Source organism: Choloepus didactylus, chromosome 10 (assembly GCF_015220235.1).
Source record: "Choloepus didactylus isolate mChoDid1 chromosome 10, mChoDid1.pri, whole genome shotgun sequence".
Classification (NCBI taxonomy): Eukaryota; Metazoa; Chordata; class Mammalia; order Pilosa; family Megalonychidae; genus Choloepus; species Choloepus didactylus.
The window spans coordinates 72,460,151-72,748,508 of NC_051316.1; the positions used below are offsets into that span (position 1 = coordinate 72,460,151).

General features: G+C 37.3%; 2 protein-coding genes across 3 annotated transcripts; one reads left to right on the top strand and one right to left on the bottom strand.

Annotated features, from left to right (window-relative positions):
* Positions 1-30,072: 30,072 nt before the first annotated feature.
* On the bottom strand, positions 30,073-178,550 carry ELAVL2 (ELAV like RNA binding protein 2). 2 transcript variants are annotated; one of them, XM_037797349.1, is made up of 8 exons: positions 178,390-178,550; positions 109,810-109,900; positions 106,759-107,002; positions 74,773-74,876; positions 45,621-45,774; positions 42,217-42,442; positions 33,127-33,165; positions 30,073-32,564 (listed from the first exon to the last, which is right to left on the bottom strand). In XM_037797349.1, the coding sequence occupies exons 2-8, from the start codon at positions 109,879-109,881 to the stop codon at positions 32,237-32,239; spliced, it is 1,167 nt and encodes a 388-aa protein (XP_037653277.1). In that variant the 5' UTR covers positions 109,882-109,900; positions 178,390-178,550; the 3' UTR covers positions 30,073-32,236. The 2 variants fall into 2 exon arrangements, with proteins under 2 accessions (XP_037653277.1, XP_037653276.1); XM_037797348.1 differs by having other exon boundaries at positions 30,073-32,567.
* A 93,109-nt stretch (positions 178,551-271,659) lies between these two features.
* On the top strand, positions 271,660-272,941 carry LOC119504786 (heterogeneous nuclear ribonucleoprotein D-like). The gene has a single exon (XM_037797330.1). It carries the CDS (start codon positions 271,760-271,762, stop codon positions 272,624-272,626), a length of 867 nt encoding a protein of 288 aa, XP_037653258.1. The 5' UTR covers positions 271,660-271,759; the 3' UTR covers positions 272,627-272,941.
* Positions 272,942-288,358: the final 15,417 nt, after the last annotated feature.

Here is a 288,358-nt window from a genome sequence, read left to right on the forward strand (position 1 = left end):
ATTGACTAGAAATACATTTTCTAGTCATGAATTTTTACAAGGCAAAGCCGTTAAGTTTGTACTGCAGTTCTGTTTATACAATACTTCTTTATCCAGCTCAAAGTGCGTATTTGTGAGATGTTGCTAAAAGTTGCAAAGGGAAGGAAAGCATTAATGGATCATGCTTCTCCTAAAGCTTTATTTCCAAAGCACATGCTAAGGGCTACAAATGAAGATATGTCTCAATTTGTCTGAAAACTTCCAACATGGCTTTCTAATAAGCAAGACTACAGGGTAAAAGCATTCCTTAGCATTTGTATGGTGAAGACTCCCACAGCTGCTAAGATTAGGTTTCTAGCAGGACTTCCTTCTCCTCTATTGCATTAGTGAAAAATACAATGGCCTCAGCTTGATTCCAACTATACTTTATTCTCTGAACTTACACTTTGGTTTTCTTTAGGTTAGAGCCATTTGAAGTTGATTGCAATGATGAAAAATAAGGATGATATCATTAATATTCCTACTGAAAAACTGCTGCACCTCACTTATGCACCTGAGCATAATATTCACCTATCTCAGAACACAGGGCCACAAAAACCCTTAAGTCTCTATATTATCATCATCCCAAAAGCTGATTAAGGTAACAAGAAATGTCTATCCTAACAATCAGATCAAGCGGCATTTCCAAAAACATAATTCATTAAATGGGGGAAGAAAAAATATTTTCTATGATCAAATAAGTACAGGGAGTACAGAGTAGAATACACAGTTATATAGGTTGCTTTGCTGCAGAATTTCTCCAAGCTTTTAATAATCTGACATGTGTTGTGAATCATTTTAAACTTTTTACCACTGAATTCCTTTTATTGCAAAGGGAGACATTTTTATAGGGCTGGCGTTCAATGGAATAAACTTTTGGAATCTCTGGAAAAGACCACCTAAAAGCATCAGAACTATTTTACTATTTTTCCAATAGTGTGTGCGCTCAGTCTTTCCCATGTTTCTATCATATGGGTATTTTATATAGAGCAATACAAAAAGGCAGTATTACAATATCAGAAAGATATAGGACAATGAATAGGTTTCAAAATGCTCACTGGCAGTATTACCCATATTTCCCACTTGGCTGATATTTCTGGTAATTCTGATCTGGGCCTTTCCTCCAAAGCACACGGTGACTGAAGAAAGCATGAATGAGCAAATCGAGGGGCTGCATGGAAGTGTGACTGCCACATCTGTCAGCAGTGCATTTGGTAAGCCTTCCCCTGTCACTATACATATTCAGAAATAATGACAAAGAAATGTAGTTCCTCCAGGCAAACAAAACGGAGGTGCAAATTAGAATCACACCTCCAGTCTCATTTTGGTATCACTTCTTGTCTGGATAAACAACACTTACTCTCATTTTCCTATTCATGGCAAGTAGCCACTGTTAACACTCGCATTAGGGATCAGTCACAACAAATTACAGTTAAGTTTCACACTGCAAGGCAGGAGGCAGCCCGAGCCCCAAGAGAGGGCTGAGTTAAGCTGGGTCACATTACCAATTTTGAGATAACTAGCACTGGAGCTGAAAAGGCCCCTATGCCTCAACCACATGAAGTGGTTAAAGTTCTAATACTCTAAGTGGTATCTTAATATTTCTGTGTATGGTAGTTTGTTATTCTTTGTGGAGAGCAGCAGTGGGTAGCTGCTTGCAAAAAGGGTGATTTTAGTCACCAATCACTTTCAAGAACACAAGAGATCAGTGGTACAAAACTGTGAAAGCTTTATTATAATGAGACACTGCCTGTGTGGATTACAAACACAACCAGATTTCACTTCCAGATGATTGTGTTAGATGCTAAACTTTCAGGATGTGGTGACTATCTATGCCATGAACGTGTAAGCAATCCTCGGGGAAGATGAGGCAATTAAGTACTCAAATCTCAATACGTTCATGAATCTGCTCTCTCTAATGGGTGGGTAGAAAAGGGTCTTGTTACCTTGCTCCTTCTATGGTAAGTCTGTAAGTTACTCAAGTAGGGCAAAGTCTACCCTTTCTAGTGAAACACAGATGTGAAACTTGAAAAAATATCTACAGAATGCATTCAATTTAGTCTCTTCTAAGAAACAAAAAGTAAAGCAAAATACAATCTTAAGTAACCTTTAAGAATCAGCATAGCTATATATGAATATGAGAAATGAGAATGTTGAACATTCTTTATGTGAAACAAATATGGAACTCTTTATCATAAGATTTGCTATTTTATTGGGCACATTACTTATCTAGGGCATTAATAAGTTTCCCGAGTGATCCTGACAATTCAAGTTGGGGAGAAACAGAGGCACTATGTAATATGGAACTGGTAATCTTCACAGTTCTGAGAACAGGATTCATTTTATAATTTAGTAGTTTTAAGGATGGGAGCAGGGTGCAAAAAAGATTTTTAAAATGCTTTAATCCCAAGTAAAATATGGCTGGGATGATGATAGTTCTGTTTCTCTTCTCAGTAAGGATCCTGTTGGCAAGGTTCAGGTATCTGTTAGCAATTCCAGAAGTACAGAAAAATGACTAGAATTCATCATCTGGATATCCCCTCATTCACCCACTCTGGGACATCCATTGGTTTAGATGTCTTTTCTGGTTAACAAGAAATCATCATGTGGAGGTTCCTTATAACCCACCCCTTCCCCAGGATTCACGTACTATTAGTAGTAGCACTCAACACTGGCAGCTGTTATGTGCCAAATGCCATGCTAAGCACTGGATATGCATTACTTAATTCCTCACAACTAACATTTCAGGCCAGTTTTATTGTCTTCATTTTACAGATGAAGAAGCTGAAGCTTAAAGAGATGAAAAAAAATTGCTCCAGGTAACAGAACCAATGAAGGGATATAGCAGATTCAATCCTGGCCAGTTGGACACCAATAAGCAGGTGCAAATCTTTAAGAAGAAATAATTAAGAATAGTGGATGAGAAACAGACACAAATAAAACAAGACATATGCCCTCAACATGCTTGAAGCCTAGTGGAGCAAGATATGTAAACCGCTAACCATGGTACAGGCCAAGAGAGGAGGATGCAGAAAGGGGCTCTGAAGTGAAGCGTGGGAAGAGAAAAGGTCTCCCATTGCTTGTTGAAAACCTGCTCTTCCTTGCAGGCCCATCAGAGTTTGAGAGGTGAGGTGAGGGCATTTAAGATGAAGGAATAATATGGGTTGGGAGGGGAACACACAAAAAAATGAAGCTTACATGTTGGTGAAACTGCAAAATATCCACTTTGGCTGAGGAGTAAGCCTGTAAGAAGAAGTATAAAGTGAGACCAGGAAGGCAAGATTGGGCCAGGTTGTGCAAGCAGTGGGCCACTTTGGCATATTATGAACTATTTCCCATAATATGCCAACACCACTGTATTTACTCATATATACACAAACATGTATGAATACATATTACTCGTTTCCTAAAACTATTCCTCCAATTCTGAAGGAAACATAAATAAATTCTGTGTATTCATTTTGTTTTCTCCACCCTCCTCCTTTCACTTCCTCTGCTTTTAGATAGCAACCTGAGCTACCAGACCCTTTAAGGACTTCCAAGATTTGTCAGTGTGAGGGTACAATGAGTGAGCATAACATAACACACAAATCAGAGTATTAGAAATATTAGCTGGATGCACCATTTCTCATGAGACTACTACATAAATTCCATTAAAGAAGTAAGAGAAATTTTTTACAAAGTCAAACATGTTTTGGCCATGACACAAAAGCAAACATTCAATTAAAGACACATCAGTCAGTACCTAGGTGCTCACTGCACTAGGAATAAGATGGGTCCTTCTCTCCCATGTTTCATTGCTTTCAGCTTCTGGCTTCAGTGGCTCTTCTCTCAGCTTCTGTGTGTCCTTGTCTCTCAACTTCTCTGCGGTTTCTCTGAGCTCTCTGTGTTTCTCTTAATTTCATCTCTTAGCTTCTGTGTTTTATCCTCTTATAAAACACATACAGAATCATATTTAATTGCCAAATTCCATCAATGTCTACTCTTGCATTTTCGCACAAGCTTGTTCCTTTCATTTCCACAGGCACTTTCCTTTCCTCTCACTTGGCCTAATTCAAAGATTGCTTTGTCTCCTAATCTTCCTCCGTCTCTCTTGAGTTCTCCTTTGAATACAGTTTAGATCACGTCACCATTCCTCACCTGCAAATCTAGCCTCAAAGCATTCAAGGACCTCCATAATTTTGTTCCAAGCCTCACCTCTTGTACTTTACACTTGTTAAGTAGAACTTAGTCTTGTTCCTAAATAGTTATAAAGGCTTTGATAACATCCCACTACTTCATCTCCTCCCCACAAACCTGCTTTTCCTCTCCCTTTGCTACCCATCTCAACAAATGAGCAACGGAGGGTATAGCAAAACCAAGTCAGAAATCTCACCAACATCCAAGACTCTATCCTCCCTTTGCCTTGATTTCCAGTATAATTTTTTTAAAGTTCTATAGCCACTTATTTCAGTTTGCTAAAGCCACTTATTTCAGTTTGCTAAAGCTGCCAGAATGCAATATACCAAAGATAGCTTGGCTTTTACACTGGGAATTTATTAGCTTATAAATTTACAGTTCTAAGGCTGTGAAAATGTCCAAATTAAGGCATCAACAAGATGAAACCTTCTCCTAAGAAAGGCCGCTGTCATGTGGCCAGCATCTAGTGGTCCTTCTCTCCCATGTTTCATTACTTTCAGCTTCTGGCTTCAGTGGCTTCTCTCTCAGCTTCTGCATGTCTTTGTCTCTCAACTTCTCAGTGGCTTCTCTGAGCTCTCTGTGTTTCTCTTAGTTTCATCTCTTAGCTTCTGTATGTGTTTTATCTTTTTATAAAAGGACTCCAGCAGATTAAGACCTACCCTCAATGAGATGGGTCACATCTCAATTGAAATAACCTAATCAGAAGGTGCCACCCACAATGTCTGCACCAACAGGAATGGATTAAAAGAAAAGGCTTTTTCTGGGGTACATAACAGCTTCAAACCACCACACCACTAATTCCTAACTGGACTGATTTTAGAAATCAGTACCATCATCTCTCATCTGCTTTACAACAAGGTCTAATCAGCATCCATGCTTCCAATCTTATCCCCCTTCCTCCCAATCCATTCATATTCTCTCCAAAATGATCAAATATAATTGCATCACTCCCTGCTTATAACCCTTCAAGTTATCCCACTGACCCTGGGAATAAAAGCCTAACCTTTTTAATATGGTATCTAAGGCCTACCAAGATCTGGTAGTGTAAGCCTTGCCTCTCACAATTCCCTCCCTTCTCCCTATTCTCTAGGTAACGTGAACCAATGAAAAGTTCTTGAACTCATTCTATGTCTTTTCTCACCTCTGGACCTTTCTTGAGACCTCTGCCTCTGTCTGCCTTCCACCTGTGCCCAGCTAACTCCCCCTCATCTTCCATGCTCTCAGCTTATTTGTCACTTATGCCAGGAAGGTATCTCTGACTCCTCAAGTCTCAGTTAGGTGTTCCCCTCTGTTCCTCTACAGCACCCTCAGCATTTGGTGTTACAATGGGCTTTTTATTTGTCTTTCTCATTTCTCTTGAGAGGGTGTAGAGTATCTCATCATTGAATGGCCACAATTGCCTCACAAGAAAAACTGAACTATTTCCCATAATACACCAATACCACTGTATTTACTTATATATATATATACATATACGAATATATACTACTCGTTTCCTAAAACTATTCCTCCAATTCTGAAGGAAACATAAATAAATTCTGTATATTGATTTTGTTTTTTCCACCCTCCTCCTTTCACTTCCTCTGCTTTTAGATAGCAACCTGAGCTACCAGACCCTTTAAGGACTTCCAAGATTTGTCAGTGTGAGGGTACAATGGGCGAGCATAACATAACACACAAATCAGAGTATTAGAAGTATTAGCTGGATGCACCATTTCTCATGAGACTACTACATAAATTCCATTAAAGAAGAGAAATTTTTCACAAAGTCAAACATATCTTGGCCATGCCACAAAAGCAAACATTCAATTAAAGACACATCAGTCAGTACCTAGGCGCTTATTGTTCACTGAACTAGGAATAAGATGGGATTTTAAAGCCAGTCATCAGTCCTCTACCTCGCTATAGTTCCTTCCTTTTTCCACTGATCATTCATTATTCTGTTGTTTAACAGTGAATTCTCTTAGCAAAAACAAGCTCTCGAGTACATAAGTAAAGGGTTGAGTTCTGTGGGTAATTGGGGTTTCCATGTGCTCAACACACTGAGATGTTTGTTTTAAGTGGAGCTAAAGTAGTTGTTTGACTCTTCCAATAGAAGAAAATTAAACGTCCAAGTTACTGTATATATGTTAGTATCGCCCTTCAATCACTTAGCCACATACTCCTCATCACAAATAAAAAGGCAAATACTGGAAATGTCTAATAAAGCATCGTCTCTTTAAATCGGGTAGTAACCGCAGAAGAACATTCTAATGGGCACAATCACCTCCCCTCCCCATGTAAAGTGGAGAGAGGAAATTATGCAAAATAATGGAAAAACATTTGACTGGTATTTATGTTCTAGCTTGTAAACAATTTCCAATTCACTTGCCTAGACAGTGAGCCATCCATCTGTATATAAAGAATTTAAGGCCAACCAAGAAACAGGAAGCATCAGTTATGTCACAAGTGTGTTTATTTTGGTGGCTCACATCTGCAGCCTTTCCTCCTCAATGTATCTTTTCAGAGCCAAAACATGAAAGAGAACAAAGTAACTGGGCCTAAATCTATCACTGCGACTGTAATATGCTGAACCACCCACAGCATCATTAGGAAGTTATAAGATTCATGCTGAAGAACTTAAACCAATAGGAGGACAAAGTCTAGAAGAAACAGCATTTTCAAAATGACTAATTTTATTCAGTATATCCAGCAACGTAGATCTGAGCTAGTCACACTCAGTTTAAAAGCAGCATATCTAAGTGGGGACGTGTTCTGATTGATATTCAATGGTACCTGGGCTTCTGCTGGGGATCCAACGCTGGCATGGGGTTGTCCAGATGTCATCTTGCGTTGATGATGAAATTACTTCTAAGTAATGAGAATGTGAATAAACAATGAACACTGTGGAGGCAGAAGGCAAAATTATCTTCAGCCACATCTGTAAGACCAAGGGCATAGAGACTTCACAACATCAGTCTTGTCATCTGCAATGCATGACTCCAAACTTCCTTGATGGGAAAATATCCCATATACACTGTGATTTCTGGTGGTCTAGACCAGGAGCCAGCAAACTGTGGCCAGCTGGCCAAATCCTGCTCACCACCAGTTTTTGTAGTTAAAAGTTTTATTGGAACAAAACCACCCTCATTTATTTATGCATTATCTACATATAATAAATGTTTTTGCTCTACAATGGCAGAGCTAAGTATTTGCGACAGAGATCTCACGGCCTCCAAAGCCTAAAATATTCACTATCTGTCTCTTTAGAGAAACTGTTTGCTAACCCTGGTCTAGAATGATGGATTATTCATCCATCCTGGCTCTATAAAACCAGGTTCTGGATCAACATTATGTTGTCTTGATTCTATATTTCTTCACTGAAGACCCCAGTACTCAAGGCTTTGGGTTGGCCCAAAGACATCCCAGCCCACTGCTTGGAAACAATGAAGGAAGAGGTCCAGGCAGCACCCTGAAGATCTGAACAGATGCCTATTTTTCTTCCACCCATGAGACAGATGGTCCTCAGGGAGGGAGAGAAGAATTAGTCCACAAGAGAGAATTCTCTGTGCAGCACTAATTTTGGAAATGTATCCCTAATCCATCTGGCCAAGGAAGATTCCTTAGGAGTTTCTTTGTTATTCGAGTTTGCCTAACATTCAGGAGGGGAGTCCTAGCTTCCAAGGTTAGAACCTCAAGTATTTTCTATCTGTCAAAATGTCAGTAAAGCATTGCAACTCTGCCCTTAAGACAAGACGTTTTAAATGACTGTAAGAAAAAAAGATGATTGTAAGAATGAAGACAAGGAGGGCTATTTACTCATTTAGGGACCCCATTTCAGAGAATTTGTTCATTATTCCCCATCAGTAAATATTCTCTCAGGTGAGGAAAATAACACCCTGATATACTGTCATGTGTAGAAAGCAGGAGGAGCAACATTTACTTTCTGACCTATTAACCGTAGCTATCCACTAGAATACAGCAGTAGTTGTTCTCATTAACCACTCTACCTCATCTTTGACATTCTGACCTTGTTCTCTAAAGAGTATTTCTCCCCCAAGTAGCAAACCATACATTTGCCAGGTTAGTTAGAATTAGGTCGGATATTTTCCCTCATTCCATTCCTAACTCCACTACAAAGCATAGAATGTGTTCAGTCCATAAATAAGAAGAAGAAAAATTGAAAACAGAAGGAAAAAGTTAGGCAACAAGGAGCAGGGGCATCAAGAGAAGCAACCACTGACACAGTCTTTTCAGTCACAGTTGACAGGCTTTGAAGCCTGATGGACTTAGATTCAAGTCTCAGTTCTACCATTTACTACCTGGATAACCTCAGGGTTCTTGTCTATAAAACAAAATAAAAACCCACCTACCTGCAGGGCTGATGGGACTGAGTGAAAATTAATACAAGCCATTTAACAGCCCCTGAGCCAAAGTAAGTCCTTCATGCATACTATTATATTATTTACACAGTCATTATAGAGCAAAGTCCCTGCTAAGAGCACAGTTGCTATAAAAAGCAGAAAAAAAGGTGGGCTAGGGAAGAAGGGAAAGATATCTTTCTTGGACTTTCTTCCAAGTTATATACTTGGAAGAAGGAAAAGAAAAGCCTCACTAGGAAAGATATTAAATTTTACACCCACCATTCCCAGTATAGGAATACTACACCAACTCCCACTTTTGAAATGATTTTGATTCCAAAGTCCTTTGTGGGGTTACCTGTGAGCCTGAGAAGGCCATGCAGTCCTCTGTCACACAGTTCAACATCCAAAGAAAGAAGATGCCACTCCAAATATCTGGAGGTAAATAATTGAAGATGATACTATGCCAAATAAATTAATCAAGAAATATTTATGTGCCGAGCATTACTAGGTGCTGAGTAGGTTGTAAAAGAAAGAGTTCTTTCTACAAAGAAAGAATGACAAGGAGAGTGGCCACAACATTAGGAAAATAATATCACTGACCCTGACTTGGCAAAGTACTTGGCTTAAACTTAGTCTTACAACATTTTCTTAAGAATATATTATTTATTTGTTTATAAAACTAACAGTATTTTTCTAAAATTGCAACACCTTCTACATGAAGTATGCAGATACATGTACAAAACGTAGGAATACAGATAGACAATGAACAAATAAGAAACCAAGTCGCAAGAAAAGATTTTTCCAGAAAACAAAGGTGGGCACAAAAATAACAAGGGCTTTGTAAATGAAAATCAACACTTGAATTGTATCTGGAAGTAAAGGGGTAGCCGAGACAGACTACAGGACACAGCTACAGTGACTCTTAGCTGCTATTAATCTCATAAAGCTCCCCTATGGGGCAACTCCCTCAAAGCAGAGTGAGATTTTCCTGTTCCTCTCACCAGATGCTTCTCTTTTTCCAAGTTCCAAGAGTTTAGGTTACATCTGAGCTCACTTTCACCCATGTTGAGCACTAACTACAAAGAATCTAGAAATGTGGGCATAAACTAGGAATACTGTAGGCTACTTTAACAAACCTTAGCACCATCTGCTGATATATCAAAAAATGTTGGCTGCTAGAGAAGGAGGTCATAGCATGGAGAGTGGGAAGTTCTCTTTAATAGTTACCTCTTACTTCTCTTTCTTATACACCAGTGGCAAGGAACTGAGCCAAAGTTGGATGGTCCAAAGATAAAAGGAGAAAAGATATGGTCAAAAGGTTATGGCATATCCGCATATTTCAGTGAGCAACATTAATCTGGGAAAATATATAGGAATGCCATTAAAATCCTTTTCCCTTATATAATTAGTTGGCAGAAAGATGTTTCAAATGTATATGTAGTTAAGGAGGACACCATATAAAAATGATTTCACCTGGGTATGCCAATCCCTCAGTAATCTCAGACTCATGGAATTTGTGGCTTCCTTGCAGATGTCTCTCCACTTCTCATTTGCAGGAAGCATAGTGTTGGACAGTTGTGAGCTCCTGCCTTACACAGCGCAGAGGCAGCACCCACGGACAGGGACTGAAATAGACTAGCTTAAGTAAAGGGGTATCATTGTAAAGGTATGAGTGGTTATGTAATCTTCACTCTAGTGTATTATTATTACTGGAACTCAGCTACTCTGCCTATCTGCCCGACCCTCTACTAACTCACTTCCACACTGTACCTGGCTCAAATCATGTACTGAATAGTCCGTAGATTGGTTCTTCTTGAGCTGCCGAAGGCTGCCACTTCAAAAGGAGCTAAGGGAGAGGCAGATGACCGTGGAAGGGGCAGTCTCCGTGCTGCTCAGAGTACAGAAAGCAAACTGCATCCTTATTTGGATCCTGCCTTACATTTCTGGCATTTACAGAGAGTATTTATACCCAGAAGGGTATACAGGATTATTTCTCAGTCCCAGCAGTCTATGTATAGTGACTATACAGATGAAAATGTACATACCTGAAAATCTTTCCTACTAAGAAGTAAGAAAAGAACAAAGAACACTAACTTATGGAAGGTTCTCCATCTCCTCTCCTCCCTTCTTCCCTCTGTGCTTGTTTCGAAGCCCTGTTTATCAGAATTAAAAGGTGCGTGGGTTCTGATTTCCACTTGCCAGGAGGCTGGTCATTTTTCATCATTACGTGGAGGGGTGGCTCCAAGTTTAGCTCAACCATCTGTCGTCCTTCACAAGCCCGAGGGATTCCCAGCAGGACCAGAAGAGTTTGCCAGCCCTTGCAAGCAGGCTCTCGGGGCAGGGTCGGCAAGTAACTTCCCAAGCCTGGGCTGACCAGACAAGAAGAACAGATCCATGCATGACTAACTAGAGCCAGACATGCAGGTATCACAGGTCATACTGAAAGCAAAGTAACCTTTCTGGAATAGAAAACTTACTTCTCTGACATTCACTGTCAAAGTCACAGGTGTTCACCCTGTGACTATCTGCAAATTCCAAAATTCTCTCAAGCAAAAAGGCTAAAAATTTCTTGTGGCAAGCAAAACCTCCCCTTCACAAAAACAAAAATCGGTGATGTTAACTTTAAGCTACAACATAAAGCAGAAGTGGATCTTTCAAGCCAAAAGATTAACAAATTTACCTAGTAAGCATCATCAATCCACTGGAAAGAGTATCTAACTTTTAAAAGGGCAGGACAAAAAAGTTTTAAATTAATTTTAAATTAATTTTCCTCGGAAAATTAAACTCTGAAGACATGGGCATTGACTATTATTAGACTAGAACCCAATTATTAACACATTTCATCTAGGTGGCCCTCAGCACAACACAGCTTCTGGCTGGAGTAAGTTTGTAAAGGATGCAGAGGAGTGGAGGGGCATGGAAGTAAAGGTGTACTTTATAGTCTTCTTTATACTAACTGTTAACAATCCTAAAATATTCTAGTTAACAACCTCTCCAGCCTCTCTTTTAAATATACTTTTAACGAAGTGGTAGGACAGGCATGAGAAAGCATATCAGACTTGGGAGTTAAAAGGGCTGATTTTTTTTCTCAGTCTCTGCCACTAACAAGTCTTGTGACATCTGGCAAGTCCTTCAACCTCTCTCAGTCTCAGATTCTCACCCTTTCCACCTGTAAATGACCATGTTAGCACCTGCTCTATCTATCTCACAAAATGATGTAGATAAATCAAGATATATACATATTAAAAACTGTAGTACCCTGAGGTGACACACACATACACATACACATACACACACACACACACACACACACACACAGTAGGCATTTTCATTTTTAATGAGCACATGGATCAAATCCATTTAACACCATTTCAATTAAACAGGGAACATTTTGAGAATTGATTCTGGATTCTGAAATACATAAATTCAAATCTCAGCTCTGCAAATAAATTTTGGTAATTTACTTAAGGCCCATTTCCTCAGGGGTAGGAACACTACAATTGTGATTGAACTGTAAGGTACATACAGCACAGTGCTAGGCTAAATAAAGGTAGATATTTGATGAAACATTGTTTTCTTCTTCTAATCCCATGGTCCCTTCCAACTAAAACTTCTAGAATTATGTGACAGCTTTCCTGTGGCATATCTTATTATCATACATTAAGTATGTACACATGCCACCCCCAAAACACATACTTACCTCCATTTTTTCCTAGGACATATTTTTTTTCAGAAAATACGCTCCCAACTTTTAAAGTTTTTATATTGATCCAAAAAGCACACCGGTAGAATATGAAACAAAAGACATTTAAAAGGAGTAAAGCTTTTAAAATCCTGAGACGTGTTATTCGGGAACTCCCCTTCTTATCAGTTATCTTACATATCTATGAACGGATTATTTTTTATTATTAAAGGAGGAAGTTGAAAACTAAGAATGAGCAAAACTTCACATACCCATGATCCATTTTATAAACTTAAAAAAGCAGAGTTTGCTAAGTTTCTCACACATGACAGTGAAGCAACTTTTTTTTCTTTCATTAAGATATACCAAATATGTAACGCCAAGCACAGAATAAGAATGGTTTAACTATTATAAGGAAAAAATCCTCTAGAAAAATCTGCTTTTGGTGTGTGAATGAATTGTCTAGTGCCACTGCTGTTTCAAAATTTCATGATACAAACAAGAACATAGCTCACTGGGCTGGCTTCAACTCAGTTTTCATTTTGACAAGAACACAAAAATACCTATTAAAATCTATCCACCTTTCCACAATCTACATCCTTTCCAATTTAGAAGTCTTCCATGGGGGATTCTGCATTTCTTGATCACATCAATCAATAGAATTATTTCCAAGCCGCAAAAGTACTTACTCTCTCAATGGATAAACACATAAAAAAAAAAAAATTGCCTTGAGGCAACAGTGGGAGGCCAAGCCTTCAGCTGCCTAAGAAGAATGGGCCCTAAATCAATTTTAAAAGGAAAAACCAAATGGCCACATCAGCTAAGTTCTGGACTGTGTTTGCTGTACTTGGCTAGAGGACTGATGACAAGTTATCAGAGTTCTTAGAAGGAAGTGGAATCTTAGAAAAGCTGAGATGTGCAATTTTTCCTTTTTGATGGATAAAGAGGGCAATACTTCTGGTCAATCCATTAAACAGTCTGAAAACAGGAAATTTCCAGACATTATTTCCCTGTTCCTTTTATCTCTATATTGCTCTTCCCTTCTCCTAGTGACCACAGAACAGTTTTCTATCAACCTAAGTCCTTTGCAGAGTGACTTTTCAATAAATAAATGTGGAGCTGTTGTGGACCCCACCTCCAGCTCTTAGTAAAAATATCCAGAATTGGTTGCAAAGGATCTTAACCTCATTGAGTTCAACCATCCAGCTGATATAATATCCCAGCCCCAGGGACCATCCAACCAATGCTGCGAGATTTCCAGAGACATGACACCTTCCACTGCTCCCCAAACCTATCAAATTAATCTGTTTTACCAAGCTCTCCAAGTCAATCTTTCGTACGCTCAAGTTTGAGAAACAACGCCTTAGAGCACATCTCAAACTTTAATGTCCGTATCCATCTATCTGAGAATCCTGTAAAAATGCTGATTATGATTCAGTAGGTTGGGAGGTACAGGTCAGGGTGAGTCTGAATTTCTAACAAGTTCCCAGGTGATGTCAAGGTTCGCTGGTGCATGAACCATACTTAGAACAGCAAGACTTTAGAAAAAAAGAGCCCAAAACACTCTTACCCTACATGCAATAATTCTCCAGCAATGCAATTTGGGAAACATGTTTATCTGATGTTGAATGGGGAGGTGGATAGTGGGAAGTAATCAGTCCACTACCTAAAATACTATGCATTTTATTTTAGAAAAACCATATCTTTCCTTAATATATACTTCTATATAGATAGCGAATGCTACTGCAAAATGTATTGAAGTATTTTCCGGTATCATTTCACACTATACTGCTCAGTTTCTAAATTACAGTTTAGTACCTGGAGGTTTGCAATTCAAATCACAAAGTGAGTGCTCAACATTAGTCAAGCCAACCCCTTCTCCTTTATTCGAGTTCCTCAGCTGCAAAATAAAGGCATTTATATCAACTAATCCACAGGCTGATTTACTCTTTACTGGTGCAATAACATACGTGACTAATAGGAAAAAGTGAAAACAGAAATAGCCCCAACTACCACCGAGATAAGAATTTTCTGCATATAGAATGCTTTAAGATAACTGCATCTCTTGGAAACAAAAGAATAAATTCTGAAGGCAGAAAAATAAAAGATTTTGTTCTCAACTAGGTTCCATTAAAGCTTGCAAAATACATATACTGAAAGATAGAAAAGGAAGAATCTGGGTTCTGGTGTTAAAATTTAGTCCTCTGACTCTGCTTCATGCCAAATATATCATTTATCATTTACCTACCCGGAAATGGGGAACCCCTCTTTCACTTTATTTACCAATGGTGAATGAGGCTAAAATATTTTTATCCCATCAGGGGTTACTATGCCTTCTCAGGCCTCAGGTCTTCTTATCTGCAAAATGGGGATAGTGTCACTTACCTTTCAGAATTGTGAAGACTAGCAATTAGTAACCCATGTGAAATGCCAAGCCTAGTGACTCAATCATAACCAGCATTCAGCAAAAGGTGGCTATTATGACAAGATAGTTTTGCATGATGACAGTCTGATAGTCAGTGAGATATCTACCCAAACACACCCTAGCACTCCTCACTGTACTCAATAACTTAACATTTCTATCTCATTCTTCTCTCTCTCTCCCCCTCTCCTTCTGTCTCTCTCACATACACACACAATTCAAACACTGGACCATATTATACGCTGTCCAGGAAAAAAACATTACAATTAACCACCCCCAATTTCAGGTGAGACATGTTCAGGTTACAAGACCTTCTTATCCAAGGAGAACAGAAATAGAAGGTATAGCAAAATTCACTGGTTGTGTAGACTTGCACTTTCTTCTCCAGCATAGTGGTTCCTTTTCCATACTTCTTTCTGGAGTCTTCATTTTATGACTGGTATATTACTTTCAACCCCAAGTCACCCTCAAAAACAAATAAGCAAACCTGAACTATCAAAAAGCACTGACTTCTTAATAGAAAAAAATAAATGTATCTAATTTTGAGTAAGTAGCAGCAACTCAGACTCATTCTATTTAGGTTTTCTACAAGCATTCTAAGGATTCACAATGCACGAAGCATTGTGGGTGGACACAGAGGGAAAGAAAAGCAAAGTTGAATCACAGAAAGATCCTTACCCTAAAGAATTTCCCAGTCTAGAAAGGGAGCTAAAGCATGAGCAAACATATCTATATATCACAGATTCCATGAAAAAGAGATGGACTGTTTTCCAATGGGAGATGTTTTTGCAGTGATAAAACCAACTATCTCATTTAAGAGTAAAGAGTAAAATCAAATATTTTCAACATGGCTGCCCACTGTTAACCATTACAGTGTGGTTCAGACTGCAGGCTTTGAAGTCAGGCAGTGAGCTGCAGTTCCCAGCTCAAGAATTTGCTAACTGTGTATCTTGGACAGCTTTCTTAACCTCTCTAAATCTCAATGTATTCCTCTGTAAAACAGGAATTATTAGAGTACATTTCTCATGATCTGAGGACTAAGATACTGCATATAAAGTGCTCAGCATGGTGCTCAACCCAAATTATTTAGTCAAATGTAAGTTTTCTGGGGAAGGACTAGACAACCACAGGTTTCTCTAAACCTGAAGAGAGTACAACAGAGGAGGAGTGGAGGATCACATCATATTTTATACCCTCTACAGCTAATTCCAACCACTGGCCCAGTATGTCTCTACTTCAGCTGAAAACTCCCCCTCTATCATGTAACCTGTCTAGGACTCACCCTAGAACCACTGAATTAGAATCAGATCCCTCAAGCATCTCTATTAATAAGCCCCCAAAGCAATTACTATGCATGGCTGAGTTTGAGAACCACTGTAGAAGACAAAACATTTTATAAGTATTCCATGATTTGTTTTAGACATGACAGTCTTGGTTAAGATCTAATGTTTTATTTTGTGGCTAATACAGCTGTCTAGTCTTTAAAACTCCTAAGCTATCCAATATGGTGTTGCTAAATTGCTTTCAAGTATATTTATAATCAAGTCTGAGTATCAAAAAAAAAACTGTTTAATGGTCATATCTCAATTCTAATGACTTTGGTATCCTTGTATATATTAATTAGGGTCTCAAAAGTTTAAAAACATTAGAAATTGTCCCAAAGAGTTTAAATAAACAACAAATCTATCAACAATTCATATCACTACAATTACATAATCTTTTTCAAAAGGGAAGAAAGGAAAAAAAGTCTTGTGTTTTGCTGAAATTTTTGTGTAGTCAATTCAGAACATGAATATTGCAGGAGACTACAGTATCATTTAAAAATAAAGTTATTCCAAAGAGAGAGAAAACATTTACAGAAAAACTTCATTAAAATTACTAGATTAACTTTTAATTCACCAATGTTCATCCCTCCTCAAATATATGAAATCTTTATTGGGGGAGAGGGGTTAGTGATTAAAGAAGAACTACTCCACTTGACTTAGTAAGAGACGCAAACTGGCTGATCAAACAGATTGCCATATGGTCAATCAATTGCCATCGGAAAGGCTACTCTAAAAATACCTTTAAATAAATGTTCAAATCTCATCAAAATGTAGTGACTTCTAATCAATTTATGCTAGCTATCAGGAAACAAACTTTCAGTGTGTATTTTGAATTCCCACTTGCAATATTATTACCAAAACCCTCCAAGATTCCCAAATTGTTTCCTAAATATAGACTAGGTAACATATCCTGAGTCTAAGAAACCACTTTAAACTAGTCTTATGCATTAAAGCAATCTCTACCAGCCTTTAAAATAAAGGTGAGTTCATCAGCCTGCTTCAGCTAAGTACACTAGCAATAAAATATACAAAATAAGCGTTTTCTTATTTGCTGTGGTATAGAAAAGTTAGCAGGTGGCTGGCTACCTGCCATCTGTGAGACGGTTTAATCTTCTGTAAAAAGGGGCAATACAGAATTGCCTGCCTCACAAGTCATTAAGAGATTCAAATGAGAAAATCTATGTAAGAGCATATTGTAAATCACAAAGCACAATGATTATTAAATATGTACACAATTACATATACAGATACACTCCTCTATCAAAATGATAAGACTTTCACCCCAAGAGAACCTCTTCTGTTGCTCAGCTGTGACCTCTCTAAGCCAACTGGGCAGGTAAACTCACTATCCCCTCCTCCCCTAACAAAGGGACATGACTCTCAGGGGTGTAAATCTCCCTGGCAACATGGGACATGACTCCCAGGGGATGAGTCTGGACCCAGCATCAAGGGATTGAGAAAGTCTTCTTGGACCAAAAGCGGAAAGAGAAATTAAACAAAATAGTTTCAGTGGCTGAGACATTTCAAATAGAGTCAAAAGGTCATTCTGGAGGTTATTCTTATTATAGATAACCCTTTTTAGTTTTTAGTGTATTAGAATAGCTAGAAAGAAATACCTGAAACTGCTGAGCTGTAATCCAGTAGACTAGATTCTTGAAGATGATTGTATAACTATATAGCTCTTAAGGTGTGATTGTGTAATTGCAAAAACCTTACGACTGACACTCCCTTTATCCAGTGTATGTACAAATGAGTAAGAAAATAAGGACAAAAAATAAATAACTAATGAGGGGTGGGGAATAATGGGAATGGGATGTTTTGGGTGACCTTTTTTATTTGTATTCTTATTTTTTTTGGAGTAATGAAAACATTCAAACCTTGATCATGGTGATGAATGCACAACTATATGATTATACTGTGAACCACTGATTGTACACTTTGGATGATTATCTTGCATGTGAATGTATCTCAATGAAATTGCATTTAAAAAAATGACAGACAATCAAAAGGATATCAGAGACTATAAAAACAGAGGAAACAATCCCTTCATGAGCTGCTGTTCCTGAAGTGTTGGGCTATTAATTGAAGCCAAGATTCTCCTAGAAGCAAGCTACTCTTTCCTAAAGATATAAACCAAGGAGCACCAAATTGTATCTGTGAATCTCTTTCTCACACTCACACAGCAGATTCTCTCACAAAAGCCCCAACAAATCAAGAGCAGCAAAGGAGTAAATACAAAGAGGCAAATTCCTGAGAAAACAGCATAATGTTTTGAGATGAGCTGCATCCAGGTTTGAATGGGGAGGATTAAGAGAGAAAGGAATGGTACAGGTTATTTCTGCACACAGAGCCCCAGCCATCCTGGCTTTCACAAAGCAGCAAGGTGTTTAAGTGACTCTGATCGACACAGCAGGCTGATGATCCCATTGTACCTTTGATTTGGCTCAGGATCACCCAATCGAATTTCCAAACACAGTATACTGCAGAAGAATCACCCATTAAGAACAATCCAAATACAGACTCTAAATGTGAGTAAGGCCTTTTGTGATCGCCACTGGAGCTTATACTATCTAACAGCTGCAACTGTGACTGTTCCAGCTAATTGCTCCCAGCAACAAAAATAAACAATTGCTCCAGGAAGAAGACTGTATCCGCCAAATATTAATGAATTTTTCAACACTCAGAAACTTCAAGTCTTTGTTTAAAAGTCCTTCTTCTGGTAAAGTTTCAAAGAAAGAACATATGGTTGAGGAGACCCAGAAAGAAAAGTCCTTATTTTGTAATCTCCCCTCCTGCTCCCCCTCCCTCCCCCCACCTCAAAGAAAAAGAAAAAGTAAAGTGCCCTGAGTCTGGAAGAATTCAGGCAATCTGAGATATTTTAACTCATGTATAACTTTTTAACATATGGGGGAAAAGAGTTGTACTGATTGGCGCTATTTTTGAAGTGCAGTTCTACCATAAAAATAGACATTTACTCACAAGGATGCTTGAATAGAGAACAAGCCCAATCTATGTCTCATTGTTAAGAAAGGAGTGAAAAAAGGCTGTCACGCTTTCTAGAGGGCTGTTTATGGTCCGCCTGTGATGTCATGTCAGGATCCAGGTGCACTTTAACAAGCGTCTTTCAGCTTCACCAATCCTTTCAAAAGTGCTCTTCTAATATCAGCTACTTATCTGAGCACATGCAATAAGGACCCAGTATTTATCCAGACCCTTGCAAGGCAGATCACTGCAATCAGAGACCCAAGGGAGGAGGAAGAAAAATTACTTAACCGCAATTTGGTTCATCCCCCTCCCTTCCTCCTTGTTCCCATCTGGGAGGGAGTCTTTCCTTTCGCTAAGGAACGAGAGGATAGACATAGTTGACTTATCAGTATTCTAGGACATCTACCTGTCCTCTGTAATACAGAGAAAAAGTAGCTTCATAGGGCTCTCCCCTTCCCGTCCTGGCCCCTGCTGCTTAGCTGAAGCTTTCAACCAAATTCCCCAACTCAGACTGTGGCAAGTAAGCATTTTGGCACCTCCTCAAACTGAGGTTTAAGGAAAACGCCCCGAAGTCTAGACTTCAATTTGTCCTCAACCTTTATAAAGGACTGAGGAAAGTAATTGTAATGGGAAGCTATGTAAATTCTTGATGTTTATACCTCCCCAACACAATATCAGCAGCAATCAGTACATAAAAACCACATAACAGAAGAGGGATTTGTAGGGAGATGGCAGAGTAGGAACCTCCAGGAATCAGACCCTCCACCAGAACAACTATTAAACAGGCAGGAACAGTCTGAAACCACCATTTCAAAACTTGAGTTGAGTAGAACACTGTATAGCATCCATGGAAAAGCAGAAAAGGTTGGTAAATTACAGTGAATACCAGTGAATTGTCCTCTCTGCACAGCAGTCACCATCACCCAGACCCCACTCTCACAGCAGGCAGCAGTAGGGTCCAGCCCCTGACAGCTTGCTGACACCAGAAAGGGACATAAAAATCCACTTCCCCAAGATTGAGGGCAGATATGGGCCGATCACCGATCATGACTTTGATTAGCTCCTTTGAATGGGTGGGGGCCTGACTATGAGAGCGTCCACTGTTCCAACCCACCCTGGACAAAGGTGGCAGAGGATACTTCAAGATGTTATGTTTCCTCAGAGCTGCAGAGGACAGATGGAGGGCTGCACGTGCTGGGTAGGCCAAGAAAACACAGCTTTAGGAAGCCAGGGAAGAAACTCCTGGAACCCTTTCTAGCCCCTCCCTCATCCTATCTCCAGGGCAGTTTGCAGTCAGCCAACACTCCCTTTGTGAAGCCCTGGCCTTGTTCCAGCTGGGAAAGAGTGACTTAGGGAACTCCCTTCTGACCCCTACCCATCCCCCCAACTCCCCCAAATTTGCCCTCCAAGAACGAGCAGCTTGAGACAAGGAAAGCAGCATAAGAAACTGAAGCAGATGACCTGGGACAAAGGCTTACAAACTTTAAGTCTGGCAGTGGAACACCTGGGAGAGAGAGGTCTTTCTCCTGGGAAGTAGAAAAGGCATTCAAATTCCTATAAACGGGAACTCCTAAGTCCACTACTGAGCACAAGTCCAGGACAAGACAGTCACAGAAGACAGGGGGGACTTTACACTGTGCATTTGCCTTGGGCAGACCTTCCTGATAGAGGGGAAGGCTGAAACTCAAGAACATTTCTCTCATTATCACCAGCTTGTTACAAACTCAAGAAACAGACAACTCAGCAAGTCCCAGACTTGACATTTCGAAATTTTTAAATGCACAATGTGGAGCAAAAGATAACAAAACAAACATGAAATGATGGCGCATCCAAAGGAAGAGGATAAAAATCCAGAAGACAACAAAGACAACCAGACTGTAGACATACCACACAAAGACTAAAAAAATGATCTTCAATACGCTCGAGGAGATGAAGAGAAAGAACCACAGGATATCAGGGGGAAAATAAATGAACAATAAGAGAATCTCTATAAAGATATAAGTTTTAAAAAGGAACCAAATAGAACCACTGGAGTTCAAGACCACAAACCTGAAATGCAAAATTCCTAGAAAGGTTGCAACAGCACATTGGAGCAGGCAGAAGAAAAAATCAGCAAACTTGAAGAAAAGGCAATTGAAATGAGTCAGGCTGAGAAAGAAAAAAGAGTTGTAAGTAGCAAAAACACCCTAAGAGACCTCTGGGACATCATCAAGTGTACCAATATATATATTACGGGAGCCCCAGAAGGAGAAGAAAGAGAGAGAAAAGGGACAGAAGGAACATTCAAAGAAATGACAGAAAACTTCCTCAACTTAGCAAAAGATGCAACTATGTACATCCAAGAAGCCCAGAGAAGACAAAGAAGAATAAACATGAAGCAAAATACTCCCCTTCACATATTGATCAAAGTGTCCAATGCAAAGGACAAATGTCAAATGCAAAGAACAATGAAAGCTGCAAGAGAAAAGCAACATGTTATTTACCAGGGAGTCCCAACTAGAATTAAGTTCCAACTTCTCATCGGAAACCATAGAGACAAGGAGGCAGTGTGATTAAATACTTAAAATGCTGAAAGAAAACAACTGCCAACCAATAAATTTATATCCCACGAGACTTCTTTCAAAAATGAGGGAGAGATTAAGACATTCCCAGATAAACAAAAGCTGAGAGAGTTTCCCACTAGAACTGGCTACAAGTATTACTAAAGGGAGTTCTTCAGTCAGAAAGGAAAGGACGGAGATGGTAGTTCAAAGCAGCACAAAGAAATAAAGACCTCTGCTAAAGGTAACCATTTGGGTAATTTTATATGCCGTGCCATTGTATTATATTTTTTGGTATATAACCCCATTTCTTAGATCCTACATGTGCTAAAATGCAAATGCATAAAAGGTGATGATAAATCTACAGTTTTGCACATACCATGTACAAAGATATAATTTGTAACAAGTACAAAAAAAAAGACTAAAGGACATAGAGGTACAGGAGCAGGAACAGTGTACGTCTGTTACTGAAGTCAAGTTAGTATCAAGTCAAATATGATTGTTTCATACTTAGGATGTTAAATTTTAACCTTATAGTACCACAAGGAAAATATATGCAGACAGAAAAGAGAAGGCACACAATATGGTAAACACAACAAATCAACTAAAGATGAAAGTAGGCATTAATGGAAGAACTGAGGCACAAAAGAGGTATAAGACTGGAGCTGGCTTGTACCATGTGGTGAGAGCTGGGACTTTGACAATTGGTTGTTAAATGGTAGGTAGCTTGAAATCAGCCTCAGTTGGAGTATTTGATTGATGGAAATTAGGAAATGCTATGAATCAGTTTTGTTTTATTCTTCCTGTTGATTTGGTGTAGTTTCACAGAGAGCCGGTTTACCAACATACCACAGACTTTTTCCAAGAAATTGGTCAAATCATTGAATTCTCTGAGACTAAATTTGGTAACAAAGGTAATATCTTTTTGATATGTCCACATAAATCTAAGGTTAGAGGTATTAGTAGGCAATGGAAATAATGAGGATAAGGCTGAGTAGATAGATGGAATTCAAATATAGGATTTATTCATCATCAAATGGTTGACTACCACATAACTATATATATATATATATATGTATATATATAGGCTTGGAAAAACATATGGAAACCTGTGGCATCAAAGGTGTGGATCAAGATACACTAGGATAGAGCACTAAAACAATGAATATGGGAAATTAGATTTTTTAAATAACCTTGAGACTCCTCCCTACAAAAGTGAATAAATTTATGACAATATTATTTGTAAAAAATATGAATTAAATATATTTTAAGTAAGGGAAAAAAAAAGAGGTATAAGACTATACAGGAAAATGGCATTAAAAAACTCCTGCACTGTCAGTAGTAAATGGATTACACTCCCCATTCAAAAGGCAGAGATTGGCAGAACATATAAATAGCATGTCCCAACTATATGCTGTCTGCAAGAGAGTCACCTAAAATTCGAGTAGGCTGAATGTGAAAGGATGGAAAAAAGTATACCATGCAAGTAGTAACCAAAAGAAGAGAGCTGTGGTAGCTATACTAATATCAGATAAAAAAAAAAATTAATAAAAACTTAAAGTAAAAAAAATAGACTTCATATATTGGTATATAATGAGGGACAAAGACGGTCATTATATACTGATAAAGGGGTCAGTTCAACAAGAAGACGTAACAATTATAAGTATATATGCACCCCAAGATAAAAGTCCCAAAATATATGCAGCAAATACTGGCAGATTTGGAGAAACTGATGGTTCTCTATTAATAGTAGGAGATTTTAATATACCACTTTCAATATGGAAAGAACATCTAGACAGAAAATCAATAAGGAAATTCAAGACCTGAACAATACTCTGAACCAACTAAACCTAACAGACATATAACACTTCACCCAACAACAAAATACACACTCTTCTCAAGTGCACATGGATCATTCTCCAGCATAGACCATATTTTAGCTCACAAAACAAGTCTCAAATTCAAAAATATTGAAATCATACTATGTACCTTCTCTGACCACAATGCAATAAAGCTAGAAATCAATAACAGAGGGAGAAATAGAAAACTCACAAATACGTGCATATTAAACAAAGGGTTAAAGAGGAAGTCACAAGAGAAATTAGGAAATATCGTGAGGTGAATGAAAATGAAAATACAACCTAACAAAACTTACAGGATGCAGCAAAGGCAGTGCTTAAAATAATCTATTTCGGATGATGGAAATGTTTTGTTATTGGATGATGGTGATGGTAGCACATCATTGTGAACATAACGTACAGGACTGAATTATATATTTGAATGTGGTTAAAATGGGAAACATTAGGTGAAAATGGGAAATATATGGTACCAGAATTAAAAAATTTTTTTTAAAAAATCCATGGAACTGCACAACACACACAGTGAACCCTAAATCAAACCATGGTCTAGAATTAATAGTTCAAATACAAAATGTGCTTTTATCAACTGTAACAAATGTACCATACCAATGCAAGGTATTAATAATAGGGTGGTATATGGAAATCCTGTATTTTATACATGATTGTTCTATAAGCCCACAATTTCTCTAATAATAATAATGATAATAAAAAAGACACTGGCTTTCATTTTCCCATGTCTTAAACCTAAATCATAAATGCATTGTTTTATATCTGTTCAAAAGTCTGCATAGCTCATAGACTAAAATCAAAAACAAAAAAGAAAACATCTTTATCAAGAAAAAGAAGCCAACTGGAATGTTTTTAAAGTTCATGAAAAAGAACAGACATACAATCATAACTTAAAATTTAAAAAGTGAGAGAAAAACGGTAGTCAAACATTTTTTCAGGGTATGAATGAGTAAATTTAGCTTGTACTTTTTGTACTGCATAGATTTTCTATAGTAACTGTTATTATTAAATATATAAATCATTGAAAATAGCCACAGGGATGTAAATGATACTGAGTGTATCAAAAGAAAATACTGTATGTGACATTGAAAACCTTGTGGATTGCACTCTCTTTATCCAGTGTATGGATGGATGAGTAGAAAACCAGGGACAAAAACTAAATGAAAAATAGGGTGGGATGAGGGGGGATGATTTGGCTGTTCTTTTTTACTTTTATTTTTTATTCTTAATCTTTCTGGTGTAAGAAAAATGCTCAAAATAGACTGGAGTGATGAATGCACAACTATATGATGGTACTGTGAACAGATGATTGTACACCATGGATGACTGTATGATATGTGAACATATCTCAATAAAACTGAATTTAATCATTAAAAAAAAGAAAATACTGTATATACTTACCTATATTCATCTTCTAGATGGCATACACGTCCTGCAGGATTTCAGAAATCTGACCCAACAAAAGGACAGTTCACAAGGTTAATTTAACTTGATTTTAGTACTCCAATGATAGCAAAGAGCAGAGTTTCAAGAGTTAGAAGAGCTGGGTTCAAATGCCAGCTCTCATGCTAGCAAAAGAACTTTGGAGAACATTAACTTCTCCTGGCCTTGTTACACATCTGCAAAACAGGTGATGAACCAGACCCCTGAAGTATCTTCCAGCTCAAAGCTACACAGAAAAATAGACATAAATTAAATTTTCAGCCCAGAAATATAGTTCAGCAACTGGTATATAGAAGGTACCCCCTGTATATGTACTGAAATAATTTATGGAAGGGAAGTTTTTAAAAAAAAATAAAGAAGGTACCTGAAACAGAGCTTCCCAACTGGTGTGCTGTCCCATGAAGGGGCTACAGGTGTGTTGGGATAGGATTCACTTCAGGAATGGAGCCCATGGTATGAAGAAGTTTGGGAAGTAGACCTTCTTAAATACATTACAGTTATAGCAAAAGACAAATCTTCATTAGGATAAATTTCAGTCTATGTTTATAAAGAGTTGGCTCTCACCACCCTTCCTTTAGGAAAGTCAGAATGTTTGCCCTATTATCTGGTATGCAGACCATTTAATTGTAAAATAGAAAACATGAGTAGCCAATTACCTGAAGAAGGAAAGAGGCATTCCTTTGCAATATATAGGTGTAAAACAGGTACTTCTCTAAGACAGAATTACTGAAAAAGAGTGCTTTCAAAATATACTTGTAGCACTTGGGCACATGCCGAGAAAACACAGCAGCAACCATTCTCAAGAGTTGAAATTATGCTCAAGAATCTTTAAGTAATACAGTAACAACTGCAAATTCGGTTTCACCATTCATGACAACAGATACCTATCCTTTCTGACAGTAACTCAGAGAATTCTGGATGTGAAAACCTGCATTATTTGTTGTAAGTATTATTACTTGCAACTTCACAAAAAATTTTTTTGAGAAAGGAGAAGATCCATAACATGCAAGTGGCTGTATGGGGATTTACTGCTCAGTGGTACTTCCAGATATGCTGCTTTTTCTTCAGGTTTCTAAAAATAAAAGCCCCGCATCTTTTGGATGCCAGACCACCTTATTTATGGGTCAGGAGCTCGCTCCCTCATTCTCAGAGCAGGTGTACCTGTACCATGATTACAATAAAAAGGCTGTAATCTAGGTAACAAAGCTACCTTGCCTACCATGCTTCGCTTCAACAGGTGGGTTCCCTGAAGGTGTTTGCTCCTTTCGTCACATCTGCGAGAAGTTCCAGAGATAGGCTGGTTGGTTGCAACCGTACAGGGATGGTTCTTGGAGGAAGCGCACCATGAAAATCAGAAATAGAAATAGCATGTGGATGCCAAAAGCCTGTAGGTCAAAGGGCCCCACAGAATAAACAAATAAATCAGCATGCCCTCTCCCCCTGAGGTGCTATAAAAATGTTTTTCCTTTCTTTCCTGTAGCTCTTCATTGAAAGGGAAGGTGTGGCTATTAACTGAGCTTCCAAAACAAAAATCAAAAGGTAAAAGGCTGGCAAGCTAAAACATCTCTGTGAAAATATGTGAGAAACATTTGGATTTTGTAATTTTTGTCTTGTATTCTATGAATATGATGCTTAAGTGATCTGGGTAAGAAAAATATAAAATGCATATGCAACAAAAGAGTGAGCCAGGTACAATGGCACTAAAAATAGAAGAAATACTATAGAAGGATCCATTCATCATCTTAAATTTTTGAGTGTGAAAGTTATGTACTCTGGGGAATAGATCAGTCCAGTATTCTATTACTGGGAAGTTTTGTTTTCGTTTGGTCTCTTTGCATACCCTGTACAACATGCTCCAAATAAATGCCTTAATTAAAGATAAAGCATTGTACTCAGCAGGACGTTTTATGTAACTCCCTAAATGATGTACAATGTATCATGGAAAATACTTTAGGATTATAGCAGAAATGGGCAAGGAAACAAGGACAATATTTCAAGGTTTAGGTACTATCTATTTCATTAGTACACAAATTTCTGACTAATCTGAGATATAACTAGTCATGGACACAAAAAACGTTAACAATTTCATTGACTATGACTTCATATAGTTAATGACCAGAAAATACTACAAGTGGACAGAGGCTTATCTGCATGTCTTTGAGCACAGTTTTCTTGAATTCCCTTCCCCAATATCTTTTAAATGCCACCCACTCTTAACGACCCAGTGCAATTCATATGGCTCTCTGGCTTCCCACTGTCACACTGCTATCCACCCCTACCCCCAACATTAAGAGCCACTCTCTCCATTTTTTGTTTTTGTTTTTTAATGTACTTGGTAAAAAGTATTCACAACCTTTTTACTGTATAATTCCTTGTGGATGTCGATAATCTCCTGAAGCATATGACAGGCTCCATGACAGCAGAGAGGTATATGTCTTCCACAGATTTATGTCCGCCCTTTTGAGATCCTGTACACAGGGGTCTTGGTGCCTGGTTGCTACAAGGTATTTATTTCTAAAAGTAACGTCCATGAGTATTTCTGGAGGCATTATCAATTTAATCCTAACTTACATCTTTAGTTATTTAAACTAAAAAAAGTAACTTTAATACTGAGTTTGAGATCCTAAGACTGTGATGTATCTTAATTCAAAGTAGAATAAAACCAATGAGTATACTTTTAATATTTGGGGATATCCACCATATTAGTGCTTTACAAACTGTTACTCCCTATATTATATGTTTAGAGAGAGTAAGCAAAGTCCATCCAAATTCCTCAATTGACCCACCTATTCAGAAAAAGTGCCTAGTTGTACATACCTTCTACTTTGCTTCAGAAAGGACATGGACAGCTTAATCAGTATGAGCGCATTTGAAATTTACTAAACTAAATACTGATGTCAGATTGAAAAGAACTAATAATTATGCCAAGAAAGGCAAAGAAGAATCTATAAGAAGAGCAGAGCAGGTTCACCATTGCAAGGTGTAAGTGGGTTTAGGATGAGGTGCAAAGAGAGCCTGGTGGCTCTCCTGTCCTGCCTTCTAGGTGATGGTTTCCACAAAGGTGGGAGCCACTTTTTGCTTATTTTTATAGACCCAGGGCACAGCACAGTAGATGCCAATACACCTATGTTGAACAACCAAAATCCTTCCATTTCTTTCTACGACCAGAATTCTGGAAAGGTTAATTTCAGTAAGGTCTACCCTATGTTAGCAGGCTACCTATACTGATGGTGTTGATGTTTAATCCCTTTAACAGCTAGGCAATTGAGCCCACTTTGGGGAATTCTTCAGAAAAACATATAGATTAGTACAGGTGGAGTAATATGAGCTGTTCACTACAATGACTGAAGCCATAAATACTCTTCAACCAATAATAAATTGATATTATTTTATCAGTAACTCTGCTTCCTCCCACTGTACAAGGTTCCAGTATGGTAAGAGACATATAAGAGGGCAAAACTACTGTCCCCTTTTTTTTTTCGGCCTTCATCCAATGAAAGGTACATGATTATTGCTCTGAAAGTATATTAAAAAGACTTGCATATTAAAATTTAAATACTTATTAAAATATATGTGTTTTCTTATTTCTAGGTAATCCTTTGAGTCAGAAGTTGCAAGTTTCCACTACTATTTATTTGTGATCCTTATCAAGTAAGGGTAGGAATCTCGCAATCTCTTTAATGGACAGGAAGGTTTACTTTAATTTTATTAATTGCTAATCTTTCTTCTCACATATTAAAATATTGTAAAATGATGTTAAGATGAAGAATTTTTGTTTGCCACTATAACACTGAATTATGATCCTCTTCAGATGATTTGCAAGTGTAAGATGAGAAAGATTTCTCAATCAATGGATGAGGGGAAAAAGGTAATTTCTGCTTAAATACATCAGCAGTTTCACAAACCTCCTTTACTGAGAATTTTTCTACTCAAATATAAAAGAACTGCTGACATGCAAACCAGTCAAAATACTGATAAAACATGCAAGAGGAGAGAAGTGAGGGGAGGATGTTCCAACATCACAAAATTAAGAGTATTAAATTCATATAATAAAAAGGGAGTATGGAGATTTGAGATTAATTGCATGTTGGAAGAAAAGGAATTGTCTTGTCACTCAGCTATGCTCTTGAATATTAAATTGTCAATTCAGGACAATTACTTTTAGAATGGCTTTTACAAAAAAAAAAAAGGCGAACAATCAAATCAAAAGAAACCATTTAGTACACTTTGTTTAAAAAAAGTATATACTTCGTTACTATATGAAACTGTTAAAGTTCTACAGAAGTAGAATCCCTGCATGAAAGATCAGCAAGAAATCTTTTTCTTCCCCAATACATCTGTTAAAGATCTTGTTACAAGTACTGAATATGTATATGAAACATGGGGCTGACAAGATGCATGATTCGTACACACGTGCTAATAAACAAAGCAACTCTGAACTAAAGAAAAGTAAGTTCAATTTATAGCAGTGTCCCTTGACAATCTGGCACTTGCCCAAGGAAAATAAGTTTCATGTACCAATATTTAATCCCATGGGTAAATTACATCTTGCCAGAGGAAGGAGAATAGGTTATCTTCCTTCAGTTTGGTTTCTCTTCAGCTCAAGTAAATGTGTCAGGTCAAGACCCATTCATGCAAAGGGTTGAAGGTTAAATCAGAGTTCTAAAACCATGTCAGCATCCGATTTCCCAAACTTTCCAAATAGCAGATGAAAGCATGTGCTCTTGTAAAACTTACTCGTCCAGAAATATTTGAAAGCTTTCTAATCAGAAGGTGTCGTTCAGTCAAAAATTTTTTGCACATTCCACTTCAATTAAGTTGCCTTTTGGAATCCTTACTTTAGATAACACTGCTTTCAACCAAAGCTCTGAGGGAACTTCTTTAACTCAAGAGAGCAAGTTTGTTTATTGGACTAAGCACAAGAGTCCCCAAAATGTGTATAAAGACCTACTCACCACACTGTTCTTTCCCTTCAACTTTGTTTATTGATGTACTGAACATGAAAAAGTACAAAGAATCCAAACACAAAAGAAAACATGTACAGCCTCTTAAATACTCAACAGAATATATTTTCTATTCCAACAGATGTGAATTAAGTCATACTGTACAACTTCAAATAAATACCAGCCTTACATTTTATTAAGTGCTCTGATAAACACTGTAAAGTGAAGCACAATTTGCATGCCCTCTCATCAATGCCTTGGTTTGCTACAGTAGTATAGGAAAGAAGCATGTAGCTGCTGTTTTCCCGTGAGGGAAACCTTTTCTTATTTTATTTTTTTTTAAAGTATATACATGTATTTTATTTTTTAGTTTTTTTTTTTTTCTTTTTTTTAAATGCAGGTTAACTGTGACCATCTAAATGCACCTAAGGATATGAGAAAGTGCTAAGCCAATTGATTTCTGAATAGCATTGAGTGGGTCAGCATGAAAACTCGCTTATTCACTTTAGCACGCGCCTCACAGTATATGTACTGTACTATACTGAAAATTTTATAACTACAATTTTAAATAATAAAAAATAAAACTCAAAGCAACTGCAAAGATAATGTACAACTATGTTATGCATAGCACATTGCTTGTTCTAAGGGGAAGCATGTGAGCATCTCAGTTTATACAAAAAGCAGGACGTAACTATATAGTTCTCAGTGCATCCTGATGAAGGCATTTTTTGCCTTCAGCTTTTTTGAAAATTTATTATAAGCTAGATGCTAATCAGAAAATATTTTGTATTTTTAAAATTTCTTTCATACATGGTAAAGACTTATTTTATTATTTCCCCAAATAGTGGTTTAAGCATCATACAAAGTTAAATTTCAACAGCATACAGATATTTATGATTTTTGTATGAAAAATGTAAGGAAATTTGTTCAAAACCTATGGTTATACTCATTTTTTTTTTTTTACCACAAACATATTTATAAACGAAAATGTAGCATCACCATAAACAGCTGAAGCTAGACTATCTACAGACAAAATTAGCAACAAATCTGATGCACTGTAAATTCAAGTCCTCAGGACAACAAAAGTGATTAAGCAAGACCTCAAGTAACAATGTTAATGCCATTTACAAAGGAAAAAACTGATACAAAAACATTCAAAACCCGAACATCACTTGGCATGTAAGGGAAAAAAAAATCAAATTAGCTGAAAGGTTCATAAACACAAGGTCTTATTTACATTACACAAAGCTCAGGTGTTAGCCTTGAACATAACTTTCAAAATACCTTCAAATATATCCAACTCAGATCACTTTTGCCGATTTGCTGCAGTACAAATCATGTGCAACATCTTTTTTTCCTTAAGACAAAACAATTCTTCAAACAATACTGCAAGTACATCACTAAACACCATGAGCTCTATCTGAAGGGATTTCTTTAGGAAGAACAGATTTTTCCCCCATCTCTTGGTAATTTATATTTCTTGCCTGCTATTATATATTCTTTTGTAAATTTTTTTCATTTGTTTCAAAATCACAAATCAATGTGAGCCACCTATCACATAATAACCAGGATGATCAGACGCTCCACTGGTGATTACAAAAATGAAACCAGCAGTGTTTCCCCCATTGATTCTACTCCTTTCATACAAAGATCTCAAAAGTATTTTCTACATCATAAATCTTTCTAAATTTTCCAACCACTGCAAATTTCCTGGTAAATTTTAAAAGCTCACTAGGTGTCATATGAAGAGATTTCTCAAAGTATTCAAGTCAAAATATTTGTTCCAGGACCAGTAAAAAGTTTCTCCAAATTTTCTTTTTTATAAAAATAGATGCTTTTTTTAAACCCACATCAAAGAGGCTCTTATCTCTTTGGCAAGGTACTGCTTTACGAAAAGTTCTCCAATATTCTTACAATAAGCGTTTATAATGTAGCCCCCCCCTTCCCCAACCCAAATCATAATTACAAAATAAATACTGTTTTTAACTTTATAAATAAAAATGTAAACTTCAAAATACTTTTCTTAAACAGACATAACAGCAGTGCTTTAAATGTAAACCAAACACAAAGCTAATCAGAAAAAGAAAAACGAAGGGGGAAAAAAAAGACACAACCAACTGAAGAGTTACAACACAATGCCTCAATATTTACTCACAGGTTCAAGGCAGTTATGTAAAAAGAAAAGAAATGTCTTCCCTTAGCTGAAACACTTTAAAAGGTCCACCTTCTTCAAAGAAGGCAATAGAATGCAATGTGACAGGTAAAAACCCTGTACCTCTTGTCCATATTCAAACATAAAAGATATTTAAGAAGTTTTAATTCAAATACTAGCAATAAAAAATCTCACATATTTCTTAGGATGCTAAGTAGTCGTTTTATCCCCATCTCAACACTGACTTACAAAGACATTTACTAATGTATAAAGTTTCTCTTAACTTGCCTTTGTTGTATAGTTTTCATATATAAATGGACTGAGGACAAGAGCTCATTAGGCTTTGTGCGTTTTGTTTGTCTTAAAGGAGACCTGCAGTACTCTGTCTCCCAGACGGTATCCATTGAGGCTAGCTATCGCCATGGCAGCCTCATCATAGTTTGTCATAGTCACAAATCCAAAACCTTTGCATTTATTGGTGTTAAAGTCACGGATGACCTTCACGTTGGTGACAGCTCCAAAAGGCCCAAACATTTGCCACAGGATACTCTCATCTGCATCAGGAGCCAGGTTGTACACAAAAATACACCACCCTGTTCCTGGGTGCCCAGGGATATTAATTCCAGCCAAACTGGTCATTCCATCAATGGTCATTGGAGAAAACCTACTAAACAAAAGAGGAAACACACACACACACAACATAAAAACACAGGTTGGTTGTAGGATTAAATTTACTTGTTTCCCCTTTTCTACACCAAGAATTTTAGTAATCCCCATCCCCCAGTAGATATATACTACTATCTGATGTTTCAACCAAGGTCTGCGAGGCTTGCAGTGCATGCTATACTGTCAAAGTATTAAGTTAAGAAATGACCATTATTTGCTCTATTAAATAATATTACCCACAATATCAAATAAATATATTTAAAACTGGTTCCACAAGTTGAGCAGGATTGGGGGTGGGAGGTGGGAACTAAAACATACGGAAACATGCTATTAAGTCGCAATGCAATATGAAACAAATAATGGGTTTTTAAAAGACCAGGTAGCATCCAGTGGTATAAAAATGTTCCTTGAGTCAACTGTGCTTCAAAAAGAAGCTTTTCATTAAGTTGTACATGCAAAAGAAAACGCAACACAAACTTAGGAGGGGTGTTAAATATCACTTCCAAAATCAAACTAATTAATTGAGGGAAGGGATGAGTACCATGAACCTCTATCATTACCTCTTTACTCCATAAGCCATATTGAGCAGATTGTCCAACCTGCAAAACACACATTTAGCAAACTTAATTTTTTAATTTTCTCCCCTTAATGTTCAAGAAAGTTGGGCTTGTTACTGCCATCTTCCAAGGGGATACTGTACACTGAGTCTATGTGGAGTCTCAAAATAGAGTGGGTTTTGTCGCCTTCCTGAGAGAAATGGTACACTTTGCCATAGGATGCTAACACTCCCGATGGATAGTTTATCTCTGTAAGGGCCGGTACCTGTGCAGGGAAAACACTGGTGGGGGTGGGGTGGGGGTGGGGTCACCTGAGGACACCACATGGAGAAGATTACAGAGGCTTCTCCCGTGCAGCTTTGGAATAGTTAACATTTGGCCTCTCACCACGTGCCATGCAGGTTCTAAGTGTTTACATGGGCATAGGGTGTACTTCATATTACTGCTAATTTTTCACAACTCTGTTGGTTCCTGAGGATACTAAAAGGCCTGAGACCACATGGCTAGTAAATGGTGGGGCTGAGATTCAAACGCTGCAGTCTTACCAAACTCTATACGTTTCCCTTTAACCTCCCAACTTTGAAAGATTTTCATCTCCGAGAATCAAAGAGGTATAATTTATCAGTAGAAAGAACCTTACAGACAACGTCCGCCAAGCCTCCCTTTTCTCAGCCGTGCTCAGCTGAAGACCCAAGGAGAAAAGAAGAAAGATTCACTGCTCTAGTGCACAACAGTGCCAGGAAATTTCACACTCGGAATCTGAGGCTACATTTAAACTCTACCCAGGAACTGTAGCCCAATTTAAGATGTAAGCAGCCAGGTAGAAAACAAACAAGCCAAAACAAGCTGCTCTTAAAGTTTTTAAAAGAAAGTGGTGACGAAGGGGTGGATATTCTTTCATATTCTTCACCCTTTTCCTATTTCAAAATTCAAATTTATTTTACCATACTTGGTTCTTTTTTTCTTTACCAGTTTCAGAGACCATACCAATGTTCCAAATTTCCACTGTGCTTACCCACTAATTACATTTTTTTCAGAGGAGGAAGGCATAATTTAATATATAGTAGCCCATGGGACTACCCAAATAAAGCCCAACATGGTCCAAATAAGACCCTGAATCTTTTAACACCTGTGAAAGGTTAAGTTCAGAAAAAAAAGCAAAAAGCAACAAAAACCCACCTCAACTTTATTGTCTACCGATGGCATCAAGTCAGGCTACAGCACATATGAAAGGCAACACCCCTTAGTTTTATAAACGTCAAAAACACATCTCTCCAGTCCTTCAGAACCAGAGAAAGAAAGTTATCTCTACACATCCCTGTCCTCCAGTCTCCAATGGGCATTTTGTTGCATTTTGTAAAATGAAACGAAAAGGACTGAGTTAATGCAATGCAAAGCATAAGGAAGCCAAAAGGATTAAAATGACAAAGGATGCCCAACTGCTTGTGTGTCTGTCTAGTCCAACTACTCTCTTTAGGGCAGAGACGTGTTTCACTGCTTGCTGGACCACCAAGCATGGTACACAGGCCTGGATGACTGCAGGTATGTAAGAAATATCCATTGACTCAATAAAGGTGATTAAGTTAACAAAAGGGACCTAAGCAAATAATCCTCATCTACTTAATCTAGAATGAAAACCACTAGGAGGAAGGGTTGAGTGAGCCTGCCTGAACTTGCATGAGAGAAAGCACAAGTGAAAAGCATACACAAATGGGAGGGTTTTGTTTTGTAGAGAGGTGATGAGCTTAGTCAAAAAGTAATGCCTTTAAACTCAACAATAAAGGTCACAAATCTAATTTCTTTGCATCTTTATCTCTAGTATCAACCAACTAAACAGTAATAAAATTTCATAACTGCGCTGGTTTGAATGCATTATGTCCCCCAGAAAAAGCCATATTCTTTGATGCAATCTTGTGGGGCAGACATATTAGTGAGGATTAAGTTGGAAAGTTTGGATTAGGTTGTTTGCATGGAAATGCGCCCCACCCAACTGTAGGTGATAACTCTGATGAGATATGTTCAGGGTGGGCCTTGATCAGTGGAGCCATATAAATGAGCTGACAAACAGAAGGAACTCAGTGCAGCTGAGCGTGACATTTTGAAGAGGAGCTACAGCCAAGAGGGACACTTTGAGGAATGCACAGGGGCTGAAAGAGTAGCTGCAGATAAGAGACAGTTTGAAGACAGCCATTGAAAGCAGACTTTTGCTACAAAGAAGCTGAGAGAGGAAAAATGCCCCAAGAGCAACTGAGAGTGACATTTTTGAGGGGCTGAAGCCTAGAGAGGAACGTCCTGGGAGAAAGCCATTTTGAAACCAGAACTCTGGAGCAGACACCAGCCACATGCCTTCCCAGCTAACAGAGGTTTCCCAGACGCCATCGGCCATCCTCCAATGAAGGTACCCGATTGTTGATCTATTACCTTGGACACTTTATGGCCTTAAGACTGTAACTGTGTAACCAAGTAAACCCCCCTTTATAAAAGCCAATCCAATTCTGATGTTGTGCATTCCGGCAGCATTAGCAAACTAGAACAATAACATTGCTGGAATCATCAACATAGAATGCATTTGGTATGTGCTACCTGTAGAACAGAAAAGCATTTTGAGGTTTCCTTCCAAAGTCTTTAAATACCCAGAATGCAGAAGAGACATCATCAATTTCCTTAAAGTAGAGTTATACCATCTATGCCCATTATTTGGGCCCAGGTAGGGACTGTGACACTCTGTCACCTCCAGCTTGGGACAACAAAAAGCCCAGTGACAATCTCCTGAACAAATTTTTAGTGTTTTTGTTTGTTTGCTATTGTTTGTTTGTTTTAATACAAGGTAGGAAAAAACCCAGCCTCAGAAATGAATTGCATACCTTAAGGGAGGACATCCTCATTTCCCACTCTCCACCCCAGGAGCCTAGGACTTTTATACTAGGACTTCAGAGGACCCTCCCTATGGCCTCATATTTGCTCTACCTGTGAAGTTCTAAATGATACCAGTGTTCCTCACTGATATCTTTAATTATGTCACATTTCAGAGAAAATTCAGTCCTTTGGAATTTAAGCCAAGTTACCCTTCACTCTGTGTGCTCCCTGCTCCTCCATCTCCAGGGAGAACAGGGAGGCACACTGGATGAAGCATACAGGGCTAAGGCAATACTGAAATCCCTGCCTGGCTGTACCGCAGCTGGGCCTCACAGTTTGTCCTCCTTTCTCAGTGCCACACCCCCAAGTTTCCCACAGAGGCTTGGAGAAGGCTATGGGCACTCCCCACCCACCCCAAGTCCAGCAGCACCTGGCAGATTACAAGAGAAAAAAACACAGCACCTAGACACAAGGACCACAATTACTCAATAGAATTACACATTTCTGATGGTTCTGTCTGTACCTCAAGGAGAGCCATCTTTTATAAATGGTCATTTTGAAAAGGCAGTCTATTCTAAAATGGAGACCAAGCTAGCAGTCTCCAGAGTGACCCAGAGAGCATACATGATAAAGTATCACTGTGTGAGAATAGTAAAGCATCATTAAATATATTTTTTAATCTCTACAAGTAAAGTATTCTTTACTCTTTGAACATATAGGCACTGCCCCTGGTTCCCTCACTTAGCTCCCATGCAGTCCATACTTTCCTGAGGGGAGAACTGAACATTCCTCAAAGAGAGAGAGACGAAGATGGCATCTGCATCTAACCTGGACATAATTCAGTTTACAAATGATAGGTTAAATGGATTTGGAAGATTAGATTGGGTAATCTATCTTTATTCAAAATAACTCTCACTTGAGGAACGGAAGTTTAAAAATAGATTCCCACAAAAAAAAAAAAAAAAAATCAAAATCAAAATCAAAATCAAAGGGAAGATGACACCAGTAAGGAAAGCTCAGGTAAATAAGGAAAAGAAGAGCTAATTATTTCTCCTACCCCTAGTACAAGCTACATTATTAGGTTAGACACAAGATAATCCAACATGTCTCACATGATATCAGAAAAGAAATTCAAAATTATTCAGATTATCATTTCATGAGTCTTACTTTAAAGATGTATTATTCATTAAGACATTAAGTAAATGAAATGTGAAGCCAGCCAGCATGATGATTAGCAAGACATTGAATATCCTGCTTATTTCATCTTTATTCAATCTGTATTTACTATGTTTGATTAGGGTTTATGAAATAATGAATAATAGCACAAGCCAATGTGCACATAATTTATACAAAAATACACATTGGGGTACATGTACAAATATTTTTCTATCAATAGAATTACAACTCAGACAATAATTAGGCCATATGTTGAATACAACCATATTAGGCAGAGCATTCCCATTTCAAAGCTAGGTATTTATGAGTAGAAAATACAAAGAAGGAAACTGCCTAATTTTCAAAATATTTAGCTGACAGACTTTGGGCAGGCCTACATGCAAGTAAAGGGGAAAGTGTGAAATCAATTAAAGTCACAGATAAAGAAAGGTTACTGAAGGGTAAGAAAAAAAAGCTGACTCTTAGAAATAATGGTTCTCAAAACCTCTCCAAAGCACTAACTTGGCTTTGAAGTTAATCATAACAAGATCATCAGCTTACCCTTTATCCAATTAGTTGGTATCATCTGTCCTCTAAGACAGAGAAAAAGTATTCAGGAGGATTGATATCAGCTTCCTCCAAAGGAAATTATGATAAAGCAACAGCATGTGCCTTAAATGCAATTGAAGTGCTGATTTAAAAGATTCCTTTAAAAATGCAAAAAAAAAGCTCATCAATGCGGGCACAAAGACCATTAGACTAGATCACATTTGATGAAATTAAAGCTGTTCCATAAGAACACGTGAAAAAATGTGGTTGAAAGTTTAATTCAGATACCATGTTCCACAAATATACTGAAGAAGCTTGATTACCCTTTCCATCCAAATAAATAAGGCTTGTTGTCTTATTTTGAAAACTGAAGTCAACTAAATAAGCGTATTTCAGCCATGCTCACATTAAAATAATTCTTTCCAAATATTTACAGGGGATGATTGAGACTTAACCCTCAGAAGTCTACTTTTAAACTTAACCCCTATTACAAGGATTTAAACTTTTTTTTTTTTTTACTTTAAAAGATATGGTGTATACCCTTCATGAATAATGAAAATGTCTTTGATTATTATAATTCCTGTAATTAGTATTCTCAATCTCTCTCAATATGCAAGGTACTATGACAACAGAAAAACACTCAGAAATATTCTAAGTGTCTGCTAGACGGTAAAAAACTACGTGTTATTAAAACAGCATAAAGAAATAGTTAATCAAGGTCAAAATATCTGTGCAATAATGTAGACCCAAACTACAGAAAAGAGCAAACTGCCAACAAAACAAGCAGTCCCTAATTCAAGAGTCTTTATGGAAGTGAAAGAAAGTGCAACATTAATTCAACAGAATGAGATAAAAAAAAAAAAAAAAAAAAAAAAAAAGTTAAGCTAATGACAGCCAAGTTAAAGATGTTAAAGAAAAGTCACCAAACATACATCAGGTTAAATCTGAACTCTAGGAATAAAGGCTCTCAATTTCTTCAATATAACTAAAACCCCAATCTAGAGAGAACATCTTCACTGAGCCCCTTGATGAGTCCATACTTTATTCCCTGGAAAGAGACTAGAAGGACTGGGAAATGGGGTGGAGAAGACAATAGCTAGGAATCTAAAGGTAGAATAAAAATCTCTTCCATTTTTGGAAATCAGTTTGCCTTACAAGTGATGATTCTTATTTTCCTTTTCCCAAAAAGGGAAACAGGAAAGGAAGAATTTCCAAAGTAACAGCAGCATACGGTACAAAAAGTATAGACGTACAGAATAGATGCAAGATATTTTAAAAGATATTAAATTTGACCACCAGAACATCCTGTAAAACTTTACCCAACCAAAACAAAAAAGCACAGAGCATGTGTTCAGGGATAACAGGTGGCATCATCATCAAGTTCACATCTGATTCACCTACACACCTTTTGATAATCCTGAAAATCCTCCATTACCTAAGTCCTCTTGCCCAACCTTCCTCAGAATTTAATCTTGATTCTAAAGAACAGTGCTTTATTAAATATATTAAATCCACCATAAAACAAAAACATAGCCTAAATCAGAAAACCCAAAAATAACTAACAATTTAAAATAATATAGCTTTCTACTAACATCAAACATTTTATACCACCACAGTGTTAAAATCACCAATAAGTTTTAAGTTTTAAAGAAGTTTCCTACATCTAAGCTCAAAATTCTTCTCTAGGCCTCTGAAGTTAAATAGTTAGGCTACCTAGGAAGCAACTGTCAAATTTCTGCAGGCTTCCCTGTGCTAAGCTTGCAAAAAATATTATTCACTTAAGAAAAGTATCACAGAGGAAACCTACAAGCAGAGCTAAAAACAAACACACACACAAACAAAATGGATCTGTGGGCTTGCTTTCTCCCCAAGGGAAAGGAGTCAAGTAACTGCATAGATCTCCTCATCTAGCCAAATTTCCCCTACCATCAACCAAAGTCAAACATGACAGTGTTTCTTTTCTACCAGTGCTTTCTTCTTGCAAAGTTAAAGCAGAGTCAAGTGAGCAGAATGGTCAATCTATTGGGTACCCAGTCATCTAGTTCAAAACATAGCCTTTTGCCAACACCGTGTCTTCTAGCAGAACAAGCGCCAACTTAAATAGAATTTTTTTTCCAAGGGCTGTGTTTATTTGTTCCAGTAAAGAAATAATACATGGAATAGCAGATGTAACCATCATCTTAAATTGGTTAAACTTAGAATAATTTATTGTCATTCTCCTGCCACTTCCAAGTCATTGATAGTGGTACTATCTTATCCATTACCCTAAAGGTAAGACATTGTTTGTAGTTGACTAATTTGGAAGGGAGAGGGGCTCTTAGAGACTTCCATTTCACTTATTTTTATAACAGCCTTCACACTTCATAGTTCCAGGAGGCCAGGGGAGGGTTTCTGCCATTTTTGAGAACATCTCTAACTAAACACTCAGAAACTAGAAAAGGGCCACATGATTGGCTGTAGGATCCACTGGCGCACAGTAAAATGTCCCTGGGTCAAAACTCTACTTATGACTCCATGGTGGTGGTCTGTGTCCCATGGAAAAGCAGTAGCTAAGAATAGTATCTATTAATCTCTAAATCTGAGGATTTCTCTTTCTCCCTTAAAAAGCTGCCCTTATAAATATTCTTTGTGGAAGGCTTGGAAGAAGATTTATGCAATGCAGGTGTGATATTATTGTAGTGCCATTTTTCTCAGATCTCCAGACTGCCCTTCCTTCAAGGGCTTCTGGGAACTAGAGCTGACTCAAGGCTTTAGAATGGCATGAGGAGCCATGACTTACAATTCTGGTTGCTTTAAGTCAGGCACTGTTTTTCAGACTGAAGAATTTTTTCGGTTATAAAGCTAAAGTAGAACTTCAAATGTATTATCCATCTAATTCAAACCCTGGGTCTCCTTGATTAGTAGCCACTGCCAAAGCTACCTATTGGCCACACCATTTGATTACCACTCCAGCCATGCTATTTATTTCAGCAACCCCTCCTAATATTGTTTCTTGGCTTCTTCCACGCCAGGGCAGTATCAAAGGCAGGGCAATCAGAGTCCAGTTCAATGGTCTGTTCTCCTGCCTTATTGAGGAATCTCTTTACTACTGAGCTTTAGAGAGGTACTACTGCAACCCAAACTAGAACATTTCTCAATGTCATGGTAAATGAACTTTCTTCATTATTATCACAGTGGACATATTCATAGATAGGTGAGCCACTGGCACATGCTAAACCCACTGATTATGAATTTAATAAGGCACTTATGGCAATTTTTTTCTCATGCCTCAAGGAACATAATTGAGTATTTTTTAAAAGGAGACATTTGATTTTATTCTGTTCAGTGTTCTCAGTACCCAAATGGGGAAAAACAAAACAAAAACAAACCAAAAACACGTGTTTTATGCTAGAAAACACACAATCCCTCAATCTTATTAGGCTAAGTTTATGGTTATATTTTTGGCAATTATTATTCCCCAGAAGGGAAATAAAATTGATACGCATTTCTAATTAAAAAAAAAAAAAAATAGAGTGTGTGTGGGGGGGTAGATGGGATTATGGCTGCAGTATACCATATGGCTAAAATGTATATTTTTAAATATCCTAGAAAATAAAAACAGAGTAGTAACTTGCTTATGAAATCAGAAGCTCTTTGTACTGTACTTAACTTCTTAAAGTCACTGTTCTTTTCACATACTATGCCTCAGATTGGTTGTTATCGCAGGATTAGAAGAAAGCTTGAAAAGTTGGAATACTGATTTCTGTTAAATGAATTAAAATGTCTCCTTTGGGCTACAGACGCACTGCATCACTCTAAGGACTAAATAGGGTTCAGCAAACTACTGCCCACAGACTGAATCCAGACGCTACTGGTTTCAATATGGCCCAGGAACTAAGAATGTTTCTTACATTTTTAAGGAGCTGTTAAAAAAAAAAATTTTTAAAGACCCATATGAAACAGAGACAGCACCCCACAAAGCCTAAAATATTTACTATCTGGCCCTTTACAGAGAAAGTCTGTGGATCCCTGGACTATAAGGAATAAAAACTAAAAAAGTGGAAAGAGACCCAGAAACAGTTGAGAAGATTCCAGCATTCTGTACACGGGTTAGGGTTTCCTCAACCCAGTGTTTTGAGCCACATAATTTATTGTTAGTGGGGGCTCTCCTATTCTTCACAGGATGTTTAATAACATCCCTGGCCTCTACCCACCAGAGGCCAATAGCACTCAGCCCCTCCCCACCTCCAGTTACACCAAATCTCCCGACACTGCCAAATGTCTCCCAGGGGACAAAATTTCCCCCGGTTGAGAACCACTATTGTAGGTGATTATCCTTTTGTCCCCTTCTTCAAAATTAGCAGAAGACCTAATTTCCCAAGCAGGTTTTCTCCGTGCCCACAGAAAAAAGAAATAAATAATAATTAAAATTAAAGGAAGAAAAGCAAATCATAGATTCCCTAGGAGAATTGGTCAATAAAAGTACTGGACAATGAATGCCTAAGAGTTATCTCTGAGCTTAGTAGCTAGGCACAAGAATTGGACCAGACTTACCTAAAACGTTGTGCCTGCTGAGCTAGCGGTCCTGGATACCTTCTGTTGGGAGACTGGTACAGCTGGGAAAGGATGGCCTGGTTGGTTTTTTGGCTTGGATTATTAGCAAACTTTACAGTGATTGGCTCTGTGGCACCAGGAGGTTTCTGGCCATTTAGGCCTTTGATAGCTTCTTCTGCCTCAATCCGCTTGTCAAATCGAATAAACCCTACACCCCTTGATATGCCTATGGTAAATGCAGGTGAGGATTTGGGAAAGGAAGGGTGGAAGGAGGGGGGAAGGGGAGAGAAGAAAGGACAAATTAAATTTTCCTTCTCAAGAACATGTTTTCACCTGTACATAACATTTGCCACAAAATTATACCAGGAGGAAAGTTTACCTTAACCTACTAGCAATTCAGTCCAGAACCACAATTTTTTTTTTAGTTTCTTAATGCATGAAGTCACCTATACGATTTGAGTAACCATTTACCACATGCCTACCAATAAGCCAACCATACATGAGATGAGGAGAAAGACACAAGTATGTCCGTGTGCTTATTCTCTCTCACACTCACTCATCTTTAAACATGCTTGAGTTCCATTTTCCAAATTGTGCTACTGGACAAGGGCAAACAGCTCAGACATGAGGGGCAGAGTAGCTCACTTCCTCCTTGTAACAAGGAGAACAAAACCAGGCATTTACTAAAAATGCTAAAAAGCTATGCAAAAAATATATGCACTGGGTAGAAATATATTTCAGCTAAAATTTTAAACAATAAATTCAGTTTAATATTATTGTACAGGATATGGGTCCTTTAAGAAAAATGTCTGAAGAGGCTTTTCTGGTTCCCTGAAGCTCCATTACTGCCTCTAACTATCTACACTCTATTAGAGAAGTAATATTACATGAAGAAAAAGAGGTACAAGAGGACCTAGATTTAAAAAATTAAAAAGTAAAGCAACAAAACTTTCTGGCCTCGGCAGCGTTATTCCTGACTATGGAATGTCATATCCCTGTCCCATGCTCTCCCCACTTCAAAGGACAAGAATGAGAAAGGAGAGGAATCACCAAGGACCCTTCCACTTAGGAGAAATGGTAAGCAGTAAACCCAACTCATTTCATTTAATTAGCTTGAACAAGGTAGTCAGGTGGCCATAGCTGGCCACCATAAGATAAACATTGCAAGGAAACACTTTCTTGGCAAGCAAATTGGTACCAGCAGTACCAGTTTGGGACTTGCAGCTAGATAGGACTAGATAATTCATGGTATGCTAATGAAGGAAAAAATGAGGAATTTCTCCGAGGAAGCTATCAAGAGAAAATGCACACAACCATCGTGATTTATGGGAGCACTAAAAATAAATGAAGGTCTACTTGCTTTACACGGACACAGTATAAGTTCAACGGCTTAGTATTTCATTCTAAGGTACATATATATTTTCCCATTTAACCACTATTCATTGCACATTATTACCACCTGATGGCTGAATTTAAAAATTGCAGGTTTTTAGTTTTCATTTCCAATAAATTCATTTTGAAATCTATTAAGTATAAAAATGAAATGAGGCAATGACAGCAAATATATCCTTTTAGTTATCTCGAGTTTCTATTAAGAATATACTAATAACCCTAGGGACTTAAATGTTCCATTAGAAAGCATTAGATTAGCAATAAAACAGCCTCTACACAGGCTGAGTCACCTAAATCAGTGGTCCTCAAACTTGAGCATGCATCAGAACAACCTGAAGGGCTTGGTAAACAGTCCTACTCCCAGAATTTTTTTTCAGTAGGACTTGGTTGGGCCCCAAGAATGTGCATTTCTAGAAGAAAGAAGCTGCTGCTGCAGGGGAAGGCACCACACCTGAGAACCACTGACTACAGGAGGTGGTGGTAAGCTAAGAACACCTAGGAGCCCAGGCACATGGGACGGACATGCAGCGAAGAGATGGGCTTTCTGTATCACCAGCAAAATCCACTCTCACTTCATCAAGTTCTCGTGAAGAATGACTTAAAAGGCATGAATTACAGGGACAAAATAAAAGGGCTTTTTGTTGCTTTAAAATAATTTAACATTTTAAATTTTAATATCTTAAAATTTTTAATATTAAAATTTAAATTTTAATATTTTAAAAATAAAAATAGCCTGTATTTATTAACCTCATTAGCAGTTTGTGTGATATGATTATAAAATATTCACTAATGCAGCTAAGAAAGACTGTATTTTACAAATTCTCATGACTATATTTTCAGCAAAACCTACAGGCCATTCTCCCAAGCATATACATGATGGTAGATATTTCTTTACCAGTACTCTAAGTCAATTAACAGCACAGAGGAACATAACATGGGTTGGATCCAATTAAATTCAGATCAACTTAACTGGTTTTCACTTGAAGAATTAAAAACTTGGCCTGACTTTATTCTGTGGTTAATCCATTGCTTTCTTTAAAATAAACTTACAGATATTATAATACACAATGCATCTCCAGTGATGGTATTATTTTAAGAAAGAGACAGAAGGGGAAGGAGAGAGAATGAATGAAATGCAAAGAAAGAAAAGAGAAAAATTACCATATATATATATTTTTACACCCAAAAAATCCTAATATGGCTGCTTGAGTATATATATATACATATACATACACATACACACACACACACACGGCTCTACACATATTTTTTTTCCTCCTTAGCATGTTTCTCTATTTTCAAACTGTTTTGAAATGAACTTGTATTGCTTACGTATTAGAAAAATATACCTGTACTTCATTTTTAAATCCACAATCAAATCCATATTACTAGCTTTTCTTTAACTAAAAAGCTTTGATAGAAGAACTCCCTTACATACAAAAGTTTTAATAAATGTGTTAGGCTTCTCATTTCAAGTGTCGTTAAAATTACATTGAGCATAAATAAATTTCTAACATTCAAAAGTTCATATTCTTATACATGCCTGTTCATACAGCATGAACCTGGAAAACAGCTTTAACAGCAATTACCAGTTTGGATGCACTGTAATTCTCCCTAGGAGAACTAGCCGCATACTGCTGCATTAAACTGTTTTGTTTTGTTTTTTTTTTTAACAAAAATAAGATTATTATACTTTCTAAGGAGGAAGGGGCTCCTCTCATGCAGCGGTTTGGAAATGAAGATTATAGCATCTGTAAATTTATTACAAGCCATGAAACAGGCTTCAAACCTGCACCTTCAGGGTGGAAATGACTCAAGCTCACTCACTACACCCCACAATCTATTTTTGTCCATGCATATTTATGAACAATTCCAGCAGAAAATTGCATTTTCTGGCCCACATATACCTTTGACGTGCTCTTGAGGCAAGACTGCTGTATTGGAAGGCAGAATATTTCAGAATCTATTGGTCAGAGAGAGTGAAAAACCATCCTGAGAGGCTGCCTACTTACCAGTGACCTGGTCAACAAGAATACGGGAAGTAATAATGCGTCCATATTGTGAGAAAAGCTGTTCCAACTCCTTCTGGGTCATAGTTTTTGGAAGTCCACTGACATATAAATTTGCATCTCTGATAGAAGCTGAACTTGGTCGAGCATAGGACACCTAGAAAAAGAGAAATAAAATTAAATGTTATCGAGCACTCAGTCACCTCACTTCAGAACCTCAAAGGCTGCCTAAGTTTAGTAGCTCCACAAGGAGCATACAAACAATGAAGGTAAAGCAAGACCGGCTCTAACTTCTTTATTCATTTTGGGCAAAATTCTAGACCAATGGGTAATGCCATTCCCTTGGGTAGAGAGAAGTGAGTATTTATCCCTGAAGGATCTGTAAGTTCTCAAAACAGACCACTGTGTGTACTGCACAGTCCTTCTCATGGCAATAGGTTATCCCTAGTGGGCCAACTCCCCACATTAGAGACTTAGACCCAATCACTCCAAACTTAAGAATTCTAAATTGATCAGATGCATTTTTGTGACCTGTTTTTTCCACCTTTTCCATCTATGGGCATGTTAGTGCCACATTTCTAAAAAAAATTTACCCTATCGTCAGTAAGTATGTATTTTAAATTTATTCCAAAATAACTTTCTTGGCTTCCATAAATTCTCAGAAATTTAAATACATGAATGAGTTATGTCTCCCTTTATCCTTTATCCATTGTCTTCTTGTCCACAAACCTTTTTAACCTTGGTTTCTAAAGGTCTTGAGTCCTTTATCTGCCATTTTATATACCCTTTTCCAAGCTTCGTATCTTTGGACATTGTGGATGTGTACAAACTTCTACAGAACGGAACACAAAACAAGCCTGTGTGTATCTGTATATAATCACTAGTCTCCTTGTAAGTTTCACGAGGGAAGGAACTGCATCTGTCTTACTCATCACTGTGCCCTCAGTGTTTAGTCAATGCCTGGTATACTAGACTATCTGCTAGGTAAAGCCTACCTAATACCCTTTTAGTTGTGGGTCCACGGCAGCTTACAGGACCATAGTATTTAAGGGACAGACAGTTCATCAACTGTTCTAGATCTCTTGCCTGGATTACAATTGAGGGCTCCTTGCCTGTAATTTACCGTGGCCAATTTTTAGATAATTCTGAGTTTCATGAACTCGTCTTGCCCACACACTCTTTGGTTTTAACTCTAAGTTTTTCTGGATAGTCAAATGCAAGTACAAAAATTTCACTATATACTCTATTTTCCAGATCATTCATACTAATGGCTAATGGTTCTAACTCTGGGATTGACTGCTAGGGTACCATAATGTGACTACTTCTGCCAGCTCATTTTATCCATTAGTATACACCCTGAATCCAGTTCAAGTTCATTGTTTGTTACAAAAAAAAAAGTTTTCTAGTTCATCCTAATATTTAAATAGCTTTTGATATGAAACACCAAATATGTTCCCTATGGTTTAAATTATGCCTACAGCTCTCTGCATTATTATTTTGTTTTGTTCTTCTTAAAAAAAGGTAAACCAGATTTTATACAACTTTGTAAAGGTCTTGCTATTTTTGACCCCTATTTCAACGGTGTCAACATTTAATACTCCTACCCTTTATTTAACCAGTTTGTTCCTTAACAAATGAAACTATACCTAATGTTACAAAGGTTATACAGGCAAATCTTCATTGTTTGCAAAGCCCATATTTGCAAATTTGCCTAATCACTAAAATTTTATTTGTAGCCCCCAAATCAATAATTTCAGAATCATTTGTGGACATATGCAGAACAATGAAAAAATTTCAGTCACTTGATGTGCGTGTTCCCAATTAAAGGCAAATGAAGCTATACTCCACTTTCTTGTTTTACCGCCATACTAAAACCAAGTGTCTTTTTTTCATGGTATAATTAGTGCCACTTCACATTTTTGTGGGTTTTGATGGTGATTTCATTGTTTAAAATGGCCCCCATGTGGGCTCCCAGTTTGATGGGCCAGGCCCTTAATCTTGAGGCTTGCCCTTGTGAAACTTATTTCTGTAATCGCAAAACTAAGCTTACTTACAATTAATGTCTATGAGTTACCCAAGAAAACCTCTCTTATTATTCAAATGTGGTCTCTCTCTCTAAGTCAAACTCTGCAAATAAACTCACTACCTGCCCCTTACGTGGGACATGACTTCCAGGGGTGTAAGTCTCTCTGGTAATGAGGGACATGACTCTCAGGGATAAGCCTGGACCTGACAGTATGGGACATGACTCCCAGGGATGAACCTGACCCTGGCATCACAGAATCAGATGACCAAAAGGGGGGAAAGAAGTAAATAGTTTCAATGGCTAAGAGATTTCAAACCGAGTCAAGAGGTCATTCTGGAGGTTACTCTTACACAAATTTCAACCAGATATTACAAACTGCCCCAATATGGCAAGCCCCAACAGTGTTCCTGAAAACACTAAAGGATACCCCAGGCTCTATAAAAGTTTTACTAAATAAGTTCGTTTTTCAGACACTTAAAACCTCCAGATTGTCCCTATGCCAGATAAGCTCAGAAACCCAGAAGTACAGGTCTCTCCAAGAACAATGACCAGTTTCATCCCTCTGCCTCATAATGTTAATGTCACTTTTCTCAGCAGGAAAAAGTTAGAAGAGTCATCACCCAGATATCCCTCAAGATTGAGAGAAAATTATCAAATGACAGAGAATAGATGTAACCAAGATGTTAGGATTTAAGGGCCGATTATGATTACAGAATCATTATATAGATACTCCTTTTACGTTCTGGTATATTAAAGTAGACAGAGGGAAACACCTACCTGAAACCTGAACTATAATCCATCTGCCTTGATCTCTGATAATGATTAATGACAGCCTTTACCTTGTGCCCTTGATTGTAAAAACCTTGTGACTAACCTTCACTTTTACCCATTTATCTAATTTTTCAAATTTTAGGTCTTACGGTCACTAAAGACAGCCCCTAATCTTTATTAATGAAAGGTCTTGGATCAGCCTACAAGTCACCTATACCTCATTATAATACTAAAAATCACACCCTTCATCATATAAAGGCCACCATTTTCTTACACACATTCTGTGACTAAGCATGTCATCAATCTGCACATGCTCAATAATTAAACCACCTCTAATTACATCATCTGGGGTCACTGTGCTCATTATCCTAAAACCTGTCCATCTTTAGATACTACAAAACTATCAAAATTACTGCAGTCTGAGAGACAGATTTTGGGTCGATAGGCCATCTGCTCTCCTGCTTCACTACTTTGTGCCAAGCAATAAAACTCCTCTCTTTGGAAAAAAAAAAAAAAAAAAAAAAAAAAAAAAAAAGGCCCCCATTCATAGTGCTGAAGTGCTGTCTAGTGCTCTAGTGTTCCTAAACTCAAAAAGGCTGTGATGTGCCTTACATAGAGAATACATGGTGTTAGATAAGTTCTGGAATGAGTCACAGTGCTGTTGGCCGTGAGTTCAATTTCATGAATCGATAACATGTATTAAATAAGTTGTCTTTAAGCAAAAACATACATATATTGATTGGTTGACAAAAATGTGACCAAAAATATATTTCTCTAAAGAGCAATGGCTCAAAATTCATTAATTGAGTGTTCATAGTAACTTTATAGAACCTCCGTACTGTGAATAATGAGAATCAAGTAAATTTGGACATCACATTAGCACTGTCCTGTTCAACAGAAACAAGGATTTTGGAAAAGTGGTAGAAAAGAAATAAATAACTACACACATGCTCCTCTTTTTTTCTTTATCCCTAAACACTTAGGAAAAATGAAGACTGGGGAACTTAAATGTAAATGAAAAATAAGAAATGGACAATTCCAAGTGATCACTGAAGTAATTTAAATGGAACCTAATCTTGGGACTGCTACAAACTTACTTAACATAAAGCCCCTGAATTATAAATTTATTCACTGACGTGAACATAATAATACCCATTTTCTTTTCCAGAGCACAAGTCGCAATTATACGGGGAAGCTACTTGGGCTCCTATAGTTATCTGGAACTCCACTAGTTATTTCAGTGGCAGGGAGCTCTGAGCAAGTCAGCTGCTGTTCTGCTCCAGATCATGTGATTGAAGTGTTCTCATTAGGCAGAGTTACTCCCCATCAGCAAGAGGCTAAGCATCTTCACATTCTCAACTTCCGATGACTGATGAACCAGATGGGACAGGCAAGCAGCCTCTACAATGAGCCCAAGCATGGAGTGAGGCAGTGTAAAAGTGGTTGAAGGTGACAGCTCTCTAAACGGACTGCCTGGACTCAAACTAGAGTCAATTAATTATGGACTCTGTGAACTTCAGCAAATTCTTTTAGCCTCCTCATATTTATGCTTTGTATGGCTATTATGAATAATAAAATAATCCATAATCCATATAAAATGCTTAGCACAGATCCTAAAAACCTAGGTGACTACACTATAAATATTATTTACCTTTGCATGTATCTGAGAAAGTAGGTAAAGACTCAGAATGTTAAAGTTGAGAGTAACCCAAGTCCATTACAGTGTTCCAGAATAATTTACTCATGCAGTGACATTCACTGCTTTGTACATTTCAGATGAGTGTGGGTGGAGTGTTTTAAAAGTTATCCTAAAATATATTTAGGAAAATGGATTTATATTTAGTGCTTATATAAAAGCCTTGAAAACATACTTGGGTCAGTTATGATATCATTTTCTCCCCAATATCCAGTCTTCAGTTCCCACTGCTTCTTTAATTACCAGCCACATTCAGAGGACTCCAAGAACCAGTTACACACCTTCTAAAAACAGTATTTTTCAATAACTTTGTCAAAGAACTGGATTTTCCAATATCTTAGGCAGGAGAGAGATAACTCAGTGGTGACAAACAATGCTTATATTTAACATTTAGGGGCTTATAGGACTTAACCATTTTCAAAGAAGCATTTTCAAATACGGTATTTTGTTTGTGCCTCACAACAATCCTGTGAAGTAGGCAGGCACAAATAAAGAAAAGAACGTGCCTAAGTGTATATACAACTAATGTTGGATTTTGGATTTGAACTCAGATCATCTGAGTCCGGATCCTTGTCTGCTCACCCACGTTCTTTCCACAATACCACACTAACTAAATAGCTTATCAGTTCACTTAGTCTGAGAGGTAGAATAATTAAATGAGTCTTGGTTATTTCTTTTTTAAAATGCACACACCCAGTGAAATCAAGTACAAACAGCAGAAAACAGGATGGTACTAGAAATTGCAGTTAAGTCAAAAGTTAATTTATTTCATTTTTCCCTTGAGATTTTTAAAAACTTCCTAAGGAAAGTAAGGAAAGGCTACTAACTGAGATTAACTGGAGAAACTACATACCATAAATAGGATTCTGATATTAGTTTAATTACTTTCTAATTCTTAGAATGCAGTTAAATGAGCAATGCTTCCCCTTCCATGAAATAAAGATCTAAAGTAGGAAGAAGGCTTGCATTGGGATAGACTTGCACTTTGGAGATTCAGATCAGTTTCCACTTCAAGTTTCTATATCTGACAATTATCGGTGACCTTTTTCCATTTTTATTTTTCTATAGATCTGGAGCTCATACAGGTTCCTTGCCTTCACGTTCACCTAGAGAATCATGCTGGGGGCGATTTCAGCTTCAAAGTGTTAAGTATGTATCTTTAGGGAGCTCCAAGACTAAGATCCCTTAGAGAAGACCCAAGTGAAGATTTGCTTTATGCCTTAATTCTTTATTAGAAATATGTCAGTAAAATGAACGTCTAAGCATATGTCCCAGTAGGGTCAAAATAGCTTCTTTCTTCACCATGTGCAAGCTGTTCTCCAAACTACATTCACTGGATTAATAGCTGGGTTTAGATTTTAAATTTCACTGCCATTTAAACAGGTGAATATTTAATGCCTGAGGAGCAAGGTTATGAAATGTCAAAACTACTAAGTGAAAGATCTAATTTAAGAGGCAGCCAGAGAGACTGCAATTTAAATATTTAAAGATGATACAGGGAATACAACACCGAATACCAATCTACTCCAAAGATAGCAATTTAAAACTCAGGTTTATTCGGAAATTTCTCACAACCTTACAAGTGATATAATAAACAAAGACAAGCAATACTGAGATTACTGGAAGGGAGAGTAGGGGAAACAGAAATGCCAGGCAAATGAATGCTCTAGTCAATGGTTTCTCAAACTGTTCTTCACAAATGAGATGAGACTGGACAAAATAGAGATAAAAATAGATTTATCAAAGTAATTAGGTTTGGAAAATAGAGTAGTTTGAAACAAAATCTATTCCTCGTAATTAAAAACTCATTTATTCATCAGCAGCTAAAAATAATTATACATTAAACATGCGAAGATGAGTAACACATATACTAAGTATGGGCTATCAAAACAAAAGTTAATCAAAATACACAGAATTAAAAGGAATGAAAACATCTTATTGATAAGAACTGGTATTTCATATATGCATATAGTAAAGTTTAAAATCCTAGTATACTGCTTTCAAAAGAAGTCCATCCAAATGCTTTAGTCCAAAAATATAACTGCTCTAGTTTCTCTTTGACTCAACAGAAAGAAAGATCAGTGATGGGGCATTAATACCAACCGATTAAAATAATAAGATCCATAAATGAACAAAGCAATTCCTTTTTTTTTTTTTTAAACTAAGGACATCTGAAAAATCACCCACTGACGAACTCGCCATTAAACAACTTTTACCACTTGTCAATTACCGATCCAGGACTACAAATATTAAACCTGAAAATGAGATACTTGCCACTTCAAATTTTTTTTTGAAACACTCCACTCAATCTCTCCAGATGAAAGGAGTGGAAAAGGTCATAGTTAAGCCTACTGAAACTGAGAGTTAATTGCTATTCACATCAAAAAATGGAGTCCTGATGGGACGGTTTGAAAAGTAACACTATCACCAAATAAAGGTTAGCTCTGGGGCAAAGCTTTATATAGACAATTAGTTATGTGGGAACTTCCAAAAAAAAAGCTCAGAAGTGAAGTACATAGAAGGATACCACAATTCAGGCAACAGACCTCAAAATTCACCCCAAAGTAAGAAGTGTACTTTGATCTGCTTCTAAATGCAAAATCCTACCAGGAATAGATAGGTCTCTAACACACATGAAGGCATATGAATATCATAGTCCAAGATTAAGTTATGCATAAAGAAAGGCATGTTTCACAATGGATTGCAAAAGAACAAAGCACACGACTTTAAAGATTAGCCCTGGCAAAGGTATTAGAGCTGAATGTCCAAATTATTAAATGTATAATAATCACATCTAACAAGGTGGTTTAGAGAAGGTATTAAAGATTAGGGCAGTTACCTTTAACAGGTATTCCAAGATACAGAATTTAGAAAACTACGTCAATGGAAAATACAAATGAAACTTCAAATTTTTTTCAGGCTGGTTATGTTGAATACTTTAAGACTATACAAAAATTATTTTAATTCAAGCCAGACATTCAGAAAAACCATGGAATACAACTGATTATGTTATTCCCTTCTTGAAATCCCTCGGGGGACTCCCTAATGCTTTAAGATTAATTTCAAATTTCTTAGTTCTTTATGTTCAGGGCACTGAGAAACTTTTCTTATAAAACCATGCAATATCTTCAGTTGTTTCCCAAAGCTTTCTGGTCTCTCACTTCTCTGTTTCAATAAGCTGCTTCTTCCACTCATCTAAATTTTAGTCATTTCAGACCCTGTATGGGATCATCTATTCCCTATGTAGTCAATTCTCACCAGTCTTTTGTCTGTTATGAGCTAGGTGCCTCTCATCTGTATAGACACTGCACCACATGCACTGCTCTCTTAAGATCCTCACTAAGCCAGGAAGTACTCCTCTGTTACCCTGTCTTGTGGCGGGCTTAACTCCTAGAAATAAGAAACCTTGTTTTTATCCTACTTTGTAGTCTCTAGTATATACAGAATATTTATTGAAATGCAGATAATTTGTGATGATGCAGTAATTTGAGAGAGTTTATTTTTGTAATCTTGTCTAGAAAGAAAGGCCACAATCAGTTTTGCAACATACCAGAAACCATATATGTAATGTGCAGACTAGCCTGAGGATTCCATTAAACATTTTAAAATGAAGTTTCGTTTCTCAAAAATTGGCAATTCAAGTTCCTAAAGACAACACAATTTTTCACAGAATAGTGTTGCTGAAAGAAAAAAAAATCTTAATTTTAGAGCACAAAAGAAAATCCAGAGTTCACTTAGTCTAATTTCTTTGTTTTTAGGAAAGAGGGAGACCGAGTCACAGAAAGGCAAAGAGACTTTCCCAAAGACACACAGCAAAGGAGTTGGGATACTGACTTCATCAAGGGTTTTCCATTATACCACTGGCTCCATCATGCAATAATTGAAATTATGAAAGTTTCTAGCTAAATGACAGTCATTGGGAAGATGATCAGACATTTACAAGATGTCAGAAGAGAAATTCAAGATGACAAAAAGTTTTGCTTTGCTAAATAAAATATTTTCTTACATCCACATAAAGGAATCTGAAACAAACAAAATAAGTCATTCTTTTAGGATAGTTACTGTATATCTTCTACTAATAATGCCTGAGAATTATTTAAGTGTCTGAAAAAAATCTAATATTTGGGGATAAAGAGAGGAAAGTCAACCTAAGAATCCTGAGACTAGTGCTTTTTACCAATTAAATTAAGATATGCCTAGAATAGTCAGAATTTTATCAGTATTAAAACTTCTGCCTGTTTTTTTGTTTTTTTTTAATTACACATCATTTAACAAAAAAGGAAAATAGCAACTAGAGAGACTTCCCAGCCACACATCATTTTCAAGTTTTTAGTGCAACATCATTAAATACATTCAAGGCAGTTGATTCTTAGACTCAGCTTAAAGATGAAGCTAAGAATAAGTGATGTCAAGAATAAGTGATCATATATGACACTGTTAAAAGCTATACTAAAACAACTGAAAAGCCACACAGAAAAGTATGTTGGTGGTAAGATTTATATTAAGCAACTAATCATAAACTGGAGACCTGACAAATTAGATTTCCCTTTCTCATGTCTTAAACTCAGCCTCTGAAAAACTACACTATGCAAGGTTTAAATGCTACCCCAAAACAGCTTCTTCTGTGTGTACTAATTAAATGAGGGTCTAAATAGGCTGTTTCCGACAGTTACCTTTGTTTTTCTTAAAGTATCACAGAATCTGCCAACTTTCTTACTATAGCCTAGAGACTTTAGCTGACCTTTTACTGCCTTTATGCTTGGCTGTAGTACAACAGTTGGTTCGACAAGGAGGTCTCATGCTGGTAAAGGCAAACAGTAGGAACTTCATAGTAAAGATACTTTTGAATCAACATAGAAAGACCACAAATGCCTTCCACATTCCTCAAGATTTCAGCCAGCAAAGAATTTCACAAAAATTAAAACACAAGTTGAGCAATAGTGGTTGATGTGACATCCCTGTCTGGGGCTTAAAGCAAATGCACTACTGCAGTGGTGAACTGGTCATTCCAAGGTCTGAACAGGAACCTGCCAACTGAAATGTTCCATATTCCATTTCCAATCTCACAAGTTCACTTAGTCCATTAAAATTTTAGGAAGTGAACAAAAACTAAAGTGGTACGAGGAAAAAACAGATGGGAGCTTCAAATGTAACCACCAAGTCCATTCCTACTCTATGCACTAAGAAAATTTCTGTAATGGTTAAGAAGGCTGACTTTCTCACTTTTAACATTAAAAATGGGAAATGATCCCATATTTACTTGGCCACATAAACTTCAGGAAGAGTAAGTAACATGAATAGGCTGGAATTAAGGGAGACATAAGTTAGTTGAGTTCTAGGTCAAAGGCAGGAGAGAATGCATTATTACTGCAGAAGTTCTGACCACGACAGAGCATACTACAAAGGCTTCAAAATGAACTCACAGCCAAAAAGTAATGCATGACCTAGAGCTCTCCAGAGTTAAGGAGGAGTAAAAATACAGAGTATAGAGTCACAGAGACGACTCCCAGGTCTTGGTGCTTTTTGTTACTTACCAGCTATATGCCTCTGGAATAATTTCCTTAGATCCTTTGAAACCTCAATTTCTTTTTCTGTAACTTGATGTTAACAATAGTATTTACCTCATGGGGGCCTTCTGAGGATTAAGTGGAATAATCCACATAAAACTATTAGCACAGAGCTGGAGAACCATAATAATATAATGTTTTAATCATAATATTATGTATATATATATTAAAGATATTTTATATATATAGATCTGTCGTTATCTGTAGTACATATAAAATCATAACACTACAGATAATGATAGCACCTAGTATTTATTAAAGGATTACCATGTGCCAACCACTGTTCATGGTATGTTCTGGGTATGTTTATTTGATCCTTACAGCAAGTCTATGAGTTGGATATTATAATAACCAATTCATATAACGCTCAATTATCATCATCATCTCCAATTTATGGAAAAAAAACTCAAATATAGATAATACCTCTGAGGTCAGGTAAGATGATGTACAGAGGGGATGTGCCATAAGGAAGATGTATACACTTTAACAGAAAAGTAGTTCAAAGATTAAAGTTTATTATAGAAATTAATTTTTGACTATTACAAGTATTTTGTAAGACTAACGCAGATGAGTGCTGGAAAGCCTGCAGCTTGGCTGAAGTGTACTGTCATATGGAGACTTGACACCCAGCATCTTTAAGTGGGCTGATATGAAAAGACCTACTTAATTTTATTTCTCCAACCAAACTATTACATATTAAATCCTCCCACTTTCTCACTTTCTCTCAGAGAGATCTTTTAGAGCCTAAACCCAGTAATGTGAGATGCAAAATGAGGGTATACATTTTTGGGTGACCGTTGGCAGGCATGATAGATGGACTTCATGGAATAATACCTAACCTCAGATGAGAGTTAGTACATGTTCCTGAACGTGGGATGGGTTAAGAATCACCATGCAACTATGATTTGATTTCCTATTTAGAATAATATACTGACCTTGTAATTCTGCAGTATTAAAAATACTGAAGGATGAGGAAAAAGATGGCAGCATAGAGAGGAGTGGAAGCTAGTTAGTCCCTCTGGAACAACTAATAAACATCCAGGAACAACTAGTAAATAATCTGGAATAATTGTGGGGGGACAAACGTGACTTTCCACTCATCACACACCAACCTGAATTGGGAGGAATGCCCGAGACCACAGCAAAAAATCTGTAAGCAAAAACTGCGTATCAAGCCAAGAATCCCCACCCCGCCTCCACTGGCAGCCCAAACTGCAAAGCCTCACTGTGATAGAGAGCAGCACTCTCCAAGCAAGGGAATATAGCTCATCCAGCTACAACTGAGGTATTAATTAACAAATGTGGAATGCTCAATAGAAGCTATGAATCCCCAAAAAGCAGAGGCTTTTGGTGACGACCTTGGAGAGCCAAAGGACCTCTCTGAGGAAGGGTGGGGGGAGCCCAGAGGACCAGGTACCATCTCTGGCAGACGGGTAAAATTGAGTGTGGCCACAGAATGGCCCTGAAGGGGGCTTTCTGTCTCTTTTTCAGCTCAGTGGAGAAAGCCTCAGCCATTTTTCAGTTCCCAGTGCTCTGACCCCGACAAGGGTGAAGATACCACAGGCAGAGAGACTATTCAAATGCAAATGACATCTCCCCAGGGGGTGTATTTTCCCTAAGAGGAAAGAGGTGGGGCCCAGCTCTACTACCTGCCTTCCATTCAGAACCAGACCCCAGAGCCTGGGGGAAAACAGCCATGGGCCACACCTCCTTACACCATTCTGGAGCTACAGACTGACAGGCACCACCTGCTGGGCAGAAGAGCACAGTGACTTGAAGCCTCACAGGGTGTATCCATCTTCTAAGACACCCTCAGGGAAATCAGATACTATCCCCTCCTTCCACGACCTTAGCCCATTCTGCTCTGGGAAAACCTGATTGGGGTCACCAAGGAAACCAGATGCCTAGACAAGAGAAAACTACAACCTACACTAAGAAAAACAAAGTTATGGGCCAGTCAAAGGAACAAACTTACACTTCAACTGAGATACAGGAATTGAAACAACTAATGCTAAATCAATTCAAAAAGTTTAGGGAAGATAACACAAAAGAGCTGAAGCATATAATGAAAACACTGGGCGTACAGAAGGTAGAAATGGAAACTTCGAAAAAACTGGCAGAATCTATGGAAACGAAAGGCACAACACAAGAGATGAAACACACAATGGAAACATACAACAGCAGATCTCAAGAGGCAGAAGAAAACACTCAGGAACTGGAGAACAAGACACCTGAAAGTCTATACACAAAAGAAGAGATAAAGAAAATGGAAAAATATGAGCAATGTCTCCAGAAACTGAATGACAACACAAAACTCCTGAATACACATGTCATGGGTCCCAGAAGGAGAAGAGAAAGGAAAAGGGGCATAAGCAATAATAGAGGAAATAATCAATGAAAATTTCCCATCTCTTATGAAAGACATAAAATTACAAATCCAAGAAGCACAGCATACCCCAAACACAACAGATCGGAACAGGTCTATGCCAAGACATTTAATAATCAGATTATCAAACATTAAAGATAAAGAGAGAATCCTGAAAGCAGCAAGAGAAAAGCGATCCATCACATACAAAGGAAGCTTGATAAGACTGTGCAGATTTCTTGACAGAAACCATGGAGGCATGAAGGAAGTGGGGAGATATATTTAAGAAACTGAAGAGAATAACCACCAACCAAGAATCCTATATCTGGCAAAACTGTCCTTCAAATATGAATGAGAGCTTAAAATATTCTCTGACAAACAATGACAGAGTTTGTGAACAAGACACCTGCTCTATAGGAAACACTAAAGGGAACACTACAGACAGAAAGGAAAAGACAGGAGTGAGAGGTCTGGAACACAATTTTGGGAGATAGTAGCACAGCAATGTAAGTACACTAAACAAAGATGACTGCAAATATGGTTGAAAGAGGAAGGTTAGGAGAATGTGGGACACCAGAAGGAAAGAGGAAAGATAAAGACTGGGACTGTATAACTCAGTGAAACCTAGGGTGCTCAACGATTGTGACAAAAGGTACAAACAAGGTAGAACAAATGAATGTCAACATTGCAAGGTGTTAAAAATAGGGTGAGATTGGGGGGAAACTACAATCAATGCAAATTAGAAACTATAATTAACAGAAACATTGTATTATGCTTCCTTTAATATAACAAAGGCAATATACCAAAGCTAGATGCATTTGGGGGTGGGGGGACATAGGGGAAGGGTATGGGACTCCTGGCATTGGTGATGTTGTCTGACTGTTTATTCTACTTTAGTTTAATGGTATCTTTCCTTTTGTTGCTTCCTAGCTGTCATGTTTTGTTCTCTCTTTTTTCTTTTGTCTCTCTACCTTCTTTGACTCTTCCTCCTTCTTTGTGGAAGAAATGGAGATGTCCTTATATAGATAGAGGCGATGTTGGTGACTACATAAATACGTGACTATACAGGGAACCACTGATTGTTTACTTAGGATGGAATGTATGGTGTGTGAACAAAACCATCTTAAAAAATGGGTTGATGAAGAAACCTTGAGGGCACTACATTGAGTGAAATAAGACAGACACATAAGGACAAATATTGCTGAGTCTCACTGATATGAACTAATTATAGTATGTAAACTCATAGACATGAAATATAAGTTACAGGATATAGAAGGAGGCTAAGGAATGGGGAGCGGTTGTTTATTATGATGAGAATGATCAAACAGAGTGAACTTAAAACGTTTGGAAATGGACAGAGGCAATGGTAACACATTGTGAGAATGACTAACAGTGCTGAATGGTGTGTGAAGGTGGTGGAAAGGTCGCATACATCACCAGAAGGAAAGTTGGAGGTTAAAAGATGGGAATGTATAAAACAGTGAATCTTGTGGTGGACAATGTCCATGATTCACTGTACAAATATCAGAAGTCTCTCTCATGAACTAGAACAAATGTATAACACTACAACTAGAAGTTAATAATAGAGGGGCATATAGGAAAAAAAGTATACCTGTTGCAAACTATATACTATGGTTAGTAGTATTTCAACATTCTTTCATCAACAGTAACAAATATACTATACCAAAACTATGAATCAATAATGGAGGGGGGGGGGTGGTTAGGGGTATGGCAGGATTTCCGTTTCCTTTTTTTGCCTTTACTTTTTTTTCTGGAGTAATGAAAACGTTCTAAAAATTGAAAAAATAATTAATTGTGGTAATGGATGCACAGCTGTATGATGGTACTGTGGGTAACTGATTGTACACTTTGGATCTTTGGATAATTGTATGGTATGTGAACAATCTCAATAAAAAAGAAAAAAGTATCCTTAAAAAAAAAATGAGGATGCTATACTAACAGGTAGTTCTGCATTTTTTTTCCTTTAGACGCTTCCACTTTAGAGATACTTGAAGGGAAATCTCGGTACTTAGTCTGGGGATTCTTCAATACTGCAGAACACCAGACTGCCTCCAAGCTTTCCCCCAATGTAACAGTTCTGCAATTCATTTATAATGCTTTTATATTATTAAGTTTTAAGCTCCTGGAGCTTTTAAACCAATTCTTAAATATTTGCCTACCTTACATTCCCACCTACCAAGCAAGCACTCTAATACCTGTCAAAGGAATAGATCCTATGGCCACATGCAGGGGCTATTTCTGAATTACCTCTTGGACAAGAGGATTAGAAGTTGTGATACCTGCCCAAACAATCAGGCTTTTCATGCTTCATCAGAAACAATACAGATTGAACTGGCTTATAGAAAAATAGATGCACTCATCCAATTCTTAGAAGCCATTTGCCAATAATGGCTTCTTAAGGGTTCTTTAAAGATTATGAAACCTAATCAGATAAGATCTCCAACAGATGTCATATTATCAAGATAACTGTCACAACTTTACCTTCAAAAATAGACCTAAAATATAATTTATGTAACATTTGGGAATCCAGTATGCCTAATGCACTGTCAACAGATTAAAATGCTGAGTTAGAAAAGTTAAACCTAAGGAAGACCTATACACTTGCCAGGTATAAGTAAACTGGAGCTGTTTAAGAATAAAACTCAACTAATACTGCTTGGTAAACTGAGTGAAAAAAAAGAAAAAATTGTCATCAAGCCAACTGCAGTGGGTTACACATCCTAAAACTTTCAAACACTCGATCTAAAGTCAGAGAGAGAAAGACTATATGAAAGAAACAGATGAATGACAGGGGCTGATGAATATCATGTAGAAGATCTCACATAAAGGGAAAAGACTAATTAGATCTTCATTTATTGTAGGAAAGAAAGAGAACTAAGTCCTTTCCCCATCCTTCATTCTACCATATCTTCAATGTATGGCAAGGCTGGTACCAGTAAGTGCCAGAATTCTGCATTATATGTATCTACCCACACCCCCAAGGTTAAGGATGGGTAAAAAATCATCTCCAGGAAGTTTCACTTCTAATTTCACTTGAATTGTGAACTCATCCATCTTTGAGCACATAGAAAAAGTCTTCCCTGTTTCTTGTTAATCGATATATTGAAACCTCCTCATTCAGAAATTATCAAAAATGTAAGTAAACATAAGTGCTTCAAAAACTAAGATATTTGCTCTTAGAGAGGAGACCACCAAATAGAAGAGAAAAGCACTGTACAGTAAAAAATAAGTGCTTTTATGACCAAATAAAAGTTGGTAAATGATGACAGTGGCAAGTGTGATCCAAGGCATGGAAAGGAAAATTAGACTTGCAAATTCAGGGATGAAGAGTCCAGCAGGGCCAGAATAAAGAGTTCTGGAGTACACAATCAACACTGGACATTTGCTTTCTCCCCAACAGTAAGCTGGGGCCAGATTCTAGAGCCCTTAAATGTCAGGGTGAAACTTTCATGAGAGGGATGTGCCAGTCTAAATATTAGCAATTACCACCTGACAGAAATGTATGAAAGCAGAATATGGAGACAGTTTCCCATTACAACCTAAGTGAAGAGAATGGTCAAAATTAGGGCAGTAGTAGCAAAGCTAATTTAAATACCATATAAAATAAGCTCTCTTTTGTTCTATAACTAAAAGGAAAATTATTTCACTACAGTATTAGTTCAGTTACCCAAGTCTTCTCTGACCTACTTATACCTACAGTAATGAAAATAAAAATGTAATGATCCCATCTCTATTTGTACTCTACTGCATAGACAAAGTTCCTCTTCTTACCATTTGTAAAAACCTTAAACAAGTCCCCATGAATCTTTGCAGAGCAAGGCAGGTATGTATCTAAGAACAAATGAATTAATCTGCTCAAAACTCATCCCTCCAGTTCCTCTTATAAATTTAGTATTCACTAAAGGGAGATCAATGGAAAACATGGGGGAGGTTTAATCAAATTTTCTCACCAATTACTTTTGTACAAAGTTATTACTTGATATAAGAAGAACACTTTATAGTTTTCAGATGTAAGTTTCTTCCAAAAAGTACATGTCATATAAAGGCCTCCGTATCTTTAGAAGAGACATTCCTCTATAAGTAATACCTTTCTTCTTTCTGTTTTATAAACGCTATTTTGTAAGACCCTGTCATCTTGGAAACCATCTCAGAGGCCCCTAAACAGCCACTGGACATTTCCATTTCCACTGCACTCTGCATTCACTCATCATACATTCAAATCATGGCTACATAAAGTAAGCGCTATCTCCCCTACCACACAATGACATCAAAAACAAGACTTCTTGTCATATTTTAACACCGCTCCAACATTTAACAAAGCTGACTGGCATACACTAGGAACTCAAAATGCTTGCGGAATTAAATACTTATTTAATTACAGATATACAGGAGAATACCATGTGCATATTCTATTCAACACTAACCAAAACAGATTCACTGTACAATGATTAAGGGGTAGGTAAGATAGCACTAACACAATCTATTATTAATATAGATGGACAGTTCATTTCCAAACATAGACATTCACATTGTTTTAAATAAAAAAATCATTTTAATACAAAATTAGAGATTTTGTGGGTATTTTACTTATCCAAGAATGAAATACCTTATTTTTACTGAGTATTTCTGCAAGGTCAACATGACAAAGTTAGGCTATGAAGTTAACTGAGTGGCACTCTTCTTCTTCTGTTTATTCATAGGCCAAGAAAATCACAAGGTGGCACAAGGGCTCACAAAGTGGCAAACTCAGTTCTAACTCCACCAAAGGCACTGGGCCATGCTGGACAAGTCGCCTGAATTCTTTAAGCCTCTCAGTTTTAATCTATACAAGGTTAGTTCCTCCTAGCTTTGGAATTAGATTTTGAAACGAGCACCTATAAAATTGTTTAATTCTCAAATCATCCCATATTTAGAGTTAAAAGAAGCACAACCTTTCCATACTTTGATCAAAAACATTCACTACTCTCCTTTCACTAGTCTATCTTATTATACAGGCCCTTAAGGCCTTTCCTATATGTGCTTCTCTACAATAGCAGCAAAAAGTTTAACATTTGGCCCTCACACAAAATCAGTAAGAATTAAACATACTAACAAATGTTAAAAACACCTGAGAAAATAAGAAACAGTTTAAAATAAACTACAAAAATGTCTAAAAAGGTCAATTCTCAACAGTACTTTCAAATCACCAAGTCTCAAATACCTTTCTTTAAAAGAACTCATGCAATTAAATACTTTATTTACAAATAATAAATGTGTTCCTCCTTGCCCTTTGTGGAAGGAGAAAAATATACATATTTGATGGACCTCAATAACTTCTAAAGCCAAGAAACCTTCCCCACAAACTTCAAGACTGACTACCAGTCTGGTATGGTTCTAAATAATTTAATAAGGCCCTAAAGGGACAGGATTCCTGAACATGAACTGATCACTTTTATTAAACTTTTAATGTACTTTAAAAAAATATTCCCCAAATTTCCAATGAAATATTTCTAACAAAAAAATTGTCCCCCTTTAAGCAAAGATATGATTTTTTATTTTATTTATTTTACTTTTTCTTTCAGCAGTACCCCTTCAAACACGTTCTAAATTTAAAGTTTGCAACCCATACCTATGTTATAAGTAAACAATGCAATGTCCAAGATTTAGTGTATTCAGGGTCTGATTTGACCCAATTGTCAAGGATCTAGGATATGTCTACATGCACAGAGGCATAAAAAGTTAGGAAATCTGCTCTCTTTCACGGTAAGCTTCAATCAGTACAAACTATATACTAGTGTAAAAAATAAAAAAGCAGAAACAGGTTGGAAAGCCTATTGTATCCCTGATCTCAAACAGACCTTTTCATGTGTATGTGACATACATGCACACACACACACACACACACACACACACACATGATAAGGGAGAAGGGGATAAAGGCCAGTTTATTATAAAATATAAACTTTATATTTTATAAAAGTTTGCTCTCTTCAACAGAGCCAAAGGAAGTTTTGCCACATATATTTTGTGGGACTTACGTGAGTTATACAATTATGAACGTTTCATTTTAATACATAATTTCTAAGGGATAACCCCTGAAACATTACCCAATGTTTGGTAACTTTAAATCTACCAAGATATTTTTTCTTTCAACATGATTGGACATTAGAGAATAATCAACAGAGAAGGCTTTTTAAAACGAAATGATTTACAGGACTAATAGTCTCATTCAAAGCCAATTTTTCATTCTCCAAATGTCTATTAGACACCTGAGCTGTATATTTCCCAAAACAGCGTTAACAAAAATAATTCATTTTTTCTAGGACTTCATTCCTAGAGTCTTTGTATGACAGTTGTGAAAATTTTACAAGAAAGAGAGGTTTTACTGAAAACACTGACAACCTTAATTATACATAGTAAAGAAACTGCATCATGCCGTTTATATAATTTCTACAGAAATTTAACGGGAAAAGGGGGCAGAAAGAAGGGAGAAAACCACCTTTATCTTTACTCTAAGACAATGTACTCCTGGGTTCCGATCTGCAGAAGCACCTCACTTTACCTTCAGAATCCAGTCTGAGGTATTTAATTACACTGTCGGGAGCACTGAATGGTCTGGCGTTATGCCCTTTCCCTTGGTCTCACTGACTGATAGCATTAGTAACATTCACTGACTGTAATTAAACCACCAAATAGCATCCCCTTTGCCACCTGGCAGATCAATGTCCTTTAATACTCAAAGAATAAAACACAAGGGTGAGAGGGGTGTTTTTGACCCACACCTTCACAGTTCATTTGACTTTGTGCACCAAAGTAGTTTGCAGATAATACATATTTCACAATTCCCCCAAGATATTGGTTAACGAAGAACACTAAGGAAAATCCTGGAAAGTTGTGACTATTTCTTATTAATTCATTTTCAAAAATCTGAGAACGGGGACTTTCTAAATCTTTTGGTCGTAGTATATGCTGTTTCATGTAACTTTGGAGCAAAAATTCTGCTTGCAGGTCAAAAGGTTTATAAATTAAGGTTACACACAGTGAATGTTTTATTCCTTTTAAAAACTATTTAAAACATGGGACATGTGGAAGACCTTATGATAATAATAGAGCAAATTCTGGACCAGAAAGCTCAAATATTCAGATAATGGGGAGGGATGTGGTTGGGAGCCTATAAATATGAGACAACTTTTTGTTGTATTTTAAAAGCAAGTTTCACACTATAAGGAATCACAACCATCCTGGGACATATAATTCAACTCCCAATCTCTACATTATGAGATACCCATTTAAACTGATGGGCCCTGAAGTATCATACTGTAAATTCCCAAACACTCTGAGAGTCAAATAATAAATCATGTTAATATACTTGTAATGCTAAAAGTATTTAATGACATTAAAATGCTCTGAAAATGAACAAATTGCATTTGTGTGTGTATTGATTCTCAGGTAAATCCAGCATTATACTCATTAATTCCAAGCATTCTACATAGTTTACATTATAATCTACAAATTAAAATCTTATTATTTATTATTTAAATAAAGATTTGTTTTTAAACAAAAGCCACACAGACCTACCCAGGTGCAAATCATTAACCACCACTAAACAGTGGATCTCATCAGATCACCACCTGCTTAAGAACCATCTTTGTTAACTCAAAATGGATTAAAGACCTCAATATAAGAGACAGTACCATAAAACTCCTAGAAGATAATGTAGGGAAACACCTTCAAGACCTTGTATTAGGAGGTCACTTCCTAGACCTTATACCCAAAGCACAAGCAACAAAAGACAAAACAGATAAATGGGAACTCCTGAAACTTAAAAGCTTCTGTACCTCAAAGGAATTTGTCAAAAAGCTGAAGAGGCAGCCAACTCAATGGGAAAAAATATTTGGAAACCATGTATCTGACAAAAGACTGATATCTTGCATCTATAAAGAAATCCTACAACTCAATGACAATAGTACAGACAGCCCAATTATAAAATAGGCAAAAGATATGAAAAGACAGTTCTCTGAAGAGGAAATACAAATGGCCAAGAAACATGAAAAAATGTTCAGCTTCACTAGCTATTAGAGGGATGCAAATTAAGACCACAACGAGATACCATCTCACACCAATTAGAATGGCCACCATTAAACAGGAAACTACAAATGCTGGAGAGGATGTGGAGAAATTGGAGCTCTTATTCATTGCTGGTGGGACTGTATAATGGTTCAGCCACTCCGGAAGTCAGTCTAGCAGTTCCTTAGAAAACTAAATACAGAGTTACCCTTCGATCCAGCAATTGTACTTCTCGGTATAAACCCAGAAGATCTGAAAGCAGTGACAAGAACAGATATCTGCACACCAATGTTCATAGCAGCAATATTCACAATTGCCAAGAGATGGAAACAACCCAAATGTCCTTCAACAGATGAGTGCATAAACAAAATGTGGCATATACAGACGATGGAATACTATGCAGCAGTTAGAAGGAACGATATCGTGAAACATATGACAACATGGATGAAACCTGAAGACATAATGCTGAGCGAAATAAGCCAGGCAAAAAAAGAGAAATATTTTATGTTACCATTAATGTGAACACTGTGAAAAATGTAAAATAAATGGTTTATACTGTAGAATGTAGGGGACCTAGCAATAGACAGCAAATAGTGAAGGTGGAACGATAATCTAATAAGAACAGATAAGTCATGGAGGGTAAACTTAATGTTCTGGGAATGCTCAGGAGTGACTGTGGTTTGTTAATTTCTCGGGGGTATGGTACGAACAAGTTTGCAGAAATGTAGTTATTTTAGGTTTTTTGTTTTTCTTATTCCTTTGTTGGGTTACAGTCTATTTTATTGGGTTAGGGGAGGAACATGTTAAAAGCAATGTAGTTATTTTAGGTTATTTATTTTTTCTTATTCCTTTGTTTTGTTTTTGTTTGAAAATTTTGTTTGTTTTAATTTTTTGATAAATTTTAATAAAACAATGAATGAGTGTGAAAAAAAGTAAATGAACAATGGGGGAGGAGGGGAATGGAATGTTTTGGATGTTTTTTATTCTAATTTTTATTTTATTTTTTTGGAGTAATGAAAATGTTCAAAGATCGATTGTGGTGATCAATGCACAACTATGAACAACTGTACACTTTGAAGGATTGTATGTTATGTGAATATATCTCAATAAAATTGCATAAAAAAAAAAAAAGAACCATTTTTGGTAGTTGTTAAAATGTCATTTCCTTGATCTCACTCTACATATAATCAGAGCCACCAAATCATGGGTGGGATCCAGGAATCCGCATTTTGTCAACTACCCACCCCAGTGATTCTGATGAACATTAAAGTTTTAGTGGTCCTTTATTCAGAGGGATTTAAAATTGGTAATACTTCAACTATGAAGTGTATCAGAGTTTCCTAGTGAGTTCATAAACATCACAGATGCCAATCCTTCCTCCTCACCACCCACAAATACTGACTTCTAAAGGAGTAAGACAAATTTCCAGGTAGCCTGAAAGCAAAGCTTGTTCATATGTAAATCACCAGCAAATACAAATATGTACAAGAAAAACAAAGGCCATAAAATTTACCTGAAGATATTTCTGAGAATCAGACTGGCTAGATTTCGCTGGGCTGGGTTAAGGAACCCATCAGTCTGGCTAACACCTGCAAGGGCTGATGTGCTTGATTCTATCAAGTTGGAACCACTCACAATGACTCCAAAATGTTTCTAGGAATATGAACAGGGTAGTCTGACTAAAGCAAACATGAACAGCTGAACTGCTAAATACAGCCATTTAACAAAGTTCGTGGAAACCAAAGCTTTTCCAGAATTATCCGTTTGCAGGACCATGCAGATACTCTGCTTTTCTACTGCCCTCCCTGCTGCTCACTGGAGGGCCATTTCAAGACTCATTAGCAACCCCAGAACCTATGCAGGAAGGATTAGACTTCTCATTCCCATGGGAAGAGGTAACTTTATACTAAGAACCAAAAGAAACAAGGCACATTAGCAAGATTTATGATTTTTCAAAATCCACTTCTCCATAATACACATGAGGTACTATAGTAAATTCAAAATTATCCAACAATATTAAACCCAAAAAACTAAACATTGTGACTGCTTTCTTCAGAGTAAGCTGTAGCTTTTTCTTAATTCCGCCCCAACTAGATTTCTAAAATACAACTTTAACATAGAATAGGATGATTAAAAACAACTATTCTTGATCTTTGCTTGAAGTCAGTGAGTAGCAGGCCAGCACAAGTATTTTTCACCTCTAAATGTCCAGAGTGACATGTGAAAGCATTTTGCAACAGGTAGATTGGTACCATTCTCCACTATTTAAAACACAGAAAACTACACCAAGAAAGCAAGAGCAGAACACAAATCCAGGACTTAATACACCAAACCCTGGTACAGCATTTAAAGGAGTTGTTCACAGAAGGGAGAGGGGGATAGAAAAATACCAAATTTTTCTGCACTATTTTCAAAAAGTTGCCCTAGCTCTTCCACCACATACTCACAGCAGAATGCTGACAAAGTTGCACAAAGTAAAACCTCCATATGTAATTCTGATGTAGTACTTGGAGCTGAGATGGATGCTAAAGGTAAGACCAGAAATTCTGGCAGGGGTGGGAGTAAAGAAAATGGACCACATATGTTACCCATGCAAACTTAAAAAGGGACAAATGTAAATGGCACCTGTAATTTTTAACTAGCATCTAAGACACGAGAAACTATAAACAGCATTCTTAGAGAATGGGAAGTCTCCTATAAAAGAGCTTCAAAAAGTTAAAACAAATATTTTACTATTCAGCTACAACTGAAATACTTAAATCAATGTTGACTCACCCATCTGCTAAATATGACCTCCAGACACCAGTTCTCTTCTCAAACTGGAGGTCTGGCTGTCTCAAGTGCTCTCCCTAAAAGATAGAATTCCTCTGCTACCAGGCCCAGCTCTACTCCCCTTTGCACCTAAACAGATCAGGTTCTAAAACCTCAAGATGCTAAAAGGCACAAATGAAGACCCCTAAGAGGCTAGTTGGCTTATTTAGACTGATAAATACATCTGGTTCTAAGCAAAAGCTTTTAATATCAATAATGTGAGGTTGGAAGAAAACAATAAAGCTACCAGCATCAGGCAAGGTGACATTATGTTTGTATCCAGTATCAGCTACGGCTTAAACATGTCCCTTATCCTGAGTGCTATGGAATAAAGTATTTGCCTGTCAGAGACCATTGTTGCCATTTTTGCACAAATGCAAACAACAAAGAAAAAGGATAAAAGTAGTATGAAACTATTGTGGAAAACAGATACAGCAAAAAATCAAGAGCCTCTTAGGAGGTTAGCACACCCAGCTGAAACGTCTAGGCTAACTATGGTAGAATCGACTGAACCCACCAAACTTACCTAGCTCCCAGGTCATAAATGAAAGGAACACTCCTAAGCCCTTGAACAACAACAGAAAGGTAAAGCAGACAAATGCTAGCAGGTCTTGCAGGAATGCCACTGTGATACCATTTATGATACAGGCAGGGAAAGGTGAAGGATCTCAGTGATGTGCAGATAGAAAAGTCTTCTAACCCAGTCAGATCAGTTTCAATTTATTTCCTCTCATTACAACCCAAACTCAAATGACCTGAACACATGGTTCTACAATTTCAGTGTCTTCTATCAAGATGCAAATAGTTTGGCTTCACTCTCCTCCTCAGCCCATTATTATTATGAAACCAATTTTATATTTAAAATTCCAGGCCTGCAAGTAGTTTTCCCATTTCAAGATGTTCTGAGTCCTAGATGAATGACTCATGTTCTGGTAAACAGCAAGCGATTAAATTTCAAAGGCATCCCTCAAAAAAAAAAAAACAGCAACAATTTCCCAAATCAACTGAAGTACTATTTGTGTGGCCTTTCTCCTACCTTTCACACAAGAACCCACTCACAGAGAGGCAACTATTCCTCTAAACTCAACTGAGGATTCTCCATGCTGGTTATAGACCTGGAACAGCCGGGATTTTCCAGTATGGACATCACTTCACATATTTTAAATAATCACCTGGTCATGAACCTCCCCCCATCAAGTGGCATGCTTGGTAAAAAAATGATTCATAAACTCCCTGCTAAGTAAGATGTGTTCAGTCAACTGCGAAGCGTCTTCCACCACCATCATCTCCAGTGGCTCAAGAGCAGGGACAGGCAGGCAGGAAGCTAGGACACTGCCACCAGGAACCCTCCTCACCCTTCATTCTGTGCAAGCTCAGCCTCTACTCCAACAACCATGGCAAAATATATAAAGAAAATCTGATGAAAAAATATCAAGTTATTGTCCTTTGGGATTTCCCAAATGTCTGTCTAATCCTTATTTTGGAGGCAGCCTGGAAGAAGCAGGAGTAGCACAAAAGTCCAAGTGAGGACACCAAGTTCTGGACCCTAGGAGGCCACCACCCACCTACACACCAGGCTACACAGGCAAGTAACAACCTCTGACATTTTTTTGTGTGAAAAATCAAAGTCAATAATGGAGCATTCTACAAAACATGTAAAAGGCTTTACAGAAATAACACTAATCAAAAGCTATCTGTTATTCCTCACTTCTAATGAAGACAGTGTAAACTGGACTCAAGATAGATATTAGAAGTTTATTTAAATGTATTAAAGAGTTTCTGATAATCAGATGTACTAATATACTGTTAAAACTATTCAACATTTGACACATGGCTCTAGCAAATTCCAGATAATGGGTCAAAAATGAAGTTAGGAAAACATGCATTTGGTATGGTCTTAATATTTTAAATTGGGGGGGGGAGGGCAAACATTTACTCAAAGTTTCCGTTTTTGCCTCCATTCCATTCCTGGCATATATATATTTTTTTTTCCTCTTGAAATGGAGATATGACCAGCTAAGTAACATTTATTAGGCTAACAATTAATAAGAATACTATTACTTCCAATTTTCCAAATCTGATTAAGGTAAATAATGGTCTACATACAAGTTCCAAAATGATTGTTTTTCCATAAGACATGCTTTGTAAATTTGTGAAATCCACACTCTCTTCCAAGCACCTACACTTTGTATCTCACAGAAAATAACAACAAGGACACAAGCCAGGGCAGCATCGGCTTCCTGGAACTACTGTGGAGGGGGGAAAGTTGAAGAATTGGAGTCAAGACATCCATATTTCACTGCGATGTGTCCAAAGGTCATGATAATCACCTATCCACATGATGGAGGGAAAAAAAAACTTCTGTAAGTATTTTTAGAAATAAATGACTTTACTTTCCTAACCATGAATTTAAGTCTGATACCTTTAACCCAGAAAAGAGATGATTCTGATGCAGCCAAGTTTGGAAACAAATGCTTTAGGATCTCATGGTGCATGGGGAACTCTGCTTCACTCATTGCAGAAACACTGAATGTTAGTCCTTTATTCAAACACCATCTCTCTACTACACAAAACCCTACAAAGCTAATGCTATTAGGAAGTCCCAGGAGGAACTGCTAAATAAACCAGCTTTCACAGCCCCTAATTCACTGTTTCAATATCCAAATGGGAATGTTACCGAATGCATAATAAATGGCAGGTGGTATGGAAGACATAATAGAAACCTGAATACAAGGAGTCACAATTACATATTTGTAAACAAAGTATAAATTAATTAATATACTGCAGCTTTCTAAAGGAAAGCAAGATGCCCTGGCAAGAACCTTGGTGTAGGTATCAGAAGACAAGGAATTGTCTCTCAATTGCTTGGCCCAGGCCAAACTCTAAGACCACCAAGGTCTCAACTCTTCACAAAGGGTAGCTTAAACCTAAATTACATACAATCCTTTTAATCCCAAAACTTCTGTAGTTCTTCATGGGTTAAGGATACAGATTTCAAAGAAGGGAGATCCCAACCCAAGGTGGAACAACCCTGCAACATGAAAGCAGATGAAGGAGGGACTTCAGCTGGGCTCCAACTACGGGATGGCCAATGTTAAGCTAAAAAACGAGTAGGAGAGGGTATGTCAGGAAGTGGAAGGTACAAGAGCACACGTACAAAGTTTGGGAATAAAATCAGCTTGAAAGTGAAGAAGCCAGTGTGACTACAGTGGAGAACAGTAGGAAACAGGACTGGGGTTGCTCCTCAAAAGCTAAGCTTAATTTAAATGATTGAGTAAAAACAGCAGGGAAAAACAATAAAATTTTGAGTATTTTATTGAGAAAAGTAGTGCTTTTGTAAGATTAGTCTGACAGCCATCAGCAGGATAGACTAGAGGAAGGAGAAACAGACTAATTTATAGACTAATATCTCAGGGGATGGGAAGGCTTAAAAGCAGCTTCCAAAAGGTATGTAAAGCAGTGAGCATTAGAAAAACCTGATCCAAGATTTACCCTAAGAGCACAAAACACGTCTAACTGAGGATAAGGGAAAAAACACATAGAAAGAAGAGACAGACAAAAGGGCGCTATAGGGTTTTGGAAAATGGTCAGCTTTGCCTCTCAGAGAAATCTGGACCAAATTGAGGATACCAGCTGTTATCTGATATTTCTGCAGGAACCAAATGGGGGCGGGGAAAAAAGTAGCCGGCTGCTTACCCACCACCCCCACCACCATTTCAGAAAATCAGAAGAGAAGTAGCAGATGTCACAGCGTAAAAGCCACAAGGCATTATTGTCCTTTCTTCCATGTATTCAGCCTGAGCAGCTGGGCGCGGAAGAGTGAAGGCTGATGATGGACAGTGAAGAAAAAGCTGTCAACCGTGGCCTCCCTTGCAGGCCATGGATTTTTCTCCTAAGGTGACCCATTTCCCCTGCATCCCTGCCTTCTTCTGTATCTTATGGCAGTCAGGACATACAGCAAAAGAACCCACTCACCAGAATGAAATAAGAGCAGTTATTTCTGCAATGAAGAAGAGTGTTTCCTGGGATGAGCCATCCCACCCATCTATTCCACTTCCTCCTGTAAGCACAACTCAGGGCCTCAGAACTAAGATAAATTAACAGCAATCCTGAAAATCAATTTAAATTAGAGAAGAGACAACCTGCAAAAACGTGCAGTAGGATATAAAATGCAAAATAGTCTGAAGGTAACTGGGATAGTTAATGTCTTTCTTTTAAGAGTGCTTGCTTAGTACTTCACGGTACTATTAAAAGATTAATCTCTGCAACACAAACAAAACCATGCAGAGAAGTGTGGTGGACAGAAAAAAAACAGTCCAGATCGAAAAAAAAAATGTCAAAACAAACTTACGTCTTATTATCTTAACGTAAAATAGAAGTCTAATTTTTTCCTCAAATTTCGGTAACACACAGGGGCGAGTTCATTTTCAGGCTGAACAATGGAACTTTTCATGGGATCTTTCTCGATCAAGAAACGGCTATGATTCTTGTATATCTTACATCCAATTATATTTGGGAGCCACAACATACAGTTTCCTTTATATGAGATATATGGCAGACATTTTTCTTATGGGCAAATAAATATAAGGTATGACATGTGAAAACTACCCAAAGCTAACAAATTACCTTAACTGACAATTCTGAAGGAAGCAACTTTTAAGCACAAAGATGACACTGCATTTTCAGATACCTGAAAAAATGAGCAGAAATCTTCTAGACAAGCCTCTAAGCAAGACAGATGCCACAGTCCGCCTTGACAAATTTCTCCTCACCACTTCATACTATAGTCTGAGCTGCCTGCTTAAATCAAGGGTGAAATAAAGGTTTCAACTTGAGTCAACTGATGGAGTTTGCTTGGAACACTACTTTGAAAAATATTTGGGGGCCACATCTAGACTCATTGAGAAAGGCTGCCATGATTGATTGGCAATGTCAGCTCTGGGGTAGGAGAGGTAAACTGATGGTGCAGATACTATGAGTTTGTCAGTGACAGCATCTCTCTAATTTTTTAAAGGAGAATAAATCTATGCTATGGGTTAAATTAAGTTCTTATGCAGGAAGAATCTACCTAAGAATTTCAAAAATTCACAAACAAGAAAAGGTATACAAAAAATTATTTATCGTATGCCTTGAAAAGAAAACTATGACAGGAAAAAAATAACCTGTGTGGCATTTAAGCTTTTCTAATTAGTCTCCGCAAAGCAAGCTGAATCTGCTAGAGCAGAGTCAAACTACAGCCCAAAGCCTATCTGCCCATTTTTGTTTGGTACATGAATTGAGAATGGCTTTAAAATATTCTAGGAACATATAAAAAGAAAAATATTTCATGAACATAAAATAAAAATTCAAATTTCAGTGCCCATAAATGAAGTTTTATCGGAACACAGCCACACCCTTTCATTTATGTATTGCTTATGACTGCTTTTGTGCTACAAAGGCTGAACTACAAAGGTGTGACAAAGACCATATTGCACCCGAAACCCGAAATATTTACCATCTAACCCTGTGTGGAAAAAGTTTGCCAACCTCTGTGCTAGAAGAACAGGTCTAGAGTTCCCTCAAGGTATAGGGCAAATAATTCTCTATTGGGGAAGGAAATTTAATTCAGTAGGCGTCAAAGATTTTTATGAATTTTGTCTAAGAAGGTTGGGACTTTTCCCTTTTGTTAATACATGTTACTACATATAATACTCATGAATAAACACTTGCCCTGCTCATGCAACAAACATGAAAAAGTTTATGCCTCCCTGAGAAGCATCTATATGGGTCTGAGATGAAAAAAGAATTAAGTAAACCTTAAATTTTTTTAACTTATATTCTGCAAATAGATATAAAAAAAATTTTTAACATACTTTTATTGTTTTGGTTTGAAGTCTCAATCCATTCAGCGTGTTGATAGCTTTCTCTGCATCCTTAGGGTCAATGTAGTTCACAAATCCATATCCCAAGCTCTGCCCTAATAAAGAAGGGGGAAAAGGCATATATTAGTTCTACTCCACTGACAGATTCACTTTCCCTTTGGCAAATGGTCTTGTCATTAACACCATGGCATATCTTTCCAATAGTAAGAAGAATTCTGCATTAATTCTTCTAGAAATTTACATGTGGTCTTTTTTCATCTTCTGTCTACTACATTTACAAGTTTAAACATCAGTTAGAACTCAGCAGGCAGTGCTGTTGAAAAAAACACACACACACACAACCCCAAACTGTTTCATCACACATGCCTTGCCCGAGCCAGAGAGCACCAGCAACAAGGCAACATTCAACTTCAGAAACTGCGGGTGCAAATCTCTGCTGAGCTGCTGAGTGGCTTAATGGTTGTGATCTTTTCAGCTTCCGTTTTTTAACCCATAAAATGGGAAGAATGCAAGACTCAACCAAGAATCTGCCAGTGTTCTACAAATTTTACCCAGACACATTTACAATCTTCACCAAGTACAAGAATATAAAATGAAAAAGAACAATATATATGTGTATGTGTATTTGTATATTTGTTTTAGAGGAGGACTTCTTCAAATAAACTGGATCAAATTTTCTAAAAAGTGTGTTTTATTATTTACATAAAGAGTACAGGAAAATATTAACACAGAAATGTACACTGAAAATGTCCAAGCCAATTAGAATATGTAGGAGAGGAAGAAAAAGAATTAAAAAAAAAAACCAGAAAAATAAATTTGGAGCAAATTTTGAAGGTGACCTAAAAGTAAGTCCTTCTTTTCCCCTATCATCTGAGCCCTCTTGCCACTCTCAATGATGCCTGAATTCTCAGAAAATGAGTTGAAATCAGTGGAATGTACATACAATTAAAGCCACTCCAAAAGGTGTCAACTTTTCAACTAAGGGCAAGTTTCTCAGCTTGAAACAGTGAAGAAACACTGCAGAGTAGGTGACAAAAATGGGCATAACAAAGTGTCCTCTTAAGAAATGTGCTGCACTTCTATTATCAAGCAGGATACACATTAGCTGAACACAAAATCTGCTCAAGCTATGACGGAAAAAGCATGGGCTTTGGAGAAAGAAACACACAAGTTCCAATACTAGCTCTGCCATTTAACTAGCTGTGTGACTTTGAACAAGCTACTTAACCTCTCTGGCCACATACAGCTTCCTTCTCTCTAAAATGAGGATGGTAATTCCTGTTCAACTAGGTTGCTAGGGCAACAATGAAAATATTCATTATGTTAGAAGCAGATCATCCTAGACAAAAGATAACATGAAGAAACACAATGTGTGCATACTACATGTTAAGGAGTTTAAATATATGCATTTAAAGTTAAATCAGAAAGATGTTACAAATATAATGGGGAAAGGAAAAGGAATGCATAGTTTGTTATTCTCTTCTTCTACGACAAAATTAATCAAATTATCAACTTTACTAACATTGAGTCAATTCTCCCTTCCTACTTTCACTGCCCTTCTACCAACATTTTAGCAGCTTCTAACCACAGGGCTTTCTCAATCATAGGTGCACAATGGAATCACTTTTTTTAAATCATAAATACTTTTCAAAAAAAAAACCTGATGCCTGAGTCTCACAACCCAAGATTTTGAGTTCACTGGTCTTTGGGATGAAACACTGGTACCAAGCTTTGTTGTTGATGTTTTTTTAATCTCAGTGACTTTAGCATGCAGCCACGGTTGAGAATCACTGTTTTAATGAAGAGACATTAGTATGGGGGAGACAAGAGGGGGCTTCTGGGAGCCCTGGGATAGCCCAAGCACTGATGGTCTGGGCATGTAAAGAGGCTTTGAGGAGAATGCTGCCTTTTTACAGTTACATTTTAAAGATATATATGGGTGTTTCTTCTGAAATCTTCAATGTAACCATCACTTCAGAGAAGCAGTTTGTTGGCCCCGTGAGAGCAGTCTTGGGTGTAACTGCACACTGGAGATGGATCACCGGGTACGTGAAAAGCCCGTATGACCTAGCCGTTTCCCATGCTGGCCAATGAGCTCTTGCTCCCAGTTCTTAACAGCTGTAGGCAATCAAAGGTTTGCTAAATGAATCAATAAGCAGATTAGCAGTGTTATTTATTTAACCAAAAGTTACCAAAGGTATTATCATCAACATCACTATCAGGAGGCTCATCCACTGAATGCCTCATCTTGAGCCTGAGCCCTCAAGCAGTCATGGCTAGCTATAATAGCTTAACCAAATTTCTACTACCTGTAAGTTGATTATACTAGACAATATTTATCCCCAGATGACCTCTCCCTCCTCCTAGAAAGTTTGTCATCTGCCTAACAACATTATTAGGAAGAGTGTCACCAATTAGGACACATTTGAGGTAGCAATGTGTTCTAAACAAAATAATATGAAAGAAGGAGATATCTGCTGCTAAAAGGTGGCATTCCTAAATCCACTATTGTAGATGCATTAAAATGTTGGCACATAAAATGGGAACACAAGGGAGAGAGGAACTTCACAGGATTTTCATTTTAAAGTGAGTTTGTCAAGCCAGCAAATACTTACAGGATGCCTAAAAAAAATATACAGGCCCCAGAGATGATACCAAAATAGGCAAGACTCTCCCCATTCTCACCTTTCAGGTATATGGTGTTTTACTGCTGAACTTTAGCCTCACATTAATCATGTAAGATATTCAGTTTCTTATCCTGTAAAGTAGAAAAGATATCCGAAGCCCAGCAAGCTCAGTTAGCTGCCCTGAATCAAAAACACAGGTAGGGAGTTAGAGAACTTGAACCCAGGACTCCTTATTCTCTCAAATGCTGTGCTCTTCTCAACTCAACTCACAACTCAGTTATATCTGAACTCAGACCATCTTCAATATGCCTGAAGTATAAGGTAACCAAGCATTTTCTAACAGGATTTTACTGCAACAAATTGTTTCTTGGTTGTCCACCATCTCAAATTTCTGTATACTTCTTGTGCAAATAATAGTTTCACTATATGTGAACTTCTACGTGGTTATTCATTCTTAACGCAATGTAAACCACATCTTATTTACACAACATGTATTTCACGTTATTATAAGTGAATACAGATTGAAAAAAATAACAGTGGTTGCAAGTCAGACATCAAATAAAAAGTTAGCCTGGATGCACCTTTTTCACTTTTGGATTCATCAGCTAACAGAAGCCATAAGCCACCATGGAAGACTTAGAAACAAGCATCATTTATCCATATCATTCAAATCTGTTTTCCAACTTATTCTGAATTTAGAATGTGCATATTGATAAACTGAAAACCAAGAGTCTCTTCCTTTAAAAATATAAAAGCTCTACATTTAAATTCCAAATATAACCATTATGTAAATCAAATGATTAAATGAAAATTCTGAACAAAATTACAAAGCTAAGGCTCTCCCAAAGAGCTTTCAAGACAAATAAACCCTGTCTTCAGGGACAAAATATTTTCCCTTTGGTAACTGAACATCTTGAACAGGGTCAACACCACTTGTCCCCAACTATCCACATAGGTGAACTGTGTCACATTCTCTTAGGGATTTTGGAACCATTTATCCAAGTATTTGTCCTAACAGCCATGACATGAATTCCAGAACTTCACTATGAAAGATGCTATCTGAAGATTCAGACAGTCTAAGGAGGTTCACAAAAGCAATGAAAAGTCCAGGTCAGTATCATACTTTAGCACATGTATTCCGTACACTGTGTGTGGGAATGCATTTTATTGTGCACCCTTCCCTTTAATCTAACAAACATTCCACAGAAAGATGCCCTTCTTCACAAGAGATAGAAAAACACTTATAAAATGCTCCTGGCATAAGGAGAACAGTCACAAATAGGCTGCTTAGAACCACAGTCAAGTATGTAAAGCACAAAGCTGAAACACTCCACAGCCTCTGAATGCAACCAAGGACCATGGAGAGCCCTGCAGGGGTCAGAGCCGGCAGGGGAAACTGGAAGAGAGTCCGCTTAGTGACAAAGTGCTACTGTGGGAAACATAGAAAACTCCGATTTATCCTCAACTGTGCATAATTCAAAGCAGCAACCATTCCCTTGCTACCTACATTGCCTTTAACAGCATACTTTAATTAAAATTTTAATTGCATATTTTAATTAAAAATACACAATCTTCTGAACCCATTTTATTCAAAGGTCGCTTTATTTAGTCTTTTCTATTTCAAATTACCACCAATGTTCAGAACATCAAATTACCCCCTCAGGTTTAAAGGTAAAGGCAATAGACCACCGTAATTCTTGATTTTAAACTTGGTACATGAATTTATTCTATGCAACCAATATTAAGTGAGATATAGGATTGTGGAAAACAAATGCTGTATTAAAAAAAAAAAGATGCCAAAAGTCATCCTAGACATTTATCACCTACGTTTAGCATTATTCATTCAACTTGTTATGGAACGCTTACTTTTTACTAGGCTCTGAGGAGAGAGTAGAGACAAAAAGTTCCTGCCCCAATAAAGATTACCTTCTGGTGGGGGTTAGGGGGTGGACAAATTCCACCCGTGAACAAATTCTACAGTATATTAGAAGGCTCCACAAGGGCTAAGGGGAACAAAACAGGAAAGGATGAGAATGCAGGAGGGAGAGAGAGAGCAGGGAAACACTGCTGCTTAAATATAAAAATATAAGGGCGGGCCTCATCTTGAAGGTAACACCATTTGACCCAAGACTCAACAGTAGTAGCTCACAGCCTAACAGGGAAGATATGCAAATACACTTATTTCAGCTAAAGTTCTAGGATACAGGTAGCACATCCTGTAGTTCTACCAGCTTAATTTGCCTCTCTTTCCCATCTTCTCTACATCAGTAACAGTTCTCATATATTATTCTGGCTTGGATTACTGCTACAACATTCTAACCCATCTACCCTTCCCTTAGACTCCTATTAACTCCAAAATTAGCCATCCTCCACTATAATGTTGATGTTCCTAAAAGGCAAACCCAATCATTCTTTGGTTCCCAAAGTCATCATCTGCTTCTTTGCTGTAGCTTAACTTCCTCTACTCCTACACATAAACCCTAAAATGCACATGCAGTTCCCTGTGGCTGGAATACATATCTCCAACTGATAAAGTCTTGGGTATCCTTTGAGGCTTTTATCAGAGATCATTTCCTGCCACAACTTACCCCATCCCCAAAGCACAATGTTCAGCGCTACTCTCTAGTCCTCTCACAGCTCCATCTATTATACCTTGGTTTATATGTGTATTGTAATAAGACTGTGAGCTACTTGAAAGCAAGGGCAAGCTGAACATAGCTCCTAACATAGGAGGCCCTAGCGTAGAAGATTATTAACTAAATATCCATTGAATGAATGAATGTATGTACAAATGAATGAATGCATTCCAGGAGCTTATGGTTAACAGAGTGTTGCTCTTATAAACATGCTCTCCAGCACTATGTTTACTAATCTAATATTTCTACACTTACAGTCCCTACATTGTACCAGATGGATTACAGAACAAGTGGAGAAAAGATGCTCAAATGTTATAGTATTCTATCTTTTTAAGGGAGCGACATGAGGTAGATTTTTAAAAATAGTCCATTTAAGAATTTTCATGTGAAAATTTTCTACAAATACCATTAAGATGAAATCTGAATTTTAAAAAATAATGTCACCTAGAATAATTTGATAGATTTACATAAATCTGTTTCACAAATCTGTAAGTATGAATTATGGGATGTCAGCCTATAATTTTGATGAAAGTGCTTTTTCACTAATATAATTAAGTCTGCCAAGACTATTCATGTACAAGTCAAATAAAATGCAGAGTGAATTCTGTAAAAACCTGGTAGTTGAATCAACAATAAAAGGTGACTACACTGACTGATGCATATCTATTATTTCATTTAGAGCAGTAGTAATGTTTTATGAAATAAAAAAGGACAAAGCAGCGTGAATCTTTTTTAAAATCCCACAGTTAGCAGAAACAGGTCACTATGGTCCTCTCTGACAAGCAAGACTTGCAAACTGCCATCTAATACTTGGGAAAAAAAAAAAAAAGCAAATTGAAAAGGCTCTGTCTCCAAACACAGCCTCTCTGTAAAACTGCATACCTTAACAAAAAGAAAATAATTTGATTTGGGGAAATGTGCTTTCATTCCAAGCGGACTACTTTTAAAAGACCCTTTTCTATCATCGTAGCACCCTTCCCTCCTCCACCTCCAAACACACAAAGATGCAAATGTGCTGTATTCTTTCAGATGGACTTTCTGTTCTTAGGCACTCACTGTGTGGGTCTGTTCAGACAGACTGTGCACTACAACTCTGGCACCAAAGCAACTATCACCAGACTTGACAAAGGAGCTTTCTTAATATCTCAGATGTGATATGTAACAAAACCATGAGAGTACCAGACAATAGGGGAAAAGCTTGAGAGAACCTTAGAAGAAGAGATGCAATCCTCTCTAGTCACATTTCTCTCCAAATTTTAATTCCTGACTTAGTCCAAGGCTCAGATGCAGCCTGTGGGATGCAGAAGGTCCTCCCATTTAAACATTCAACTAACAGTTCCTCTTCCTTCTCTGGTAATAAGTATGATCAAACTGTGAGGGGGGAAGACTGGTGAGATCCCATTATTAAGAACCCAAGCCAGCTTCTCTGAAGACTTGGATAATTTCTACCAGTTTCAAACAGGACCTTACCAGGGACTATCACAAGGATAGAGAATTCAACCTCGACTCTCACATAATACAGATGGCTCACTCACAGACTCATCTTCCACCCAAATGCTAGTAAAGCTGGCCTAAGACCGAAATGCCCCAATATTTTAAAACAGCTTTCAGGACTTTATAGATACATGGAGATCATACTGAAGAGTTACTGAAGAGTTTTTAAGTGTCAACTTTTCTGCTGAAATCAAAGTTGCAACTAGTGATCATCTGGTAAATATTACCTAAGCAGCCTAATTCTAGAGGGAGCAGTAAATGTCCTCAGCACCAGGGCATTTTCCTTTCAAGTTAATTTTGGCCATATCTGTTCCCCGATTATGCAACTGGTAGAGCTCTATTTTCCTGTAGTTCCAGGTCCAGTAATTATGAATCTGCTGGCAATGCAGTGTGGCCTTGCTTAAGCTGGCGAAACAGTGGGCTCCTAATACATCACATTTTCAGACAATGTTAAGAACTCCCACACAATTCAGTCTTTGGCTGTTGAGAGGAACAGCAGCATATTAAATCCTCTAAATTCGCATTGAGTAATGCAGGTGGGTCCTGAGATGTCTTCCATCCAAACCCAGGAAGATTAGGAAAAATAATCTGCATCTGAAGTGGGAAAAATAAGCCAAATCCCCGATGTGTACCTTAGGATAAGATTTTAGAGGGGATTCACCAGCTAAAGAGAAAGTGGATGAGATGGAGTACACCTCAGCACCACAGTTAAAACAAGATCCAGTTCTCATTATATACTGACTTAGGGAGCTGGTCTAAAAGAAAAATCAGAAGTTCTACATTCAAACACTGGAGCGGCCCCCGTGATGACAGGAAAAGCCAAAATAAAATAAAATTTAAAAAAAATTAAAAAAAAATTAAAAAAAAAAAACCTGTCAGTTGGCCAAAAAGTTTGACCTTACAGTTTTTTTTTAAAAGTTAGAACATTAACAACTCAGAACTAATGCAAAAATCTGTTTTCACTTAAAGGTCTGGGTCTGCTACAGTAGTCTCATTTCTTTGTTAATTATAATTATCTCTATACAGATATCGCCCCCAAAGGGGCTTTTGTTATTTGCTTTATTTTGTGCTTATTTAAAAAGTGATGGAGTTGTTCAATTAAGAATCATTTGGAATGGAGGGGCAAAGAAACTATATTCCTCAAAATATTATTGTGGTAAAGAGGAAACCCAGTTAACTGCAGTAGTGAAAAGGGCATCTGCTGTTGCAGCTGGTGTCCTCTCCTCTCCCACTAATAAATAAGTAAGCCGCCCATCAAGCAGCAGTATAGCTTCTTAGTGTTTTTTTCTCTTTCTGTAAGAGATCATATTTTAATTCAGACATTGGAAAAAAAATTAAAAGGACCTAAATAGTATAATTAGCTCACTGCCGCTTTTTAAATTGTGTCAAAGAGTCTAGGACACTATGAAGAGTTCCACATTTTGTCCTGAAGAAAGAGAAACATTAGTCAGACTATACAAATTCCACCAGGTCCACATGATTTAAAAATTCTTGCTAGAGATGATAAAACCTCTTCTTGAACACACAATGGTTTTTTAAAAAATACCTCTCTCACTCCAAAGTTAAAAGGTTCACCAGTCAAAATTTTGCAACGTGAAAAGCTCAGAAAGTTTGTGGAAAAAATCTGTTCCCACTGCCACACAAAAGCTTGTTTCTAGATGCCTGGAATCTAACACTACCATCTTGCCCAACTATGACCTGCTATCAAACAATTTAATGAGCTTTACATTATATACTCACCACCTTTAATTGGCACAACAAAACTCGAGGTAGATACATCTTCACCCATTTTATAGATAAAGGTTTAGTGGTTCAGAGATGTTAATTAACTTGCTCAAAGGCACACAGCTGGCCAGTAAAGGTAGTTAGGATTTGAAAACCAGGAATGACCTCACAAACTCAGCCTTTCCCATGTATACTTCACTGCCTCAACCAAACTTTGGAATTACTTTAAGGCAGATCCCTATGCATTCAAAGCTCACAAATTTTCAACCAGCATATTCATAACCTCCAAATACACCAGCACTGTTTTCATGTTCTTTGTCATGTAACTGATTGACTGGAACTTGACAGTTCTTTTTTAACCCCATCCAAGAGACTGTATAAAAGAAAAAGCCTGAAAGAAAAGGAAGGGCATCTTACATTATACCCCACATTACAAAACAGATAGTGATGTCTGCATTATAAAAAGATTACAGACAGTCTAAGGCGACTTCTAAGGCATTTAAAACAGGACTTCATTTACATCCTCCTTTTCCAGAAACTCAGAAAGCAATTTTAGGGCCAAGCCAAATATGTATGCTACTGCCAAAACTGTCTCCCACACAATACACTTCTCTCAACAGCAGACAGCATTAAAACACTTTCATACGCACTGCATGGTTTGGGTAACTGAAGAAAAACAGGTGGGATCACTACCACATGGCCTCTGCCCTCCAAGATGCTCGAAACTGTAAAGCGCCAAAGTAAACAGGGGAGGCAGGCACCTGATGACCACAGAACACATACAGTCTCAGGTCTCTGAAGTACAGTGCCTGTGTGGCGAGACAGTATTATTCTCTGCGGTTCCAGCTTCCCCAGGAGAAACTTAAAAAAGGAAGTCTTTACTTCAACCATACAAAATCAGAAGTTCTTAGACAGAGAAGTGTAAGGTAAGAAACATATGGAGACAAGTATAGAAGAGATGGTCAGACCAAGGGCACACGGAACAATAATTGGTAGAGGTAAGTAACCAGACCCTCCTCCCTCATAGCAGGGTGAAGGCTTGTAGAGATCACACTACAGGACAGGCCAATGGAGCCTAAGAGAAGCTGAGCAGACAGGAAAGAGATGCAAATGAGACTTGAGACTTCTGGAAGGTAAGTTTGGTGGCCTGGAATAAGTGCTGAGGAGATGCAGCTCTAGGATCACTGAGAGCCACGAGGAAGAAGTTATGACAGCTCAGCGCAAGCACCTGACCCAAATTCCTCTCAGTCAAGTCCCAGGAGACCTCTAAAAAACCAAGATTAGCAGATTAAAGACCCACAACATTTTTCACAAGATCCTAAAAACTGCCCCAATCCTAAATGGCTAACCCCTCAACTAGATGAAGCCCAGCCCAAACCTATTTCGAGGCACTTGAAACATTTTGCTCATGCTACCCTTCTTTCTCTAAGCCTCCACCACAGGCACTTTCAGCTCAGAATGAACACAAAGAACTCTTTAACACAAGCCCCCTTTACCCCAAAACTTGACTTTCAGACTAAGTACCCTTTCCTACAATGAACCTTCCAGAATAAGAGCCCAAAAAGAAATCTAAACAATCCCCAGTGCCCCAGTAGGATCTGTACTTCTCAGACATGCTATTCTCAAGAATAACAAGAACACAAGTAACATTTTAAACCCTACATTAATACCCAGAGGTTAACAGAGGTTAACAAGGTGCACCAACCCAGCAGCCTCTCAAATATCCTATATCTAAGTATGGAGAGCCCCAGATAGCAAAAAGCAAAACCCAAGATGAATATCCAAGGTAGGCTTATGATTTTTCCAGGACTTCCTTTTAGTTGTGAAAACGTGTGTATGCCTAAAACCATCATTTTTTTTTCATTTACACTGCAATTACAAGTGGACAGAATTCTGCAAATGGGCAGAAAATGCTAATATACCTTGTTCCAACATTTTGTGCAGTAATCACAAGATTATGCATGATTTCTGAAGGTACACACATACCTAAATGGTTCATGCATAATGTGGGGACACCACATAAGTCAAAAGAGAGGAGAGGCGTTAAGGAGACAGTGGATAGCATCACATGGTTAGAAAAAAGTTTCAATAAAGAAAAAGCATATATCATTTCAGCTTAGTCATTTCAGTTTCTTATCTGTATCACTGATAAAATATCTACCAAATATGTCCACAGCTTCCACCTGGGGACAACTTTCCAATTTAGTTCATTTTCTTTGAAAGAGAAAGTACAGAATTAAATTAGTGATATTTTTAGCAAGGACAGAGGAAGTAAAATTCCAAAGGACAGCCATTGTCCCCAATCAACATAAAGACTGAGGTATAAATAACATCTGATTTTCTTTTTCCTTGTAAAGGACATTTTGCTTAGTTTACATTTAATGCAGAAAAGCATTACATTTTCAAGAGAGTTTGAAGAACAGAGGTTTGGTTTTTCTTTTCGTTTTTCCCCCCTCCCTAAATTTAAAACAGTCACAAAAAAAAAAAGCACTGATTTTTATACTTAGGAGAAATCCCCAAACAGACCAAATGTGTTTGGGCAGGTTAGGATATACATGCTGACTATAAAGGAATGGTTTCAAGGGCCTGCAGAAAGCCCTCTCTAAAACAGCAAAGGGGAAAGAATCCCAATGGAACATAATCTACAGGGGAAGACAAGCTGTACATGGTAAAAGTTGCAAAGGCAGGTCTGATGGGAACCATTGCTACAAATTAAGTCAAAGAGGTGCCCTGATGGAAATAAATAATCCATTTTGTTTTTGCTAAGGGAGAGCTTATGTTACAGCTAAGCACTCTGAGATCACAGGGCAATTTGCCCACCAATTAACAGATGGCATCTAACGAGAAATGCAAAATGGTCTAGCTACTACAATTGCTACATTCATATCACACATAATCATTATTCCAAAATCACTTACTTGAAAAGTTGAAAAGATGAGCTACTGTAATCCTCCAAATTTAAAATTCACATAGACACTTTGATGAAGAAGCAAATGCTTAAAAAATTTTGCCTAGACAAGGACTTGTTAGGATACAAAAGTGATTTGTTATTGTCTGCATCAGCATCATAGTAAACATACTATCGCACTAAACTGGAGAAAAAGAGGCCTATCCTTTACCACTGATTTAAAACTATATTAAAAATAAAATATTTAAACCATATACACAACAACTTAGTACACATGATCACTGAGGCTAACTCAGGATACATTTTTCCCATAAAACAGGAAAAAACCTAAACACACAAAAAAATCTTTTTAAGTTACTACCACATTATTGTCTCAAATATTCAAGAATCCATAGCAGTGGGGGGTAAAGAAAAAAAGATCTCATTCAAGATGACCTCCTCCATTTTAATTCATCTTAAAAATTTTTTAATATGATGCTTTCTTTCATTTTGCTGTTACTGATGTTACTTACATATCTGAGACTCACTCTTAAGGAGGGCCCAGTTTTTACTGCAACAGATTAAACAATATTAAGGATCATCTGATGTGTAAAGTAATTTACTGTAACAGCACTTCTCACCTATGTGTGAAAAAAATCTGGGCTAAAGGTATATTCTAACGTTTACCCCTGTGGCTCCACCATCTACCTAGCCCTTGTTGAGTAGGTTTCACAAATAATTTCAGATCTGTGACTTAGAATCAGTCATGTTTAAAGAGCTCCATACACTGTAGAATGCTAAACAAAATGTTAGGTATTCAACTGTAAGTACACCACTCAAAGAAATGAAGATTTCACTAAACATTAGCCTTTTAGCTTACTCCAATATTCAATAGCTCATGGTGTCAAAAGTTTTCCTATTTTGTTGCTAACAATTTCTTCTTTGCTATTTATAAAGAGCAGAGGACTAAACAGTTTCATATATAAACTAACCTCCTTTATTTTGGGAAGAACTTGAAAAACCTTGTTTGCTGCCAGATCACTCACTAGTCAAGCACTATTCCTAAATATAATACAACCAGTACTTACTCTAGTTCCCCTAAAGAACATTACTACCTAAATTATTAACTTGTTTTTCTCAAGTAAGAGTATTTCTTTCCAAGAAAACAGATATATACACTGAAAAACATCTCCATTAACACAAAAGCCTACTATGCTATATTTGGGTTCTTCATTTTCCCCCATCAGTCCCCCCCCCAAAAAAAATTTGCATCCAATACTAAATGGACTAAAGAAGGAATTTATACTATTTTTAAAAAGATACATCTTATATCTACAGTCCTGATATCTACAGTATATGCATAAAAGCTTCATGGATACCTCTGAGGTTAGCTAAGATTCAGATAAAGATTAATCACCTCTAAATGCCATTCTTTGTGGAACAAAGGAGAGGGACAAATGGTTTTTCTTAGGCCTCCAGGGTATGAAAGATTACATTAAACATATATTCAAAAGCATCTATTAATTATTCTATACTTTAATTAACTATTCTACTTGGCTATTCTTAATTCTAGTCCTTCCATTCTTACAACATTGAAATAAACCCAGAATTTCTTCTCCTTCTTTGCAATCCTCAAAACTTCTGGTTGAATATCCAGAAACAAAAACCTAAGGGATAGTCACTATTATAACTATCTTGGTCATCAAATTTTATCACAACAATTGTTCTTAGTCAAATTTTAAGTCTTACCATTAAGACATAATCAATTCCCAATCTTGATTGCCACCCCAGAACCCCTGATCCCATTATTCCCTACAAAGCTAACTTGTTCTTTCATTTGCATTCTCAGTCATTTTTCCTGTAGGATAAAAAACTGAAGCAAAATTTCTTGGGAAAAACAAATCAAGTGACCAAGAGCTAAATTAGATTTCTTTTTTTACAATCCCCAAAGGAATTATGCTTTCTAAAGGAAGAATCTAAAGCCTAATTAGGGTGTTATTCAAAAATTTTTTGTATCATCTTCTAAAACCTGATGATTTCCTGGCCAGTTCACCCCTTACTTCCTGCCCCCAACCATATTTTTACTTAAAGCTCCTGGAACAGATATCCCATTCTAATCCTTTAAGCTTAACAAATTTTTAATGCACTACAAGGTAAAAACATAAAACTGACTGGATTTAAGGAAAAAAAAAAACCTGTCATTTTTCTGCATCAGTGATTCATTAGGAATAAAAATATTTTAAATAAAACTAGATTTTATTTTCTTAGAGTTCCGAACACTGTCCAAAAAAACTGATACAATAGTGCTGAATCGATAGGACACAGAAATTTAATACCTCTGAGCACATGTAGTCCCAACCTGGGTGGACAACGAAGGGTTTTAATTAAAGGATAACCAAGTAAGCAGAGGGAATAAATGAAAGTCATTCCCAGGTGTCTTAGCATGCTAAGGCTGCTGGAACAAAGCACCACAAGCTGAGTGGCTTAAAACAACAGAAATCTATTGTCTCACAGTTCTGGAGGCTGGAAGTATAAAACAAAGGTGTCAGCTGGGCCAAGCTTCCTCTGAAGTCTACAGGGAAGAATCTGTTCCATGCCTTTCTCCTGACTTATGGTGGTGGACCAGTCATCCTTGGGCTTCACTCTTTGCCTCAGTTGTCACATGGTCTCTGGTCTCTGTGCCAGAATTCAATCTTCTTATAAGGACACCAGTCATGTTGGATTAAGGGCCCACCCTAATCCCATTTGGCCTCGTTTTAACTAACATCATCATCAAAAACCCTATTTCTGAACAAGACCACATTTACAAGATGGGGTTGGGACTTGAACATGTCTTTTTGCGGGGCACAGTTCAACCCATGACTCTGGGCAAGCCAGTTTTTCCACAAGGTATATGATTCATCAGCTGCTGTAAAGAACAGGAGTGAGTTACCAAATGTTTCTGACCCCTGAAGATTAAAAGCTAGAAATGAAATACCCAGAAAGAATTGCTGCATGATCACAGAGAATGCCACTGCAACTGTCATCTCAGTGTTCTTTACATTGTTCTTGCTTTCACTCAAGGAGAAATGTGGCGACCAGGAAAAAATCAAATGGAAGAGAAGCTGAAAGAGACAACTTGGGAGAGAATACTAACATCTTCTTTACACCTACTCCTACTTTTACGTAATTGACAATGGAAAGCAACTACAAGTCAACTATTTGCAAGATACAGAAAAGTGACTTTACTTACAAAATACAAACTTACACACACCTCTCAAACAAAGGCAATCTCCTTTACCTACAGCTTTCATTTTCCCCGAAGCTAAGTCTCAGAGGATGTAAGCAGAGAACAGAAGACTGGACATGTCATTACGGCCATGACAAATGTAATAGGTTCAAAAGAGAAAATAAACTGTGACCCTACAGAACTCAGGAAAATGGGTCAGGATGCCAACCCTGGAGGGCTACTGGCAATGGAGAGTACATTACAAAACAGGTAGTAGAAGGGGCACTTCTCAAATCTGAGTAATTTATTTTGTTAGAAGTGAAAGACAATCCTTAAACAAACAGCCCTTAGACTCCAGCAGTAAAGGCAAAAGGTGTTTAAAAAAAAAAAAAAAAAATCACGACACCCTTTGTCCATATAAAACTATAAAACAGTGATATCTGTGAAGACCCGAGATGGCATTCTAATTTCTTCCACATCATGGTGCCTCAGAGAATCTAGCTGAGCAAACAAGCTAATTTAAAGGACTCAATGTTCAGGTTAGAATGATACAGGTGCCAAAGGTCTCTGACTGGCATCTGGGTTGATTAACTGGAAATAGTTTGTGCCTTTCATCAGAAAAGGACTTAATAACCTCCAAATGGAAAACTCTCTGGTCTAAAACAAGATGCTGGCAACTCCACTGTTGACTTCCAAAGGTATCCAGAAGATGAGGCCTGGAGCCTACAATGCCTTTGACAGTCCTGTGTGGAAAAATGGTGAGTTCAAAACAGGGACTTCCAAGAAATTACTAAAGTTATTCTCTTCTAGGTCAAAGTGAAGACAATGAAAACTTAATTAATTTAAATTAAATTACTTCCGGGTACGTTGAAACGTAAACTCCAACACTGAGAGAGAGAAACATGGATTACACAAAAACTTGTTTCACTGGAGTCCTAAGTTGTAAGTAAAACAAATCAACTCTAGCTAACAAGCAGATGATTACTTATTGGAAGAAGCAAACCTAAGGAGCTAAAAAGGAAGTATGCCACCATCGCATAGCAGAACAGACATGTGAGATCACCAACGCCATCTCATCATCCTTAAGAGCCTTGATCCTGGGAGAAAATACCTAATTAAATTTACTTGAGTTCCATACTGGCCATTAGCCTGTACTAAGGTGGAGACAGGAAGGACCTGGTCTTGTGACTTCTGGAAGTATCCTCCTACCAGCTATACACCGGGAAAGAGAATTCCCAAATACGGAATGGTTCTAATAAAGTAGAATGAAGGAATAAAACAATCTTCTCTTGGATCCAGGTAAGTCCTTGACAAATCATTCCAAATTAAACAAAAAGAAATACCACTCCCACTTCTGTTCCAAGTAAAAGAATGCATCAAAGATTAACCATCAAATGGAATAATGAATACATCATTAGTGGGCCACACCATCCCTGCATACATGAAGAACTGCTTCTACAACCTAGCTCAAACACAAAACAAAGTCACCAATTCAGAACATTCTGTATCTCCTACCCAAAGTATAACCAGTTCCCTGCACCTCTACCTCATCCTAACAATGAGGGGCTGCCACAAGAAGTTACATTATCAGAGTATTTCATGTTTCATGCTCTCTTCCACAGATAGTCACCATCTTGGAATCAGGCCCCCAACACTGGCTGACATTCTCCAGCACACCCAAGATTCTTAGACAAAGGCTGCCAAACAACTGGTTGCACCTGAGTAGACTTCACCACTATTACCAGGCAAACCCCTAAGGCCTCAGTGGTAGAAGACTTCCCTTATTTCAATAAGAGGCTTCTGGAAGCACAAAATAAATATAGGTGCAAAGTAGGCAGCAGGGTGAAGAAAAGTCTACATGAAGTTTGAATTAAGACCTTAACTGTGAGGAATATTATCCGTTTTTTACTATTTTAAATGGCACCTCCCACAACCTGGAAGAAGTTTTCTGCTCTTTAAGCCCCAACACATGGAATCCCTCTTCAGCTGTCAGTAGTCAATGTTTGAAAATAGTCACTAAGTGTGGAATGATGTTTCTGTAGCCAGCAGGCACTGGCTTATGCCAACAGAAAAGGCAGGAGGCCAAGAGATGAGACCTACAATTTAAAAGGAAGACTGCTCTACTCAGTAACACCTATTTTCTAAAGTCTGAAATAAAGTATAGGCAGAAATAGGCCACAGACCACCTCACTCTAAATTCAACATACATCAGCAACAGTTCCCCAAAGTTGCTTCAGGTAGACACTTACAACTTCTTTGACTACAATAATTGTTCCTGTTGTCTAAAAAAAAAGGATGGCTCTGCATGTAGTGTGGTTTTTGTTTGGTGGATGGTTTGAGGGTGCCTTTTTCTCCCCTCACTTTTTGTGGGATTGGGGTGGGGTAAAGGGTGTACTGGGGAGGGAAAGGTAAAAAAATGGAAGGAAAAGCTAAAACTATAGAAAAGAATTTCTACTTTGCCTTCTTTGCCTACTTCTACTGAAGAATGAACTGGTGCCAAGATATCCAGATTAGAGGCTGAAGTTAGGTAAACAAAAGGAAGTCTGGAGATATTATTCACTATGTCCCAGGAACCCATACAGATGCTCATACCCAGTATGCTCTGCCTCTCTGGAAGAAGAGGAGGTAGGAAAGTGTGAAGGTAAAGAAGACTTTTGGGGAGCAAAGCTGCTTTGCTTCTCCTTTCTGAATCCACTGTAGCCTGCCACAAAATTGGATGCTGACTGATATCTAGAGGCAACTTTCAAAAGAATCAACACCTGCAAAAGAGGCAAAATGGAGTCCTTGCCATGTAACCAGCAATCTTATAAAATACTGCACAAATTTAGTCTTCAAGACATCCATGTGAATTCTCTAATCCTTATAATAAAAATCTTCAGTATGTTGCCAAGGCAGTATTACCGTGTGCCCACTGCCGCATCTTTAAGTTAAAGTGGCCTTCCTGAGCCTTGGAGCTGACAATGTTAGGAAGCATCCATCACTGATGCCCTGCCTAGGTACCCCCCTCCCGTGACACCATGTCCCTGAGGCCTGGTGGTCCACCTTGTTTGGAGATTTGAGCAAAGTGATGCCAACGGCACTGTCCATTGGCAGCCACTGTCAATACCACATATGCCTCCATCCTCAGCACCCAGGTAATTCAATCGGTAGTTTTAAAGGGCTATTTTAAAAGAAGTCCTAGGTAGTGCCAAAACCAATGTAGTATTAAAATGGTTGAGGTACAGACTGCACTCTCAGAAGCCTTTGGCCTCTATCATAGAAATCAGCAGTTAGGAATCAAATTTTAGAACATGATCTCCACAAAGCCAGGGATTTTGCTTGGAACAGTGCCTGGCACATAGTAGGCATCCAAATATTACATGAATGAGTACATTCTTGAATAGTGTGTCTCCCCCTCTGCCCATTAATTTCTATGAGGTCAGAAGGGGCATATCTACTTTGTTCTCCACTTACCCTATGTCTAACAATACTTGGCATACCAAGCATAAACCATATGTTAAGGGCCTGGTTACATTCAAGACAGCTTTAAAAGTATGTCAGCTAATATTGCTGAAAACATTAAAGCACTGGGCTACTTATTGCTCCAAAAGGTCATAATCTTGCTAGTAATCACTGTATCTCAAGGCTCCTAAACAAGAAGCCAGGGGTATTTGCAACATTCACTGATGAATCTCAAGGCTGAACTTGAAAGCTTCTGCCTTTCAAACTGGGATTCACGTAGCACTAAGCAGTAGTTTAGGGAACATTCTAATATAGGTAAAGCTGGAGTCAAAATCCATAGAAATTTAAGATAAAACATGAGACTTCAAAAAAAATTCAAGCTCTGTCAATATTCTCCAGGCCTGTGTGAGTGTTGGGGTGGGAGATGGAGGAAAAGGTAAACGGGTTCCTACAGTTTTGGACAGTTCTGGGGAGAAACTGGAAAAGAGGTATGGGATCTCTGTTTCTACATGGATGAACTGCACATCGCAGTTTTTAAGCAAAATACTGTTCTTCTGCCTGCCAAGGAAATTCACTAAAAATCAAATTAGAGGAGAGGCTAAGCCTACCTATAATTTTGCCTAAGTGTCTCCCCCAGAGAACCTCTTTGTTGCTTAGATGTGGCCTCTCTCTAAGCCCACTCAGGAGGTAAACTCCTTGTCCTCTCCCCAACATGGGACATGACTCCCAGAGGTGTAAATCTTCCTGGCAACACAGGAAATGACTCCCAGGGATGAGCCTGGAGCCCGCACCATGGGATTGAGAAATTCTTCTTGACTAAAGGGGGAAGCGAAATGAAACAAAGTTTCAGTGGCTAGGAGACTTCAAATGGAGTAGAAAGGTCACTCTGGAGAGCATTTTTATGTGCTATATAGATACCCCTTTTTAGTTTTTAGTGTTTTGGAATAGCTAGAAGGAAATACCTGAAACTGTCGAACTGCAACCCAGTAGTCTTGATTCTTGAAAACAACTGTATAATTATATAGCTTATACTGTGTGCCCGTGTGATTGTGAAAACCCTGTGGCTCACAATCCCTTTATCCAGTGTATGAACAGATGAGTAGAAAAATGGGAACAAAAATTAAATGAAAAATAGGGTAGGTTGGGAGGGATGGAATGCTTTAGGTATTCTTTTAAACTTTTATTTATTCCTATTTTTATTTATTATTTTTTTTTTTGGAGTAAGGAAAATGTTCAAAAATTGATTGTGGTGATGAATGCACAACTATATGATGGTACTGTGAACAACTGATAGTACACTGTGGATGACTGTATGGTATGTGAATATATCTCAATAAAACTTAACCTTTGAAAAGTCAAATTAGATCCAATATTTACAGCTAGATCTTCTACAGCAAGATCCCAGAGCTGGACCCAGGCAGCTAAAGGTATTCTTTAGATTTGTAATAAATAGTAACTTAGGTCAAGATAAGCAAATCTGTGCATAGATCTGATGATCCTTGAATTCTCTAAGCAAGAAGGTGATATGGAAATCAGTCTTCCTTATAAACATGGAAGTGGTGAGGGAAGTGTGTTTTTTCCTAAACAGAGGGCACCTGAATGCTGAGGGATGAAAGATTTCCATTTCTCTATGGGGGAAAGATTTACCAAACTCCAAAAGCTTATGTTCTAGATAAGAATAACAAAATCATCCCAACCACAGACAATAGGAAGATAACGTCTTTCCTCCTAGCCTTATCAAAGCACCAAGTATACTGGAGAAAAGACTGAGTTAGGCTAATTTGCCCCATAGCAAAGACTAGGCTTATGTGTCCTCAGGCAAGTCAACTTCTCTAGGTCTCTAAAAGATCTAATATTTTTAACTAAGACTGATACCACAATCATATAGACAACATAAAGGAAGTGCCTCAACCAAATATACACACACATGGATTATTTCTCTTATGATGAAATGGCTAGAACTAAGTGTGAAGACAAAGAAGCTATTTATTTCAGGGGGAGGGGATGGTTCCTAAAGTCATGTGGAAATGAAGGGAAATAAAATACACAGATTCCAGCGCTCCAGAAAGAAAATAAGTATCACCTGAAACAATCAATATATTCACTCTAAAAATACTTTGTAAGTGATATTCTATATATGCCAGTAATTTGAGCTTGAATTCTATGGGTGGTCATCTAATACACTACAATGCATACCTCAGAGATTTTGCAGGTTCGGTTCCAAACCACCGCAATAAAGCAAGTCACACGAATTTTGTGGTTTCCCAGTGCATATAAAAATTATGTTTACACTATACTGTAGTCTATTGAGTGTGCAGTAACATTATGTACTAAAAAAAAAGTACATACCCTAATTAAAAAGTACTTTATTGATAAAAAAAAAATGCTAACCATCATCTGAGCCTTCAGCAAGTCGTAATCTTTTTGCTGGTGGAGGTTCTTGCCTCGATGTTGGCTGACTGCTGACTGATCAGAGTGATGGTTGCTGAAGGCTGGGGTGGTTGTGGCAATTTCTTAAAATAAGGCAATGTGAAGTGTGCTAGAACGATTAACTCTTCAAGAAATATTTCTCTGTAGCACGCAATGCTGTTTGATGGCATTTTACCCACAAGAGAAGTTCCTTCAAATTTGGAATCAACTCTCTCAAATCCTCTTGCTGCTTATCAGCTAAGTTTATGCAATATTCTAAGTGCTGTCATTTCAACAATGTTCACAGCATCTTCACCAGGAGTAGATCCCATCTCAAGAAACCACTTTCTCATCCATAAGAAGCAACTCCTCATCTGTTCTAGTTGTATCATGAGGTTGTAGCAATTCAGTCACACCTTCAGGCTCCACTTGTAATTGGAAATCTTGCTATTTCCACACAACTGCAGTTACTTCCTCCACTGAATTACTGAATCCCTCAAAGTTATCCATCCAACTTCTTCCAAACTCCTGTTAGGGTTAATATTTTGACCTCCTTCCACAGATCACAAATGTTTTTTTAATAGCATCTAGAATGGTGAAACCTTTCCAAAAAGTTTTCAACTGACTTTACCCAGAGGAATCACTATCTATGGCAGCTACAGCTTTACAAAATATATTTCTTAAATAATAAGACTTGAAAGTCGAAATGAACTCTTGATCCACGGGTGGCAGAATGGATGTTGTGTTAGCAGGCATAAAAACAGCATTCATCTTGTTGTATATCCCCATTAGAGATCCTGGGTGACAAGGTGAATTGTCAATGAGCAGTAGTATTTTGAAAGGATACTTTTTCCCTGAGCAGCAGGCCTCAACAGTGGGCTTAAAGTATTCAGTGAACCATGTTGTAACAGATATGTTATCATCCAGGCTTTGTTGTTCCATTTAGAGAGCACAGGCAGTCAATCTAGCATAATTTTTAAGAGCCCTAGGATTTTTCAGAATGGTAAATGAGCAAAGGCTTCAACCTAAAGTCACCAGCTACATTAACCCTTAACAAGAGTGAGTCAGCCTGTCCTTTGAAGCCAAGCCTTGACTTTTCTTCTCTAGCTAAGAAAGTTCTAGATGGCATCTTCCTCCATTATAAGGCTGTCTCGTCTACACTAAAAACCTGTTTAGTGTAGCCACCTTCATCAATTACCTTAGCTAAATCTGGATAACTTGCTGCAGTTTCTGCATCAGAATTTGCTGCTTCACCTTGCAACTTTGATATTATGGGGATGACGTCTTTCCTTAATCCTCAGGAACCAATCTCTGCTAGCTTCAAACTTTTCTTCTGCACCTTCTACACTTCTCCAGGCTTCATAAAACTGAAGAGTATTAGGGCCTTGCTCAGGATTAGGCTACGGCTTAAGGGAATGCTGTGGCTGGTTCAATCTTCTATCAAGACCACTAAAACTTTCTCCATATCCACTATAAGACTATTTCACTTTCTTATCATTCATGTGTTAACTGGAGTAGCACTTTTAATTTCCTTCAAGAATTTTCCCTTTAGACTCACAACTTGACTAACTGTTCGGTGCAAGAGGCCTAGATTTCAGTCTTTCTTGCCTTCTACGTGGCTTTCTCACTAAGCTTAATTTTTTCTAGCTTTTGATTTAAAATGACACACAGGTGAGTCTTCCTTTCACTCCAACACTTAAAGGCCATTGTAGGGTTATTAGTTGGCCTAATTTCAATATTGTTGTCTCTCAGTGAATAGGGAAGCCCAAAGAGAAGGAGAGAAACGGGGACACAGATGATGCAGTCAGAATACACATTTATCGATTAAAGTCTGCTCTTTTAAGTGGTTGCAGTTCGTGGTGCCCCAAAACAAGTGCAATAGTAACATCAAAGATCAATGATCACCAATCACCATAATAGATACAATAACGAAAACATTTGAAATATTGCAAGAATTACTAAAATGTGACACAGAAACAGGCAGTGAGCACATGCTGTTGGAAAATGATGCCGACAGACTTGCTAGACGCAGGGATGCCACAAACCTTCAATTTGTCAAAAAAAACCCGCAATATATGCAAAGCGCAATAAAATGAGGTATGCCTGTATCATGAATATACAGGTCAGTAGTTATCTAGTATAATATAAGGGTCAAACTCTAAAAGTGACTGTTACAAGCCTGACTACTATCCATATTTAAATCAACAAACAACTCTTTGCTGATTAGCATAATGAATGTCTAAATGGGCTTTTATTCCTTAAGCTAGTTCTTTGTTAATTAGTGTAATGAGTGGTAGAAATGGGGTCTCACTAGCAAAATTAAACGCATTCAAGATATTTAGTGGACTAAATTAGTTTAGAAACACTCTCTGCCCTTGTATAAACAGGACACAAGGATCCAAGGTGGCTTATAACCTATAACCTTATGGTTAGAAAACCTAGACATTAAATGGTCCTATATTCCAGCCTTTTTTTTTTTCCTTTTCTCATGATGTCAGAGGGCACAGAATCCTGCCTCTGGAATGTCATCAGTCTCCAGTGAACATGTCCTACAAGATGTGTCTGAAGCACCTAAGAAAAGGCAGAGAACTGGGACTTCATCAAGCTTACAGAGGAGTTGGATGAATCCCTTTGGGCCTGCTTGCTAATCAATGTTTAATCAACGTCTTTATGTGTGGCAAAATTTGATGTGAGACCTGCTTTCTTTATAACCTGGAATTGGGCTGCACTGGAAAGTAACAATGCTTCCTTCATTGTCTACTATCCTCTACCCACAGTTACTAAGAGCTGCATAAGATGAAACGTAGGTAGTCCTATCTTACTCCTCAAAAAAGGGGGAGAAAACTTTGAAAGTCTATTGCCCAGCTCTAGAAGTCAGAGAAGATTATCAGACAACCTCCTTACATAGATAATTACGTTCAAATATGTTCAGCTTTCTATAAATACTTAAAGAATTAAAATCTCAAATAAGAGCAAGACAAGTAAGCCCAGAAGATTCCACATTCTGCTTTTACATAGCACATCAAGTCTGGTTTTGAATGCTCTTGAGTTTGGAATTACGGGATATAATACATTGATGATTATCATGCCTTTTTGCAAAGACTCCTGATTTTGAGCATTTACAAAAAGAAATTTATTGACATAAAACACAATAGGAAATCAGCACTATCAATTCTGTATTTCAATCCTATTTTAACACAAATGAAGGGATTTATTCTTGAAATAAAGGCCCAGAAATACTAAAAGCTTAAGGGTCTAAAAACAAACCTGGTTTAGTATCTTAAGGTTTAAGATATTAGATCCCAAGTCATTCTGATTGAGAAGGTAATACGTTATCTGTACCATACCTGGCAAAATTACTTGACACTATGTTTCAGAAGACATAACTTAGCACTTAGGTTCACAAAAGAAAAAACTCATGGAATTTTAGGGTTAGATACGACATCAGAAATCATTTAGTAGAGCTCCTTTATTTTATACATGAAGAGATGTCAACTTACTTGACACATCATAACCAGCCTATTTAGACGCATTTTAAAATGGACTAAGAGCAAACTACAATTCATTTTAGTGGTAAGACAAAAGCTCTAAAAAGCTAGCAGCAGGGTTAGGAAGAAGGATTCAGAAGACAGTCTTGAAGGGCCCCAGCGCCAATCACTAATGATTCCTTCAGGCTGAGGACTTGAGGAGAAAAGGCTGTTTCCTCAGGCTCCAGTGACCCTGAAAACAATGAAATCATTCTGGCTTATCTGTTTACATGCAGTTAAGCCTCCCTTAAACCTTACTTTAAAAAGAAAATTTGACTTTTTCAGGATAAAGCCAAAAGGTCAAACAGGTTTTAAGAGCCAAGGGCATGGTTCTTGTCTCCTCAACAAGAAAATAACCAGGTTCTTTGGTCCCACACTAAGATAAGACAATTTTATTGTGGGGGAGGGGTAATCAGGACTTGTCAGCCATGAGCAACCTTCCTTTTCAAAAAAAAATCAAAGCATTATGTAGAAAACAGAGTTCCAACAAAAAGTACAATGATGAGAAAAGAACTCATTAAGAGCTAAAAATAAACTCTAGTTCACAATATGCCTACGGATTTAACAAAAAAGGAAAACAAGATGTTAAAATTGCATCTGCTAAGTTAACCATACCCTCATGGAAATTGCTCCCCCCTACTTACACAAATTGAAATCTGTAAAATCTGTGATGACTGAATGAAGCAATGCTTTGAATGTTTTCAATGAATATTTCAACAGAAGAAAACAAAGGGACAGCAATTTTTTAAGTGCTCTGATCTGCTAACACTGCAGGAATATTGGACTTAACATCCAGAAACACAGAGTTCTGTATTTCTCTACTTGAAAATCTCATTTGATGAAATCAAATTATTTAGTAATAGTACTCGTAATTTATATTAAAGGGATATTAGTCTTAAGAAAGTGATGTCAATAAAAGTGCAAACAAGCCACAGTTTGTTTTTAATCTAACCAATTCCTCATGGCTCAACTGAAGTACATGCTTACCTTCTAGATCATTAATGGTCCATAGGGGAAACTCGGCTGAGAGTACCTTCATATTTTAAGTCAAGATAATTCATTCTGAATTAACATTCACACAATACCACATAGAGCAATAACACCACACTCCAGTGCTCTCGTTCACAGAGACTGCTATAGTATCATTAATCATCTTTCTTTGCTCCCAAGTCCTGCCTTGTACATCCTATTCCCACTTTGTCCAACCCCTAGAAAACCAATTATGTTGGTCAAATCACCTAGAAAGCAAAGGATAGAAAATTACACTTGTATTCTTCCCACATCATGGGAAACTGTAAGAATTCTAGGTCATCAGATCTATCTGGAGATGCTTCTCAAAAACTGGTTCAGCCAAGCAAAAAAACATGCAACTGCCATGCAATTTAATGAATATTAACTGCTAAAAGGAGATAGAGCAGAGACAGTACACTTGTGTACTCTCTTCACTTTATGGAAAAGTCCAACATGTTCTTTCTAGGCTAAATCCTCTAAAGCTGTTGCTCAACAGGCCACCTCCCTATAGGGGAGGAAGAGAAAGCAAGTATTTTGTTTCCATGTTAAACCAAAGAAGTTCATCAGAAGGTAAGGAAATGACAACCTTAGTATATATAGATAGGGGCTTGGTAAATCCTATTACTATTGCATTCACATCCATTTCATTATGGAAAGATGTGAAAGGAACATATACAAATACAGCTTAAATAAAATGTTGCCATGTTGCATTTTCTTTCCTTCAAGGAGGCATCAAGTACTGATTGAGACTCCTAATCTGGAAAATATATCATCAAAGCACAAGCCTTAGAATGAACATCCGTCAATTAGCTAAAAATGTAACAGCACAAGCAATTACTAAGTAGTTAGATCACACAAAGATAGTTTTAACAAGATTTTGAGGATCTGTTTCAGCATAATAATTGGGAGAACTGTGGATGCAGCTTTATGGCTTCAAGTACCTCAAAAAATATTTGGTTACAGGTTTCATCACCAACAAGGGACATCAAATGATGTCAGAATAGTGGCATTCTAAAATTTTAAAGAGCACAAGCAAATACACTAAAAGGTAAAACATGCTAATTAAGCCACTATATAGGCCTGACAAATCAAATGACACAAATAAAATGCCAGAAAATATTTGTTAAGTTGACCTTTTGAGGTGGAAAGGCAAGCTCTGAGGGTTTCTACAGCTCTCAAAATTCAGTAGCAGCAGTGCACTCAGCTGAAAGTCAATTAACTTAGAACAAGCTCAAAAGAAGTTGGTGAATTCTGAAGCATGGCTCAAGGGCAACTATTCTGTTCAGGAAATATTTAAAAAGAAATGTTCTAATAGGTGCAAAAAAAATGCTTTGTCTAGTCAGGATTTATAAGACAGAATGTTTATTTTCAAAAAAAAGATAGTGCAGGTATCTGAAAGGGGATAAAAACAATTAGGAGACAGGTTGATTTTGCCATACAGCATGAAATGATGGAGGGGAAATTTGTCAATTTCATACACAGGGAGAAACAGAATTTTTAGCATTTTATAGATCATGAAAGGAAAAAGCAGTAAGTCCTGTATCAGAATTTTATTGCTCTTTATCTTCTCCACATTTAATTCAGAAAAACAATCTTCTTTCTCAGAAATTTTTCCATCATTATTATGACAGGCACAAAATAATAAATTGAGAATATCTTTAAACTACCAATCTCCTGATTCAAAATAAACATTGATTAGAAAAAAAAGTGTAAATATGCCAAAAGGTCTGAAATAGCAAATAATACACATGTGCGTGCATACCTTACTAAATTTATAAAATCCTTGCAGGAAAACTTCAATTGTAATTTATTTTCTATGAATTTGAATATGTTAAGTTTGTGTTTACACGCCTAAAGAATCTCTATCAGAGGATAAAGTCAAAAGCACTAAGGGCTTGGTTCTAACAAAGAGGACCAAGAACCCACAGAATCAGAACTCCTAAACCTCATTTTCCCAATAAGTTCAACCTCATTTCCCCCCTAAATAAAAAACTGCCAGTAAACAGTGTAAATGACTCTTAAAGAGCTGCATTATATCAACCTCAGGAAATAAAAGAAACAAAAATGCAGATGATTTCCAAATTAATTAGGAACGGTTCTATTTCAAACTTTTCTATATCATCACAATAGGTTTTCTTTTCCCAGCAACTGGCCTTTAAAGATTTCAGTACCATTGGATACTAGAGGAAGCAGCTTTTCTGTTAAGTTTGCTAAATGGCAATTAACTTATTTCATGGTAAAGAATTCTATTTGATTTCTTTAATTTTAGAAATGTGGAATTTCATCATCCTGAAAGTTCTCATCTAAAATAATTAACACAGAAACCTTGAAAATTATTTTATAAAAATATCCATGTTCAAGTGGGAAAAAAAAGGACCTAGAAGAATAAATTTTAAAGTCTTTCCCACACAGTTTTATAAAAAGCCTCTATCAAATTTTGATTAGCCATGACCTTTGGAAAAGACAAAGGTACAATGGAAAAATAATTATGTTAAAGATACATTGACAAAGATGCAAATAGTTTCTTCAGTACTTTTTATCTACTAAAGGAGTTTCAAACATGCTTCAGAGGTACCACAAATTTGAAACAAATTTTATTTTCTTTCAAATTAAACAGTACCCAGAGTCTGCAAAGTGAGGTGTTTATTAAACTAACAACAACACACACACATGCACACACACATAAAACCACCCTCCTGTTTACAACTAGTCCACAAAACTCAGAACTCTTGATCTCAATACTATGGAGAACCTGACAGGCTGACCTTAAGATTGTACCTGACACACACACAACAACATTTTCAAATTAACTTTCCTCAAAACAGCCTTGTTTTCACTGTGATTTACTGCTATTAAATTTGATGGTATACAGTGAGGCATTGAGTAAGGCTGTATTTGTTTAAAAGGAAGGGAGGAATCCCATGTTATTAAAATAAAGTTTGAAAACCACATAACCCTGATAGAATAAACCAGGATCAAAACTTGCTTCAGAATTCTTTGGAAACAACAGAGACAAAGTTAAACCTAGCTAAAAACCCTTACTTGCTGGGAGGTGGGCAGTAGATAATGAACACTATAAAGTCTCCTTCCTTAAATTCCCAAGTACATATTTGTTTGTTTTGCTTTTTTTTTTTTTATCTGAAAGTTTCTAGATGGCAGTTGATGGGGTGCGCACAGGACCCACCTCAAACAATTCTTAGAGTGAAAGTGAAGCATCACATCAAGGTAAAATGGACAGTACTCATTACCTGAGTCCTTTAAGTAACCCAAATTCTCTAGCCCTTCTTTTATTAGGAAAATTAACATTGACAAAACAAGCTATCCTGGAGCTTTGAAAACTAATTATATACATACACACACACAAACTTTCAGGGAGAGGTCCCACAATAAGTAAAGACACAGCCTAGTGTTCAACCTCTCTAGTCCTATATCCCAGGAATTAACTCATCAGTGACCAATGCTGGGGTGGGGGTGGGGGGGCATCAGCACCTCACATGTGGACGTTTGCCATAGAATTAGGCATTGCAGATGTAACAGCCTCCTTTCCCCCAAACTAGAATTGAGGTAAATCTGGAAATCCCTAGTTCCATCTCCCTGCAAAATGTTCAAGAAAAGATGTGGATAACTCGAAGGTAAATGGAGCATTCCTGGGCCCCACCAAAATTGCATTTTTGGCAAACATGCTACGCGATTTTAACGCAGGGTCCTCTACCAACCGTACTTTAAAAGACACTCAGTGATTCCCAAACCTACTTGGGCATCAAAATCACCGGGGGAGCTTTCTGACAACATATTTCCAAAGCCTCTGGAACCTGTATTTTTAAAAGCTCCCTCAGACAACAATGTCCAGCCAGATTTGGAACCCATGGGTTAGAATATCTGAATTTACAAGTGTATATTATAAAGTGTCTAAAGAAGCGTGGGTTTCTTGTTCATTTTGTGTATCCCTCAGATCCCTGTCTCAAAAATCGTCCAATCCCCATCAAAGAAAGCCCCTCTGTGATGCGTTCAAGTTGTATGTCTCACTACAAATTCATTAATCGGTCCTGTACTTAATTTTTTAAAGAGTAAATCTGTACCTCCCACAAAAGACAAGGAGGAAATTTCCCGGAAAAGAAACAGAAAACCAGAATGCTGGTCCCCACTCTACCACATGCACTATGTGGCCTTGGACAAGTCATTTCACAAATCTGGGCCTCTCATCATCTGAGAAATAAACGGGTTGGATAAGGTCATCTACACCATTTTTCTGGCTCTAACACTCTAATATTCATTCTTTGAATCATAAAATCCATTTCACTCCTCTGGAATGCAGCATCAACAGGTGTCAAGGACTCTGAAGTACATTTAAGAAACAAAAGGGATTTAACCATAGCAAGAATAAGATGTCAATGGGCCAAATGATAACACGGTCACTAGAAGTAATCACATTTGCCTACTGAACTTTTTAAAACACCTTTCAAAATCATGCGTAAATATGAAACATGTTCATATTTAATCGATCTGAACAGGTTACAGAAGAATTTCAGATTAATTTGTGTGGTAACCAGCTAACAAATGACATCGAAAGTTCTTACAGCAATATGTTTAACAGAAATCTAGTGCCAGTGTTTCAAAATTGTTTCTCTGATCAAATGAGGAACTATAAGTCAAACAGGTTTGCTTTACTGCGTGATTTTTCATGGTTTTCAAAATACTGATGATCTGCAGGGTGGACCTTAAATAGGGAACTATGGAGTGCTGCGTTTCTCAGATTTATGTGTCAATAGAACACTTATTTGAGGAATACATATGATTACCTCATGGGATGAAGCTTAGAAAACATCTTTCAACACTCAAGGTTGCCTACTGGAATCTCTTGAGCAATCCACTAGCTCACCAGAGGTTTTAAACAGAAATTTTACTATGGCAGAAACCTTCATTATTCTCCTCCACTGAAAGAGATTGACAACAAATATTAACAGTTTTTCAGGATCTGTGTATTTCAGATTACCCATGTACTATGTATGTTTCTATTATATTGTCCCCCACATAAAAAGCCCTGGAGGAATAAGGTGTGGAGATGTGAAACTTAAATTTATCTAACACTGCTACAAAATAACTCTGACAAAAGTTTTACAGACGAATAAGATAATACAAGACTGACCAGAGATGAGAGACGAAAATCAGTGAGATGTTTCTTGTGGCAATTGCCTAATAAAAAGGATGTATGATTTGTTTAATGTTACCATCTTCTCCCAATATCATAATTAAAAATGTGACTTTTATGCCCTGTTCAAGCATCTTTCTTTTTAAAAAATGGGAGCATAGCTACTAAGCAACCAAAATCACATCATTTATGTCATAGCCTTTACACCATTTATGACATACTGTTTTTTATGCCTATGAATTGGCAAAATCTGCATATAAAGGATGTCAGTTTGCTTAAAAAAAAAAAAAAAGGCAGAATTCAATATTGGGATAGACAGACACATGAGAAAAGCTGTTGTTCTATAACTTTTTCAAACTTTTCAAATACTCTATTTCTTTATAAAATGTCACATATACTGGCTCACAGTCATTTTGGAAAAGAATTGAAAAATTTCATCCATTTTATTATCAATGTTAAAGAACAAAAGTAAAGATAATCTTCCTGATGAGATTATAATGAACATCTAAGCAATACAATTAAACTATAATAATTATTAATCAGTACAGATTGATGACCATCAGCTTTTACTTTACAAGAACATTAGTGTGTATATTGCACTTATATATTATATAATATATATATATATAAAGATTTCATTGAATAAGTTCTTTGGGGCCCTCAATGCTGTAACTAAAGGAAACACTATTGTTGAGTCCAAGCCCAGGTATTACCTCTAAAAACTCACTCAATAACAGGAAGAGAATAAGCTCTGCTGTCATGATAACAAAACCAGAAGAAAAATGAGTACTACCATAGAAAAAGAAAAAACTGACCTTAGAAATTAGCCAGTGGGACCCCCCCCCCTCCTCCCCGTCCCTCGGCCTCATTTTACCATTGGAAACCAGAAGCCAAGAGATGACTTGTCCAAGAACACATGACTAGTTAAGAGTCAAGACTCCTGGCTCCACGTCACACTACCTTTAGGTATCCTTTTATCATTTCAAATAATTAGTTTTATATTTTTGGTTAAAAGCCATATAAAGCAATTTCATACATATCATCACTCAAATTTAACATAACATGGAAAAGATAGGGGACCTGTCTATACTTCAAAAATTTTTAGTGTTTGAAAAAAACAACTGCAGGAAGCATTAACTATTCTATCCTAAGAAAATGTTGCTTAATTACTTTTTGGCTTATTCTAAAAATTAGACAAATTTTACAAAACACTAAGATTTTAAACTACCGAATATTCAAAATATATCATCAATAAGACCAAATTACCCAATCTTTTCACTCATATCCTTACGATAAGAGGGGGCACTCATATATCACCTTTTCTTTTCCTTGTTAAGGAATAGATCATAAGTTCTTGATACACTCAAATAATATCAGTGTAAATCTTTATACAATGACAATGTGAATAATACCATTTTCTTTGTCATATAAGCAGAAGGACTATACAGACTTAAGGGGAAGGACAGTAAGAGATTTCTTTCCTCTCCCAAAACAAAACATTCTCTGTGTATCTTACTGTTGAAATGCCAGATCACATAAACTCGGTGAAATAAAATATAAAGGTTAGCATGATACTTCCTTCCCCAGACACACACACCCTTTTAAAATATCTTTCAAAGCTTTCATTGTCCAATTCAGAGTATCTGAACGTCCTGTTATAGTATATGCTGCCTCAAAAATTTGATTTAAACAGAAAACAAATCCCTCTTAAAACCAAGTTTCACACTACCGATGTTGTTAGTAACAGCGAAAATCTAGATGAGTAAAATCGCAGTATGAATGATTTACAAGTAGCCAGCATAATTTCTTCACACCTCGAAATACATTTCTTTAAATGTGAGTAATTTATATAAAACTACATACCCGTTATTTTGTCTCTTACAAGCTTACAGGACTCTATCTCACCAATGCTCCCAAAAAGACTCTTTAGCTCCTCCTGTGTCATGTTCTGAGGAAGGTAATTGACTATTAAGTTGGTCTTGCTGTCCTCTGTATTCCCAGAATCAACTGGTGATGAGCAGTTGTTGTTTATGGTGGTGGGACCATTGGCTGTGTTATTGCAAGTTGGCCCATTAGACAGTTGTGTTTCCATGGCAGCAATTACCTGCTAAAAACAGAGAAAATAAGAAATGTCAGAATTCATGTTTCACAACCTATTAAAGATTCCATCTAAGAATTTAAAAACTTGTCACTAAACACAAGTTGTTCTCCTGAAATTACAAAAAAAACTTCAGCAAAAAGTGCAACACCTACATTAATTTTTACTTTATATTGGCTGTTCAATTTTTAAGATTACAATTATACTTTCACATACATATTCCACACATGCACCTAAATACAATTTAAATCTGAAATTAAACATTGTCTAGAATCACATTCTGGGTCTATTCACATGCCCTTACTCACCTGAAATGTCCACAGACCTGAGGAAATTTTAGTAAGGACAAAGAGCACAGAGTTGAGCCCTGACTAAAAATCAAAGCATAAATAGAAGTGCTTAACATGCTACCAGAAATAAAACAAAAAATTATCTCCCTAACTTTGAAGAGATTTTCAGTTATCCTAAAACATTCAGTTCCCTTAAATTGACAGGCATTGAAGAACTTATAATCAAGAAACAAGTGTACTTGTTTTAAAAAACATAAATTTTGTCAACATGTACTGTTTTGGTTACATATTAAAAACTTTTTTGATTGACATCTTGTACCTCTGTTGGTAAGAAATAAGAAAAATATCAGATACTTTATATTAGGGAGCAAAAAGGATTTATAGATATCTGGGGGATGTAACTATGAATACTTTGTCTACCTTGTAGAATCTAACAGACCATTCTTGTCTACCTTGGCAGCTAATGATCACCAATAATTCTCTTTTACTTGGTGAGTTAGCAACTGCTCTACAACATCAAAATAAAATTCCCAAACAATTCAACATGGTATTTTGCCTTGACTCTGATTTTAAGAAAAAGAAAAACCTATCCAGTCCACCAAAACAACAATGTAAATATATCAACTTTTGCAAACAGACCAGCCCAAGGAATTTGCTTTTGAGCACATTAAGCCTGTTGAAAATGCAAGCAATAAGGTATCCATAAACTCCAAATACCAGATAAATAGCAGAGTAGAGGAAAATGGCCTCAAACTGTTCAGGCTACTCTAAATATCACTTACTGAGCAATTATGGATCTCCTTTCCTAAAAAGCAACCCTATACTCTTAGCAAAAGAGTCACAAACCACAGTCCCAAATTTCCAAAAGTATCTTCAAATAACTGTCTACTTTGGCCAGCCAAGATTTGGGGGGAATCCAAAAATCAAAGCATCACTGAAAGGATTACCCTTCATATTTCATTCAATACGTTTTTCATCTGCACAAAGAAATGCTCAAAACTGATCATTCTGACTGGACAGGATGTTAGTTTTAGGGAAATTTAATATGCAAAAAGCAAAGAAGCTGAGGCAAAGAAAATAAAGTAGAGGGAAAGAGGGTTACAAGGAAAGAGAAAAAAACTATTTTAAAAAGCACACTGCCTAAGAAAAATAAGAGGGCACATCAGTGGGTAAGCATTTAGGAAGAAATAAGAAATCTCTACTGCCAAGAGATATTATAAAAGAAGGCAGCACAGGACAGATTGAGACTGGTCAGATTGGTCAAGAATCAGTGCTGTTGTGATTTTTAAAAAAAAAATTAGGAGACAAAATCCAGAACACCTGTGAAATATCAAACAATGTATAACCCCTCCAAGACTCCGTTTCCTTTTCAAAGAAATGGGTATTTACTCTACAAGCTGCCAGCTACCTCTCTCACACAGGGAATACTTAAGGGGGCAAAAAAAAAAAAAAAAAAAAAGAAATCCTTAGAAGTCTGTATTAAAAAGGGACACTGCAATAATTCAATATATGGATTTTATTATAATCAACAGGTCCAAATGAAACTGAAAGAGGTTCTTTCAGATTTCCTAATAAAATATAACTATTCCTGTTTGTAGAAAATTAGCTATGGATCACTCTTTACATAGCAAAATTCTTGTGTAGCTAACCTTTGCCTAGCAGTTATGTAACAACATGCTACAAGATGACAGTAACCAAGGGCAATTAAAACAAACCCCTGTTCAAAAGTTAGTTTATGTGCAGAAACTAGGAGCCCAAATGCAAGATTCGGACTAAAGCTCACTGGGATGGCATTTGAAATATAAAGTGTTCTTTGACTGAAATTAGCAGGATTTAACAAGGACAACAAACACTCCTCACTTAATTGCACATTTATTTCCATGTTCAGGTGGCAAGAATGAGCTCCTAAGCCAACATTCAAGTGAACAGCTGCAGTAGGCTGCGTGTGCTGAAAATTACAGCATCTCTCAGCTATAGGACCATCTGCTCAGAATAAAATGATACTAATGTGCTATATTTTACAAATAATGCATATTCCATTGATAGTCTCAACACAACTGTTCACAGAATGCAAACTCTTTCAACAGTTACTGGGCAAATAATTTTCAGCCAGATTTACAATTTCAACACAATTTTTTTTTTTTTTTTGAGCATAGGAATTGTAAATAACTTCAAAATTTAGTAACCAAAAAAATACATAGTAAACAGAATGTAAAGAATTGTGGTAACTTAGTATTCAGACCATACCAAAACTTTTTTTGTTTTAAAAAAAAAAGCTTGTCACTCTTTTCTTTGAGTCTGCACTAAATCCTAATTTAGATTATAAAAAGAGCATGGTTCTGATGCTACATATACCGCTATAGTTAAAATTGCAATGTGCTTTAAGTCCTAATGACAGCCATACCGCAATAGGTTAAACGTAAGAATAATTAGTACGCCAAATGAAAGGTTCAAGTGTTTGGTATGGCCTCAGCACTCCTGCAACATGCTAAAAAGCCTACAGAATTTAAGAAAAATCCCACAGACCCCGGTCCAAGGCTCTGCTGCCCACGAACCACTTCTAAGCAGAGAAGCCACATCACACAGTCTGACTGCCATGTTAGTTTGGAGTTGCCGTCTGCAATATGGACACAAAAAGTACCGTATGTTAGATGAACAAGATAATGCAACAAATCAGTTTGTACAAAATTTACAGTGATTGTATTGATATTCCCAGCACGTCCATGCAGTGTGGCTTAATTGAATTTGAGGCAATTCCAATCTAATCTTTCCAAATTCATTTTCAACATGTAGTTTTCTTGAATAAAGGTAAGCATTTTTAATTAAGAGCCTGATTTTTAAAACAATATTAACTAGTTATCTTGGTATCTATCCTAAACTAAAGTACTACCTTAAACCACATCTTAAAAAAAAAAAAGAAGAAAAAGCAAAATACTGCATGCTGCTCTTCTCTTAAGGTTGTGGGAGAAGGGAACAAATGTGAATGAAATTATACCATGAGAAAAGGTAGTCATGCAATTCAAAAGAGATTGTGCTTTACTTAAAAGCACTCCTTCCTCCGAGTATCAAAAGGGGGCTAAGAAAAGCTGTATTTGCCTACATGGTTACATTATACTACAAATGATCTTTAATCCTGGGACTTAAAATTAAAAGTGAATGGAAACTGTGAGGTTTTTCTGCCACCATAGTCAAACTGATCTCTAACAGTTTCACCAAAAATTGTTCACATCTACTAAGAGGCAGTAAACCAGTAACTTTCAATTGAAATAAGTGGACCAATAAAAAAGGATTGTATAGGATGTCAACTCTCAATTGTATAGGATGTCAACTTTGTCCCTGAACAAATTCAAGTGAACATTTTTAATATATAAATGCAAACACCGCATGATCTGAAATTAGTGCTGCTATGAGGCCTAATTTTTACCACTTATTGTAATTTGCCCCACAGAGCCACAATATTGGTGCAAAAGCCCAAGTTTACGTTTTAGCCATACATACAGCTTTTTTAGTTGCCAACATAATATTCAGAAAACTTAAGTGACTGAAAATAGATGATGAGTAACAAAGCATCTTTTACTTATATATTTGTGATTATAAAAATTTCATCCTTGCAGTTAAGCCTGGATGTATGTTTATTACTATTGACGCTAGTGATGACATTAATAACATATAAAAATGGATTCCATTTTCTGGCATCTACCAAAAGGGTTAAGCATACTCTTTAAAGGATGCTATTAAAATGTTTTACTCTTCTTCCCTTCTCCCACTACAACCAGAGAATTGCTTGACTCTATGTTCTTTAAAAAATAAAAAACAAAAAAATAAATAAAAAAGCTATAGTTGAACTGAACCTGTGAAAAGGTAAATTTTTTATACTCATGAAATATTTTGGAAAGAACCTGCTTATTGCAGGTTCTATAAGTAAAACAGATAGGAGGACCACACCCAACAGGTGATAAATCACGCTTAATGTTATGTCCTGAATAACCTCAGTAGTTAATAGCTAAATATCCCTCACTACACAAAACCACAGATTCAAATTTAATGGCCTCAGTTCCTTCTATTCTATAGACAGCAGAGACGAATGAGCTCATCTACTGACACCCCTCTTTCTGAAAGCCCCAGGGATGGGAACAATCACTTTATTTCACCAACTAGCAAGGAAGGCTGTGTATGGAAAATGATTCTACCACACGTTTATATTTCAAGCACCCCAGACAGTCTCTCTGTTTGAGGCAGACACATACCTTTTATAGGATGTTATAAATAAGTTGCTCACATGACCCTTACCTTTATGCTGGCCTACAATTCAGTTACTAAAAATGTAAAGCTACTTCCCCTTCACTTAAGGACAGGCGATTCTGCTCTACTCAATCTACCACAGAAAACCGGGCTGTGCACTATTTATAGAGTCCATGAGCTCTGAAACACTTTGGAAGGGAAAAAAAGACTATATTCCAGCAACACAGTGGCATTAATTTTAAGGCTCAGAAAAATAATGTTTCAATATATGTTTGCCTCTTAATTTAGACATCAATTTTGTCAATTCAGACTGCTTTTCCTATTATCCATGTAATACTTTATGAAAAGGCACTTTCACATACATCAATTTAGACTATTCTAAAACTTTGCTGTGCTGCAAGAGATGAAGGTAAGGTGTTAGTTCAGTGAGCGCATGGAATTTTTTTTGGGGGGGTGGTGGTGTAAAAGTGGCCTGTGTTTCCACCCAGTTTATCTTCAAAAAGCCATAAATGAAGTTAAAATGAATTTTTTCTCTTTTATTTAAAAGGCCCTCCATGTACATTAACATCCAGTTTCTTACAATAGTAGAATTTAGGAAATCAATGCTGTAGTTCAATTTCCTGTATCTAGGAACAGTAAGTATTTGAGAAGTCAAGCAGGTCCAAAAGTTTCCTGGTCACAGGAGAAAAGTAACCAATGGCACAAAGTCCCTATTTCCCAAATACAATAGTAAAACTTATGCAAACTTTGGTAATTAGCTTCTTTCCTATTTTCAAACCTCTTCTAGAGTCACCAAACAAGACAAACTGATAGACATACTGATTAATACTTCAAATGTATCCTGAAAGTTCTCATTAAGATCACATAGCGTAACGTCTATAAGGGAAAAAGTTTCCAAAAACCTAGAAATCTCCTGATTTGGGGACCTGACCTCTTGCGTTACAGCTACAGCAGAACTGCTGAGAGCCACCGCACAGCTCTGTGAAGACTCTCCAATTGGAGCCCACCTTTTCATTGCTAGGGTTACCATCCTTCTCATCTGGTACCTAGACCACCACGCTGCAGGGAAAGCAGCACCCCATCATCTGAACCCACCCTCAAGCTATTCCCAGACAGACTTTCCTCAATTCCCAAGAGCTCCCAGCTGCCTATCAAACTGAGTACAAATGACTCAGTATAAACAGTTATATTTGAAATTCTCTACACTACTTTTATCAGTCCACTTATGTAAGGGCCTAAAAATCAGAACCACTCCTTGTCCCTCAGAGAGGCTCAGTGCATTCACTCTTCTGCCTTTGATTGCCCAGTTCCATCTGCCTGCCCCATCCTCATCCCCATCCCCCCATTACAGGAGCCACAGACTAAGCATTCAAAAACATGTATAAGGACAAGAACACTTTCTTTAAAAAATGGAGAATGAAAGGGCAATTGCCTCCCTAAATAAGTGCAAACGTCTTAATCTGCTTTTCTATCTCACCTCAAAGTATTTCAAATAAGAGAAAATCAAGAAAGCATATTTCAATTATTGGCGCACTCCATCAGACACGCACACCCAATGAATTTCAAATTGTTGTTAAATAGCATAACAAAGGAAATCATTTATCTTTTGAATGATCAGTTGTGTACTTTTATTTCAAAAGCCCATATTAACTACAAAAAGCCGGAAAACAAGGCAAATCATAAAGTATAGTACAAATGTGTTCCCAAGCCTCTAGCCAGTAGGATTGTGTAGATGTGGCACCCAGACTCTGGGTGTGACTTCAGGAAAATGGCAGGGGCAAAGATATAGGCAAGAATATTAAACAGATTTTAATACCAGGGCTTTTAAAATAAATCATGATTAAGTTACGGATCTCAAATGGTTTTAACTTGATACTAATTAGAAGAGTTTAAGCAAATATAAAACGTACAACCTCTCTTAAGGTATCATATCTAGGGGCAAGGACACACATCTATCTCAAGCTCCAAAGGTCTGGCTTGGATAAAATGACCTTGGTCTTGACACTTTGTGATTAGAGGGTTCTCAATATCTTGAGTAGTACAGCACCAAGGCAGAGTCAGTCCAGTGCAGTGACTTTCCTCAGATCACATCGAGCCTCTCTCCAGGCAAAGTTACAAGGTCAACAGAAACCACTGATGGAGGTGGAGGTGGAGGTGGAGGAGGAGGAGAAGAAAGATAGCAACCTTGGCAGCTTTGGGAAACTCGAGGCAGAGAGCTAAAGCACTCAAAATAATCAGTAAAATAAATAGGAGTCTACAGTTGAGCTAAGTTGACAGAGTCATCTAAGAGACACCATTCTTTCAGAATCATGGTTTATTTTTCCCATGCAAATCACTAAAACATTTTCAGGATACACTGAAATTTCAGAATACACTTAAATTAAGCAGTGGGATAATCAACCAAGTGGTAAAATCATAAGGCTGACTTGTCAGTTACAATTTGTTTCCTTTAAACCTCTAAGCTTTGCTTCCTAGCCTGTAAAACAATAAAGGTTTGTGGCATCAAGCTTCATGGTGTTTCCTCAATGCTAGAACTCCTTTCAACTCCCCTCCCGAATTCAAATCACTGTGGCTGCCTCAGTGGCTTTAGGATCCCTCAGCCCCAAGCTCAGATATTTGGCCTTGGGTTAACAAGGGCACAAGAGCTGCCAAAGACAATGCCTCAAACAGCTGTGGGAGTCAGAGAGAATGTTCTTTGGCAGCAACCACTAACATTTCTCTGTCTCTTGGCCCTTTATGGCACCTACAAACAAACTACAGCATCTTTCCAACTCGTGTATCTGAGGTTTGTAGTTCCAGAGTTGGCAAGATTAAAAGCTTTGAGATTAGAGATTAAAATAATGAGTTTAGGGCCTCAAAGTCTTTCTTTTCACTTCAGGTACATTACAGGGATCCATGTTGGGCAATGGGAAAGATCTGGTGAGAAAGACTGCTTATATTTCACATCCTGTTCAGTCATGCATTCATTCAACAAACATTCACATGCAACCTTCACGAGCTAGGGACAGCTCAAGGTGCTTGAGAGACAGCAATAAAGAAGCACCCTGGAGTATATACAATTGCAGGAGGAGGTGTGTACAGCAAAGAATAAACAAACACATGAAAATCACTTAGTATATTAGCTAGAAGCATGCATTAGAGTAAAAATGTAGAGCTGAGTAAGGGGAATTGAAAAATGTGTCAATAGGAGATGAATTTTTTCCACTATTAAACAGAAGCCTCACTGAGAAGGTGAGCTTTGAGTCAAGGTTGGAAAGAAAAGAGATGTAAGAGTTAGCTGCTCTGGTACGTAAAATAATGCTCTCCTCCGCACCACCCTCCTGGTAAAGATGCCCACATCCGAATCTCTAGAACCTGTGAATATGCTATGTTACATGGCAAGGGGAGGGAAGGTTAAGGTTGTTAATCTAATCAAATGAACCTGAGATGGGGAGAGTAGCCTGGATTACCCAGGTGGGCCCAATGTAATCCCAAGGGTGCTTACTGGTGAAAGAGGAAGGTGAGAACGCCTTAACTGGCCATTGCTTACTTTAAAGATGAAAGGGGGCCATCAGCCAAGGAACAGGGGCAGCCTCTAGAAGCTGTAGCAGCAAGAAATGAACAGAGCTGCCATGGGGATATCTACAAGAGGGAGTCCAGGCAGAGGGAACAGCCAAGGCAAGGTTCACCTGGTGTGCAGAGGTAACACCTAGGAGCTAGAGGGTAAGTAGAAGCAGATGAGTCAAACAGGTGATGAGGCCAGACCACTTAAGGCCTCGGGAGCCAACTAAGAAAGGAAACCAGAGAAAGGTTTTAAGCAAGAGTAACACCGGGTATTGTGAAAATAAATTGTGTGTGTGTGTGTGTGGGGGGGTGTCTGTGGGTCTGTGGGAGGACTAATCAACTTTGGTTGCAAGAAGACCAGTCCAATAATACAAGTGTAGGATGATGGTGACTCCAACCAGAGAGAGACGAGGTCAGAGGCTGGCTGTTTTCAGGAGGAAGCACGTTCCTATGTTACTTGAACTGCATCAGTCAACTGTTTCAATTTATTGTGTTCTAGGCCCTAACAATACAAGATGAATAAACAGAGGAAGAACTTCTATAGAGAATTCTCTCTTAAAAGGCAGTTGAGGGGGAAGCAAATATAAAATCAAATCTCAGAGTAATTTAAAAGATGCACTCTTGTACAGAGTTCATTATGTTGGAAACTGATTCGCAAACTCTGAGAGCTCCCTTGAAGTTTTCAGAGTTTAAAATAAGAAAATATCTCAAAGACCCCCCACCACCACCAAAGCTTAAAAACAAAGTAATGAGAGGTAACAACAGTCATGAGAGTAAGTTACATTCTGTAAAATGGAAGTAAATTTTAAAATCTTTTTTCTTCAACAGGGCCTTTTATACATTTCCACAGTAGAAGGTTAAGCCATGGGTTAACTCAGTGTTGATCACAGACTGGAATACGCTGAATTGTTACCTTCTGATGATGAATCATTCCAACCTCATTCTTTCATTCCAACCTCAGTGGGCCTAATTAATTTCCATACAATTATTTGGCGACATTAACTAAAGAGATAAGACAATAAGGAAAAAAATCAACTATCCCCACAGTTTGGTAGCACAGTTTTTGTTTGGTATAGGCAGATAAATTTGAATTGCTAAATTAAGACAGTTAATATATTAATCAACATAGAAATTGGATTAATTTCACATCCTTCTACAAAAGCCAAAGTGAACAGGAACCCCCTCAAGGTAGTACAAATTGTGAAAGGCTGATTGAAAATCCTCAAATTAATCCCAGTAGTTGAGTGTTTTCATTAAGTGGGTTGAAAACATAACTGAAGTAAAAGATACAGACACTAAAACACTATCATATTCAAGCTCAAAAAGCATGAAGAATTCCAAGTCTTAAAGAGAATATAAAAAAAGACAAGGAAAGTTCAGGCTCCCAAATATCATGTTTAACTCATCAGTGTTATAAAGGACCACAATACTGGATTTGGCCACTTGCGTTAACATTTTACTCTTTGCCGTCATTTAGCAGGACTTACAAACAGAAAACCAAATACTATATTTAACGTTTCACCCGAACCAGCTTATACCAAAATAAAGACATCTAAAACGCTAACAAAAACAAGGTATTTCCTTCATGAGGCTACAAATACTTCTGTAAAACTTCAGAGAAACCAAAGATTTTATGCTAGGGCTTATAAAACCATTGATGCATTGTGGAAAGTGGAACAATGGACTCTTTCCCCGCCCACTTACCAGACAGGCATGAAGGAGAAAGCCTGTTAGACGAAGAACCTTGAGCTACCAGCCAGGTCCGGTCAATACAAAAGGCCAGCTGCCTCTGAAATGTGGATCATTTCCATTACAGTTATTTGTCTATGAAATGTATTTTTCTTTCAGTTAATGTATCAAGTCCTGATCCCAAGAGATGTATACTTTTGGTATAGAAACAGGATTATGAATTATTTAGTATGGAAAATTGGGACCTCTTAGAAAACAAGATTCACACTAAGGAAGGTATTTTACTTCCTTCAGTTCACCTCTTCCCTTTACCCACCCCCCACCCCCCCAAAAAAAGGCTTTATAAAAAAGCTACATCCCAGCAAGAAGACTGGTAGGGACATCTGCAACTTCTTATGGTAATAAAGCTCCTCATTATTTACTGCACTTTAAGAGAAAAATAAGGGCAAGCATTTGCATACAATCAGATTACAATGTTACTTTTACCCACAGTGATTCCAAAGGGGGGAGGGTGGAGAGAGGGTGTCACAAAGAAATTTCTAATTATTCTGCTGCCTAAGAATGATTACAAGAATTAGTGCTACACACTACAGATCAGCAATGGCCTATCTTAGCCACAGATCCTGTCCCTTAATCATAAACAGGCATATACACCCTATCACACCTGATTACAGATCTCTTGCTGCCTCTCTAGCAGAATAATGAATGAGTCAAAGCATGCTCCTCACCATCTGACCCAGCAAGGTGCCTCATCTTCTACTTTTGTTAGACTTCCCTCTTTGCAAGTTATATTAATAGCACTAAAGGAAAGCAAAATTTGAACAAATGCTTAAGGATCTGGAAAGTACACAGGACAATTCCCCTCAGATTATAGTTGAAATAGAACAATGAAGCAAGTGTGCAAACATATATCCGTATATATATAACTTATATATGTATGCAATGTATATACGTGCTTATCTCAGAGTTGATGAGAAGCAAAACCTATCTCCCTGTACAGGCAGAACTGGGGAAAGAGGGTGCCTATGTAATCATTACAGGCTACATTCTAACATGTGAAACATCTTAAGAGATTCAAACCACAAAGGCATTATTCTCTGAACTATTTCCACTCTGGGGAAAAGGATGGTGAGTGAAGGGGTCTGTTCTCTTTAAAAGCTCTACATACGTATATTTAATCAGATAATATGTCAAAGCACTTTACAAACTCTAAAGTGCTAAATGAGTATTAGGGGCTATTACCATTATTGTTGGACAAAGAAGATGCCACTTTTAAAATGTTAACATAGAGAAATTTGCTTCTCTCTCTTTTAGGTTAAGGCTTCGTCATTTTATTTCATGTCAAAATGGATGACAAGTCTGCAGGGTTGTGCTGGGAGCTTCTTAGCATGAAAAGGGAACACTGTGGACAGAAAGTGCATTATGCAGACTTTTCCCATCATGACTGTCAACTCCTGTCCTGGGTCTCTGAAGCAGATGCTATGTTAAACTACATTTAGCACAACACAGTCACAAATGATGACTAAGGAGGATAAAAATTTTTTTCACTTGGAAGGCTACAATTTTTAACTCCAGACCTCCAAAGATTATATTTAAATATATATGGTGCCAATGGCCTCTATCACATTAGAATAACAACTTAATCTATTTTAATTTACCTTAAAAAGTACAGCCCCCACCCCCACCCCCATAAATAAAAAAAAATTTTTTTAAAGTGCACAAGCCTTCCATCCTGCCCAACTCAGTCTTCTCTGCTCAGACTCTTGGAATTTAATATCAGAAATCTTTATCTCCTGGTTCCTTTTGCTAAGAACCCTAAGCATGATCAAAGCATCTTCTATTTATATTCAGATTTATTACTTACAATGCAGGGAGAAAAATGGTATAGAAGTCTTGCCCATGGTTGTACTCTAGAATCTGGATTGATAAATATGCATATTATGAGATATATCACAGGATGCTCCGGTTTCTACAATTAATGAATTGCGGAAATGATACATACAAAACCATACAGTCTCCTACCATCTTTCTCCTCTCATGATCTTCAAAATGACCTGATCATGTAAACGTTTTTCTAAGCTTGATTTTAATATAAGAGAAAATTAAAATAAGTAAGGCACCCTCCTGAACTTGCCACAGGATTTGAGTATCTTTTGCTACAGAAAGAGATTCAGATCATCTAACTGTTTCTTATAGAATTCAATGAATATTAAAAGACAAAAGGAAAGTAGGGAAAAGTATAACAGGAAAAGAAACAACATTTATTGATTATTCCATGCCATGCACCATGCTAGGTACTTTTACACACCCAATATCATTTAATCTTCTCATGAATTATGAGCTACCAACATGTGATGGTTAGGTTCATGTGTCACCTTGGCCAGGAGACGATACCTAAGTGTCTGGTCAAGGAAGCACTGGCCTAGTCTTACTGCTAGGACATTTGTGGCTGGTTAATAAACCAGAAGGCTGGTTTAGTAAATCATCAGTCAATTGGCTGCAGCTGTGACTGATTACAACGCGGGGTGTGTCTTCCACAATGAGAGAATGCAATCAGCTGGATTTAATCCAATCAGCTGAAGACTTTTAAGCGAGACAGACCCAGGACCTTGTCTACTTCTTCGGCTAGCCAGTGAAGCATTGCCTGAGGAGTTCACTGGAGTTGCCAGTTCGCTGCCTGAGGAGTTCATTGAACACGTTCATCGGAGTTGCCAGTTTGCTGCCTGCCCTATGGAATTCGGACTCATGCACCCCCACAGTTGCGTGAGACACTTTTATAAAATCTTTTATTTAGATATCTCTTGTTGATTCCGTTTCCCTAGAGAACCCTAACTAACACACTACATTATATTCAATTTACAGATGAGGATTTCAAAGTTCCTTGAGTTCATATAGCTATTACAAAGAGAAACTGGGATTTGAAACCACTGTTGAATCTCAATCTAAAGTCTGCTACCTGTTCTTCGTGCTTCCAGGCTTGCCCCTTCTCTAATCTATCCTCCATTCCACAGGTATAGTGATCTACCAAAAAATGGTCAGCATCCCACAACCACCTCTCTTTTTAAGGCCTTCACTGACTCCATGTGGCATACAAAGCAACATCTAGCTCCAGAGTGACACATTTTACTTGACCTGGCTCCCCTCACCTACTTCTCCATCCCCATACACCCATCATTTTCCATCTCAAACGTTAAGCTCTAACAAATTTCCAGTAGTTCCTACAATTCCCAAGCTGTTTTCTCATGCTCTTTTCTCTGCTTCAAACATCCTATCTTTCTTCTCCTGGCCAATACAAACATCTTCAGCAGGGAAAGAGGAAGTACAAGTTCTCCAGGAAGCCTTCTATGAACCACTGAGTTGAGCCAGATTAAGCCCTCTTTATGCTCCTCTAAGCCCATATACTCAAGTTTATCCCCTCAGCAATAAATGTAAACAGATCTCCATAAAGAAAATGCCATGAAGTGCTATTTAAGGTTGTGCATTAAAGAAATTTCTCGTATTTACCCTTTGAATTTATATTCCCTGCCAAGCTTTCTACAGAGAAACTTTGCATTTCAACTCTAAGTCCTTGAAGGGTCCAGTCAGTCATCTCAGGTTGTTTATAAAATGAAAAGGAGATTTATAGTTGGCTACCATGCCCCTCCACTGACACACACACCATTCCAGATGCACCCACTAACTCTTACTTGCTCAAGCTTCAAGTCAAATCAGCATTTTTTTAAAAAATTCCTAGCTAAAAGAGTGTTAAAGCCTCGGGAAGGACGGGATAGAGGGAAAGACAAGTGTGTTCTATTGTCATCACATTCAATACAAAGAGTCAAGGCACACCTGACATCAACACAGCTCTCCCCTAGCCTACCTAAAATCTGGTATGTACCATAAAAAAAGGAACGGGAATACAGAAGAAACCACCCAAGGCCAGAACACAGCATCCTTGACTACCTGGGTGTTCCAGGTGTCCTGCTAGATGCTGGGAAAACCAGGGCAAAGAAGACACACATTCAACTCCTTATGGAGCTTCTCTAGAACACGCCTGCACCCAGAGAAAATCCCTGCGACATCAAAGGCATGAAAGGCAATCTTTGAGAAATACAGTCAGGAATATAATATCTCTGGATGACCGAAGCTAAATACTACGCTATCCAAGAAAAAAGATGAAAAGGCCAAGTCACTGCTGCTATGGAAACTACCACCTCTAACTTAAACATCTGAGCTTGGACATGTGTTTGAGAAGAAATGAAGCATTTTGCTCCCCAGTGCTTAAGACCCTAGAGAATAACAGGAGATAGAACACAGCATTCTTATTTAACATTAAACCGATATTAAACATATAAACCAACGTTCTGACTCGGTACGAAAATTTGGAACTGCAAGCAGCATGGGCTGAAGTTTTTCTGACTTAGGTCTGCTACAAGTTTCTTGATACAAATCCTGTCCCATACAAGGAGCAGTTTCCTTTTTTTAACAAGCTCTCAGCACAGATTTAACACACAAATTGTTTGGTGGTACTTACAAAGTCTTCCACGATTGACAAGAGTATTAGAAAGTACATACTACATAACAGGCAAATGCTAGTCTAGAGCAATTATGACTACAATCTCTTTCTTGCCAACCTAAAAGGAAAGACATTTTCACCATCATCTGTTTGAATCTCAGGTAGATTTGGGCTAAAGGATTCTCAAGCCAATTCTGAAGGGAACTTCAGCCCCATGCTCAAATTTCTCACTCTTATTATATAGAGAGGGTGGAGATCTCTTCAGGTGTGCTCTGTTGGTTTTTTTTTTTAAAAAAAAAAAAAAAACAAGTACCTTGACCTGATTTTGATTGCCAATCACCATAAGGAAAATAGAATGGTTTAAAAACGTCATTTTTCCACACCCTTCCACCCCATATGCTTTTTAAAGTCATCTTTTGTCAGGCTAAAACCCAGGATTCATAACCAATGAAGAACTGCAGGCCTTCAAAATTAGTCAAGAAATCAGGACACTATTTTTCATGCTTCATTTCGGGAAGAACAATAAAAGAAGGGGAAATCGAGATAGAAGGAGGAGTAAAATTCAGAGTGGAAAAACTTCTGCTGTATTTGGAACATTCAGAGAATTTCACTACCATTGGAATCAAGAAAAAACAATTACTATGCATCACTGGCCAAGACACAGCAGTATTTCACCTAAGTAACTCTTTGCTCTAACTGAAAGTGACCTACATCTTTACTTGTCAAGACTCAAAACACATTGTCCTCCTATATTAAGAAGTGAATCCTCCTATTTAACTGTCAAGATTGGCTACACATTAACTAAGGCCTAATAAATATGACCAACAGAAATGACCACAGCCAGGTAGCCACTATCAAACATTTCCTGGTATGACTCAACCATAGCTATGATCAACAAGAAGTGGGGATGCGGGGAGGGGGCAGGTAACAGGGAGACAAAAGTCTTCATAATTAAAGTATTGTTCATTCAAATGAATGACTAAATCTTATGGCAGCAGCAATAGGAAAACTGAAAATAAAATTAAAGGGTAACAATCGACTCTGCACAAATAATCCATGCACAAAGTTGAAAAGGGGTCATGAGATCACATCTGAAAGGAGAAAAAAGGAAAACCACCAAAAAAGAGCCATCAGTAACCTCATAATGATCATGCACATGTCTCTCGGAGGAAAGCGAAAGGATAGGTAGAAACAAGCAAACCTGCCACACACCTCAAAACCCCGAGGCCTGAAGTCACAACCAGAAGCCAAAGTGAATTCAGTCTGCAAACAATGTTATTTGGTTTGGCCAATGTCTTTTCTTTTTTAAATTTTTAGTGGCCAGCATTTAAAACCTTAAAAATTTAACAATTTAACATTAAAAAGAAAGATTTTTGACTTCTCTCAAAAAACAACAAAGAAAAACCAGAGAGATTGAAAGTCCACATTCTCACAAAGCTATTAGCCAGCAGGCTGTCCTTTACATGGGGCACATCCACTCCATTTCTTCTAATACCATCTTTCCTACTTTGCCTTACTGCCCAGGCCTTGACAAGGGTTGGCTCTCATGCTTTTTTTTTTTAAAAAAAAAAAGATGCCAAGAGCTCAAAGGTTTTCTACCATTTTAGTGGAGAAGTTCTGTGGCCCGAGTTCTGTTGTTACTGTTGTTGTGCTGAAGAGAATCCCTAGTGTAAGATGCATGAAAATATCACTGTAGATACAGAATGGAAATACAACTAATGATGGGTTGAGGTGGGGGTGAATTAACCTTAACTATTTTTGACATATGACACTGGACCTAAACTTGCTTATCTTTAATTTTAGACCTAATGTTCTGAAGAAATACTCCAGTGATACTGCATCAAATCCGTGTTCCTATACATTCGTGTTCCCATACATTCAAATTAATTGCCACATGCATTCAAAGCACTCTAGAATGAGATCCATTTTGGCATGTTATACTACTTGGGTTGGGACTAAAAAGCCATTTGTCCACAAAGAATTAAGTATCTCTTGTTTCTTTCTGGAGGATGAAGAGAAAGAGCTAATTAAATATTTTAATATCAGAAAAGAGGGCAAATTAAGTGTTTTATCCCAGGGACTAGGGCGGTAAGTTTTACCAGAAGCCCTTGAACTAATAATATAAATAAATTTCAATGACAAACTCTCTCAATACTGCCTTGAGATACCACAAATTACATTCTGGAAGCAGAATAGAAGGTAAGAATGGACAGAAAGAAAGTGTAAACAACAGACCTTATTCAAGACATCTTTCCGGCTGCCTTCAGCTTACCGAAACAGATTTCCCTAAAACCTGCTTCAAATCGACCAAGTGGGCAGTGGTGAGACAAAGGTGATCCCAGGGTTTGCAGACATTCTTTGAAAGCCAGAAGAGTAGAAAGAAAAAAGCGTGCTTGAGGACTTTTTAGGAGGATGCAGGGTGGGTTGGGAGGTGGTTGAAGGAATGAAAGCTAGAGGGTGGCTTCAGGCTTACTTAGACATAGAATAAATGCATTCTTGCACTCCCTACCCCCAAGGTGCTATTTTGCTTCTCGTAACAATCTTCAAAGTACTGCAAGACGTGTCCTCAGGTCCTTTTGGTATTATTAGAGCAATTACATTTTTGTTAAAATTTTGAAGTAATTAATTCACCATACTTTCCAATTAGAATGTCTCTAGATATAGAGATCTGAGCAACTACAATTTCTAGAATTTGTAACGGTGGTGTCCAAGAATCCCGAATGGTGAAGTCCTTCAGGGTTGAAAGTTTCAGTACTGTCAGGCAAAGACCAAGAGAAATCTACCCTTTTCACCTCCTTCTCATTAAATAAAAAAGCCACAGCTAAAAATAAAAAGCCAAAGGAACTCCAAAATTGACGGTTTTATAGGGCACATTAAATTATTCTCTATCAAATGCAAATCTTTAAAGTTGTAGACAGACTACTGCTTTAATTCTGTTGACTTTTTTCCAGAATCCTTGCTAATTTTCTGTTTATAAAAAACAAAAACAAAAACATTTCTCATGAACTTCCAGTCCAATCTCTATTATGAAGTAAAGAGGTATGGAGTGCTAAATGTGAAGAGTATGTTACCCATTCTGCAAAACCCCAGACACATCTCGCACGTTGCTTCTCTCTTCTACCAGGGTTCTAATTTAAAATGTGCACTGGGACTAGATCAACACTTGGCATTAAACAGTAGTACATTAAGAATCACTTTATATTAGTTTACTAATCAAGTATATGAGATTCCGAAATAAGAAAGTATTCACACAATAGAAAACTTATCAAACAAAATCGGAAGTTCTCACATTTTACTTAAATATAAATGCGGACAAGTGTTTGTGGTGCCCCCACCCACCCATATCTGATTGTTATCAATGCTTAAGGTAAGTTTCCAGCCTAATAAACTTGGAAAATGGTTTTCTACCTACCAAATATCTATTTAATAAAAGTTTATAAGTATTGAGTCCATGTGGGTTTCTGTATAATCACTTCTCCATGAGGTTTTTGGTCAATCTACTGCAAGCTTTATAAGGGTTAACCTACAGAATATGTAAATGTAAGATAAGAAGTACACCATATGGCTCACATTGAAAACTATACTTGCCAAGAGTCTTACTACATACTTCATTAAGGACCAAGGTTACAGAAATAAGCAAACTGGATCAGTCTAAACTCAAAGTTATGTAAAGCACAGCAGCTTCCAAGTATAGTTAGTATTTCCCATATATAAAATATCAGAACAAAATGCATCCATCTATACTAAAAGGCTTCAGTTCAGTTCTTCAGAAGGGTTAAGAGAAAGAAAAGTAAATAAAGGCCAAGAAAAGACAAATCTCAACACTATGTAACATAACAGAAATGTTGAGTTTAAGCTTTTATACATCAACCAGAGTCAGGGCTGGGACTGGCCTCACAGGGGCAGATATGGCATTCCCAAGTACCAGGCTAAGAGACAACTAAACAGGATATAGAAACAGACCGGAATAAAGGTAAAAGCCCAGATGAAGTCCAGAGAAGCTGGCTGCCAGTACTAATTCTATTCCTTAGTAGTTTTGTGACCTTAGACATAATTTAACCTTGCTACTTTCTCTCATCTATAAAGCACAGTTTTATTCTGCTCACCCTAGTGAGTAGGGTTGCTTTAAGAAATAAGTTAAACAATAGGTGAAAGAATGGCTTATAAAAATTGTAAGACAATATACAAAGTAGGGTATTGTTCTTAAGACACTGACCTTGAAAACTGTTTTCTGATCTCATGCTCCCCTTTGCAACAGAACATTTCTAATTTACACTAAGGTCAAGCTGCCACAAAACTGTAACTTGGGAAATGCAAATAAATGAACAAAGACTACACACAAAGTCACTCCTGTATATAGACCAGGCTGCACTTTCTTTACCCACTCTATAGGCCATTTTTCACTTTAAATTTACTTGCAAGGTGACCAGGAAACTATCATATACTTAGTTCCAAGTACCAAATATTTAAGCCACCACAAGCACACAAAACAGAATTTTTGAGAAAAAGTTTAACATAAAAATGCTTTATTACTAAACAGCTGATGATGATGTTCAGACACCAATTTAAATCCCAAACACTATGAATATCCTGCAGTAACTCAAAAACAAACGACTTGGTGGGCATCTGCTGGGAGCCTAGCATAGTGCTTCCACAGCATCAATGAATTGACAATAATGTGCTTAAAATTAAATGCTTGGCATTCGTGAAAACATACAAGAGACTGGGCCATTCATGAACTAAAATTAAGCCTGAAGGTAATTTGAATGTACCACCTCATACCAACAAAATAACTTTACACTGCCAAATACTCTAGTTGTATTCTGCTGATGAGGTGAAAACTGCCAAAATTTACTGACAGAGAAACTATTTGCAAGCCTTCGTAACCACCAAAGTTTGGCAAATAGACTTCGGCACAACATGAAAGTGTAACTGAAGATGGAGAACCCAGGGCACAGAAGGTGAAAGTGATAGCTAGGAAGAAAAGCAGAAAGGCCAAATTTCTTTGACAATCCTGCTCATATCCTATCAGGCCCTCTAGGTTCTCATCTCAGCTGCTCACTGGACCCTCACCCCCTCTAGCATTTGAGAGCTCGGCTGGGTCCCAAGATACTATATTCCAAGATACCAACTAGTAAATATCTGGCTAGAAAGGGCCCTACCTCACTTCCTTAGCATCCAACAAACTCAAACCTCAACAGGGCATTAATGACCTGAATTATTTATTCCAATCCTTGTGAAAGGTAGCAACCTCTACTCTCTTGGATATCACTGTGGTTCCACTACCAGATGATCCATTGGGCAGAATTATCCTGACCTCATCTGTTAAACGTAAGCACTCCAAGGAAAAACAATCAAAGGTGGAATTATCCTGTAAACATACAAGGAAATGCTCAAGCACCAAGAACAGAAGACAGCAAGATGTCAGCTCACACAATGGGGGCCACTTAAATGGAGTGACTGCAACCAAAATTAAACAGGTTAACCTGAGGAAACACACATAAGTTCAGAGAGTATGACAAACCTGTACAATTGTGGACAACTACAAAGTGGCCACGCACCAACCTGAAAACAAGGAGGTTCATTATCAAATAACGGCATCAAGGATACTATGAGCTTGCAAAAGAGCTTCAGTCACAACTATAAAGGACATAGAAAAAAAACAGCTATGCCTCAAATATCAACCCATTTGAAGGACAAAGACATGCACACTCATTCTACCATGCAAATCCTGTAATATGTGCAAGGAGGGTACTGCGCTTGGTTCTCAAGATGCTTGAGGTAAGGAGCTCCCACTTACTGTCTTGCAAAGAATTGAATGCATGCAAAACCACAGCACAGGACACAATCTGGTGAATGTGAGAAGATTAGGGAAGGAGGGATTATATCTGCAGGAAGAAAAAATCAAGACATTCAGAGAACAGAGTAAGTGCATTTGCACTTGACTTTCTTATGTTCAAATAGGAGATGAGCCACACATGGATTCAAACATTTAATAAATGGCTATTCTGTGCCGAACACTGTGCTGGGCACAGACTCCACAGCATAAACAGGACAGACACATGGGTAACTTAGTGGGACAGACAAAAGGATAAAACTATTATTTAAAACTGCAACCCATACCAGGAGGAAAACCAGGACAGTATGGAAATAAAATGGGGAGGGGGTCAGAAAAGGCCTCGTTGGAGTGACATTTAAGCTGAGATCTAAAGATAAGGAACATGTTCAGATACATGTAACACTTGTTCTTTGGAGTATAGGAGACAGTGCCACACAACATGCTAGCTGTTGTAGGGGAAAATATACAGTATACATTATTATCTGTGCCCCAAGGAATTGCAGGCTAGGGAAGCAGTCACATGCAGTATGTGGACTATGTGGACGCCTGGGAGGCAGAATTTTAGAATTATAGAACCTTCAGAACTTACGGGATATTGGAAACGACCCAGCCCAACCATTCCTATTTTTCAAATAAAGGAAATGAATCCCAGAGATTGGCTCAGAGTCACTGAACTAGCACTAGGAAGGGAAAGAGACAGAGCTCCAGGCTCTAACTACCATTCCACCACAATGCCTATTAGCTTTTTAATCAGAGAATTCACTTGGCAAGTCAGAGCTCAGTAAACTAGTAATGCACAAAGAATGCTTAATATCTGTAGGAAAAAGAAACAGACTTGGGCCCAAGTGTCAAACCCTTTACTAGCTACCATGGAATAATACCACTGGTTAAGTACAGATGAGAAATGTAGTGAGTTTTTCATAAAGTGGAACTTATTCAATTTCTCTTCTGAAGAGAAAAGTATATCCTACTTTTCGGTGTCAACACATGCAGGTAATGGTGGCGATAACAGAGGCATTGCCAGATTTTTTTAAATGGCGTTCCTTGGCATAGAAGAGCTGCCAACCTTAACTGTCCCCCTTCTCCCAATCATACCCCATTTTTTTAATTGTACTTGCCTGAGCAATGCAAACATGAAGGAAACTCTGTCGTCAGGGTTGGGCATAGTGAAGGGCACCTCCAACAGAGAGGTTGTTGCATTGGTCGTCAAAGCAAAAAAGTAAAACTCAAATGCTTATCCAAGAAGATATATAGGAAAACAGGAAGATAAGTAAGTGGTTATATAATCACATAATTGAATAAAATTCAGCAAGAAAATAAGAGGGCCCATGCACAGACCAAGGTAAATTTTGAACTGCGAATTTTGATAAATTTAATTTTGTGCCCTGGGAGGACAAAAGGGGACTCATGATCATTTCGTTACTACAGCTCCCCGTAAAAGTTATTTATAGTCAAAACAATTATCAATTTTAAATCACACATTTTCTAATCTTGCATTCTATTCTTTTAAGTACAATATGAGGAAAAAAACCCTTTCATGTCCCATTAACCCAAAATTCCTACTGCAGGCACTGCTCAGCTATAAGACAAAAAACAGAACCTATTCTGTCAATTAGCAGCTGCTTAAGGTCCAGGTCAACCTGTAGACAGGTGCTTCTGCAGGGTACAGCCAGCTCCAGCCTGAGAAAAATAAGAGCTCAAAACCAGAGAGCGCCCAACCAAGCTGGTGGAGTGAGACACTGCAGCTTTAAACCATCACCAAGAACTGGGAAAAATCATCTTTCTCAAAGCTCCAGAAAACAGTTAAAGGACTACAGTAACAGTTTATGCACCAAATCAAGAAAAAGGCTCCTAAACAGTGGTAGGATCTCATGGCCGGCACTCCCAATGCTTGGATCCCTGGTCCCAGTTGCACAGGGAGCAGAGTAACCCTTACGCACATATTGGGAACCTGTACGTCTAGCCCAATCTGTCTGGTGTGGCCTGAGGGACTTCCCATTCCAGTTCTTGCTGTATTTGTAAAGGCAGCTCAGAGTTCTACACTGTAGAGTTCCACACTGTGAGAGATTAGCCATGTTGTGCTGCCTGGGGCAAAAAATTGTTGGTTGTAAAATATACAGTGCAATGCCCAGGACATCAGGAAATTGTTTCTAGGGAAGAGAGGACATCTGTGCTGGTTTGAATGTATTATGTCCCCCAGAAAAAGCCATATTCTTTGATACAATCTTGTGGGCAGACATATTAGTGGGGATTAAGTTGGAACGCTTGGATTAGGTTGTCTGCATGGAAATGTGCCCCACCCAACTGTAGGTGATAACTCTGATGAGATATTTCCATGGAGTCGAGGCCCCACCCATTCAGGGTGGGCCTTGATCAGTGGAGCCATATAAATGAGCTGACAGGCAGAGGGAACTCAGTGCAGCTGTGAGTGACGTTTTGAAGAGGAGTTACAGCCAAGAGGGACACTTTGAAGAAAGCACAGGAGCTGCAGATGAGAGACAGTTTGAAGAAGGCCGTTGGAAGCGGACTCTTGCTCCAGAGAAGCTAAGAGAGGACAAATACCCCAAGTGCAACTAAGAGCGACATTTTTGAGAAACTGCAGCCCAGAAAGGAACATCCTGGGAGAAATCCATTTTGAAACCAGAACTTTGGAGCAGACGCCAGCTTTCCCAGCTAACAGAGGTTTTCCGGACACCACTGACCATCCTCTAGTGAAGGTACCCGATTGCTGATGTGTTACCTTGGACACTTTATGGCCTTAAGACTCTAACTATGTAACCAAATAAACCCCCTTTTATAAAAGCCAATCCATCTCTGGTATTTTGCATTCCAGCAGCATTAGCAAACTAGAACAGTATCCCACATAAAGGGGGAATTCCTAGGGCCATAATGGACAAAGGAAGCTCCTAAGTTTTTGCCAGAAGCTATTCTCTAAACTCATTGTATGGATAAGCCCTGAAGGAGATCACTGCCACCAATCTGTCTGCAAAGACTGGGAAAGGTGTCCCCCCCCCCTTTTTTTTGTTAGTTCATGGAATTCAAGGAAAGTTCTGTCATAACACTAGTTAGATATAAGCTTAAGGAAGAGACACCTCAGAGTCCAAATTCCAACAACAACACACAAAAATATCAAAAAGTCCAGGTTTCAACAACAAAAAATTTAATACAAACAGGAAGCAAAAGCCCAAGCAAAGAAGAAAATTAAAGCATTAGAAACCATCAATGAGAAGGATCAGACCTTGGACCTGCCAGACAAAGATTTTTTAAAAATCATCCTAAATATGCTCAAAGGGTTAAAGGAAAATATGGACAAAGAACAAAAGGAAATCAGGAAAATGATAGATGAACACAAAGAGAATATCAATAGAGAGAAAGAAATTATGAAAAGGAACCAGACAGCACTGAAGACTACAGTAACAGAAATTTAAAATTCCCTAGAGGGGTTCAACAGCAGATTAGAGCTGGCAAAAGAAAGAATTAGAGAATTCAAAGATAAGACAATTGAAATCATTCATTCTGAGGAGCAAAAAGAAAAAAGGATGAAGAAAAGTGAACAGAGCCTGAGGAAACTGCAGGCATACCAACAGACACACTGTGAGAATCCCAGAGGGAAAAGAAAGAGAAAGGGGCAGAGATAATATTCAAAGAAACAGTGGCTGAAAACTTCCCAAATTTAATCAAACACATGCAAACACACATCCAAGATGCTCAATGAACTCCAAACAGGATAAACTCAAATAGACTCATACTGCACCATATTATAATCAACCATCAAATGCCAAAGATAAAATTTTGAAAGCCACAAGAGAGAAGCAATGTGTCATATACAAGAAAGCCTCAATACGATTAAGTGCTGGTTTCTCACCAGAAGTCATGGAGGCAAGAAGGCAGTGGGAAGACATATTTCAAGTGCTGAAAGCAAAAAATCATCAACCAAAAATTTAATATCCAGCAAAATGGTCTTTCAAAGATGATTATCTGGGATTAAGACATTCCCAGATAAACAAAAGCTGAGAGACTTCAGCCCTACAAGAAATGCTCAAGAGTTCTGCAGGCTGAAAGGAAAGGACACTAGACAATTAACTTAAGCCATATGAAGAAATAAAAATCTCCAGTAAAGATAATGAAATGATATAGGTAAATATAAATGCCAGTACTGTCATATTTTTTGTGTGTAACTCCCCTTTTATTTCCCACAGGATATAGATGGCAAATGTACAAAATGCAATCATAAGTCAGTGGTTTTGGACTTATAAGGTATAAATATGTAATTTACAATAAGAACTACATAAAAGTGGGGGGTGGAGTGGTATAACAGTTTATGTAAGATATTCAGTAGGTATCAAAGCAAACAAAGATGTTATAGATTTATGATGTTAAATTTAAGCCCCATGTTAACTACAAAGAAAATATCAGAGAATATGCAAACTCACAGAGACAGAAAGTAGGGTACACAAGAGGGGAGGAGGCAGAGGGAATGGGGGGTTAATGGAAAATGAGTATCAAGTTTCTGTCTGAGGTGATGGGATAGTTCTAGTAATGGATGGAAGTGATTAATCCCACAGAATGGTATGTTTGGGATGGGAAGATTTATGGTGTATATATGTCTCCACAGAAAGAAAGAGAGAGAGAGAAAAAGGAGAGAGGGGGGAAAGGGAAAGAGAGAAGAGAAAGAGGAAAAAGAAAGAAACAAACTAAAGAGATGACAAATGCACTATATGATACTGGATGGGAACTAAGAATGAAGGAGAAAAGGCTCAACAGGACATGACTGGGAAATCAGAAAAAATTGGAATATACAATGTAAGCTTTATAGCAATGTTAAATTTCTTGAACTTGATAACTACATCTAAGATAATTACATAAGTGAATATCCTCGTTGGTAGGAAACGTACATTAGAGTCTATGTTCATGAAGGTATGATGTATGCAACCTGCTCTTAAATGTTCAAATGACAGATAGAATGATAGAGAGAATGACAGATAAAATAATACATAAAAGGAGGCAAAATGTTAAAATTGGTAGATCTGGGTATCTAGGGGAGTGGTATATTGGAGTTCTCTTGTATGGGGTTTATATTATTTTTGCAACAGTCCTGTAAGTTTTAAGTTATTTGAATTTATATTTAAAGTCATTAAAATATTGAAATCATTTCAATTAAAAGTTAAAAAAAAACTGGAGAGAGCACATACATGATGGGGGAAAGAGCTGATCAGTTTATGGAATTCCATATAGAGGAGGAGAATTCAAAGGAGGCTTCTCTCAACCTTCTCACTTAGTGTCACTTAGTTTATAGTCGCAAAAAAAACAGATTTTACCTAAGTAAGAATTCCAGAGATTTGTGTCCTGAAGGTCACCAGATGAGGTCACCTTGAAAAGGAATTATACCAGAATGCTAACTGATCTACTGGAAAGACAGCCTGGCTGGTTTCCACTTGATGCTAAGCTCTATTTTGGACACTGACTATCTCAAGCTAGCTGAATTCACTTGAGAGGTTTCTCAAGGTTTCCGAGGACATCAGAAACATTTGTGGCTGTATCAGAGCATTCATCTCTGCTGCTAAAGGAAAGTCACCTTCCAGAAGAGTTGCCTTGAAAGACCATATCATGCACACCAATAATAAAGTAACACAGAAAAGGAAAAATAGTTTAAAAACACAATCCTATTATATGCCAGGAAAGTCAAGCAGAACGTTAAGAAAATTAAAACCTTGATACCTAATTTTATCAAAATGATGTAAGCAGTAAAGGTCTAATTTATATTGAGACAAACTATACAGCTCAGACTATTTCAGGCAAGGAGCTCAGATGGAAGCTCCACCAAGATTTATAAAGCATGAATGATTTAGAAATATACACAGTCCCTGATCCTCTAAAACGAAGGCAATCCAAAGGTTATTACTGACATATCAGAATAACAATGGGAGTTTTGAAGGAGAGAGTCTTACCTTTAAAATATATGCAGTTCAATAAAAACCTATCTTTTAAAAATAGAAACACAGTTATCCTTTTCAACTTGTCTCGATCTGCCCTTTATCACCGGAGATAGAATATATCACTCAGAAAGTCATCCTGAAGCTATAAGAAGCTTGGGGAAAAAAATAAAACTTCAGTAAGGATAGGACTAGGGGCTTAATAAGACCAAAAAACTAAGATATAAGTGTACAAAATGTATTATTAGCAGAAAACTTGCAGTGGTCTCAATAGCATAGTCTTTAGTGGTAAAAAGAAAAAAAAAATGCCTTTTAAAACTCTGAGCCACTGAAATTTTAAAATGACACCCATATGACCCAGTTTACTCTTATTCAAAGACATTTTGAGGCTATATCTCTATTTTTCTTAGGAAGCTTCCTTTCATGTTTATTATATTTTTAAAGGCAAAAGGTATGCTTTTTCTTGAGCACACACTGAAATACAATAGAATCAAATATCACTAAGGACTTTGGATGCATGAACAAAGTTAAATGAGTAAGGCAGGAAGTCAAACCTGAGGAAAAGGTAATATAAAACAATATATTAATGGCAAACATGAGAAAGAGCATAGGTATTAGGAAAACGAAGACATTGTTGGATCGGATGAGAAAGACCTAGCTGGTAAGTTTAATTTAGGTGTGTTAGTCAGTACACCAAGCCCTTTATGGGGCATTACCCTCATGTGATCCTAACAATCCAATAAAATGGGCTGTTTTAACCCTATTTCTCAAATGAGGAAATTGACTTGAAAAAGGTAACTTGCCCATAACAACAAAACTTGCAAATCCAGGTGTTATCAGACTCCAGAGTGCATGCTCTTTGCACCGTATTAGTAAAGCAGTTGAGAGTCCTGGAGAGTTAAAATAACAAATGTCCCAGCTTCACCTAGATCAATTAAATCAGAATCTCTCATAAGGGCCCTGACACTAGTATTTTTTTAAAAGCACCCCTTTTGATTTTAAAGTGCAGCCAAGGCTGAAAGCCACTGCAAAAAAAGACCTTGATAAAACAAGTAGAACATCAGCTGGATCATGCAGAACAGACAACAGTCAGACCATCAAGAGTCTGGGGAAGGCATCTAGGCTTTTAGGAGGAAACCACAGGACCAGGAGAGCATCGATGGAGATGCTGAGGTAAAGAGCACATTCAGGGACAGCTGAACTAGAGGTTTTACCCAGGACAGTGGTTAAAAGGACAGAAAAGTAGATTGGAATCATTTTGCTCAGCACACAAAATACAGGCTGGGAAATGTGTATGTACATTAGACTGCAGGTAAGAAGATGGCACACAATGAGTTTTATAATTAATGTGACAAAAGACATATGAATTTTAGGAAGATAAGGAAGAAATAAGGGTTACCTAATGTACAGGCAATGGAGAGCAATAAAAACAAAGGCATGGATAGATGATGAGCAGGGCTTGCTACACACCGGATGTAGCAAAGTGGTTACAGCCAGAGACTCTGGTGACCCTTCCCAGCTTTCATCATTCCAAGTCTCGAGGTCCTCATTTAGAAAGCGGAGAAAATAATATCGCTGCACTGGGTTACTGGAAGATTAAATGAGATAATCCAAAGAAAAGAAAATAGGGCAAAAGCTTCTGTATTCTATCTAATAGAGTTCAATATAAGAAAATAGTAACCCAATATTTTCCTTCTTACCATTATGTATCTAGATGTCCTTGATATTTTTTAAAGACTCGGTAAAAACAGAATAGAAGCATGGCCTGCCTGTTCAGTTTATAGTTTTAATTACTCTATTCATCAGTTTAAGATAGATGAGGCCATGGAAAATAGAAATTTTCCCTAAATGGTAAGGTGGAATGTATCCATCCCCCTGAGAGTGACTGTCCTTTCATAAATATTTAGTTAATGTATATATTAAACGACAACTGAATTCATATCATATATATACAAAATTATGCTCTATATATTATATTATATATTATATTATATATTATATTATATTATATTATTCTTGGGGCCAAAAACATTATTTAGGAAACAATTAAATCTAGTAATGTGGTTTGGATATACTTTCATTATTACTCAAAATAACCCAACTTAAAATCTGACAGCTGCTATATAATAAAGCTTGGTAATATGCAAGATTTCCTATTTTAACTATCATTATTCTGCCTTGATGACTCCCCACACACTTTGTAAATAATCCTTCAGCTAAGTGATCTTAAACCCACAATCTGAATGGCAAAAAAAGTGTTTCCTGAATAATCTGTTACATTATACAAGCTCTCAAATCCAGTCATTATGATGGTAACATAAGGTGGTGACTAGGGTATCTCCCACTCCCCCAGAAAAATACACATACTAAAATGAAGAGAGGATCAACATGGAAGAAAAATAGAGTACAATTATAAATGAGTTAACTTCTTATATTTTTCAAGTCTTTTCTAAATATAGCTTACAATTGAGAAAGGTATTTGAAGTTGTTTTTAAGACAGCTCTATTTTTTAACCCTTTCTTGAATACAATAGAAGTAGGATACACTGAGGTGAGAGAAGAATCATGTTCCCAGAGTAAAAATTAATTTCTAATGCAAGGTTGCCTGATACCCAAGTTTTCAAAGGGAAACAGCTATAATGCTTAGATAATCCATTAATACACACAAGCACACATAAACATACAAGTGTCAACTGCTGGTATGGGGAAAAAAAAAAGCCTTTTAGCAAATTAGAAATTTTCTCCTAAATCATTCTTTAGAGAACCACTCTTTAAAAAAAAAAAAAATGATGGGTTCTATCGCTGTTCTCTTGTTTTGTATTGGAAAGAAAACAGATCTAGCTAGCAGTTATTATAATGAGTACCGGAGAGAGGTCAGAAAGGAATCCTGAAATTAACAAATTTTTGTGGTAAAAAGGGTAGGAAAGAGAAGGCACAAAAATAAACTGAAATGCCTGCTTGGATGAAAGGACAATAGATATTTTCACTGAACCATGTGAATTCACATTCTCAAATATTCCCACATCCCCTTTCACATTCTGTGCATGCACAGGTAAAAGGAGAAATACATTTTGGCTTTGGAATAGATTTTCTACTTAGACTTAATTACAGGCCTATTGGCTGCCCTGGGAATTAACTTTCAAACAAAATGAGGCCACACTAAAAATCTGACTGAAGGAACTAGAATAATATTCTTCATCTCAGTTGAATTCCATTCTAACAACCTAATTTCACAAGCAACTATAAACCTCAACCTAAAGAAAGCTAAAAATCTCACAGCATTTCTCCAAGAGAAGTTAAAGGTCTGGATCTCTGAGGGTTGCCTGGAAGACACACAAAAGCAATATTTAAGCTAGATAGGTGCCAATAAATAAACAATGACAAGCTAAGGTAACTTGGAAGTTATAGCCCTTTATCCAAGAGCTTTGATTACATGTTTTATATATTAGGATTCCACTGCTAATCTTCTCTTTAATTTGAAAACCAGGACCTCATTAAGAAGTTGTGGCTTAAAAAGCTGTGCTCTGGGGGGAGAGGCAAGATGGCAGACTGGTGAGCTGTATGTTTTAGTTACTCCTCCAGGAAAGTAGGTAAAAAGCCAGGAACTGCGTGGACTGGACACCACAGAGCAATCTGTCTTTGGGCATACTTCATACAACACTCATGAAAACGTGGAACTGCTGAGATCAGCGAAATCTGTAAGTTTTTGCGGCCAGGGGACCCGCGCCCCTCCCTGCCAGGCTCAGTCCCGGGGGAGGAGGGGCTGTCAGCTCCAGGAAGGAGAAGGGAGAATTGCAGTGGCTGCTCTTATCGGAAACTCATTCTACTGATTCAAACTCCAACCATAGATAGACTGAGACCAGACACCAGAGACTCTGAGAGCAGCCAGCCCAGCAGAGAGGAGACAGGCATAGAAAAAAAACAACACGAAAAACTCCAAAATAAAAGCAGAGGATTTTGGAGTTCTGGTGAACACAGAAAGGGGAAGGGCGGAGATCAGGCCTTGAGGCGCATATGCAAATCCCAAAGCAAGGCTGATCTCTCTGCCCTGTGCACCTTTCCTTAATGGCCCTGGTTGCTTTGTCTATTAGCATTTCAATAACCCATTAGATCTCTGAGGAGGGCTGTTTTTTTTTTTTTTTTTTTTTAAATCCTTTTTGCTTTTTCTAAAACAATTACTCTAAGAAGCTCAATACAGAAAGCTTCAAAGAATTGAAATTTGGGCACGTCAAGTCAAGAGCAGAACTAAGAGAGCTCTGAGACAAAAGGCAATAATCCAGTGGCTGAGAAAATTCACTAAACAACACAACTTCCCAAGAAAAGGGGGGTGTCCGCTCACAGCCACCATCCTGGTGGACAGGAAACACTCCTGCCCATCGCCAGCCCCATAGCCCAGAGCTGCCCCAGACAACCCAGTGTGACGGAAGTGCTTCAAATAACAGGCACACACCACAAAACTGGGCGTGGACATTAGCCTTCCCTGCAACCTCAGCTGAATGTCCCAGAGCTGGGAAGGCGGAGCAGTGTGAATTAACAGAGCCCCATTCAGCCATCATTTCAGCAGACTGGGAGCCTCCCTACACAGCCCAGCAGCCCAGAACTGCCCTGGGGGGACGGCACTCACCTGTGACATAGCACAGTCATCCCTCAACAGAGGACCCGGGGTGCACGGCCTGGAAGAGGGGCCCACTTGCAAGTCTCAGGAGCCATACGCCAATACCAAAGACTTGTGGGTCAGTGGCAGAGACAAACTGTGGCAGGACTGAACTGAAGGATTAGACTATTGCAGCAGCTTTAAAACTCTAGGATCATCAGGGAGATTTGATTGTTAGGGCCACCCCCCCTCCCCGACTGCCCAGAAACACGCCCCACATACAGGGCAGGCAACACCAACTACACACGCAAGCTTGGTACACCAATTGGGCCCCACAAGACTCACTCCCCCACTCACCAAAAAGGCTAAGCAGGGGAGATCTGGCTTGTGGAGAACAGGTGGTTCGTGGACGCCACCTGCTGGTTAGTTAGAGAAAGTGTACTCCACGAAGCTGTAGATCTGATAAATTAGAGATAAGGACTTCAACTGGTCTACAAACCCTAAAAGAACCCTATCAAGTTCAGCAAATGCCACGAGGCCAAAAACAACAGAAAATTATAAAGCATATGAAAAAACCAGACGATATGGATAACCCAAGCCCAAGCACCCAAATCAAAAGACCAGAAGAGACACACCTAGAGCAGCTACTCAAAGAACTAAAGATGAACAATGAGACCATAGTACGGGATATGAAGGAAATCAAGAAGACCCTAGAAGAGCATAAAGAAGACATTGCAAGACTAAATAAAAAAATGGATGATCTTATGGAAATTAAAGAAACTGTTGACCAAATTAAAAAGATTCTGGACACTCATAGTACAAGACCAGAGGAAGTTGAACAACGAATCAGTGACCTGGAAGATGACAGAATGGAAAATGAAAGCATAAAAGAAAGAATGGGGAAAAAAATTGAAAAACTCGAAATGGACCTCAGGGATATGATAGATAATATGAAACGTCCGAATATAAGACTCATTGGTGTCCCAGAAGGGGAAGAAAAGGGTAAAGGTCTAGGAAGAGTATTCAAAGAAATTGTTGGGGAAAACTTCCCAAATCTTCTAAACAACATAAATACACAAATCATAAATGCTCAGCGAACTCCAAATAGAATAAATCCAAAAAAAACCCACTCCGAGACATATACTGATCACACTGTCAAACATAGAAGAGAAGGAGCAAGTTCTGAAAGCAGCAAGAGAAAAGCAATTCACCACATACAAAGGAAACAGCATAAGACTAAGTAGTGACTACTCAGCAGCCACCATGGAGGCGAGAAGGCAGTGGCACGATATATTTAAAATTCTGAGTGAGAGGAATTTCCAGCCAAGAAAACTTTATCCAGCAAAGCTCTCCTTCAAATTTGAGGGAGAGCTTAAATTTTTCACAGACAAAGAAATGCTGAGAGAATTTGCTAACAAGAGACCTGCCCTACTGGAGATACTAAAGGGAGCCCTACAGACAGAGAAACAAAGACAGGACAGAGAGACTTGGAGAAAGGTTCAGTACTAAAGAGATTCGGTATGGGTACAATAAAGGATATTAATAGAGAGAGGGAAAAATATGGCAAACATAATCCAAAGGATAAGATGGCCGATTCAAGAAATGCCTTCACGGTTTTAACGTTGAATGTAAATGGATTAAACTCCCCAATTAAAAGATATAGATTCGCAGAATGGATCAAAAAAAATGAACCATCAATATGTTGCATACAAGAGACTCATCTTAGACACAGGGACACAAAGAAACTGAAAGTGAAAGGATGGAAAAAAATATTTCATGCAAGCTACAGCCAAAAGAAAGCGGGTGTAGCAATATTAATCTCAGATAAAATAGACTTCAAATGCAGGGATGTTTTGAGAGACAAAGAAGGCCACTACATACTAATAAAAGGGGCAATTCAGCAAGAAGAAATAACAATCGTAAATGTCTATGCACCCAATCAAGGTGCCACAAAATACATGAGAGAAACATTGGCAAAACTAAAGGAAGCAATTGATGTTTCCACAATAATTGTGGGAGACTTCAACACATCACTCTCTCCTATAGATAGATCAACCAGACAGAAGACCAATAAGGAAATTGAAAACCTAAACAATCTGATAAATGAATTAGATTTAACAGACATCTACAGGACATTACATCCCAAATCACCAGGATACACATACTTTTCTAGTGCTCACGGAACTTTCTCCAGAATAGATCATATGCTGGGACATAAAACAAGCCTCAATAAATTTAAAAAGATTGAAATTATTCAAAGCACATTCTCTGACCACAATGGAATACAATTAGAAGTCAATAACCATCAGAGACTTAGAAAATTCACAAATACCTGGAGGTTAAACAACACACTCCTAAACAATCAGTGGGTTAAAGAAGAAATAGCAAGAGAAATTGCTAAATATATAGAGACGAATGAAAATGAGAACACAACATACCAAAACCTATGGGATGCAGCAAAAGCAGTGCTAAGGGGGAAATTTATAGCACTAAACGCATATATTAAAAAGGAAGAAAGAGCCAAAATCAAAGAACTAATGGATCAACTGAAGAAGCTAGAAAATGAACAGCAAACCAATCCTAAACCAAGTACAAGAAAAGAAATAACAAGGATTAAAGCAGAAATAAATGACATAGAGAACAAAAAAACAATAGAAAGGATAAATATCACCAAAAGTTGGTTCTTTGAGAAGATCAACAAGATTGACAAGCCCCTAGCTAGACTGACAAAATCAAAAAGAGAGAAGACCCATATAAACAAAATAATGAATGAAAAAGGTGACATAACTGCAGATCCTGAAGAAATTAAAAAAATTATAAGAGGATATTATGAACAACTGTATGGCAACAAACTGGATAATGTAGAAGAAATGGACAATTTCCTGGAAACATATGAACAACCTAGACTGACCAGAGAAGAAATAGAAGACCTCAACCAACCCATCACAAGCAAAGAGATCCAATCAGTCATCAAAAATCTTCCCACAAATAAATGCCCAGGGCCAGATGGCTTCACAGGGGAATTCTACCAAACTTTCCAGAAAGAACTGACACCAATCTTACTCAAACTCTTTCAAAACATTGAAAAAAATGGAACACTACCTAACTCATTTTTTGAAGCTAACATCAATCTAATACCAAAACCAGGCAAAGATGCTACAAAAAAGGAAAACTACCGGCCAATCTCCCTAATGAATATAGATGCAAAAATCCTCAACAAAATACTTGCAAATCGAATCCAAAGACACATTAAAAAAATCATACACCATGACCAAGTGGGGTTCATTCCAGGCATGCAAGGATGGTTCAACATAAGAAAAACAATCAATGTATTACAACACATTAAAAACTCGAAAGGGAAAAATCAATTGATCATCTCAATAGATGCTGAAAAAGCATTTGACAAAATCCAACATCCCTTTTTGATAAAAACACTTCAAAAGGTAGGAATTGAAGGAAACTTCCTCAACATGATAAAGAGCATATATGAAAAACCCACAGCCAGCATAGTACTCAATGGTGAGAGACTGAAAGCCTTCCCTCTAAGATCAGGAACAAGACAAGGATGCCCGCTGTCACCACTGTTATTCAACATTGTGCTGGAAGTGCTAGCCAGGGCAATCCGGCAAGACAAAGAAATAAAAGGCATCCAAATTGGAAAAGAAGAAGTAAAACTGTCATTGTTTGCAGATGATATGATCTTATATCTAGAAAACCCTGAGAAATCAACCATACACCTACTAGAGCTAATAAACAAATTTAGCAAAGTAGCGGGATACAAGATTAATGCACATAAGTCAGTAATGTTTCTATATGCTAGAAATGAACAAACTGAAGAGACACTCAAGAAAAAGATACCATTTTCAATAGCAACTAAAAAAATCAAGTACCTAGGAATCAACTTAACCAAAGATGTAAAAGACCTATACAAAGAAAACTACATAACTCTACTAAAAGAAATAGAAGGGGACCTTAAAAGATGGAAAAATATTCCATGTTCATGGATAGGAAGGCTAAATGTCATTAAGATGTCAATTCTACCCAAACTCATCTACAGATTCAATGCAATCCCAATCAAAATTCCAACAACCTACTTTGCAGACTTGGAAAAGCTAGTTATCAAATTTATTTGGAAAGGGAAGATGCCTCGAATTGCTAAAGACACTCTAAAAAAGAAAAACGAAGTGGGAGGACTTACACTCCCTGACTTTGAAGCTTATTATAAAGCCACAGTTGCCAAAACAGCATGGTACTGGCACAAAGATAGACATATAGATCAATGGAATCGAATTGAGAATTCAGAGATAGACCCTCAGATCTATGGCCGACTGATCTTTGATAAGGCCCCCAAAGTCACCGAACTGAGCCATAATGGTCTTTTCAACAAATGGGGCTGGGAGAGTTGGATATCCATATCCAAAAGAATGAAAGAGGACCCCTACCTCACCCCCTACACAAAAATTAACTCAAAATGGACCAAAGATCTCAATATAAAAGAAAGTACCATTAAACTCCTAGAAGATAATGTAGGAAGCCACTTCCTAGACTTTACACCCAAAGCACAAGCAACAAAAGAGAAAATAGATAAATGGGAACTCCTCAAGCTTAGAAGTTTCTGCACCTCAAAGGAATTTCTCAAAAAGGTAAAGAGGCAGCCAACTCAATGGGAAAAAATTTTTGGAAACCATGTATCTGACAAAAGACTGATATCTTGCATATACAAAGAAATCCTACAACTCAATGACAATAGTACAGACAGCCCAATTATAAAATGGGCAAAAGATATGAAAAGACAGTTCTCTGAAGAGGAAATACAAATGGCCAAGAAACACATGAAAAAATGTTCAGCTTCACTAGCTATTAAAGAGATGCAAATTAAGACCACAATGAGATACCATCTAACACCGGTTAGAATGGCTGCCATTAAACAAACAGGAAACTACAAATGCTGGAGGGGATGTGGAGAAATTGGAACTCTTATTCATTGTTGGTGGGACTGTATAATGGTTCAGCCACTCTGGAAGTCAGTCTGGCAGTTCCTTAGAAAACTAGATATAGAGCTACCATTCGATCCAGCGATTGCACTTCTCGGTATATACCCGGAAGATCGGAAAGCAGTGACACGAACAGATATCTGCACGCCAATGTTCATAGCAGCATTATTCACAATTGCCAAGAGATGGAAACAACCCAAATGTCCTTCAACAGATGAGTGGATAAATAAAATGTGGTATATACACACGATGGAATACTACGCGGCAGTAAGAAGGAACGACCTTGTGAAACATATGACAACATGGATGAACCTTGAAGACATAATGCTGAGCGAAATAAGCCAGGCACAAAAAGAGAAATATTATATGCTACCACTAATGTGAACTTTGAAAAATGTAAAACAAATGGTTTATAATGTAGAATGTAGGGGAACTAGCAGTAGAGAGCAATTAAGGAAGGGGGAACAATAATCCAAGAAGAACAGATAAGCTATTTAACGTTCTGGGGATGCCCAGAAATGACTATGGTCTGTTAATTTCTGATGGATGTAGTAGGAACAAGTTCACTGAAATGTTGCTATATTATGTAACTTTCTTGGGGTAAAGTAGGAACATGTTGGAAGTTAAGCAGTTATCTTAGGTTAGTTGTCTTTTTCTTACTCCCTTGCTATGGTCTCTTTGAAATGTTCTTTTATTGTATGTTTGTTTTCTTTTTAACTTTTTTTTTCATACAGTTGATTTGAAAAAAGAAGGGAAAGTTAAAAAAAAAAAAAAAAAAGAAAAAGAAAAAAGACAAACAAGGGAAAAAAAAAAAAAAAAAGATGTAGTGCCCCCTTGAGGAGCCTGTGGAGAATGCAGGGGTATTCGCCTACCCCACCTCCATGGTTGCTAACATGACCACAGACATAGGGGACTGGTGGTTTGATGGGTTGAGCCCTCTACCATAAGTTTTACCCTTGGGAAGACGGTTGCTGCAAAGGAGAGGCTAGGCCTCCCTGTATTTGTGCCTAAGAATCTCCTCCTGAATGCCTCTTTGTTGCTCAGATGTGGCCCTCTCTCTCTGGCTAAGCCAACTTGAAAGGTGAAATCACTGCCCTCCCCCCTACGTGGGATCAGACATCCAGGGAAGTGAATCTCCCTGGCAACGTGGAATATGACTCCCGGGGAGGAATGTAGACCCGGCATCGTGGGATGGAGAACATCTTCTTGACCATAAGGGGGATGTGAAAGGAAATGAAATAAGCTTCAGTGGCAGAGAGATTCCAAAACGAGCCGAGAGATCACTCTGGTGGCCACCCTTACGCACACTTTAGACAACCTTTTTTAGGTTCTAAAGAATTGGGGTAGCTGGTGGTGGATACCTGAAACTATTAAACTACAACCCAGAACCCATGAATCTCGAAGACAGTTGTATAAAAATGTAGCTTATGAGGGGTGACAGTGGGATTGGGAATGCCATAAGGACCAAACTCCACTTTGTCTAGTTTATGGATGGATGTGTAGAAAAGTAGGGGAAGCAAACAGACAGACAAAGGTACCTAGTGTTCTTTTTTGCTTCGGTTGCTCTTTTTCACTGTAATTATTATTCTTGTTATTTTTGTGTGTGTGCTAATGAAGGTGTCAGGGATTGATTTAGGTGATGAATGTACAACTATGTAATGGTACTGTAAACAATCCAAAGTACAATTTGTTTTGTATGACTGCGTGGTATGTGAATATATCTCAATAAAATGATGATAAAAAAAAAAAAAAAAAAAAAAAAAAAAAAAAGCTGTGCTCTGGGTAAGTACACAAAGCAAAACAAAAAAAACGCCCAATCTCACAACTCTTAGCATTTCCAACCCAATATCACAGATTTCACGATAAATACCTGACCTCTGGAGGTTCTCCAACTAAAGGGAGCAGGGAGGGTCTTAGAGCTACACAGACACTTAAAAGCAGACATTCAGTAAAAACACTGCCCACATCTTCTTGACACCTGTGGCAAAAGCATCACATCTTCTAAATGTATGTTCTATTAAAGTGGCTTTTAAAGCATAAACACAATGCCCTTAAAAGCAGTTTGTGACAAGAGGTCAGACTATAAAACTGAAGAGGTGAGAGAAGAAATCAATTATATATCAATTGTCAAACCCAACCTTAAAAGGCAGAACTGGCGAAGCTATTGGACAGGGTGAAAGAAATTTAAAAAAAAAAGGAAAGAAAAAGAAAAAATCTTCACAATGGAAATGCCCTATCACTGGGATAGAGGTAAGAATCTTTGACCAGCTGTAGAGATCAGAAAGCATTCCCCTTCTGCACTACAAAAGGAAAACTGTAGATCAGAAATGCAGAAAAGACAGATTCATTTCTGTTTTACCCAAAAAGATCCTAGAGGAATTAAATACCTTTATCCCCAAACCAATTCTGTCAGTTGCCTTATTCTTCCTAATGCTGCCACACGACCTTCCCAGACTCCCAGAGTCTGAACCTTGGGTGTATATCCACTGAAACACACCTCCCCTTCCTTTGGTCAGTTACTCACTGCTGTTAACTTCTCCTTCACTACCATCAAAATCCACCACCGTATCTCCCAATTCCCACAATGCCAAAGAAGGCCTTCATCATCTATACACTGGCTTCCATTTTCTCCCTGATCTCTATCCATCTCCCCCACCACACACAGTTCATCTCAATCTTGATGTACTGTCTAGCATCAACTGTCCAAGAACACCTTATGCTGTCACCTGCCCAAATACCTTCAATTCTTTACATTTACACTTAGACCTGCACTCAAGGGCCTTTGCAATACTGTTACTCTTTCTATACTCTTACAAAAATGTTCTGCTCTAACGTTTTCTCCCAACTTCTCATGCAAAAGCCTTGCACTAGTTCAAAACGACTCATAACCACCCTGTGAATGTTTCTTGCATTTTCTCATTTCCTTGCACTGATGCAACAATTTAAAATGTCCTCTCTGCTCTAGTTCCTCTTTCTAAATGGTGGCCGGAGAGAGAAGCTACTGAAGAATGCTTCGTGATCACAAAGGGCTATGGCAGAACCTTATACCCCAAAATGCTACTCTGCCACACAATTTATTTTATTCAAATACATGCTTTTAGGCCCAATAAGACACCAAGCCAGGTGCTTATACCGGAAGATCTGAAAGACAGGAGCATCTAGTAAAAGAGAAATTACACAGTAGTTTAGGAGACAGAAAACCACAAATTCCACAGCATGCCCAGACTATTTTGTTTTGGAGCAGGGAAGAGAAAATTCATGAACTTCAGCTGGCTCTTAAAAACAGGCACTTGAAAACAGAAACTAGATGCTCTACTCAGAGTCAATGAGGTTAAACTTTCACAACACAGAAAAATTTCAGTTCCATATAAATGGGATATGGGAAGATGGTCCATAAATGAAATTCAGAAAGCTGCAAAGACTCACCCTCCACCTGAATCTTACCACCCTAAGCATCCATCAAAGACTAGAGACTATGAGAGACTCCCATAGAACAGATGCTCACCAAGTTCAGCAGGTCTCTCAACCCTACTGCTTTAAATCCCACAATCAGAATTTGTAACCAAGAAGCCTCTCAGATTCCCCCTATTTTCACCACTCCCCTTTCCCTATCAATCTTCCAAAGAACTTCACCACAAGCCCTTCATTCCTATTTTTATGGAGACATAACTAAGCTTTACAGCCTATGCTGGATCCTTATGGATTTTCATCATGTGGGTGACAAAATGTAGTAATACACCAAGATTTCCAACAAAGTGAATACCCTAGCTCTCAGTTTTAAGTGTTTCCAAAAGACTGCCTCAGTCAATGGGCTTTCCACCCCCATACTTTTCTAACTGCTACTATCTCCAACTGGCATCTTCTCCCCACTAGTTACAATTCACACCAATGCCCATCACTATCACAAACTTCCCTTACCTTCACACACCCCTCCTTGCCTTTTTAAAAACAGTCCTCCAAGCGCTAGTTCCTGGTAACGTAGTGTGCACTCTACTACAGATACTTAAGACCTGACCAGTAACAACTTGACCGTTATGCAATTGTTTTTATGTAGAGACCTAACCAGAGTGGCGACTTACAGCATCTTAACTCTATGATCGCTTCAACCCTTTAAATTACGGTGTACTGTACTCAGGATCACCCAGAATATTCCAATGTTACACCAAAAGCATACACACTGCTTGATGGGCTTACCTTTCCCCTTCTAACTTAGGCATAAGGGCACAGAAATATACCAAGCAGATCCACAAGCAGGGCCTGGAATCAGAAGCAAACTGACAGTAGATAAAATTCAGGGACTACAGTGACTGTCTCACGTTTTCTCATTTCCTGGAACACCGAGTGCCCACGAGGGCTGGGCCGTCAGCTTCCCATCAAAAGGGGAATAAGAACCACCCACTTTCTAAGGCAGATTGACTGTTTAAACACATGTACAACAGGACTCTTACAGAAGAAAAGGCAAGCTGTCCTGTCAGAGCTCTTAAAAGCTTCTGAAGACAACATTTTTTTAAAGAGGTAAAATGATACAATCTAATCCATACTGGATACATAGCCCCTTTCTCAAATTCAAGGCTGAATAAGATGTTTTTAAGTTTCAAAAATCCCTAGAAATTGAGAAATACAAAATATTAACCCTTTAATATTTCAAATAATTAGTGAAATGAGACTAATTATTAAATTTACATAAAGCTTATTAATCTGTCCATGGTATTTGGGGAAGTCATTTTAATATTCATGTAGATAAACTCAACCTAATTTTTTCAGAGCCAGTACACCAACCACTTGGCATTGTTCCCTAAAATTTGAGAAAAGTTCCTGACAAATGGAAAACAGATAAAATATGGCAAAGCAAGCATTATCATTTCAGTAGCAAGCAGAGGGTCAGGACAATATATGTAGCTCCCAGAAAAATTAAATTTAATAAAAACTACCATGATTAACATTTCACTTTAACTGAATATTCCTCGATTTATTTTGTCTTGCACACACATACACAAACACAATCATGCAAAGAAAACACCCCACAAATTGGTAGCTATCAAAATAAACTACTGGAGTAAAATAAAGTTACTGCTTTTTAGATAGTACAAGAAAAACATTTCTAAGCAATATTTTCAAAGCCAACAACCCTGAAAAACAAAATAAAGTGCCTACCTTCACAGACCATAACAGTTATAGGCTCATCATGATTGAGTTTTAAAATATTGGGAAATAACAGATCCATAGTTATCTATGGTATATAAAATGACCCATGAAAAAATGAGACTCAAAAATTCAGAACATCCTACAACAGAGAAGAAAATTTAAATTGCCAGTATTAAAATTAAATTTAAAATCTCAAGACTCCACATGTTTAAGAAAGAACCTCTTTTTGTTCATCACAGAACTGACACCAAAACAAGACTTTTAATTGCAACATGTCTCCTCCTTGAAAGCTGATTACCATTTAGCATTTCCAGGAAAGTATTTCCAAGAGCAAAACAATTGCTTTTAATATTGACTCCTCTTCACAACCTGCTCTGTGGCACCACCACCCTCTTACATACTGGAAAAAATAAGTATCAGGGAGCTTAAATGGCTTTCCTGATAATTTTTTTCCCACCAGCTTGTGGGATATCACACGAAGGAAGTGTTTTCATTTTGGTCCTTGGGTTTTTTTTTCACTGATTCTTCATTTTACAGCAAAGAAAAATGTGAAGAATAAAATACTTCAGTGATCCTAGGAAGAACTGAACTTTCTAGGTCCTACTACAGGAATATCTACTACAAAAAGCTAGAGTTAGAAGGTAATAAATGTGAAATTACAGCTCTGGTTCAAATCCTGGTCTCACACTTTCACTGGATTATTAAGATTCCAGTTCTTTACAAATGTGGAAACCTATTACATATAAAAGCTCTTCACTCCAATAAACTCCGGGTAACTTGCTATCTCCATTTAAAAAGCCTCTTCCTTACAATTACCATCCATTTGAAGAGTGATTTGACCCATAAATCTGTCCTTTGAGACATTGCATAAAAGGACTCTCACCTACTCAAAAATCAATCTTTTCAATTAGATGAAAACCTAATGAAAGCTGAGATCATCTTGATGAAAGCAAAATACTGCCAAGAGGCAAAAACAGCTTCATACTCTAACGGTAAACCCACAAAGTTACCAGATTATAATTCTGTTGCTTAATCATTACAGTCCAAATATCTATGATTTGCCTCAACAGGACAATGACTTTCTATAAAAATGGTATCCAGAATGTTGCCATGTTTACAGCGAGACTTGACACTATCACTGCCAAATTTGCATGGAAATGATTCCCTAATACAAGCAAGTGTTCATTCATAGTTCTACAATAAAGCTTCCTCAAAACAAAGAGCAATTTGCCAAACCTGCAAAGGTATTCTGAGAACACCTGTACTTACCTATACCTTTTGCATAGGCTGCCCTACTGATTCAACACCACCATCATGGAATACAATAGCGAGAATGAATGTGGGCATGCTTGTCCACTCACTTTAACCCCGTTCTCCTTATGGCAATAGTATGGACACATGTGAGAGGCAGCTAACCATAAAGGATGAGAAGTGGACAATAAAACTCAAATGTGGTTGATGTAGAGTCCAAGGCATAAGCATGACATGGTAGTCAATTTAGCTAAGAGGATACAGTGTGAATTAACCTGATCTTTATGTTTCAATGTCCTGATTTGTACAATGGATACTATCCACCCAACTGAGACCTAACCTGCTAACTACAGTATTTGAACAGCCTAAGATTTGAGAAAAAAATGAATCAAAATCTAGAATGGAACCTATTTCTTGCTTAAACCCAGAAGTGAGCCTCCATCCTCTGTTAAAGAAAAAAACAAAAAAAAAAAACAAAAAACGTAAGTTTCCCCCAAAATGCAACCAACAAAAGCACTTCAAAAGAGAATTTCCTAAAAATCATTCATTTCAATCGTAAATAATAAGCAGCCCAAAGTAAATCCATATTCAATGAGTAAGTCCCTAAAACATCATAGGAACAGTGTAAATATGTATACAAACTAAGCGTAGAAATGCGTAAGCCATCTTTTGTTATGAGGCAGGAGAAATAAAAGAACTAATAAAAAGTAGGAGCTGTCAGGAGGAAATGAAAAAAGGCTTCATGTGTAGGATGATTTAGGGTTGCCATAATGAAATACGTGAGGGAATTACATTCCTAGGTGAGTAAGGAAGAAAATAATTTGACTAGCACATAAAGCGAACACTGGATTTGAGAAAGGGCTTTTAATCTGTTCTGTAAGGAATAGGGAGCCACTGAAGGTTCCAGGGAGGAGTAACAGTTGTTCTGTATTGTACATATAAGGTTCTAACTCAAACAAGTCCAAATTCTACTAGGTTATTTTTATCCAAGTAGAAGGTTTATAAAGTCAATGCTAAAAAGGTTACACAAGCAAAACAGGGCTGAAGTTGATCCACAATTGAGGTCTAATCCCTGGGCACAGACATTTCTAGTATAGTTGTTAAGGCCATTCATTCTGTAGCCAGTGTTTCTTTGGGCCATTAACTTAACCTCTCTATGCTGCAATTTCCTTACCCGTAAAATGGGGGACTTCATACTACCTATACCTCAGAATTCTGTGAGAATTTGAGTTAATGGATGTATACTGCTTAGAAAGGTATCTGGCACAAAGAAAAAGGTCTTGAACTATGCTGACATAACCATGTCTGTTATGCCCTATTCTGCTAACATCTAATAAATGTTACTGCAATAATTCATATAAAATAAAGGATTCTGATCAGGAACCTAATCCACAGGTATGTGTATAGGGAGGGAAGAAAGGGGAGAAGAGGCCAAGTCAGATTTTCCTGTTCTCATCCTTTCAAAACCATAAACTAAACTCCAAAAGCTACATACCTTGGTGAATACTTTTCTTTTTCAATATGCCTTGTCTATTTCCCCCTTCTTAGTGGCATAAAATAGCTCCCAGGCACCCGTGTGTAGTTAAAATTTATTATCTTAAAAGACTACTTTAAAAAATCCAACAATCAAATCTATCATCCATTTTTTTTTAATTTATATATATATTTTATTGAGATTGTTCACATACCAAACAACTATCCAAAGATCCAAAGTATACAATCAATTGCCCATGGTACCATCATACAGCTGTGCATCCATCAACACAATTTTTTTTCAATTTTTAGAACATTTTCATTACTCCAGAAAAGAAATAAAGACAAAAAAAGGAAACTCAAATCCTCCCATACCACTAACCATCCCTCCACCCCCCACCCCCATCATTGATTCATAGTTTTGGTATAGTACATTTGTTACTGTTGATGAAAGAATGTTAAAATACTACTAACTGTAGTATATAATTTGCAATGGGTATATATTTTTTCCTTATATGCCTCTCTATTATTAACTTCTAGTTATAGTGTCACACATTTGTTCTAGTTCATTAGAGAGATTTCTATTATTTCTATAGTTAATCACAGACATTGCCCATCACAAGATTCACTGTTTTATACAGTCCCATCTTTTAACCTCCAACTTTCCTTCTGGTGACATATGTGACTCTGAGTTTACCCTTTCCACCACCTTCACACACATTTCAGCACTGTTAGTTATTCTCACAACATGCTACCATCACCCCTATCCATTTCCAAATGTTTAAATTCACCCTAGTTGAACATTCTGCTCATAAGAAGCAACCACTCCCCATTCTTTAGCCTCATTCTAATCCTGGTGTTCCAGTTTGCTAATGCTGCCAGAATGCAAACACCAGATGGATTGGTTTTTATAAAAGGGGGTTTATTTGGTTACACAGTTACAGTCTTAAGGCCATAAAGTGTCCAAGGTAACACATCAGCAATCAGGTATTTTCACTGGAGGTTGGCCAATGGTGTCCAGAAAACATCTGTTAGCTGGGAAGGTGTGTGGCTGGCATCTGCTCCAAAGTTCTGGTTTCAAAACGCCTTTCTCCCAGGTCATTCCTCTCTAGGCTATAGTTCCTCAAAAATGTCACTATTAGTTGGTCTTAGGGCATTTTTCCTCTCTTAGCTTCTCTGGAGCAAAAGTCTGCTTTCAATGGCCATCTTCAAACTGTCTCTCATGTGCAGCGCCTGTGAGTTCTTCAAAGTGTCCCTCTTGGCTATAGCAAGCTTGCTCCTTCTTTCTGAGCTTATAAAGTTCTCCAGTGAACTAATTCAGACCCTCCCTGAATGAGTGGGCCACACCTCCATGAAAACTATCCAATCAGCATTATCACCCACAGTTGGGTGGGGCGCATCTCCATGGAAACAACCTAATCCAAACGTTCCAACTTAATCCTAATATATCATCCATTTTTATGGATAGATATAATTACAACCTAATAGGCATAATTTAATCAAGACATTCGGGTTCTTAAACCAAAACTTGATCATTTTCTTCCTTGATCGTGCACAAAATTTTCTCCCAGGTGGTCGCCATGTAAAGTGAAGGGCAGAAGAACTATTAAAACACTTATCATAATGGCCTTCCTAAAGTGCTGTTACCCAATTATGACAGATGTGATCCGAGAGCAGAGTCTAACACAACCTAAAGCAGTTTCACAGGAGCTTTCTTTTTTTAACCTGTCTCCAAATAACTACTAACACAAGGCCCAAAGCACAAGGTAGGATTTAACTCTCACAAAACTACTCCTAAACAAGAAAACAGTCATGAGTAATAGCATCCAACCCTTCCCCTGCTTCTAACACCAGCAAATCAGATCTTTAAAGAAGAAAAGCAACCCTATGTGCTATCTTGTTTTCAATTCCACCTTTTAGAGATAAGAAACACAGAAAAGTGAATTAATTTTTTTTCTTAAGACATTCATGATCAAAACCCAGTACTAGACCCCAGGTCTCCTGATGTACAAAAAAACAAGATTTTGTACTCTAACCCCACCATGCGGGTAGGGAAAAGTGGAATAATTTTCAAGTCTGATCACTCGTCACATCTAACTACAGTATCTATCCGCATTTCCACCTTAATAAGATTAATTCTTAGTCACTGATGATTAGCAGTACTCCTGCTACTCCCAGCAGCCAACACCCTGGTTTAAAAGGGATGCAGATCCCTAATTAGTACATCTTCTATTGAGAGCCAGTAATTGCATTGCCACACCCATGTCCCTTCCGGCTAGAACAAGCTTCTTTAGCGACCTAATACACCAAACAAAAGACATACAGTTGTGCAAGAAATCTATTAAGAATTAGAAACCTCTGAAATGGCTCTATTTATCACTGGAAAGAGAAATCTAAGCTCTTTAGTTCTCCATTCTCTTTCCTTTCCCAAAAGCTATGAGAGGTCTCCCAACAGATCAAAACCAAGCCCATGCCTTTAAACTCAGTTGTCCAAGTGGCAGATGACAGATTTGATATCCTTACTATACGAGATTTGATGGACTGAAAATATTATAGAAACAAAGCCTAAAGTCAAATTACTCCTACAATTATCATTAACATTAGTATCTTCAGTCTTCAAAAGAATTCCAATCCAGAAATAAGAAAACAGCTCCTGTTTCTGAGCTTAACTATAAACATCCAATCAATCCCTTCCTGGTGGGTATAATCATGATCCATTTTATAGATAATAAACTTAAGACTTGGAGAGGCTAAGCTGAGTAAGGATTCCAAATTCTTAACCCTAGGTATAACAATCAAGTTCTAAAACTGAAAGAGCCCCCATTCTTTACTGTCAGCGTACACCGGCAGGTACAACAAAGCTGTTAAGCTCAGGCAGGGCTGTAAGCGTGATACTTCACAATCCAAGAAGGCAGAGCCAAAGAGCAGCCCTGCTAGACCCGGCATGAGTAAAAAGCAACATGCCCCAAGGCCGAAAACCATACTGCAAACTGTATTACAGGTTCCACCCCAGGCCCCTTCCCTCTCATTCAAGGAGGACTTGAAAAGGACTGCAACACCACTCACTTTATTAAAAAATGAAAATGAAATTTCAAAAAGTCTTTCAAAAGATACAGGTCATTATCCCCATCTTTACTGATGCTAACTGATTTTAATCTAAGGAGTGTGAAAATGGAAAGCTACTTTGGACTGGTTTCCACATAGAACTGGTTTCTTTGAGTGTGGAATCAGTATAAAAACTATTCCCACCAGATGAATCTACAAAATTAGAAAAACTCAACTCATTTAAAATAAGTTGCAGTAAAAGTTAAATACTAAACTTTAAATTTAGTTTGGGAAAGCATATAATGTCTGAAATTTTTATTCAAATACTGATTTAGATCGTCATTCGATGTGGGTGTCTTCAACGGCAATGAATACTCTTTTTAAATCTTTCAGAATCTGATTCTCATTTATTAAACAGAAACCACAGGAAAACTGGCATTAACATCCTCTTCCTTGTCTACTGAAGCAAGAGAACCTCATTTGGTATTTTCAGATCAAGAATTTTATACCAATAAACCCTACAGATGGACCTAATAGTGAACTGCAAATAAAGCCTAATTACTCTAAACAGTACAGCAACCCTTCCTTCCTTCCATTTATACTTTTCATTCCAATTTGGAGATACAACCAGATACAGTAGCTCCCAGACTCCCCCTCCCCCCCCCAAAACAACCTTTGCCTTTGGATATATCCTCTTCCAGGGACACTTGAAAAGTATGAAATAAATTCAAAATCCCAGAAGTAAAACAAAAGCAGCACTACTGGGAATAATCTCAAATTTAATCAAAAAAGGTGACTGCTACCTTACTTCTGTTAAACTTGGCAGAAATTCTCTCAGGCTAAATATTTCATTTGAACAGCTGCAAGAGACTTCCAAAATTAAAAAAAAAAAAGTGATTAATATTTCTTATCTTGAATAACTGCTTTGAAAGAAAATAATAGTTTTACTGTCATGCATTCCATAAACCTTAAGCTCTATGTACAAGGAACTATCAGAATATGAAAGCATGTCTCTACCCTCCAGGACTTCAGCTTGCAGACAACTGGGTTTCTTGCAATCTTAAAAACTTCAGAATATCAAAAATCCTCATCACCACCCACCAAAGGTATCCTAGAAAAGAGACTTCAGTTTTAAACAGAAATCAACACCACTGAGAATGCTAGATGCTGCCAGTATTGATATTTCTTTATCAGGTCAAAGCATATAAAGGTTCCACTATTTGACTATCTATTGTTCAGAACTTTGTTGTCCATATTAAAAATGGGGAAATTTTTTAAACGAACACATTTAAAATTTGGAAGAAATAAAATCTATCAGAATATTAAACAAATGTGAATCATAAACCAAAAAAAAATAATAAATGGGCACCCCTCACCACACTATCACTATGAACAACTCCATTTTGCATTTTAAAAGGGGCAGGCAGTACCGTTTTCCACTCAGAACCATAGCAACCTGGAATGGACGAGTGCAGCCCTGCCTTGACTATGGTATTTTAAATGACATCTCACTTCCCTCCTTCTACCCATCTAGTCCCATGACTAAGTAAGTATGGGGGAAAATAAATGCAATGGAAGGTTTTACGTGTTCAACAGCTGACAAAAGAGGTTAAGATTCTATACACACCCACAGTACCATTTAGTCAACTTTCTATTTAAGAATCAAACTAGCGAAATGAAACCATTGTAGGAAAAAGAAAATGCTTAGGTGAACTACTTGAAGGTACATTTTTAGCTCATATGACCTTCCAAAGTGCTCCAAGTATGTATTTGTAGATGTGTGAGCATGTGTGTATTTATAGAAAGCATTGAGAGCTTTCTATAAACTCAGAAACTTAGTGCTACAAGAACTTCCAAGGGGTAATCCACAGCCTCAATTTTTAAATAAGGAATTGAAATCAAGACCTAAGACCTGTCCCAAGGTAAAACTTGCTAGTGACAGAATTTGGTCACAACATTCAGATCTTCAACTCCCAGAACAATCTCACCTCTACCCGTTCTAATTCCATGCCTTTATTCTTTACACTTCCCCTGGAAAGGATGACTGTCCACCCTTCCCTACTATGGAGATTCTAAGTTTTCTTTTCAGGCTCACATGAACCCTACTTCTTTAAGGAGGCCCTCTTAGTCTATTGCAGTGGGGACCCCTGAGAGTTCCTGAGACCCTTTTACAAATTGGGGAGGGGGGAAGTCAAAACAATGTCTTTCTCTCTCATTCTTTCATAAATGTACAGGTGAGCTTTCCAAAGGTTAAGTGATGTGTAACAGCTGCTTCTGAATTCAGTCTGGTGCAATATGAGAATCCAACTGATTTCTATTCAGCCAGACATTAAAGAAAGATGGAAAAAAACATAGAACCATGCCACACTTCTCATTTATATTTTGTTTTAGAAAAATATAGCTCATTTTTAAAATGTTATTTTTATTACATAATGGGCTTATTTTTAAACTCAACAAATAAGTTTTGAAACTTTCTCATTTTGATTTCTAATACAATATATATTAATAAACATAACTACATAAACAAAAAGTCATTAGAGTCCTCAATAATTTAAATGTACAAAGGGGTCTAAGACCAAAAAAGCTTAAGAACTGCTGGTCTAACCCACTGCCAAATAAGCTTTTTTATTTAAATTCCTTTAGTACCTATGGATGAACCTCAAAACAACTTCCTACTGCTTGCCTAACTTCAAAGAGATGTTCCTGCAGCTCTGGAACTAGGTACATGAACTCTTATGCCCAGTACTACCCTGATCTACAAGGGAAAAAAAAAAAAAAACATGGTAGGGGAACTCTGAATATAACTTTTTATTTCTGGTTCTCAGAAGACACTTTATAAAGCAGCAAAATGAGCTATGTTTCATGTTGCATACTTACTTTGATTTAGAAAAGTCTTGAGTATCTTACGGTCCCTCCTAAAAATACAGAGGATGCCATGAAGTAGCTTTCCTTCAGTTCCCCCACTGTCAGGCACCAGTTCATGTCCTGTTTTCCCCTGCAGATTTGCTCCTTCCTTTCCAGGACCATTTCACCACCTCAGCTTGTGTCGTTTATTTCAGCTCTCCTCACACCAAGCCATCCTACAAAACTGTCTCCAGTCTAGTTTCCCTCAAATGCAATTTTCATCCTACTAAACCCCATACTCCAAAGACTTTACAACACCCTTCACCATACCACTAGAAACCTACCCATCTCTCATAGTCAAAACCTGTTCCCTCAGAACGCTAGCAGTATATCATGTTCAATTTTCCTCTTCTTTTTGGCATAGAAAGTCTTCCTTTACCTATATGAAACCTCCCCAAGGTACCACTCACATCTACCTGATTTCAAAAACCTTTTCCGAACTATTGCTTGCCAATCTCTCTCTCCCCTAAGCAACTATCATAATTCCTGCCTGTGGACTGTCTCACCAGCTAGACTTAAACACCTCGAGGGTAACAGTTACATTGCTTCTGAACTCCCACAAGACCCGGCACAATACTCAGCTCCGCAGAGGCACTGAACACCAATAAATGGGACAGACATAAGGAATACTGAAAATCTATTAAAATGCTCTGAAAAATACAAGGGGGATTATCTTTTGCAATAACTAGCATTACAATTTAATATTTTCGCAAATTAAAAAAACATATTTGGTGCAAAAAGATCATAACAGCCCAAATGTATCAAGTAAAAGACAGAAGTCTTCAATTCCCCCAACCCTGAGGTTTGCAGCTTCATTAACAATTTGAACAATTTCAAAGCAAATATAAACATGTGTATACACACAGGTATAGAAAAGTGATTATTTTAATACATACACAAAGATGGATCTTTCTATACACAGACATGGATCTTTATATAATACTCTTTGCATCTCACTTTTTATCTTTAAATAACAGCACAGAGAACTCTGTTTAGAGATGACTATATAATACAGATATGCCCTAATTAATTTAACTAATCCTCTACTAATGAACATTCGGGTTTTTTATCAGAATTTTTGCAATTTCAAACAATGCTGCAATGAATACCTTATACAAGAGAACAAAAATATAAATTTAAAGATAGAAATTGCTGGTTCAGTCTATTTGCATTTTTAATTATGCTAGTTTGCTGCTAAAAGGCCCTCTACAATTTATCACTTTAACCTCCCGCCAAGGCACTGTCTGCATTTTTAAAAAGAAAATGGAAATAACGCAGCCGTGTAGCGGGGAAGGTACTGGGGGAAGGAAAAGTAAGTCAGGAATTACTGGATTGCAGTTAGGTGACTAGAAAGAGAACCGGCCACGTGTCTACCTCCATCACATCGCCGATGATCCTAGGCGTCAGTTTCCCCATGTATAAAATGGGAGTGGTGATCAACACTGTAGATATGGGCTCCTCCAGCTGTAACATTATTTTCTGATGGGGCCTGTCCGTAAATTTTCTACATAAAAATGCACATTAAATAGTAAGTCTAGAGGCTTATTCCCTTGGGTTGCCCAGAAATAAACAAACAAATGCTGGGAAAAAGCCAAACTGCTATGCTAGTTCTGGTAAAAAAAAAAAAAAAAACACTGCTAGGAATTTTAAAAATGGAAGTGAAATTGAAACGGGAGGAAATGGCCATCTAATAGGGAAGACAAAGAACCATTTCAAAAACGATAAACAAGAGCAGCATTATTTTAATCTTCTTGGGGGCTTCCTGATTTAAAACAATCCACACCTCGGTAGAAGTAATACAGCTAAATGGCTATCACCATCAAGGGCCAAAGCACCCTGATAGTTACTCATTAATAAAAAGTCACAAACATCCCCTTCAAGTTTTCTATTTGAGAAAGTGAATGTTAACAGGAGATACGATTTGTTTAGCTAAATAAAAGCCTTCATTAACAAGAAGTGACAGGATCACAACCCTGCTGCTGATAAACTGCCAACATACAGGAGGCCTTCAATGCAGGCCTGCCCATTTAACATATTGCAGCTTTAAAATGAGTTTCTTTGGAGCAAACAGGCTATGTAAAGATAGGTCTATGACATACCAGATGGAGCTGCTGCTGTACTCTGCTGTGGGCTGGGTACGTGTGTGAATGTGGGTGCATGTGCATATGCAGGGTTGGGACCAGGTGTACACCCCTGGAGAACCCAGCCCTATAACCCTTCCTGAAAAGTTAGCCATGGGTGATCAGAGCATCCACTTCAGACCTCACTATCTCTATCGCTTCCAAAATGACGCAGCACAGAGCAGAAAGCAGCCATTCTCCCAACAGCCAGAGGAGGTTTCACGCTGCTCTTAAACGACCGGCCCAACGGTCATCCCTGAAGCCTGCCTCCTTGTTCCTGGAGAAAACAACCCCTCGATCCAACCCTGAAGCAGCTCATGTTTTTTTTAATACATAGCATGCTTTGGTGCCATATAAACAGGTCATAAATACGTGTAGAAAACACAGACTCGGCCTAGTCAAAGAAGTTACAAACCATCACATGGGACCTTTTTTTTGTATGGGCCAAGTAAGTTATTAAGCTCTCCAGCTAGGAGACTTAAGACAGATATGTCAAGTCTTAATTATTTGCAGGGATGGAAGGAGAGAAACAACACTGTTAATACAAAAGTTATCTTAAAATACTAACTTACCTAGTATCCAACACTTAATTACTAATGTATAGTAATAACTGATACCCATAAAAATATGAAAATATTCTGTATGGTTTAAAAGATTAAGAATTTTTATTAACGCCAATTGGTCAAACACAACAATTTCACAGTAACTGGAACACTAAAGGTTGAGAATACCATAAAATAAAAAAATAAAAAGTACAACTTACATGCAATATTTACCTTAGGTATGTGTAATTTAATAATTTAAATCTTGTTTATCTTTCTTTTTTTTAAGATATAGACCTAAAGACCTATTCTGTTCAAGGCACAAATTTGTAAGACAGGATCACTGAAATCAAGGAGCTTACAAGGCAATTAAAAATAACATTTAAGGAGTTTCTTAAAAATGCAAACCAATTTAAAGAGACTTGAAGAACAAACCAGATGCCCAATGAAATGGGAAATTGTTACCTGAGCCCCACTTGACCTTACCAGCCCCTTGCTCATCCCTGCTGTCCATGTGATGTAGGAAGTAACAATTAGAATTAGCCTCTTCTGAACTAAAACTCCTTTCACCTCCCTCCAAATTCCCTCAATCAAGAATGGAAATTACTGTGTATATTTCCAACGGTTTCCTTCCCCAGCTAAGGAGAAAAGGGCTGACTTGAAAGCTGTAATGAAACAAGACCCAATGTGAAAACAAAATGCTATATTAATGTTAAATCAAACAACTGTAAATGGTTTAAATTAAAAGGGACTTAAAAGTTTTGATATACCTTCCAACAGACAAAGTAATATTAGAAGAGAAAAGAATTGTTTTAGCCACCAGAGTCTACCTCTCGGAGGAAATTAATGACTTAGGAATATATTCAAGTGAGTGTAATGATCCGGTAAGCAGGTCAGAAAGATACTATTTTAAAATACCATGTCATAGATTCAACATCCTCTGTTTAATTCTGATGATCCGTGTGGATGAGGAAACTAGCCAGATGGAAAATTCACTGCCTCCTCATTTTGCTTAACATATTTTTAATTTGTCTTTTTCCAACTGCTGAGGACAATTTTCCAGACTCTACCAATCTCTTACTAACTAATATACATAGCTCTTTAGAAATAAATGGCTGCCTAAAAGCCAATCAGACATTTTAAGGAAAAAAAATAATTTTTGACATACCTAAACAATAAATGTCTTCAGTTTTCTACAAAGAAAACTGTTTAAGCCCCTCCCACACCAACAAAAGTTTTAAAAACTCCAAATTAACACAGTATTTATATCTCTTTAGTTTAATTTTAAATGAATATTGGGAGGAACATGGTATTGTTACGAAACAGATGTGCTTCCAAGATCTGGCCAAGAAAGGGGGTTCTATAAAAGACTATTAATAAACTAACCAAATCAATCAGTCAATAACACACTACAATTTGGGATGAATTGGTTAAGCCCCTTAAGCCAAGCAAAAAAGCCTAACATGCAGGCCTATTATGTTTTTACCACTTCAATCAATACACTGGAAAACTGTTATCAAAAAATAACGACAAATTATTCTTCAAAATCAGATAGCACATTTTTCAAAGCCATGGGTGAAGAGAATAAAAAAGTAAACAACATAGACCTCAATGCTGAACTTGGTATTCATTGCATAGTTTTTAATGTAAAAGCTGCCTAATTATGTTGCCCTTAAAAGAACATTAAAAAGTATTTCTCAGCTTTTTTTTTTTTTTAAATGCTGAATTTATGGTGGGATGGTAGCTATGGAAGGCATCAGCTCCAGGATTCAAAGTTCACCATGAATTTATCAGGGAGAATGGAGTGACATTTTAATGCATACAAAATTAAAAACTAAAAGGTCTGCCTTTCTGTGAACAAAGCCCAAGAAAGGGTTAATGGGAGGGAAGATAAAGTTAATGAACTTCCTTGTCTAGCCCCATACCAGGTTAGGAATGCCAATCCTTAAGAGCACAAATCACAATTATAAATAATAATTTGTTGAATGTTATCATGCATTTTCTCCAATAAACTCTAAGTTTCATGTCAGCTAGGAACTATATCATGTTTCACAGCTATAATCTCGATACCTAAGCTAGTGTGTGGCATATAGTATGAACTCAAATATTCACTAAATAAATGAACTTTTGTACAGGAAACCAAGAAATGTTCACATATTAGAAGATAAAATAATTACTGCAGGACAAAAAAGGTTGCATCAACAATCAAAAAAGGTCAACGGATAAGCCATCAAAAAGACAGCAAAACACCAATAGTCAGTCAGGAGGCAAGCACGACATAAACAATAAAATTTTAAATCCTATGAAGGTAGGGGTCTAGAGAAAAAATTAACATTTTAAAGAAGATACTAATAAGAACTTTGGATTCAGCTAAAAAGGCAGACTGAACATTTTCAAATATTCATGGGTGATTTAATGAACTGTCACCAAATTTGCCTCATTTCTTTGAAACAATAAGAAAAAGGAAATAATCTGAGAATGGGGAAGAAAATGAAATGCTGCTCATAATGAAAAATTCCTCATAAATAAAGAGAATCCATAAAACTGCTTAAGAAGATTTCCAAATAAAAAAGGACCTACAAGTTGACAAATCTCTCAATCTCTTTATGTTTCTAACTTCCTTACAGAACTGGAGAACTATAGAAACATTTTACTTGATAATATCTTTAGGAATTCATGCCAAATTAAAAAAAAAAAAAAAAAAGAACTTAGAAAAATTTTTTAAAAAAGCATACTCGTTAAGGTCAAGGTTGGAGATTCTAGTGTCCTCTAAGATGAAATGATATAAAAAGCTACTCAGCTTTAAACTGTCAACAACTATCTTCTGCTTCATCTTATGATGTCCTAAATTATGGCTGAACGGTGCTGAGCAGCCTCAACACGATCCCAGCTGACTGCTATGCTCTCCTCATTGCTCTGTCATGCCAGTTTTATACCAGAGGCACCTGCCTGAGACAATTTGGTGATTTTATTTTTTTAGGTTTACAACAGTTTCAAAATAGTACAAGGGTAATATTTACAGTATAGAAGGAGTAAAATATATAGAAGGAATAAGAAATCAAAGAATAAGCATACAGCTACTTCTACTTCTCAAGTCATCATGGAATGAAAGATGCACCACTAACTTCACATCTTGGGGGGAAATAAAATCACTATATTAAGTGGACGTATTTATGAGAGTCAAATATAATATAAAATTTGCAAAACTAAGACTTGGGGAAATATGGCATTAGTTAACGCAAATATTTCACTAAAATTTCCTTGTAGTGCTTATAATTCTAATAAAAGATCACTTATTATTCTGTGTGTATCTACAAATGCAAAAAAAAAAAAGTGAAAAACGACAGTCTTGACTAATTTTTAAATAATGAATTATCTCACTTTTCTTCATTATCTCCATTCTAAACTTTAAGTGAGTTAATGTGACTTTAACAAGCATTTCTTGAATTTCTATTACCTTACACTAGGTGTTAAGATATACAGTAATGAACAAGACAGACATTCCTTTTCTAGGAAAGAACAAAATTTATCCTAAATCTGTATTCTTCCCCATCTGCTCCCAACCAATTTTTCCAATAGTTTAGTTGAAGAAACAAGATGAATCAAGAACAATCTTTAATCGGTTGGATATTTGGTGATTCAAGTTTGGACATCATACATCCTATTGAAAACTTGACCTGTACTTTTTTCTCAAAACAAATGCAATATCTCTAAAAGCCCAATAGATTTGCAACACATCAGTTTCAAAAATTTAACAAGTTTAAAGGATAGTCCTCACAGAATCTCTACTACAATGTCCCAGGGCTATCTGAATGTCACCTTTACCTGAAACAGAACACTCAGCATTTCAATCTTTTTTCTTGATTTTAACAGCATCCTAAAATAAGTCTGAAGATAGCATCTTCTTTCCCTTGTTTATAGAAAATAACCAATCCATATTTCATATGGTTCCAAAAAGTAATCCTGTAAGTCAAGCCTGCCAGCTGGCATTAGGAACAAACCAGCCAGTGATGGAATCGCTTCCACAAGTCACCTGGTCACAGACCTAAAATAATACAAGGTCAGAATCCTGTCCCAGGAAAGCAGGTTGTAGGCATTCTGCTGAAAGCACACCCTCCCCATCCTTCCCTCCACATCCCCACTCAAAGGACAGGGTAACAGTGATGCTTTAAAAATTAAAAACAAACAAAAAACCCTATATGTTACAGCAAGCCCCACTACCGAGGAGCCAAACAAATAGGCCTGAAGATGAGATACAGTGGCTGCCGGCTTGCCCTATTTAATCACAAAGCACTCACCAATAACAGCAGAAGCAAGATATTCTCCAGGCATCCAAGTCGAGCTGCCTCCTGGACCTGTTTCTCTGTAGTCAGCCACTTTCAACTACAGCCAGATATAAACAACATCATTTTGGAATCCATGGAAAAAAGTACTGAAATAGGAGTCAGGGACCTGGGTTCTGCTTCCCCCTCAAGGGGCTGCATCCTTGGGCAAATCACCTGACCTCTGAGCCTGATTTCCTCACCTATAAAATTATTATCCTAGGGAGCTGCTGTAAAGTTCCGTGAGAAACATTGGGTGTCATCACTGTTACTACAGTAAATGCCCACCTCTCCTGGTTCCATCATTCCGGGTGGCTCACCACCTTCAATTAATCAGTTCCACATGCTTTTCTGTCCTGCTAAAAGCCAGGTACATCAGTGACTAAAAGGAGGCAGTTCCCTCCTCCCAGAACACTCCAACTTGACCGTCAAATACAAAATTTCTTACCCTCATCACACTCCTCAGAGACGGTAATTTAGAAAAGATGTTACTTTAGAGGCTGCATAAAAGAAAAACAAAACAGATCCCTCCACTCTTCCTTCCTAGATTGCAAACTGTTATTATTCACCATGAAATCAAAACTCTCCTCCCTAATGTCCACAAAGCAGTGCCTATAGATCAAACTCTTCAAAATCCAAGAAGAAAGAATACAAAACACTCCCAAACATCCAGTTCCAACAGAGGCAATGAGCCTCTCTCCAGCAAATCAAGGAGATGAAGCAGCATGTAGTTTTTTCACTTTCCTTTCAGAAGTTTAAAAATAAAAACCATATTATCAATGTGATTAACACAAAAAGCAATAGGCAGACCTGAGAACACCGAGGACTCACAAGAGAAAGCCACATCCAGCAACCTTGAGAACCTGTGCTCCTGAATGATATATATAGTCTTAGGCATGAAGAAGGCGCAGGAGAAGATGCAGTTCAATGCTCTTAAAAGCATCCCAGCTACTGACTTGTTAATTTGCTTCCTCCTCCTGGAGCTATATTCCTAAGAGGGAAGAAGTCAAAGAAGTATTATAATCTTTATGACTTTTTCCTAAGTGTTTTGAAAAATGAACATCATACTCAGAGGAAGTTGTTAACACATAATGCCGTCAAGAGAATAAAATCTTGGGAGAAAGGCTGGGGCTTCACGCAGTTCTGCACACGCATGCTTTGGATCCATTCTTCCTGGGACAATAGCAGAATTAAGACAATCACAATAGCATCCCTCTCCAGCCACACCCTGAACTTTGCAGGTTCTGCGCTGCACAAGTATTCTTCATCTGTGATTGGTCTCCTGGCAAACCCGGAAATAGTTACTCATATCACAGAAGAGACTATCAAAAAGAACAAAAATGGTATAGGGAAGGAGGGAGGCAGGGGCGACAAGCAAAAACAAAGCAAATAAAGATACATGCCAAAACTAAGAAAAGCCACACTCCTGTCCCCAAAGCAATATGCAGCAAGCTGGACTGATCTCTGTATGCCCAACTACACAAATATGAACCTTCTCTAGTTCCTCAAGCACTTGGTTTCTACTACTAAACTCTGGGGAGGGTGGAGTGAGGGTAGGGGGGAGGGAGCCTTGTGACATCTTTTAAATTATTTTCTGCCTCATCTCCTTAAGGAGACAGACCAAGAAATACAAGGACAAAACGCTTCCCTAAAAATCTTCAAACTGTCTCAGTACCTAGCACTTAATAATAACATGTAAATATGAAATAATACACAACCTTCCTGGCTTCTGAATATAGTCCAATACATAAACTTAAAAGACACTTTAAAAAAAAAAAATCCTTTAACGAACATTAAAAAAAAAAAACCTTTAGATTAATTTGAAGAGGATCTAGCCTCCAAATTAACCAGCAACCCACATATAGCAAAACCACTCTTTTCACACACAAGACTCTCCACCACAATGATTCCCAACCTTTAGAGATAAAATACTGCTTGTTTTTAAGGATTCTCAATTGCCCACCACACCCAATAACTAAGACATCCTGGAGGATCCTCAACAAGAATCCAAGGAGCATTAAAAATAAGCAACATAGTCATCTATAAAAGAATCATATAATCATGGAAGATACTTGGCACCAAGGGTTCTTTTTAGTGCCTCTTAAAAATAACTTTTCTACAGTTATTAAAAAATATATGTGCACATAGTTTATTATTATTTTTTCAAAGTGAGTGCACACTTTTACTCACATCCCAAATACCTGAAAATTTTGGCTGAGCTGGAGACTGAGCCAATTTTTGAAACTGCCTGCATTAAGCTTCTATTATTCTGAAGGGTTGGTTTCAGGGACACAATCTGATTCATCGTTATGGCTGGTCTAGCTCAAGTGGCTGCCAGGAGAGCAGGGCTTTATAGGCATTGTTCCTTCCTTAGAAGCTACCTGAATGCTGGGTTGATAAAATAGAACTTCGTATCTGTTTGCCAGGCTGAACAAAAAGCTAACTAGAAATGTAAGTGCTTAAAGTCACCAAAAGCAAGGCTCTACACTGACATTTTCTACCTCCTTAGCATTCATCTGTATTCATTTCACTAGACATTAACACACACCCAAGTTGTTCTCTGATATTCAAATCATGCTATTATGCTCAGGAGTAGATTAATAATAACCACCCTCCTTACTGTAAAATAAAATTACATCATTGGTCCAAACATGATATGTGGAGCCTTTTTCTACTTCTGCTGGTACATCAGCTTGTTCTACTGCATGCCTGGGAGAAAGCTTTTCTAAAGCTGCCCTGCTGTTTCCAAAGGGACAGAAAAGGAAGAAGACAGGAAAAAAATAAGGGGCGGAGGGAAGAGGGGCAAAACACACATAAAAACCTCAGTCCTGTTGGCCTCTCGTATCAATTCTTTTTTACAGCAATTTGAGGGGAGAATGTCTTTTCTAAGCTGACACCATCAGCAGCGAGGTTAGGTGAGCCACAGGCCTCTTTTTAAAAGCTCATAACATCTTATTTGCTTTCACAGCACCAAGCAACTGCTGCTGATCCCAAAACATCTGAGCAAACAGAAGCAGGCAACCAGCAGGGAGAAATCAAGGCTCCTAATGGGGACAGGTCTAAAATCCCAAGGGGAAGGGGTAAAAAAAGGTAAAATAAGCTACTAGGAGCACATCTCGTAAAGGAATGAGAAACTGTCTTGCATCAAAGGGTTAAAGAAGGAGAAGAACAAGACAGTATTTCTCTAATTTAAGCAGAAGTGACCAGAAGATCTAAATTTGTAAGGACCAACCTAACATAATTAAAACATTTGCAAAAACAAAGAAAATCAAAAGTCTATGAAGTCTTTAGAACTACTGCTTTTGTCTTCATATTTGAGTAAACTTTTTAATTCCCATGGCTTTAGGGACTGTAGCATTAGAGTCTCAGACTCAATTGCCAACAAAGGCCAGGGCAGTAACTTGTTCCCAAGTGAAATAAACCATGTCCATGGAAAGCAGGCTTAGCCAGCTGACAAATGTGGGCTGTGTTGCTCCATCCTTCCAGTTTTTCAAAAGGAAAGAAATAAGGATCTAGATCTTTATATGATACTTCCCAACATCTAAATCAAGAATTTGCAATTTTAAAAAACACCGTTCAAGCCAAACAAAACAGCTACAGGCCATATGCAGCCCCTGGGCCACCATCTGGGACTTGTGGCAGAAACTATTTGTCCACTGATACCCATTTCTCCCATTCTTCATCTACTAATAGCATTCACCTGGTCACAGGAGGCATTCTTCAGTGAGTAAAATGTTAGAAAAGTCTTAAGATCCAGTGCACAAGTGCAAGGAGGATAAGAAAATACATGGGTAGATGAACAGGTTGTACCTGACAAGAATTGCCAGGCCAGAAGTAGGACTAGCACAGGGAGCAGAGGCACAGACGGCTAATTAAGGGTCAGAGGGCTGTTACAAAGAGGAGAGCAAGGCTATGGGTGGGTTCAAGTTCCTGCAAAGGCTGTTAAAGGATGAAAGTCAAAAGCACTAATAACCTGGTATTTGAAAAAAGTCTGCAAGTCATTCACAGCCAGAAGCCAGACAGAAAGGACCCCAAGGAACTAGTAAGTATCACCTTGGGGGAGAAAATGATGTTGAGTAACCTCATACAGAAACAGGACTCACCTGAGAATGGGCTATAAAAACTTGCTCAGTCTATATAAACTCTTTATATTTAAAACGTTCTGGATAGCTTTGCAATAAAGGCGAGTGACCCTCACAGTCACCAGAGGCAGCTCCAGTAGAGAAGCAGAATCAGTGAAATAGAAAAATTTCACTTTTGAGAAACATTTCAGAGGAAACTCAATATCAAATGCCTTCAGACCCCAGAATATTTTCCCCACCCTATCCCATTCAATGAATGTTTTCACATACACTATGATTTATTTGCTTCAAGAAACACCTCTTACAGTTCTGATAAACACAAATTATGACTAAAGAATAAACTGTTAAACATATTTTAAAAGCTGGATTAAGTGAGCAGTTTCCAATAATTTACTTGATAGGCCATCCATCAGTGACTTTTCACTTGGGGTGGTAAGAGGTGTTGAAATGAGAAGAAAAAAAAATGCAAACATTATTTTGTGCTGGAAAGAAAGAGATCCTTGATAAGAGGGTAAACAAAGTTCAAATCAGGAAAATATGGACTGGTTAATTAAACGTAAATGTTTAAAATTATAAATTGTAATTTCTCATTGAAAAAAAAGATGGAAAATTTAAATTAAGAAATGTGTATTCCTGAACAGAGAGTTAATGCTTAATTGGTACAGTTTCTGACGGGGGTAATGGAAAAGTTTTGGTAATTGATGGTAAAGATAGTAGGACAATGTTGTGAATGTAATTAACACCACCAAGTTGTATACTTGAAAGTGGTAAAAAAGAAAAAATGAGAAGTTTTGTTATATATATGCTAGAATAAAAATTTTAAAAAAAAATAGAACTGGGATTGTATATTCCTGGAATGTTAACTGGTTAAATTCTCATAGTTTCACATGTAATCTTTTAGCATTATTTATATCTCAAGGAAAATGGCATTTTAAACATCACAGATATAATACATCTATTTCCATACTGAAATGTTCAAAGTCATAACTCTCCCAAAACATCCCCACAATTTAGGGTTTTTCTTTTTCTCCATGACAGAAATATACATTATATGATGTTATATAACAAAACAAAAATCATTAAAAACAATGGTCCATAATAGCATACCGAAGGCCAAATACATAAAACTAATCTACGAGTCACCTATTACCACCTTTCCAATTCAGTAAACACTGTCATTTCACTGCCAAAAATCTCCTACTTCAATATGCTCATCTTCACCAGGTCCTTGAGACAGCGAGGGTGCAATTTTATATGCAAAGAAAGGTTAAGAAACCAAAGACAAAACTGAGCCAAAACCAGATGCCTGAAACATCAGATTTCCAGCTTAGTATTTTCCACTTGACTCTGCTAAATTAAGAATTTCAACCTAAGTGACAAAACCTACTCAGGCAAGACAACTCAGCAGTTAAACTGGCAGTACTGTGCTCACAAGACAACCTTACACATGTAATATTTGTTTACAAAAACAGAATGGATTTTAAGACAAACTAGAAGGAGACACAGCAAGCTTACAGCCCACCTTTGATGAAAGCTAAAGGCCCATTTTATTAACTCAACAACTCACAAGAACTGATCTGAATGGTATCACCCTGCTCTCACCAGTATAACAAAGCAACTCCAATTTTCAGAGTTCTATTAGCCAAATACAATTTCATTATTTATTCTTTACTTTAGAGGGCAAGATGGTAAAAACTATATAGAAATTTCTGAGTATGTGCTCTCTCTAGGGAAGACGGCCCACCATTTTCTTCAAATACTCAGAGACCTTCAAAACCTCTCATTATATACAAGAAAGCTTCAATTTTACAGGGACTCCATAATAAGGAAATACAGAAAAGCTAAGAATTTTCCAAAACAACCATTTGCCCATTTTCATAAAGTGATAAAATTATTCAAGAGTGTGCCTACTGAAGTTTCAAGTCATTTTCACAGTGCATCTGACCACTGCTAAGTAAAAGAAAATAAAAATCCATCCTGATAGAACGGTTTCTTGGTTTGATAAATATTCACAAAAGTATGTATTTTTGTGACATTATATTAATAGTCTTTAAATTTGCTGGAATAATCCCCGGTAATGAATAGCCCAGAACAACAAAATTCTGGAGAAAAAGACAGAAAGGGAGTAAAAATAGCTTGTCATATAGAATGTTTCCTTTTTATGAGACAGACTCCTTTTATTAAGTCAAAGAAAAATGCCTGGTATTAACCTATCACTATCGGATTAGACAAAGGCAAAAATACATAGTTTCTGAAACTTAGGAATTCAAAACTTACTTGGTGCTAAAGTAAAACCATCAAAATGTTTTTTAAAAACTATCATTTTACTATAATGTTCACCATAAATAAGTCTTATTGAGAAAAACTGTCAAGTTTTTCCAAAAGAGAATTTTTTAAAGTGGCGAGGGGGCTATTGCCTGTCAAAACTATTTGTTATTCATTTTCACAGAAATCAGTAATATAGACGTGTACTAGGAAACTGCAAGTTCAAAATAAAAATGCAGTTTTATTTCCTGTTAATAAAACACCTTCCAAATTGGCTTGGTTATAACCCCATGCTACCAATTCCTGTGACATGCGGGATTATTTTACCTATTCCACTCCTTCCCATAGCACCTAGACCTCCTTGCAAGGAGATTTCTTACACAGAAAACCCTCATGTCTCATCACACAAAACTATTCAGCAACACTCAAAAGGAAAACATGCAGCTGGGAGCTGCAATGAGATTGATGCATTCAAAGCCTAGCCCATGGTTCTGAGAAAATAACACCCTACCCAAACAGTATTTTATATAGATGGCTCTCAGAAACTTAGCATCCATATTAAAGGAGAGGGTAATGCACCTATGAGAATGCACCTAACAGTGCTCTTCAAGCCAAGAATCACCTTTTCTTTTGTTTTATACAACGGAATACAAGGCTAGAGATACAGAAAGTCTTCCCTTGAAAAAAAACAGAAATCTACTAATGACCTTATTAAAAGGAAAGTTATGATACACATCAGACATACTGAAAGACAAATCTCTTAATTTCTTGTTTGTGAAAAATTTCCTAAATACTCCATAAAACCTGTAAGATTTTTACTACACTACTTCATACTTTTGATTAGGATCCCATAAGTTACCACTCCTATTGACACCACAACGAAATGTCTTTTAAAAACACATAAAACCTTATCCTTCAAACTTAGGCTCCGTCTGTTTCTGCTTAGCAGATTTATATTATTTAAATCCAGAAAGAAAAATCAGTTAGTTTATAACCATCTAGTATTTTGAACCAACTAATACACTACAACATTTCTTTCCAAATTAGAAACATACCAAACAGTGGATCTGGCATTAAACGACAATATGTGGGTCCTGTGAGTAACCAAAACCAGTGAAGACTTCCTCTTCTGTAAAATGAAACCTGCCTAAGCAAATGAACATAGATTCTACGCATTTTATGTCCTCCATGGACCTAATTCAAGAGTTTGGGTGTGGCATCACCAGTGCATAAAGCCTTCCAGTTCAGAGAGTCGCAGTACCGGCAGCTAAATATTAGCAAATGAGAAAGCCTCTAACCAGAATCAGCTACAACTGTGGTACCCAGTGCAAATTAAATACGTGGAGACCCTGTTCAAAGAATGTTTTAAGAATTTCAAGATAGAGACAGCAGGAGCGGGGGTGGGAGGGGTGGTAAGAATGCACCAATCTCATGCCCATAAAGCCAGCCTGCCTCTAACCAAGTACCCATGCTTTAAAATAATAATAATAATTTTGAAAGACACTCATCAATTACGGAAGCTTAATATGATTATTGGCTTGTCCAGCTGAGGATCTAAGGAAACAAAAAGAGCTGAGGTGGGCTGCTATGGCCAGGTTTTCCACAGGGTGGCACACCACACAGGTCCCATACCACCCACCCACACAGCACCCCCAAATGCCATAAAAAATAACTCGACCAGGCAAAGTACCAAGGATCTCTCATCTCACTCATTTCCAAATAAACAATCATGGGTAATAAAGCTGGCAATAAGAATGTGACGCTGCAGCAGGTTTAATAAGACTTCAAATAAGAGGAAAAGAATTGACCCTACCATGCAGACAAGCGATCAAAAAGGTGAATGGGAAAGTAGGTCTTGATAAGAAGCTATTTCACATCATCCAGTCCCTTGGGGAAAAAGAACATGAAGGGTAATTTGTCACTGTGGTGCTCCTGTGCCATGAAAAACATTACAGGCTTTTTGTTTGTTTTTTAAGTCTTTCAGGAAAGGAAGAAAAAGTTGATCTCAGCTTAGAAGTCGGGTGTTTCTGGATGGCTTTGCTGTGTCCTTAAAGAGAACTTGGGAGTTGCTTCTAGAAGAGAGAAGAGAGAAAGAGAGGTTGGGGGAAAAAAGCAGTATTTAAAAATATCAAAGATTCCAAGTAAATTAACAGGAAGACCTGGCAGACACTGAGCAGCAATGGGTACCTGTTCTATGCAAGAACATTCTAAAACTGAAATTCTCTGGAACCAGGGGTTAACAGTGTGCAGCTTAAAACAGCTGACATGACATGATTCCTCACAGCATCAACTACACAGAGGAGGAAACACCTAAAGAAAGGGGGGGTGGGAGGGGGTTTAAATCCGTTAGGGCTCACAGGGAAAAAACCTCAACTCCCAAAAGGTGGCAGCACAAAATTAGCCAAATACACAATAAGGGGCCAGGTCTCATCACACAAACACAAAAACAACATATTCTCCTAAGGAGGAAAAGAAAAAAGCAAAGGAATCATACAAATTGGATATAATGTTTCTTTATAATCTAATTTTCTCATGCATTCCAGCCATTACCTTCCAGAAAAGGATGTTTTCTTCACCACTCTCCTCCCAACTAAACTTCCAGGGAACTTCCCCCTAAGTATGCCCCCCCCCCAACCCAAGCTTGTGTTAAATCAACATCCTACAAACCTCCTATAAATAACAGGACAAAAATAAATACAGTAACATACACATCCATCTAGAAAAACAGTCACCATTTCTATACCCAAAGGTCCAGATAAAGTAGATACAGGGAAGCTTTACTTCCCGTTTACCAAAATGGAGACTCCAAGTCAGCTTCCGCAAGAAAGCGCGATCTTCGCACAAATGGGAATTTAAACGGACTATGGGAAAACAATTCCTGAGAAAATTGTCTTCAAGGGCAACTGAAACAGTATTTCAACAAACCGATTTTACTAAGAGGATGGGGAAATTACACCCCCGACTGGTATTCTAGAGGTTTTAAATGAAGTTTGAGTTGAGTTATATTTTTATAAAGACAGAATTAAGAGAAGGAAAACCAAAAAATTAAGTTTCAAAAAGCTCTTTGTCTTCGCCAGAGGTACTACGTTTTGGCATTGTGAAGCGCCGTTATTTGAGGAGGGATAAAAGATAACCGGTAATAAATTCTCTTTTCTCCAGATTTTCAGAAATTGTAGAGAGAAGACAGAAGATGACATGTTTATCAAAAAGATGGCCTTTTGAAAAGCACACAATTTTAAAAGACCACCTGGACAGCTACCACTCGGTACTCAGGTCGAGTAGTTCACACGTAGAGGCATGGATTGCGCTCGGGTCCTCAAGGATAACATGCAGGCTTTTAAGGACACGCCGTGCAAAGACCCCTTTTGCCGGTCATTGTCACGGTCACTGGAGGAGCACCTGCCAGTGAACTGATGCTGCTCCGCAAGGCTCCACCAGTCTCGCCAATGCATGACACAATCTGTGCACGGGCGCCGCAACTGGCCGTCCCTCCCGGCCGAGCTGGAGGCGCAGCTGCAGTACCACTGAGAGCGAAGCAAAGCTCGGAGCTTACCTCGCCGGGCCGCTTCCCCGCGCAGGCACACGCTACTCGCGCGCAAACCCGGGATGCGACCCGCGAGCTGCGACCTCGCGCGGCTGCAGTGGGCCCTCACCTAACACGACGCAAAGGAGAGAACAGCCGGAAGGATCTCTTTGCTCCTGCCCCCGGGAGCTCACGGATTCCAAGCCACCTCCGCACACAGAAGAAGCTGTTGCAGGTCACAAGGAACGCCCTGGGCACTCCTCAAGGACCGCTCGCAAGGAGGCGCCGTTCCAAGTTGGCACGCACCAGACCCCACCCCGGTGTATTCGGTTGGAGAACCCCATGCACAACAACCTCTGACAAAGAGGAGGTGTCAGTCCACCAAAGGAATCTTATCCTTTTCTAGAAAAGCCCCCCTCCCCCACTCTCCCTCCAATATACTCACCTGCGTCGCGGCCGCAGTACCTTCTCGCGCTACACGCGGTCGTACCCAGGCACGTCCACGCCCGTGCACGCTGGCCGGCGCGAATAGCCCGCTCGGCTCCCACCACCCCAACCAGTCTTGTGCCCACAAGAGGGCGGTGGCCACCTTCCGAGGCGCCCAATTCCCTCCACTCCCGCCGCAAGGGGCCGAGCTCTAGGAACTTCGCGTGCACAACCTCCGCCACCCCCACCAGCGTTCCCGCCCTGAGCCGGGACAAGAGCTCCCGCCGAGTAGAGGTCGGACCCGGCACCGCGTCGCGGCGACGCCCACAGCCCTTGGCCTCGGCGTCCAAAAAGGACCAGGGTCAAAGCGCAGCGGCCCCCCCCCCCATCCCCACGCCCCCCACACTTGCCTGCTGCGACTCAGAGGTGCAGCTACTACGGCTCACGCCGCCCCGCCGTCTGCCACAATAGCGGCGGAGGCGCTCCGGCCGGGGCTCCGCGGAGAGGCGGTGGCGGGAAGGCGGACTAGAACCCGGCGGAACCCCCGCCACGCCGCGCCGCGCCGGCGACCCGCCCTTCTCACCGGCCGGCTGCTGCCTCAGTGACGCACAGGGGCGCTACGCGTCCCGCCGTTTGTAGCGCGGCAGGGAGGAGGGGCTTGCTTGGAAAGGCGCCAGGAGGCGGGGCCGGCAGCGAGTTCGCTGCCGCCGGCGCGTGCTCTACCCGGCCGCCTCACGAGTCGGTTCCTGCTGGGAGATAAGGGGCTACCACCGCTCTGCTCCGTCTCCCGGCTTGCGATTCCGACCTGGCTCCTCGGGTGCGCGCAAACAGGGTCGCGCGCCCAGAGAAAGCCAATTCCAGGTGCAAGTTTACAAACCCTGAGGCTACGGGCGCTAACTGGAAGCCAGAGCGGCTCGAGCGGGGGTTACTTTGATATATGTGTATCAAAAACACACCATTCACACATACACACACATATACAGTGTGTGTGTGTATATATATATACACACATATATATAGCAACCAGAATATATATATATATATATATATATATATATTGCAACCCGGAAAAGTCACCACCCCCACCTCCCACTTCACAGCCAAAGGGTCATCTCCCTCGGCGGAAACTAAAGGCTTAGCGCCCCCGCTGCCCCCCCCCCTACTTCTCCATATGGAATTTAACGTTCATATAAGCCCCTAGTACCTGTGCGGGGTGCTATACACTGTTTCAAACGCAAAGTAGGAAATCCTGCACTCGACTATGCGAGATCCTGCCTCTCGCCACATCCTTCTAACGCCCCCCACGAAAGCCCCCGAAATGACCAACTCTTCACCGAAGGGGCGTCCATCGCTACCCTTGCCTAGGACCGCCCTTCACCCAAGTCAATCGCTTTCCCCCAGAAAAAGCTGTTGCCTGCCCTCCAACCCCGGCCCCCACGATGGGAATCAAAGCCGGCCCCTAAGCCACGTAGCGAGAGCACTTTTTTACACCTGCTCACCGCTAAATTACTATAGCACCTGTCGTGTTTTTTTTTTCCCATTGCAAAGGCTTCTGTTTTAACCCTTCCCCTTAAAACACTACATTTAAAAATATCACCTGTCATACCTACCTGAAATCGCAGGCGGTATGAGAAAAGAACTGAGCAGTGGGCGACAGAGTCGACTGTGACAGAGGTTACAGCTTCAAGGGCACGATGCGGGTTTGATGCAGCAAGGTCCGGTAAGGGCGCCCAGCGCTCCCCCGCCCCCATGCGACGGGCGGGGCGGTGAGTAGGGCGGAGGAAGAGAGGACTCCTCTAAGTCAGGGCGGGGAGTGGGGGAAGGCAAACTTGCCCTCTTGGGCGAAGTCAAATAGTAGTAGAAGGTTCCTCCGCAATCGAAATGGAGATAGGCCATTCCTCAATTTGGGGGCTACAGACTGGGGACACCGGAATAGCTCATTGATTCTATATCAGCATTTTCTGTTGTCACCCCAAATCCGATTTGCAATTAAATGACCTTAATTGACTTGTACGGGCTCTGGGAAAACCCGCTCAAAGAGCCTCTTTGACCTAGCTCTAAACAGGTAATTGCAATATTTCCATCCCAAGCATGTGAATTGCTAAGAAGGCCTGTCTCCAAACGTTAGAGGGAAATTGGCCTACCAAGTTTGCCAGCCCAAGTCTAAAACTCTTGGAATGCCCTATGCCCTACTTCCTGGACCTGACTTCTTTGAAGTTATGAGAGGCCTCTCTCCTGCAGAGTTCCCCAAGCCTTCCAAACCACTTCAGTCTGCATAGGTTGAGTTTTCATATAAACCTCCAGAACGGACTAGCTTTGTAAGTGGGGTGCCCAAGCACTTAGTTAAAAAGAGGAAAGCAGAGCCCAGTGGTGACCGGTGATAAGACAGAGTGGCGGAATGACAGCAATAACTAAGGGAGATAGTTAAATCTTAAATAAAAAATTCCCATAAAAGGCAACTCTGAAACCCTCAATATTTTCTTTTTTGCAGATACATTTGTTCAGATTCCGACAAATCTGTCAGATATCCTATCTAAGAAGCCATTTTACTAGGAAGCCTTAAGGGCCCAAACGGATTTCCTACCCTTCTGTTACCCAAAACACACAGACCGCTTTTCTGACCATCAGAAAACTGATTTTCAATTAGGAAACTAATTTCTTCTGTTACTATTGTTTGCTCTGCACCCTCCCCTCCGGCTCCCACCCCTATTTTAAGTCTTCATTTTATAGGTTGCAGTTGATAGTTTAGGCCTGGGAAATAAAACATTTCCATCTCCCTTCCACTCCCACCATCCAGCAGAGGATGGGTATAAGAAATAGAGGTATGGAGAACGCCTGAAGGTTTAGGATCTTAACCAACCGGAGTGTTTGCATGTGAGTGGGGGAGGGGAGAGAATCCATGTATTCGGGAAGAAAGTAGACAGACATCCACACCCACCCAGCAGTTTAGTAAATACTAAACGGTTGACTATTTCTCCCACCCTCGCCACAATAAAGCCAGATCTGCAGCCAGTAATTAATTACGAGAGAAAATACCCAGTCTCGACATCAGTTTCTCTAACCTGTACTTGAAAATGGAAAACGGGGAACGTATCCAACCTCCAATTTGCCACAGTTGTAGAGCTCTCGTATTAATTCTTTACAGACGTGAAATAGGTGGGTACGTAGCAACGTGCTGGGCATAAATTAAGCAACAATAGTCATGCGAGGTTCTGCCCGCCGCGGAGCTATCGTGGTGGGCCCAGCCACCCTGCCACCCCCAGCACCTTCCGCCCCCGAGATGGCCAAGTCGAATCCAGGAGTGGCTGAATGCACGTTAGCCTTTCCAACACGGAGGGTGGGTGGGGTAGAGAGCAGTGAGAAATTAACCCCAACCGGCTTCGTACCTTTTCACGGTCCTCTGTCTCTTGCACCACACCGGCGCCCTCACGCACAGACTCACCCACACCCCTTCGTACAAATAATTTAAACTTCTCTTAGGCGAAGCCAGCACCTCGTTCCATCACCACCACCACCACCACCTCCGCCCTCTCCGCCCCGCAAACAGCCTCCCCGCTTCCCACATCTACCCGGGATCCTCTTTCACAGTAGAAAGCAGACTGGTTTCTTATAAACCCTGCGATAGCACAAAGTTAAAATGAAGCATGTGTCTACCCAGCATCTTATCCCCAACCATCTTTCTCCCGACTTCAGTTTAACAATAGCTATTCGAGGAAGGGGGGCGGTAAGGAGGAGAGCGGCAGAGAGGGCTGCTAGCCTCGCCGGCTCCTGGGGTAGCTGTGAAGCCTCGCGACTGAGAAGAGGTTCCCCTCGCCGCGAAGGCGAAGTCAGCCGCGTAGGACCAAGGACAGGGCTCGGAATCCACATCCCCGCGCCCAGCACAGCGAAGCTCCCAGGCGGCCGCCAGTTCACGGAAACAGCTCCAAGGATCTTATTTACGCGTTTCTGAACAAAGGGAATCTGATATCCGATAAAAGATTAAGAATTCGGCCCCAAATTGGCTTTTATTTTTTAATAGGTTTACGGTAATAAGCGTCCGTGTATTAGAGCTCGCACATATAACAGTGATGAGTTTTGACAGCTTCTAATCACCCCAGCCCCAGCCCAGTCCCAGCCCTCAGGCTGCATATACTTTCTTTTTCAGTCAACTACAACTCGCTGGCTGGTGCAGCAGCTAAGTTCCATCTGGCAAGACTATTCCCCAGCACATGCTATCTTAATGCAATTAAGCTTCGTGTTTTCGCTAGTCCAATCTGCTTATCCAGGATTCTGATTGTCCTTCGTGCTCCTCCAGACTCTCCGGTCCTTCGGTTGCTTTGCGAAAGTAGAGGCATGCATCCCCCAATACCAAAATTATGCATCTCTACTCAGGAAATGAACTTCCATCCTCAGTCCGGAGGCTAGCTCAACATCTAGCCTCCCACTGTACCCCTGCTCTACGCTAGTCACATTTAGCACTTAAGTTTCTGCCATTGACATTTGCGACTATTCAGAACGTTAAGCATGCGCCCACCGAATTTTAGTCTATCTCTACAGAATTAAACAGCAGAACAGTGGCTTTGAAATGAGACAAACATGTGCAATTAACTTCATATTCTGTATTCCGCTCACTTACAGGTTTTCTGGGTTTGCCAGCGCATCGCTGCAACTAATGATTAAAGAAACCAAACCGAAACTTACCTTTCTCCCTTAAGGTTTTTGTGTATGTGTGTTTTTAAAGTAACGGTGCAGTTCTCCCAATAAGGATGAGCAAGAAGCTGCTGGATAATTCTCTTAAGACAGCACGAAACCTAAACTGTGCTCGGCTTAAAAGAAGCAAATAAAAATAAATGTTTTCGACCCCAAAGTCCAACACTAAGAGAAATGGCAAAATAAAAAAAAAAAAAATACATATATATATATATATATATATATGAAAGGGGAGGGGAAACTTAAAAAAAAGGGAGAGAGTTTAAAAAGACGGAGAGACTACCCTCCTATTGCCGTTCAACTAAACAAAAAGGGGCAAGAAAAACAAACGAAGGAACAAAGAAAAGAGACGAAAGAACGTTTTTTCAAAAAGACGGTGTCTTTCTCCTTGTTGCCTTTTCAGTAGGTCGCTAAAGGAGTAAGCTGCTGCATCTCTAAATGCGAACAGAAATAAGGGGGGGGGAGGACTTCTTAAAAGGAAGGTGGACTGGACCACAGATTTATAGCACCGTATCACCAACCCCTTCTCTGCCTCCGCACTACCGTGTGTGCAGCTGCTCTGCCAGGATCCTATCCCGGGAAGCACGCGCGGAAGTATACGCCGAGCCGCGACACAACGCAACTTGCTCATCTCTTCAGGATCCTGATTGGTCCAGATCCTTCTATTGAGGCCGCCCAGACGAGGCCGCGTACTGCGATTGGTTAATGGCTTGTGTCATTCTCGAGCACTCAATGGAGTCCCGTTTCAAGGTAAGTTGTGCGGAGAGGTATACACTTAACACTGGCGGCGAAGGGAAATGCAAGAAGCAGAAAGAGATGAGAAGAGAACAACGTGGGAGGGTTGGAACTGTACTATCAAGAGTTTGCGATATGGCACGATCTCCTTACCTCTTAAATCTTTCTGCTTCCGAAAGAGTCATTTATTTTGCCATCACTGCCGCATCTATGGCGTGTTTCTTTATAATATTAAACTCTCTGCCCGGTATGTATGAGTCATTGAGAGCTCCCTCTCTTTGATCTGAAAGGGGTGAATGTACATCCATTACTTGCCCGCATGCTTTTTTCTATTTGTGTTCTGTGTTAGATATTAAGCAGTTCTCTTTTATTTTAAGATAGGCTTCTTGCACATCAGTTTATTAAAAAAAAAAAGAAAAGAAAGAAAGGAGAAAGCAAGCAAGCATCCTTTTAGGATAAGAATGAAGTCAGAATAGCTTTGAAATAAAGCTACACCGTTTGAATTAGGATTCATTTTAGGATAGAAAAGTGTAGGATAAACATTCTGTCCAGGAAAAGAGATACTGAGAAGAGCTAAGGTCCTTCATTTTGAGACATATGACTCTCAAAAAGAGCAGTTGTATATAAAATCAGAATAAGCCACTTCTCTGCATTTGCTGACGGTACAGTTCTTGGACCACACATGTATTGCTGACAGTAAAGATAGTTGAGCTTGTATCAGGGCTCTTTTCTGTGAGGATTTAGAAAGTTTAACCAATAGACCAAGTGCTGTCAACGCTTCTACTTTATAGATGAAGACTGCTTTATTATAAACCCATGTTTTCATAACATTAAAGAGGCTAAAGTACAGTTTTATTCATGGTATTTATTTCTTCCTCTAAGCCAGGTTCTTCGGATAGCCTTGATGAATAAGTAGAGACAGAATTCACTTGACCTAGGTTCTTTTCCGGCCATAATTTCTTCTTTCGATCTTGAAAGATAGGGCCAACTTCTTAGGCAGTACTTATACATTTCTTACACGAACGATGTTATATATATTCTCCAAAGGCACATGTCTTTTGAAAAGAATTCCTTTATCTGTTTATTTAGTACTAGTTGCTTCTTTGAAGATGCGAGAAAGGGAAGGCACAGGTAAGAGAGATTGCAGGAGGGTGGGGCTGGCACCTGAGCAAAATGACTTGATAGTGAGGAGTAAAGGAAATCAATTTTCCTTGAAAGTGTCCTTGGGTGTTGATGAATGATTAATAGCAAAGCATAGAAGACCTGTTTGCTTATCTCCCCCTTATACTCCTTATCACAATATCTGAGTTCTATTACTTAGCATGGCAATAACTGGGGATTGGAAAAGAAGGCCTGAATCTATTTATTATCTCATAATTAACCTTACTAATTATCATGCCCTAACTCCACCCCCACCCTTTGATATAACAATAGCCTCTAGAGTCCTAAATTCGAATCTAAAACTCTTCTCTAGACCAGGGTGGAACTCATGGCAAGAAGAAAGAAAAGAAATGTGAAGAAATGGAGTCATAGGAGTGAGGAAAGGAGAAATCAAGGGAAAAGACAGAAAGATCCTACCTCATCCAGAAAAGATTAATCATTGTTTGAAGAAACAGTAGCAAGACTGAGTTTGTTGTCACTCACCTTCAACCTTTTTCCCTGCCTCCCCATCCCCAGCTCAGGAAAGAGAAGTAAAAGATACAATAATTTGGGCAAAAGGATAATGCTGTTTAATTTAATCAGACTTACTATATACTGAATTGTCTTTTCTGCTTGTTAGCATACTCTTGAGTTAGTTTGCAAGTGTTAAATGTAATATTCTCAGCACTTTAAAGAAAATCTTTGCTATTAACTTATATGAGTGCCTTTTAGTTGGGTGGATACTAATACTTTGTTTTATTTATTGATGCATGTTTGTATTCACAAGAAGGATTTGTAGATTATAATGGTATATTTTCCAAAAGGATGGGGGGGGGAGGCTGGGAGTGGAAAGCCAGCATATCTTGTTTAAAGAAATTGCATAGAAAACATGATAAGTGCCAGATTCTAAATTCTTTAGATTCCATGTATATGCTTTCATTTCAGTTTGGGTAAATGAATAAATATCTTTCAAAAATATTGTCATCTTCAACATGTTACTTTCTATGTAAGTAAATGGGGTTTAATTACTTAAGAAACCGAAAATATTTTTAAATACTAGTTTACTTCCTCAATAAAACTGATATTTTTAAATTTAAAAACTTTTATATGGAAAATATACCATAAGTAACATGACTTTTCCAACTTCTAAAAATAAAAACTGAATATAGCCATTTTAAAACAATTTATATCTGGATGTCTTAGCATGCTTATGTGCAGAAAAATCACACTCCATATAAAGCAGAAATGTAATCAACCTTTATAACTCTTAATTCATAGTCAGGTTAAATAACTATCCTGAACTTGCAATGAAAAAAAATATTTAAAATAAGTTTGAGTAAGGCTTAAGTCATGCTAGCTCTGACATATCTCCAACGTCCTCAGCATTGCTTGACCTGCAGCAGAGAGAGGGGAGATAGAGGGAGTCCTGAAAGTTTGGAGAGAAGTTTGATGTGAAGAATGTTGCAAAAAAATTGGTTCCCAATGCTGAAAAAGCAGTTAATTCAACTGATTATTTTCTAAAGTTTCTTTATTAAAATATAGTCATTCACAGAAATGCTCATTAGTCATTGTGAGCAAGTCTTTTATAATAAATAACTCTCTAACTCTAGTCCTTAGTGTAGGGAGATTGATTTTAACATTTTTAAAGGGCCCTATAAACCACCACTGTAGCCTTAAAAAAAAAAAAAGTAAATAAAGCAGTTAAGCTATTTAAATGAGTTTAAATTGTTTGGTTTAGGGCGGTGGTTCCAAATATTATACCCTCTCAGATGAGTAAAAATATTGTTCATTTTTCGTGTATTGGGCTGTTTGGAGATTTATAGTTCATAATGTTGCAAATGTGATAGTTTAATGCTTGCATGAAAAATATAGATATTATATAACTTGCTATTTATTCTTTTATTTATTCTTCTTAAGGTAGTACGTCAACTTCCCTTCCACAATTTAGAAAACAGGAAAAAAAAAAGTTACCTAGAAAATTGACACCGACGTCAATTCAGACCATCATAACCGGGAAGAGGAGGAGACAGGAATTAGCACCATGGACAGAGACAAGCAGATAATCCCAACACCCACCTCCCCCTGCCCCACCCCTCCGCCTAAAAGTTTGCAAAGCCTCATCAGTGTTTTCTGTACCTTCCCTGTGATGACACAGAAACTGCATTTCTTGGGAATCTTTCATTCCACGGACTTTGAGGAAGGGGTTGTCCTATACCGTTGAAACATTTATTTTGAATCAAGACGGCTTTTCCTAGGATCCAGCCGCCGCGACAACTGTCAGGAGGGTTTGAGTAGAACTCACGAGGCACCCACCACTCTCGTCTTTTACTTTGGCCAGGTGCGCCTGCCTTTCATCAAAAGGGTCGTGAAAAGTAAATGCAAGTCCAGGTGGCCTTCACAAAGTCTGCTAAACCTACTCCAGAGTTTTTGTCCTCCTAATTCCTGTGAGAATCGCAGCAAAAAAAAAACCCCTAGCTGCTAGCCTTCGCTCCCCTCCCCCAATTTGTCTCTCATCTCTCCACCAGGCAAAGGGGAGGAAAGTCTTCTATCCGACGGGGGTGGCTTCGGAAACTATTTTGCAAAGACCCTTAATAATCGCACTTGCCATTAGGGACAATGTCAGGGCGGCAGCCAGCAGGATCGCAAGCCTCCTTTACTTTCTTTTTACATGTTGTCTTTAAACTCTTGTTCCAAGGGTAAATATAGAGAATAAGAGAGGACTGAGGGAGAATGCCCCCTAAACCCTGAGGTTACTATTTACACTTAAAGACAAGTTTAAATGTTTATTTAAAAAAAAAATTTTTAAGTAACGTAGTGTCGCAGTAAATCCTGAGACCAGTTTAGATTGTTCTCCCTCCCAACTCTTTTTTTTTTCCCCTGGGCAAGATTTATTTATATGAGGTAGACTCTCCTTTGGAGGCTTTCTCTGCAGATATTCAAACGCATGTGCACTATAGCGTCTCGGAAAAAAATACATTTGCAGCTTCGGATCGACGATCATTTATGTAAACTTTTCCACAAATGTCCTCAAATTTCTTTTCCTCCCCTCTTTTACTCAGCAGCAACTTTTAGGGGGATAAATTCACGTCTTTCCCGACCATGGAAAGGGGGAGCTAGGACGTTCAGGCGGCAGAGGGTGAATGAAGAAAACCTGGAAGTGAGAAAGGGAAAATCAGAGCCTCCTGTCCGTTTCATTCCGGGATGCTCACAGCCTTCTTTAAGCTTTCTCCTGGAGCCGATACGTCTCATGCAAAATTAATACAAGTTATTAAAAATAGCAGTTTCCAAAGTTAAGGGAAACCATCTGTCTCAGCTGGTGGCAATCAGTCTTTTCACCGGGCTCTTCACGCAGTCCTGGTAAGAAACGGTTTCGGAGGCTCTTTCTTATATTGAAGATTTATGTTTCCACTTGTGTGCAATGCAGTTCTAATTTGAAATAATAAGACCGGGCTGAGCGACCCGTCAATCAGAGCGATCAACAGCGCTCGGCACGCCGCCCTGCCCCCATCTCCCTCCGGTCCCTAACTCTCTTTCCCTCCTCCCTCTTTCGCTCTCACGGCCCTCCCTTCTTTCCTCTCTTCTCTGCTCTTACACACATTAACACGTTCCCCCCACGTGTGTTAGATCAAACTCTTGCCCCACAGAGCAAGTGACGGCACTGGGGCACCATGACAAAGGCAGAGTTTGTATCAGAAGACTGAGGCCCGGAGAGACGCAGCGGCTAGAGAAACAGCTGTCTTATCAGTCCGCTGCAGAGATGGAGATGGCTCGAGAGGTCCTCAACAGATAATCACTTGAATAGGTTTGCAAAGCGCCAAACTTCACGCTTGATAAGGCCAACCCAATGTAGAGAGCAGCCCAGATCCTCCTCTATTCTGTTTTATTTGGGCTGTAAATTAAGAAATTGAAATTCCGGTGGCAGAGGCAGCAATCTGCTGATAGACCGCTAAAGTAAACTGTCGTTAAAATGCTTTCGGCAGGCAGAGAGAGGGCGCCTGGAATGGGATATTGTTGAAAAAAAAAACAAACATACCCGGGAGGGGAGGCAATGCGAGAGAAAAGCCCACCCGTCTTAAAAATTATTTGGAGACGGAAGCTCTGAGTAGGGGTCCAAAGGGGCACATTTTTTCATGCTTCTCGGTCCTACAATGAATAAACAATTTAAAAAGTACAAAGTTGTGTGAAGTTTAGAGTAACAGAAATTAAGGAACAATATAAACCTATCTGGTATAAAACTGAATTCTGTTTTTATCAGAGCAGGGGCAGAGGAAGCTTTCCAACTACAGTACTGCAGATTCTAAAAGGACTCTTCAAGTTTTCCTCTCATTGTAAGAAAATCAGATCAACCTGATATAGAGGAGTAACCACAAGCTATGGTTAAATCTGACCTTTTTGTTGAAGTGACAGGGCGACAGGAGAGATTCAGGATGAATTTTTTGAAAAGCCTAAAAAGTTGTGAACTACACATAGAATCTGCTTAGCTACTTACTGGGATAACAGTTATATTTAACCCCTCTCCATCTCTCCCTATACCCAGGTAGTTTCTAAGGGGTAATTCAAGAAACTGAAAAACTCCCAGTGTGAACTCTGACACCACAGACTTCTTACAGCACACTTTATATATACAGTCTTCTGTCTGCTATTTTGGATCTGAAAATTGAAATTTTATGCATTTGAATAAATGTTTCCTAAAAAATTTTTTTAAATGTATAATGACCAGCGTATAGCCAGTGACCTTGTTGTCTTGATTCACTAAGGACTCTGTACTGTACTTTGTTCTATTTGTCATAAGTGGATTGAAAGTTTGTGTGCATTTATGAAGGTGTATAAGTATGAGTGGATGCAGTGCGTTTTCCAAAATAGCACTTATATTTTAAATCTTTGGAACATTTATAAAACAGTACCTTCAACTGAAAACACATAATTAATGCAGCATTAGAATATCAATCGGTTTTTATTTTGTTTAATCCTAATACCTGGATCAATGTCAGAATGCACATAACTGACAACTTAAAGACTGCTTAAATCACTTTGGGGGAGGAAGATTTAAAAATGAATTTGTTGGAAAAAGTGATGAGAAAAACGTTAAGATTCTATTATATGTTTCAATTGTTATTAAACTTTTAAAAGACATTAAAAACAGTTTTCTAAACTTCGAAGTTGCTGTTGCTATCTGATTACCACAGGATGATAGGCAAATAAATTAAGTCATGGAATCTCCAAGACATTTTCATTGAATAGTTACATGCATAAACCCTTCATATCTTACAACACAGAGAACAGATGTTTGTTTTTAAAATTCCAGTATATGGATGAATGAGTGCTGTGAGTATGCTTTAATATTGAGACAAATTCATGTTTATGTAATTAACTTTAACCCTCTATACTATCAGTTTTTAGAATGTTATCATATTGATATAAATAGTGGCTAATGCATAAGTATTTTAAGAAATATTCCTTTAATGAATTCCAGCATTTTAAGCAATATTATACTATCTTCAGAGAATCAGATGGGATATTTTTCTGCTTGTTACTAACACACAAATTCAAATTAATAGATTTAATGAGCCTCTTAAGCTCATTAGACTCATTTTGTTCTCCTTAATCAAATTGAAATTAAGCACACAATGGTCAGTTTAAACTATTCTTTGTTAACACATGTAGGATATTTTAAACATGTGAATTTGCACAAGGGTTAAAAGAGTCACTAAGTTTGAAATGAGAGAAAAGGTATGTCATTAATTTAAGTAATTTTAGCTTTTCAAAATTAAAAAGATATTTTTAAAAATAAATTTTCATTTTTGAATAGAAAAATGTTTTGGCATGAAATAAAAAACCACTCCTGGTATCACTTTTACTTGTAGCAAATGAATGATATCTATAGTTTCTAAAAGCATAGCAGTTCATTATGAATAAAGACAAAAGTAAAATATCCATAAATGCAAAATTTGCTTTCTAAAAGGATTTTCCATTATTAATTCCTCTCTGTAGGAAATATTTTTTGTAGGATAGATTTTTAAGGCAAACAAGTCTTTCTATGATGTATAAAGAAAAAATTTTGAAGCTTTTGAAATATAACAAAAAGTTGTATTTTTGTTTATGACCACTACCAAAAAAAAATCAGACTTAACTAATTGAGTCCTTCCAGCTACAACAATTATCTTCAGATGCAGGTCACATGTGTGATACATAATTGGTTCCTATTTGTAAATATTTATTCCCGATCTTTAAAAAAGGCCCATCTCAAGCACCTTTTGAGTACCTATAATGTGTGCCAGAATGTGGGGAGTCTTACACAAATGAAATTAAATTAGAGAAAATAAATGTTTAAAGGAAATCAGATTACTTTTTTAGAAAATCCTAGTAAAACGAAAATTTAGGAGGTTTAAATAAATCAATGTGTTGTATAAAACCTATTCATAGTGTGTCTGAGTTTTGTTGCTCTTATTGTTTATCCTTCTTAATTTTTGTACAGTTCCTCTATAAATTTTTAAAATAGTAGAGCTTGTAAAAAAAATTACTCCCTTAAATGGAAATTTTAATGTTATCCTTGTAGGAGATAAGAGTTTTGCTGATTGTTAAGAGCTCTTCCTTGACTTCAGACAGACCTGGATTTGAATCCTGACTTTACCACACTGGGTCCTTGGACAAATCACTTCTTGTGCTCTTCTAAGTCTTGTTTTCCTGATCTATAAAATGGTGATAATAATGCCTAGTTTAGGATAACTGGGTGGTTAAATGCAATTATGAGAGTAAAATATTTCAAACTTCCTGGCATAGAGGAAGCAGTTGATACTCGGTGACTCCAATTACAGAAACAAAAATGGTGACAGCATATTTATTTGATGAATCCAGAATTAGAATTCCTGATTTTGCATACTTCGAAATATTTTCATTTCCTCTCATTAATGTCCTAACCGATACATCCTATGATAAATATCTTCTCACATTTCTAATTGTAACCAAGTTTGAAAGGCCCCAAAAGGCATCAAATATTCTGCCTGCTCATTTACATGACTTCAATATATTTCCCAATACAATTTCATGATTGCCCCATAAAAACTGTGGGTCTTCAAAAAGGAACTAAGTCTGAGATCCCATTTGATTGATAAAATCAGCAAAATGCCTTAGATTTTTATAGTACCTTTTATCACAAAATGCTCAACACACTTTAATGTATTTATCATTATAATCCCAAGAGGTAAAGAGATCATTAATTATTTCCCATTTTCCGGGACATAACAGAGGCATTAAGAATTTAAGTAACGTTTCTAAGGTTAATAAGAACAGAGCAGTTTTCCTGAATGTCAGTCTTTTTGCAATCAATTATTCTCTTTGGTATTAATATGGCTATTGTTACTTAGTTATGTTTACCATATTAGTGTTTGGCATTAAGTATACCTTATAATTCAGTCAATTATGCACTGAAATCAAGTTGAGTGATACACTACCACTGCAGTCTAATCAAATTAAAATATTTTGATTTTATGCCAAGACACTTTTGTTATTCAATTATATGCATGCATACACTGTCTATTCTTACTTACCATTCTGTGTTAACTCTAAGGCAAGATTTTAAAAATTACTAGTCATTTATGGCCTTGAAAGAAATCAGTTTCAATCTTATCACTTGCCTCTCCCCAGGCTCATTCCCTCGCTCCACATATATTTTTAGAGCCTATTATATTTATTTCATTTACATAGGCTAACAGTACTTTCTGCTCTGGTTGTCTATTTCTTAGATAGTCTGTGCTTGAAAACTCTATCAAACTAAATATTCAAAGGAATATAGAGCTAAACTATATAATGGGTTCAAGAAAACATACTTTTTATAATACCTTTTTGTTTATTTTGAATAAAACAAAATGGAGAAATAATGTGCACTTGATATGTAAAACACAGAATATCAAAAGAATACTAAAACTTGCTTAGAATTTATACTTTTGCAGTTCCCTTCTGGGTTTACTTTGCTATGGATTCTTATAGATGCAGCTACTGATGTGGACTTTCAGTGAGTGAGTGACATGGAAGGAAACAGAAAACTGGGCATACTGATAAGAGAATAAATGTTAAACTTTTGGAGATCTAAATTCATTCAGAGATTTTTTTTTTATTTTTATTTTTTAATTTTAAACTTCAACAGTCATCTGCCTGTACTTTAAATGTATCTTATAATTTGACAAGATTAACCAAATCAAGGTCAAGCCCAGTTCAGTGATTTCAAGACTTCTAGGAGGAAGTGTAATTAGCACCAAGAAGAAACACATATACACACAGAGTAGCATGTGCTGCTGTTTTGCCATTTCACTCCAACCCCTTTTAACTCTTCATGTTGATATAACTAAATGGAAAATCTATTTCTCTGGTTGAGCATATGTATGTACAATTTCAGAAAGACTGAGGATCCTGTTACAGTAGAAATAATATTCTCTTCTTTTGGCCAATGTCATTCTTGAATGAAAAATTAGAGAATATAGTTGTTTGAAAATGTCAATTTTTGTAAACACGAGCTGGAAGATGTAACATAAATGAATGGTGTGGTGTTACAGACTGTGTAAGCTGTTTGAGTAACAAATAGACATTGAGTAACAAATAGACATTTCCTTGAATTATTTTGACACAATTTACTGTGAAATTTCTTTTTTCCTTTTGCTGAGATTTCTAGATTCCATGTGCAGACAATAAAAAGAAAAAAGCCTTTCTTTTATGTCAGTGCTCATTATTTAACTCATAGAGCACTGATGTTTTCTAGAATACTAATATTTCCTAGACATAAAATGAATACTAAAAGAGTGACATGTTTCCATATTAGTCATATCAAAAGGATACAAGAAAGTATGAGCTTTTGTACAAGCTTTTTATAAAAGGAAAACATTAATATATACTACTGTGTTTTAGTCCTCAGAGTTTAAAACATGTATACACACACACACACACACACACACACACTCTATTGGTGTGGTGTGTATGTTCAGAGCTGAGGTAATGAGGTTCAGAGATGAAAATGAGCAGGACACTTTGGTAGAAGAAACCGGGCTAATTGTACTGTAGTGGAGGAAACAGCTAAGAGTAGTAGGATTTCAAGGTGGTTAGGTTGTGGAGCCGCATCAAGGAAGGCTTTGAAAGCCAGCAGAGGGAAATAAAGATTTAAAACTACTGGATACAAGATATACCTATTGACAACTGTGAGTTTTGGAAGTGCCAAGCAGGAAGAGATCTGAAGGTACAGGAATCAGTGCCAAGACAGGAGAGTTAAGATGCTTGCTTGTCTAAAACTCTAAGACCTCTTGAATGATGGGGCAAGGTCAGAGTATAACAGAGACGGGGAAAGCCTGACAAGAAAAAAAAAAAGAGACTCAACAATGCTAATAATGAAAGTGATTTGATGGCCAAAATATTTATACCAGACACTGGAAAAGTAATGATCGGATTGTGAGCAAATAAAACCCTTGAGCCAAAACAAAACAAAACAAACAAATAAACAAAAAAACAGGAAAGCTGTGAGGGAGAGGAACCAGCATTCAGAGCCCCATCAGGCTGTACCTTTCTCAGCCCTAGATGTTTTTAAAACAGCTTTGAGTCTAAAGAGGGCTTTGAAATCACTGCTGGGAAGGAAACATTGCAGCACAGAGCCAGAGTTGTGGAAAAGAGAACTGATTCCCAAGTTTTATTCTTCCCTAGACTAGCAGGAAGATTCCCTTTAGCAAGTCACTCTGACTAAACCTCATGATTACCACATGTAAACAGGAAGAGGCTGGATTAGTATTAATAATAATGGACAACATTTATTGAGTACATACTATGCACTAGTCGGTTAACCTTCACAATAACTCTGCTCATTTTAAGATGGGGAAACTAGGAAGTTATGTAATTTGTCCAGGATCACACAATTAGAAATTGACAGAGCTGGGATTTGACCCCTGTAGTCTGGTTCTTGGGCCTAAGACCTAAGTCACTATTCATTTGATGACCTCTAAGGTCCTTTCCTGACTTAAAATTTGCCAAATTCTGAAGAAATATAGCAGAAATTGAAGATGACACAAAACCTGAAGAGTAAAGAAGCACACACAAGGAAAACAGACATTATAATTAACATAAACAAAGACTCCATTTTTATATCAGAAATATTCGTATCTTTATGTCTTGCCATGCTATATTTTGCTGACAAATGGAAGAGAGAGAAAACTGATAGTGGAGTGATTTGCTTCCTTAAAATGATTCAGGCCAAATACAAAAAAATTTTGAGAAATATTATAAAAGATGTCATAAGACGCCCTCCCTACCAGGTAGTAGTATTTTGAGGCTTGAGAAAATTGTAATTATTTAGCTTTTGTATATCCTAATTTTAAAAAGCCATAGTAAATGGCTATAAAGTCATTAAAAAGGATGGTGTATATTTATTACTAACCAATTTGTGAATTCCCATGAAATACTGTTGGGAGTATTAAACATCATATAAAGGATATTCACAGAACATTAACTCTGGCTATTTTGCTGTAATGGGAGATGGACTTAAAAGACTTTTTTCTTTACATTTTCTGCATTATTGGGACTTAAAAAATTCTGAGCATTCATTCTTTTCCATAAGTCAGAGAAAAAAGTAGTTTTACGTATGGGGGAAAAAATAAAACACTGTAGCTCAAGCTTCAAGCACTTTAGCCACCAGCTAGAAATAGGTACTAGATACTGGGCAATGAGGACCAGTGTCCTCTTAAAAGACAACTTAGATTCAGAAAGAGGACAGATAGCCCTGGAACGTTCTAGTTTATAAAGAAAATAATGTTCACTTACAAATACAAATCTTGGGATTCAGTACATATGAAAAATAAGTATGATAGACATATCAGAGCAAAATGACAAAAATCTCAAAACCTGCTCTACCAGTTTCTCAGATTACAACATTAGATATAACTAACCTGTCCAATTGACTAATCTAATATTCATTATACACAAGACTATCAGCAATTTCCTTCACTTCCTGCCTATCTATATTCTAGCCAGGGAATGTTGTTCTTTTCATTTATTTAATCATTTCTTTTCCCCTACTACACCCCTTCCCACAGTTGCTGGAGAATATCATTAAATGAACCTTCATTTACAACTAGCAAAGCCCTTTAACTGATTTGACTACATTTGTATGGCATATAACTAAATAAAAACCTTAATACAGTAAATAATTTTAATGAGATTGAACAAAAACTGGCTTGCTGACAGATATCATTCAGTGAATTGCTATTTTAATGCCCTAAACAATCACCTGAAAGATTTAATTCAATTTTCACATTGTTCAATTTTTGCCTTTAAAAATCATTCTTCAGAGAATGGGAAACTGGCTCACTGTCTCTCACCTCCGTGGGATGGTACAGTCTGTGAACATCCTCACTGTTTTTGTTTTGTTTTTTTACTATTTAAAAATAGTCTAATATCATGGCCAAGAATCTAACAAGAGCTATGTGAAGATATCATTTATTTTAAAAGGAATAGTAGGAATAAATTTGTGAAAAAGAAAGCACTAAGATACAACAACAAAATAAGAGAAATTTAGTTTTTAATAGTATGTATTTTTAACATGGCTCTGTTACAGCTTTTAAGATTTATAAATTGAAAACGTATTAATTTTTGATATGAATTATGCCATTTTGAGAAAAGTTATTTGTCATCAACAGAGGACATAAAGTGACTGTCCTCACTCATGCACTCATTTGACTTGTGGTGCAGTCTTGAATAATTTTAAACCAAACACAACTGCGGCAATCAATTTTTGTCCAATTTATTGGGCATGAGTTAAAGCCAATTAAAAAAAAAACATTTTTGGTGCAATTCAAGGGGAAAAATGTATAAACACATGAAAAACAGATTTCAGTTCTAGATATGAGTCATCATTTTTCTCAATTTTGGTATCAGCCCCAAGTCAGGAAGAACAAATCCTAAAATTGCATAGTCCGCACCAGAAACTACATATATTGGCAATGATTTTAAACAATTCCTAATATTTTTATAGGAAATTGAACTAGAAGAGAAGTCATGCTCTTCTAACATTGCCTCCTATTGAAAGAATTTTTAGCAATGAAATTAAAAGTTGGTATACAGCAGCTCCTTGATTTTCTGAATTAAGAACCAAAGTAGAAATCCATCTGTGACCTTTATACAAAGAAAGCAAAACATTTTACCTACAATTTTAGAGTAACTTTTACCCAGTAGACCATGTCTCCTTTCACATGAATATAGTGACTCTCTTTTAAGGCCATAAAATGAAACAATCCCTGTACGCTCTGGATATTCTTATGGTAATCAAAGCAGCAAAATTGAAGCTTCTAGGTTGGAAAGTATAGCTATAAAATACAGCCAAACATTTCTCAATCTGTATATTGAAGCCCTTTTCAAGTTCAGGGTCATAGCGGTTAAAAGTAGTCAAACCGATCTGGCTTTCCAGCACAAACTCTCCCATGTCCTTGGTGTATGACTTTAGACATGTCACCCAACGTCTCTAAGGCTCAGCTTTCTCATTAGTAAAATGGTATAAAAATAATAGATATCTTTTAGGGATGTTGTGAGCATTAAATGAAAAAATATTTCTCAAGTGCTTGTAGACTGCCTGGCACAGAGTTAAACTTCAACAGAATGACAGAGCTGGTAGGAGGAAAGCCCAGTGGTTCCCACATATTGCTGTGCATCAATGCATCAACCTACTTGTGGAGGTATTTGCTTTTTGTTTTTTAAAATACAGATGATTGGTGTCTCCCCTGGGAGATTCTACTCAGTAATTCTGAGGTAGAGTCTAAGCACATGCATTTATAAAAACCTCCAGGATCATTCTGTTGAACTCAATGATTTAGGAGCAAAAAATAGTACAGATTTTTACTCAGTTAACATGGAGTTAAACTCTGACATGAGCTATTTAGGTTCAGCTCTCTTTGTTAAGAAGATTAATTGGAATCATTGCCAAATTTGTACTTTGTGTTATGCTGGAAGAGATTTAACTGGGATATTTTTAAAAGATTTTATTTACACTCATTTGTCAGTGAGGTCACAGAACAAGCCTGATTTTCCATAAATTTCTGTTAGTAAAATGTGAGATAACTCTGGAAAATTACAGAGTCATTTCACTGGCATGGCTATATTTTGGTGTTTGCTATATTTGGTGATTTACTTCTTTTTAATACACATAGGCAAATAAGCCAATACTACCAAATCAAAAAATTTTTCAGTTACATATGTTGTTGATTAAGCACCTTTCTAACTGTCCTATTTCAAAATAAGTAATCAGATTCCCCAGTGATAGAGATCAAGAGGTGCTATACATGGTGAAGAAAAGCAACTCTCAGAAAAATATATATGTTGGCTTGGCATGGCCACCCTTCACGTTGCTTGCCATGATTCTTTAACAAAGAGGGCATTTTCCCCCCTTGGAAGTGACTTTTAAATATTAACCAAAACCAGTAGTCTAATATCCTCTCATTATCAGAGATTAGCATATGACATTAACCTGTCACCTTGGAAGAGAAAGAAATACAGTCCTAGTAGACCTTGTGCTTCAGCAATGAAGTAAAAGAAGAGCACAAGTCTACAGCAACTAAGGATAGTCAGGTCCTAGAGGTACCAAGAGGAGGTAACTGGGAGATGAGGAACCAGTCACATCATTTTCACCATTCTTGCCTAGGGCAGCCCAGGGTACAGCTGGTATATTCTCTTTTCCAATAAGAAGTTACTCAGACTGATGCTTTTCATAGCCCTTGTTGGTAGAAATCAGAGTGATTTATACCCTGACTCATCTTCATACAAGAATCCAGGGAAATTCCAATGCTGCCACCCCACCAGGTAGAGTTTATAATTTCAAGAGCTTTTGGAGAGCAGGCCATTGATACACCCTCTCCTTGGATCTAAGAATGCAAATTGCAGAGATAATCTAAGAGCTCATTGGGAAAATACTTATACTCTTGGGGACATTTTTTCCCAAGGGGTAGATATGATTCTGCAGTCTAGATGTAATTCAACATCATATATTGGCAAGATGTTGGTGGATCAGGGAGCTGTTGATCATCTTGATGAAGAAGGTGGTATACCTAGATTTTAGTTTTAGAACACCTGTGAATTGCTATTTCTAGATATAAAATGAGAATGATAGTATTTGCTTTTCTTCATAGGATTATCATGCAGCTAAAATAAAATTATATATATGAAAACTGGAAAATGTTTTATTATTCTGGCATAGGAATTGAGAGGGAAATGATTTTTCTTAATATACACACTTTTCTAGTAATTTATCCTAAATCCTGCCAGGCACATATTTTTTTTTTTCTTATTAAATATTTTTTTTTCAGTCTTCATTATGATTCCCCAAAAGTTTCAAAATCAAGTTGTAAGATAGCCTTTGAAAAGGTGAAATTGGCTGAAGGCTGCTGAACTATCATGGAACATGAACATGAAAATCTGTAGAAAAAGTGAAACCTTCTATTTTCTTTCTTTGTTTATGAATATAATGCTTTACCTAAGTCCAGCCTTAGACAATTGATTTCTAAAATGTGGCTCTTTGAAATTCCAGAAAGGAGAAAGCCCATTCAGAATTGTTCATTTAACCAGCAGAGAATTGCTTTCTCACAGCTGGAAGCCTGTACAGCTGTTGACTCTGAAACTCATCTATTCAGGGATACTCACTGCGCTCTCAAGAGGATGAACAGCCATGCATGTGGTCAGCAACATGCCCCAATGCAAACCAACTCCAAGGCCACCACTCTGTGCATATCCTAAGTCCTAGGAAGCAGACTACTCAGAGCCCTGTGGCGCCTGAATCGGGAGACACTCTCCCCATTGAGGAAAACTGACCTCTGCAAGAAACTGCTTTCTGACCCATGGTCAGATCACAGGGCTCATGTGCTCATGAGGAATCCTGGAAGGACTTCTGATGCCAGTCAGTCTCTGGCTTTGACATCTTTTTAAAATTTACCAGTAGCCCTTTTCCACATTATACAGGAAAGTTCCCTGTCATTCGGAGTGCATTTCTAGTTCCCCTCCTTTTTTTTTTCAGTGTAAAATAAATAGCTTACTCCATGCTAAACTTACAGGAAGAAGAACAAGCAAAAAGAATTTTTCAGAATAGTTGTCAATGCCGTACTATTTATTGTATCCACTAGAGGACTCCTTTCAAAGTACCTTCCCTCTTATGCTCTGTGGCCTCTGGCATTTGAAGCTCAACTGACTCTTGAGTTGGGCCACCGGCTACATATCAGTGTTAGAATGAAAACATTCCCCTACTTTAACACCTCCTGCTTGTTCAATAAAGCGATGTTTAAATAACTGAACTGGCTTCAATGAACTGTACTTGCCATTTTTTCCTGCTTCTTAGCTAGATAAAATGGAGATAATTATGAAGTGGATGAGCAGGTTTAATGAAAGCCAGTTTCTTTTGGTATACTCCTGAAGCAGCAATCATCATCTGTTTGGCTTTTGAAGAGCAACAATTATAATCACTTAAACCCCCAAGGGGAACAAAAATAGAATTTACATTAGCATATAAAATATACAGCTGGATTGGGCAAGCCTATAAAATTCTGGGGAAATCATTCTAATCTGAATGCTATTCAAACTCACAAGTAAAATGAGTTCAAGAGTATTTTACATGCTTCCTTCCTATAAAATAATGCATATAACAATGTTGAGAGGATTTTCCTAAAAATGAACACAAGGAAATAAAAAATTGTTGCCAGGAGAGAATCCCAGCAGGAACGGGCTAAACTGTATTGTCAAGACATCAGAGAGCAAAATGCATAATGATATTCATATGAGGTACTAATCACTCTGAAGTAAAGGTTTTCACAGTAAAACTACATATATTTGGGAGTTACAGAAAGAAAATAGTATGGTTTTAGTCTGATCAATGATGAAATTTAATCATAAATAGAAAAAATTTCAAAGTAATAGTATTTCCCTCCTCTGTTGTATATGTGAAAGCAATACAAAAGACAGTGAAATCACTGAAGTTAATACCCTATTGTTATGAAACAAAACTCTGTTTCCTATTTTAAAACATTTCCATATAATTTCCTATACACCTCCTTTTCTAATTCCAGTCTAGATCATAGGCGATCTCTCTCACCATTTATATTATTTAATTACTTTTGCTTTTGTGTGCTTTTCATGGTTTGCAAGATACTTTGTGGGGGCGGGGGGGGGTAGAGCACAAAAGAATAAAAATGGAGCGTTTGCTTTATCCATTATGCTACTAGCAACAAAACACTAACATAATCAATATATTAAAGGCTTCCCGGCTGTGCACATTTGTCAAAGGCAGTGTATCTGAGAAATTACTCTAATGAATCTTGAAAAACTCAGCATCCTACACTGAGAACTTGCCCTCTTTCATCATAAATACACATCAGTACGTAAAACTAGAAAAAGATATCCTCCACCTTTCTGTATATTATCTGAAGATCCACTATTAAAATTTTTTATAATGGAAAAAAGCACGCAAAACTTCACCTCCACTGAGGTGCCCATGCTGAAGCCAACCTGTAGGCATATTGGTGATAGTTTCCTCCGTGCTCCTCAAAGCACTTTGTACATACCTCTGACGGCATTTATCTCACTGCATTATTAGCATTTACTGGCATGTCTATCTCCTACACCGACTGTGTATTACTGATAGCACAGCCGTCTTTTCCAGCAGGGTATACAGGGTGAAGAACCAGGCTTAAAACCTAGTAAGCATGAAATAATGTTTGTTGGGTGAAGTATACTAACAATCTGTATTCCAAGACACATAAAAATGTTATGGTATCCATGTTAAGAATCAAATATATATTAAATACCATCATGGCCACAATATCAAATTTAATGGTGATTAAATTCAAAATTCAAAAGTTTAGATTTTCTATAGCAATCTTTGCTCTCAACCTTAATACCAAAAGATAGAGACACTTTTTTGGATTTTATCAAATATTTATAATGTTAATCAGGTCTTTAAACTTTCTATCCCATGGTTAATAATTTTTACTGGAAACCCTCAAAAAGCTGAGTTCTTAGTTCTTAATGATAATGACCTCAGGTTTCATTAATTTTATATCTCTATTTTAAAAAATGTAAAACCATTAATATTGCTTTCTCAGCCCTCAGAGTGTTCAGACGTAGGATCCAGCTTGTAATATTCTGCCCTTTTCTGGAAGTCCTTCATGCTCTGAGAGGCTTTGAAAGTCCATAACATATAACTTTACTTTGAACACAAAATGTAATGATTTCACGTTCAGAAGAATTTACAGGGATAATGGAGGTGTATAACCTGAAGGTGCCAGGACCTATGCCAGTTCTGCCTTACAATTCTTCAGCTTTCTTCCTGGTTTAAGCATAGTCCGTATATTTCAAGTGAAATTATCATCTTGGACAAAGTTATGAGAAAGCAATAATGGAGAGGTGGAAGAAATTAGACTCCACAGACCTATCCTAAAATATTCCTGGGATTTTGCTTAATAATAAAAGTATTAATATTCTTACCATTAGATAAAATTCAGATTTGCAGCATTAATTATCCTATAAGTTTAAAACTGAAAAACTGCTCTAGTCATTTTCCTTTTTTTGCTTCATATTCATATAGCCATAACTTTATGTATCTAATATTTACATATGTTCATATATATATATATATATATATATATATATATATATATATATATATACACACAGACCCAGACTCATGGACTTTGATTATTTTAAAGGAAAGAAGAAGTTGTCTGGATATAGTGCTATGATTTTAGTACTTAATAATGTAATGTAAAGTTTGAAATCAAGGATAAAATACAAGAATATACATTTTATTAACTATGATAACTGAGCCTGAATTTTATTTAAAATGAAGCTAGGGACTAAAATTAGTTTTTAGAGTAAAAATCTAAGGGTCTTTCAAGGCATTGTCTCCAAAGTCAAAGTTAAATAACATTGAGTTCTATTTGATTGATTGGTAGAATACGGTAGGGTTGAATCACTCAGGCCTTACAATTCTTCCCTTTATAACATGGTTCTTAAATTCCAGAATTATCTAACGTTTAGAAAATCTATGGGAATTCTCACAATAATGTAGTTCAAACATGATGGATATGGATGATTTCACTTTATGGGAATCTGAAACTTACAAAACAGATAAATCAGTTTAAAATAGTTCTTCACTTAACAGAAGCATTAATCTAAATGCTCTTTTAAAAGTGTGAGCTCTCCGCATTTAAAAAATAATAAAAAAATAATAAAAAATAATAAAAAAATGTGACCCAATTAAAACAAAAAGATTTACATAAAACAACTCAGGAGCCCATTTACTGCATAAAGTGCAGATAGAGTTATTCTAAGTGCTTTCATTTCTTCTCAGGTGAAAGTGAAAAATTGAGCAGTTTGCTGTTCAATGTAAATGATGTCCTTAAACAGTTTTTCATTGCTACTTGGGGGGATTGAATGAATTATCTTGATACAATCTTAATATCTCCACTTTTGCAGATCCAGGCTAATAAATAAATCAACCTGAAGAGATGCAATATCCATACCCCAATCTCTCAGCTCCAAATATTTTATTTAAAAAAGAAGCAAAGTTATAGCATTTTAAAGGGAAAGGATGTTTTTCCAGTATTAATTAGAGTCTACTCATCTTTAACATTTAAACAGCAATCATATAATGGGGCCCCATTTGAAACTTTGTATTTTTTATAATGCTTTATATCTTGTTTCTTTAATTCATTAAATGAAGGCAGTTTAAAAAAATGGAGGGCCCATGATCACGGAATGATTTAAGTTATTTAATTGATTAAAAGTATATCAAGGTAAACCCTAACTTAGAAAATATTATGGCCAAAAAAATCATCAAATAATTTGCTACCTATAAAATCACATGGTAATATTTTATTACTTTAGCAAGTCTTAGTGTTACTGAATATTCAAAGTCTTTAAAATGAAAAATTAAAATCCATTTAAGTTGGTAAAATGGAAAAATCATTCTGCTTATTTGATTTTTCAGTTGCCTTGTAAGGAAAACTGGGTCTTCAGTAAGTTTTCCTTCTATTAAATAGACATTGTTTTTACTTATTTTAACATTCTTTTGTCATTATGATTTATTTAATTTTCCTCTTCTTTTGTTTTGGGGTGGGCTGGAGAATGCAATAAATTCTTCATTATCAATGTCCCCAAAGAGAAACAATTAGCTAAACTAGGCTAATGTATTGAAATCCAATTTTGGGGGATATAGTTAGCAATATTTCAGCAGAAAATTTTTTCCACAAAAGTCTTTTATCAAGGAAGGTGCCAAGATCAACAGGTAATGCCTCTTATCCTCAGGATTTGTACAACGTATATGAGTTTTATGTGGAGATACAGGGGTCTTTTCAATATAGTAAATTACCTCATGTCTTCTATTATTTGATTCTCATTATGTTTGATATTGGACCCAATTTTACAGTCAAATTTTTATTCCTCACTTCATGGTTTATGAGCTGTGTGATACTAACTAGTAAGTTTCTACGGGTAATAAAATCTACCACCTAGAGTGGTTTTGAGGATTAACTGAGATAATATATGCAAAGCTCTTAGCACAGTGACAGGATCATGGCAGGTAGACAACAAATGTCAACTATTAAAGTTAACATACTAGCTAATTTAGATTGATTGAGTAGTTGATAGAAGATATATACTAAATTTGATATTAATTAGAAGTAATAAATGAAAGTCATTTCTGCATTAAAAAATTATAGTATCCCTACAGCCTGCCTTTTTCGTTCACAGGCACACTCGATGCTCTAGAATATGATACAAGGGGTAAAACGTGCAATGAAACATTAAATTAAATAACCCTGGCTACCCCTACCCCCTACATTTCATCCATTTTTTTTCTTTTATTTATGACAGTTACTCATTTAAAGTGAATCAGTGTTATGGGAAGCAATGAATATTTCTATGAGAGTATTGCTTAGTTAAAAACACTTAGAATTTTGTTCTTATGAACCGTATAAGCATTCTGTTCTTTGCAAAATTTATTTTAATAGACTGAATTTAGGGAAAATATCAGAACATGGCCACTCTATTTCTAATGTGCCAATAATGTATAATTAGAACATTGAGGAAAGAAATGGATTATTATAGTGTACTGTTTTAATACAAAGAAATTTTCATATTGAGAATATTTACCAAACCTAAAATCACCCCAGAATTATGGTATTAGTGGGGGAAAGTACCAGGAATATATGCCATTAAGTAGATCTAAATACTTTGAAAAGAAATTAAACAACTCCATACACTATTATTATCACTTTCAATTATCCAACATATTTTAAATAATAATTTTTATTAGTGTCTTCAACTGAAACATTTTCAATATGTAGAAGGAAAACTACAGTAAAGTTGAGGGCTTGTTTGAGATTATGAGCATAACAAAATATCTCCACTTAAAAGTGTTTCTCCAATTAAAGTGTCAATGTAATGTAATTTTATATATGTACATGTCATATATTTAGTTTAAAATGTCTGTGTAGCAGTAGTAGTGAATTCTTGCTTTGTTTAATATTGTGTATATAAATACAGTTCAAGATGTTTATTATAAAACCTCATTACAAAAGCTTTTGTAATTTTTAATTACAAAATTAAACAGCTGTGATGGCTGAGTAGTAGTAATGAACTATAGAGTTTAAAACATTGTTAGCTGACCATCTGTGATCTAAGAATATCAGTTCATAAGAAAAGCAAACTTTCCAATTGAAATTCTTGTTACTACAAACATAAAATACTATATTCTAATCTAAGCTTTTCTGAAATAGTTTCACAAGTTTTACTAAATTGATTTCTCTTGTAGCAGCAGATTAACAGTTAGCCATTTGGTTTTTAAGTTCTCAAATTGAAAACTGAAGGACAGTAATTTCAAGGAGCAAGACTAAAAGCAATAGTGATGACGTTGGAAGGTGACTGCAAAAAGCATCACTTTCCTATGATAGTTACTGGTATTCTATAGTAACTTCATGTAGAACAGACAACAAATAAGTTAGTTGTTAAAATAAGTTATTAAAATATATGCCCAATAAAATACATTAGTTTATTGCAGTGCAATTAGTAAAAAAATTATTTTCTGTTTCTTGTGATCAGAGATTTTATAATTACTTTTAAAATCTTTATTTCAGAATAGTTCTTGAGAAATGTGGGGACCTGAAATGATATCTGCACACAACTAAATGGAAGTTAAGAGTGGGCTTAACAAAACAAAAGAAAAAAATCCTTTTGGGGCATTTTTATTTCCATCCCATCTTTCAAATGAGAAAACTTAGATGGCTTTGCCTCATCAGAGAATATACAGGTCCTTTCCAATATAGGGCATCCCAGTCATCTCCATGGCAACAGCCCTTGACAATTTAAAAGGCAACTAGAGCCAAAGACAGAAAAAGTTAAGACTTTTGAGCATTATTAATTCTTTTTAAAAAGTGCATAGCTGGCCAAACAATTTAGAGTTCCCTAGAGAAGAGAAAATTGTTTGATTTTTCTCTTGAAAGCTTGAAATTGCTCTCTTTGACACAAATACTAAGTTGGATAGCTATACTCATAAAGTGAATAAATTAAAGGGACAAAACCTAGAAATCTTTCCATGGAATATACCTCCTGTTTTCAAAACAAATAAAAGGGATTAGGAGAGGATGTTGAGGAAAGTTGCTTAATTCGATACGTACACTATGAGTCAAAAAATAGGTGGGAGGGTAGAGGGAGAGAAGGAAGAAGTGGGAAGGAGGGTGGCAAGCAATTCTTTTCTCCAGCCTCAAATCTTTTAAGACCTCAACTTTCCAAATGTATTATTTGATCATTTGGAGTTTAAAATTTGTCTAAGAATACTGACTTCTATGTTGTTACCTGAGGAAGTGTGAGGAAGAAAGGGGGAGGTCTAACAGTGCAGGTGAGGGGACAGAGATAGGAGAGTGACCCATTGTTCCCCTTTTTTCTCAGGATTTTTGTGAGCAATGACCCGGCCTCTGTGCCGAGTTCAGGAAGTCAGAGCTGCACGGTTCTTTTGAAATTAGACAATAACCTAGTTCTATTCGCCTCCCTCCCGTGCACCTCTCTTCTGCTGACTGCCAACTCTCACCCACTTTAAATGCATCAAACTCATTACCATACCATGAGTTTTAAACAGAGAAATACGGAACTTATCTATTGACCACAGTAAAGAGAAGAACAAAATTAGAGCTACTGTTGGTTTTTGTTGTTGTTTTGTTTAACCGCCCCCTCCTCCCAGCCCCCAGCCCTTTGTGTGTGAGGAGTCCACTTCAAACCACCCACAGACCGAGCATACGAAAAGAAACGGCAATTTTTGTTTTAAAAGTTCACTTACCACGGCAATCTCATATTGCTTTGTCATGCTTTTGCACTTAATTTTTCAAAACTGCTTGTGCAGGGCGCAGAACTGGGAAGACAGGACTAAAGTATCTCTAGTAATCACAACAAAAAAGGAGAGAACATTCACCAATCACAAATACATTTAAATGCACAATCAAACCCCAGACCAAGACGCACGGTTCAGACCATACCAGGGAGGGGGTAGGGATGGAAAAAGCGAAGCTCACAAAACAAAAGGTAAAGGGGAGAGTTGAATGGGTGTAGGGGAAATTGATCCAACCCGCCGTTTGACTGAGGACTGGCTTAAAACCACCACCACCACCACCACCACCCCGCCCCCAGCACCCGCGCGATTACCCGAGTGACTGCACTTGCCTCCAGCCAGCTCAACTGCAGGAGAGGAAAGCCCCATCTAAGTTCACTATCCCTGCCACAGTCTTCCACTGCCCGATAGGTTCGTTCAGGAAAACACTTCCAGAGGCATCCATCCACTCGAGGTCTGGGCTTGACTGCTGTTGCAGGGCTGCTGCAAGCAGCTGCTAAGATCGCTGCCGTCTCGTTCCTGGCTCATTCGCGCTGCACAATAGCCCCGGCTGGGTGCACCTCATTAAACCAGCCCGAGAGCCCCAGGAGCAGGGCAAGCAGTGTGACAGCGCTGCCCCTTTGTAATGACTGTGTGATGGATGCAACCGAAGGGTGGGGTCTGGGTGGGTCAAAACTGTTAATGACAGTATGTATCATTCTGTCTGTCCTCCAGGAGAGGGAAGCCCCCTGCCCTCCCCCTAGGTCTCTCTCTTTCACATGCGCGCGCGCGCACACACACACACACGCACATTTTCATCCTTTTCGCATCTCCCTATGGTCTCCCTATGGTATTTTCTGCTGTCGGAGTACAAAAAAGTATGGTCATTCCCAACTGAACAGACTATGGACAGCGAATTCATCCACACACTTAAGACAGGAGAAGATCCTAAAATAGAAAGATAAAGGCCAAAGGAGTCGAGAAGATCCGGGCGGGGTTTGGGGGATGAGCTAGCGAGATGTTAGCTGGTCAATAGTTTGCAACTGTCGATCAACAAGCACCGCCAACTCAGAGCCGTGCGGGACCGCACTTCACCGCGCTCCGCGTTCCTGGAAGGGCCGGGGACCATCCCAAGGGCAGGCAGCAGAGCAAGAAGGGGGGATTAACACACCGAAGGAGGCCCGGCCGGAGCGGAGACTGCGGGAGGGCTCCTGCACCCAGATAGCGTGCGGTCATTGGGAGAGGGACCGTGCACCCAGACCGAGCGCCCGACTCGCCAGGGAGGGGCCGCCAGAGTGCCGGAGCGAGATTCGCGGTCTGGGGTGATAGAGTAGGGCGAGGGGTTCTCGCCTTGACCGCTGAGCCCCACTCGGGCCAACAACCCCTTCCCACTAAAGAGCGCGTTGCTGCTCCAGGCCAGGGGAACGCCGTCCCGCAGGTGTGGCGCGGAGTCGGCAAGTTCAGAAGTGAACCTCAGCCTTTTCCCCTTCCCTCCAGCCTGATCTGTCATCCCTCTCCGTCTCACTCCACTCTCGGTCTCGCCCCTGCTGCCTGGGCTGTTCCCGGAAGGCAGAAAACACAGCAGGACCTCTCTCCTCTCGACCCCTTTGTGAGGAGTCTTCATCTTTGCTTCGCTGCCTCCCCACCGTCCCCACCCGCGGATGTCGAAAACATCCGCGGATACTTTTTCTTTTCCTTTTAATTTTGTTAACGCTGCGAAGAACTCAGTTCACAGGTACCAATATTTCATTTATAGGAAAGTCTTACAGGATACTTTATATCCCTGTGTGGACAAATAGACTTATTTTACACTCAGCTTTCCATTTTCAACTTACTGTGATGCTGTACACAGTCCTCGTGTGGCCACTAAACACCCGTTCAAGCATCCTGAGAGATTTCCCCAGAACCGCGTGCATGATATTTATTTATGTGTGAGTTTATGGAGCGCCACTTCTCTGATACTGTGTATTCGACTTCTACATTTTTATCAATGATACCTTATGGCAGCTAAGAAAAAGCAGGAAGTGAGAGAAAACAGGACATTTATGTCTAATGAAGCACCTTTCCCTTAGTATGTCAGCTATTTATCACTTAAAATTTGTGTATATAAGTTTCGTAGCCGGTTTTAGGCCATGAGAGAGCACTGAAGATTTTATGCCATACCTCAAAGAGTTTCTGACTCATAGGGGGAAGATAAAAGAGCAAACGCTCTTAATTGCTTCTAATGGGAAACCACTTTTAGGAAGTTGGAAGGAGACTTCCAGTGAAGGAAAGGAAGGGTGTGGTGATGTCTTCAAGGGCACAGAAGCCTTTTTCATTTTTTTTTAAACCAGTGACTCCTCACAACTTTTTATTTCCTAGAATTAAATAAGGAACGAGAAGAGGGAGAGGAGACCACTAGGAAATAGTGAGAACTGTAAATTAAATGACTTTATTTATAGACTAATAGTGAAGCCAACTTAAAGTGTGCCTAGAAGTCACTAGAGATGTGTTTATGAATAAGAATTATGTAAAATAAGCAAAATAATTGTTTCTATGTAAATAGCTCTTTTAAGAGCATCTTTGCAAACATCTTTTCAAACATCTCCTCTCATATTGTTTTACTAATAATTTACATAATTTAAAAGGTTACTCTATAACAGTTGAAAGCAGAGACAGTGGACTTTTGTAGTTTGCTATTAATTTTAAGCATAATAATGAACTATAAAAGTTTGTTATTAAAACTCTCCAATTCTTCAAGTCCTAGGTGGGCAAGATACTAAATAATTTTCTCTGAACATATTCTCCTGGTTGAAAACTGCTAGGACATTTTTAAAAATAGAATAGCTCATTAGCGGGCTGAGCAAGTGGTATTTTCTTTTCCAATTGACTTTTCAATGATTTTGAAGGCATTATGGAAAATATACACTTTATTAAGTCTACTTTTCTCTGATATTTTCTGTTCCTGCAACCTAGAATTTGTTAGGAGAGGGAAAATGGAAGGAATGAGAATGTAGCTAATGGAATAAAGATGTTCTTCTTGACACTGAAAATCAGACTAAAGAAATGAACGATAAATTTAGAAATTGGGTCTTCTACCAAATGAAAATTTTAAGAGGTGATAAAAACAGCTCCCAGTAAGTGTATGCATCAAATGTATTAACTTTGCGAAGTTTAAGATTGCATCTGGGAGAAGTTAACACAGTTGGAGATTATTAAGACATATCAATTCACTCAGCATTAATGAGGAGAACTTGGGTCCAGTGTGGAATACAGTTGAACTGAATTGTTAAGAATCATACACCTAAGTGTAAACTGAAAATTTTCTAGGAGATAAGGATATATCAAGCCCAAAGAAAAACTGTAGACACGTTAAAACAATATACCCTGAAAATGCAAATTCTACCAAATTTTTCTAGCCCATTCCACAATAACCTGTAATATAGTATTAGTACAACTTTGAGAAGAGGGTGTTTAAGACCTAAACAAGATAATATGTTCGATTTTCTATTTTTATTGACATGATTATAGGCTTGATTTACTTCAGGACCTGCTCTATGTGGCAGGGCAAAATAGAAGGCAAAATGGTTTCTTTGGCATACATCAAGGACAACGTCATAATCAATAAAAGCAAACCAAGTCTGGAAAATATATGAATGAGGTATTAAATAGGTAATTCACCATCTGTAAATCTCCCACCAGTAGGTGAATTTTGAGAGTCATTCGAGGGCTTCAGTGACTAACAGAATCAAGTGGTTAATCCCCAAGTGACCTGGGCTTTCTCTCCTTTTAGGAACCTCTCAAGTTTTGTTACATATAAGAATAAGACCTGTATGTAAGAATCCATTAAGGATTAAAAATATTCTACTGCATGTTACCTTTTAACAGCAAGTTCAACACTCAGTCTTTGGGAAAGCATTGTTCCTGTCCTATGACTTTTTTTTTTTAAACCATGTTAGAGAACATGAGTTCTGGAGTCATAGAAATTGGTTCCAATGCTTATAAGCTGGGTTACTTTGGTCAATTCTCTTAACCACTCCATGCCATATTTCCCTCACTGGTAAAACTGAAGGCATGATGACCAACCCCTAGGGTTGCTGTGATCATTTAATGATACAAAGTGTGAAAACACACTGCTGAGTAAAATGTAAGCCCTACTGAGACAGACATTGTAATTTGGCTTTCTCAACATGCATTCTCAATCCTCTTCTCCCTTGTTTTATTCTAATTTAGAGACTGAAAAGTTGAACTTTCAATTTCCCAGTTTTTCTTGCAGCTGGTAGTGGCTGTTTGACACAGTTCTGGCAAATTAAACAAATACATATTTGCTGAGGGGTCTTTTAGGAAAACTTTTGCTTTCCTGATAAAACGAGAATAGTCACAGCTGCTCTTACCTCTTGCCCCTTTTCCCCAACCCCTTCTTCCCACCTGAAATATTGTGTGATGTTTGGTGATGGAGCAACCATCTTGCAATTTGCAATTATGAAGCAATAAGTACAAGTTAAAGGTCAATCTCCTCAAGATGGAGGAGAAGGAAGATGAGAAGCTCCTGGGTTCCTGATGTCCTCCTTGAGCTGCTCAATTAGTCCTGGACTGCCTAGCTTTGGAATTCTTTTATTTAAGCCACATTTAGCTGATTGTTCTGTAACTTGAAGCTTTCCTAAGTGATGTATCTGCTACTGTTGTGGTTTTCTGCTTGTAAATGAAATCTCCCTTGATTTTTTGTAAGACCTCAGCAGTCAGCCATTTTGAAGATTTCCAGGTAAACTATTTTTCTGAGACTCCATCTAAAACCAGGTCACTAGTGTTGGATTGAATGGTCTGCTCAAATTATTTAAGCAGGAGGGATTTGTAAAGACCATGTTTTTAGGAAGTCCTGAAATGTATTATTCTTTTTTGAGGAAGTCCTATAATTTTCCTGTGATAGACTGAACCTAAACTTTATCTAGTCCAAAGAGCTTTCCCCTTCCCTTTCATAACAAAATTTCTGCTTGCTTTTAAAAATTTTTTCATATGAACATATTGGAATGTATTCACCTTGGAATATATTCATATTTGAATATTCAAAATATTAACCTTGGAAGACTATAAACACTTATTTTATTTATGGCTCTAATTTGCTGCCATAGCTCAAAATAATTTTAAATGTCCTTTTTAGGAATTATATTCAGAATCTGAATCACAATTTTGGGGAATTCCAACAATGTTAGCAAACATGTTCTCTGAAGATTAGATTTGATTTTGGAAAATATTCAAAAAGTTGTTCAGAGTCAAATCTAGTAAATTAAGTGAGCAGTCACTTAAAATCTGAATAATACTTTTTTGTTGCTAAAGAAGCAAACAATTAGGTGTGTATACAAAATAATCAGACCTAAAGCAGGTCTAAAAACATATTGTAGCATTGACGGAATTGTTAAGATAAACATATACTGTGTATGTCTTCCCAAGGTGACTGTTCGGAAGTCCACACACTGGGTCACATGTGGTAGCTAAACATGTCAGTCTCATAGCTATTTTCAGTTGTAATTTATTTGAATGAACCAGAAACTTCCTTTTCATCTTTCCCCTTTCATTCTGTTGTAAATATTTTATTTTGAAACAGGCTCAGTTTTTAAAGGATTCAAAGAGTCATTCTTGTAATACTATCCCTTTACTGTAGTTGATAAAGAAAGTCCAAGTAGTAAGACAATAGTGTCATGGGTAAGACAGTGAGATTTAGAATTAAACAGAATTTCACTTGAGCCCCAACCTTACTAAATGTGTGATTTGTGTGATTATTTAATCAGTTAAGCCTGTTTTTAATCTATAAAAAGAAATAAAAATTTTACCTACCTTAGAGAATCGTTTTGAATATTAAATAGTTTAATAAATATAGGATTTGTATAATGTTTGGCATTTAGTAAGTGATCAATAAGCATCACATGCTAACACCATGTTAGCAAACAGTAAGTTTCTGTTATACTTAAAATAGAAAGAATATTGGGCCATTTCCAGGAGTTGCAACTGAGAACTACAGCTCTACAAATAGTTTAGCTAATTATGAGTTAATCGTGAATAATTAACATGGACTGCTCTGGATATTTATCTATATATTATTTTGTTTGATGCTGTGGAAAGAAACTTGGTACTAGACAAACCAGTCCTGATTCCAGAGTATGATCCTAGGTAAATCTCTTGACCCATATAAGTCGTCTCATTTTCCTCAGTATAATGTAGCCAATGCCTGTTTTCCCAGGGAAATATTCTCAAAAAGCAGCTAAGAATTTGGTAATTACTCACCCCACCCTTATTAATAAAGAATAGGAAACTGGATGCATTTTCTAAGAACCAATAAGTCACAATTAACTAGGGGTTTACAAAAGCTCTCTACAGGTATTTCATTACTCAGAGAACTATGCTGAAAGTAGAAGGAAAATAACTGTTGATTTAGATCACATGTGTTTACTACACATCAGGCAGTAGTGATTAAATAAAGATTGATGTTTGGTACAAATTACTCAACCAATCTAAGCCTGTTAGTTCATCTATAAAATGAGAAATAGGATATGAATATCTCTTTCAGTTATTCAACTATTTGCTTCTAGTTAATTTTAAATAAAATAAAATAAACAGTTTTCTGTTTCTCATTTTACTCAACATGACCTACCCTTTTCTGACCTAATTATACTTGGCATGGGGAAGATGGAACTGGGGGAAAGGGTAGAGAGAGAGACAAGGGGAAAGCTGAAATAAAATCTTTCACTGGGTTTTAATTGATTGGAGTTTAGGTGTTTAAGGGTAGAATCTCAAAAAGGAATTATAGTTTTTAGAGGAAAATACAAATCCTCTAAAAATCTCTAGATTTAAAAACTTCATATTTTACTAGGAGTGAAATATATCATAAATAGTACATTTTATACTATTCAGGAAATAAAGTTTAGGAAAATTATATGCATATTTTTAATTTTTTTAGATAGAGTAAAAGATTCCACTGTAGACCAGTGGTTCTCAGAGTATGATCTTCAGACCAGCAACATCATTATCATCTGGGAAATTGTTAGAACTACAAAGTTTTAGTCCTCACTCCAGACCTATTGAATCAGAAACTCAGGTGAACCCAGTAATCCACTTTTTAACAAGCCTTCCACAGAATTCTGATGCTAACTTTTGAGAACTATTACTGTTGTCTTGAGCAAAGGTGTATGTTCTCTGTAATGTGACTCTGCAGCGATTGTCATCAGGAGGTGGAACCTCTATCCACACCCTTGGAATCAGGGCTGGCTTTGTGAAGTGGTTTGACTAACAGAATGCAGCAATAGTGGCAGTGTGCCACTTCTGAACCCTGGCCTCAGGAGTCCTTGTATTCTTCCTTGCTCCTAGTACCCTGGCAGCACCATGTAAACAGTCTATTGAAATGAGACCACATGGAGGAGAGCCCAGTAATCCCAGCTGAGGCCATCCAGACCAGCTTAAGCTAGCCAGGTCCTAAACACGTGAGAGAGTCCAGCTAAGAGCAGCAGAGCTGCCCACGGGACCCACAGCTGATGAATGAATGATCCAAGTCAAGACTGGAAGAACTGCCCAACAGACATAGGCCCATGAGCGATAATAAATGTTATTGTTTTAAGCCACTGAGTTTTGGGATGGCCTGTACTACAGCAATATGTGAATGGATACACTCTACTCCAATGTGTCGAATATTCTTCCAGTTCCTTCTTAAGAACCTTTATAACAATCATCACTCTTTAATTAGGTTAAGGCGTTGCATTATTTGTGAGGTGATAACATTTGCTGCTATGGAAAATTTTATAAAGATTAAGCAGTTTATATACACCATTGCTACTTCTTACAATAGCCCAACAAAATAGAAATTATTAGTAGTCTTATTTTACAGGTGAAAAAATTGAGAATAATGCAGGTCAAATAATTAACTAAATGTCACACAGTAAGTGGTGGAGTTAATATGGAACCCATGTCATTTTGGCTTCAAAGTCCTTATCTTTCCGCTTTGCCACACTGTAGGATCTGGAAGGACTATAAATAGCTTCTAGCCCAAACCTCTTGTTTTTCAAATGAAAGAACCAAAGTAGTGCAATAACTTGGTGTGATGGTTAGGTTTATGTGTCAACTTGGCCAGCTGACGGTGTCCAGGCATCTGGTCAAACAGGCGCTGTCCTAATCGTTACTGCAAGGACATTTGTGGCTGATTAATGAAGTAGAAGGCTGAGTTATTAAATCGTCAGTCAATTGACTGCACTTGTGACTGATTACATGAAACCAAAGGGCGTGTCTTTCGGAATGAGAGAATTCAATCAGCTGGATTTAATCCAATCAGTTGAAGACTTTTAAGGAAGAGAGAGAGAGGACCTTCACTTTTTCTTCGGCTAGCCAGAGAAGCATTTCCTGAGATGTTTCTCAAACACCTTCATTGGAGTAACCAGTTCGCTGCCTGAGTTCATCAAACACCTTTATCGGAGTTGCCAGTTTGCTGCCTGCCCTATGGAATTTGGACTCGTGCATCCCCACAGTTTCGTGAGACATTTTTTATAAAATCTTATATTTACAGATGTCTCTTGTTGATTCTGTTTCCCTAGAGAACCTTAACCAATACACTTGGTTAAAGTCATTCACAGTTTTCAATTTTGATTGTGCCAAACACACATCGCTGATTGCAACAGTGGAGCTCTGAAAAACCACCTCAGAGTTGTTTTCACCTGGGTTCAGGAATCGTCATTTAAATGAGCATTAATAGGTGATTCTGCTGCAGGTAGGCATGAATTATCTGAGAAAGGCTGAGTCAGATTAGTGGTGGAGCCAGGATTCAAATCTTGGTCTTCTGACTCTTATGGAGATCAGCTTTTAACTATACCAGTGATTTAAAACAAAAGGAGCAGAAAGATAACCTGTGAGGTGAGGTGGGCAGGAGGGTTCATAACATTATCACCCTCAGAGGCTTTTTCAAACCACTCCTTTGTGGTCTGACAAACCCCCTCTACCCAAATAGAAACCCTTGCTATCATAAACTACTGTTATTGATGGGTTTATGTTATATTCTTCGGCCCCTGAGTGTACAGGCATTAAAAATAAACAGAAAAGGTTGAGAACTACTACTACACTGCCTTATGCTGTCTCAATTAATTTATCTGATTAAATTTACTCCCACCCAGAGTAAATCAGGACTTTCCTGCCTTATTCCCCATTTCCATTGCTAATAGGTATTAGATCCCTGTATGATTAAGTGACTGCTATGTCCATACAAAGATCTTATTCATCACCTGTTTTACCACTAGATACCCCCCGCCAACTTCCCTAATTTTAACCATCTGCCTACCTGGACGTCTGCTAATTGCTAATTGTGCTTGTGTCCTGTGTGCTCTACACCTCTCCACCCCTCCCCACCACTACAGCCTGCTCGAGATGAAGAAGATTGAAACCTTCCTTGTAATGTCCATCCTTTGGATAATTAACCTCTTGCTTGTTTCCACATGCAGATACTCAGTCTTTTTTGCACACTATAGGCTCTCAGATTATCGCTGTCACCTAGGTCTGAAAAATGACTAGCAGAGAGAGGAAAGTGACTGATGCATGAGTTACTTGCCTGGTCCTGGAAAGATAGTGTAGTATAGGTATCTGGAGGACAGACATAGAATCTTTGAAATTCTATGATTTATATGGGGCAAAGCTACCCAGAAGGATTAGTAAGATGTTGCCAGGCAGCAAGTTGCCCATAGACAGCTGCTTTATGTTTTGCCTAAGGCTGGCCCTGGATTCCTGGATGTCCAGAGGCATGCTCTAGGGAGGAAAGTTGTGTCCTTTTCTTTTTTTTCTTTTTACATTTTATTTACTGTATTAGTTGTGTATTACTGCCATAACAAATTACCACAAACTTAGTGGTTTAAAACAATGCAAATTTATTATCTCACATTTATGGAGGTTAGAAGTCTGAAATGGGTTTTCCCAGGCGAAAACCCAGGTGTTGGCAGGACTACGTTCCTTCTGAAGGCTCTAGGAGATAGTCCATTTTCTTGCATTTTCTAGGTTCTAGAGACAACCTGTATTCCTTGGCTGATGGTCCCTTCCTCCATCTTCAAAACCAACAATGGTGGGTCTTTCTCATTCTATATTACTCTGATGTGGACACTCCTGCCTCTGTCCTTCACTTTTAAGGACCCTTGTGTGAATACATTGGGCCCACTCAGATAATTCAGGATAATCTCCCCATCTCAAGGTCAACTGGTTAGCAACCTTAATTCCATTTGAAACCTTAAGTCCCCTTTGCCATTTGACCTACAGACAAGTTACAGGGATTAGGATATGAGCATCTTAGGACAGCCATTATTCTGCCTATTACAGCTATATAGTGAGGAAATGAATTTTCTCATTGTGAACAAGAATTCTATAAAGACATGTATTCTTTATGATTTCACAAGGACATAATGCAAATAAAAATGTGCTATGTTCTTTGACCTTAGGGGATTCATGTAATATACTGAAAATTCTGAGGATGTTGAGGAAGGAATTGCTGTGCAGTACTCTATATGAACGTATCTTTTCAAAAGCATATCTGGGTCTGTATTTCATATTTTGTAAGTATTTTTTTCACCTGAAGTCTTCATACCTATGTGTATGTGGAAAACATTTGTAAAAACTGAACATCCCTTAAAAGAAACAGGGATCAACTCAACTGAAATGGGTATAGGTATTAGCAAGAGGAACAGAACAAAAGATGGTTTTGTGAAAGTAAAAACAGTACATTTTCATTATAATGTAATAATTCTAACTCTCAAACTCTCATCATTTTCTTTGGCTCCAACCCTGGATGCTATCTACATTGTTGATTTAGCAGCCAAGTCATTAATTTAAGTGCTAGGATCTATGCTGCATGCTAAATTCTGTTTACAGAATCAAAGCATTTTTCAAATGGAAGAGTTTATCTGGAATTTGAAAATGAGATCTATCCTCGTGCTGAGAAAACCTTCATTCTAAGAAATAATTAAATTACAGCACTTTCTATTGAGCTCAAAATCAGTTGGTTGAAACAACTAAATAGCTCCCTGTTTCTATCTTTCCTGTTCATATATTTTTTTAAAATTTCCCTATTGATTTTGCAAATGTAACACTTACTCATTATAATGAGTTCATATCATTTAGAAATGTAAAATTAAGTTGAAAAAAAAATCACCCAAATCCCTTTTTGTTTCTACCATTATTAACATGCAATTGTGTTATTTTTATAAATAAGTATTGCATTAGAAAGAAGCCAAATGAAGCTGAAATGAATTGAAATGGATTGCTAAATTTCACATAAATGTTTTATTCAGTATGCAATAAGTTATTTCTTAAAATTCCCTTTAATATTAAGAAAAGAGATAATGAAAAGAATTAAGATGTTGAAATCATAGCTTTGAAACCTACATATTTCAATTTCATATGACATCAGTTGTTTCCCTGTTCTGAAGATGAGGACATTAGCTTTCCCTTCTCTCCTCTCCCAGATCTTCCACTTTCTCTGTCTCTCTCTCTCTCTCTCTTTGGTTTGTTACAGAAATATATTTAATAGTTCAGGAATATGTGCACTCTGGCTTTGTTAAGTTTCCCAAAAGACAACTTTTCCATGTTTTAAAAAAATAGATATGGTATAAAAATTTATATATTTATAAATAGGTAATAAGAAAAAAATTGCAAACTGTCAATGGCATCCTTAGGCTGGCTGAGGACCTGCCCCACCCCACAGTCCTGGCCCTGCAGGGCTTAGAGGGTCTCAGACCTGGGAGAGGCCCCACTCTTGGCAGGCCTTTTGTCTCCTATCTCTTGATCTTGATTTATTTATATTATTTATTTATTGCCAAAGTTTACTAATTTACATTCTCTTCCATAATTATTTAGAAATATTTTAAATTGATTCAATGTTTGCCTGTGACCTTTTATACATTTTCTCATTTCTTTATTTTACTTGTCTAAGTAGCTAGATTTCAAAACAAGTGGTATTTGTCTTTTTGATTTTGCATGGGTGTTGTATTCTTGAGAGTTCTTTCATGTTTGAAAACATCTGCCTGTTCTATGGCTTTTGTATACCTTGCTTACATATATATTGTCTATATCTTGGATGTTTAAAATAATGTTGGATTTTTTTTCCCTTAACACTTCTTGGATATTTTCCTGTGGCTTCTGTTATTGAATGTTACTGGGGAATAATATGAGTCCAGCATGGATATCTCCCTTTGATGGTGATTTGTTTTGCTTTTCCGGGTGGTGAAATAATTTTTTCTTTATTCTTGAGTATTGGTAAATAAGGACTTACCTCAGTGTGGAGTGTTCTTAACCAAATTACCTAGAATACAGTGTGCCTTTTCAATATGTAAATTAAACTTTTGCTTCATTTCAGAGAAAGTTTCTTCTTCTTCATTAAAAAAATTATAATTTTTGTGTACGTGGCTGTGTTCCTCTGGATTTTCTACCTAAGCGGCAGCACCATGTTGCATAGAATTTTCCATCTGCATTTACTGTGTTTTTCTCAAGTCTTTCCTCCTTCCTGCTTTGGAAATTTGTTATTAGGTCTTTAGTAGTATTGTTTTATTCCTCTGTTTCCTAATTTTTAATCTCCTTTTTCTTTATTTTGCTATTTTATTACCCCATCTTTACATTTTTGTCGTATTCTTTTTAAATGTATAATAAACTGCAAAGCACTTGCATGGAAATTAATTCACTTTCTTGCATTATGTTTTTTCTAAGCTTGCTTCAGTGTTGGCCTTTTACAGTCTTCCTGCCACCCTGTAGTCTGTTTACACCGTTGTCAGCTTTTTTTCTGCTTGCATGTGATTGGGGATCAGTCCAGACTTGCATGTATTTTCTTATAATGAAAGGAACTTTTTGACTACTTTGTCACCTTAAATAAGACCAGCATTGTTTCCCCCTTTACAATATAGGTTGAGGGCTGGGAATTTAGTGTTCTAGATTTTGTTGTTGTTGCCCTGAACCAAAGGGCAACGTGGGGAATGGGAAGAGCTCAAGACTGGGATCTGTTATCACTTTGGACATTTTATTAAAGGTTCACTGCAGGGTTCACTGCACCTACCTGGGCAGTGGTGGTAAGGACAGAAGTGAATCTCACTTCCATGGTCTCCTTCAAAGAGAGTGCATACCCTTGTTCATGTTACTTCTTTCCTCTGGTTCTCCTTAGCAACCATTTCTACTACTTCTGAGTCAGAAAAAGAAAAAGATAAAGATGCCTACTCCTTACAGTACCTTCTTTATTGAAGGAGATCCTATTAGCACTGTATTCTGATCTTTTATTAACCCTCTTAGTGCCAGAGGGGATGGAGTGACTACTCTGATGGGTAATTGGGGGAAGGAAAGACTGGGCATGCTCTCATCAGCTCTGAATGGTTTCCTCATGGGAGCTAGATGCTGGCTGGGTGCATGTCTTCTCCTCCAGGGACAGCGCTGACCCTGGGTGAGAGAGGATGGCTCTGACACAGTGTTACCTCTTACCATGTGGGTAAATCTTTCTAATCTGGGTTTTAGTTGGTGGCCCATTTTGCTCTTGCCCTCCTTGACCCATGTCATCCACTTTTAGCTATAAATGCAATATTTAACTCTCCCATCTGCCTGTCCCTTGTTTTATTTCTCTTTTTGTTTTGAATTCCATTAGAACACAGGTTGGTCAGAAAGTCTCCTTCAGAGACCCCAACTGTACAGTTGTGTGAGAGTTTGATGTTAGAAACCTCATTACACTGTCCTCCAGTATTTTCTGCTTATTTCTTTGACCTTTTTTTTTTTAATGGCCTTAGGCTCTGCCCCTTTCCTTGGCTATGTAATTTTTTGCCTGATTTTTACTATTTTTTGTAGCCAATTCAGTAATTTACTTTCACTTGGTAATCTTTACATATAAGTCTAAATTCAGTTTTTTCTTCTAATTAACTTTTTAATTTTTTTGAGTAGGCAACACACAACACAGAATGCAAATGATAAGAATCCTACCTACTCCTATCTCTCATTCCTATAGATCCTTTCCCTAGAGGCAATCATCATCACTAATTTCTATTGTAAGTCTCCAGAAATGATTTCTGTGTACACAGTATATATGTATGTATGTGTGTGTGTATTCTTTTTAGTTTTTTCAAATACAAATGGTAGCATACCACTTACACAGTTTTATACTTTTTTCTTTTTACTTAACAATGTATCTTGAAGGTTGTTCCCTATATATACATATGTAACTCGTGCATTTTTTGACTGTGCATAATAATTCATTTTATATCTGTACATAATTATTTAACTCAGACTCAGGAGATGTAATAAAAGCAAATACTTGTTTCTTCCTCTTCTCCTTTAAAATTTATTCAGTGGGCATAATCATCCCCTGCCCCTAAGTGGAAACTAGGGCAGATTCCCAAGTCTTTTCTACTCACTCTTAGGAAACTCGAGTTGCTTCGATCTTTTGACAATTGCAAATAATGCTGCTATGAACATCGGTGTGCAAAGATCTGTTTGAGTCCTTGCTTTCAATTCTTTTGGGTATATACCTAGTAATGGGATTAGAGGGTCATATGGTAGTTCTATACTTTGCTTTATGAGGAACCACAAAACTATATTCTAGAGTGGTTGCACCATTTTACATGCCACCAGCAATGAATGAATGGTCCTATTTCTCCATATCCTCTCCAACACTTGTTTTGTTCCATTTTTTTTAAATTAGCAGCCATTCAAATGGATGTGAAATTGTACCCCATTGTGGTTGTGATTTACATTTCTCTGATGGCTAATGATGTGCATCTGTATTGGTCTGTAGTTTTCATGTGCTTTCTGGCCATTTGATAACTTCTTTGGAGAAGTCTTTTGCCCATTTTAAAATTGGGTTGTTTGTTTTTTTGTTGTTAAGTTGTAGGATTTCTTTATATATTCTGGATATCAAACCCTTATCAGTTATATGATTTCCAAATATTTTACCCCATTGTGTGGGTTGCCATTTAACTTTCATGATAAAGTCCTTTGAGGATCAAAAGTTTTTAATTTTGATAAGGTCCCACTTATCTATTTTTTCTGTTACTTCTGCTTTAGGGTAAATTCTAAGAAACCATTACCTAAACGCAGTCCTAAAGATGCTTCCCTGCATTTTCTTCTAGGAGTCTGATAGTCCTAGCTCTTATATTAAGTTCTTTGATCTATCCAGAGTTGACTTTTGCATCTGGTGTGAGGTAGGGGTTTTCCTTGTTTTTTCGTTTTTTTGTTTTTTTTTTGGCAAATGGTTATCCAGTTTTCCCAGCACCATTTGTTGAAGATACTATTCTTTCCTAGTTGAGTGGTCTTTGCCACCCTGTCAAAAAATCAGTTGGCTGTAAATGTGAGGGTTGATTTCTGAGCTCTCAATATATGTCTATCCTTGTGTGTATACCATGCTGTTTTAATAACTGATGCATTGTAACAAGTTTTAAGATTGGGAAGCATGTGTCCTCCAACTTCATTCTTCTTTTTCAAGAAGGCTTTAGCTATTTGGGGCCCCTTATCCTTCCATATAAATTTGATGGTTGTTTTTCCATTCTGCAAGGAAGGTTGTTGGAATTTTGATTGGGATTGCATTGAATCTATAAATTGCTTTGGTTAGTATTGACATCTTGATGATATTTTGTCTTCCAATCCATGAACACAAAGTATCCTTCCATTTATTTTGGTCTTCTTTGATTTCTTTTAGAAATGTTTTATAGTTTTCTGTGTACAGGTCCTTTTCATCCTTGCTTTAATTTATTTCTAGTTATTTGATTCTTTTAGTTGCTATTGTGAATTGATGTTTTTCCTTTATTTCTTCTTCTGATTGTTCATTGCTTCTTTACAGAAGCAGTGCTGATTTTGGGTGTTGATCTTTACCCCATCACTTCGCTGAATTCACTTATTAGCTCCAGGAACTTTGTTGTGGATTTTTCAGGATTTTTTTTTGCATATAGAATCATATTCATCTTCAAACAGGAAAAGTTTGACTTCTTCCTTTCCAATTTGGATGCCTTTTATTTCTTTTTCTTGCCTAATTGCTCTGGCAAGAACTTCTAGTACAATGTTGAATAGCAGTGATGACAGGGGCATCCTTGTCTTGCTCCTGATCTCAGAGGGAAAGCTTTGTCTTTCACCATTAAGTGGGAAGTTAGCTGTGGGCTTTTCATATATGCCTTTTATCATTTTGAGGAAGTTTCCTTCTGTGCCTAGTGTTCTAAGTGTTATTATCAAGAAAGGATGCTGTATTTTGTCAAATGCCTTTTCCATGTTAATTGAGAAGATCATGTTTTTTTCCCTTCATCTGTTAACATGTTGTATTACATTAACTGATTTTTATGTTGAACCAGCCTTGTATACCAGGGATAATTCCCACTTGTTCATATTGTATAATTCTTTTAATGTGCTGCTGGACTCAATTTGCTAGTATTTTGTAGAGGATTTTTGCATCTATATTCATAAGAGATATTGGTCTGTAGTTTCCCTCTCTTGTGTTACTTTTATCTGGCTTAGGTATGAGGTTAATATTGGCCTCACAGAATGAGTTATGGAGTGTTTCCTACTCTTCATTTTTTGGAAGAGTTCAAGCAGAATTGGAGTTAAGTCTTCTTGAAATGTTTGGTAGAATTCCCCTGTGAATCTGTCTCGTCCTGGATTTTCTTTTTTGAGAGGTTTTGAATACTGATTCAATCTCTTTACTAGTAATTGGTTTGTTGGGATCTTCTCTTTCTTCCTGATTCAGTGAAGATAGTTTGTGTATTTCTAATAATTTGCCCATTTCATCTAAGTTATATAATTTATTGGCATAGAATTGTTCATAGTATCCTCTTATAGTCCTATTATTTCAGTAGGGTAAGTAATAATGTCCCCTTTTCATTTCTGATTTTATTATTTGTATCTTTTTTTTTTTCTTTGTGAGTCTAGCTAAAGGTTTGTCAATTATAGTGATGTTTTCAAGGAATCAATTTGGGGTTTGTTGTTTCTATTGTGTACGTGTGTGTGTGTGTGTGTGTGTGTGTGTTCTGCTTCATTTATCTCCACTCTAATCTTTGTTATTTCTCTCATTCTGCTCTCTTTGGGTTTATTTGCTCTTCTTTTTCTAGTTCTTCCAGTTTTGAGGTTAGGTCTCTAAGTTGAAATCTTTCTTCTTTTTTAATGTAAGCATTTAGAGCTATAAATTTCCCTTTCAGCTCTGCCTTTGCTGCAGCCCATACACTTTGGTATGTTGTATTTTCATTTTCATTCACCTCATGATATTTCCTAATTTAACTTATGATTTTCTCTTTAACCCTTTGTTGGTTTAAGAATATGTTGTTTAATTTCCATATATTTGCAAATTTCTCATTTCTCCCTCTGTTATTTCTAGCTTTCATTCCATTGTGCTCAGAGAGTATACATTATATTATTTAAATATTTTTGAATTTATTAAGACTTGTTTTATGGTCTATCCTGAAGAATGATCCATATGTACACAAGAAATGTGTATTCCATTTTTGTTGGGTGCAATATTCTATAATTGTCTGTTAGGTATAGTTGGTTTAGTGTATCATTCAAGTCCTATACATCCTTATGTAACTGAGAAGTTAGGATTTAAGAACTGATTTTGATTGCTGAATCATTATATAGATATTCCTTTTTACTTTCTGGTATATTAGAGTAGACAGAGTGTAAGACCTGGAACCTATAATCAACTGCCTTGATCTCTGATAATCATTGTATAGCCTTTACCTTGTGTCCTTGTAATTCTAAAAACCTTGTGACTAATCTTGACTTGTACCCATTTATCCAGTTTTTCAACTTTAAAGTCTTATGATCACCAAAGACAGCCCCTAATGTTTATTAATGAAGGGTCTTGAGTCAGCCCAGAACTAACGCACCCTATGTCCAAAGTTATCTTGATAACTGAAGCTGGATCTAACCAAAATGGGCCTGCCTGATGTGCAGTAGCTTAGATTTTAACCTACAAGTCACCTATACCTTATTATAATATTAAAAATCACGCCCATCATAATGTTAAGGCTGCCATTTTCTTATATACATTCTGTGACTAAGCATGTAATCAATCTGCACATGCTCAATAATCAGATCACTTCTAATTACATAATCTGGGGCCATTGTACATCCTAAAACCTGCCCATCTTTTGATGCTATAAAACTATCAGAATTACTGCAGTTCAGGGAGACAGAATTTGGACCCATAGGCCATCTGTTCTCCTGCTTTGCGGCTAGCAATAAACTCTTTCTCTCTCTGAAACCCCAGTGTCTCAGGAATTGATCATTTGAGCGCTTTGGGCAAAAGAATTCACTGCCTTAGTCCAGTAACATTTATTGATCTTCTGACTGATGTTCTATCCATTATTTAGAGTGGTGTGTTAAAGTCTCCTAGTATTAATATAGGGCTGTTAATTTCTCTCTTCAAATCTGTCGGTATTTGCTTTATATAATTATTGCCTCTTCCTGGTGAATTGTCCCCTTTATAAGTATATAATGATCATCTTTTCCCCTCATAGTTGTTTTTGACTTAAGTCTATTTTATCTGATTTTAGTAGAGCCACCCCAACTCTATTCTGATTCCTACTTGAATGGCATATTTTTTTTTCCATGTTTTCACTGTCAACCTACTTATATCCTTGAATTTAAGGTGATTTGCTTCCAGACAGAATATAATCAGGTCATTTTTTTTTTTTTTATCTATTCTGCCAATCTCTGCCTTTTGACTGGAGAGTTTAGTCCATTTAAATTTAAAGTCAATACTGATAATAGAGGACTTTCTTCTGACATTTTTCTACTTAGCTTTTGTAAGTCTTATATATTTTTTTGTCCCTCACTACCATAAAGCCTACTTTTATATTTATTTGCTTTTCTGCATTGTACCTTATTGAATGCCTTCTCACTTCTACCTGGATATGTTTTTCATATATTTTCTTTGTGGTTACCATGGGGATAAAATTTAACATTCTAAATTTATAACAATCATATCTGGTTTGATACCAACTTAGCTTCAACAGCATGCACATATGCTTTTCCTATACATCTGCGCCCCTCACCATTTTTTTGTACTTGTAACCACTTGTATCTTTGTACATTGTACGTCCAAAAACATATATCATTACTTCTTATGCATTTACATTTTAGCACCATTAGGAAATAAGAAGTGGAGTTACATAGTAAACAATACAATACAATAATACTGGCATTTTAAAGTACCCAAATGGTTATCTTTACTATAGGTCTTTGTTTCTTTGTGCTACTTTGAACCATTGTCTAGTTTCCTTTCACTTTGAAGAACTCCCTTAGCATTGCTTGTAGGGCTGGTCTAGTGGTGATGACTTACTCAGGTTTTGTTTATCTGAGAATTTCTTAATCTCTCCCCTGTTTCTGAGAGTATCACTGGATGTAACATTCTTGGCTGGCAGTTGTTTTCCTTCAGCACTTTAATATTTTAACCCACCACCTTTTTGCCTCCATGGTTTTGGGTGAGAAATTGGCACTCAATATAGGTAACAAGTTGCTTTCTTCTTGCAGCTTTCAGAATACTCTGTTAATCCTTTGCATTCGATAGTGGAATCCATATATGACAGGGTGTATTTTTCTTCATGTGTATCCTCTTTTGTGTTCTCTGAGCTTTTGGGATGTGTATATTCACATCTTTTGCTAAGTTTGGGATGTTTTCTTTCATTATTTCTGTGAATATACCTTCTGCTTCTCTCTTTCTTTCTTCTCCTTCTGGGACTCTCATAATGTACATATTAATGTGTGTTATGGTGTCCCATAACTGACTCAGGCTCTTTTCACTTTTGATATTCCTTTTTTCTTTCTGCTTCTCTGCCTTTCTCATTTCAAGTGTCTTGTCTTCAAGGTCACTGATTCTTTCTTCTGCTATCTCTAGTTGACTCTTGAAATCCTCCTGGGTGTTTCTTATTTTAGTTATTGTAGTCCTCAATTCCAGTTGTTCTGTTTGGTTCCTGTTTAAAATTTCTGTCTTTATTGAATTTCTCATTTTGCTTGTTCATTGTTTTCCTAGCATCCTTTAGTTCTTTTTCTGTACTTTTCTTCATCTCCTTGAGTACATCTAAGGTCATTTTTAAAAGGCTTTGTTTAGTATGTCCATATTCTAGTCTTCTTCGTTTGTGTTTTCTGTATTTTTATCCTCTTCCTTCGGATGGGCCATCATTTCCTGTTTCTTCATTTGTCTTCTACTCTTCTGTTGCATGCTGTACATTTTAATATCTTAAAATGTTAACCCTGGGATTTACTCCCTGGGATGCCTGATTCTTGAGCTTCAACCCCCCTATCAGTAAGGTCTGCCAAAGGTGAATGCCATGTGTGGCATTTTCCCTGTCTTTCTGGGCCTCTGTCTTGTCCTGGGCTGTTTTTTTCTCCCTTGCAATTTTCTTGAGATATAGTCACATACCATACAGTCATCCAAAGTGTACAATCAGTTGTTCATAGAATCATCGTATAGTTGTGCATTCATCACCACAATGTTTGAACATTTTCATTACTCCAAAGAATAATAAAAATAAGAATAAAAATAAAATATAGAACACCTACAGCAACCCATCTCCTCTATTATTCATTTACTTTTTGTCCCCATTATTCTACTTATCTGCCCATACACAGTATAAAGTGATTGTGAGCCACAGGTTTTCTACAATCACACAGTCACACTTTATAAGCTGTATAGTTATACACTTGTTTTCCAGAAACAAGGCTACTGGGTTGTAGTTCAACAGTGTCAGGTATTTCCTTGTAGCTATTCTAATATGCTAAAAACTAAAAAGGGATATCTATATAATGCCTAAGAATAACCTCCAGAATGACCTCTCAACTCTATTTAAAATCTCTCAGTCCCTGAACTTTACTTTGTTTCATTTTTTCCCCCTTTTGGCCAAGAAGGCTTTTTCAATCCCATGATGCCAGGTCCAGACTCATCCCTGGGAGTCATGTACCACAATTCCATGGAGATTTACACCCCTAGAAGTCATGTCCCAAGTAGGGGGGAAGGCAGTGAGTCCACCTGCCAAGTTGGCTTAGAGAGAGAGGCCACATCTGAGCAACAAAAGAGGTTCTCTGGGTGACTCTTAGGCACAATTATAAGTAGGATTAGCCTTTCCTTTGCAGCAACAGATTCATAAGGGCAAGCCCCAAGATCAAGGGCTTGGCTCGCCAAATTGGTAGTCCCCTATATTTGTAAGAATATAAGGAATTCCCCAGGTGGGTAAATTTAATATTTCCACATTTTTCCCAGTCCTTCAAGGGAGCTTTTAAAATACTACTTTATTCTCTGCCCAAATTACTGTGAGATATATTGGGGCTTCATGCTAACCTGTACAAACAAACCAGTTTTCATTCCCTATTCAAGATTCCATGTAATTATGGAGTTTGAATAAACTGACCATACAATTGAATTATATAGCCTGCTACAGAAAATAAATATTTTCCACCAAATAAACATCTCTACCGATGGTCTCATGCAGAAATTGAAGTTTTAACATAATAGCCAATATCACCCTCTACCCTTTAGTTTACCTTAGTCCAAACCAAGGTCATTTTGTTCATGTCTCTAATTGAAGTCTGATCTTTTTTAAGCTTCTTTAACATTTCCTGCATGGGATAATGTTGACATTCATAGCTACTGAACTCTAGCTCTGAGTCTCAGGTGTCACACAAATACCTGACGTTCCAGAGACTGGCCAGGTTATACATAAAAGCTCAGCATCTCAGTATCTAGAAATAACTGTTACAACTCATTGTCCTGAGCTTTTGCTTGATAGTTGTTTTGGTGTTTCCCCATTTACAGTAGTATAGTTGTCTCATCTGCTTCCCAGGAGATAGACATACTTCTCTGAGGTATTTGAACTTTTGTACAACACTCTCTGCCTCTATAATTTTTTACTCTCCTTTTGTTGTTCTGCTGCTTTTGCATGGAAGGCAAATTCTGGGAGGAGGGTCACCTTGGAGAGGATTTTCCCAAGTCAGTCTTTCCCAGCAAATACAGGGCCAAGGACCCAGGAAGGGGGCACAGAAGGACTCTAATGTCCTATGGAGGGGATCAGGAAGGGCACCAAAATCTTCTCCAATGGGTCCCCATAGCTGAGCTTTCCTGGCCTGTCCCGGCTGGCGGGACGTTCAACGGAAGCTCCAAATCCTGTGAGGGAGGAATGGTATGGGACAAGAGACGCGAGGAATGACAGCAAGACAGGTTTCTGATCAAGCTGCAAAACTTTATTGAAGAGGCAGGGTATATATACCCTAAGGTAGAGGGAGTGGCTAGTACGAACGGGTGGCGGCCTAGGATTGGTGGCTGCAAAGGCGGGTGGCAGTCTAGGATTGGCTGCTGCTGTTGCTAGGGCGGATGGCAGATGTAAGGCTAGCACAGGATTGGTGGCTACTGTTGCTGGGGTAGAAGGCAGGTAGTAAAGCTAGCACTCTAGGCGCAAATCTTAGGCGCGAACGGCTATCACTTCCGTAGAAGGCTGAGGGCAACTTAAGCCGCTATTGCATCAGCCCTAGCGGTCATGTTGCATATCTCCGGCATCGCTGAGGGTGGATTTTATACATGCTACCTTAATCGTCCCCAACACTGGCCTGCCCAACAAATGTGGCCCTTTAGCTAACTGTTCCCTGCAATACTGAGGAAGCCCTGCATCTTTAAAGCTCTATCTGCCCTGTTTGGGGAAGGTTGAAACAATGGCTGCTGCTGTCCTTGCCAGTGGAGGGTTGAAATCATAGCTGCCCTCAGAGCTGGAATCCAGTGATCCAAATTAATTAATAAAAAACTGTGATCAGTGATTGTCCATGGTGACCCCTGTTCTTGGGAAAGAGGATTTTTACATCCTTTTCTAACACCAGCAGCTGGCCAGGGACTGGCACCTGCTGCGGACTGCTGTGAGAATGGGGGATGGGTGCTGATAGCCACTGTGTGGAGAAAGCAAATACAATTCTTTAATTTATAAGCCTCTTCCTCATGGTTTTCCCTGGCTTTCAAAATAGTTGTTTCAAACAGTTCCTGTTAAATAGTTGTTTTGATAGAAGGACTGAGTCCTGGACCTCCCTATTCTGCCATCTTCTGCAGAAGTTTTTGCATTAGTTTAGATTTTTAAAATTATTGCATTAAGCTATTGTTTATCTTAATTACTATATTTTTGGCATTTCCTTAAATTTGTTCAAAATAACACCTTTATTGAAATACAATCTACATGCCGTACAATTTGCCTATTTAGTGTGTACAATTGAATGGTGTTTAGTACATTCACGGAGTTGTGCACCCACCATCACAATCAATTTTAGAACATTTTCATCATCCCACAAAAACCCATACCTCTTAGCAGTCACTTCCCTTTCCCCTCCACCCAACTCTCCAGCCAAATTTCTGTCTCAGTAGATATACTTCATAGGAATTAAAACACATGTCCATACAACACCATGTACATGAATGTTCAAAGCAGGATTATTCTTAATAGCCAAAAAGTGGAGACAGTCCCCTTAAATTTTGTGGTTTCCCTGCTCCTTTCTTGAGGTGAAAGTGAGAGCCTTCCTCATCCCTTCACATCAGCTCAATCTCTTGAAATAAACTGCTTCACAGTTCCCTCTTTCCGTACTCTGATCTATTTTTATAACCTTGATCAACCTGAGACATCCATAAGCCTACCAGCAAAGTCTGTCTATCTCTTTTGCCTGTTTTGGAGACTGTTAATTTTTTTTTAAATATTGATGTTAGGAATTCATTATATATTAAAGAATCAACTGATTGTAGTATTACTAGCAAATATTTTTCCCGAGTTTGCATATGTTTGACTTGGTTTATGTTTTTTTCTGCCATTCAGAAAAAATTGAGTTTGTATAGTTAATTTACATATTTTTGATGTCTCTCCTCTTTAAAAATCATACTTTTGAGGGCTTTTCCCATTGTGAGAGATTTTATGGCTTCGTTTTTTCAAATTTTTGATCCATCTGGAATTTACCTCAGTATCTGAGATATGTGAAAGGGATCCAACGTTGTGTTTTCCAGACAGCTACCCAGTTATTTATTTCAACACTATTTCTTGAATAATACAATCTTTCTATTACTGATTTGAAATGCCTCCTTTACCATTTATTATATTCTCAGATGTATTTGGGTTTATTAATGCTTCATTGATACATTTGTATGAACCCGCAAACACATACACACACACACACACACGGTCCAATCTTCCATATTCCCTTAGTGATTGTAGTTCTAAAATGTCCTAATCCCTGAAGCAGGTAGGACTTGACACCTTACTTCAGTACCTTTACTTTTCAGAATTTTTTTTGGCCATTCTTGCTTGACTAATTTCCATATGAAATTTAGAAATAGCTTATGGTGTTCTACAAATATTCTGTAGCTATTTTTTAAAGTTTAAATTTAAAAAATCAATTTAAAGAGTATTAAACTATTTATGAATTTAAATTTTACTATCCACAAACATAGTATGCCTTTCTACATATTTGTACCCTTATTTGTGTCCATCAGTGGCATTTTTGATGTTTTCCTCATATAGTCAATATATTTCTTGTTAACTTTATTCTTGGTGTTCTATTATTATTATTTGTTGTGTATTTTCTTTCATTGTATCTCATAGGCTGTTGTTTGAACATATAAGAACTATTGGTTTATTTATTAATATTGTACCTGGTCATCTTACTGATGTTTGGAATAGTTTTTAGTTGATTCTCTTGGGTTTTGTAGATAACAAATTTTAGTATTGACTAATAATGATAATTCATTTCCTCTATTTCAAATTTTATACCTCTTACTCTCTACTTGCATTGGCTAATGCATGCACAACAATGTTTCCCCTCCAGATATCATCATGATTTTCTCTCTCATTTCCTCAAGTCTCTGCACAAATGTCATCTTAACATAGAGACACTGTCACTGATCACCCCATATGAAATAACAATGACCTACTGCTTTAGAGTTCTCCAGAGAAACAGAGCCAACTATATATAAATATGTGTGTGTGTGTAAATGTTATAGTATGTAAATATATGTATATATGTATGTAAATATTAAGATATTTATTATAGGAATTGACTATGAGACTCTAGGGGTTGGCAAGTCTGAATTCTGTTGGAAACTCTGATGAAGGTGAAATTGAATTTCCCAGGAGAAGCTGGCTGGCTAAAGTAGAGGCAGGAATTCTTTCTGACTTCTGAAGTTCTCAATTTTGGCTGGAGAACCTCCAACTGATTGGATTAAGAGGCTCCCCTCAAATTGTTGTGGACAATCTCCTTTGCTGACTGTGGATGCAATCAGCCACAAATGCAATAAACTGACTATAGATGCAAATCCATTTATGAAATACCCACAGTAACAATCAAGCCAGTGCTTGCTTGTTCAAACAAATGGATACCATAATCTAACCAAGCTGACATATGCAATTTACTATCATACCCACCAATCACTCCAAGCTAGCTCACCCTATTCTTCCTACACTGCTTTATTCTTTGCCCATAGTATTATCCCCACCTTATATATTTATTTGCGTATCTGTTTTTCCATAATATCATAAGTTCTATGGAGGTAGAATAGTTATCTGTTTTGTATAAAGATTTGTTCCACTGCCTAGAATAGAGCCTAGCATCAGGTGGCTCTACATAAATGTTTGTTGAATGAATGAATTAGTGTTAAATAATATTTGTGGTAAAGAATGTTGTTTATTTATTCCTAATTTAATGGAAATGCTTCCATTGTTTCTCCATGAGTCCCAAAGCTGGTTAGTTGACATTTAAATTTCATTTGAAATCCATTATGTTTAACTCAATAGAAGGATTTTATTGATTTCAAGTTCAGTCATTTACAATTTAAAATCCATAAAATTTTCTTTGCAGTTAGGCTCATCTGTCAATTTGCAAATGGGTTAATATTAGTATTTGAGCCTCAATAATGGTATGACTGAAGTTTAACATTTGGCTTTGTGTCACTAACTCATTGCCTTGTTGGCTTGAATATTTTTCCTGATTCTTATTTGTTTTGCTCCACTTTGGATGTAACACCTCTACAGGGAAGTTCACCTTGTAAAAATGTAAAGCTCAATGAATTAACACAACCATTATCTGAGTTCGATAGGTCAATGTCTGTGCTGGTTTAAATGTATTATGTCCCTCCAAACGCCATTATCTTCGATGTAATCTTGTGTGGGCAGACCTATCAGTGTTGATTAGATTGTAATTCTTTGAGTGTTTCCATGGAGATGTGCTCCACCCAACTGTGGGTGATGACTCTGATTGGATAATTTCCATGGAGGTGTAGGCCCACCCATTCAGAGTGGATCTGAATTAAATTACTGGAGCTATATAAATGAGCTGACAAACAGAAGGAACTCAGTACAGCTGAGAGGGACATTTTGAAGAGGAGCTACAGCCAAGAGGGACACTTTGAAGAAAGCACAGAGCTGCAGATGGGAGAGAGTTTGAAGACAGCCATTGAAAGCAGACTCTTGCTCCGGAAAAGCTAAGAGACAAGTACCCCAAGTGCAACTAAGAGTGACATTTTTGAGGAACTGCAGCCTAGAGAGGAACATCCTGGGAGAAAGCCATTTTGAAACCAGAACTTTGGAGCAGACGCCAGCCACTTGCCTTCCCAGCTAACACAGGTTTTCCGGACACCATTGGCCACCCTCCAGTGAAGGTACCCGATTGCTGATGTGTTACCTTGGACACTTTATGGCCTTAAGACTGTAACTGTGTAATCAAATAACCCCCCTTTTGTAAAAGCCAATCCATCTCTGGTGTTTTGCATTCTGGCAGCATTAGCAAACTAAAACAATGTCAGTACTCTGAAGTGTGGATTGTGCCCCTTCCCAGTCACTTTTTTTTTTTCTTTTTTTGTATTTATTTCCCAGTCACTTTTGACTCTGTCCACTATCCTGACTTCTGGTACTGTACTTTAGTTGTATTTTTATATTTATATATGTAAATACATCAAATACACAAAGCTTTATATCAACATAAAAGTCTTTATGAAATTCATCCAAGTTGTTACTTACAGATGTAGTTTGTTCTTTTTATTGTTGTATGATATTCCATTGTGGGAATAAACTTTTTCAGAATTCCCAATCCCCCCTCTTTCTAACCAAAATAGGGGCAATTTCTATATGCTTGTTGCTTCATTTTTCCTTCTCCATAGATAGTTTTCTTGCTTGTTTCCCATGGCTACATGTAATTATTGCCTTTTATTTTTCTTTTATTCTTGACTTTTCAAGGTCCCTATTTTTCCTTAGCTTTTTTGCTTTTAATCACCCTGTCCTTTTTCCATTGTTTTTTCAAGCACTCCTCACCCCTATCTAGTACAGAATATTATGACAAAGATGAAAACATAGCAATCACAAAATAAACCACTACAAAAATGAGCTGTCAATTTTTATTTTTTAAAATTTGTTGAAAATACAGTGTTCACAGAAATATCTTAGAATTGGGATGGTGCTTCTTTTTGTGTGGCTTTAGGTTTGAGAGACAAGGGTTAATTCTTTGTAGCTTAATTCTTCAGCGTTCTAAGTATGTCCACCAACATATTTAATACAGTCATTTTTGGTGATCTGGGGAAATCAAAAAAATAGAAAGCAAAAGTATATTATCATATAAATATAATTAGATATATAAAGGTATGATTCACATAAATTGAACTATTCCTTTAGGGGGATGTAGTAGATTGGAACACGTACCCCCTCATAAAACATGTTTTTAATCTTAGTTTGCATCTCTGGGTATGTGAACCCACTTATAGGACCTTTTGAGGATGTCATTTTTAGTTAAGGTGTGGCTCCACTGAAACAGGGGTGGCCTTAATCCTTATTACTGGTGTCTTTTATAAGTAGATGAAATTTGGTCAAAGTCAGAGAAACCCACAGAGGGATGCCAAAGACAGCAGATACTGGAAGGGAAGATATGAGGAGAGAGAGCTCCCCAAGTGATTGGAGGTGTTGATGCAAGCTATGGAACCCCAAGGATTGCTGCAAACCAACAGCCCAATGCTACAGACTTTGGGGAGAAAGCATGGACTTGCTGATGCCTTGATTTTGGTGAACAAATTGTGAGCTAATGAATTCTTGTTAAGCCAGTTTGTTGTGCAGTATTTGTCATAGCAGCCTGGCAAACTAAGATAGGGGATCTCTTACACTAGTTTTTTTCATTGAAAACCAAACTGAAAATAAATAATCCAAAATAAGTTTGTTACTCTTTGTGCCAGTTTGGATATATTATTTCCCTGAAAAGCTACATTATTTTATGCAATCTCACGGGGCAGGTGTATTAGTGTTGATTAGATTGGAATCTTTGGTTGTTTCCATGGAGATGTAACTCAATCTACTCCAGGCAAAAGTTTGATTAAATTATTTTCATGGAGATATGGACCCACCCATTCAGCACAGGTTTTGATTTAATCACCGGAGTCCTATAAAAGAGCTCACAAACAGAAGGAGCTCAGAGCAGGGGAGAGACGTTTGCTGATGCTTTGGAGATGCTAGCCTCAAGTTTTCTCTGGAGAAACTAAGAGGTGACAAATGCCCCAAGAGCAACATTTTGAAGAATGCACAGGAGCTGAGAGAAGAGCTGGAACACAACCCAGGATCAGCATACACCAGCCATGTGCCTTCCCAGCTAACAGAGGTTTTCTGGATGCCATTGGCCTTCCTGAGGGCCAACTCATGTTGATGCCTTAATTTGGACATTTTCATGGCCTTCAGACTGTAAATTTGTAACCAAATAACCTCCTTTATAAAAGTCAGCCCATTTCTGGTATTTTGCATAATGGCATCGCTAGCAAACAGGAACACTCTTTGAGTGGTATTAATTTCAGATGTTGTCTCGAAATTTTGATGTTTTCAGTTTTACTATTGCTATCTTTTAACAACAAAAATAATTTGAAGTGTTACTCTATATTAAACATTAACAAAATATTAACATTATGTTATCTGTAACATACAAGCATCTTAATTAACCTACTGATTCTGCCAATAGCATTGCTCACTTTTCTTTAAAAATGAAAGTGCCACTGTCTGACAAAAATTTGTTGAAACCTTTTTTTTGTAGTAATTGGCTAGAGAACTGCTAGCCCTGTGTGATGGCTGATTTCATGTGCCACTTGACTAGGCTATGGTGTCCAATTTTGGGTCAAAAACTAGTTTAGATGCTGCTGTGAAGACATTTTGTGGGTATAATTAACATCTATAATCAGTTGACTTTAAGTAAAGGAGATTGTCCTCAATAATGTGGAACAATGTGGGCAAGCCTCACCCATCAGCTGAAGGCTAAGAGTAAAAAACCTGAGGTTTCCCAAAGAAGATATTCTTCTTCAAGACTGCAACATCAACTCTTGCCTGAACTTCCAGCCTGCCATTCCGCCTTATGGATTTTGGACTTACCAGCTCCCACAATCATGTAAGCCAATTCCTTAAGATAGATCTCTTAATAGATATACACATATATCCTAACGGTTCTGTTTCTCTGGAGAACTCTGAATGATACAGCCTGTTTGGTGGGATAAAGGTTTTGAGATTAATTGGGCTTGTTCTCAAGTTTAACCTGTAAACAGTGTGAAATGAGGATGTGCTAATATCTCAAATGAACAAAGTAAAGAAAATCAATCCTCTCTTGAATATCAAATGGACTCTGAGAGTGATAGTGTTTACTTAATAGTTGTGAAGTGTGGTTGAAATGCAAAGTCAAAGTCACTCACTATCCTCACAGCTGCAGAATGCTCAAAATTAAATAACAAAATAATAATTTATTATAATGCTAAATCTTGAAATAAGAAAACAACAAGTCATTTTCCAGGAAGGAGAGTTAGTCTTTCAGACGTCATTGCTGTTAGCTGATTTATTTTGAGAACTGCAACACAAGTTAAAATGACTTTTTCTCATTTCTTTCTTTCATATTGCACCATAATATGGAACTGTCAGCTAGATTAATTTGCAATAAATGTATATTAAATACAATTTAAATTATTAATTTAAAAACTATTAGTAAATGGTTATTTTTCCCTCTAATATCTCATTATCATAAAACAAAACAAATCTTCATAGTAAACTAAAGTGTCATAAGTGTGTAATCTGTGCTTATTTACAAATATATTTTATGTAAATTTGAGCATTTTGTAGGGAAACTAGTGATGGAATAGTTAATTTGAAAAAGTTATACACTGTATACATTCTAGTTAAAACTCATGAGAGTGAGTAAATTACAAAAGACCTTTATTAAATAGCTATAGAGGTGAAAAGTTTTTGAGAAGATTCCACTTAAATATACCCATTGAAAACATGCTCCCTCCTGAAACTATTAAATCACCTCAATGATTTAAAGAGTTATAGAGCTACAAGGATAAATAGAATGTGAGGAGAGACAACTTATTATTGTTGCAGTTATTCTGACCAGTTGTTTAGAATTTTAGCTACCTAACCTTGTAAGGATGAGGACAAACATTATTTTTGGAAGAAGTTAAGCAACTGGAGCTGCCTGAAAAAATGGAATAATTGCATAAGATGGTTTCCCTTGGTTGGGGGCCAATTAAGCACAGATGTTATCTCCACTTATGGAAATGCTATTGAAGGACTGAAGCATATGAAGGGTGTGTATGTTAATGTGTGTATGTGTATAGAGAGTGGTTGGGAATCTGGAATGATGTGGCAGAGGGGACTAGATGATTCCTATGGGATTCTTACCTATAGAGTATTTGTAATTCAAATATTGTAAAATTTCCTCTTTATTTACAAGTCTATATTCCTATATAATTATTATTTTAAAACTTGAACTGTCATCTTTATGATAGTTAATGGTAATTAGGAAATTGAATTTAACAAACTTTTTGAGTACATATTAATTTTTATTGTTTTATCTCATAAAGATATCATGGTTTGCTAATTTTTTAAAAAAAATGAATCATTTATTTGAAAATAACTTTATAGATGCTTGAATTGTGTTTCAGTTAGTGTCAAAATTTTCAGGTTAGTACCAAATTATGGGACAGTAGTTTTAAGCAATAAATAGAAGGCATAAAATAAGAAAAAAAATAGAAGTAACTATTTAAAAAACTAGACAATTGCCTAGGGCAATTTTCTATTTAGAGACAGATAGACATAGTTTAAATCCTGGGTTTGCCATTTTCTAGCTGTATAACTTAGTATATTGTTTGTCCTCTCTGAATCTCAGTTTCTTTACCTATGAAGTGGGGAAATAATAGAATCTACCATAGCGCTTTTGTGAGTACTTAATGATATTAAGCATTTGAAAGATGTAGCACATTGCTTTGTAAGGGCTTAACAGTCATTGGCTATTAATGGTAGAATGATGCTACCAATTGTAGACGGTTAATCCCATGTACAACAGATATAGCCTGATGACAATAGTCACATGATATATCATAATAAGCTCTAGAGCTAAGAACAGTCTCCTGGAAAATTTCACTTGGTAGGCTTCCCATGAAATCCTGTAAAAAGATGTGGATAAAAATCAATTTCTCATTCTTCCCAGCAAAATATTAAATAGAGTTTCAACATATACAGATAATAATCACCATTTTGACATTGTCCTAGAGAGGCTAGATAAGAGGCAACATCTGTGTTGGAAAATCTGGGTTCCTATATTCATTTTGTCATATAAGTAGCTATTGTTAGTTTACATCACTGCGTAGGGTTCCACTGGCATAACAGGATGCCGAGGTGTTTTAAATGTATGAGCCTGATATTCCTGTGTGACTAAATACATTGTTTACTAATGACATTAAATGTAGGGTAGCACATTAAAAAAATAGGTCTATTGTATAAAATGAGCCTGGTTTAAAATTAGACCTTGTATTTTATTTAATCCGAAAATTAATGTTCCTGGAGAAAATACAAACTCATTTTAATGGTTATAATGCAATTCTAATCAAAATACCTGACAAAAATGATCTGGTAATTACTTAGTGTTAAGCCTATTTTACTTGTACTGAATGGAGAGAAATTTAAAAAAAAATTATTTAAGAAATATGTAAAAGTATAAACCCAGAATCATAATGTTCTCAGAAAGTAGTGGTTTCTTAACTACAATTCATATATCCTGTGAGCAGGTGTGAATTTTTTTTGAGCTTTAACATAAAAGAGCAACTAGCAGTGCTAGTTTGCTTAAAAAGAAATGGACTTCCGTCGTACCTGGCTGCTGTAGAACAAGTTAGGAAAAAAATCTGAATAATCTAGCAAAGGATTACAAATGAAAATAAATCAATACTTAGAGTTGTTAATTTCCAGCCTCACCTCAAACAACATGTTTTCTGAACTACAAGCATACCTCACAGATACTATAGGTTGGATTCCAGAGCCCTGCAATAAAGCAAATGTTGCAATAAAGCAAGTCACAGAAGTTTTTGGTTTTCCAGTGCAAATAAAAAGTTATGCTTATACTTTAATCAATTAAGTGTGCAATAGCATCAAGTCTAAAAATACAATGTGCATACCTTAATTAAAAATACTTTGTTGCTAAAAATGCTAATCATCATCTGGGCCTTCAGTGAGTTGTCATCTTTTTGCAGGTGGAGGGTCTTGCCTCGATGTTGATGGCTGCCAGCTTATCAGGGTGGTGGTTGCTAAAGGCTAGGGTGGCTGTGGCAATTTCTTAAAATAAGACAATAATGATGTTTGCTACATTGATTGACCCTTCCTTTCATGAAAAATTTCTATGTAGCACACAATGCTGTTGATAGCATTTTACCCACTGTAGAACTTCTTTCAAAATTGGAGTCAATCCTCTCAAACCCTGCTGCTGCTTTACCAACTAAGTTTATGTAGTATTCTAAATCCTTCATTGTCATTTCACAGTGTTCACAAGCATCTTCACCAGGAGTAGATTCCATCTCAAGAAACTACTTTCTTTGCTCATCCTTAAGAAACAACTCCTCACCTATTCAAATTTTATCATGAGATTGCAGCAATTCAGTCACATCTCCAAGCTCCACTTCAAATTCTAGTTTTCTTACTATTTCCACCACATCTGCAGTTACTTCCTCCACTAAAGTCTTGAATCTCTAAAAGTCGTCCATGAGGGTTGGAATAATCTCTTTGATATTTTCACCTCCTCCCATGGATCACGAGTGTTCTTAGTGGCGTCTAGAAGGTTGAATCCTTTCCGGATTTTCAATTGACTTTGCTCAGATCCCAGGTAGATGAATAGCTATCTATGGCAGGTATAGCCTTACAGAATGTATTTCTTAAATAAGACATGAAAGTCAAAATGACTTTTTGATTCATGGGCTGCCGAATGGATGTTGTGTTAGCAGGCATAAAAACAACACTTGTCTTGTATATCTCCGTCAGAGATCTTGGGTGACCAGGTGAATTGTCAATGAGAAGTAATATTTTGAAAGGATACTTTTACCCTGAGCAGTAGATTTCAACAGTGGGCTTAAAGTATTCGGTAAACCATGCTGCAAACAGATGTGCTGTCATCAAGGCTTTGTTGTTCCATTTATATAGCACAGGCAGAGTAGATTTAGCATAATTTGTAAGACCCCAGTATTTTCAGAACAGTAAATGAGTATTGGCTTGAACTTAAAGTCACCAGATGTATTTGCCCCTAACAAGAGAGTCAGCCTGCACTTTGAAGCTTTGAAGCCGGCATTGACTTCTAGCTATGAAAGTCCTAGACGGCAACTTCTTTCAGTATTAGGCTGTTTTGTCTACACTGAAAATCTATTGTTTAGTGTAGCAATCTTCATCAAATATCTTAGCTAGAGCTACTGGATAACTTGTTGCTACTTCTACCTAAGCATTTGCTGTTTCACCTTGCACTTTGATGTTATAGAGATAGCTCTTTTCTTAAACCTCATGAACCAACATCTGATAGCTTCAAACTTTTCTTCTGCAGCTTCCTCACCTCTGTCAATCTTCATAGAATTGAAGAGAGTTAGGACCTTGGTTTGGATTGGGCTTTGGCTTAAAGGAATATTGTGGCTGTGTGGATCTTCTATCCAGATTACTAAAACTTTCTCTGTATCGGCAATAAGGCTGTTTTGCTTTCTTATCATTCATGTATTCATTGGAGTAGCACTTTTAATTACCTTCAATAACTTTTCCTTTGCAGTCACAATTTTGCTAACTCTTGGGTATAAAAGGCCTAGTTTTCAGCTTTTCTCAGCTTTTGACATGCCTTCCTTACTAAGCATAATCATTTCTAGCACTTGATAAAGTGATACACCTACAACTCTTCCAATTATTAGAGGCCATTGTAGGGTTATTAATTGGCCTAATTTCAATATTGTTGTGTCTCAGGGAATAGAGAGGCCTGAGGGGAAAGAGAGAGAGAGAGAGAGAGAGAGAGAGAGAGAGAGAGAGAGAGATAGGGGGATGGCCAGTTGTTGGAGCAGCCAGAATGCACACAATATTAATTGACTAACTTCGCCATCTTTTATGGGCATGGTTCGTGGTGCCCCAAAACAATTATAATAGTAACATCAAAGATCACTGATGACAGATCACTATAACAGATACAATAATAATGAAAATGTTTGAAATAGTGCAAGAATTACCAAAATGTGACAAGAGACACAAAGCAAGTACATGCTATTAGAAAAATGGTGCACATGGATTGCTCAATGCAGGGTTGCCAGATACTTCAATTTGTAAAAAACACAATATCTGTGAAGAGCAATGAAGAAAAGTACAATAAAATGAGGTATGCCTATATATAATATGTGAAAAGAATATTCATAAAAGTAAAACAAAGAGAAGGGGAAATAAATCGTTTCTTTATATAACATGAGAATATCTTTGTAGGCTTACAAGCTTAGCTAATAACCTACTTAGAGTGATACTCTTCATACTGGTTATAAAAATGGCCTAATTTGAAAGACAGTGTGTCTGGCATGCATACCTCATAGGTTCTCTTCAGCAAATTTTTGAGGTTTCCTGTTGGCATAATGAAATACTGTACTGTTCCTTACAGGATAAATTTTTCTTTACCTACTTAAATCAATAACCTAATGATATTTTGTGTAAATCTGATTACATCAAAATTTGAAGTTGCTTCGTTGAAAATTGTAAGGGGACTGCTCCCAATCTACTCAACTTTTCCTTTTACTTCCCTTTACATCCCCATCCAAATCTCTAGATCTAGGCTTTAGTAAACACATAATATATATTAATAAGAGTCACTGAGGCATAGTTATTTTCTTTAGATGCCAGGAAAGATATCCATCTTTTGTTTTATGTTGCAATTGGTTTAACTTCTTCAGATTCTTTAAAAAGGAAATGTTGGATCTGAATGTGATTATACTTGCCTTTAGCAGGTAATCTCTCTGGGTGGGTGGTGCAATTTAATTTAATAACTGTTATGTGTTTAGGGAAAGGGCATTTTGGGCAGAATCTTGATTATTCTTCACAAGACTGAATGTAATACATATTTATAAACTTACATCTCAAATTCTTCTTGAATCTGTGTCTTTGAAAAGTTCGTAAATTTTACGTTCTCAGGTCACAACCTAATGATGTAGTATTTTAAAAATTACATTTACACTTTTTTTTTTTTACATTTTTTAATCATCATTTTATTGAGATATATTCACATACCACGCAGTCATACAAAACAAATCGTACTTTCGATTGTTTACAGTACCATTACATAGTTGTACATTCATTACCTAAATCAATCCCTGACATCTTCATTAGCACACACACAAAAATAACAAGAATAATAATTAGAGTGAAAAAGAGCAATTGAAGTAAAAAAGAACACTGGGTACCTTTGTCTGTTTGTTTCCTTCCCCTATTTTTCTACTCATCCATCCATAAACTAGACAAAGAGGAGTGTGGTCCTTATGGCTTTCCCAATCCCATTGTCACCCCTCATAAGCTACATTTTTATACAACTGTCTTCGAGATTCATGGGTTCTGGGTTGTAGTTTGATAGTTTCAGGTATCCACCACCAGCTACCCCAATTCTTTAGAACCTAAAAAGGGTTGTCTAAAGTGTGCGTAAGAGTGCCCTCCAGAGTGACCTCTCGGCTCATTTTGGAATCTCTCTGCCACTGAAGCTTATTTCATTTCCTTTCACATCCCCCTTTTGGTCAAGAAGATGTTCTCCGTCCCACGACGCCGGGTCTACATTCCTCCCCGGGAGTCATATTCTACGTTGCCAGGGAGATTCACTCCCCTGGGTGTCTGATCCCACGTAGGGGGGAGGGCAGTGATTTCACCTTTCAAGTTGGCTTAGCCAGAGAGAGAGGGCCACATCTGAGCAACAAAGAGGCATTCAGGAGGAGACTCTTAGGCACAAATATAGGGAGGCCTAGCCTCTCCTTTGCAGCAACTGTCTTCCCAAGGGTAAAACTCATGGCAGAGGGCTCAACCCATCAAACCACCAGTCCCCCACGTCTGCGGCCATGCCAGCAACCATGGAGGTGGGTTAGGCGAATACCCCTGCACTCTCCACAGGCCCCCCAAGGGGACACTACATCTTTTTTTTTTTCCTTGTTTTACTTTCTTTCTTTTTTTTTTTAACTTTCCCTTCTTTTTTAAATCAACTGTATGAAAAAAAAAGTTAAAAAGAAAACAAACATACAATAAAAGAACATTTCAAAGAGACCATAACAAGGGAGTAAGAAAAAGACAACTAACCTAAGATAACTGCTTAACTTCCAACATGTTCCTACTTTACCCCAAGAAAGTTACATAATATAGCAACATTTCTGTGAACTTGTTCCTACTATATCCATCAGAATTTAACAGACCATAGTCATTTCTGGGCATCCCCAGAACGTTAAATAGCTTGTCTGTTCTTCTTGGATTATTGTTCCCCCTTCCTTAATTGCTCTCTACTGCTAGTTCCCCTACATTCTACATTATAAACCATTTGTTTTACATTTTCCAAAGTTCACATTAGTGGTAGCATATAATATTTCTCTTTTTGTGCCTGGCTTATTTCGCTTAGCATTATGTCTTCAAGGTTCATCCATGTTGTCATATGTTTCACGAGGTCGTTCCTTCTTACTGATGCGTAGTATTCCATCGTGTGTATATACCACATTTTATTTATCCACTCATCTGTTGAAGGACATTTGGGTTGTTTCCATCTCTTGGCAATTGTGAATAATGCTGCTATGAACATTGGCGTGCAGATATCTGTTCGTGTCACTGCTTTCCGATCTTCCGGGTATATACCGAGAAGTGCAATCGCTGGATCGAATGGTAGATCTATATATAGTTTTCTAAGGAACTGCCAGACTGACTTCCAGAGTGGCTGAACCATTATACAGTCCCACCAACAATGAATAAGAGTTCCAATTTCTCCACATCCCCTCCAGCATTTGTAGTTTCCTGTATGTTTAATGGCAGCCATTCTAACCGGTGTTAGATGGTATCTCATTGTGGTTTTAATTTGCATCTCTCTAATAGCTAGTGAAGCTGAACATTTTTTCATGTGTTTCTTGGCCATTTGTATTTCCTCTTCAGAGAACTGTCTTTTCATATCTTTTGCCCATTTTATAATTGGGCTGTCTGTACTATTGTCATTGAGTTGTAGGATTTCTTTGTATATGCAAGATATCAGTCTTTTGTCAGATACATGGTTTCCAAAAATTTTTTCCCATTGTGTTGGCTGCCTCTTTACCTTTTTGAGAAATTCCTTTGAGGTGCAGAAACTTCTAAGCTTGACGAGTTCCCATTTATCTATTTTCTCTTTTGTTGCTTGTGCTTTGGGTGTAAAGTCTAGGAAGTGGCCTCCTAATACAAGGTCTTGAAGATGTTTTCCTACATTATCTTCTAGGAGTTTTATGGTACTTTCTTTTATATTGAGATCTTTGGTCCATTTTGAGTTAATTTTTGTGTAGGGGGTGAGGTAGGGGTCCTCTTTCATTCTTTTGGATATGGATATCCAACTCTCCCAGCCCCATTTGTTGAAAAGACCATTATGGCTCAGTTCAGTGACTTTGGGGGCCTTATCAAAGATCAGTCGGCCATAGATCTGAGGGTCTATCTCTGAATTCTCAATTCGATTCCATTGATCTATATGTCTATCTTTGTGCCAGTACCATGCTGTTTTGGCAACTGTGGCTTTATAATAAGCTTCAAAGTCAGGGATTGTAAGTCCTCCCACTTCGTTTTTCTTTTTTAGAGTGTCTTTAGCAATTCGAGGCATCTTCCCTTTCCAAATAAATTTGATAACTAGCTTTTCCAAGTCTGCGAAGTAGGTTGTTGGAATTTTGATTGGGATTGCATTGAATCTGTAGATGAGTTTGGGTAGAATTGACATCTTAATGACATTTAGCCTTCCTATCCATGAACATGGAATATTTTTCCATCTTTTAAGGTCCCCTTCTATTTCTTTTAGTAGAGTTATGTAGTTTTCTTTGTATAGGTCTTTTACATCTTTGGTTAAGTTTATTCCTAGGTACTTGATTTTTTTAGTTGCTATTGAAAATGGTATCTTTTTCTTGAGTGTCTCTTCAGTTTGTTCATTTCTAGCATATAGAAACATTACTGACTTATGTGCATTAATCTTGTATCCCGCTACTTTGCTAAATTTGTTTATTAGCTCTAGTAGCTGTATCGTCGATTTCTCAGGGTTTTCTAGATATAAGATCATATCATCTGCAAACAATGACAGTTTTACTTCTTCTTTTCCAATTTGGATGCCTTTTATTTCTTTGTCTTGCCGGATTGCCCTGGCTAGCACTTCCAGCACAATGTTGAATAACAGTGGTGACAGTGGGCATCCTTGTCTTGTTCCTGATCTTAGAGGGAAGGCTTTCGGTCTCTCACCATTGAGTACTATGCTGGCTGTGGGTTTTTCGTATATGCTCTTTATCATGTTGAGGAAGTTTCCTTCAATTCCTACCTTTTGAAGTGTTTTTATCAAAAAGGGATGTTGGATTTTGTCAAATGCTTTTTCAGCATCTATTGAGATGATCAATTGATTTTTCCCTTTCGAGTTTTTAATGTGTTGTAATACATTGATTGTTTTTCTTATGTTGAACCATCCTTGCATGCCTGGAATGAACCCCACTTGGTCATGGTGTATGATTTTTTTAATGTGTCTTTGGATTCGATTTGCAAGTATTTTGTTGAGGATTTTTGCATCTATATTCACTAGGGAGATTGGCCGGTAGTTTTCCTTTTTTGTAGCATCTTTGCCTGGTTTTGGTATTAGATTGATGTTAGCTTCATAAAATGAGTTAGGTAGTGTTCCCTTTTCTTCAATGTTTTGAAAGAGTTTGAGTAAGATTGGTGTCAGTTCTTTCTGGAAAGTTTGGTAGAATTCTCCTGTGAAGCCATCTGGCCCTGGGCATTTATTTGTAGGAAGATTTTTGATGACTGATTGGATCTCTTTGCTTGTGATGGGTTGGTTGAGGTGTTCTATTTCTTCTCTGGTCAGTCTAGGTTGTTCATATGTTTCCAGGAAATTGTCCATTTCTTCTACATTGTCCAGTTTGTTGCCATACAGTTGTTCATAATATCCTCTTATAATTTTTTTAATTTCTTCAGGATCTGCAGTTATGTCACCTTTTTCATTCATTATTTTGTTTATATGGGTCTTCTCTCTTTTTGATTTTGTCAGTCTAGCTAGGGGCTTGTCAATCTTGTTGATCTTCTCAAAGAACCAACTTTTGGTGATATTTATCCTCTCTATTGTTTTTTTGTTCTCTATGTCATTTATTTCTGCTTTAATCCTTGTTATTTCTTTTCTTCTACTTGGTTTAGGATTGGTTTGCTGTTCATTTTCTAGCTTCTTCAGTTGATCCATTAGTTCTTTGATTTTGGCTCTTTCTTCCTTTTTAATATATGCGTTTAGTGCTATAAATTTCCCCCTTAGCACTGCTTTTGCTGCATCCCATAGATTTTGGTATGTTGTGTTCTCATTTTCATTCATCTCTATATATTTAGCAATTTCTCTTGCTATTTCTTCTTTAACCCACTGATTGTTTAGGAGTGTGTTGTTTAACCTCCAGGTATTTGTGAATTTTCTAAGTCTCTGATGGTTATTGACTTCTAATTGTATTCCATTGTGGTCAGAGAATGTGCTTTGAATAATTTCAATCTTTTTAAATTTATTGAGGCTTGTTTTATGTCCCAGAATATGATCTATTCTGGAGAAAGTTCCATGAGCACTAGAAAAGTAGTGTATCCTGGTGATTTGGGATGTAATGTCCTGTATATGTCTGTTAAATCTAATTCATTTATCAGATTGTTTAGGTTTTCAATTTCCTTATTGGTCTTCTGTCTGGTTGATCTATCTATAGGAGAGAGTGATGTGTTGAAGTCTCCCACAATTATTGTGGAAACATCAATTGCTTCCTTTAGTTTTGCCAGTGTTTCTCTCATGTATTTTGTGGCACCTTGATTGGGTACATAGACATTTACGATTGTTATTTCTTCTTGCTGAATTGCCCCTTTTATTAGTATGTAGTGGCCTTCTTTGTCTCTCAAAACATCCCTGCATTTGAAGTCTATTTTATCTGAGATTAATATTGCTACACCTGCTTTATTTTGGCTGTAGCTTGCATGAAATATTTTTTTCCATCCTTTCACTTTCAGTTTCTTTGTGTCCCTGTGTCTAAGATGAGTCTCTTGTATGCAACATATTGATGGTTCATTTTTTTTGATCCATTCTGCGAATCTATATCTTTTAATTGGGGAGTTTAATCCATTTACATTCAACGTTATAACCGTGAAGGCATTTCTTGAGTCAGCCATCTTATCCTTTGGTTTATGTTTGTCATATTTTTCCCCTCTGTCTATTAATATCCTTTATTGTACCCATACCGAATCTCTTTAGTACTGAACCTTTCTGCAAGTCTCTCTGTCCTTTCTTTGTTTCTCTGTCTGTAGGGCTCCCTTGAGTATCTCCAGTAGGGCAGGTCTCTTGTTAGCAAATTCTCTCAGCATTTGTTTGTCTGGGAAAAATTAAACTCTCCCTCAAATTTGAAGGAGAGCTTTGCTGGATAAAGTATTCTTGGCTGGAAATGTTTCTCACTCAGAATTTTAAATATATCGTGCCACTGCCTTCTCGCCTCCATGGTGGCTGCTGAGTAGTCACTACTTAGTCTTATGCTGTTTCCTTTGTATGTGGTGAATTGCTTTTCTCTTGCTGATTTCAGAACTTGCTCCTTCTCTTCCGTGTTTGACAGTGTGATCAGTATATGTCTCGGAGTGGGTTTATTTGGATTTATTCTATTTGGGGTTCGCTGAGCATTTATGATTTGTGTATTTATGTTGTTTAGAAGATTTGGGAAGTTTTCCCCAACAATTTCTTTGAATACTCTTCCTAGACCTTTACCCTTTTCTTCCCCTTCTGGGACACCAATGAGTCTTATATTTGGACGTTTCATATTATCTATCATATCCCTGAGGTCCATTTTGATTTTTTCAATTTTTTTCCCCATTCTTTCTTTTATGCTTTCATTTTCCATTCTGTCATCTTCCAGGTCACTGATTCGTTGTTCAACTTCCTCTAGTCTTGTACTATGAGTGTCCAGAGTCTTTTTAATTTGGTCAACAGTTTCTTTAATTTCCATAAGATCATCCATTTTTTTATTTAGTCTTGCAATGTCTTCTTTATGCTCTTCTAGAGTCTTCTTGATTTCCTTTATATCCCGTACTATGGTCTCATTGTTCATCTTTAGTTCTTTGAGTAGCTGCTCTAGGTGCTGTGTCTCTTCTGGTCTTTTGATTTGGGTGCTTGGGCTTGGGTTATCCATATCGTCTGGTTTTTTCATATGCTTTATAATTTTCTGTTGTTTTTGGCCTCGTGGCATTTGCTGAACTTGATAGGGTTCTGTTTGGGTTTGTAGACCTATTGAAGTCCTTATCTCTAATTTGTCAGATCTACAGCTTCGTGGAGTACACTTCCTCTAACTAACCAGCAGGTGGCGTCCACGAGCCACCTGTTCTCCACAAGCCAGTTCTCCCCTGCTTAGCCTTTTTGGTGAGTGGGGGAGTGAGTCTTTTGGGGCCCAATTGGTGTACCAAGCTTGCGTGTGTAGTTGGTGTTGCCTGCCCTGTATGTGGGGCGTGTTTCTGGGCAGTAAGGGAGGGGGGGTGGCCCTAACAATCAAATCTCCCTGGTGATCCTAGAGTTTTAAAGCTGGTGCAATAGTCTAATCCTTCAGTTCAGTCCTGCCACAGTTTGTCTCTGCCACTGACCCACAAGTCCTTGGTATTGGCGTTTGGCTCCTGAGACTTGCAAGTGGGCCCCTCTTCCAGGCCGTGCACCCCGGGTCCTCTGTTGAGGGATGACTGTGCTATGTCACAGGTGAGTGCCGTCCCACCAGGGCAGTTCTGGGCTGCTGGGCTGTGTAGGGAGGCTCCCAGTCTGCTCAAATGATGGCTGAGTGGGGCTTTGTTAATTCACACTGCTCCACCTTCCCAACTCTGGGACAATCAGCTGAGGTTGCAGGGAAGGCTAATGTCCATGCCCAGTTTTGTGGTGTGTGCCTGTTATTTGAAGCACTTCCGTCACACTGGGTTGTCTGGGGCAGCTCCGGGCTATGGGGCTGGCGATGGGCAGGAGTGTTTCCTGTCCACCAGGATGGTGGCTGTGAGCGGACACCCCCCTTTTCTTGGGAAGTTGTGGTGTTTAGTGAATTTTCTCAGCCACTGGATTATTGCCTTTTGTCTCAGAGCTCTCTTAGTTGTGCTCTTGACTTGACGTGCCCAAATTGACAGTCTTTGAAGCTTTCTGTATTGGGCTTCTTAGAGTAATTGTTTTAGAAAAAGAAAAAAGGAATAAAAAAAAAAAAAAAAACGGCCCTCCTCAGAGATCTAATGGGTTATTGAAATGCTAATAGACAAAACAACCAGGGCCATTAAGGAAAGGTCCACAGGGCAGAGAGATCAGCTTTTCTTCGGGATTTGCATATGCGCCTCAAGGCCTGAGCTCTGCCCTTCCCCTTTCTGTGTTCACCAGAACTCCAAAAATCCTCTGCTTTTATTTTGGAGTTTTTCGTGTTTTTTTTTTTTTTTTTTCTATGCCTGTCTCCTCTCTGCTGGGATGGCTGCTCTCAGATTCTCTGGTGTCTGGTCTCAGTCTATCTATGGTTGGAGTTTGGATCAGTAGAATGAGTTTCTGATAAGGGCTGCCACTGCAGTTCTCCCTTCTCCTTCCCGGAGCTGACAGCCCCTCCTCCCACGGGACTGAGCCTGGCAGGGAGGGGCGCGGGTCCCCTGGCCGCAAAAACTTACAGATTTCGCTGATCTCAGCAGTTCCACGTTTTCATGAGTGTTGTATGAAGTATGCCCAAAGACAGATTGCTCTGTGGTGTCCAGTCCACGCAGTTCCTGGATTTCTACCTACTTTCCTGGAGGAGTAACTAAAACATACAGCTCACCAGTCTGCCATCTTGCCCCGCCTCTCCACATTTACACTTTTTAATATGAAGAATTTCAAACATACACAAAAGGTGAAATGAAAGTAAAAAGTATTCTCATCACCCAGTTTAAACAGCTATGAAGACTTTACTACAGTTGCTTCATTATTTTTACTTTAAGGAGAATTTTATATAAACTTTTTATTGAAAAATAAGAAACTACAGAAAGGTGCATAAACCATAAGAACAGCTCTATAAGCACCCAGATCAAGAAACAGAAAATTACCAGAACCCCAAAAGTTTCCTTGTGCCCCTTTCTAGTCCCTAATCCCAACTGATCCCAATACCTGTCAAGGGTAGCTGATACTGTGAGTTCTATCACCATAGATTAGTTTTGCCTGTTTCTGAATTTTATATAAATGAAATCATGTTATGTACTATTTTGTGCATATCTTTATTTGCTCAACATGTTTATGAAACTCATCCATGTCATAGCATATAACTGTAGTTTGTTCATTCTCATTGTTGTATTGTTATTTATCTGAATAGACAGTTATTTATCTCTCCGTTTTACTATTAATGGACATTTTGTTTGTTTTCAGCCTTTGGTATTAGAAACAGTCTTCTGTTAACATTCTTGTACATGTCTTTTAGTGCACATGTGTATGCATTTCTGCCATTTATACATCTGCTGAAATACATTTGCTGAAGTAATTTAAAGCAAATTCCAGACATTTGCTAGGCATCATCTGAAGCCAATATGTGATGTGATTACTTATCACAATAGTGAGTACTGTGATTGCTTGGTATCATCTGATGCCCTATCCCGTATCAATTAAAATGTACTTTAAAATGGGAAAAAGCACCTTTCCTCAGGATATTTTTTGAAGGGACTGAGTTGAAAATATTGAAGTGAAAATATTCCTAAATTGATAATGGTTTTCTGTTGCTTTGATGTACAGATAAAATAATCAGCAAGTATTTATTGAGCTTCTTTTTGGTGGATCCACTAACTCTTAAGTTTGGCTCTGTTTCTACTCATACACTCACCGACTAAGTGACTGGAATTTAAGAGCAGAAAAACACTCTTTTTCATGAATTGCTAATGAATGGAATTATTTATATTAGGTATCACAGATTAATAATTCAACTTACAAACAAAATGGACAGTGGAACATAGTTTAGTGAAGACTGTCTAGTGATTTTTTCTTTATGTAGTGAATATTACTTCTATGTGATTCTTGAAAAATGTTTAGTGAAGAAGACAATTAAAACATCTAAGGTGATGTCTTAAACAGTCAAACAGATCCTACATTTGATTTCAGTATTTTAAGAATATAATATCAATTGAAAGAGGCTATCTTTTCCACTTAAGATACAGGATACTGAATCAAATAATTTGGAATACTTTTGCTCCTATTGTCTTGTTTCATGGTCCCAGGTAGGACCAACCCTATTTCAAGGAAAACTGATTTTTTTTTTGCTCTGATTTTTCTTGTAATTTGATCACCCTAAGCACTGAACCTTGCTTCTCAGAAGACCTTTGCTTCCAATTCTGGCTTTCCAATGCACTGCTTGTATCTTCATCACACAGTAACTTCTCTGAGGCCTAATTTTCTTATCTAAATCACATACAGATAATTCTTATCTTTTTGCATATTTATTTAAGAACAATGACAATAATATTATGGAAAGTTTTTCTAAAACTAACCTAGATATAAGAATTCTCATATCAAAATGATACTTCAATAGTTTTGAGTTCCAAAATCAAAACAATGATATAAGAATGACAGAAAGCAGTTAAGCTTTCTGCTTTTGTTTTATATCTCTCTTTTCTTTGTCTTTTGGTCCCTCGAACAAAGTTACAACAACAATAATGGCAACAATTATAGCTTACTGAGTCTCACAATGTACCAAGGAATAGATTTGTCATTTAGCATAAAACGTTTGTAATATTTACAACAATGCTATGAGATAGTTTAATAATAATGATAGTTATTATTATTATTATAATTTAGAAAAGAAAAGATGAGGCTTTGTGAAGTCAAATAGTTTTCTCATTGTCACTTAGCTGGTAAGTAGTAGAGGCAGGATTTGAATTCATTCTTCCTTTCTTTGACAAGGTCAAGAATCCCTCTATACAAAGCAAACTCAATTCATATTGCCATGGCATGTCTGCAAGTAGAATCATGAGCTCTATGATTTAGTTATCTCATAGTAATTCCATTTTTTAAATGTCAGTAAATCATGCTGTTTTATCAACTTTATGAGTTGTGAGAAATTAACATTCTTTCTGTTATCGATATAATATTCTTTTTGTTATTAATGTTTCTAAAAAGAGCCTTAAACAATTTCAGAATATTTTATACTACCTACAAAATCGTATATTTTAGGAACTTATTTTATATGTTATTTATATATGTTATTATTTTAAAAATAATTAAACTTAGTTTAACATTTACTCAGCTATTGTGATATGCTGGGAACTTAATTAGATATACGGAAGACACTAAGACCTTGATAAAAAAGTCTGGGCCACATTTTGTATGAGACTAATTTACAGGATCTGAGAATTCTTTTTTTAGCAAAAGTATCTTTAAAATCTCTGTTCCAAATGTTTGCTTCTGTAATGAGGAGCCATGACATCTGAGTATTCAGAAATCACATTGTTATTTATTGTTGGGGATTGACTCATATACCAACATATTGAAATCTTAATCTGTGTTCCTGTGGGTGTGAACCGAATATCTTGAATATGTTAAGGTGAGTCAGGGTATGGACTCATTTGTGAATAGGATTTTAGGAGATTCTATTTATTTGTGGCCTAACTGAATCAAAGGGGCCTTAATCCTTATGACTGGAAGTGGTATAAGAGAGAAAATTTGGACACAGTCAGTAGAAGCTAGAAACCAGAAAAAGCTAGATGCCAGGAGTTAGAAAAAGCCAAAGAGGAGAGAGAGGGATCACTTTCTTCAAAGAGGAGAAGCTACCAACTCCAAGAGAAGCATGGCCTGGCTGATATCTTGATTTTGGTCTTTCAGTCTCCAAACTGTGGGACAATAAATTCTTGCTGTTTAAACCAACTCACTGTGTGGTATTTGTCATAGCAACTCTGACAAACTAAGACATTTATCTATTACTAGTCTGTGATGGTTAGGTTCATTTGTCAACTTGGCCAGGTGATGGTACCCAGCTGTCTGGTTAAGCAAGCACTGGCCTAACCATTGCTGCAAGGATGTTTGTGGCTGGTTAATAAACCAACAGGCTGGTTTATTAAATCATCAGTCAATTGGCTGCAGCTGTGACTGATAACTCAACGAAGGGCGTGTCTTCCAAAATGAGAGAATGCAATTGGCTAGATTTAATCCAATCAATCAGTTGAAGACTTTTAAGTGAGACAGATAGAGGACCTTTACTTCTTTGGCTGACCAGCAAAGCATTTCCTGAGGAGTTCATTGAAGTTTCCAGTTTGTTTCCTGAGGAGTTCATCAAATATCTTCATTGGAGTTGCCAGTTTGCTGCCTGCGCTATGGAATTTGGACTCGTGCATACCCACAGGTGCATGAGACACTTTTATAAATCTTATGTTCATAGATATCTCTCATTGATTCTGTTTCTCTAGAGAACCCTAACTAATACACAGTCTAATATAAAATCTGTTTCTTCCTACCCACATTCTAGTCTCTTTTCTGAATTAAAGATTGACATTCCTGACAGGTTAAGGTCAGTTGCTTCATGTGTGTAAAATAAAATATTAGTATTCAAAAGTTACTAATTAATTACCACATGGGAGCCATATTATTCCTTGGGGAATCTGAAATATTTTCTAGTCATGCTTGTCTGCTTCCTTGTCATTGTCAATATTTATGAAGTTCCTCATGAGGCTGGGGTATGTGTGGTATGTATGTGTCATTTGTGGTGTATGGAGTGTGTGTGTATATGTGTATGACTATTTCTGTTTGTGGAGAAGTAAGGGGTAGGATGGGTGGGAGTAAGGGCTTCTGTGGGAAAGTGGGGTGAGGAAAACATAATACATCAAACAATAACTTTCAAATTAATGTTGGTAATGTAGAAGTATCACTTCTGAGGTAATAATTTTCCCATTATCAGAAGCTTTAAAACAGAGGCCAGAAGACTTTTGGCCAATATACTGTATAGGGGATTTGGATATTTGGATTCAATAACAAGGCCATTTACAAATTTAAGACTCTAGAAATCCATGATACTAAATAACAAGAAGCTTATTAGAGGTCCTTAGATGGCAATTATGACTTAGATCAAGTTCAAAGGGGGAGAGGCTTTTAATTTTTCTATTTGTATGACTACTAGAAAGATTTCAAACAGATGATGACAATAATGCTTTGTCTTGAAAGATGAACATTTGACTCTACTTCCTATTCTCTTGCATCAATGGTAATTCAATTGAAATTTATCTCAAGCTCAACTTCTATCAGGAACTTTCTCTTTGGTATGCTTGCATTCCAATATACCCTATGTAAGTCATTCATACTGGTGAGCATCTGATTTGGCAAAGGAATGCAGTGATGTTTTCATAAACAGCAGTTTGTAAAACTGGGTACAGAGAACAAACTGTTCACTTAGCATTGCAGTTACTTTGTTCTGTTCTTTGTGATATGCTCTAATTTTATTACCACAAACAAATGAAAGGCGTAGGGATAGGGAGTGGGGTACATGCCATATCCTGAATTGGCTTTCAATTTTGTCTTGTTCTGATTGCGTTTCTACATTTAAAAATGGCTATTCTGAAATTAAATTTGCTTGGCATTTCTAGGCTGTCATTTCCTTTTGTTTTATGGGGCGTATCTTCATCTAACCGGTCATTCTATCGCTTCAGTGGGTGAAGCTTGTCCTCACTGAGATGGTATTATGGTTTAGGAATTCACTCTCCTTAGCCATGGGATGAATGTCAATCACTGACGTTAATTTTTCGGTGTTATCTTTGTGTGACTTGCATCAGCATCGCCTGGGATGATTGTTAAACTGCAGATTCCATGTTCCAACATAAATTTACAGAATCAAAATGTGTGTGTGGGACAACCCAGAGATCTGCATTTCTAACAAATTTCCCAGGTGATTCTTATTTAATCTAACATTTAAAAACTATGATCCTCTATCTTACTCTGTATTTCCTCCCATTTTAATAACTTCTCAAAGAAGGGCCTACTATTCTTACTTACCGGGGAGGGAGTATGCCTCCCTACCCTGTCTCGAGTCTTTCTTGAGTCAAATTTCCGTTGTTGCTCTATGAATCTTTTCCCTTAGAAACCAGATCTAGACTCTGGTGTCTCAAAAGAATACCTTCAGATGCCTGTGAGACCTTCACGTTCAGGGTCTCATGGTCTCAGGTCCTACTTTGCAGCTCCCCCACTCTGTGTTTGTACTGCCTATGGGGGCGACTTTTGCTTTGGATCCTATACTACCAGTTGCCTCCTCTCATTCTGAGCTATAGGATGGAGACTTACACTAAGCCCTGAAAACATTTTGTCACTTATCGACAGGATTTTGTGGACAATGGTTTCCTACCTTTCTAGCGTCCAGCTCACCTAATTCCTAATTATTTTTTTGCTTCCTGGGTTTCCTGATTCTGACCTCTGTTTAACAGATGGAAAATACCAAAGCTGTGCATTTAGGACACAACCACATTTGCAAGGCTCTACCTGCAACTAAGTCAATTTCCTTACGACTTAACTAGTTTTAGGGTATGGGTATCATTCCAGATCCTCCACCCATTCTGCCTTCTATTTGACCAAGCAAATCATCATATCTCAGCTCTCAGTATTGATTTTTAAGTATAAATATCCTTAACGTGATCAAATAATAATGAATTTTATTGTTTAGTCATATGCTGAATTTTTTGTCTCAAGCTTTAGAAGATAAGTGTAATATGATGAGAGAAGATTTTATCATCTTCACAATTGGCTTCAGAATTCCTCACATGTTGAGAAGGTGTTTTGGTAAAAAGCTCAGTTGGGATAAACTGCACTTTGTGGCAAGGGCCTGGCAATTGCCAAGGTCCTATATTATAACTGGGGGCAGTGTGGTATAGTAGTTCAGAGGACAGGCTGTGTAAGCTGTGTAAGCTTGAAACATTACTGGATCTTTCAGTTTCCTCATCTATCAAAAGGAAATACTAATAGCTACTCCTGGGATTACTGTGAGGAATAAATGTGATAATACATGCAAAACACTTAGCAAAGCATCTGAAACATACTAAATACTCAATAAATGTTAGCTATTATTATTTTCTTCATCAGAAAAGGTGAAGTTGCTGTGCATGAGACACAGAGAAAGAGAAAGGGAGGGGAGGGCAGAGTTCCAGAAAGATGGGGAGAACCTGTTTCTGTATTACAATAGTAGGGTGGCTGAAGGGTATATGAAAATAGTTCAGACAGTATTCCTTAGGAAGTTGTTTGAATTTCTGAGATATATAACCCCATGTTCCATCTTTCCCTCCAATGTCAGTTAAGTCTGCTAAACTCATGCATACTTCATGAAACCTGTGTTTGTATATGTGTAGCTTAGAGAAAGGGTTGAGTTTCATGTCTAGGTTCATGAAATGCATAATAGAGTTAGTATACATGGAAGTAATAACCAAGGCATCAGAGGAAGTTCTGAGAATATGATCCCCTTAGGAATTTGTTGCAATTTTGGGGGAGAGTTTTTAATTTGGAAATCAGACCAAGCCAAGTTCGTTCAGGTCCTAAGGAACAGGGAAGGCCCAGTTAATATGTGGGTTTAAATGAGTAACTTTTTCTTTAATTTTTATTGTAAAAATAGAACATGCTCATTGTAATAGTCTGTATGCTTCATTCCTTGAAGCTTGCCATAAAGAAGTAAAATTGAACACTATAATGTTAGTTAATACTCCAATGGTAACTGCTTTAGTTTCCTAGCTGCCAAAACAAATATAATCTAATGGGTTGACTTAACAACAGGAATTTATTGGCTCACAGTTTCAGAGTCTAGAAGACTTGCTTCCTTCTGGAGTGGGCATCTTCTGTCTGGCCGGCAATCTTTAGGGTTCCTTGGCTTTTTGGTCACATGACAATGCACATGGCGGCGTCTTCCCATTTCTCTTCCAGGTTCCTTTGACTTCCAGCTTCTGGCTGGTCCCTGTGGCTTCTTCCACATCAAATTTCCTTTGTTTATGATTCCAAACATATGACATTCTGGAAAAGGCAAAACTACAGAACCAGTAGAAAACGGTGATTGCCAACGGTCCAGAGGGAGCAGAGGAGGGATGAGCAGTGGAGCAAAGGGCATTTTTGGGGCAGTGGAGCTATTCTGTAAGCTACTGTAATGGTGGATACATGACATTATACATTTTTCAAAACCTATAGAACTATAGCACACAAAGAATGACCTCTAATGTAAATTATAGACTTTATTTAATCATGATGTATCAATATTGGTTCATCAGTTGTAACAAATTTACCACACTGATGCAAGATGTTAGTAAAAGGAGAAACCGTGTGTTGGGGTTACTGGGGGTATATGGGAACTCCGTACTTTCTGCATAATTTTTCTGTAAACCTCAAACTGCTCTAAAAAATAAAGTCTATTAATAATTTTAAAAAGTAGAAGGGAACTTCCTCCACCTGGTAAAGTCACCTATGAAAAATCCACAGCTAACATCATAATGGTGAAAGACTGAATGCTTTCCTCCTAAGATTAGGAAAAAGACAAAAATGTTTGCTCTCACCATTTCCATTTGATAATTATACTGTAGTTTCTACAGAAATCAGTTAGGCAAGAAAATGAACTAAAAGACATTCAAATCTGGAAAGGAAGAAGTAAAACTATCTCCATTTGTAGATACATTTTCAGGAATAAATTTAACAAAAGACAAAACAAAATGTTGTTCAAAGAAATTAAAGAAGTCCTAAATAAATAGAGAGACATCCTATTTTCATGTATTGGAAGCTTAATATTGTTAAGAAGCCTGAACTCCCCAAATTTATCACCAGTTTCAACACAACCCTATCAAAATCCCAGCTTCCTTTTAAGTGGAAATTGAACACTGATCCTGAAATTACATAGAAATGCAAGGAACCCATAATAGGCAAAAACAGTATGGAAAAAGAAGGACAAAGTTGGAAGACTTGCATTTCCTGATTTCACAACTTACTACAAAGCTATAGCATTTAAAGCAGTGTGGTACCTGCATAAGGGTAGACATTTATATTAACAAATTAGATTTGAGAGTACAGAAATACACCCTCATGAGTCATATGATTTTTGATGAGGGTGCCAAGACAATTCTATGGGAAAAGAATAGTCTTCTAACAAATAGTGCTGGGACGAGTAGATATCCATTGGAAAAAGCATGAAGTTGGATTACCTCACATAATACACAAAATATAACTCAAAATGGATCAAAACCTAAATCTAAGGGCTCAAACTATAACAGTCTTGGAGAAAAACATAAACACTGGCAATACATTTTAAAATATGACACCCAAAACTACAAAGAACCTAAGAAAAATTAGATAAGATGGACTTTATCAAAGCAAGAATTAAAAACTTTTGTGCTTCCAGGATACCATTAAAAAAGTGAAGAGAAATGAAAAGGCAACTCACAGAATGGTAGAAAACATTTGCAAATCATATATTTGATAAGGGACTTATATCTCGAGTATATAAAAAACACTCACAACTCAATTAAAAATGGGCAAAGAATATGAATAGAAATTTCCCCAGAGCAGACACACCAATGGCCAATGAGCACATGAACAGATGCTCAAAGTTGTTAGCCAGCAGAGAAATGCATATCAAGTTCAGAATGAGATACTGCTTCATACTCACTAGGATGGCTAGCATTAAGAGAGTCAGATTATAAGTGTTGACAAGGAGATGAAGAAATTGGAACCTTCATATACTGCTGGCAATAGTGTAAAGTAATGAGCCACTTTGGGAAACAGTCTGGCACTGTTTAACCTCAAGTGGTTAAACATAGAGTTATCATATGACCCAGCCATTCTACTCCTTGGTATATATCCAAGAAAAATGAAAACATAGGTCCACACAAAAACTTGTACATGACTGTTAACAGCCGAAATGTGGGCACAACCCAAATGTGATGAGAGGATAAACAAAATGTGTTATTTCCATACAAGGAATATTACTCAGCCTTAAAAAAAACCCTTGAAACATTTTGCTAAGTGAAACAAGCTAGTCAGAAAAGACTACATATTGTGGGATTCCATTTACATGAAATGTCCAAAATAGGCAAATATAAAGGAATGTCCAAAATAGGCAAATAGAAAGTACGTTAATGGTTATGGACAGTTTGGGAGAAAATTAAAGAGTGACTGCTAATGGGCACAGAGTTTCTTTTTGGAGTACGAAAATGGTCTAAAATTGATTATGGTGAATCATTGAATTGTACACGTAGAGTGAATTGTATGGCAAGTAAATTATACGTCAATAAAGCTGCTTCCCAAAATACAAAAATCTATTAAGTTAGTGAAATAAAAAAAAGAGATAAGGTCATGTGCTTATGATTATACCTGATTAAGCAAAATAATCTATTGTCTCTAAGAGATGATAATAAAACTATTCCATCAAATATTAGGGTTTATTTTTCTTTACTAGCTTTGCTAGAGTTGCCCTATTTGCACAAAATGTCCAGAAAATTCAATGACTGTCTCCAGTAAATAATTAAGCAATAAAATGTTTACTTGCCTAAATATCTTAAAAGAATACATTAATAAATCTTAATGCATACTTAACCTAATTACTTAGTTTGTGCCTTATGCTGGCCTTTTGCTTCCCATGGCTTCAAAGCACAACTTTGTTTTAGTCCATTTTCTTGCTGGTTACTATTTGTAGAGAAGACAGTGTTAGGCAAGAGACATAGAAAACTTATCATATGTCTCCAAATTTGGGACATTATTAAATAAGTGTATGCCCTTATTAAATATAAATGCAAATTTTAGATTTTAAATATTATATAGCAATATTGTCCAAACTTACATTCCAAAAAACCTGTTTTCTTTTTGCAGTTACCTCTTTATTCAGTGTTATGTGTTCACATAAGCCTGGAAAATACAGTACACAGAGATGGCATTACTATGTCACAGGTTTTCACAACTCCTGCAGCAATTAAACGAGTGTTACGGTGACTTCCTGCCGCTCTTAAACTTCATAATCCTTAATATCACCCAAGCCCAACTATATACTCTGTAACCTTCCAGCACACTGCTTGCCGGTATTTTGCTTGTTCTTTACTCTTTAGCTAAGTAGACATTTTCTTACTTTCTCAAATTTTGCTTTTCCTACTCTTCTCACATGTCATTCCCTCTTCTTTGGCCACTTTTCTACTTTTTCTTCATTTTCTATTCATCTCCTGTTCTCATCTTTTTCTTGAACCACCAGACTAGGTTAAGTTCCCCTCAGAAGTTCTCATTGCACCCTGTACTTTCATGGTAATTGGGATTGTCATTAATTATTTTTGTAATTTTTTGATTAATATCTTTGTGTAAGCTAGAGTTTAAGCTTCCTGAGAAAAAGGACTTTGTCCTTTTTTTTTTCATCATTGTGCCCTAGCCCTTAAAACAGTGCTGCAACATCATAGGACCTCAAAAAAACAAATGTCCCAAAGTTCTTTGAACAGGGATCACAAATATAAAGCAGCACCCAGAAGAGATGTATTGAAATATTTTTGGAGAACATTTGTGACTCTTTTGTTGGAACCATGGAAAAATATTACCTTCTACATTAAAGTAGTTCTTAAAATATGGGTAAACATTAAAGTACATGAGCTAGTTCTTATTTTGGGGATATGGAAGAAGTGGAGACCAGTTATGAATGTCCAACTAGGTTGTACATTTATTGTTAACAGAGACTTCTCTTCTTTTGAGTCACTGTGTGGCTAGATTCTGGCTGTCTCATGGGAGATGAGTAAATACATATGAAAAATTAATATATTAATGACCAAACACCACAAATGGATGAGTAACAAAGAACAAATATTATTGTTGAATGTATAGAAACATGTTTAACTTCAGCTATCAAAGAAATGCAATTAAAACAAGATTCTTTTTTTAAAAAATTATCAAATTACCTGAGATTCAGAATAAAGAGGGTTTTGAAAGTGTCAATGCCATGAAATACAAAGAAAGATTCAGGAACTGTTCTAGATGAATGCAGACTAAAGAAACATGACGAATGTAATGCTAGGTCTTGAATTTTCTTTGCGTATAAAACACATTATTGGAGTCATTGGCAAAATATCAATAATATCTGTAGATTAGGTAATATTACCATGTCAATGTTAATGTACTGATATTGGTAAATTGTACTGTGCTCATTAAATGAAGTATTTAGAGGTAAAAGAGCTTCATTTTTGCATATTATTCTTAAATGATTCAGAGAAAAATATCTACACAGAGAGAAAGATAGAGAAAAGAATAAGGCAAATGTAATGAACTGCTAACATTCAGGGAATCTGGTAAAGAGTATTGTATTTTTTGTGTTATTCTTATGTCTTTTCTGCTAATCTTAAAGTAACTCAATGACAAATTCTTATAAAAATAAAAAAAAATGATATGGTATTAGAGACAGATATAGCTAAGAACATGATTAAAGTAGATGAATATGCACCAAGAAAGCTAAGAAAACACACTCAAATGTCAGTGAGGATGCCATGAAAGGGCTGGTCTCATATACTATTAGTCAGAGTATAAGTTGGGAGAAGCCTCTGCAAAACCTTTGGTAATATATATTAAAGGCCTTTGACAGGTGAAATCACTGCCCTCCCCACTATGTGGGATCACACACCCAGGGTAGTGAATCTCCCTGGCAACGTGGAATATGACTCCCGGGGAGGAATGTAGACCCGGCATCGTGGGATGGAGAACATCTTCTTGACCAAAAGGGGGATGTGAAAGGAAATGAAATAAGCTTCAGTGGCAGAGAGATTCCAAAAGGAGCCGAGAGGTCACTCTGGTGGGCACTCTTACGTACAATATAGACAACCCTTTTTAGGTTCTAATGAATTGGGGTAGCTGGTGGTGGATACCTGAAACTATCAAACTACAACCCAGAACCCATGAATCTTGAAGACAATTGTATAAAAATGTGGCTTATGAGAGGGGACAGTGGGATTGGGGGGCCATAGGGATCACAATCCCGTTTGTCTAGTTTGTGGATGGATGAGTGGAAAGGTGGGGAAAGGAAACAAACAAACAAACAAACAGACAAGGGCGCCCAGTGTTCTTTTTCACTTAGTTGCTCTTTTTGACTTTAATTATTATTCTGGTTATTTTTGTGTGTGTGGTAATGAGGGTGTCAGGGATTGATTTTGGTAATGAATGTACAACTATGTAATGGTACTGTGAACAATCAAATGTACGATTTGTTTTGTATGACTGCATGGTATGTGAATATATTTCAATAAAATGAATAAAAAAAAGCCTTTGACAATGCAACTTCCATTTATTCAGTAATTACATTCTGCAAATGTCTCCTAAGAAAATAATATAAAAATGTGGAATCCTTATATACAAAATATGTCAAATCTAACATTGTTTATAAAGTTAAAAAATGGTAGGAATCTACATACTTTTAATAATTACATGGTTATGTACATTATGGTTGGATATTATATAATGATAAATGATGAAGATGGTAGCTGACAAATGCCAACATATAGTTACTGTGTATGATGAACTATAATAAGTCCTTTCTATGCTTTATCTCATGCAATTCTCACAACATCCTTTAACTTGACATTACTGAATAGTTTATTGTAAGAAAAATTATATAATTTAAGTATAAAAGTCAGGATACACAGTTTTATACAGTGTGATTAGAACCAACTTTAAAAAAATACTGAATATAGAGTGGAAGGAAAATTACCAAAAGGGTAATAAGGACTGTCTTTAGAGGTTGGGACAGCAGATTTATTTTGTTCCTTTTTCTTTTCCCTATTTTACAAAATTTATGTAATAGACACACATTAATTTTATAATAAAGTATGATACAATGAAAAAAATTTAAGAGAAATTTAGAGTAGAAATGATTTTAGTCGAAGTCTCTACAGCTTTCATTTAAAATACTGTCAGTTGAAAATATTGCTGAAGGTATCAGCAGGTTAATTAAGAAATGTGTGGGTGGTTTTCATATTTAATCCAAATTGATTTCTCAAGACATAGAATTATTAGACTTTTTATTGCAACACGAACATACATTATAAAATCTGTAAGAAAATATTTGATGCCTATTGCAAGCTTAAAGTTAAATAATAGATTTTTTTGGATTGTATCTGCCCTATACTGTAGCCAATATAAACATACAATTCAAAAGAGTTGCTTGTGATGAAGCAAAAGCAAAGTATGCATTATCAGATAGTATAAATGTAATATAAAAACATAGCATAAAAGTTCATGTTCCAGAAATTTCAAAGAATACACTATTATTTGGACTTCTAAGTAATTTACATTTTAAAGAGATAATAATATGAAATCTGTATTTGGTATGAATACATTAAATGCATTAGATGAGAACTGGAGCTTCTCAACAGGATACCTATTGTCATATTGAGACAATAATGAAAATGTTAGTTGGAATATCTTCTAATTTAAATTCAAGCTTAGAACATCATAATGATCACATCATTGGGGTAAAAACACTGCTTCCTGAAAAATTATACATTAAAATTAAACCAACAAATAGCATAAAATTTCCATTTTTTTTTGCAGCCAAGAATCATGGATTGATCCAGAAAATGGTTTCTAAAATAATCTAAATATTGTAGAAATACTGGGTATTTTGTATCTTCTGCACAAATTCCAAGGACATTTCAGCTAACTCTTCTTAAGTTGAAAAAAAAAAGTTAGAGAAAAGATATAACCAACTTATTTCAATAAGTGGAAAATTTATAATTGATGTTTATGAAATTGTACTGGATAGTTTTTTAATAATTTAATTTAAAAATTACCCATAATTGCTTCAAGTAATTGCCTTCAAATAAAACTTTAATACAGCTGATCTTGCTTTTAAAAAACCAATGTAACTTATGAAAAATTTCTGTCTGGTATGAAACAAATGAATAATCAATATTTCAAAGATAAAGAAATTTGTTTCAGAAGTGAGAGAGAGAATATAATCACTGAAGTAGCAGAAGGCTATCAGGAGATTAATCAGATGAGGGGAGTTTCATTTTGAAGAGGTTTAAATGAAAATCATTAAATATAATATTTATTAGCTCTGGTACTGCAAAATATTACAAACTTTATGGGATCATGACAATATTTACTTCATTTACAATTTATCGTTTTGATTTTGTTTTAAAATTAGATTTTAGTTAAAGAAATTTGTTTTCCCTTGAACATATTAGAACATAAGCTTATATACCATCTCTAACAAAGGGCCCTTCAAGGATTTCACATTTAAGAGATACAAATGTGATATTTTCTTATGTTAAATGTATGATTAACCTTTTCAGGGCAAGGAGTGAAATATTTGCTGTTTTCCCCCTTCATAACAATTCAGAATGTCAAGTTCTTTCAATAAATCCTAGAACGTAAGATTTGGCAGAGGCTTTAGAAATTATCCATTCCAAAGTCTTCATTCCACAGATGAGAAATTTAGTTCCCCAGAGATTAAAGCTTTATAGTCCACCCTTAACTGCAAAAGGATGTCCTTAGGACAGCCAAAACTTGGTTCAAGATACATCATTAACATCATGTCTGTTACTCATTATATCTATTCCAAGGGAAAAAAAGAGTGTGAGTATATCTTGCCCTGGAAACAGAGTCAGGAATTAGGCAGAAAGGATAAAGTACCTATACTTCCTACTTTTCATGGGAGTCTTCTGTTCACACTTGTCATTTTGGCATAATTATTATGGTTCCCCCTTTCAGACTCAGAACTGTACATCCTAGTTTGGATACTGTGGTATATTTCAATGGGTATGTACCTCTTCGTTTGGACACTGGTGTGTTTCAATGTGTATGTACATCTTAGTTTGGACACTGGTATATTTCAATGTGTATGTACATCTTAGTTGGTACACTGGTGTATTTCATTGTGTTCCCAGGTTTGGACAAGTTCTGGGCCTTGGCCTGCATTCTGGTGGGTGTGGACCCACCGTAAATAGGATCTCTTGAAGATGTTACTTCAGTCAAACTGTTGCCCAACTGAATTGGGTTGGGATTTAATACGGATTACTGGAATCCTTTATAAGCAGAATGAAGTTCAGACACAGAAAAAGCCAAGGGAAGAAAGTTCATGGAACCCAGAAAGGAAAAGATAAGATACAACCATGTGAATTGCCATGTAACAGAAACATCAAGGACCAAGGATCACCAGCAAACACCCCCACAATGCCACGGTCTTCAGGGAGAAAGCATTGCTTTCTCCTAGCTTCAGAACAGTGAGCCAATAAATTCTCATTGTGTAAGTCAACCCATTGTATGGTATTTATTTTAGCAACCCAAGAAACTAAGACAGACACACTAGGGCATTGAGTGTATGTATGATTTGATCAAACCATGTGGTTGGGATAAGGTGGAGTGGGATATGTTCCCTTCTGCTCACATTCCTCCAGCTCATCTAAGGGCTTTGGCAAAGAGAGTAAGTGAACAGTTTTGCCAGAATTGCATGACGTTAGAGGCTTGATGGTTTATCACATTTCATTTTGCTTTAATTGGGCAATTGTGTATTATATACTTGATGGACTTGGGTTGATCTTACTGTGAGGCAGCATTTGCCTCATTTTTGCTCAAGGACTCTAGTATTGTACATTCACTGTTTATACATATTCTGTTTCTATTTTTGGCTTTTTAACTTCCCATATACATTTAAATTTAGAAGTTCTGATGGGGAGTTGGGAAGAAAAAAAAACAATAAATGGCCTTCCACTAGGAAGTTTAGATTATGTCATTATTTAGAAGTGAGGGCACAGAGAAACTGGCATATGTAAATTATCTGCAAACATATTTGACCTTCTTAATTTACCTAAAATTTGAATAAAAACATTCACATAAGGACAAATATGTTGTCCTAATTTTCCATAACAGCAAACCTAGCCTAGATTTTGTAAGGAGAAGGTTGCTATTTTAAATAAGCTTTCATTTTTGGAATTTCATTAATATTTTCCCTGAACAAGTCCCATCTTATGTGGTTGATAGTCCAATTTTTTGTGTTTTGAAGATGAGCTCAAAAGTAATTTTTGGTGTTAAATTGATGTTTCATGGTAATCAGTGATGAGTCACAGTTTCTGGGTAGACGTAACTCTGTACTTTAATTTTGGAATACATACAAGTGATTTTAAATTGACAATTTAAATTCCTCCAATGCAATTGAAGTGCAAAAGAAAATCTTTGTCTAATAAACATATGTAATTATTTTCTACGTAGTTAATATATACCAAAGTCCATCAAGGCTTAATTCAATAACAAAAAGTTCTTTTTACTTATGCATTTCTAAACTATACAGTACATGAATCTATCAACAAGCTTCTCTTCCGCTGCCACTCCAATCTACTTTGGTTGAAGAGGTTGTGTTAAACTGGCTACTGTTTCCTAAATGAGCTGGTTATTTTACAGAAAAATGAAATTGATTGTTCATTCCTCTATTAAGAATAGGGACTTCAGGACACATCTGAAGTGAACTAATACTTTTATTACTATGTAACTTGCATTATGTCTTATTGCTGTATCTGAATGAGCGGAGGAGGGAAGTGGGAAGCAATAAAAAGGAATAAGCTGAAGAGTGGATAAAAAAAGAAGATTCATCCACTTATACTATTTACTAAAGATGACAACTTTAATGGATAATGGCATCAGTATGTGCAATTTTTTATTTCCACTGAATGGTGGAACAGTTCTCCCCCTAGGAAGGCTTAGAGCAAGGTATTTCCGTGGAGGGGAATGGGGAAAGGAGACAAAGGAGCTTATCCTGAATCTATTAGCTATAATGAACAGGTACTGAGAAGCAGACACTGCCACATAACATAAATTACAATCTAAATGACATATACCTATTTACATAAGCAGTTCCTCAGGCACTCTAAGCTAAGTTCATGGGAAGAAAGTCTTCCAAATGCCATTCATACCACCAGGGATAATTGTAGGACTAGAAGCATCCATACCCTTGCTGGGGAATCATGGAATGGGGTTTTAATTTTCAGTTTGACTTACATGCTGTTGTCATATCATAGGGACTACAGTTGCAGTTTTACAGCATGGTTTTTCTTGGCTTATTTCAGAATCACAGAAAGAGTAAGCTTGCAAATCTTTTAATAAGGCAATTACATTCAGACAAAGATTAGATCTCAGTGGCACAATAGATTTTTGCTATATTATTCAGCATCTTTTTGATATTCCACTGTCACTAGACAAAGCTGTGAATGTTAATGTGACAAGTCTATTCAGAAGACAACAATGAGGGTTTCCTTAATTGTGTTCACTTGGATGCCACACAAACCCTCACTTAATTTTTTTTTGCCTGTTTTGAAAAAGCAGAAAGAAAATACCACTTAGAGTCATAAAAAAACACTGTTGAATCTATCTTTGAAATCTACATTTTGTATGTGTAAAATGAAAATGTTGAGATAGTCAATCATTTAATTTTTATTTGGTAAAAATATCTCATGATTCAAAATGTCAGTCTTAATATAGAAATAGATTACTTGGTAAGAAAAAGAATAAAAATTAATAAGAATTTAATGAATTGTTTAAAAATATGTGCTTTGGATGATGGGATATGGATTTTGAAAAACCCACAAGTTAGTTTCTAATAGTTGCTAATGAAAAGAGACTTGAGGCAAATATTTTGTTTCATCTATTTTCTCCAAGGCTTAGCTCTCCACCCCTTCTAAATTCTTTTTTTGAAAATAATGATGGAAATGCAAGATACATGGCCGTTTTTAGCAAAACCCAATTTTACATTAATATATCAGTTTATTAAGGAGAAGGAAATAATTTTTACATGATCTAGTATTTTGATACTTTTATAAATTGATATTCATAAATTAATTTTTAATATATCAGTTTATTAGGGAGAAGGAAATAATTTTTATATGATCTAGTATTTTGATACTTTTATAAATTGATATTCATAAATTAATTTTTAAAAATTGAGTATAATGGAACTTATTTGATTATGTAGCTAAAACTTCACTTATGTTACATTGTTTGAAATCATGAGTTCATAGGAGTAATTATCCTTAAAAGTTAACTCATGCAGGACAAATGGAGACTCTGTTATGTAATGGAGAAAGCACTGGGTTCTAATTTTAGTTCTACAACTGATTTTTTAACTTTGTGATTTCACTTAATCTTTTTATATCTGTTTCCTTCTCAGTAAAACAAAGGAAATGCCTGACGTGAGGACAGAATAGAAAACTTCTTAGAAAATTTCTAAATGTAAGAGAACCACAAAAGGAACATATGAAATTAGGATAGATACAGAAGATAGAGGGAAGTTCCATAATTATGAAGTTGGAAGAGCCACAAACTGTCATGAAAATAAATGAGAATGTGGTTAAGATTGTACAGCAACAGTCACAGAAGTTTCTAGGTAGAAATCAACAAAGGGCTCTGACCAGAAATTTTAAAATGTCTTAAAAATAGTTGCTAAATGATGTGCTGGAATTGAAAATTATTAATTGACAACAATATTCTGAGCAACCTTTTACATTTTTATATACTCAAAAAAAACCCCACCCAATTTGGTATTTTTAATGGAAGAGATTGATAGAGCATTCCTGCTTCCTGAAAAGCACTCAAAGTCTTTTGGTGTTTTTGCAGAAAAATTAAATAACAGAATACTTAGAGAAAATATAATAAGTAAGAAATAAATAAACTTTCCTAGTTAATCAAGATGTTTTCGCAAGCAAAGATTAGAGGACCTGGTAGGTATTATGCTTTGATGATGTTACAGAAATCAGCTCTTGTATGTGCTTACCCACAGCTTATCATCTCAACAAACTTGGCCATTAGAGGTCAGACCACAATACTTTACTTGGATCTTATGCTTCCAAGAATTATAAAGAAAATAAAAACAATGCTCCATGATTGTTAAAAATATGGGTAAATTAAAATAGTCACAATACTGCTACAAGGACCTAAAAAATTGTTGTTGGATTCTTTTTAAGTTAATTTGTTCCTACAGCTATGAAATTCCAGTCATTGGAAACAGTGCTTCACAAGGCGTATCTTGATGGTGTCCTTGATATAGATTTGTCATGGACATGGACAAAATCTGATGCAAAATTTGATAGTTACTATAAAATATCTTAAATGTGATTTTTCAGCATTACTTTCTACGACTATAGATTCTAATGAATGAATAAATTCTTTATTGATTTTGGCTCAAATGGCAAGGCCACGTGACACAGAGAATAGCCAAATGTTGGCAGAACAGAAGTGAAAAATCAATTGCAATTGATTATTTAAACTTGAAATTTCAGGGTACTCAGTCAGGATTTATTCTAAGCCAAGCCCCAGTAGGAACACTCTTTGAATGTATCTGATTTGTAAACTGTCTATGCAGTTAGTTTGCAATCAGAATTGCTTTTTAAAATGAGGGCATCTGATTTGTGGATGAACCTGATATAGTTCCTCTGATTTGTTTATCTTTGTTCTTATACCTATTAGTGTCCACCTACTTCTCACTATTTTTGAATACTGAATCTCTTCTTCTGATGTTTTTCCTTTATATAATTTTGATTTCAGGGACTGCTGGAAAGCCCTTCAGGACTCCAATACCCCTGGGGTTTTGTGCTATTGAATGGTGGGGGGAGGGAGGGATCCTCTATTTGATCTCAGTCAAACCAGGCTGGAGCATCATTAAATTGAAAGCCAGGAGGGACTCAATTGGAAAGCACTGCATCAAGCTTTTTGTGTATTGCACCTGCCTCTTGGGGTCATGCTAAAAGTGGCAGCACTTTCAGAAAGAGAAATGCTGCTGGAGGTGATTAAAAGGATGATTAAAAATGGCCACATTCTCTCCATGAAAGAGCATCTGTATTTATTGTACTACACTTAGAACCAGAAAGGTCTTGGAGATCTGGCTATGCTGGCAAAACCCTAGCAGGACCACTGTTACTTATAAAGAATCTCTTGTTCCAACACATTTGGATCAAATGTTAAGCTATTCAATCTCCCAACAAAATCCATAATATCATAAATTTAATTTGCATATGAACTGAGCTGAACAAACTGAAGTTACATTCACAAAATGATTGATGAATATTAGAAACACTAATTCTTAAAATCAGAGATGTTGAGCTCTGTGATGCCATTAATCCATGTGTTTATAAATATTTAGGTGTTTGCATGGATACCTAATTTGTGTATAAAACAATTTGAAATCAAACATGTCCAAATAAAAGATCTTACACATTTCTTCTAGGAGAACATGCTTTTAATATTTTATTGAATGACTTATCCGACTATAACAACAAATGCCATTATTTTAATCTTCTTTATTTAGTATAACCAGTACAGATCTTTTTAACCCATTAAAACATGGGCCACTTTGTTAAGGCAAATGATAATCAAGCCTTCCAAGCACATCTTATTAAAAGAAATAGTTTACAAGAATTTATAAGAATGATTATTATTGTGAGTAAAGGAAAACAAAGTATAAGTAAATTATGAAAACTTGTGAATTACCACAAGTAAACTAGAAGTTGATTAGTCACTTTACAAATGGCTCATTGAGGGCAGGAACGTATATTATGCCATATACATGATTGACAGTAAGTTAAATATAGACTATATTATAGAGTGGAAAAGGATCTTAGAATTCAACCTTCCTTCCAAGTTTTGAGTCTTTACCTGATACCCTTGATGGAAGGTCATTTAATCTCTGCCACCCCCTACCACAAAACCCATAGGTGCTTTCATTGTTCCCCTACAACTTCCAGAATAGTATGCCTGGCAGTATGAAATGTCACCTACTCTGTGAAGAGCTTTCCTCAATTCTGCCAAGGTAGCTAAAAACATCTTTTGCTCCCTAATGCTACTATGGTATTTGCCATACTGCTATTATAAACACACACACACACACACACTCACTCACATATTTGTGTCTCTCTTTGCTAAATTCTTGTGGCCAGGAATAGTGAAATTCATCTAAATATTCCCCAAACCTGGCATATAGCACCCTCTCAACAAATGTTTTCTGAATGCATGTGTGGGTGAATGAATAATTTTTAATTGGATCAGAAACAGCAGCCATAAAATCTTCACATAATCAAGCATTGAAAAGTAAAAGTCTATTGTAAGACAATACTGGATTCAAAAGAAGTATGACACAGATGAGCTATTGCTGAAGCAACTAGAATTCTCTACTTTTCTGTAGTGAGAATGGAAGAGGTTTAAGTTTGCCCAGTAAGTATCGAAAACTGAATAGGAAACAAATGTTATTCTGATTATGTCTTATGGCATCCTATTGAAATTCATGTCGTTTGTTATTTTTGGATCTTATCTGCAAATAATAAAATGTTTAAAATAACAAAACTTGTATTTCTGAGAAGGGATTCATTGCTTGACATTATTGTCTCATTTTGATAGAAATAAATTATTTCTTCAATCTATAAATTATTATTCTTCCCAATATAAGTGGAACTAAATACATTTGCTAGGTTTATTTCCTTGTGAAACTATTGAGATTGTTCATTTTGTAACTGATTTTAAAGAAAATACATATGTTCACAAAGAAGCCCCAAGATGACTTGGGCTGATGTGCTGAAAATTAGGAAAATAAAAATGATTAATCTAGGCCTTTATTTCCTTGATTTGAGGGGGATTTCTTAAAGCTACCACAGCTATGATGGCCTTTCATGTATTTCCAGTTTTGAGCATTGTGGTTTTAAGCAGCGCTCTAACTTGATTAATTTTCCCAGAATACAGTTCTTGGTAAAGTTCACAGAATGCAGTTTCTTAGTTAATGTTTGCCCACTCAACAATTTCAAACAGGACTCTGAATAAATTTGCTATTTATTTTCTCTTTTAGGTACCAGTTTGCAGATCAAGTTCTGTTCTCAGATATTTAAGTTTAAATTTGTATGTTTATAATCTGTATTTATAGGAATTTAGAATATTATTCCTATAAATAATATTCTTTCAGGTGTAAGAATCAGAGAGAAATGATTATGTAGTGACCCTCTAAGTTACACAGAAAGAAAAAAGTAACCAAGAGAACAGCATCTTTAAGAATTTTTACTTTTTCTCAACAGATGAATGAAACCATCTTCCTAAATAAAATGTAAAATTTCAAGAAAGATTTATGAATATAATATTACATTTTGAAATTTGGAGTTCTAAGGAATGGAAAGAATAACTAATGAAACAATGAAAACAAATTTCAATAAAACGTACATCAACAAACAGGAAGTAATAGAAGCTACCAGGAGAAAAAGAGTTTCAGGGAACTGCTGGAAGATCACACACATGCAAAAATGTATCAGGTTGCACAGGATATATTGGAGGGGAAGTGCTTGTTGAATAAAAACTTTAATATCTGTTAAAACTGGTCATGTCTAAGAATTATATCAAAGGAACATGACTTGAAAGGCTTAGGATCAGAAAGCAAAAACAAGAAGGTAGCTGCAACTAATAACTGACAAGGTGTCAAGGTATGGGGTAATTATCCTCTAGTGGTATCTTCCAACACAATGGACAGTTTTTTTTTCCTTTTTTAAAAAAATACTATAAAATACCTCATTTATTTACTGGATGCCTTGCATTACTATGAATTTATCTGACACAGTTCTGTGGATCTCCAGAGTTATTTTAACTCTTCAAAATGAAGTCAACAAATTTCTCCTTAAAAATAAAAAAGATTGTAGATGTATCTCCAAGGAAGCAGGAGAGGTACACTGCTTATCTTCACAGCTGCCTTACTGCTGTGTCTACTCTCGTCTTTTAAAAGATTGTGGGCAATGTGATGGATTTCTACTAGAAATTTTTGCTATAATGAAAAATAGAAAAATATACATCAAGGAAATATTTTACATGCATATAATTATTTGTCTACTTTCTGCCAGGCACTTTTCCAGGTGTTAGGTATATAGCGGTGGTCTAGACAGACAGTTACTATTCACATGGTGCTTATGTTCTAGTGTGGGAAGACAGACAATAACCAAATAAATAAACCTGTAATGTATCAGAGTGTGAAAAGTGTTATGAAAAAAAAAAAAAAGCAATTGAATGATACATAGTCCTGTGCAGGAGTATTATCTTACACATGATAGTCAAGGAAAATCTTTTTGATGAGACGAAATCTAAGCTGAGACCTGAATGAAATGAAGGATCGAACTGGGCTGGTAAGTGGGGGTGGGGGGTGGTGTTGGGGGTGGTGGATTAGAAATGAGGCATTACAGTGTATAAAATGCATTAAAACATGTATTATTTAATTTGAACTCCACAACAACCATAGGAAAATAGACATTATTATCATTTTTAATCTTGAGGAAACTAAGGTTTAGAGTTGAGGTTATCTGCCTTATAAAGATAGGTGTCATACCGAATCCAAGTAAATATTGTTAACTCAAGAAAAATGTTATTGCCACTTATTAGACAAGTCACCTTGGAAAAGTTACTTTCCCTAAGCTTCACTTTTCCTACTTACTAAAATGGAGATAATAACAGTAGTGCCCTAAAGGAGTTGTGAGAATTACAAGATTATCTATATTGAGTCACAGCATGAGGCTCAGCATATGCAAATGATAAACCTTTGGCTTCAGATCAGGGGGAGGGAAGCTATGTTGGTCAGGCCAATTCCTGTCTGCTGTCTGTTTTCGTATCTGGTGAGCTGAGTAGATTTTACTTTTTAAACAACTGAAAAAAGATCAAAAGAAGATTATTTCATGACATATGAACATTATATGAAATTCTAATTTCATTGTCCATAAGTAAAGTTTTATTGGAACATAGCCATGGTCATTCATTTAAGTTTTGTTCAGAGCTGCTTTGTGCTACAATGGAAGAGTTGAGTAGGTTACAACAGAGACCATATGGCTTGAAAAGCTGAAAATTTACCGTCTTGTCACAGAAAAATTTCACCAGCCCCTGCTCTGGATAAAGTTCTCAGCTTTTCGGCCCAAGCTACATTCTCATTTCTTTGATTCTTGCAGTAACTGTTTATCACACCCAATTGTTAGGGCCCCAGACCAAAAGTGGTTCCAGATTCCTCTCTTTCCCTAGCTCCTGTATCCAATCCGCTAACAACTCCCTTCAAGTGCACAATCAGATAATGCCCTAAATCCAACCATTTCACTCCTGCTTAACCACTACCCCTAGGGAAAGCCATCCCCTGCTCTTGCTTCACAATATAGAAGCCTCTAAAGCCAGCTTGTCTGCCCCTGGTTCTGCTTTCCTTCTTGCTCCCCAACATTTTGCACCCAGCAGCCAAGTGGTCTTTTGAAATGTTAAATCTGATCATATCAAGTCTGGGTTTAGAACCCTGCCATTGTACTTAGAACAAAATCCAAATATCTACCTTAGCCTAAACGCCCTGCAGGGTCTGTTTCTAGCCTTCCTTCCTATTTTATCTTTTGCCGTTCTCCTCTTCATTTTGTTTTAGGTGTGACGTCTTAGTTTTGTTCCTCAAACATGTCAAACTCTGTTGTGCACTGAGGCCTTTGCACTTATTTCCCAGCTCTGCAAGACTAAAACTCTGCAAAGTGGTTGCGGTTGATTGAATTATGTAACCCAATTTAGACACGTTTGTAATCCCATTCCCGTGGCACACTCGTTGTAAATATATCTCTTTAAGATGTTATTTTTAGTTAAGTTGTGGCCCAACCTAATGAGGATGGGTCTTAATCTGCATTACTGGAGGCTTTACAGTATTAAGAGAAAGAAGCCCGAAGCTAGTGTATGAGACAGCACCCTGGAAGGAGCCGGGAGCCGGAAGCCGGGCAGGAACGGAACCGAAGGTAAGGGAACCCGGATATCAAGGGAACCCGGAGAAGTGAGGAGAGAACGTGTCACGTGACCTTCGTGAATGCTAGGATTGTGGGCCCTCAGCCTCCAAATGTTACAGACTTTGGGGAGAAAGCATGGCTGTGCTGACGCTCAGTTTTGTACTTCTAGCCTCAAAACCGTGAGCAACAGAATTCTGGTTGTTTAAGCTAATGCATTGTGTGGTAGTTACTATAGCAGCCTGGTGAACGAAAACAGAGGCCTTCTCAAATCACCTGGTCCAAAGCAGTTCTCACCCCAGTCCCACTCCTTAAATTTTGTCTATATTGCTATGTTTCACTTTCATGAAAGCACCCATCAGCATCTGAAATTATTTTGTGTAGTTTTAAAATCCTGTTTATTGCTGGTTTCCTTCCTGCTTGACCAAGTACTCTAATTCAGTAGAAGCTCCATCTGTCTTGTATCCCTAGGGCCAGGAAAAAATGTGTTGAACCACAGATCTTCTAGAACAGCACTGTCCAAAAGAATTTTCCATGATGAAATGTACTATATCTGTTCTGTTCAGTATGGTGGCCACTAGGCACATGTGGCTATTGAGCACTTGCAATGTGGCCGGTGTGAATGAGGAACTGAATTTATAATTTTACTTAATTTTAATTTAAATAGATATATGTGGCAAGTGGTTGTTATTTTAGGCGACACGGTTGTAGACCTTTTAAAATACATTTGTATGAATATGTATATATATACACACATATATACTTACATAGTATTATGTTTACATACACTTACACATGCACCTGTTTGGGATAAACATTTATTCCTTATTCTTGATGTTTTCTTTTCTCTTGAAAAAACCCAGTTAGTGTAAAACTCTGACATCTCTTCCGCCGCCATTTTAAATCCAGCTCCATACAACGCTCCGCTGCCGCCGCTACTGGTACTCGGTCTGCGCGCCAGCACCCCCCTACCGACAGTTCCGCCACCATGGAGGACATGAACGAGTACAGCAACATAGAGGAATTCGCAGAGGGATCCAAGATTAACGCGAGCAAGAATCAGCAGGATGACGGTAAAATGTTTATTGGAGGCTTGAGCTGGGATACAAGCAAGAAAGATCTGACTGAATATTTGTCTCGATTTGGAGAGGTTGTAGACTGCACAATTAAAACAGATCCAGTCACTGGAAGATCAAGAGGATTTGGATTTGTGCTTTTCAAAGATGCTGCTAGTGTTGATAAGGTTTTGGAACTGAAAGAACACAAACTGGATGGCAAATTGATAGACCCCAAAAGGGCGAAGGCTTTAAAAGGGAAAGAACCCCCTAAAAAAGTTTTTGTGGGTGGATTGAGCCCAGATACTTCTGAAGAGCAAATAAAAGAATATTTTGGAGCATTTGGAGAGATCGAAAATATTGAACTTCCCATGGATACAAAAACAAATGAAAGAAGAGGATTTTGTTTTATCACATATACAGATGAAGAGCCAGTAAAGAAATTATTAGAAAGCAGATACCATCAAATTGGTTCTGGAAAGTGTGAAATCAAAGTTGCACAACCCAAAGAGGTATATAGGCAGCAACAGCAACAACAGAAAGGAGGAAGAGGAGCTGCAGCTGCTGGACGAGGTGGTACAAGGGGTCGAGGACGAGGTCAGGGCCAAAACTGGAACCAAGGATTTAACAACTATTACGATCAAGGATACGGAAATTACAATAGTGCCTATGGTGGTGATCAGAACTATAGTGGCTATGGCGGATATGATTATACTGGGTATAACTATGGGAACTATGGATATGGACAGGGATATACAGACTACAGTGGCCAACAGAGCACATATGGCAAGGCATCTTGAGGGGGTGGCAATCACCAAAACAATTACCAGCCATACTAAAAGAGGACCTTGGAGAAAAGAGGAGGAAATACTAAAGTAACCCATCTTGCAGGACGATGTTGAAGATTGGTCTTCTGTTGATCTAAGATGATTATTTTGTAAAAGACTTTCTAGTGTACAAGACACAACTGTCCAACTGTATATAGCTGCCAATTAGTTTTCTTTGTTTTTACTTTGTCCTTTGCTATCTGTGTTATGCCTCGGTGTGGATTTGTTTATACAAATTTTATTTGTATGATTTCATGTTAAACCTCAAATAAATGCTTCCTTATGTGATTGTTAAAAAAAAAAAAAAAAAAAAAAAAAAAAAAAAAAAACTCTGACATCTCTCCATAACTTTGATTTATCCCAGATATTATTGGTAAATTTGGGAAGACTGAGAAGGTGGCCTACTGACTGGGGTCCAGTGTGACTTAAGATTGATTGATTGGGTATTATTTGATTTAAGGAGTTCAATTAGCAGACTATTTGCCTCTCACTCTACCCTGCATTCACCAGCATTTATCAGCATACAGATGATATTTGGGCTCTACTTACATCTCTTTGGTCTTATTTCTCTATTTCTTAAGAAATCAAATGGGGAAGAAGTGTTGTAGATAGTCTGATCAAGACTTCCAACATCTATGGACTTTTTTTTTCTTTGAAGATTGAGATCATATTTTATATCTTATTTAACTTTTTTCTTTTCATCATTGTTTGTACATATTGACTCCCTTATTCTTTTAATAATTAAAATATACAAACTTTAACTCTTATCCTTTGGGTATATATTTATAATATTTTATGTCACTCAATGATGCAATAAAAATACAATAATTATTTTGTTCTTTTTTCCCACATTTAGAAGTATTTTGTAGATAGTATTAAATCTGAATATTCTCTCAAAGAGTAGGCTTATTTTAAATTGGATAGATATTGCCAAATTGCTCTTTAAAGAACTATACCAATTTCTATGCTTCTTGACAGTATCAGTTTGTCCATGTCTTAACCAATACTGTATATTGTTAAAATTTTAAATTTTGGGCCAATCTGATATGTGAGATATAACTTTACATTGCTATTTGAATTTATCCATTCCATACATGTGACTGAAATTTTTACTTATGTGTATTGATCATTTGTATTGCTTTTTTTGTAAATTGTTAGTTCATATTCTTGTTCTTTAAAAAAACTGAATTGTCTTTTTCTTACTGATTTTTATTAGCTCTTTAAAAATTCTGATATTATTTTTTCTTACATATGTTATAAATATTTCTCATTTTTCTGTCACTTGCCTTTTAACTTTGTTTCTGGTATCTTGCAGCCAACAATATCAATTTTTCTTTGTGACTCTTGGATTTTGTGTCTTATCAATGAAGATCTACTTCAATCATAAATTATAAATAAGTTTCCATGTAGTTTCTTCTAAAAGTTTTGTAGACTTTTTAATGTTCAGATCTTTAATCCTTCTACAATTCTAACTGTAAGTGATCTAAGTTAAATTTTCCCTTAGTAGATATTTAACTGTCCCAACATTACCGAGTTGTCAATTCCACTACTGATTGGAAATGTTATCTTATACTAAATATCTGTATATATCTATGGCTTTATTTCTTGATTCTGTTCTTTCTTTTATAAAGTAAAATTTCTAAAATTGAGTAGAATGTATACAAGAGTGTACAAATTGTAAGTGAGCAGTTTGGTGCATTTTACCAAGCCAACACACCATGTAACCATCAATTAGGTCAAGAAATAAAATTGTCACCATATCAGAAACTATTAAAAAAAGAAAGATCTGTCTAGTTCTATATCAGTAGTTCACTTTTTTTAAATTCATTTTATTGAGATATATTCACATACCATGCAGTCATACAAAACAAAGTGTACATTCGATTGTTCACAGTACCATTACATAGTTGTGCATTCATCACCAAAATCAATCCCTGACACCTTCATTAGCACACACACAAAAATAACAAGAATAATAATTAAAGTGAAAAAGAGCAATTAAAGTAAAAAGAACACTGGGTGCCTTTGTTTGTTTGTTTGTTTTTTTGTTTCCTTCCCCCATTTTTCTACTCATCCATCCATAAACTAGACAAAGGGGAGTGTGGTCCATATGGCTTTCCCAATCACATTGTCATCCCTCATAAGCTACGTTTTTATACAGTCATCCACAAGATTCATGGGTTCTGGGTTGTAATTTGATAGTTTCAGGTATTTACCGTTAGCTACTCCAATTCACTAGAACCTGAAAAGGGTTGTCTATATTGTGCGTAAGAGTGCCCACCAGAGTGACCTCTCATCTCCTTTTGGAATCTCTCTGCCACTGAAGCTTATTTTATTTCCTTTCACATCCCCCTTTTGGTCAAGAAGATGTTCTCCATCCCACGATGCCGGGTCTACATTCCTCCCCGGGAGTCATATTCCACGTTGCCAGGGAGATTCACTCCTCTGGGTGTCTGATCCCATGTAGTGGGGAGGGCAGTGATTTCACCTGCCAAGTTGGTTTAGCTAGAGAGAGAAGGCCACACCTGAGCAACAAAGAGGCTCTTAGGCACAATTATAGGGAGGCCTAGCCTCTCCTTTGCAGCAAGTCTTCCCAAGGGCAAGTCCTGTGGTAGAGGGCTCAATCCATCAAACCACCAGTCCTCTATGTGAGCACATTAGCAACCATTGAGGTGGGAAACCCAATACCCTTGCATTCTCCACCAGCTCCGCAAGGGGGCTCTGCATATTTTTTTCTTTTTCTTTTTTTTTAATTAACTCTCTCTTTTTTTAAAAAAATCAACTATATAAAAAATAAAAAAATTAAAAAATTAAAAAAACAGGCAATAAAAAAAACATTTCAAACAGCCCGTAACAAAGGAGTAAGAAAAAGACAACTAACCTAAGACAACTACTTTACTTCCAACATGTTCCTACTCTACCCCAAGAAATTAACCAAATACAGCAACATTTCTGTGAACTTGTTCCTACTATACCCATCAGAAATTAACAGACCATAGTCATTCCTGGGCATACCCAGAACGTTAAATTTACCCATGATAGCTTATCTGTTCTTATGGGATTATTGGTCCCCCTTCCTTAATTGCTCTCTATCACTAGTTCCCCTACATTCTACATTATAAACCATTTGTTTTACATTTTTCAAAGTTCACATTAGTGGTAGCATATAATATTTCTCTTTTTGTGCCTGGCTTATTTCGCTCAGCATTATGTCTTCAAGGTTCATCCATGTTGTCATATGTTTCACGACACCGTTCCTTCTTATTGCCGCGTAGTATTCCATCGTGTGTATATACCACATTTTATAGTTATCCACTCATCTGTTGAGGGATATTTGGGTTGTTTCCAGCTCTTGGCAATTGTGAAGAATGCTGCTATGAACATTGGCTTGCAGATATCTGTTCGTGTCACTGCTTTCAGATCTTCCGGGTTTACACCGAGAAGTGCAATCACTGGATTGAAGGGTAACTGTATACCTAGTTTTCTAAGGAACTGCCAGACTGAGTTCCAGAGTGGCTGAACCATTATACAGTCCCACCAACCAATGAATAAGAGTTCCAATTTCTCCACATCCTCTCCAGCATTTGTAGTTTCCTATTTGTTTAATGGCAGCCAATCTAATGGGTGTGAGATGGTATCTCATTGTGGTCTTAATTTGCATCTCTCTAATAGCTAGTGAAGCTGAACATTTTTTCATGTGTTTCTTGGCCATTTGTGTTTCCTCTTCAGAGAACTGTCTTTTCATTTCTTTTGCCCATTTTATAATTGGGCTGTCTGTACTGTTGTCATAGAGTTGTAGGATTTCTTTATATATGCAAGATATCAGTCTTTTGTCAGAGACATGGTTTCCAAAATTTTTTTCCCATTGAGCTGGCTGCCTCTTTACCTTTTTGACAAATTCCTTTGGGGTACAGAAACTTCTAAGCTTAAGGAGTTCCCATTTATCTATTTTTTCTTTTGTTGCTTGTGCTTTGGGTGTAAGGTCTAAGAAGTGGCTGCCTAATACAAAGTCTTGAAGATGTTTCTCTACATTATCTTCTAGGATTTTTATGGTACTATCTTTTATATTGAGATCTTTGATCCACTTTGAGTTATTTTTTGTGTAGGGTGTGAGGTAGGGGTCCTCTTTCATTCTTTTGGATATGGATATCCAACTCTCCCAGTCGCATTTGTTGAAAAGACTGTTATGTCCCAGTTCAGTGACTTTGGGGGCCTTATCAAAGATCAGTCGGCCATAGATCTGGGGTTCTATCTCTGAATTCTCACTTTGATTCCGTTGATCAATAGGTCTATCATTGTGCCAGTACCATGCTGTTTTGACAACTGTGGCTTTATAATAAGCTTCAAAGTCAGGGAGTATAAGTCTTCCCACTTCGTTTTTCTTTTTTAGAGTGTCTTTAGCAATTTGAGGCATCTTCCCTTTCCAAATAAATTTGATTACTAGCTTTTCCAAGTCTGCAAAGTAGGTTGTTGGAATTTTGATTGGGATTGCATTGAATCTATAGATGAGTTTGGGTAGAATTGACATCTTAATGACATTTAGCCTTCCTATCCATGAACATGGAATATTTTTCCATCTTTTAAGGTCCCCTTCTATTTCTTTTAGTAGAGTTATGTAGTTTTCTTTGTATAGGTCTTTTACAACTTTGGTTAAGTTTATTCCTAGGTACTTGATTTTTTTAGATGCTATTGAAAATGATATCTTTTTCTTGAGTGTCTCTTCAATTTGTTCATTTCTAGCATATAGAAACATTACTGATTTATGTGCATTAATCTTGTATCCCACTACTTTGCTAAATCTGTTTATTAGATCTAGAAGCTGTGTCATGGATTTCTCAGGGTTTTCCAGATAGAAGATCATATCATCTGCAAACAATGACAGTTTTACTTCTTCCTTTCCAATTTGGATGCCTTTTATTTCTTTGTCTTGCCAGATTGCCCTGGCTAGCACTTCCAGCACAATGTTGAATAACAGTGGTGATAGCGGTCATCCATGTCTTGTTCCTGATCTTAGAGGGAAGGCTTTCAGTCTCTCACCATTGAGTACTATGCTGGCTGTGGGTTTTTCATATATGCTCTTTATTATATTGAGGAAGTTTCCTTCAATTCCTACCTTTTGAATTGTTTTTATCAAAAACGGATGTTGGATTTTGTCAAATGCTTTTTCAGCATCTATTGAGATGATCATTTGATTTTTCCCTTTTAAATTGTTAATGTGTTGTAATACATTGATTGATTTTCTTTTGTTGAACCATCCTTGCATGCCTGGAATGAACCCCATTTGGGTCATGGTGTATGATTTTTTTAATGTGTCTTTGGATTCGATTTGCAAGTATTTTGTTGAGAATTTTTGCATCTATATTCATTAGGGAGATAGGCCTGTAGTTTTCCTTTTTTGTAGCATCTTTGCCAGGTTTTGGTATTAGATTGATGTCAGCTTCATAAAATGAGTTAGGTAGTGTTCCATTTTCTTTGATGTTTTTAAAGAGTTTAAGTAAGATTGGTGTCAGTTCTTTTTGGAAAGTTTGGTAGAATTCCCCCATGAAGCCATCTGGCTCTGGGCATTTATTTGTGGGAAGCTTTTTGATGACAGATTGGATCTCTTTGCTTGTGATTTGTTGGTTGAGGTTTTCTGTTTCTTCTCTGGTCAGTCTAGGTTGTTGATATGTTTCCAGGAAATTGTCCATTTCCTCTACATTATGCAGTTTGTTGCCATACAGATGTTCATAGTATCCTCTTATAATTTTTTAATTTCCTTGGGATCCACAGTAATGTCACCTTTCTCATTCATTATTTTGTCTATATGGGTCTTCTCTCTTTTTGTTTTTGTCAGTCTAGCTAGGGGCTTGTCAATCTTGTTGATCTTCTCAAAGAACCAGCTTTTGGTTTTATTTATCCTCTATTATTTTTTTGTTCTCTATGTCATTTATTTCTGCTTTAATCCTTGTTATTTCTTTTCTTCTACTTGGTTTAGGATTGGTTTGCTGTTCATTTTCTAGCTTCTTCAGTTGATCCATTAGTTCTTTGATTTTGGCTCTTTCTTCCTTTTTAATATATGTGTTTAGTGCTATTAATTTCCCCCTCAGTACCACTTTTGCTGCAACCCATAGGTTTTGGTATGTTGTGTTCTCATTTTCATTCATCTCTATATATTTAGCAATTTTTCTTGCTATTTCTTCTTTAATCCACTGATTGTTTAAGAATGTGTTGTTTAACCTCCAGGTATTTGTGAATTTTCTCAGTCTCTGATGGTTATTGACTTCTAATTGTATTCCATTGTGGTCAGATAATGTGCTTTGAATATTTCAATTTTTTTAAATTTATTGTGGCTTGTTTTATGTCCCAGCATATGATCTATTCTGGAGAAAGTTCCTAGAGCACTAGAGAAGAATGTATATCCTCATGATTTGGGATGTAATGTTCTATATATGTCTGTTAAATCCAATTCATTTATCAGATTGTTTAGGTTTTCAATTTCCTTATTGGTCCTCCATCTGTTTGATCTATCTATAGGAGAGAGTGATGTGTTGAAGTCTCCCGCAATTATTGTGGAAACATCCATTGCTTCCTTTAGTTTTGCCAGTGTTTGGCTCATGTATTTTGTGGCACCATGGTTGGGTACATAAACGTTTATGATTGTTATTTCTTCTTGTTGAATTGCCCCTTTTATTAGTATGTAGTGGTCTTCTTTGTCTCTCCTAACATCCTTGCATTTAAAGTCTATTTTATCTGAGATTAATATTGCTCCTCCTGCTTTCTTTTGGCTGTAGCTTGCATAAAATATTTTTTTCCATCCTTTCACTTTCAATTTCTTTGTGTCCCCATGCCTAAGATGTTTCTCTTGTATGCAAAATATTGATGGTTAATCTCGACAGGTGAACTTGTTGCCCTCCCCCGCTACGTGGGACCCGACTCCCAGGGTTGTAAATCTCCCTGGCAATGCAGAATATGACTCCCAGGGATAAATGTGGACCTGGCATCGTGGGACTGAGAGTATCTTCTTAACCAAAAGGGGGATGCAAAATGAGATGAAATAGTTTCAGTGGCTGAGAGATTTCAAACGGAGTTGAGAGGTCACTCTGTTGGACATTCTTATGCATTATATGGATAACACCTCTTAGGCTTTAATGTATTGGAATAGCTAGAAGTAAATACCTGAAACTACCAAACTCCAACCCAGCAGTCTGGACTCCTGAAGACAATTATATAATAATGTAGATTACAAGGGGTGACTGTGTGATTGTGAAGACCTTGTGGATCACACCCCCTTTATCTAGTGTATGGATGAGTAGAAAAATGGGGATAAAAACTAAAGGACAAATGGAGTGGGATGGGGGGGATGATTGGGTGTTCTTTTTTCACTTTTATTTTTTATTCTTGTTCTGGTTCTTTCTGATATAAGGAAAATGTTCAGAGATAGATTGTGGTGATGAACGCATAACTATGTTATCATACTGTGGACAGTGGATTGTACACCATGGATGCTTGTATGGTGTGTGAATGTATTTCAATAAAACTGAATTTAATAATAATAAAAAAAAGATACTAAAAAAAATATTGATGGTTATTTTTTTTTTGATCCATTCTGTGAATCTATACCTTTTAATTGGGGAGTTTAATCCATTTACATTCAACAGTATTACCATGAAGGCATTTCTTGAATCAGCCATCTTATCCTTTGGTTTATGTTTGTCATATATTTTTTTCCCCTCTCTCTATTAATGTCCTTTAATGTACCTGTACTGAATCTTTTTAGTACTGAACCTTTCTCCATCTCTCTCTCTCCTTTCTTTGTTTCTCTGTTAGTAGTGCTCCCTTTAGTATCTGAAGTAGAGCAGGTCTCTTGTTAGCAAATTGTCTCCGCATTTGTTTGTCTGTGAAAAATTTAAGCTCTCCCTCAAATTTGAAGGAGAGTTTTGCTGGATAAAAAATTCTTGGTTGGCAATTTTTCTCTCTCAGAATTTTAAATATGTCATGCCACTGCCTTCTTGCCTCCACGGTGGCTGCTGAGTAGTCACTACTTAGTCTTATTCTGTTTCCTTTGTATGTGGTGAATTGCTTTTCTCTTGCTGCTTTCAGAAATTGCTCCTTCTCTTCTGTATTTGACAGTGTGATCAGAATATGTCTTGGAGTGGGTTTATTTGGATTTATTCTATTTGGAGTTTGCTGGGCATTTATGATTGGTGTATTTATGGTGTTTAGAATATTTGGGAAGTTTTCCCCAACAATTTCTTTGAATACTCTTCCTAGACCTTTACCCTTTTCTTCCCCTTTTGGAACACCAATGAGTCTTATATTTGGACGTTTTGTATTATCTATCATTTTCATGAGGTCCATTTCAATTTTTTCAATTTTTTCCCCCATTCTTTCTTTTGTTCTTTCATTTTCTGTTCTGTTATCTTCCAGATCACTGATTCGTTGTTCAACTTCCTCTAGTCTTGTACTATGAGTATCCAGAATCTTTTTAAGTTTGTCAATAGTTTCTTTAATTTCCATAAGATCATCTAGTTTTTTATTTAGTCTTGCAATGTCTTCTTTATGCTCTTCTAAGTTCTTCTTGATGTCCTTTCTATCCTGCGCCATGCTCTTCTTCATGTCCTTTATATCCTGTGCCATGGTCTCGTTGTTCATCTTTAGTTCTTTGATTAATTGCTCCAAGTACTGTGTCTCCTCTGATCTTTTGATTTGGGTGCTTGGGCTTGGGTTATCCATATCGTCTGTTTTTCTCCTATGTTTTAAAATTTTCTGTTGTTTTTGGCCTCCTGGCAGTTGCTTAACTTGATAGGTTTCTTTTAGGATTTGTAGACTATTAAAACTCTTATCTCTAATTTGTCAGATCTACAGCTTGGTGGAGTACACTTTTTCTAACTAACCAGCAAGTGGCATCTGCGAGCCACCTATTCCCCCCAAGCCAGTTCTCCCCCACTTTGTCTTTGTGGTGAGTGGGGGTGTGAATCTTGTGGAGTCCAATTGGTGTACTGAGCTTGTGTGTGTATTTAGTTTTGCCCGCTGTGTATATGGGGTGTGTGTCTGGGCGGTCGGGGGGGGGGTGGCTCTAACAATAAAATCTCCCTGTTGTTCCTGGAGATTTAAAGCTGCTGTAATAGTCTAATCCTTCAGTTCTGTCCTGCCACAGTTTGTCTCTGCCGCTGACCCTCAAGTCCTTGGTATTGGCATATGGCCCCTGAGAATTGCGAGTGGGTCCCTCTTCCAGGCTGTGCACCCCCAGGTCCTCTGTTGAGGGATGACTGTGCTATGTCACAGGTGAGCACTGTCCACCCAGGGCGGTTCTGGGCTGCAGGGCTGTGTAGGGACGCTCCCAGTCTGCTGAAAGGATGGCTGAATGGGGCGTGTTAATTCACACTGCTCTGCCTTCCCAACTCTGGGACAACCAGCTGAGGGTGCAGGGAAGGCTAATGTCCACCCCTGACTTTGTGGTGTGCGTGTGTGTTGGTGGAAATACTTCCTGTCACACTGGGTTGTCTGGGGCAGCTCTGGGCTGTGGGGCCAGCGACGGGCAGGAATGTTCCCTGCCCACCGGGAAGATGGCTGTGAGGGGACACCCCCCTTTTCTTGGGGAGTTGTGGTGTTTAGTGAATTTTCTCAGCTGCTGGACTTATTGCCTTGTGTCTCAGAGCTCTCTTAGTTCTGCTCTTGTCTTGACTTGCCCAAATTGCAAGTCTGTAAGGCTTTCTGTATTGGGCTTCTTAGAGTAATTGTTTTAGAAAAAGAGAAAAAGATTTAAAAAAAAAATAAGGGAAAGTCCCTCCTTGCAGATCTAATGAGTTATTGAAATGTTAAGAGACCAGACAATTAGCGCCATTAAGGAAGGATCCAGGGAGCAGAGAAACCAGTTTTTCAGACAAAGAAACTTGTCTTCTGGATTTGCATATGAGCCTGACTCTGTCTGAGTTCTGCCCTTCCCTGTTCTATGTTCACCAGAACTCCAAAAAGCCTCCACTTATATTTTTGGGTTTTTCTTGCTGTTTTTGCTATTTCTTTCTCCTGTCCGGTGTCTGGTCTCAGTCTATCTATGCTTGGAGTTTGGATCAGTAGAATGAGTTTCCAATAAGGGCTGCAACTGCAGTTCTCTCCCTCCTCGTTCCCAGCACTGACAGCACCTCCTCCTGTGGAACTGAGCCTGGCAGGGAAGGGCGCGGGTCCCCTGGCCGTGAAAACTTACAGATTTCGCTGATATCAGCTGTTCCACGTGTTCATGAGTGTTGTATGAAGTATGCCCAAAGTCAAATTGCTCTGTGGTGTCTGCTCCACAGGGTTCCTGGCTTTCTACCTACTGCGCTGGAGGAGTAACTAAAACATACACCTCACCACTCTGCCATCTTTCCCCGCCCTCCAGTAGTTCACTTTTTAAACCACTAAAGCATAATAGTACGTTTTGCTATTTGGTTGGGCAAGTTCACCCTCAGTATTCTTTTTCAAAATATATTGTCTATTCTTCAACATGTATTCATCTAGATTAACTTTAGATTGAATTTGCTAAGCACCATAAAATATGCTATTAGGGATTTTATTGAGGTTGCATTGAATTTTTAGAGAATTGACATCTGTATAATATTGAGGATTTCTATTTGGCAATATAAACATTTGTTCATTTATTTAAGTCTTCCTTTATATATTAAAGTTTTATAGTTTACTTCATATAGATCTTGCTTATTTCTTGTTAGCCTCATTCCTAGGTATTTTATAGGTTATGTTTTTGTTGTGAATGGGATTCTCTTAGCTCATAACCTTTTCTTTTTTTGTTAATTGATGGATAAGAAAGCCACAGATTGTTATGTTTTTCTTGTATCTGATCACTTTAGTGAATTTGCTTGTTAATAGCTTAGAAATTTTTTACCTTGGATTTTCCAGGTAGTCAATCATAACTTCAAATATTGACAATTCCTTCCCTTTTTAATCTTTCTTTTGCTCCAGAAATGTTGAACAATAGGGCCTTCTTGTTTTGTTCGTGCTTTAAATGGGGAATGCCTCTGATGATTTATTATTAAATATGAGGCTTGCTGAGGGTTCTTGGTGGATTCTTTTCTTGTGAAGTGCAGAATTATTTGTTTCTATTCCAAGTTTATGAAGATTAAAAAAAAATGCATAGCCCTTGAATTTTTGTGAGGGAGCAAGCAGAATTGTCAAAGTGACCTTATATGTTCAGTCTTGATTGCCTGGCCATCTGGCTAGGAGAGAACTCACCAAAATTCAGCTTCACAGGAGGAACTGTAGAATCCTACAGCCCCAAGGTCTTTAGTAAACCAGGTAAATGATCTTTGCAGGTAATTCCTGTAAACTGCTTTCATTCCTAATCCAGAGAGTATGGTGTTAAGTATCTTAAGTTTTATACCATCACAGAAGTTTGACTTTCATGCTTGAATTATAAAGAAGAGAGAGGGAGATGTCAAAGTGACTGTGGGCATTAGGGGAAGGTCCCTCCATTGGAACAGAACTATGGGGCCAGCAATGTTCTGGCTTTGGCCTGCCTACCTGTGTCATGATGGAAGGATTATGGGTATCCATCTATGTCATAATTTCCTTTGATAACTCCTGGTATACATTAAATTCCCCTTTCCTAAAAAGTGTATCTCTTAACCTCTACAGTGTAAAATTATGGAATTCATCCCGAACTTTGTGGGCACAGATGGTGACTCAGATTGGGCCCATCAAGTAGAAAAATTTTATAAAATATTTTGGCATCTGTTCCGGTTTGCTAATGCTGCCCTTTTGCAAAACACCAGAAATGGATTGGCTTTTATAAAGGGGGTTTATTTGGTTACAAAGCTATAGTCTTTAAGGCCATAAAGTGTCCTGGATAAGGCATCAACAAAGGGTAACTTCACTGGAGAAAGGCCATTGGTATCTGGAAAACCTCTGTTAGTTGGGAAGGTACATGGCTGGAGTCTGCTTGCTCTGTTCCCAGGTTGCATTTCAAAATGGTGTTCTCCAAAGTGTTGCTCTTGAGGCTTTTTGTCCTCTCTTAGCTGTAGCTGCTTTTCAAAGTGTCAGCTTCCAACGGCTGTCTTCAAAATGTGTCTCTCAATTGCTCTCTGCTCCTTTTTCTGTGAACTTCTTTATATGACTCCAGTAATGCAATTAACACCCACCCTGAATGGGCAGGGTAACACCTCCATGGAAATTATCCAATCATACACTCACAGTTGATTGTCACATCATCTCCATGGAAACACTAATATGTCTGCCCCCACAAGATTGTGTCAAAGAACGTGGCTTTTTCTGGGGGACATAATACGTACAAACTGACACAGCACCTATCAAGATTATATTTTTTTCAGCCACTCTGTTTATGGTTACTATATTGATAGATACTTTAAAGTCAACCTTTTTTTGTGATAAGTTCTAACATATTATAAAGCTGGAGCTTATTTGCTAATATTTTATTCTTTGTTATAAAGGCTATATTAATGAGTAAGGGATTTTCTGTAAATGATAATGATTTTGATGCAGTGTTTAAGAAGCTTTTCATCTTTTTTCTATCCTCTGAACAAATTTAAATAACATAGAGTTATCTGTTCTTTCTAAATTTGGTAGAACTGACCAGTAAAACTGGGCCTTGTGCTTTTGGGAAAAAGGTAAGTTTTGATTGTGCTTTCATTACATTTTTTAAATGTAATTTATTGAAATACATTCAAATACCATCCAGTCATTCAAAGTATACACCAATTGTTCACAGTTTCATCGTATAGTTGTCCGTTCAACACCATAATCAATTTTTGAACATTTTCATCACTACAAATAATAAAAATGAAAATAAGAATAAAAATAAAAGTAAAAGGGAACACTCAAAGCTTCCCATACCCTCCTCCCCATTTACTTTTTTTTAATTGAAATATATTCACATGCCATACAATTTATCCACAGTGTAAAACAATTGTTCACTCAATACATTTTTTATAATTGTTTAATTTTGGTTTCCTATCTCTTTTTCTTTTTAACTTTTTTTAAGAGAAGTTGTGTTTTTACAGAACAATCATGCATAAAATACAGGATTCCCACATACCACTCACCACCAATACCTTGCATTGGTGGGGAACATTTGTTACTTTGATGATAGTGCATTTTTATAATTGTACTATTAATTGAAGTTCCTGGTCTAACTTAGGGTTCACTGTTGTGAGGTGTTGTTCCATGGATTTTTTTTAAAAATTTTATTCTGTTATCATGTATACAATCAAACATTTCCCCTTTTGATCACATTCAGACATACATTTCAGTGCGAATTGCTTTCACAATGTTGTGCATCACACCATCCATTAATAAAACATTTCCATCATTCCAAATAGGAATGCTGTACATTTTAATCTCAACTTCCCATTCCCTACCCCCTCCCCATCCCCTGGTAACCTACATTTTAGATTCAAACTCTATGAGTTTGCTTATTCTAATTGTTTCAAAACAGTGAGATCATACAGTATTTGTTCTTTTGTGTCTGGCTTATTTCACACAACATGATGTCTTTAAGGTTCATCCTGTTGTCACATGTATTAGGACTTCATTCCTTTCTATGGCTGAATAATATTCCACTGTATGTATATACCACGTTTTATTTATCCATTCCTTAAGATGGACACTTCAGTTGCTTCCATTTTTTGGCAATTGTGAACAATGCTGCTCTGAACTTTGGTGTGCAGATGTTCGAGTCCCTGCCTCCAGTTCTTTTGGGTATATTCCTAGTGGTGGGATTTCTAGTTCTCTTTTCTTGTGGTACCATCATCTTGCTTTAGTATTATGGCCATGTTGGCTTCATAGAATAAGTTAGAGAGTATATCCTCCTTTACAACTTTTTGGAAGATTTTGAGCAGTGTTGGTATTAATTCTTCTTGGAATGTTTGGTAGAATTCCCCTGTGAATCCATCTGGTCCTGGACTTTGCTTTCTTGGGAGGTTTTTGAATTCTGATTCAATCTCTTTACTAGTAATTGGTTTGTTGAGATCTGTTTCTTCATGAGTCAGTGTAGCTAGTTTGTGTGTTTCTAAGAATTTGCCCATTTCATCTAGGGTTTCTAATTTATTGGCATAGAGTTGTTCATAGTATCCTTTCATAGTCCTTTTTTTTTTCCAGTGGGGATGCTATTCCCTTCTTTTCATTTCTGATTTACCTTATTTATATCCTCTTTCTTCCTTTCTTCCTTCTTTCTGTCAGCCCCACTAAAAGTTTGTCAATTTTATTGATCTTTTACAAGAATTAATTTTGGTTTTGTTGATTCTCTTTTTGTTGTTGTTGTTTGTTTGTTTTCACTGTCATTTATCTCTGCTCTAATCTTTGTTATTTCCTTTCTTCTGCTTGCTTTGGATTCAGTTTGCTCTTCTTTTTCTAGTTTTTCCTGTTTTGAGGTTAAGTCTCTGACTTGAAGTCTTTCTTCACCTTTAATTTAAGAATTTAGAGCTATAAATTTCCCTCAGCACTGCCTGCACTGTATACGGTAAGTTTTGGTATATTGTATTTTCATTTTCATTTGCCTCAAGATATTTCTTAATTTCACTTCTGATTTCCTCTTTAACTCATTGTTTGTTTAAGAGTTTGTTGTTTGATTTCCACGTATTTGTGAATTTTCTATTTTTCTATTATTGATTTCTAGTTTCATTCTGTTGTGGCTTAAGAATATACATTGTATAATGTAAATATTTTTGAATTTATGGAGACTTATTTTGTGATCCAACATATGGTCTATCCTAGATAATGATCCATATGTGTTCAAGAAGGATGTGTTTCATTGGGTGCAGTGTTCTATATATGTCTGATAGGTCTAGTTGGTGTAGTGTGTCATTCTATCCATATTGAAAATGGTGTACTAATGTCTCCTACTACTAATGTAGAACTGTTAGTTTCTCCCCCCAAATTTGTTTCATATACTTCGGGATCTGATGTTAGGTGCATATATATTTATAATTGTTTCATCTTACTGTTGAAATGTCCCCTTTATTGGTATATAATGACCATCTTTGTCCCTCATAAATGTTTTTCAGTTAGTCTATTTTATCTGATATTAGTATAACCACCTGAGCTCTCTTTTGGTTCCTGCTTGCATGCTATATTTTTTTCTATCCTTTCACCCTCAACCTGCTTATAACCTTGAATTTAATGTGATCCTCTTGCAGACAGTAAAGAGTTGTCACTTTTTTTTTTATCCTTTTTGCCAATGTCTGCCTTTTGCCTGGAGAGTTTAATCCATTTATATTTAAAGTCACTACTGATAATATAGGACTTTCTTCTGCCATTTTGCTACTTAGACTTTGTTAAGTGTTATGCATTTTTGGTCCCTACTTCTGTTAAATCCTGCTTTTATATTTATTTGCTTCTTTGTGTTGTATCATATTGAGTGCCTTCTCACTTCTATCTGGATATATTTTTCATCTGTTTTCCTTGTGGTTACCATGGGGTTAAAATTTAGCATCCCAAATATATAACAATCATATTTGTTTTGATAACAACTTAATTTCAGTAGCATGCACATATGCCTTTCCTATGTCATTCTTTCTCCCCACCGTTTTGTTTTATATTTGTTACCACCTGTCTTTGTACATTGTATGTCCAAAACCTATATTTGTCATTAATTTTTATGTGTTTATTTTAGCACCTGTGAGAAGTAGAAAATGGAGTTGCATACCAAACAATACAATACAATAATACTGGACTTTATAATTACCAAATGTTTATCTTTACTGAATGTATATTTTTTCT

Bases quoted from the DNA above. Each gene is read 5' to 3' on its own strand.
- ELAVL2 (XM_037797348.1), bottom strand. From the start codon at position 109,881: ATGGCAGTCAGACTGTGTGATGTGGCTTCTCTGCTTAGAAGTGGTTCG. The intron at 74,877-106,758 runs GTATGTAGTTTT...CTTCTTTATTAG, and splicing joins TGTAAGAGACAAAATAACGG to GGCAGAGCTTGGGATATGGA. The intron at 33,166-42,216 runs GTAAGTCTGGTC...TGTGTTTTGCAG, and splicing joins CAGCAGGCACAACGTTTTAG to GTTGGACAATCTGCTCAATA.
- LOC119504786 (XM_037797330.1), top strand. From the start codon at position 271,760: ATGGAGGACATGAACGAGTACAGCAACATAGAGGAATTCGCAGAGGGA.